This window comes from Tubulanus polymorphus, chromosome 3, assembly GCF_964204645.1.
Source record: "Tubulanus polymorphus chromosome 3, tnTubPoly1.2, whole genome shotgun sequence".
NCBI classification, from domain to species: domain Eukaryota; kingdom Metazoa; phylum Nemertea; class Palaeonemertea; order Tubulaniformes; family Tubulanidae; genus Tubulanus; species Tubulanus polymorphus.
In genome coordinates this window covers 20434901-20646009 of record NC_134027.1, presented here as the reverse complement: position 1 = coordinate 20646009, position 211109 = coordinate 20434901, and the positions used below count along the sequence as shown (strand labels likewise).

The window sequence follows — 211109 nt, the reverse complement described above, 5'->3', positions numbered from 1 at the left end:
GGCTTCTCGAACGGGTTTCGAAAGCTTCAATAACTTTTTTTACTCACTATCATTTACAGTTATTCAGATCGAAGCGTCACGTCGTCGTGTCCAGGCTACTTCGGTTTGCTCCTTAGCACCTACGCCAAATCTTCCACGTTAAGTAACACATTCACCTTCGGTCGCTCGTACAAATGAACACACGGATCAGTTAAGGGGTCTGTATACGTTCGAGTCTGTTCAGATAACAGATGGGCAGCGCAGTCTATTCTTCAACAGTCATATCTTATTGATGGTTGTTTGGTTCGTTAACTTGTCAGTTTGTAACGTGTTAATTCATTAATTATTTAATTAGCGTGTATCTTCTGTCTTTACAACAGTTTTGGCGCCGATTAGATGTTTGTTGCGCACTGCTGAAGCAATACCTACGCGCCCATACAGCGACGCGATTCACTGCGGCCGCCAGCGATCAAGATCGCCGCGTTCCAACGACCGACTTGCAACTGCCAGCGACGCCACACTGTAAAAAGTAAAACGGTAAATTCCCGTTTTCCCGTAAAGGTGCGGTTAAAAAACGTCTGATAACGGAGAAAGTCGTCAATTAACGGCGTTTTCCGCTATTATACGGCAATGAACAGGTCGTACCTTTCATACGACTTAATTTCAGTCAATATACGGTTTTGGAACCGTCCAATCCGTGAATAGACGTATGAAACCGTTTATAATCGGTGATGCCTTTGAACAACGTTTTTCGTCCCGACCTAAAATTAGAGACGCGTATGGAACCGTCTATGGGCGGTTGTTGCCGGTTTAGCACGGTGTAATAATCGTCATTTGATGGTTTTTTCGCGTTTCACACCGCAATTTCAAAATGGCGGGTACCATTCGGCACTGAGGATGACGGCAAACTTTTAGCAGGTAAATTGCTTTTTAAACCATGATTTATTGTTTGATGCAGTGGAATCATTGAAGTACAATGTGAGTGTGTTTGTTTGATACCAAAACGGCCCATGAACTTATCGAAGAACTAAAAATAATACAAATTTGGCTTTGCCTGTCGGTTGGACAGTGTCATTTTGATGTCATGATCCTTGGACATTGTTCCCTTGCTATTGTTCACTGTCAAAATCGTTATGGGAACAAGAAGAATAGGTAGGCCTATACACCTATGCCCAGGATCTTGCAGTTAACCCAGAACTGCCCTTGGGTTAGTGACAATGCTTTCACCATTAGACCATCACTGGGTGGCAATTAAATTTAAGATCATGTACTTTTTGCATTTTCTCTGTTACAGTAAACAACATCGATAGTAAGCAGTACATCATCACGGTTCACGTCGCGAGTCGTTGGTATATAAATGGCCGACCAGAATCCGGTCATACCGATAACAAATGACATGAGGCTTCTGTTGGAATTCCCGTTAAATGGACCAATCAGCGAACTTTGGGCGAACAAGGAACTATTTCGCAAGTTGATACATGACGTCATGTGCAAAAGCGCCAGTAATGAAATCACGCGTCGTGAGTCCAGGGGGTGGAAGCGAGTTCGCGGGTGATACAGGACCCCTGGCAGGCGAGGATGCGTGTACCGGTACTTCGGTTTGAACTACTATCCAGAAGTAAAAAGAAACTGTGCAAATAGCCAGTATTTCATTACGCGTTTCATTGTTTGATACGACCCAGAAGGATGTATAAATCCAAGGCTGCCTAGCTTGGGCATCAGCAGATGTAATACCAATCAAGTTTATAGAATGGTGGTTCTAAACTATCATACAATCATATATTTCATTCATGGTATTTTGCCATTATGTAAAAGGTTATTTACCCAATCTAGCATCTATATTGAGTTGTACTCAAAATACTTTGAATATTTTCTATGTTATCTGCTTGATTTTTCAAGGCATACATGAGACCATAAAACTTGATACAGTGTACATGTATTAAGGAAAGTAATCTGCTTCATTTTGATCAAATATAGTGTTTCTGAATAATTACATTTTGAAAAATGAATTTTATGTTGTTGAATCAAACAGTACAGATGGACAGTCGGTGCTGATTATGCTTTAAGCTGGATTTTTTTAGTGCTAAGTTTCAAACCAAAGTAGCCAAAGCTTTACTTTATTTTATCGCATGAATAATAGTTTTAAAGATTAATTTGTTTAGAGCCAATTTTTCTCTATCAAATAATCATGTACCTATAATTAAAGTCATGAATAGTAATCAAATGATATTTTCCTCAGTCAAATATTGATGGATTTTTTGACGACATCTTTTGAGACAAGTAATGAGGGCAAATATTAAGATATTGTGAAATTGAGAAATGTGATCTTATGTATATAATTCAATGGGTAGAAACACCTGGAAAATATATTTCCATTATATTACATCTTTTATGTTTTCGTATCTCATTTGATTGAGACAGGATTGCCTGTGCTGCATACATGTTCAGTGGTAATTGGCAAGCACCGTCACGCGAGCCAGGTTTCAGCAACTGGAGTAGTATATAGGTTCGAACCCTGGAAGGACGAACTCTCGGGTCAAGTATTTGAGGATTTCACACCGTTTGGGAGCGGTTTTACAAACGTCTATTTACGAATCTCTACCGTTATAAAACGGATCTGTTTCTGGTCTGGCCCGTAAAGTGTACCGTATAATGACGGAAATACGGTTCTCAATCCGTTGACCAGCCATGCCGTTCTTAAACGGTGGATCAGTATATAAATTGTTGTTACGCTGTGGAAGAACATGAGAATTATTTCTCATTTTTCGATCAAATACCCCTTTCTACTATTTGTTAGTTTGATAACTTTATGCTACGTATATCATGTTCGTGTATTATGAACTGAAAATCCCGTCATTTGGGAAGGAAACTTAGTGATACTGTTTGAAAGATCCTAATTCGTAAGTTTTATTGCAGCAATATTTTTCGTCGATTCCCCGTTAGAATAAATAACATTATTGAAGTCATTATCAGTATGTGTGCACTCAATAACATAACCAAAGCGAAACTTTCTAAATGTATATTCTAACATCTTAATAAATTCTTCAAGGATGTTTCTATTTATGTTCTTAGATATGACTCGGTAGTGAATGCTTCTGGTAAATGCCTTCTTTGAATGAGATGATCACAACCTGACAATATCAATACTATGACAACTATTCTTCCCCTGGTTCATTTTTAACAATGAACCAATACCAACCAATACATTTTCTACCATTTCCCATATTCTGTGCCTATCATTTATCGGCCGGAAACTTAAGATCACTGATAAAAACGCGAATATAATTCAATTAGATTTCTCATTTTTCCGATGATCTTGGATTGAGTGAAAAACAAAGAAAATATTTGTGTATTCAGGAGACTTGTGATAAGAATGTTGATCCATACATGAAATCCTGAATGCCCGCACTCTGTTTCGTAAGAACACTGCGCTGTCTAATAATATATCATTACGAACGATACGGCGTTTTAGACTATATACGTAAAATATTTCAGAATCCAAGGCGCGTTCTTCTGCTGTGATTTGTCTAGTGCGCAGTATCAAAACGTACATCTTATTGCATCACATTCTATTAGCGATGGTGGTTAACGCCACAATCGTGAACAAATGCTTGTCTCATATTGACGTAGTTTGGAATCTTGTAGCAGTAACGGTGATAGGACCGGTCGCATGGTTCGGTCTCATAACAAACTCACTTACTCTAGTTGTGTTATATCGACTACATAAAATGAATAGTTCCGCCACGTCACATTTCATCTTATTGTTGCTTGCTGTTTCTGATATTGTCTGTTGCATCGCGATCATTGTTTATAACTATTTTACTTGGGTTTTGAAACTTATTCGCTATGGAAAGATTGCGCTCTATTTAAGCATCAATTTGGGAGCTCCTGAGCTTTATATATCGGGTAATTTCCTTTCAAGATGGGGATCCTACATTCGCAACAGTTTGACCTTACTAGTGACGTTTGATCGAGCATTTCACATTTGCTTCCCACTAATAGCGAAGAGATATTGGAATTTGAATCATTGTTATGTATTTTCAGCCGTTGGGATCCTCATTTGGAGTGGAGCATCTGCATATCACCATCTGGACCGACGTGTTGGATATTCAAAACGAAGCTGCACGTACGGCCTCACTGTCCTCAATGCCCAAGTAGTTTACAAAACTCATAAATATTCGTCTTTGTTTATTTCTATTTTCTCGTCATATTTTCCTTTCGCTCTCATACCACTACTGAATATGGTTATGATAATAAAATTACAAATCCACGCAGAAAATAGGAAACAATTGACCGATGCAGGTAAACTAAATAAAGATGTAACGGCTCATAGAATGGTATTTGTCGCATCAGCTATATTCATGGTGTCACTTACCCCTGAAATTTTATACAGTGTTTTGAAATATATTTTTCCATGGTCTATAACCTGGCGGGTGTTACTTTTGAATGAGACTTTTCAAGCCCTGAATTCGGCTGTAAACGGCATATTTTATTACGTGTACAGTAGAAACTTTAAAGAACAAATGAAGTTGTTGTTACGCTGTGGAAAAGTATAACGATAATTTTTTCGATCACGTACGTTAGTGCTGAAATCCAAAAAGAATCACATCAGGACTCTCAAAAATAATTTAGGTGAAATCAAAACTGGTCAAAAAGACATTGAAATCGATTTCCTCTGGCTCGGAGGTTAAGGGTTTTAGCAGTTCCTGTTTACGTACAAAAGTCTCAAGTTTGAGATTGAACTTCATTCTGATAGTGAAATTGAAGTCACAATTTATTCTAAAGCCCGAGCCGGTTTGTTATTCCTCAAGATAAAACAATACATATCCTTCAATGAAATAGTGGGTGGGGTTAAGTGACTTCTGACTTCTGAAGTCATCATACAAAGGTGGCATGGTTTTTCCTTAGGGTGATAGAAAAAAAGTAATCCAAAGACACAATTGGGATCACCCATTCCATTTGAAATATGGCGGTTTTTCAAAAATTGCCACTGCCGCCATTACTGAAAATCCTATTTTCAACCATAATTCTGCAACCAGTGACCTGTAATCTTTTCCTATCACCAAAGGGGACGTATGTATCATGATCCGAAGTCAACACCGTCACTCAACCCACCTTTAAAGGAATGAAGTTACAGTCCACGAGTTCATAGATTCAACGTATCATTATCAACAGTCATACAAATCTTAAAATAGACCATCAATATTGTTTTCAAATCCTGGCAGGAAAAACAAATTTGAAGTGAAGATTGAGTTTATTACACAGTTATAGTTCTAACCAGACAGAATCAGATTATCAGTAAATAGATAAGACATGGCCGTATACACTTCTAATGTAACAATATCTAATTCACGTGAAGACTACTAGAATTGGTATACGTACATTATATGATGAAACGAAATGATGGTTGTATAAAAATGACGAGTCGTTGAATTTTAGTTACAATCTTATTTACACACAGTTTCCCGGATAAGGATATGTTTTATATACAATGAGATCAAGTTTCGTTTTTAACAACATTGAAACAATCCGCGTCAGGTATATTGACTACGAACACGAACCTCAAATATATTCCAATTACCAACACGAACAGGCAAAAGGCGAGTGTAAGACCACGCCGAAATAGAAGTTCTCGGATCGAGATTTTCCCTGTAGATTGTGGAGCGATTTCAATATTTTGCTGACTTCCTGCTCAAGGAGATGTGTATTGTTTCCCTTTCCGCAACGTTTTCGTTTTGTTTTGATCTCGTGAGGAACCAGTTCTATAGGTATAGATACGCGTGTATGCAATTTCGGAGCCGAGATAGATTAATGAAATGAAAAATAAGTTACCAGTTTTTTCTGTATCTGTTTGATAGTCTGTGCTTGTGTATCCGGTACTTGATGCGTATCCAGTGCTGGCGTATCCGGCGCTTGTGTATCCGCCGATTTCGGGATCAGATCGTACCAACTGCTCAGCGCAGGGATTAGGAGGTTTAGCCACTTTTTCATCTGATGGCTTCAGGTTGTCTGAGCTTTCCGAAAGCCCAACATGTTTTTGAGCCTGAAATATTATTGAATCGGAGAATATATATATATATATATATATAATATATATATATATATATATATATATATATATATATATATATATATATATATATATATATATATATATATATATATATATATATATATATATATATATATATATATATATATATATATTGCAAGTAAGCTTTATCTACCTTCTGAAGAACAATATCAGGAAAGATAGGGATTCTACGAACAGGCCGATTGTTGAACCCCACCAAAATCCTGAAGATGATGACCATGATTTTAGAAATATTCACTGAATAGCTACAACAAAAAAAGTATTCTCTGCAATGTTAAAGTCAGTCATTCTTACCTTGTGCCTCGAGTCCAGTGAGGAACATGACCGGTATACCTATTGGTAGCGCAATTATAAAGTAGGCAACGAATACGAAAATTGCTCCTATAAACTGACGTCCACAACCGCGCAGAATACCAGCACACACACCCTATAGTCAGCCAGCCAATCATGGAAAATTCGACGATCACGGCATTTTTTGTTACAGCTTGGCATCTGGGCTCATTTGATAGCAGAGTATGTGGGCTATCATGTGTGGTGGATGCCTTTTACAATTTTTTCGTTTTTTGGCCTACAGGGGGCGTTAAAGTCAGACATTTTGAAATTAAAACATCTTCATTTTCATTCGTCAAGGAAATACACTTTAAACTACTTTTGCTAAATAATTCGAATATCTCATCTTGGGTTTGGAGTAATTTTACAATCTAAACCTTTTCTGAGTTGGGGGATTGCAGCGCATATAGCGCAACGTTAATTTTATGCATACATTCATTTGTTACCTAGTTACAGCAGCAACAATCGTGTAATATTCACTTTAAAATAGCAATTTCATATGAAATATTCATTTTAAAGGTTATTAGCTCAAATAGTGATGTTGTTAATGTTTTTTATTGATTATTTTGATATTTCTTTAAACTTACTTATAACTCGTATGTACTTGGTCAATATCGGGATTAACTGTTTATTGGTTTCTATGGTAACAGCAATTCAAATCTGCGTTCTTCATCCGTCAGGTACCGGTATTTTGGGCGTTGGGTCTTTTGTGACATTCCAAATGTTCTCAAACTTGCCTAAAGTCTTCGGCCATGTATTGGGCCGCTTATTACTACGTCTTGCTAACAATTGAATTGCAACAATGGTAACCATTGTTGCAATTGCAGAAAAATCGGGTAATTTGTCCACATTCTTGACGTAACCAATGGATTAATTGAGGATGTGTTTATCTAAAACCATATTTAATCTTTTTTCTTTAAAATTTTAAAATCATTCCATATTCGTTCACGAGTAAATTATAACTAAACGTTGTCACCATGGTAACCATAAATTATATGCATTTATTTGAAAAAATTCTTTTTTTCCCATAAGATTTTCTCCCATATCTTTTGAACCCTTTCACCGAATTTGTCGAATGAAAGCTCATTTTTGAGGCAATTCCTTGAATTTTCCTTACTTCTAGGGGATGATACTAGTTAACCTTTAGTTAAACTAATATTCCCTTAACTGCAATTTACTTTTTAGCCCACTTGGGACTTTAGTCCCAGCGGGCTATTGCGTTCACTTTTCGTGACTACTTTTCAGCCCAAAAACTGGCCCTGTCAGAATCAAGATGGCCGACTGTCAGCCATTGTTGTTCGCTAAAATCAACACTTTTTACACATTTTTGAACTTTTTGAGGGAAATTTTGAAGACGCTTTGATCAATTACCTTGATCTTTCGGATATATGTGAATCCCCCCAGGGCCCATCAGCATAACAAAAATTGGGTCGATCGGACTCAAGATGACCGTCCTATGACCTTTTTAGTGCCCAAAAATGTAAATTTTGGCCCGAATTCTGAGTGCTGTAGCTCCCTACTGGTTTGCCATTTCTCATTGCAATTTGTGATGGGTATTCTTTGAAAAGGGATGTTTTATACCGGAGACAGGTATTTTTTGATCAGCCAATTATGACGCAATTGGCGGCCATTTTGGTGTCATCAGTACTCATTCGTAGGTGGGAAAAGTTTTTCCACATTATATTGATACCTAAGCGTATTTTGTTACCACAATCAATTAGTAACTTGTAGCTCATAACCTGTTCTATGATTGTGGTGAGTTTCAAGGTCATTGGTTTTTGTATATAGCCACCAGGGAGCGTTGAATAATACAATATCTTAGTATTTCTATATTATATTTGTATCAATGCATATTTTGTAACCACAATCAATTGCAAAGTTGTAGCTCATGACATCATCTATGATTGTCGCAAGTTTTAAGGCCATTAGTTATTCTGTATGGTCACCAGGGGGCGTTAAATAGTAGAATAACTTAGTATCTCCTTATTATATTGGTACCTAGGCATATTTTGTTACCATGATCAATTACAAAGTTATAGTTCGTGACATGTTCTATGATTGTGGTGAGTTTCAAGGTCATTGGGTTTCGAATACGGTCACCAGGGGGCGTTGAATAGTAGAATAACTTAGTATTTCCATATTAAATTGGGAACGAGGCATATTTTGTTATCACAATCAATTACAAAATCGTAGCTGCTGACATGTTTTATGATTGTATTGAGTTTCAAGGTCATTGGTTTTTGCATATGGTCACCAGGGGGAATATTGAAATTGCAGATTGTTGAGCATTTGGAACCACTTCCCTTGGGGGCATGGTGTCCCTGGACCCCTAGTTTATCATTATGTAGGCAGTTTTCGTGGCAACAGCCAGATTCTTTCTGCATTTACAGTTGGCGCGGCTGCAATCAGTCTTGCATTTACAAGAAACCAATTCAGGACATGCTGAACATGCATTTTTGCTTGATAGTTTGCACGGGCTATATGACGTTGTAATGCATCTTTCTACTTTTTTATTGATAGGGACTCAAAGTGCCCTTTCTTGCTTTTATGGAACTAGGAACGACTGAATGTACCATTTTGTTGAAAATTATCTACCTCGTCTTGTAAAAATACTTTAGCCCGAAATTTTCCATACTGCCAAATTGCATTATAATATTCTTATAAAGCATTCCAAGAGGCAGTACTACAATACCAGGATTAGTGATGCAGGGTTCGGATGGAAAAGCTATGCAGAAAGTGTTTGATGAACTTCTTCTGAAAGATGTTAGTAGAAAGCTGCCAGATAGTGATGATTGGGAAGAAGGTGCAAATAGATTTGCAACTTTCTTTGCTGACAAAGTTGAGAGGATTAGACTATCTTTCCCAGACTCGTGTTTGGGTCCTGAAACGATGCATTTTGGAGATTGTGAGCTAGCGGAATTTGAGCCAGTCTTGGAGAAAGAGCTTATATCAATAATAGGGAAATCGCCAAGTTAGTCATGTGAGCTTGATGCTTTGCCTACTTGGATGCTGAAAGCCATCCTACCTGCCATCATTCCTCTCTATTTGGACATTATTAACAGATCGTTGTTGGAAGGATACGTTCCCGTGTCTATGAAGACTGCGTTGATAAAAAACAGAGCTCAAAAACTACCGTCCAGTCAGTAACCTCCCGTTTATCTCCAAGGTACTGGAGCGTGTTGACGCTGCTCGAATAACCGCTTATATGGATGCTAACAATTTACACGATATTCGAAAGACAATCATTTTCACTGAACAGCATATATCCTGACAAAAATCATTCAAGACACTCCAACGTTAGGATGATTAATGTCATGCCCTAGAAGTAAGGAAAATTCAAGGAATTGCCTCAAAAATGAGCTTTCATTCGACAAATTCGGTGAAAGGGTTCAAAAGATATGGGAGAAAATCTTATGGGAAAAAAAGAATTTTTTCAAATAAATGCATATAATTTATGGTTACCATGGTGACAACGTTTAGTTATAATTTACTCGTGAACGAACATGGAATGATTTTAAAATTTTAAAGAAAAAAGATTAGATATGGTTTTAGATAAACACATCCTCAATTAATCCATTGGTTACGTCAAGAATGTGGACAAATTACCCGATTTTTCTGCAATTGCAACAATGGTTACCATTGTTGCAATTCAATTGTTAGCAAGACGTAGTAATAAGCGGCCCAATACATGGCCGAAGACTTTAGGCAAGTTTGAGAACATTTGGAATGTCACAAAAGACCCAACGCCCAAAATACCGGTACCTGACGGATGAAGAACGCAGATTTGAATTGCTGTTACCATAGAAACCAATAAACAGTTAATCCCGATATTGACCAAGTACATACGAGTTATAAGTAAGTTTAAAGAAATATCAAAATAATCAATAAAAAACATTAACAACATCACTATTTGAGCTAATAACCTTTAAAATGAATATTTCATATGAAATTGCTATTTTCAAGTGAATATTACACGATTGTTGCTGCTGTAACTAGGTAACAAATGAATGTATGCATAAAATTAACGTTGCGCTATATGCGATGCAATCCCCCAACTCAGAAAAGGTTTAGATTGTAAAATTACTCCAAACCCAAGATGAGATATTCGAATTATTTAGCAAAAGTAGTTTAAAGTGTATTTCCTTGACGAATGAAAATGAAGATGTTTTAATTTCAAAATGTCTGACTTTAACGCCCCCTGTAGGCCAAAAAACGAAAAAATTGTAAAAGGCATCCACCACACATGATAGCCCACAAACTCTGCTATCAAATGAGCCCAGATGCCAAGCTGTAACAAAAAATGCCGTGATCGTCGAATTTTAGGATAGTTTTTTAAGGTTGGCTGGCTGACTACTATACAAATTCATATTTCATGATTTACTTTAGATGCAATAACGTTTTATTTTCTAGTAGAGAGCGTTAGATGGTGAACAAAATTGTTACTTTTCAGAATTAAAGTTGGACCTGTTGCTTGTGGACTCAGAATATACAAATCATACCTGAATACAGTTGAATAACATATACGTAGCCAGGATTGGAAGCAAATCTGCCGCGTAGCTGATCACAGCACTGCAAAAATTCAACAAAATCAGAATATCGTCTTTTTAACGAATAAGTTTGTCCGTCATTACGATGAACGGTTACGATGGAGTCTTTAAAATTGCAAACCTATCATCAGTGAATATCATCGGTAAGTATTCGCGTAACGTTGCTAATAGAACACTCATAATGGCAGCCCCGCAAACTAAAACAGTAAATAGACATATAGATATCCGGGATGGAAAAGATATTTTAGCCAAAACAATATTCATTTGTGCACATACCTCCGATTGCGATGCAAGTCAAACCTGAGCGCTTCGCTCCGATCGCATCGCCGCTTCCCAGGAATTGGCCTATCCGCATATTAGCAGCAATCGACAATCCTAACGGTATCTGTGATAATGATCAGATATTGAAATTGGAATGATTACGTTAAAGTGATATGTATTTAAGAGATTTCCGAAATCAAACGTATACTGTGTCTCACCATATACGAAATTCCTTCAATTTGAAAGACAATCGTTTGCGCGTCTAACGGTATCACGCCCAATAAACCTGAAAATAAACCGTTAGATTTAAAAATTCTAAATCTAGTTATGAAACAACGTACTTAATGTCATCTATAACAATTACCTGTTAAAAACGTGCCGATTTCAAAACTACCCAATTCGAGTACTAACATGAACAGTCCTGGAACAGCTATCGAGCAGAACGGACCCCAGTCATGTAATGCCTCTACCGACCAGCCTAAAGACACATCCATAATGATTCAGTCGCAAAGAGTCGCGTGTTCTATTTCTGCCACGAGACGCGACCGTCGCTACCGACTTTTACGCGCTCTCGATGGGAGCGACACGATGTTTCTAGTTATACTGGCATTAACTCAGTCAATAAGATGTGTTTTGAAATAATTTTTTTGAAGGATTCGTAAAATTTCTTATCGAGAATTTACAATCCCCTCCATTTGTATTCATGCTGCTTCGCCCATTTTAAGACCAGTATTTTAGCTTTAAGTCAACACTATTGCTAAAGCGCTGGCTTTCTGGCGAACCGTCAAATATTTTATTCGCACTTTAATTTAAACTGAGAAAAATCAATTTTAGATTTTGAATTTTTTTGTCGCTCTCGTTTCCGATATAAGATTCATTCATCTCAGATATTAAGTCACAATTAGCTGATTTAGGTACCGTATTAGCATTGCTAATACCGAAATGACTGATGGTAACCAACATTTTTGAACTGAAATATTCGACCATATTCGACGGGGTTCAGAACTTGGTCCGGGCTTTGACTGAACAGAGTCGTTTGAGAACTCGGTCTTGCGAAATTAAAACTGATCCGTTAAGGTAGCTATTTTGGCTAAAGTAATGCTGTTTGTAAAGTATTTTTATATAACTGTTTTTGTAACATTTAGTGTAGATCGACTTTCAAGACCCTTCAAACTGGCATCTTTAGGCTTCATTGTTCCAATTCAAAGTTAGTATCCATCAGGGTTATCATAATATATATGATACAGTTTGAGACTCCAGGGAAGGCTGAGGATCCCCAATCAGAGGGGGTAGGAACTTCCGTGCTTCAGGACTCCATCGGATGGGAGCTCGGGTTGGATGACCATAGGTCAGGGGGTTGAACTTAAATCTAGGGGCACAGTATTGAGAGTATCAGCACTCAGACGGATGACAAATGAATTTGAAAAAGTGTCTTCCATTGGTAAAACCAGGGAGGTGGGAGTTCACTCCCACCTCCCTGGTAAAACTAACAAGGATGAATATGCCCTGGTTTCCAGAAATGCTGACAATTCACCAAAACAGATATTAACATAAAAATACTTTTAATTCCATTAAACTTAAGTCTGCTGGTACAGATTGACTTAATACACAAACTGAAAAATTCGTATTCATAGATAAAAAAACAGTTCTTTATTAAGTAAAGAAATGAAGAAATACAATATAATAAAAACTGCCCTCGCACTCCTCCTTGGGTGAGGGATTGGCAGGGTATGTAGACGGGCAAACTTAACTAACAATCGAAATAAAGTTGACACCCGGCTCGGTACCGGTCATCTCGGTAAACCGCCCCAATTCCAGTGAGTTTTACTCAAACATTCTCAACTCGTCATCCGGTCAACTATTTACAGTCCGCGCGCATGAGTAAGTTTACTGGGTACATCAATATTCAGATTGGTGTCATTGTACAACGTGCCGTAGTATCCAGGGAATTCATACACTCAATCAGGATTCATAAATCGTTTTCAATTTTGAATATACATGTATCTAATATTTCGCATCGTGTGTTCTAGACTTTTTCGGATACGTTTTAGCTTCGAAAATGAACCATCGTATAATACAGACACAGGACAATTTTATTGGGGCGGATCCGAGGGAGGGGGGGGGGGGTGGTTCACTTAAGCGGGCCCCTATTTTTGCCAAGATAACATTTTCAAAACCTGGCTTAAGAAAGTTACAGATACCGCGCAAACTTTTCAAACCCCAGTAAGAGGCTTGAGGTCGTGTACCAAGTATATACGTGTATACAATTAGGCATCGGATGTTTTGGGCCCCTATTCAAAATTCTTGGATCCACCCCTATGGAAAGGTATTAACACATGTAGAGAGAATCCCACAATTATAACGAAAAAGTCCGAAAATGAAACTTCAAGATAGTAGTTTATTTCAACGTTTCGACTATATTCTTATAGTCATCTTCAGCATCTTCATTATTCCTGAAGATGACTATTAGGATATAGTCGAAACGTTGAAATAAACTACTATCTCGAAGTTTCATTTTCGGACTTTTTCGTTATAATTGTGGGTTTCTCTCTACATCGCGTCAACACGGATATAGTGTTCTATCAATCGTATTAACACATGCTTTTATTAAGACTGCCTAGAGGTGCTTTAACAAAATTTTCATCAGTCCATGGATGTATAATCTAATTTACCCTGTCATACGTCCATGATCAGTCTTAATAGACTGGGGAAGATTTCATACATTCGAAATGTACTCTCTCATGCTGGGCCTCGATCTAGCATCCTCGGAGACTTCTGCCATATAAACTGTAGCAGAGACGTACGATGCTAAATCTCTGCTCGAGTTGGATGAGGACTTTCATCACACCCAAGTAGGAATTTGCCTCACGAAGCAAAACACTCAAAACACAAAAGATGAATCTTTCTACTTGAAATGTTCCAACAAGTTTCGACGCGCATATACAGTCTTGAGCTATCTACTGCTTCTTGCATCTAGAGTTTACATCCATAGTCAGAATATCTAGAAATATTCCAGTTATATTCCAGTAACCCGTAATTAAATATAGACATGGAACATTGTATAACAAACCAAAAACCTTGTCTTAAATGTGTAAGACTTATTTGACTCATCATTCGATATCCCGGATCTGTACTTAAAGAAGGAAAAAATTGTTAAAATCAGTTTAATGATAAATTCTATATTGGTAATCGGATGATAGTCCCTAGAAACCAGGTGCTGTTGGTCATAGATCTGGTGTCCTCAAAGTTGGTTTTGACCTAGTCTTGTGTATAATCACCAATTATCAATCAGACAATCACAACAAATATGGCAGGTTCAAAGTTTATGATGATCTTACACACACATTCAATTAGAATCAATCAAAAAGCATTTGATACAGAAGATTCCAGACATGGATCATTTAATCTTGGCACTACAGTCAGCCCCCGATATACTGCCCACGTCGCTGCGGAACGATTTTGGAGGTATAGAGAGTATGGCGGTATATCGGGGGTGTTTTAGTATCACTTTGTATTGAAATGTACATTGAGAAAACCTGGGGGTGGCGGTATATGGTAGGGCGGTATATCGGGGGTTGACTGAATATCGAAATCTGGAATTAAAAAAACGGTGAATGTCTGAAGGGGTGGCTCCAGGCTGAAAATTGATACCAGCATAAAAGTAAAATACATAAAGAAGTCTCTTTACCAAATATTCATTTTCGATACAAGTCTAACTGTATAAATAAAAGACAAAGATATCTAATTCGATTTCATAGAGAATTTCAATGTATAACAACTAAAGTACATGGTAAGAATAATTAAAACACAACTTGAAATTGACAAAATCTTTCTAAGTGAATCAGAGGCAATCAAAAATATGTACAAATGGCTGCCGCTTTAGAAATAAATGGTCGCATAAAATAATTTCAATATTTCAATGAACAAAAATTTACAAAATCACGAACAATTCGAAAAATTCGACTAAGATAAAAGAAACAGTAGAATAGATATAGGCTTTTTCGATTTCAATAAAAAAAGGACCCAGTTCTACACTTCTCGGTTAAGTTTGACTCTGGTATTATGATTACAAGGGGTCAAGGGACACCATGCCCATTTGGTGAAATGCTATACAATCCGACAATTACCGAATTCAACAACCCCTGGCACAGAATTAAGCATACAGAAACTGCAATGTCCCTGAGATGAACACGTAATGAGCTATAATTTCAAAAATATGCCAACGTCAAAATAAATGGTAATGATATTTGATTCCGCTATTCAACGCCCCCTGGTGAAAATATACAGAAACCAATGACCTTGAAACTCACCACAATTTAAGAACATGTCACGAGCTAGATTTTGTTTGAAGATGTAAGTAGGGTGCATACAGGTCCAAACTGAAAGTCAAACTTCACCAATGACTTACATTGGCGGATCCTACTTTTGACATGTAGGACTTGTGGCATATCAGCCGCGATCACACAAGTGTTTTTGGCCCAGGAAAACTGTTCACACGAGTGCCAAAATCAAATTTGGCCCGACAAAAAACATCAGATCAGGCCCGAGCCAAATTCTAGCACGAGACAAATGATTGCGTTTGAATTGCAACTGGTACCGGAAATGACCCACTTCACTTTGTTTGAGCATTTAGTATCGAGTGAGTGATTTGCACGTAAACGCACTCTCTAATTAGGGGCGGGCCGAATTTGGCTCGGGTCTGATCCATACAAATTTGGCCAGGGCCAAATCGTCTCAGAGTGATGGCGGCTATAGAGGGCATTTTTGATCATTGAAAAAGCATATTCAGAGGCACATTAGCAATTAAGGCATCGTATTTGAATATTCGTGGAGCGCTGCATTTTACTACATTTCCAATTACTAGAAAACTTTATTCTACCAATTTATGTAAGAGATACGATTCCATATAATCAGGCAATAAATTGGACAACTAAAAGATTTGTGGGTTTTGTGCATGACCCCCTGGATCTGTGCCTGACTTAACTGACAACTGTAGAACCAGGTCTAAAAGCCTTCACATCAGATAAAATAGCATTAAAAATAGGGCAAGTAAACAAATTTATGTGACTAGTGTAAAATACATACATAGTTGCGAACAATAAGAAACAAACCAATGGTAATATGAACTAATCTACTAAACTTCTATAGAATTTAATTGGATGCATTACGATCAACGCAACTAACAAAACATCGCCTACTAAAGACTAGATAATCAACCACGTACTATAGAAGTGACCTGAATTGGATACATTCGCACTACAGTTATAAACCTGCAGTGATAGTACACAGAAAAAAGCTCTTAAAGCGGTCGTTGTCCATCTGAGAATATGAACAATAAGTTATAACAAAACAAAATAGTTCTAGGCAAGTTGGTACAGATATCATTTCACTGCCTGGACCTGAACCCCAGATATTTGACACTGTGTATCACCATTCTTCCAATGTTCTATCATTGAGACTTCACGCGTGTTTTCAGGACTTCACAGAGACATTCTAAATTCAAAGTGAACTAACAAATGGACTCGAAGTCTTATACATATTACTCATCTATCAACACTATTATCCAGAACTACAGGGATGTCAACATTTTAACCTAATTATTCTAACTAGAAATCAGTTTAATGTTGACTGGTTGATAAAGGTGATTTTCAAAAAAAAAATTTCTGGAAAAAGTTGCCATGGCAGAACTATGCTACGTGAAGTATGAAATGAGTTTTCCAAATATTTTCGAGATTGGACACAAATTAATTCAAATATTTCAAAACAGAAGAATAATATTTTGAAGTCCCAAGTTTCCTTTTCTTTCCCTATACTGTAGGAACCACACACCAAATTATTGCAAAGTGTTATTAAAAGTCTAAGCGTTAGTCTATTTTCATTCATGAATGTCTCAGACGAGGTCCTAAAGTCTAGACAGCCACCCTCTGAAAGATATCAAAGATTAAAGGAATGGAGATAAAGTTCCGAATAACTGGGAATACCTGCATTAGAATTGGTCCTATATACAAATAATTGCCAGTTTTTTCATTAGCTATATGAAAATGTTGGCAAGATAAGATAGAGTCGCCTGAAGTATGTAGATAACAATAAGCTGTTTTATCAAAGAAATGAATATGAACAGTACAATCTAATTGTACAGTAGACCCCACTTGCCACAGAGCCAATTGCCTTGGATCTATTGTATGTATTGCCGATACAATTTCCCATTCTGACCGTCCTGAAATTAGGGTAACTGGTGTCCTGGAATTCGCTTGCATTGCACAAAATTTATTGGTCCCCAAGATCCAAGGCAAGCAGAGTTTACAGCGTATATACATCTACAAATATATACCATAGGAAATGGGTCATAACCAAATTCATAAAAGTGCTTTATGAATTTTTTGTAGGCTTATACGTTTTACTCAGACAAGCCCAAAAATAGGCGCATTCAATAAACCTTAACATCAGTCTTGAGTCACTGTGTCACAGTAAATTGGTAAATTTTTAGATGATATGAGTCGTTGAAATATTTTTTGTAATATTTCTTATGAAATACATAGAAATCCAACTCAGATATTGCTCAAGTCGGACATTTTTACGATCCTAAAAGATCCAACTTTGGAGCGGCGTCTACTGTACTGCCTAGACCCGTTATCGTCAGACATTTGATCTTGCAATATCTATGATTGGCAAGACCTAGCCCCCAGACATTTTTAATCGAAAATGAATCAAGAAATGGACATCAAACACCAAACATAAGTCATTTCATCACCACACTCGAAAAGTGATTTTCATCAAACTTCACACTACAATATTGAATCTCTCAAGTGGGTGGTTTCAGGCTGCGCAATAGCGGTACTTATTGCATTGGTCGATTCCCACAAGAAAGAATATTACGATAAAGACAGCGCCATCTATATCAATGATCCTAGTACAGATAGGTTATGAAAGTCCGGTAATCAAGATTAAGTATATAATTTTAAAATTATTTTAGCCTTTGACCCGGCTAGAAAAAAACCGAATTGGTTAGCGGCGAGTAAAATATTGAAATTGAAAATTCTTTGAAGACTCCAACTGAAGGCTTGCCGTCACATAAAATATACCGGTTTCAGAAAAATCTTAAAACACGAATAATCAACGAATCTCGCAACAATCGTGACGGTCGAAGAATGAACTAGCTTTGGATCTGGAACATTATCAAACGTAAATTGATCGTTTTCGCCGCTAGCAACTTATTACATTCAAGTGAATCGCCGATCGGCAACGGCTCGTAATCCGACTCGAAGTTCTCGTTCGAAAACCGGCTTTTATAGATCGCCGGCATGACGTTCATTTCGCCGTACGGTCCCTGAACGATGAGGTAGTGCACGTCGAACGGATTCGCGACGCGGCTCTTCAAAATCAGCTGATACGTCAGCGAGCGTTTCGTCGACAACGCCGGATTTTTCATGTCGTCGTTCACGCGCGCTTTGATCACCCACTGCCAGTTGAACGCCGAAAATCGACTCGTCTCGTAAAACAGCTTCGTTATGAAATCGTCGGTGCGGTAAGGTCGCAGTTGTAAATCTGAAATAGCGCGATAGGACAAGGAGGGTCAATGAGAAGGTAACGACTGTGGCAAGCAAGGATTCCATGGGGATGTGCCAGATTTGCTGGTTACCAGGGTCCCACTCCCCACAGATCTGTCATTCCTGGAAAAAGGAGCTTTCAAAGGACATACCGTAATTTCAAATTTCAACGAATTGTCTGCTTCACTTTCAATATCCCTGTGACAGTTTTTTAGGAGTTTTTAAGGAATCGAGAGTCATAGGGACCCTGGTTACCATTGCTTCAATTATTTTTACGCTTTAAAGTTTGAATCAAAAACCATACACTAAGAGTAAGTTTGAATTTGGAAGCCTAAAAACCTAGTTCAATTTTATTTAAAATTGATCTAAACTTCATTACCGGTACTTATAGGCTCATATCGAATGTATTATTGCAGCATCAAGGCTACCACTACTATCGCTTGAGCAGGTTTCAAGAAATGCCCTTCTACTTTTCAAGTTTGTCAACAATCCTGTTTTACCCGCAAGAATTACGGGTACCTCTGGCAGGCGAGTAATTATCGACAAGTTGATAGACTTTGATCAGGGCAAGTATTCTGGTAATTTCTGGATGGATAGTTCCACAGTTGAACAGTTATGATCAGAAACCCAGGTTCGAACCCCTCCTGGCAATTTGGTGTGCCACCGGTTCCTGGTTTTCAACCTATTTACAAGAGTAAGGTGGGTCTACATTTTCTCCTAACAGATACCAATCTTTAGCTTGGAGCCACATCTAGAAACATGTGAAGACATGTGAAGTCTGGATATTGAACGAATGATAAAATGTGTCGAATTACTGATCTGAGTTTGGCACTCGCTCTATAGACGTCAATGATCTTACCGACAAATGTGATCTTTTCATACGATAACATGCTGTGTATTTTATTATATACTTTCATTTCTTCTGCTCGTTTTAAATCTCGAACGTTCAATGATTCCATAATTTCGGCACCAGTTTTTTTCGGGTGAGTGCATTGTTCAGCGTGTTGCTTCAATTCGTGGTACGGCCCACGCCACGGACATCCAATTTTGTCGTATTCGCAATTGGTCAACCTGGTGAATGTAAAATATTGGCTTGTACAAGAAAACACATTAAGTTAAACTTGTATTCAGTGCGGGCTTCAACATCCGTCCCCCGTGGGGAATTGAATCTGACGTCATCGACATTGCCACGGTACGAAACCGTGCCACACTACACCGAGTGCAGCTTAGGTGATGTCATTATTAACCAATCAATATCCTGTATTATTCAACCCGGGTTTTCCCTTAGTTCTTCTCTTGAAATTTTCCTCAGCGATTATACAATGAGCAGTCTAATTGGTGCCGCAAGTTTTCGTGTGGTAAACCTGTGCAACCAGTCTAGTGTGGCAGGGGTATGTGCCCTGGCTGAGTCTAGTGATGCCGTGATCAGGTTCCAATTCCTGCAGAAGGAGGATGGGGCATAAAAGGAACAAAGATTTCAAAAGATTCACTCATTAGAAAAATAGTTTTTGTCATTTCTGCAGCTTAATTCGAGGAAAAATTGTACGAAAAAAAGGTAAAATTTTCACGCAAAATAAGCTAGAAACTGTAAAATTGCTCCCAGGACCAAACTATGTCCACTTGCATGAAAATAAGCCTCTACCCTGATATGGAGGGCTACAGGCCTAGGCACAACTGAACATAATGGCATCGTGAGACAATCACATTCTTGCTGGATAGTGATTTGAACTTGATGTGAGACTGCCACATTCCTCCCTCACATTTGTTCCCTCATGATTTGAGCCTGGTGGCATCGCAAGGCTCTGAAATATTTGTCCCCTGCAGGGATTTGAACTTGTTGGCCACCAAAAAGACTACTATGTTCCTATTAAGGCCTGATAGGTTAAAAAAATCCCGGTCCCAACTGTACTCTTCTAGGTGTAGTCTAACCACTACAAACTATGAACGTCATATATCGATTTGCGAAATACTTCCTTGTTCGGTAAAATGTACACCGATTGGTCCAACGGGAATTCCAACTAATGTCATTTGTTACAAGCGCCGTGATTGGTATGACAGGATTCTGGTCGGCTAGTAATGACTCCAACGACTCGCAAGCTCAAGGGGTTCGGGGAACGACTTTAGCCTAGTGGGGTTCGAATCCCTTGACGGGTGAAGATGCCCTCACACGGATTAAAGTAATTACGTACCTTTCGAGACATTTCTCTCCTTCGTGATTTTCTAACATGTGCCTCGGCAACTGGTCTGAACAGAATCGACACTCAGCTGGTAATTCCGATACGGCTTTCTCCGCAGCTAGATTCCTCGAGCATAAATTCTTGCTGATTTCGCACCGGCAATTCGGACACGTAGACGTTTCGTCATTGAGTCTGGCATCGGCGAGCAGATGAGCGAAACATCCCGCGCACATAAGATGACCATTCGTACACTATCGCAAACAAAATAAATTTAAAACTAGGGGTCCAGGGACACCATGCCCACTTGGGAAGTGGTTTCAAATGCTCAACAATCTAACAATTTCAATATTCAACGCCCCCTGGTGACCATTTACAAAAACCAACGACCTTGAAACTCACCACAATCATAGAACATGTCAGCAGCTACGGTTTTGTAATTGATTGTGATAACAAAATATGCCTCGTTACCAATCTAATATGGAAATACTAAGTCATTCTACTATTCAACGCCCCCTGGTGACCATATTCAAAACCCAATGACCTCGAAACTCACCACAATCATAGAACATGTCATGAACTACAACTTTGCAATTGATCATGGTAACAAAATATGCCTAGGTACCAATATAATAAGCAAATACTAAGTTATTCTACTATTCAACGCCCCCTGGTGACCATATAGAAAAACTAATGTCCTTAAAACTCGCAACAATCATAGGTGATGTCATGAGCTACAACTTTCCAATTGATTGTGGTTACAAAATATGCATAGGTACGAATATAATAAAGAAATGCTAAGATATTGTATTATTCAACGCCCCCTGGTGGCCATATACGAAATCCAATTACCTTGAAACTCACCACAATCATAGAACACGTTATTAGCTACAACTTTCTTATTGATTGTGGTAGCAAAATACGCTTAGGTATCAATATAATGTGGAAAAACTTTTTCCCACTTACGAATGAGTAGGCCTACTGGTGACACAAAGATGGCCGCCAATTGCGTCATAATTGGCTGATGAAAAATACCTGTCCCAGGTATAAAACATCCCTTTCCATAGAATACCCATCACAAATTGCAATGAGAAATGGCAAACCAGTAGGAAGCTACAGGACTCAGAATTCGGGCCAAAATTAACATTTTTGGGCACTAAAAAGGTCATAGGACGGCCATCTTGAGTCCGACCGACCCAATTTTTGTTATGTTGATGGGCCCTGGGGGGATTCACATATATCCGAAAGACCAAGGTAATTGATCAAAGCGTCTTCAAAATTTCCCTCAAAAACTTCAAAAATGTGTAAAAAGTGCTGATTTTGGCGAACAACAATGGCTGCCAGCCGGCCATCTTGAATCTGACAGGGCCAGTTTTTGGGCTGAAGATGTGTCTAGGGTAGATACATGTAAAAACCAAATATCAAGACATTACCTTGAAGCGTCTTCAAAACTTCCCAAAATAACTGGATTCCGTCTACGGACGGACGAACGCTACGACGGACGACGGACGAAAAGTGAACGCAATAGCCCGCTGGGACTAAAGTCCCAAGTGGGCTAAAAATCTTTAAAATACATTTAGGCGCCTATGAATAACCTTATTAAATTCAACTATATTTGATACTAATTCAATTTAACTGTTGACTTTTGTTTTGAGTGAAAGAACTCATCTAGGGTTGGAGGCCTATCGTGACTGCAGAGCCTTCTTTCCACGATAAGCTGCCAGAAAACTATCTGGTCACAAAATGAACATTTGATTTCGGCATTTTGTAAGAATAACTTTGACATTCAGGGTCCAATTCCACAGTTCTGAGTTAAGATTTGACTATGAGTTAACTCATTGAGTATGAACTAGGCTAACTTAAACTCAAGAGTTAACTCTAACTCACAGGTCCAGCTCAACTAGGAACTTCAAGTAACTGTTTCTAAACTCCTGGATAGATATGTCTAATTGATTCTTTGCAAACAAATAAGCCCTCCAAAATGATTGAATAAGTAAGTCAGGACACTTGGAAATGATAACTAAAGGCATATTGCCCACTTATGACCATTGTTTAAACTAATCTGGCCAACATGACAATGCAGTATAAAATGCCAATCCAGAGTGTACACAGCAATTAAAGGGGTTTTAGAGGGATTTGAGGGGCTGTAGGAACCATGTGTGAACTGTATTCGTGGATACTGCACTATCAACCTACGAAATTGGGGGAAGGTTCAGAAAGGCCAACGCGCGATTTCATTACCGGCGCTTTTGCCCATGACGTCATAGGCCTATATCAACTTGCGAAATACTTCCTTGTTCCGAAAAAAGTTTGCTGTCTCATTTAAACGGGAAAACCAACAGAAGCTTATGCCGTTTGTTGCAAGCGCTGTGATTGGTACGACATGATTCTGGTCGGCTAGTAACGACTCCAATGCCTCATGAGGTCAAGGGAATCGTGGAATGGCTTTAGCATAGTGGGTTTGAATCCCTTGACGGTTGAAGATGTTTAAACACAGACAAAATGCAGACCGAACTACGCTCGGCTAAAGTCACATGAATTTGAGTCTGGTTCGTTGGTTACAAGGATCGTAGAGTGACAGAGATCTTATGTGGAGACAACCACACTGCCACCAGACTGGGCTGTGTGTGAAAATTATTTAGCCAGAATTATTTTCGCCCAGGCCCGGCCATCCTGGCTTCACGAGTTTTCGGGCCGTCCGATTTAACCAAGTATGAGGGACTTCAATGAATGAGAAGTTGGAGGGTCGGGTTGCTTGCCAAAGCAAATGGTTTATCGTGCACCGTATTGCAGCCGCAGGGCTATATTTTTAGAGAGGTTAAACTTACTTGGTACATAGAAACACGGGGCAAATCTAAACAGACGGTGCATCTGAGTATACCGTTCAATCGATCTTCAAGTTTCGAATCTGATTCGCTGCAGGCCGGTTCAAACTTCATTTTCTTCGTTTTCGGCTCGTTGTCTTCATCGGGAGGCCCCGATTCCGGGGTATTCACGGAGAGATTTTCCGCCCCAACCTCGATCGCTTGCTCGGCCATTTTGTTTGTTATGGTTTAGTCGATCATGTGACTTGTTTGAGCTGCTTCCCGTTCTGGGTACCGGCCAATCAGACGCTTACGTTCAGGCAATACGTCATTGTTGACCAATCGTCGATCAGTAGTGAGACGGCACGTGGCAATGTTTGTGTTTATACTAAAAACAGCTGTGAAGTGACACACACCCAGAGCTGGTCCAGGCACGCTGTTGGCGTTACTGGTTCAGGCACAGGGGTTTGGCGATGGGCTTGGATTTTATTTCCGGGTTGTTGATAATCTCGCGAGAATGGCGCTAAATATGAACTACGAATAAATTCAAAATATCACGGAAATACCTTGTGTTTATATTGTTTATTTATCCGCTATAAAGTTTCGATAAACAATTGGTCGTTAAGAATCATTATCAGACGGTCGTCACGCTACTATATAAAATCACAAGGGATGAAACGCCTTCAGAGTTGTGCCAGCCAGAAAGTTGGGACAGTCACGTGACATTCTGATGATGTCATCACATTTAAAACTTTAACACGAAAAGTTAACATATTCACAGACTGATATCAATTGTCAGACGATGATTCATATGAAATTAATAACTTATAAAGAATAAATTATGATCAAATATATAATTCATAAAAAAAAAATTGCATTTGAATGTAAGTTATTCTCAAATATTTTTCGTATCATAGTTTCCATCTTAGATGCTTCGGGTTTGCATTCATTCAAATAAGAAGCGCGACTGTCACGTGTCCCAACTTTCTGGCTGGCACGAATTGAACTGCGTTTCATCCCTTGTTATTTTATATAGTAAAGCGTGACGACTGTCTGATGATGATCCTTAACGACCAATTGTTTATCGGAACTTAATAGCGGATAAATAAACAATATAAACACAAGTTATTTCTATGATATTTTGAATTTATTTGCAGTTCATATTTAGCGCCATTCTCGCGAGATTATCAACAACCCGGAAATAAAATCCAAGCCCATCGCCAAACCCCTGTGGGTTCAGGCATATACTTTAGTACTAATTAGGCTAGGCTACGTCGGTACACGCCTGGCCTGAGCGACCCCGGAACTACGGCCGTATGATCTTGTGGTAATCACGTAAAAACGATTACTCCAATAAATAGTATAGGCTAAATTAGGTACGATTGTCTCTGCAAACCCTCCAAAGGCAAGGCCCATGGCCACTTGGCTCAGAAAAGCTATAATGCGCCGGCGCAGATCATTCCAGAGTCAATTTCAATTCAACTCAATATTTATTTCACGAAGAAGCAGAACAATAAAATCAATCGGAGAAAAATCAACAACGTTACAGATTGACGATATTAAACAAGCTCAAACAAACAAACAAAAATGAAAAATTTGGTACCTGTCTAAAATTTTTCATTTTTGTTTAAGCCCCTGTGATTCATTACATGAATCACAGGGGCTCGTATCAGAGTTGTAGGTAATTTTTAAAAACGATAATCTGTTAATCCAATGTCTAGACATTTGATTCAATCGCCCTACTACTCTGATGACTGTGTAAATTTACACAGTCATCAGAGTTGTACTTCGTAGGCCGTAGGGCGAATAAACAATCAGTCTCGGGCCACCGGGTTTAAACGATAAATCTACGTGTGGGCTTGACCATACTTTGTATCTTTCCTTTTTGCAGGTTACTGATTTTAATGTTTTGCATTTCTGTTAAACAATTGATAAACAAACAACGACGTCACGCGCTTGACACACAAGAAGGCCATCTTACTTAGTAATAGATATGGGGATTCCACATAACCGGGTATAATGTTATCATAGAATACAGACCAAACCGCTGAAACGTCAAACACGCAATTATACACGCAATTATGATTGCGTTATCTTATAGGTCTTATGTTTTATGATCTTCGTACGCCCATGTATCTTTTAATTTATAAGCCATGAATTTAGGTCTTATGTGACGATTTCACGTATTCTGATAAAAATACTTTGATCCGCTTTTCGGCTCGGGATTTGTCAGTCTACAAACTAAGGAACACTACCAAAGTGAAACATCGAATGACATCAATCGGTACGTATTAAATCTATTCATCCACATTAGCCATTCGGAGCTTGATATTGGGGCTAGGCAACCTGACAGACTTTAAAAAGCTTGGTATTTTTTAAGTGGACTCTTCGTTTTAGAGTCCATGTACTGAAGGCCTTTAGTCTCAACGATTGATGTGGAAGTGTAAGAAATTGTGAAAAGATTGATCGATGATTGAAAAATCTTTAAGATGTTAAAAATTCAAGCCAAGAGTGTCGGCTCGAATTCCAATCTAGACACTTAAATAGTATGTCTTCCTTTTTAGGTTACTCCAAACAACGACACCAACTCGATACCGGGTCGAAGACTATATATTTATCCAGACACAATCTGGTGCACGTACACCAGACTGTCAGTTGTTGGTCTTCGTCTTCGAGATACTTGACACGAAAAACAGCGTGCTGTTCATTATTTGTTCACTGTCATTTTGGGTTGTGAAATGGTGATTCTGGTTTGTATCTTAAACAGCGCAAAAACTAGTTTTTTTTAGGATATATTTCCGTCCCAAAATCATTGTTTTAAAGATCGAAATGGGTTACTTTGAGTTTTGGTAAGGAAACCTGCACAATAAGCCAGGTTAATTCAATATCTAGTTTTCTGATGCAAAATATCTAATGCAAAATAAAAAGAAACCAGAAAACAAATGGGTCCATGGAATCTTTCTGTTATGAAATGTTAGGCCCTTAATAATGTGCAGGAGCGAGCACTATCAAAGTAATGTAAATTCTGTGACAGTGAGAGAAGATAAAACGGAATTGACTTTCCTGATTCAACAAAGGCTGCAGATTATACTAGGCTTGAAAACCTATTGAATCTGAAGTGATGTGCCAAGGTAGCAGGCGAAGATTTCCCCTGAAAAATGATACAAGTCCACTGCATAACAAGCGTCACTGAATTGACAAATAAAAAATAAGAGTTACAAATTACATTTTTCTAGCGTTGAGCCTTTTTAAATCAGGTCAATCAGTGGTGGCTAGTTTGATCGTGGCTCGAAAGAACTACGATAAATCAATATTTGTAATTACACTGTTTTCAGTTCAACGTCAATTTTTTGGGACATCAATAATTTCAATGAAGTCATGTCCAGGACAAATTGTGTGGTGCAATTTGTGAGGTTTGCGTATGCAATGATCCATAATAATACATAAATCAATGCATTAATTGAAATTGAACATTTTTAGCCCACTTGGGACTTTACTCCCAGCAGGCTATTGCGTTCACTTTTCCGTCGTCCACCCATCCGTTCGTCCGTCAGTAGACGGAATCTAGTTTGAGTTAATTTGGGAAGTTTTGAAGAGGCTTCAATGTACGGTAATGTCTTGATATTTGGTTTATACATGAATCTGCCCTAGACACATCTTCAACCCAAAAACTGGCCCGGTCAGATTCAAGATGACCGACTGGTAGCCATTGTTGTTCGCCAAATCAGCACTTTTTATACGTTTTTGAGGGAAATTCTGAAGACGCTTTGATCAATTACCTTGATCTTTTGTATATATTTTAATCTCTTAAAGGGCCCATCAGCATACGAAAAATTTACCAAAAATGTCAATACCAGTACCTTTCTACTGGTTTGCCATTTGTCATTGCAATTTGTGATGGGTATTCTATAGAAAGGGATGTTTAATACCCGAGACAGGTATTTTTGATCAGCCATGTATCACGCGATCGGCGGCCATCTTGGTGTCGTCAGTACTCATTCGTAGGTGGAAAAAGGTTTTTCCACATTATATTGATAACTAAGCATATTTTGTTACCACAGTCAATTAGAAAGTTGTATCACATACAATGTTCTATGATTGCGGTGAGTTTCAGGGTCATTGGTTTTTGTATATGGCCACCAGGGGGCATTGAATAATATAATAAGTTAGTATTTCTATATTATATTCGTACATACGTATGCATATTTTGTTACCACAATCAAATGCAAAGTTGTAGCTCATAACATGGTCCATGATTGTGGTGAGTTTCAAGGTCATTATTCTATATGGTAGAATAACTTTGTATTCCCTTAAAACAATAGGCGTTTTTATCTAAGCAAATCGCTTTGGATTTGCAAATCCACCTGTCTTGCTGATTTGATAAATCGATTTGCAGTTAGATAAACGCGCGGATTAGTAACCAGTGCTGGGAGACTTGCTGATTCTTTTCCGCCATCTTTACTCTCCATGTAAATCTAATCAAATCAGTTTGACAAATCAAGCAAATCGCTCCCATAGCAATTTGCTTGATATATCAAATCGATTTGAGTAATCATTTAAATAATGCATTGATTAGCCGAATCGATTTGATAAATCAAGTAGATAAATGCGCAGAATTTACTTTGTAAAATTGATTTGACAAATCAACATCTAGATAATGACGCCTATTGGTACCTAGGCATATTTTGTTACCATGATCAATTGCAAAGTTGTAGCTCATGACACGTTCTACGATTGTGGTGAGTTTCAAGGTCATTTGTTTTTGTATATGGTCACCAGGGGGCGTTGAATATTGATATTGTTAGATTGTTGAGCATTTGAAAGCACTTCCCAAGTGGGCATGGTGTCCCTGGACCCCTAGGTTTATCCTTCATATAATCTTATCGGATATACTGATCTTGCACAGGTAAAAATTCTACTGAATATGAGGCTGGTGCCAAAACTATTTTGTAGGATACCAAAAAACAGGAAATATCCGTCTTAAAATTGAAATTTTCTTTTGACATTTGATTTCATTGTCTCAAATCATGTCAAATGTCACGCAGCTGATCACTTATCAATGATCGTCCACCCATGCAATAATCCTTATTTCTCTATTGGTTCAGAAAAATCTAGCAGATAATCGAAGGATTTGACATTAGGCCCAAAAATGATACCTTGTTTCTCATCCCTTTCAAATCCCGTACACGTCCGAAAATCAACCGGCAAAATATATAGGTATAAATAAACTGCGACCTCCCACCTTAGGCTCTGAAGTGTAAGTATCTTTTTATCAAAACAAAAAAAATGTGCCTGCCCGCAATCAAATAACAAACACATCGTCTGATTGTAAATTTTCTTCAACAACAATTTTCTTATACAACCGCAGTGTAGAGTCTTATTTTTTCAACCAGCTTCTCAAAGTCGTTGGTTGCGTGAGTGTATGGATTATTTGGCTTAAAATCTGCCCAGCACGCTGGCTGTTCATTTAGACGCGACCGAATTGATAGCAATCAGGAAAATGCTCGTGCTGAAGACCATTTTATCTATGAAAATCTATAAATTTCTTTTCCTTTAGTTTGTATCATCTCTGATTTCTTGAATTAGTCTCTTTGTCTCTGGATTGTATATATATATCTCATAATTTTCGTAGTATCTCATCATTCCTGAAGATGACTATTAGGATACAGTCGAAACGTTGAAATAAACTACTATCTCGAAGTTACATTTTCGGACTTTTTCGTTAATATTGTGGGATTCTCTCTACATCTATAAATACCTCCCGCCCTAGTCATGGCCAGGAAGTTTGTATGGGAGGAAAGGTATCATTTTATGGCCTCAGGCAAAAACCTAGGATTAACCACGTTCGTGTTTCTTTATCAATACATGTATGTGATTTATGAAAAATGAATGATTGTACCAGTTGGAAGATGAAGTCTTCCCAGTCATCTGGAGATCCACTGGGGGAATAGGGAAATCTCTGGGAATTTGTAAAATGTGATTATTACATGAACCTGGAATGTTTACGTTAGGAATACCACATTGACGTAAATTATTGACAAAAAATGAACAGTGTGAAATAACTTATTTTTGAACTTTTCTTTTATCTTTCAGAAATGATTTGACGCGATAAGAATTTGTACAATACAGAACAATGAAGAGGAACGAGTTTTATGATTCTGAGGTGAGGATGAAACAAGAAGAGGTTCTGAGAATGAAACGGGAAGAGGTCCCGCTGAGAATGAAAAGAGAGGAGGTCCCAGTATATATGTCATGTTCCATACATCAAGGTTTGTCATCTGCAAGACATCTCGATCGTTACCTGCTGATGTTATTGGGCCACGACGTCGATTTTAAAATCGCCAAGGAACCCGAAATCGAAAAACACCGAGTGACCGCCATACTGCAATTCTGCGATCGAGAACAATGCCTGCGAGCCGTGAATAATCTGAACGAACGCCGAAGTGAAATAGCCAACGAAATCAACTTTTCGATACACGATGACTTGAAGAGCGCCGAAGCCCGTACGAGCGTTGAAAAACTGATTAAAAGCATAAGCGAGAGAAGCAAACCGGTTTTAAAGCAGCACGAAATACGCATCCATGAGATGCAAAAGAAATTGAATAGAATTTCGAATCGCATGAAAAACGTGCCGTTAGCCGAGTTTCAGTCGTTAATTGATGAATTCGACGTCGTCAAATCCAAACACAAAGAATTGGAACGCCAGAGGGCTGAATTCCAGACATATCTCGAGGAACTTACGTCCGAAATAATCGCCACAAGCGATCTGGCTAGAAGAGGTGCGTTTTTGACAGAGCTCGCTCGGGAATGCATCAATCTAACCAATCGGCTTCCGATTTACGCGCATCGCACCGATATTGTAAAAATGGTCGTAGATGAACAAGTATCGGTGATTCTCGGCGAAACCGGGTCTGGTAAAAGTTCGCAGCTGGCCAAGTATTTGTATCAGAGAGGTTTTTGCGATAAAGGACTGCGGGTAGTTTGCACGCAACCGAGGAAAGTAGCAGCGGTTAGTTTAGCCGAACACGTCGCCACAGAATTGGGCACGTCCGTCGGCGATACGGTCGGTTATCGGGTGGGCATGCAAAAGCGAACGAGCCCCGCGACCAAGATCGTGTATCTGACCGATTACATTTTGTTGAAGGAGTGCATCGAAGATCCGATGTTGACGGAGTATTCGTGTATCATTATCGACGAGGCTCACGAACGCAGTATTCATACCGATCTACTGATCGGCATGATCAAGGGAATTTTGCCGAAGCGACCGGAGTTAAGAGTCGTCATAACTTCGGCGACGATGAACACCGACCTGTTCCGCGCTTACTTCGGTGGTTGTCCGCTGTTGACGGTGTCGGGCCGTACATTTCCTGTCGATATCGCGTGGAAAGATGTAAACGAAGACGAAGTTACTGACGATGCGAGAAGAGGATTGAACGACTACGTCGAGAAGGCGGTTCGAAAAGCCGAGCAAATTCATAAATCCGAAGGAAAAGGCGATATTTTAGTGTTCTTGACATCGCCGGCAGAAACCGAACGCGCGATGACGATGTTCCAGCGGACGAATACGGCAGACGATACGCTGTGTTTGCAACTTCACGGTAGATTACAAGCAGACGAACAAAAGCGCGTGTTCGACTTGGCTCCCGTCGGGAAGCGCAAGATCGTCTTTGCGACGAACTGCGCTGAAACGTCGATCACGATCGAAGGGATCAAGTTCGTACTCGATACGGGAATGGTTAAAGAGAAAAAATTCGACGCCATAAGAAATATCAGCTCGTTGGTGGTGACGAGGGTGAGCAAGAGTTCGGCGAACCAGAGAAAGGGGCGAGCAGGCAGAATGGAAGCGGGCAAATGTTTTCGGTTGTACAGCGAACAAGAGTATAACGAGATGGACGATTCGAGTAAGCCGGAAATTCTGCGCATGCATCTCGGGCAGGCGTTGTTGCAGTTGCTTTTGTTGACGGTGAACGTGAAGAATCTACGTAAATTCGACTTCGTCGAAGCCCCGCCTGCCGAGGCGATTGACAGCGCCCTCAGGGATCTCGTGGAAATCAAAGCGGTCGATGCGGAGGGAAAATTGACCCAATTGGGAGCGAAAATTGCCAAACTACCGCTGGATCCACGACTCGGTAAATTACTGCTCGATAGCGTAGACGCAGGTGTCGGTTTAGAAGGACTCGTGTTGGCGGCTTCGTCGACGATTGTCGGTAGCGTCTTCTTCCGGCTGGGTTCCGACGAACAAAAGAAACAGGCCGATCTGTGTAAGATACCGTTCTGCGAGTCGGCCGGAGACCAGCTAACCATGCTGAAAGTCTATCGCCAATGGGCGTTAGTCGCAGAGCGCGAGAAAAATCGCTGGTGCGTGGAAAACAGCATAAACGCGAAAGCTATGAGAATGACAAGGGATACGGAAAAAGAACTGAGCAAGCAACTCGATAAGGAGCTCGGTATAAAGTTGCCGAGTCATTTTCGAAGCGAAGAAGATTCAGAAAGGCTAATTTTGCCCATACTTTTCGACACGTTCAGTTCGAATCTGTGCATATACGCCGGACACGCGAGGATCGGCTATACTTCAGTGAAAAGCGGACAACAAGTCAAACTGCACCCTTCGTCCGCGCTGAACTACCTGGGAGAGACGCCGAAATGGCTCGTATTCGAAAGCGTGCTGAAAACGAGCGACAGTTTCATACTGAACGTGACGCCGGTAAACGATTCTCTCGTACGGATGGCGTGCGCGGACGGTTCCATCCCGGCGGATACGATGACGAAAGCGGAGCGTTACGTTTATGAACCCGTCACTTTGGCGGATTTTGGCGCTACTTTAATGAAGAAATTGACCGGCGTGAAGTTCGTACACGCTAAAGAGCTGGAAACCGAAATCTCCAGAAAGTGCGAAGACACGCTGGTATATTTCGACGTGAAATTCGATCGTGGTGAAATCGACGTGTACGCCAAAGCGCAATATTCGAATAACGTTAGGGATACGATTGCGCGATATCTCGAGCCGTTTCGTGAGGATTTACGCTCGGAGCAACGGATTCTACCGATTTCGGAAAGAACGAAAAGCGTGCGGGTGGTTCTAGGGACGGGCGCCGGCATAGCGGAAGTACTGATGCCCGGGGAGTACAAAACGGTCCGTATCGAAAATATTCCACCTGACTTCTCCGATGACGAGGTATTGGATATCTTCCGCGTGTTCGGTGTGGTCAAGCGTCACGCGCGTTTCCAAGCTAAACCACGGCGCGTCAGTTCGGTGTGGGGAACTATAACCTACGAGACGAAAGAACAGGCAATGCTGGCGGTCCAAGCCAGGGCTGAGGCGAGCGAAATCAAGGCTTTACCGGATATTCCGCGGCAGACCGCAAACAACAGCGGCCAGAATTTTGAAGTGTGTATCGAGTATACGCGACGACCGGCAAAAAATTTTGGATTTATCAAGTTTCGCGATGATGCCGACTTCACCATGGCGGCGTATGCGTTAAAGCACGTGTTAGTCGATAATACGACAATTATAAACATCAAACCTAGCAAAAATAAACGAGAACCGCATAAACCGATATCAGAATTGTACATGACTGGGCTACCCGCTTACGTAGACGAGGCGAATCTGAAGAAAGCGTTGACTGACAAGTTGAACGACCAAAGCCACATGCCGATAAACATAGACCGACTAACAATACCGAGACAGCCGGCTTATGCCAACCCAGACGAGGTAAGGCTATTAAAAGACTTTATCGTCGATCGGTTAATGTTTGACGGTACCCTGCCCGAAAACGAATACAGAATCGAAATCAGAGATCCGACTGAGAAAAACTTCGTGCAGAAGGCGAGCGTTTATTTTCGAAATCCGGCCGTTGGCGAAAGCTTCATCCGTAGTGTACGCGGTGACCTCAGATTTCCGAGCACATACGGCTCCGCTCCGTTGAAAGTCGAAGCCCGGCTATTCGCCAGTCTATTCCTGCACGCCGGCGTTCACGGCGCCCTTGCGTACGACATCGACCGCAAGATTGAAGAAATTTGTCAACCGTCGCCGGACCTTAAAATCGTAAAAAATCCTACGGGAAAGGGCGGTAGCTACCGAATTGACATTACTATGACAGCGAATGATAGCAAGCGTTTCGCTAAGTGTCTTTGCGACATGCAAAGGCTTATAGAAGGTGACCCTATACGGTGTACGGACTACGACTGTTTCAAGCACCTCATCAGTCAAGAGGGCAGACAAAAGCTGAAAACTATCGAAAAAGATACGATTTCGTTCATCGAGGTCGACAAGCGTACAAATACGCTGAATATCTTTGGCACAGAAAAATCGAGAACTTCGGCCAAGGTTGCAATCAACAAATACCTCGATGGGATTGTTGGAAAAAACGAGCTCGTTGTGCCCGTAGCTGGGCCAACGAGACCGGCGGGGTTCCTGAGAGCATTGATTAAAACATACGGCAAAACGTTCGACGCATTGAGAACCGCGTGCGAAGTGAATGCCATACACGTCGATTTACGTCGTAAAGTGCTGAAAATCCACGGTTCGTCGGAAGGACAGCGGAAAGTCGAAGCCGCGCTCCATGACTTAGCGAGATCGATGAGTGATGAAGTGATGGAAGAGGTGGTTGAAATCGAATGTTGCGTTTGTTTTGTGCCGATCGACCCGAAAGATTCGATGTATCGTCTGCAGTTGTGCGGCCATCTGTATTGTAAAGAGTGCGCGCGCGGACAAATCGATCACGCCACCAACTCGAAAGATTTCCCAATCGCCTGCGCTGCTGAAAATTGTCCGGAACAAAACTGGTGTTTGAAGGACATCCACACCTTCATACAACCGGATAGCGGGCCCTTCAGGAAACTGCTCGAAGCCGCCATTTCGTCTTTCGTTTCGAAAAACGCTGCCAAATTCCACTATTGCCTCACGCCGAATTGTAGAATGATCTACCGTTTAAGCGACGACGGCGAAAAGTTCACGTGTCCACTATGCAATCGGGATATCTGTACTACCTGTAACGAGCAGTACCACGCGGGTCTGACGTGCGGCCAGTACAAGTCGGCTAGAGCCGATGGCGTGGAGCAGTGGATGCTCGGCGATTCTAAAAATAGAAAAATCTGCCCGAAATGCGGCATCGTTATCGAAAAGAATGACGGTTGTAATCATATGACTTGTAGAAATTGTAAAGCGCATTTCTGCTGGCTTTGTCTCGCAGTTTCTGCCGGTGCAGATGAGTTTTACCTACATCAGAGAACGTGCGGGCGAAGGCCGATGCCACCGATCTGAGATATTTGACATTATTTTTAACACGACACGTGGTTGCTGGGATTTGCACTTTCACTATGTTATAACGAAATTACCATTGCGATGGTGCAGGCTGCTTAGAACCGCCGTTGTTGGTACCGGAAGCTCCAGACGCGGAAGACTGGATAAAAAAAATTCCGCAAAAGTTTTATAATGTCACTGTTACCCGCGGAACAATCAGAAACATGGCGTTGCAACGAATTTTTTATTTGATGCATAAACAATGATATTTCCACTGAATTTGAATGAAATTTGGCAAATCCTTGGTAAACTATGCTGTTGTTAACGAACAGTGCCATTAATAAGGATGGCTTTAGTTTATAACGGCTTTGAATTGGTTTGCAATGTTAAATTATCTTGGACAATTTGTCGCTGTCGGTAGGGGTTTACCGTAGGCACCAGTGAGTGAGATCAGGTGTGAAAGTTGAAATAACATGTTTTTAAAAACAGCAAAAAACTCAGAAATCTACAAAAATGTTACGAAACTGTATTTGCAGGACATTTCGAATCGCTTTCCTGCGAAATGTTTTTTCGGTTTTACCTCTGAAGGCACGTACATGTTGTATTCATGTACATGTGTACCCTGTGTGCTATTCGCCATTCAGGCATATCGTTTGAAACTTCAGTCAATTCTAGGCCTTGACCGTGATGCCTTTGCTTCTATCATCTCGGGAACTATGCATTGTTTTGTCTTTGTTAGATCGTAATCAACGGTTCCCAGCTGTTTCCCGCAATACTCTTGTGTTATGTTCAAAATAAAGATATTTTGATAATTTAAGTGTGAAGAAATCCAGGTTTTTTATAGGAGAAAAATGTTGCAAAAATGTGATTAAATGTGGAAATTCTATATAACATGTATACACCAATCTCACCTGTGTGACAGTCATGTCACTTGGAATTTTGTCTTCATGATGGAGTGTGATCGTATCACGATGAAAAGATAATATTAACTACATGCTCAACAATCCTACGCAATATTTCCCTGCACTTGTAAAATGAAAGGCAAAAAAAACGAAATGCGATATTTACTGTTCGATAAATGAAATTCATTTATGGATTGGTGTAAGCTGCAATAAGAACCCTTATGAACCTAAGGTTTGCTTTGAATTATATATGTACATGCAATCTCTATTATCTGCATTTCAATCGCTTCTGCAAATTGAACATGGTTATGTATTGATTTGCCGAGCTGTTTTCGAGCTGTTACTTCTGGCTCGACGTAGTACACGTAGTTAATGTTTTGAGAATTGTAATGTGAAAAATGAATCAAAATCCAGGTTTCGATAGGGTAAAAAAGGTGAAAAATAATGACGATGTGAATTAATGTGAAAATTCAACTACAATATATATACCATCTTACTCTCATTGCGTGTACATGTACAATGTATATAGACTTAGCAATTGAATTTTTGGTCAAAGTAACCGAATACCGTGAGTCAAAATGACAAAAATAATCTTATTAACTACAACATCGTATGCACTTAATGTTTTTCTTGTATTTATGAAATTATAAAAAAATCTACTTTTGAATAAATGAAAATAGATTCATAGATTGGTGCTGTCATAAGGACCCTAGTGCATCTTTAAAACATATGCTTTCAACGTATTACTGTTATCTGCGCTTTAATCGCTACTGAAAATAAAATAATATATCTATATATACATGGGGCCTATTGGTTGAATAAAAGTTTAATGAAAACGAATAAAGTCTTATGATGTTTAGATTGTGGAATCAAAAAGTCCACCATCAACGTTTCGAGATTGAACTAATTTAAACTGTGATGACAAATGATATACAGTGAACCGCCGATATACCGCCCTCCCATTTACCCCCACCCCGCCTACCGCCAGGTTTTCCAAATGTACATCTCAATACAAATACATGTACATAGTAAAACACCCCCGCTATACCGCCATACTTTCGATACCGCCAAAATCATTCTGCACCGATGTGGGCGGTTTATCGGCAGTTGACTGTACAATAGCCATTTTCGCTATACTCTTCCAAAGACTGGATTTTCTTCTCGGTTACTGATTGACAGTAATTAACAAACGCGGCATTCGAAAAGGAAAGCAGATATATGTACAGTGTCAATCGTCGATTCTTTAGGAAAATCGAAAAAGGCAAGTTAGTGACAACTGCTCGTTTCATTGCTCTTGTTACTCCAGAACATTGTTCGGAGTCGAGTTTTATGCCGAAAAAGCCTAAAATGCCCCACACCCCATCGGAATAGTATATACTACATATATCTTGAAGCCCCATCCCATGACTAGTACAAAATATCTCCAACACCCTGCCCAAATCGTATAATTCGTACATTTCGAACGCTCAAGTACGTCTTCGATCCTACTCGGGGATATATGGGCCTAGTTTTCGTGAGCACGAGAACAACCCGGTTCCGTTGGAGTATGAACCAAGAATTGCGAAGAGATTAGTTCAGTCCAATGTGCTAACCCAACAGTCAGATAAGGACCGAGGGCTTTGGAATTGGGTGTTTACCGCATAGATAGAAAGCTAACGTGAATCTGGCCCATAAATCAAATGAAGGTTCAGGTATTCCTTGCTTCATTTGAATCTGAGCCAGCTCCCGCTCTATTGTAGAGGATCCTCTGGTCTCTCAACTGATGCTATAGTTATCTGGTGTGCGCAAACGAATTGACAGTGAAATTTTTCCACAGAATGAAACGGGAATATTTTCTTTTTTGTAAAAAATATTAACAAATCTAATTGATTAAAAAAAGATTACACATCGTTAACACGAAAATTAAGTGCGAGGATTGTAAGCACACTTTTCACAAGTCAATGTACGTAGCTAGCACAGTCGTGGTTGCGAGGCTTTCTACAATGTACATGCGATTACTGCAAGTTTTGAACGACCAAGCCCTACATTTTTCGATCTTCCCAGAGGTGATTGGAAAGTGGAGCTTATCAAATCGATCCGCTTAACGCGGAAAATACTTTGAAAATGAAAATTAAGTTTTCGTTGCCTGCAGAAACCAAAACGTTTGCGTTGAATGATCGTTAAACGTTGGACTCTTAACCTCTTCGGTGTGGCTACGCTACGGTGCCGTGTTTTAATCGGCGATGGCCTTTGTTAGTACACCGCATTGCGGTGTATCGAACTCGTGAATAGTTTTTAACTCTAACTATTGAAAGATGGCTGCAACTGTCAAATATATTTTGATATAAGTAACTATCAACGATACACCGCGCCGTGGTGTAGACGCACTAAAGCGGAATGCCAGTAAACTCTGCAAACCGGTGTGGAATCTTTAAAAATGTTCTAATTATTTCCAGCACTGAAAGCGTTAAACGCAAAACCACGAAACCATGATTGAAACTTAAGAACGAACGAAAATTATTGCTGGTTGATAGTTGCTCCGGTAATGTTTCTCATATCGGACATCAGCTCAATGGCTGCCTCTTGAACTGCCTTGTTCGCGTTGTTACCGGCAAACTGTTGAAGCATTTGTGTGGATATCTGGAAAACAGAATTTTAAGAAGCATATGCCCCCAAAAGAAATATCAAAATGAAAAGTAATTGTTTTGCATCCGAAATAACATATAACATATTGTAGAGGAAAGAAATCCACAATTGATAAACAAAATTATGAGAGTAATAGAGAAATTGAGAGCCCTATACCAGCGGATACTAATTGCAAGTGCGGACGTCTTGATTATCCTAGTCATAACGCCACGTTGCAACGCCGAATCAACCTTGGCTCGCGCCTTCGGCGGCCCCCTTTAGCGAACTTCGGTTTTCGTAGCTAGTCGACTAGAGGTCGGATCACCGAAGTTCGCCGCCCTTCCTGCAGAGCAAGTCGTTCGAAATAAGACAACAAAGTCTAATCTGAGAGGGGCGGGAAACAAATCCTCAAACTTGTTTACTCGTCAAAGTTTGCTTTATCCGCTGATAGACTTGTAAATAATTCGTTTAATGACACGTGTATTACCTTTTACCGCTACACGTTTATATAAAAGCACGTATATACATATGCGTAATACATGTACTTACAACTTCTTTTGCTTGTAGAATAACTTTGCTATTAGTTTGTTCTATCAGTAATGACTGTATCAGACGTATTGAGTTCAGTTGAATTTCCGAATCATTTTCTCCTATTATGAAAAAGTCAAAATATAATCATTGTTTTTAGAAAAACAGAAACGAGATGACTTTTAAGGGTTTTAAAGTTAGAAAATGCTTCCATCCTTTATTCTAAGAGGATATCCAGACGACTCAAAATGAGGAACTCACGTCAAACCGCGGGAAATTCGAGTTCCCTCGGATGATGGTTATCCAGCGGTGCCTATTGGTAAATATTGGGGGTTTCCGAGGGAACTGATGAATAAGAGTACCCTATTTGGTCCTATTGATGATACGTAGATATTTTTAAAATTCAGAAGCTATAGATGTTTATGTATGTTTTTTGTGAAGGTTGACAGAAAAAAACTCGTTAATCGTTAATATCTATACAGGGGATCCAAGGAGGAAGGTGGCCCGTCATCCATCTTACAGCGGGATAGTGTGTATCTTCTCGACAAAACAAGGTGACCCAGGTCCAAATTAGAGTTCTTGGGGAAAGCGGTGAGTTAACCATTTCATCTCTCACCTTGTAAAATCCAAACCAGTAAACCTATTATTCCAGATTTCGACGTTACTATTTTCAATCCTTTTTGATTGATGCTGACGTTGTAAAGCGTCATTAATATCAAACTGGAAAGATACAAAATATTCAACTAAACGTCCCTGAAAGGCTAATTCATTCGTTTTAACTTCGCGTATCGCGCGTCGATTGTCACTTTTTCATTTTAGCGCAACGTCCATGTTTAAGGTCTGACAGAGTGTCCATCATCGAGTCCAATAATTTCACGCCGATTTCGTTTGTAACCAGGAAATTGCGACCGTAGGCCGATGCGGCGATATCTGAAAACAGATGCGTGTATACGAATTAGAATCATTTCTATGACTTAACTCTAGATATTTGGAAATATCTACATCGAGTTGTACGATGGACACTGCCGTCTTGATCACGGTAGATCATGGCCATCATCTGACCTTACAGGTGGCCATCTTTACCCGTCAAGGGATTCGAACCCACTACGCTAAAGCTGTTCCCGAACGCTTGTCCTCACAACTCATTGGAGTCGTTACTAGCCGACGGCATCCGGTCGGGCCAATCAGAACGCTTGTAAAAAACGGAATTAGACTTCCATGGAAATTCCCATTAAATGGACCAACTAGCGAACATTTTAGCGAACAAGGAATTATCTCGCAAATTGATATATGACGTCATGCAAAAAAGCGCCATCAGTAATGAAATTGCGCGTCGTGAGAGGCCACGGGGCTGGTGTGCCCGGTCGAAAACGTCCACTTACTGGTCACGATGCCGCATAGAGCCAATATAAACTGCGTTTCGTCCGAGTTCTCCGCCGGCTTTTCCTCCTTGTACGTCACCGAATAACTCTGTATAGTGCTATTGACCACTGTCAGGAAATCACCAATTTTACTCTACAAAAATGTTTACGGTTGTATAACGTAGCGAACTCGTTCCTCGTAAAACCAATTTCCTTATCTCCAATGTATGGTGGCTAATTTGGGCCACATTTGAAAAGAATGACACTTGATCTTCACCATTTTCTTTTTTTAACATTCTAAATTTTCGCTCATAAATGCAAAGTTAAAAACAATTTAAAACAATTTTAAAACATTTTTGACGTGGTTTTTGCGTTTGAAAGTGTTGATTTTCGTTTTACTCGTTAGAATGATGAACTAGTTTCAATGTGGCGTTAAAATGGAAAACTGGTTTTAGCCTAGCGTTATAGGCCTAACGAAAAGTGACAAATGTAAAAACATGGTAGCGCTCAAACGTCATATTATTTTAATGTGCCGCGAATGTGAATCAGCAACCATATCAATGTGAAAAAGACAGAAGCTCATAACATCGAATAGGCCAATAGCAGTGCTCTGGGCCCGTTTATGAACTAGTCTTATCTTCGACGCGTGGTTAACTCAGTTGACAATATATATATCGAGTTAAATGATTTATAAAACTAACCCCAATGGACTAGAGAGATGAGAAACTGACTGTTCTTTATATCCTCTGCAGTATAAATGGAACCTCGTACAACGAACGTCGGGAGACCAGAAAATTACATCACTTTATTTTAGAGTTTAATCTACAATATACACTTAAACAAAACAATAATAATTGATTTGAAATCCTAGAGCGCAAACGTAAACCAATTTAGGTTCAATTATTTTACCCGAGCCCGTTCAACAAGGTTCCACTGTATTCCAATATTATTATTTATCTATTACATTCTATCGTAGACGTTTGAACTAGAGGTCCTTGCTCTATGTAATAGATGATCTGTCTAATAGAAGCGATGTGTGTGTGGCTATAATTACCCCGGTAAGAATGGATTCGATGCTGTCCTCGCATCTGGACACCCTCCACAATAACGTACAGCTAGCCGCGCCCATAGTGGATAGATACTGAAACTGTTCGCTCATCTGGTCATTCACGTTCTGTATTTCGCATTGCAGTTGAAATTTCTCCTATAGCATCAAAAAGACATAACTTAACCCTCTAGTAACCGTAGTAGCACAGGTGCAACGCAGAAAATATGACACCCAATGGATAAATGATAGAATACAACCTTTTGGACCAATGTTGCTTACATGCAATACTTTTAGATTAGTTAGGATTGATGGATGGGGATAGAGGCTTTTCTATGAGTCATGACGTAACCAACCAAGATATCGATGGTTTGAGTAAGGCGTGAAATTCAGTTTTGGAGCAGAGATAAGAAAAGACACAAATTTGGGAAACTTATCAAAGTCTTACGTACATCAATTATCTACAGTTGTTGAAAAAGTTGTATTACACTGGAAGAATGCAAATATTTTGCATTTGTGCGGGACGAGACGTAACGGGTCATTAGCACGAGTCAACATTGGTTGATAATGGAACGTTGATCGAATCAATTCAATCAAGTTCACTTAATTTGAATCTTTGTTTATTTCAGATGGCTCAAATCAGAGTAACCATCATTGAGGACATCTAGAGGCTATAAATGCTGTTTACGAAAAGGTTTGGCGAAAAAGCCAAATATGTCGTAAGAAGGTGACGATATGTCGACATATTCAAATCGGCTTGACGCGATATCCCTATATGTCGATATAATCATGGCGACTTGTTGAGATGGAGCACAGCAACTCGATGCCCCTTATCGCTTCCGTACACGTGGGAGACAATAATAAAAATCAATAGGCAAATTAATTGTAAGTGAACTAGATTTTTGATCGAGTTGACCCATTGTTGTTCATTCCGTCTGGCGGTTAAGTGGCATACGGGGCCCCTCATTTGACGCAGTAGTTCATACCTCTCTTTCTTTCTCGCACTCGGAGAGCGTCGACTCGTAACGTGATTTCCAATGCTCCCGTTCACACTTCAAACTGTCGTTTTCCTTACGTAAACTATCCATTTCTGCGAGAGAAAGAAAAACAAATGTCGGTTTTGTTTTATTCCTAAAATTCCTCAGATTTTCTGAACGTAAGCTCGTCGAACAAAGGCGTAACAATCGGCGATAACAGGGCATGAACGTACATGAACATACACTGCGTCCTCATAAGAGAAGACCGAAGGTCATCACGTAACATAAACATTTGAATGAACGAAAAAAGAACATATTCTGGATATAATGTCGATAATCAAGCGTCTACTAAGGGATCGTCTTCTCAATGATGCTTCATACCCAAGGCCATTCAAGGCCAACCAAAACTAAAGCCGCGATCACACGAGCATTTTTGGCCCGGGACACATTTGACCCGTGCCAAATTTGGTCCGGAACAACTGTTCACGATCAAATGGGCCCGAGCCTGTTTGGCCCGACCAAATACGTGGGACCAGGCCCGAGCCAAATTTTAGCACCAGACAAAACCCGCGATCACACGAGCATTTTTGGCCCGTGCCAAATTTGGCCCGGAAAAACTGTTCACACGGGTGCCAAATGGTCCCGAGCCTGTTTGGCCCGATCACAAACGTCGGACCAGGCCCGAGCCAAATTTTAGCACCAGACAAATGATTGCGTTTGAATTGCAACTGGCACCGGAAATGATCCACTTCTCTTTGTTTGAGCATTGTTTAGTATCGAGTGAATGGTTTGCGTGTGAACGCGCTCTCTGATTAGGCACGGGCCAAATTTGGCCCGAGCCTGATCCGTGTAAATTTGGCCCGGGCCAAATCGTCTCCGTGTGATCACGGCTAAATGATTGCGTTTGAATTGCAACTGGCACCGGAAATGATCCACTTCGCTTTGTTAGAGCATTGTTTAGTATCGAGTGAATGGTTTGCGCGTGAACGCGCTCTCAAATTAGGCACGGGCCAAATTTGGCCCGAGCCTGATCCGTGCCAATTTAGCCCGGGGCAAATCGTGTCCGTGTGATTGCGGCTTAAGATTCAAGACCAATCCAAAGACTGCTGCCAAAATCAGGGGCGGCCCCTTATGACAACCATAAACCAGCGAAAAGTCGTGACATTAAAAAAAATTCAATAGAACTAGTCCACTGCCGATAATGAATTAATACTGATAGGGGCAGGCAGTCGTGCAGTATCTATCAAAATTCGCCAGAAATTCCACCGAAAAGAAATTGAAGACTCCAAAATGAAAATAAAATCCTTTTCACTTAAATTCAATGCTTTTTAAGGCTATGAAATTTTTTTTCCGATTCCATCCAGGATCCAGGATTGAACCCTGTCCACGCAGCGCGATAGAATCTAAATACCTGATATTCAAACAAACGCGAAGTTCGCTCGACGTTCACTCCGGACGATTTATCCTCTCCGTACAAACGACCTTTGTAGAACTATTATTTTACTGAATTTCTCAGATGATTTCAGTTCATATATTTTTCAGCTTTAATTCTGGTGATATGTCATCACAGATGATCGGTGAGTTTGGACTTCTGAGCCATAACTTAACTCTTATCTTGGAACTAAAATCGAACAATTACTGATCTACCTGTAAAGTTATAGGCTCAGCCTACGGCGGGCCTAATAGGTTTTATCCACGTTGATCGCCATCAATTTCCCATACTTTTTAGATTTAGCAGGAGCTCAAACTGATATACACTTATCAGCGGCTATATTGAAACCGTAGAAGGAGATGGCGCATTTGTAGATCTGAGGTTATCTTAAGGATAATCAGATGATTTTATCGGAAATAGTGGTTACGTTAAATATACTATGTAATTTCAGTAAAAGTGCCAAAATGAGTCAAAATGTGTCATAATTAATATAGCTGCGAGACAGCCATAAGCGGCTTTCCTGCGGTTATTCATTATTCTGTTAGCCTACTTGGGGAAGATAAATTAGATGAATTATTTATCTGATTATGACATATAATTAATTAGCTACTATTCATTTCTACTCCTCACATTTTAAAACTGATTTAGAAGTTGAAGTCCGAAGATAGAAAGAAAAACATTGAAAAAATTGATAGAATTCAATGTCTTATAAATTTTTTAAAATGAAAAAAACCTACTTTCACATTTCACTTATAATTGCACAGGGGAGTAGCAACGAAATGATTATTGGTCAGACATATAATATAGAGATATCACTGCCTAAGGGTTCGGAGCGTGGAACCGGGGGAAGAGGGAAGAGTGCGAGATGGGTCTTTCGCGCAGCAGAAACTTTTGAAAATTCACTATGTAATTTGGTGCATTCTGAGGAGTTTTCTGACCTGCAAAGAAGAACCACCTTGGTAATTATCGGTCCGAATATGTCGGACCAACCGCACCGGTAGCTACGCCGCTGTTGTATAATTATAAAAGTGATTAAAGTTAAAAATAGAAAAAAAAAATTAAATACGAATGGATGATAATACATATATAAGTTCTGTCATATTTGTAGAAGATTGAAAAAATGTATGATTCCTATAAAAAGGACGAGATAGAAATATTAAATGTAGATTATGTACATATTGTGTATTTGATATGAAAAGATGCATAGGGTGTAGGCCTAATGAATTCATTAATGGTAGAGTTCATAGATGTAAGAAATGTGTAGCAAATTACATACAGATTATAGAGAAAAATTTTCAAGGAATATTTTGAAAAAAATGATTCTGATATAGTTTTATAACTTAACGATAAAATGAAAAAAAAAACGAAATAATAAGAAAGCTGATGTTTTAACAAATTCAGAGCCGGAATGAGTTTGATAAATTTTAAGTTAAAGATATCAATATAGTTAAAGTTCTAGTTTATTCATTCTAATCAAGGGCGGATTAAGGCAAAATCACCATAGGCAGGTTCTACCGTCGCGCAATTTTTGCCCTTTTTTCGACCCCAAAGCAAACAACGCACATTTAGTCGTCCCAAACACTAGGCATTGGGACGTGATGTATTCTTTGAAAATTGCACGAAAAAGCGGTGAACATTCAACATTTTCTGGGGAACAACCCCCTCGTTTGTCGTAGATTATGCACTTTTTTATAAGTTGTGCTACAATATATATATATATCAATAATATCAATATCAATAGCAACAATCCAATAATCCAATAATATAACCGATATACGTATATTTGATAACTGTTGGTTTTATTGCAACTATACATACATACACATTGTACATGTGTAACATATCGATCTATCCAAGAATTTTCATCATTCTCATGTATACTCAAAACGACAATATACATGTATACCTTCAGTATCCCAACCGAATGGAAAATGTCATTACTTCGTTATCATCGGTGAATTCAGTTTGCCAGTTCAGGTGGATAAACTCTTTACCGAATTCAACGAGCCTTGAACGCGTTACTTGATATTTCGGCAAAGCGTAGTACTGAAACACCGGAGATAAATCGGCTATTTTGATTCCTGCGGCTTCTCTGATCATACCGGTCAAGTAGACATCATCGACCCAGAAGTACTTCGCACTACGAATCGCCACGCTTCTAAGCTTCACGAGCGTTCGCATGTCCAATATGAAGCCCAGCCCGGAACAGTAATCGGGATAGAAATCGCCGGTGTATTCTTCTCGAGTAACAATCCATTTTGCTCGAGCGCGGAAAACTGGACTTCTATGCATGACACGGCATAGGATAGGCGGCGGGTTACCGGGATGCCTTCTGAAGTGTAGCCGCAACGTTCGACTCAGTCTCGGCACGTTTACGAATACGTCGTCGATTTTCACCGCGTATTTAATGTGAGCGCAGTTTTTTTCGATCCAACTCGTCGCCGTCAATGCTTTTATCGTCAGATTCCTGTAATGATCGACGAACGACGCCTGCACGATATCCCCGTGTTCGGCCATTTCTCGTCGCAGACGACGCTCTTCAATTCCGCTCATCTCGACCTGTCCGATGAAAAACACGATTCTGAATTCGTACGCGCGTTGATCGGCCATCCGTGCCCAGGTGTTGCGAACGTATTTCCGTCTATCCCAGTGTTCAACGGCCGTGTGAATGTAGGTTATGAAATTCAGGCTCGACGGACAAATCTGGTTCACCTGGGCGTTCGTGACAATAAGCCTTTTCCAGGCGCCATTTTTTTGGGTACCCGCCGGGTCCGTATTGTTGAATTTTTTGTCCCTATTTTTTCCCCGTTTAATATTTTTATTTCGTTCATATCTCTGGATTGGATAAAGATAGAAACAAAGTGAAAATATTGATTGACTCAGCTGATAATTAGTTTTTTTACTATGTTACTCAATCATAAAGTTAATGCAACAATGCGCGCTGGTGAGGTTATAAGCATTGATATCGTTTTCCCGATAATTCAACTTGAATTATTGCTCAGCTCATTCAAAAGTTCGTAATTCTTACAAATTTTAATCTACATTTTTGAAATTTTCAGGATCAATAGCCATCTATATGTGGTCTTATATACTTTTTACCGTTTTCAATTATCTTTATTAATTTTTAAGTAATTGCGAGTCAAACTTCCAAAACACGTTTTCCCGGGTCCCCTGGGTGCATCTTTATATCAGGAAATTTCACAATTTCACCGTTTCCTACTTTGTTGAAAATCAATTTATTAAGTAACCATGGAAATAAGGGCACCTAGGTTTTTGAAGAATGGTTATTAAAGATATATATTCTCTAGGATTTGTCAAAATAAACAAAATAACCCAGGTGTTGCTTTAACCAGCTACCTAGGTTCACAACAGATCATTTTGTCCAACGTGTTTCATTCGATTCCAAAACTGCACGTACGGGTATACGATTGCAAATGTGAAAGTCAGACATTATGTGGCACATGTATGAGAACCACAGTCTCAATGCTGCGTCGCATTGACGTCGCAAATTTGCATGGCTACTTACGTGAAGTGGGCTAATACAGACCTTGTATGATCAAAACTGACTTAGAATTCGTGCCACATCTCAAAATAACTATCAAACACACGAGATCAATTTTGACAGAAAGTAAACGAATGTTATGTTCCTCAATATATACTAATATATTCCAAAGTTCCAATCTTTCCAACACAATCGACTAAGCCTAATATATTCAAATTCAATTTGAAACACCTTCCAGCTCGTGTCACGATCAGTAATAAAGATCGAACATCGAACGTTCTCAAAAAAGCAAACCCGATCCAACGGTTTGCAAACGTCAAGTTTGACACAACCGTGGCTGCTTCCATTTGCGTGGAGCTGCTGCTGAAAATTCAAAAATGTAAATCGGGTACCGGTATTTAACTGAAGACCGAGCGCTCGCCATTACACCATGGTATTTCTGATGGTTAACTTTTGAGCAACTGGCTCCAGAATCACCTGCCAACGGCCATATTTCATTGATGCAATATACTGTGAAACGATATAATATAGACGGGAGATCAATGAAACTTAAATGCCTGACACTAAGACTTATTTCGACTTTTTTGACTATCTTAGATGATTGGGAGAGGGGTCCAAAAATAAGGACATTTTCCGTAGATTAAGGCTGACGCATAACATATCGCCAGCGTAGGGCATTTTCATAAAACAGCTATCGTTGATTTTCCTCTGCGCACTAGTTATATTCTCGTTCTTCGATATTTGTATAAATCGGGATTTGATGTCGTATCCGTCACTGATCCTACTCGAAATGAGTGGATCATCTTCTTCTTTCGTCGGCGATTCAGCTCGCAAAGCATCGCGTTTGAAATCCAGATTTTTGACTACGGAACCATCTGAATTGTTATCGATAACGCCGCCGATACCTTCCTTAAACGGTTCAAGTCCGTCGATGATGGCATTCGTAATCGCAGATTTACGGGTTTTTGAGACAACCGCAAGTTGGCGGATTAAGTTCAACAATGTGGATTCATCGGAATCTATGGCACGAATCGGTCGTCCGCTAACGTCGCCGCAAGATCTAAGCTGTAAATCGTAAGTGTCAGGAAGATAAATGCCGATACGTAACAAATGAAATATTTCCATCGGTCTAACTTTAAAGACATCATTCTATAAATCCAATTCGGCGGGATATTGAGAGCTTTTACTCTCTGCGAAAATTGCATCGATCGATACCCGTTGTTTACATGCGTTTGAGCAAAACCTGCGACGCGTAAACCATGACACTATGTCCACTCAATGACCGTTGACGTTTAGGCACGTAAGAAATTAAGTAATTAATGACCATAGCGTTAGAGCATGTAAGTAGGGCAATGGCACCCGGTGACCGTGACGGTAGGGCAAGTTAGTGTGCAATGCGATCAGTCTAAGGACATTCCTTAACAAAAGTTAGATGGACTTGAGTAGAGTTAGGTTCGTTGCGTACTCAAATTGATTTTAATTTTAGTAGCCCTTTGCACGTTGTAAATGCTATGGTTTGAACTTGTAATTCTTAGGCAGGTTTCCCGAAAAACTAAAACTTTAGAATAGTCTTCTTTAGCTTTTAAAACAAATTATGTTCAAAACATCTCTAGATTTTTTCTAGAGTTTTGTAAAAGCTTAGGACAACTCGATTATCAGATAATGTTTTGTGTTATTTCGGATTTTTTTCGGACTGTAAATTGTCGTCACCATCTTTATGTCATTGTATGTTATTTGTCAAAAGTCTATCACTAACTGACAAAAAAAGAGTAGTTTGAGTAGCCATTATGATAAATACTGGAAAACTATCGTCATTAGATCGCACTAACGATCATCGCGATTGTATGCTAATTAGTATCGAAACAAATGATCGTTGACACCGGGTCGGCGAACGATCGGCAGTTCGAGTCCTGTACCGGCCGCTATAATTTTTCCAAATATTTTTTCTTATAGTATTCCGAACGGGATACGCCCATAATACCTCCACCCAAAATCCCACACCCAGAATCCCTCCACCCAGAATTTAGAAAAATACTATAATTCTATTATTTACAAATCGACCCGATTTGAACAAACAACGAGATAGGGATTATAGAATATCAATTAGTTTATCTGATGTCTTTTAATCTAATACTAGATTTCTCTGCAGACAATATAGGAAATAATTCAATACTTGGATTATAGAATATTAATTAGTTCAATAATCTAAGAAAACAATGTACTAAATTTCGGTACACACACTGTATTCAGTCCATTTAGCTGCAACAATGTTCTTCTAATACACTGAAATTAACATTTGTTTTGCTCAATTAACTACTTTCAATCCATAGAGCTTAGATTTCAACAATGAGTATGACTTGCAAATTTAAACTTAGGGGGGGGGGGGCAAAATATTCATTCTAAAAATTGTATTACTAATACGTTCCTAATTTTTGTCCTTCAGGCATAAACCCACTAGACGTATCGGCCCGATTACGATTACGATTACGATTTATTTACACTCCAACCATTTCCATGGTATATGGAGGAAAACTATTACACATGTATATACAAATATTTACAAAACAACACTAAAGTGATTAAAATTTAGAGAATGAAAACGTAACGAAATATATATATACATCAACTATTTACAATACTATATATACTATTATATACATCAACTATTTACAATACTATATATACTATTGGAAGGATCTATATACATCTAAGCCGGTCTTAATGAATTTAGCTAAGTTGACCGTTGGGTTTTTCAGAATATCAAGGGTATTAAAGGTATTCAAATTCAAAAAGTTTTTGCGTTGTTCGTTAAGTAAGGTACAGTCAAACAGAAAATGGGATTCGTCACCTAAAGTATTACAAGTGGGGCATATTCTATCGGCTCTGTCTAAATGAAGGTTTGAAAATTTGTTCACAGGTAAAATATAGGACCCGACCCTAAATTCAAATAAACTAGTTCCTAAGTCATCACCAAGTTCTATTATATACTTCTCTAACCTAATATCATTTTTATATTGCCTAAAGTTAGTGTATATCGGATTAGTATTTATGGCAGATACAGTTTCTTGAAGGTGCTGGTCACGGAGTATCTGTTTTATTCGTTTTGAAAAAGATTTGCTGTTAGTCATGAATTGCTGCGTCCAAATGCAGGACAAACCACAGTCATCAAACGTTTTCTTTATATATGATAACCAAGGGCTCTTAAATTTATCCCTTAAAAATAAATTGAAAGATATTTTATAGAGTATTGAATTAAGTTTGGTTTGCTTTCCAGATACTGTTTTCACCCAAAAGTTAATCATCCTGCGTCTAACATCTATATTCAAAGGGTAACGTCCTAGCTCTGATAAAACTTGTAAGTTGCGAGAATATTTCGTCACTTTCATTAAGACTTTACAGAAGAAGCGATGAATATTTTCTAATAAATCAAGATTTTCATATCCCCAGATCTCACACCCATACATGGCTATTGGAGCAACACACGTATCAAATAATTTAAACATAACATCTATGGGCAATTTCAAACGTCTGCCTTTTTGAACGATCGAAAACATAGCTCTGATAGCTTTATCGTAAAGATACTTTTTTGCCTTAGCAAAGTTACCATTCCAATTGAATTTTACTCCGAGATAAACATAATCTTCAACTACCTCTAACTCTTGATCACCAAACATAAATTCTCATCCTCAGCAAGAATAACTGTATCATCTGCGTATAGTATTATGAATAAATTCAGTAAAGTATCAATATCCTGATCACGATTCAAATTTAGTTTTTCTATAAATGACAAAGTTGGTTTTCCACGATCAATGAAAAATTCTTCAATGTCGTTTAAGAATAACGAAAAGAGGATAGGTGAGAGATTTTCGCCTTGTCTTAAGCCTCTATCAGCTGCAAAGTATTGTGACGTGCAACCATTTAATTCAACACATGATTTTATGGAGTTATACATATTTTTGACCACATTGAAAAAGTTTCCATTAACATTGTTAGCAATTAATTTTCGCCATAACTTTACCCTACAAATCGAGTCGAAAGCTTTCTTAAAATCAACAAAGGCGCAAAAAAGTCTTCTTCCCTGACAAAGATACAGCTCTACGATTGTTTTAAGCGTGTAAATATGATCAATGGTGGAATATTTCGATCTAAAGCCAGCCTGGGCTTCACTTATCATGTGATTCGTATCTAGAAATGTTGACAATCTTTGATTTAGGATACTTGTAAATAATTTACCAAGACAGCTAACTAAGGTAATACCTCTATAATTATCAGGATTAGAGGGATCGCCATTCTTTTTGAAAATGGGTTTGATGACGCCTATAGACCACATCTCTGGAACATATCCTGTTTTAAGAACTAAATTGAATAATTTTTGTAATATATCAACTAAAAACGGATACTGACTATCTCCCAGCAGCTCATTCGTGATTCCATCAATGCCTGGGGCCTTATTGTTTTTGAGTAAAGAGATAGCCTTAATTACCTCATCACTGGTTATATCACTGTTCAAAATATAATTGTCATAGACAGGATGGTCACCCACGTCTGGGGGCTCATCACCGTCATCGGTTTCATTGTTAACATTATTCAAATCATTTAATCTCATAAAATGTTCAAGAAAAATATCAATATCTATATTAGCCTCATTATTTTTTGTTCCGCTCGCAGAGTTTAGCATCGACCAATACTTTTTTGGGTTATTAATTTCGCATTCTCTCAATTCCTTAATAAATTCATCCTTTTGTTTCTTCTTATTTTCTCGGATGACCTTTTTATAGTTTTTAGACGAGTTCTTAAGGGATTCAAAATTGGAAAGGGTAGGGCAACCCCTATATCTTTTTTTCATATAATTATATTTCTTCTGTGCATCTCTACAGTCCCTGCCAAACCATCTGTTGCGGACCGGTTTGTTGCAGTTATTACTTTTCCTACTTTTTCTATGGTACATCAAATTACACTCATCAGCACTTGATAATAAAGAAGATACAAATCTATCGGTAAGTCCATTAATGTCATCTGGCGATTGATTTCCTAGATCTTGCAACCCGTCCAACAGTAACTTATCTAAATCATTATCTCGTAATCTTGATTCTACATTCAGGAAAAATTGATTTGATCTAGTACTGACCCACCTAATTGAAGTTTTAATGTTCGCGTGTTCATTACCCCTTTCATTATCGCTAGCAATGGTGTCCCTAGAATTCGTATACACGCACAGATTAATAGGATTATGTCCATCAGATAATAATGGGTCAAAAGGCATTATTTCAAAGTTCTCAACATAACCAAACAGTTCTAAATCACACACAAAATAATCGATGACACTAGTGTTCCTAAAAGTATAATTACCTGTCTGATCATTGCCACATCTGCCATTGAGGATAATTAGTGAATGGTTCTTACACAAATCTATTAGTTGATAGCCTGTATTATTCTTTCTTTTGTCCTGATTATTTCTAGTAGTGGGAACGCCTAAATTAATCAATGAGTCAACAATAGGGTCTAAGTTATCATCTTGAATTATCTGATTATCAGGTTCCAAAAAGTCTGGCATACAAGCGGTGTGAGCATTAAAGTCACCAGAAATTAACACATTGAAATCATACTCAACTTTCAATTGCAATAACTCTATTTCAATTTCTCTGATAGCTATTTCTGAATAATAACGACTATTTTCTGGAGGAATATAAATTACACCTAAAAGTACATGTTTGTCGCGATTAAATAAATCTTTATCTAATAAATACCAAGATACAAACTGAGAGTCAGTCAAAATTGGTTTTATTTTATTTTTACATGAACTTCCTATATATGATACCGACGCCACCTGATCCTTTTTTTGAAAACTTTTTCCTATTTTTAAAGTGCGCCATATGGGAGGCGGGCAACTACAACCTAAATTACCGTCTAAATCATCTAAGTGAGTTTCAGTTAGACATGTGATGTCATTATTGCTAATAAATTCACAGAATTCTGGGATATCGAGTTTAGCTATAAGGCCACATACATTCAGCGTAGAAAACTTTAATGATGATTTGATACAAGGAATTTCACTTATGTTTGCTGCGTTTGCTGGCCCCACTCCGCGCGGTTGCGCCACCGCGCGGGATTTACGCGAAGCAGCAGAAGACAAACACGGCCACTCTCTCAGTTTTCAATGATAGAAATCGTGTGTGCATTTCAATTATTTCGGCTGTTAGGGTTTTAAGGCACAATATAAGTTGATGATGTGATATGGCGATGTTAATCAATGATAATTCCGCAGTGAAGCTAATCACGAACGGTGCCGATTGAGTGTACAGCTGCCAAAAACACTGAAATGTGCGTAGTTGCGTAACTATTTGCAGTGAATTGCAGACGAAACATGAAGCCTTAACGGCCGTTTAAAAAAAGTTATACCAATCGCAATTGTAAAATAAAAATGATATAGAACGTAAGTTAAAATTCTGGCAATTTCTGAATTTTTTTAAGACGTCTATTTTACTAATTTGTTGTCGGTGCAAACATTTGGTTTAATAAGCATAATGAGGGGTGGTAGGTTGTCCTGGTTCAATTCAATATTTACTTGACCGAAAAGCAGAACGATAAAATCATTAAACTTTAATGTCTACGCAAGTTATTTAAGGCTATCTGTATACATCTATTACAAACTACGCATTATTCAACGAAGCACTCACACGACACATGACAACACAATGGATGTGCGTCCATCAGGTGCTGCAGTTCATTTCTGTCATAAGAGCTATGATTTGCTATGAGTGTCTGTGGTCTACTGGTTAGGCGCAACGCTAGCAAATTTCTGGCCCGGGTTCGGATACCACCGTATTTGTACAATTTTACCTTGAAGTCACGCGCCTCCTCAGCACGTATGCGCGGTGTAAATTCGCCAATCAGAACGGGCCCCACTCCGCGCGGTTGAACCGCGCGGGATTTACGCGAAGCAGCAAACACAAACATGGCCACTCTCTCAATTTTCAATGATAGAAATCGTGTGTGCATTTCAATTATTTCGGCTGTTAGGGTTTTAAGGCACATTATAAGTTGATGATGTGATATGGCGATGTTAATTAATGATAATTCCGCAGTGAAGCTAGCCACGAACGGTGCCGATTGAGTGTACAGCCGCCAAAAACACTGAAATGTGCGTAGTTGCGTAACTATTTGCAGTGAATTGCTGACGAAACATGAAGCCTTAACGGCCGTTTAAAAAAAAAATTATAACAATCGCAATTGTAAAATAAAAATGAGATAGAACCTAAGTTAAAATTCTGGCCATTTCTAGAATGTTATTACTTATTTTTAGTCAGTGCCGAACGTTTAGTTTTCCAACAATAATGAGGGGTGGTAGGTAGTCATGCAATTCAAGTCATCATTTATTACACGTTACTTCCGTGTTGTTGAAAATCTCGCGAGTCCTGGACCAAACCCCATTGAACAATGTGATCTGTGTGCTGGCCACAAATGCACACAGATCACACCACACTACCCATTACACACTCCAGTACACACAGCTTTCATATATCCATCCAAATATTTAGAGTGTCTTTCTTCCTGGGTGTGGGACATTTGGGTCGGTGAACCGAAAAAATGGCCAAGGAAAAATGGCCAGGAAAAATGGCAAAGGAAAAAATGGCCACAGAAAAGAAGGCAAAGGAAAATTCATGAGAACTACTGACAATGTTAAAAAACATTAAGCTTTCAATTTAATGACATCATTTATCTTTCATGGGACTAAAAACAATTAAAAATCCGGATAATGAGTTCAGATCGGTATAATGAGTTCAGAAATTTGATGAACTTACATTTGATTTTATTACATATATTGAATATATAAAGAACTATCATGAAAGTGCTATCATGCAAGTGGGCAATGGATAAACTTAATAGTGATTAACTTAAATTTAATAAATTAACTAGATTAATATTTCAAAACATCTTAGTAAGCTATTAGGACACAGACTGTCTTATCAAAGGTAAATGCATTGAAATTGTGGTAATTTATATAGCAAACTGGTGTAGTGATAACATCGAAGTGAGATATGCTCATCATAAATTTACATAGTAAACTAATCCAGGAATAGGTCTAATAATCTCAAAAAGTGACATGTCAAAACAGCAATGCGTTTGATTTCTTGTATGTCAATGAAATGATGGTTAGTTTTCTATGTAATCTTCCTTGGCCTTTTTTTCCGTGGCCACTTTTTTCCTTGGCCATTTTCTCCTGGCCATTTTTTCCTTGGCCATTCTTTCCGCTCACCTACCCTACAAGTAGGTGCCAGGATCGTGTGCGCATGGATCGTGCATAGATTTCCAAATATCCCCGATATAGAGGACGTGTCGTGATCTTCTCCTATATATAGGCCTAGAGGTGCCAGGATCTTCCCCTATTCAGAGGTGATGTGATTTTTTCTATCGAGGCTCCGTGATGCCGAGATCGTGGGAGTTGTATATGTCTGTACGTCGTAATGTCCAATGTAGAACCGTCGAACTGTTAAATCGTCGACTGTTGAATTTCAAGTGTCCGAATAATCACTCATAGAACGGTCTAGCCGCGATCACCTGCCCGTGCCAAATTTGGCGCGACCAAAAACGTCGGACCAGACCCGAGCCAAAGTTTAGCACCAGACAAATGCTTGTGTTTGAATTGCAACTGGCACCGAAAATGATCAACTTCGCTTTGTTTGAGCATTGTTTAGTATCGAGTGAATGGTTTGCGTGTGAACGCGCTCTCTTATTAGGCACGGGCCAAATTTGGCCCGAGCCTGATCCGTGCCAATTTGGCCCGGGCCAAATCGTCTCCGTGTGATCGCGGCTTAAATCTGAGGATAGGAACTACAATCACCGATACCTCAGTTGTCCCACTAGACGAATTAGGAACTACACTCCCCTATACCTGAGTTGATCCGAGAAAGAAACATAAAAAATCAAAGTTGGAAGTACTATTTCATCACGAGGAAGGGCTTAGAGTAAAAAGAAGGACTTGGAAGAACCACTGGAAGCCCTGCACCAAATATACTTTAAATTCATTTTTCTGCTCAGATATGGGTATAGTTTTCATGAATAATTATATTCAAGATGAAAGTTCATTCGGTTTTCAGAAATGTAGAGAAGATTGAACTCCGAAGACTATACTCGGAATAACTATAGTTTAGCGAATCAGGTGGATCCTTGCTAGCCACATGGTGCTCCATTGATATTGCATTGCCATGCTATGTCAATTAATAAACTCGACATTATGGAGATTATCGTCAATTTTACTTCCATGTCAAGACTGATCTCTGGATTTTCATTCAATTGAACCCAAGATGTATTGTTTCCACGCCAGTTGTGCATTTACCGATAGCAGTGTTGCCAACCTAATTCGCCAAATATCAAAAACTTTGTGTTTGAAAAAGAAATGGAAGATCATGATCAAACAAGAACTATTGAGTAACCCTATGACGTAATTCATTGAGAAAATGCATGTTTATTAGTACCTACGTATTTACATGAAATTCATCAATTCGACGCCTGTTATCCGCGAACAACAAGAAGAATAGAAGATTTATCCGAGACATTAAGAAATCCATCCGAAATCTGTCTGTAAAAGATTTCTTGCCTTGAAATGCGCGAAATACGGATAAGAACCTGGCAGACCTCTACTGCGATAGATGGTGGAACACACTTTTTATGGCCAATCCTAGGAATTTTGAATCATTCAAAGGCAACACCAAAAGAAAACCCTGTTTCTTATTCTAGGGCCAACCGACCCGATATTTCTTCATTTCAAACATTTATTTTCGAAACAAAATATAATTTTGCCATTTTGCCCTATTTCTTTGGATGAAATAACTTTTTCAAAAAATAATGGCCACCGACTGCAAAGCTCTCCATTCTCTTGAAATATTTTTTTTCTTTTCAATCAAATCGTGATGTCGGCACTGAGATCGATATCATAAAAATATCTTATTACATCGGATGCAACCATTTGACTGTGGAAATGGTACAGCTATGCTCAGTGAGAAAACCTTGCTAATCAGACATTGTAGAATTCAAGATTGTAGAATTCAAGAAATTCCAGGCCTATTCAGGGTTTGATGCTTTTCTTTTCACAAAGAGTTTCCAAGTGAGAATTATAGTTTTTCTTTATACCGTAGTTTATTGTAAAAATGCATCAACTTCCTTTTATCATTGCGGTCTTCTAGGTGCTAATCATAAATGATTTTTACGGGACCAAATTTCCAGAATTATTTCTAACTGGAAATATGGTCCCGTAAAAAATCATTTATTGCGACTGTGAGAAGAATACCCAAATCTTTTTTGTAAAAAGAAAAACAAATCCCTACTACCGTACTTTCTCCTATTTTGGTGATTGTCCCACCCGAGAAACAGGAATTCCTTGGTGTGGCCAAAGCAAGGAGTGCGACGGTAATGCACCTGCCCGATCAAAGTAAGCAATATTTAGCTGAATAAACCAGAAAACAACCGGCCTCCTTTTCTAAATCTTCATTTGCGAAGTCTAGACGATTAAGTCAGGCAGACAAAATGGATGTGTTATTTATGATAGTTTTCCTCTTTCATTGTTAATTCGAATGGTGAAATTCCGAAATGGAAGAGTTAGGGGCCTACAGAAATTTCAAATTTTCGACAAAACGTTTTGAAAATCTCGCGGTTAAAACGAGTCCATTTTAGTATTAGTACTTAGTAATTCTCGCCTTACTGTAAGGCGTATTCATTAAAAAGTAGAATAAAGCTTAGAAGGGACCTACCGTTTTTAATGGAGGAAAGTCTACTGACTGCATTCGAGAAATCTGAATTCACACAAAGAATGCTAGGCAGATTTCGTTTCAGCGAACTAACCTCACTTTTCAGTGCTTCAACGTCTTTGCGTTTTACGGCAAATATTCCGCTGGCTTCCTTGAAATGATAAAAAAGAAAACGAAATGAAATCGAAAGTTACGATATTATTGTAGTATATACGTTAAATTGTTTATTTGCTATTATATAGCCTACTTGAAAGAGCGTATCTTTCATCTCTCGCCACTCCAATTTTAAACTGTCGAAATTTTCATCGAGGCTTCTCAAATTATTCATTTCTGAAATGAAGAAATGGAATTCAGATTCGCCGAGTATTCTTCATGCGCGTACGGTCGGCGGTACTACTGCCAAAGAATTTCCAAACGCAAAATCCCCCTTGATTACGTATTTTAACCGAATAGAACGATTCCAGAATACTACAGAATCTATCAAAACTTTTAGTCCGGGTCCGGCTTTTAAACATTTAATCCGTACCCGGGTTTCGTTCATCGCCTTGCCCCCCTCCCATGCCAGCCATGGCCATGGCATATCCGGATGGGCCCAGTTTTGGTTTTCGCCAGCCCAAAGAAATACAGCATTCAAGCAGCATTAACATATTCAAACCTAATCTCCGAGATAGATTTAACTTGAAAATAAATTTGACTACGATGTAATTCTGCTTTAACGATAACATAATGAGATTATTTAGAAAACGTGAACCTTTTTGTTTTTAAACCACCCGCTCCAGAAACGTTAAAACCAGATAGCGAATTGACCAATAATGAAAAACTAAAATGGCCTAATTAAGAATATTCATTTCGAATGAAATTCCAAATTCTTTTTTTAAATTCTTTTCAAACGATTATCGAGGCCAATCAAGTGATCTTGACAAAAAGTCTAATGTTTTTTTTTATTATAAAAGCTATTGCTCGACGTTTCGTCGACCGCTTTTAGATTTGTTATAACCAATATGTCAGCGCCCATTAGATAAAAGCCGGTTGATGTTGATTTTTCGATTTTATTTCGCATAAAATTTAGGAAATGTCAAGGAATGATGAGCGCGGGTATCATTACTATCCGGAGAGGCACGAACAATCCGGTAAATCTACCCTATCCCAAGCAATGGAAGGCAGAGGCGCGGCAAATCACGTTAGATGTGCTAATAATGTCGGTTGGTGTTTGAAAAATAGTAAGTCTCGTTCTCTAGACGATTCGGATTCGTCTCCTCAAAACTTAAGTTACCACTCAGTCACTGATGTCGTTACAGAATAAGAAATCATATGTAAACCGCTGATGATTTCATTTACAAACTGTTTAGTCTACGTTTACGGGAGTCTGCACTAATGTCTATTTATTAATGGATGAGACCTGTTTTTCTTGGATATTTTGCTTACTTTTTGGGGTACATACCTCATTTATGTCTTAACAGAATGCCAAAAATTAGGCCTATATCTATATAAAATACGTCCATGCGTGACGAAATAGGGTTAGGGTAAGGTGAGGCTTTATATAGATTAACTTTCCTCAAGTCTTCCAGTCATGTGCTGTGGCTTCGAATCCCAATATTGCAAGTCAGAATTCTAGTGTATTGCGCATGCGCTAACTAACTCCCATAACCGCAGCTATCGCACTCCGTTTACGGACCGAAGCTGCAGCGTTTCATTTAACATAACTGAGAAAACGTTGGATTATTGATTGAGGGAAAGCCCTTCTCCATTCGATTCATTCTATTCAAGAGTGTCAAATAATACGAAAAATTAACAAATTCGCTGTGGCTACCAGTACGTGACCGTACGGTGATCTCCACAGGATATCCGTACGTGAGTAGGTTAGCACATATTCGCAATACGGTAGAATTCTGACTTGCAATATTGGGATTCGAAACCAAATGAAAAATATCTTACGGTTGACCAGTGCTTTACCCACTGAGCCACAGAAAACAACTGCAGGGTTGATGAAAGTTCATTTATATATAGCCTCACCCGGGAGCCTTACCCTAACCCTATTCTTTCACGCATGCGCATACGTAGTCACGTACAGAGGCAAAAACCGTAAAGTTTCCCAAGTCTCTGTTTATGATGCATGCGCATTAGTAAGTATTGGTGAAATCCTCTAAGTCTAGAAATTGGTCGCGTGTGCATGCGTCGCTACATGTGTATTTTAACCTAAACTGGGTCATGTCAGTACGCTGAAATGAACATGCGTTAACTTTTGCAGCAGGAAGGCGCAGTTCGTTTGGTCACTTAAAAGGATCATTTGTATTTTTGGCGATGACAGGTGTTGAAGTGGTCTTGCTGTAAGCTGAAAATCTAAGATATATCGGTATATTAGCAAGAATGAATGTATTTTTCTATTATACATTCCGGATTCAAACTTACTGTGTATACTAGCACATACAAGTAAACCCTGGGGCTATCAAAGTTCATTGTTTCATATTCGGGATGCTAACTTTTCACCCGGCAAACAATAAACCAGCGACACTTAGATCAACAAAGTTCATGTCGTAACGCTTGAAATACGATCAGTAGTTTTTGGGATTCGAACCTAATAGCGCCGCTTATAAGATGAACCAGCGAAAATAAGATAAACATTCTTAAGGGATTCAAATCTAATAGAAACTACAGCGACTTGTAGTCATTAAAGTTCACATGTAGTGCCGCTTGCGCACTTTGCCGATTTCTTGAGCATTTCCCAGCACTCCTGACTTATGCACTTGCGTTAGCTAGAAACGGAGACTTGGGAAACTAGACGGTTTTTGCGGGTTAAGTAGCCACTTCGTAATAAATTTGTTGTATTTTTGAACGCATGCTCGTAAACTAGCTTGGATTTTATATCCGGGTCATTGATAATCTCTTGAGAATGACTTTAAATTTAGCGCCTAAACAGCTAATTTTGGAAGAACAAAGTTCTAAATATATTATGTTTACTGGTTTATTGCTTATTTATCCGCTACAAAGTTCTGATAAACAAATGTGCTCAAAATATGTTGATTCAGTTCAAAGTTTATTATAGCAATTTAAGGCTAAGTGCTCGTTATATTGTGGGATAGCTAGTATTGCAGCATCCCGCCTCCCTCGGCTGGCATTCGAAACTGGCGGCACCGTTATGTGCAGCCACGGCACAAACCCCTGTTATTACGTCCTTGATAAGAGTTGAATGAAAGTCTCAGTTGGTTCCGTCCGAGTTAGGCAACGTTTACTGTACTTAACAAAAAAAATCAACCTGAAGTATTCGTTCCTGCCACATCCATTGTCAACAAGTTGAAAATGCGAAAATAATTATCGGTTCCTCTCTGAAACTATTATGCCATATCAGCCAATCCTAAGAACACTCTTTTGGTTACATGTTCTTCGATTAATATTATTTATTCAGTACCGAAGCTTCAAGGAATCATGGGTCTCTTTTTTTTCTTAGATCCGATGATAAAAATTCTGGTTGGTGCAATGAAGAAACATGGATGGTAAGATTGAATTATGAATAAGTTGAAATCGGAGAAACTGTTTGTTTTTGTCTTGAAGAACCTCGTTTGCATTTCGTTTTCTAGTGAAATTGATTTAGCTCGTCACGTGTCATGTGAAAATTGCGAAGGTCGTGTGACCGGGGGCTATGACCCCGAAACTAATCAGGTAACATTTACAGTCTTGAAGTCTGCAAAGCCCGAAAAAAAGTGAACCCCCATATACCGCCACCTGATACACCACCACTACCAACTTTTTTCTGCAAACGGAAGTTCTGTATTCTATATTTCTCGATATTCTGCCATACTGTTATACTGTCAAGATCCTTAATCACCGATGTAGACAGTATATCAGGGGTTGACTCTTTTCTATTATAATGGAAATCCAGTGCCACCGGCTTGCACGCTTGATGGCGTGCATAAAAATGGGACAACCTGATCAAAATTAAGTTCATTTTCAATATTACCATCTAGATTTTCAGCCTCCTACATAAAAATTATGAATCTGATCCCTTGACCAACTCATTTGTGTGATTTTTATTTATCATTCATAGTTGAGAAATTGTGGATAAATTTCATTGAATCTAAGAAGAAAACCAGCATTGTTGCTGTCTAACTGCCCGTCATGTTGCCCCTTGGTTTTTCTGCACTTGCCACAGGTGGAATTTGCATTGAGTATGTACGTTGGTAGAAATCTACAGTCAAACTCACTCAAGTTTTCATTGGATCAGTCGCAGTACTTAGAGGCGGGCTTAAGTCAACTTGTGATGGCACACGATCAGTTGCAACTGATCGCAAATGGGCCCTAAGGTCGAATGCAGAAGATCTTGGGCGTTGTTGTGCAACTAGTGTCTATTAGTTGGAAGAGCAGCATTTTTCGGTTGCTTGTGGATGGGACAGTATCGCAAAAATTAGGCTACAACATATAAAATATTTTGCGCCTGGTGTCGTTGGTAGTGGCAACTGAGTGTCATTTGCAGCCACAAGCCTTTGTATGTCAATGGGTCATGTGATTGTTGCTGGTGGTCGTAGAGAATCGTTTTGCACTGAGTTGCAAGGCTTACCTTCACCTGCAGCTATTATAGCCTTAAGTCATACGTACACTATCGAAACGCTCCCTTAACACATTCTTTCCTTTCAAACTTTGAATCAAATAATCCATGATTCTCTGACCATTATGAGTGTAAATAATGTTGATAACTTTTCTTGTGTGTTTCAGGTCGTGATTTGTCAGAACAATGCCACTAAACCGAGCACGTGTTGCTCAGTTTTGGGTCATGAATTCGTGCACGCCTTTGATGCATGTCGGGCGAAAGTGAATTTTGATAATCTCGAACATCTGGCCTGTACCGAGGTAAGAATAAAGCCCCATGAGGAACTGGCTATGCGCGGACAAATCATTCTTGGTGGGTTGATTTTGGGGAATAAGTACAAGCGTGTTAAAAGAGGCTATGCTATGAGTAATGGCTTGAAATGTTGACCGGTTGGGGAGTAGTTCTGGTAGATTATGGCTGCTCATTCAAATTGATTCTATACTCGGGTCCAAAATCTTACAGCGTCTATACGCAGCCATGAAACCATCGAATATGTATTGTATGAATCTAGAATCAAACAACGTGCTATCTGTAGAGGAGTGCTTTTCTCCACACAAAAGCATGCTAACTATGTATACAGATCTAATGATACGCATTTAATGTAGTGAATATACCCTTATTGAAGAGAAGAGTTTGTCGAGCACAGGTGTGGAATTTGAACTGTGTCAAGTGCCCATGTTTTTCGGCTATATAGACCTCAAACCTTGGCACAAATGTAACAGATATATGAACCCTTACATGTAATGGGGCTCTTTCGTATTCAATTCATTTAGTGGTAACTGGACTGTGCGTATTTTTCAGATTCGAGCTGCTAATCTGATGCATTGTTCATTTATGACCGCGTGGTTGCAAGGTGATTCTTCAGTCTTTGGAAACATCAAGCAGAGTCATCAGGTATGAAGTCATATTGAAAGTAAACATCAGGTTAAAATTCCTGAGAGGCATGTGGCCAAGTCTCATGATGCAAACGGGTTCCAATCACAGGGGCTCGTATCAGAGTTGTAGGTACTGTAAAAAAATAAATGTGATAATCCAATGTCTATAGTATATATAGAATAAGCGATCAAGGCCGAAAGGCAGCGGAGTGCGCTAGACGGTCAAATTGGGTTTCTGTGTGTCAGCGCGTGTCTCGCTCGAGTTTGGCCTAAGTGGTCCGATTTTCGATTTCGACTTCAAAATATATGCTATAGACATTTGATTAATAGATTATCCTTTTTAGCCCTCTTGGGACTTTAGTCCCAGCGGGCTATTGCGTTCACTTTTCGTCCGTCCAGTAAGATGGAATCCAGTTATTTTGGGAAGTTTTGAAGACGCTTCAATATAATGTCCTGATATTTGGGTTACACATGTATCTACCCTAGACACATCTTCAGCCTAAAAACTGGCCCTGTCAGAATCAAGATGGCCGACTGGCAGCCATTGTTGTTTTCCAAAATCAGCACTTATTACACCTTTTTGAGGGAAATTTTGAAGACGCTTTGATCCATTACCTTGATCTTTTATATATATTTGATTCCCTTCAGGGCTCATAAGCATAACAAAAATTGGGTCAATCGGCCTCAAAATGGCCGTCCTATGACCTTTCTAGTGCCAAAAAATGTCAATTTTGGCCCGAATTCTGAGTCCTGTAGCTTCCTACTGGTTTGCCATTTCTCATTGCAATTGCTGATGGGTATTCTTTGGAAAGGGATGTTTTATACATGAGACAGGTATTTTTGATCTGCCAATTATGACGCAATTGGTGGCCATCTTGGTGTTATCAGAACTCATTCGTAGGTTGGAAAAAGTTTTTCGACATTATATTGATACCTAAGCAGATTTTGTTACCACAATGAATTAGAAAGTTGTAGCTTATAAAGTGTTCTATGATTTTGGTGAGTTTCAAGGTCATTAGTTTTTAGCCCACTTGGGACTTTAGTCCCAGCGGGCTATTGCGTTCACTTTTCGTCCGTCGTCCGTCCGTAGACGAAATCCAGTTATTTTGGGAAGTTTTGAAGACGCTTCAAGGTAATGTCTTGATATTTGGGTTACACATGTATCTACCCTAGACACATCTTCAGCCCAAAAACTGGCCCTGTCAGATTCAAGATGGCCGACTGGCAGCCATTGTTGTTCGCCAAAATCAGCACTTTTTACACATTTTTGAACTTTTTGAGGGAAATTTTGAAGACGCTTTGATCAATTACCTTGATCTTTCGGATATATATGAATTCCCCCAGGGCCCATCAGCATAACAAAAATTGGGTCGATCGGACTCAAGATGGCCGTCCTATGACCTTTTTAGTGCCCAAAAATGTTAATTTTGGCCCAAATTCTGAGTCCTGTAGCTTCCTACTGGTTTATCATTTCTCATTGCAATTTTCTTTGGAAAGGGATGTTTTATACCTGAGACAGGTATTTTTCATCAGCCAATTATGACGCAATTGGCGGCCATCTTGGTGTCAGCAGTACTCATTCGTAAAAGTAAAAGTTTTTCCACATTATATTGATACCTAAGCGTATTTTGTTCCCACAATCGTTTAGAAAGTTGTAGCTCATAACGTGTTCTATGATTGTGGTGAGTTTCAAGGTCATTGGTTTTTGTATATGGCCACCAGGGGGCGTTGAATAATGCAATATCTTAGTATTTCTATATTATATTCGTATCAATGCATATTTTGTAACCACAATCAATTGCAAAGTTGTAGCTCATGACATCATCTATGATTGTTGCGAGTTTTAAGGCCATTAGTTATTCTATATGGTCACCAGGGGGCGTTGAATAGTAGAATAACTTAGTATTTGCTTATTATTTTGTTACCATGATCAATTACAAAGTTATAGTTAGTGACATTTTCTATGATTGTGGTGAGTTTCAAGGTCATTGGGTTTTGAATATGGTCACCAGGGGGCGTTGAATAGTAGAATAACTTAGTATTTCCATATTAAAGTGGTAACGAGGCATATTTTGTTATCACAATCAATTACAAAATCGTAGCTGCCGACATGTTCTATGATTGTGGTGAGTTTCAAGGTCATTGGATTCTGTATATGGTCACCAGGGGGCGTTGAATATTGAAATTGTTAGATTGTTGAGCATTTGGAACCACTGCCCAAGTGGACATGGTGTCCCTGGACCCCTAGTTGTATATGGCCACCAGGGGGCGTTGAATAATACAATATCTTAGTATTTCTATATTATATTTGTACCAATGCATATTTTGTTACCACAATCAATTGCAAAGTTGTAGCTCATGAAATCGTCTATGATTGTGATGAGTTTTAAGGACATTAGTTGTTCTATATGGTCACCAGGGGGCGTTGAATAGTAGAAAAACTTAGTATTTCCTTATGATATTGGTACCTACGCATATTTTGTTACCATGATCAATGTCTTAGGGTTCAAATCCCTGTGGATGAGGAAAATGGCAGTATCGACGTCATCGGGTTCATATTCAGGCGATTATGCCTGTATTTCTGTTTACAGTATCGATGATGTTATCATTTTTTCACGATCATCAATCGTCTTTTCAGGAATGTATTAAACGTAAAGCTGTCACGTCGGTTATAATGGTACGTAATTGCTCAGAAGAAAAAGCCCGAAACGTGGTCGATAAAGTGTTCGATAAATGTTATAACGATATGGAGCCGATCGGTCGTCGGTGTCGACGCAACTCGAAAGATCCTGAAAATGCGTTAACCGAAAGTTATCTGTACGGATATTCGGACTGAGAAATTGTTATTACATAGATATTTTATAGTTGATATAGAAATAAATTAAGAAACTCAGGCAATCGGTCATTTTTTACATGAAAATGTAGTTATTAGTCTTTCATATATATGAACATAATATTTACAATTTGTTGATTTCACTATACGGATACATTCCTAAATCTTTGATGGTCAGGGGAAAATTAATCCTCTACTGCTATAGTAACATTCTCATTTTAGTTGAGGATTCTAGTACAGGTGCCTCCACCACGAGTAGAACATTGATTTGACCCTTAGAGACACCATAGAAATAGTCAAATTTGTCATTACGCCACAGGACTCAAAATTTTGGCGGTATTCCGGATGACGGTATAATGAGTTTTGACTGCATCATAAAAATGATAATGCATTTTTGATACGTACATGAATTCAAAAGCTGTTACACTCGTTCATTAGGCAACATTAATATTTCCCAAATACATCATATGTTGTATATCTTATTTTAAGTGAATTAGGCAATTATCATTGATCAGTCATTGTTTGCTCCTTATGTGATATTCATACGGACTATTTCTGATATGACCAGAGGTGCGCCAGAAATCCTTTAGTTTATAGATAACAAGAAGAGATTCTTACTTGGTTAGGCGTACAAGAAAAAGTAACAACACAGCAAAAATAAATTAAAGCTTCAATCGAATTGTATTTATTGATAAATACCAAACACAGTGTGTACGACAACAACAAATCTTCTACATGAATTCTTTTCGACAAAAACACCTCCAAAATTAACAACCCAGGGTCCAGTGTCATGAAATGTTCATTGTTAATCCTTAGAATGATGTTTAATTGTTAAAGTATGAAGTAACCAATAGTAACTGAACAAAAGATGCGAGTTTAACTCTTTTGCATAGCCCTATAGCTAAATCTAACAGCTTAAGATTGGCTGAAGCTGATTTTGGTTCTACAGCCAATCTAACAACTGAAAGCCACAAGTGTCCAACAGGGCCTGAAAATTCTGCAAAATCTTCATTGACAAGATTCTGGGTGACAGTAGCCTGGATCGTTTGAAAGTCACTGGTCAGACAAGCAGCTTGGTCGACTGTTTTCTATCACCATAGGTGTGTTTGATTGGGCTGATTTCTCGGTTCCCTGCTCGATTGGTGAACTTTGGCATAGACTGAAATAACCAGCTCTGAAGGCTGGTTCTGTAGGACTGAACCGATCAACTGGGTCATCCAACAGAACACAACTTATGACTGCAGGAGAAAATCAATGTTTAAGCCTTGGCGACTTCAGTTGCATTTATATGTTATACCCACACTATCATAGCTTTCTCTTAGCTGTTGGTAAATTATTATTTCAGACTATTCAAAATGACGCTTTCTTATTTCAGATCCCCCAAATAATGGACCAAGACTTCAGATATTCGACATTTGGTATATATCTGAGTCAAATGTATCTATTGTTAACTGCAAATAGAAGGTTGGATATCGTAAAAATTACTTCAATTAAGCCATTATCCAACAAGTCATCACTTTGGCCATCAGTATTTTTGAGTCTCAATTTCCAATTTAATTTACCAAGTGTAGGTCATCATTTGGATCAACATAAAGATTGCCCCAACAAGGACAAGTGCAATTCTGCTGGGTGATATTTAGGCGTATCCCCAGCCAAAATAATTGGGTGGTTCGTTTAAAACAAAAACAGGATCTTGTAGCTATAGTTTTCATACGTTTAAGAAATGGAATCTATCAAATGAAGTCTATGAATCAATTGATAAAGTTGCACGATGTAAATCCGTATGAAAAATACTGCTATAATGTGCACTTAAAAGCAGTCCTTTTTTTCTAACTTCAGTGGTTCAAACGAATGCCTCCATGTACAACCTGATTGATATAATCCAATTAATGCGGAGGGGTTGGGGCTTCTTGAAAGGGTTTCTGCCCAAGAGAAGAGAAAAATGTAATTTCCACAATACATTACAATACAATACCTTTTTACACCATTACAAAAAACATCTTTACACCTGCATTATAGATTCTGGTAATAGATCATGGTTTATCCTTTTGAGTATGTGTACCTTATATATAAAATTTACCCATTTTGACACAAGAAAATTGTGCAATACATAAACAATATACATTTGTACAGTCATAATTTCACATTAACAGAGGCGAATCCAGGAACGTATGCAAGGATAACATATTTTTCCTTCCATCTTTCAAACCTGTAGACCCTGTTCGAGTCATCATTAACCGGGTCTCTTTTAACGTCTATTGATGCTAGGTAAGCACCTTCAACCTAGAAACTTGGCAGCTTCAAACCCATGAATCATACTGCTGGTAAATGAGACCAGCATGACCAATGGCTTTAAACCACTCGGCCACTACATATATCTTGTGATTCTAATATAGATTGTGATGCAGTCTAGGTGAGATTTTAAGAATATTCTTAAGGTCCATTTCCTGGGAGTGAATAAATCTATGAAAAACAAGATTCAATCGAGAATTTGAGGAAAACTTCTCATGGACTTAAAATGCCAAACCTTACAATTCTTTGCTGGAAGCGCCTCTGATTAGTAGTGATTAATTTCATTTTCCTAACTAATTTTCTCATCTACATGTATAAATAGCATACGTAAATAACACAAATAAATAAAACAACTGATATCATTTTTGACTTATTGCATACAGTAGATTCCACTCATATATTATTATATAGTATTTTGGGGACAAGGGTTTATAATAATACAATGTAATAGTATTAGTCATTTGTATAGCGCTGCTTTCAACGTAAAACAAAGTTCATATGTGCTCCTCCAGATTAAAGGTTAGAATGGGCACAGAACAGCTTGTTCTTTATGAAAGTTTTGAACCGAGTGACACAGGGTTTATTCAGTAACATGTATTGGGCTTTATTAACTGTCCTTATAATCTAGTTTGAATCAGTAGAAAATCAACGTGCCCAACAATCTGCCATTTGTGCCCACCCTCTTAGCTAATCTGCTGTCTGTACCCACCCTTTGGACAATCTCTGAATATCCTCATCCTGCAAAAACTGATAGTGAAGACTTTGCCGAGTCTACCATTTAGATCGCAGGTATTTCCATTTGAAAATCGATTCTCATATTTTACTAGATATTTTATCACTATGAATGACAATTCAGAATGTCCGGACATCACCGATCAAATGGTGATTGTCTGAGAGTGTATGGATAGTAGATTGATGTCAAACCTAATCCATAGACCTTGCCTGTAGCACTACCCCTTACCATTAAAACGCCAGCAATATTGGGGACATCCCCTATCAGCCACCTCTTAGCATCACAGAAAAACACGGAATGATGGTTATGGCAATCCAGGATTAAAACAACTCATTATCATTTATATCAAACATGATTAATAATTTAATTCAATCGTGATTCAAAATTGGGGGCAATTTACGAATCTGTGTCAAAGACTCTAAAGTATGTCTTCGTGGAAAATGTAGTGACTAGAACAGACACGAAAATAGGTTGGTACCGTAAAATGATAAATTTATAAATCCAACTTCTCAACAGTCAAATGATAGGAAACTATTTTTTTAAATGGCCAAGAAAAAGAGTACCTACCGACGAATCAAGGTACAGCTTTTACCAAGGATCTTGGGTTCGATCTATTTATACAATGAAAGGTGACAGTTCATTAGCAACTGTGTCCAGAACATGTCCCATAATTGCATCCCTAGATCTGGATTTAAATTAACCGATATTTATTGAAATTAATTACATGGACAGGTATCTCTATTGCATCATTAACTCTTCATACAATTGACTCATCTTTTTTAAGTACAAATTATAATTCTCCAAAGTTTTGAAAACGCTCTTTGATCAATGAATGCTATTTTTGTATTGCTAACGACTAAAGTCTCTGAAATGACTACTCTTTTTGATCCTGATTCTGAAATAACTAGAATACTCTGATCCTGATTATCCGTCATGAAAATGATTAAATAAGCTGCATGCCAAGCTTAATTCTGCATGGGATCATCAAACTAGACATCAACTTTTTCTTGCCATATATGGTAGCTCCTTCCATATAGAAAACTACCGTTTCTGGCATAACAGTACTCGACGGTAAAAATGTCGAGTTGTGACAGCAAATATGCTCATAAAGAGTTTAATGCCAATCCTATGTACCTGTAGGCCTATAGGACCAGCAGCACATAGGACAAGCCTAAGACTTTATTCGATTTCCGAAAATTCATTTTTCAAATGTGGACCTTTCCCAGATTTTGAGCAGATCATCGTAACCCCTTAACCCACCCATGATATAGGCCTGTAAACCCAGAATTTTGTAGACGCAGCTCCACATTCAAAAGTTTAAAAAAATTCTATGAGAAAAAATCTATGCGAACAAGAAGTTTGTTGATAAAGTATCCGCGATATTCGTACGTAGCACCAGTATCGATCAAGATGTCGGTTCTAATCTTCCTTTTCTTTCGGGTATTTCGAATAGGCGATCATTGTTTCCGGTGAGCGATACAAGAACAGCAATTTCGCGTAGAGCTCTTCCTCCAAGTAGAGGTCTTTCGATTCGCGAGCCAAATAGATGTTAAAGCATAACTCGAGGTTGCGATCGACGTAAGGCATCTGACGGTATTTGACATCCTCTTTTAGTCCGGTGAACCATCCGCGAATCAACGTACCGATAACGAGGATGAAGGATATATAAAGACCAATAATTGTCCTGAAATGAAAGCAAGAACAAAATTCGTTCAATGACAAAATTTTTGCAACAGAAAATAAGGCGAAACTAGGCTATGTGTACATGCAAAAAAGGCCAAGCGCCTCAGCTTTATGCATTTACCTATAAAAAATAATGAAAATACCAAAAATGTCAAAAATACCCCAGCTGTTTTGATGTACAGAAAGTTATTACATATACATGTACATCAATATTCGAGGTAACTGAATAATGTATCATAATTTTGAATTAAAACTAGACAAACTCAAAATGCCTCAGTGAACAATGTTACATATTGACCAAAGGGTAACCTCGGCGATAAGGCAGGGATCCAAACCTCTACAACAACCCCCTAGATTCACCCATGAGTCTGGATCCCCTCGCTGAAGACATTTGGTATATGATTACAATTTCTGAATGTTCGGGCTTCACCCTGTGTTCAGGACTTCACCTGATTTTTTAGGACCTCACGCATTTTCAATTGAAAATTGACTCATAAAACGAAATACAAACACCAGATAGTAGACATTTAATGATCAGACTTTCAAAACAAGATTTTTCTGGCTTCAACTGGTAGAACTACATGGTTCAGAACTACACATATTAACTACAAATACCAGACATTATACATTTTATCTGGATAAGACAAAAACCCAATATATACAAATTAAAAGAATTTTAAAATCGAGAATTAATTTACCGGTAATCAAAAAATCTAAAATATAAAATACACAACATTTCGATCTCACCCTAGAGATCATTGTCAGATTAGATTTTTTGATTAAATATATTCTCGATTTTAAAATCGTTTAAATTTATAAATAGTGGGTTAGTAATAGGGTAAGTCTTGTTTCAGATCAAACGTCGAGCTCATAAAAAATAAAATAAATTCTCACACGCTCGAAATTATTTTATTTTTCACTCACTCAACCTTTCAACCTTTGATCTGAAAAAACACTTACCCTATTACTCTTATAATATTCATATAAATGAACATTATTTACATGAATATCATATATATGAAAATCAATTATATATTAATCATAAAAGTGTGAGAAATAATTCATATTTTGACAGATTTCGAATGAAAAAATATGTAAAATAAATGGAAAATTAAAAACTAACGGCCGCGTTACAAGATCATACAGAGATGTGTGTGTTTCAGTCCGTAGAAAACTGCTGAAGCATATTGTAGGCCTTGGCCAGCCAGCAGATACCACTGCACCGAACGGGGAACAAGAGGTCATAACATTCACAGAAACTCTTTTCGGAAGTTAAAAACATGATGTATAACTTACCCTTTCCCCGGCAGGAAACTTAGCACTTGTGGAGCGGCGCGGTCACTGAATGCTACTATATTTAACATGCTACTGTTGCCCTTTTTCTGTCCGCAGACGGCTTTCGTATTCTCCTCGCGAATTCGCCACCATTCATCCTCACGATCGAGACTAGAATAATTACCCTTCAACAGTTGCACCCAGATACTCGAATATCCATCGGTGTCACCACCCCCTGTCAAACAAAACAAAAGACAATTTTCAACGTTTCATTCTGTAGAAAAATACATCAAGTATTTTTCAACAGTAGACAGCATTTAATTAGAGAAATTAAGACCAATGAGGTGATTTCGGTTTGTGAGTCAGTTTCATGCATTCATGTAAATTACACATTGTAGATAATTCTCTAGTTCGAAGAGCATAAAAATCGATGGTTTAGTTCAACTGTCCATCTGTGCTAGTCCTAATAAGTCCTATATCAGGTTTGTACTACCAAAACTGACTTGAGCTAGGCTACCCAACTTCTTCTCAAGCCAAGTTGAAGTGGACTGCCAAGCTGAAAGGGCCTATGGTATGTTTAGGATCAAACAACTTACCTGAGGATTGCGAAAGGGAATTTACTGGTAGAACTTGGCCATTAGTTCGAAGTCGCATAAACCGAGGGAAAAACTGTCGAATCGCACTGGAAAAAGTAATTAACGAACATTCAGTAAAATTGATTTTCAGACAATAATAAGGTCGGAAATTTCAGATTAAAAGCGAAAATTCAAAAAACCATATTGAAAATTAATAAATATTGTTGGCAAACCAGATATACGTCGAAATGTGTCGCACTATGCACACAATGCAAATATGGGTATCATTGTCTTGATAACCGGGGACCACTGAAACCCATACTGGTGCTTTTCAGATTCTAAGGGAAATTGATATTTAGGGTGGTACCAAGTACATGGTAAATTGAGAAGCAGATGATCCTTTGTACCACTACACAATGTTACAGACAGCAGGTGCAGATCCAAGATTTCTTGGGGATGATCAGCAGAGCACCCCACTGTGAAAAATGCTGGATCCATCCCTGGACAATACTACTATGTATATGGGTAAGTTCAATTTAGCGCTTAGTAGGTGATGCACTTGTCCCGCTATGCAAAAGTAGAGACCATGTTACGATAGCTTTCGAAATGAATCGCTTTGCAATCATGAAATTGCATAGACACTTTCTGCCCATTTACAGATGCACTGAGTTTTCCCTGATATTTCCATGAGATAACACAATATTCCCTGAGTGAATCAGAGAAATTCATAAGTCCAAAATGTTACAATTCATTCATTTTGCATTGAATCAAGTATCGATAAAGAAACATGTAGTCAGTAGCATTATCGGAATTCCCTGAGCTTTCCAGGTTTTCGGTATAATTTTCTCTTGATTTCTCTCTGGATTTTTCTGATTCCCTGAGTTTTCCAGGTCAGTGGCCATCCCGTCACATTACAATGTATTACATACATGCCATGGATACGTAGTGCCCCTGGTGTAGTCGGGTATGGTTATGTAGAATTTTCGACTAATATCCGAATTGAGTTTTCGATGTCTTACACTAAATCAGGTAATATGTAATTCGTTATATTTGCCAGTCGACCGCGTAATTCCATGTCACTGCCTGTGCTTTTAAGCGTCTTTTTCAGGGTATAGGTGGCGACTACTGCAGCGTCAGCGGACTGAGCACTATCCCTGTAAATAGAAGATATGATTATAATTTGACACGTAAATAATGCAACTGCACTTCAAAATGAATGGACAAGATGCTCATTACGTTCTGGGAAATGGGTTGATTTCCCGGCACTTAATGGGTAGTTTTACTTTACTCTGTCGACAAACTTTTGGTCTTACAAAAGACAATATGAGTGTTGCTAGTAGAATTAAGTGCAGCACCCTGTCTTGTTTCATAGCTTAATCTCACTTGCCCCTGGTCGGTTGTGAAAGCCAATTATGAAGGGCTGGATCCTTTAAAAAATTACACACATAAATTTTCCCCATAAGTTGATTGTCGAGAGTAGTTTAAATGATAGTAAGTAGGCCTACTAATACTTATGTCATTTTATATGTATACACGTACTGTAGTTTTGAAGTGGCTGAAGTAAATATCTATAGATTTCCACATCATGGTAATTGACAAGAAACTATATTGTCTCCAGAATGAATTCTTCGCCACTGACGAATTACAGATAATCATTGTATCTAATGGTATTTCGTATTGATTAAACAACACCCATGAAACCAATATTCAAACAAAATCCCCACAGGCAGATAATGATTAGGATCGTTTAGCTTTTGCGAGGAAAAAACAATTTCACATAGATCTTCTCAAATTTATTTGCCGATTGGACGTTTCGAGAAATGAATTCAACAACTGAAATAGTCACGCGGCTGTTTTACACATTCGTCACGCTAAAGGGACTGTCAAGATTGCCACCAACTTTGCAGTTACTCTCTAAAATAGTTTTGCAGATAATTTTCAGCGCTGGGCTATTCGGAAACATTGCTAGTTTTCTCGTCATGACGAGTAAAAAGTTCCAAAGATTTTTGTACGCCAATTACTTGATTGCACTCGCATGCACTGATCTAGTAACGGGAATCAGTCATCATGCAATGCCCGAGGTAGACTATTATCTGTGCGCGTACGGCTACAAAGGAGGAATTAGATTCCACATTCTGGTTGAATGTATAGTCTTCTCAAACGTTATGTTGACAATATCATCGATGAGTTGTTGGCTGGTGGTTATTTCGTTTGAACGATTGGTGTTAGTAATTTTTCCATTTACGGCGCCAACCGTCTGCACGACTGGAATTCACCCGCGTAATAATCATTGTTTTGTTTATTCCGTGTGCAATCACGGGACTCGGCCTGTGTGTTTGCAGCATTCGGCCAAATTTGGATGCCACTTTGTCGGAGCTATAATCAAATTACGGAAAACCATTTCGGTAGAGATTTATAAAATCGCATTACCAATTTCACGCCACTGCAAATCTGATCATCATTATGATATTGTACAAATGAAGAGACTTCGGACATGGTGATGTCAAATCAGCTAAGACAATGATGATGTTATTTACTGTATCCATGGTTTTTCTAATAACTTTGTTACCTGACGGTCTCAACTCAATTCAATCCAGAATCCCAGGTTCTCCCAAAGCTATGAAGACGATGCGGGTTGTTTTGTCTCTATTCTCGAGCATCAACTTTTCATCAAATTTCTACATTTATTTGATTGAAACAGAAGTTCAGGAGTTCTTTATTAGTAAAATAACTTGTCATCGAATTGGTACTTGGGCAAGGACTAGGCGGCTACTAAATTGAAGGACACCACATGATACATGTACTACTCAAATCAAGCGCCACTCTCGCTCCGATCGATGGAAGAAATCAGTTTGGGTTTGGTCATCCTAGCAGTCAAATGTGCTTCTACATTGTGGTTTTGTTGCGATTTGGCTTCGATTGCTGCGTTTGTCTACTGTGACTTAGGGCTTTGTGCCTCTTGGGAATATGTGTAGGAGCCTACTGGTGCCTGCTATATGTGGTCAGTGAGCCCTGGTATCTATACTATTTGTAGACAAGGCTGTGTGCCTCTCAGGCCTGTGTCCTGTTGCCAGTTGTGCACAGGATTGAAGGTTGTCTGTCCTGTAGTCCACTGTGTGTGGGCCGGAAGCTACATGCCTCTCAGGACTGTGTTCCCTATTGCCTGCTGCGTGCAGGATAAAAGGTTGTGTGCCTTGGAGTCTGTGCGTGGACCAGAGGCTGTGTCACTGTCAAGACTGTGTGTTCTTAAGCCTGCTGAAGGGCTGAGTGCACTAGGGTCTACCCATCCTGTTTTAGTTGAATTCAATCAGTGCTTCGATGATACCCCTTGACACAAGCGATTTTCGTCCGAATCATAGCCCCCGACCTATAATTTTTTGTGGAACCAAATCAAGCAGGTGTCTGTTCACAACAGCATGTCACAAGAACATGTCACGATTCATCAAAATGGTGGATGGTTCAGTGTAACCAGTGCTTTTATAACGTTGATTCATCAAAATTTGTAAATTAAAGAAATCGTAAATTCAGAGAATTTGTAGATCTAAGTGATGCTTAGGATAATCTGTTAATTTTATTAGTAACAGCGTTAATTGAAATACTATGTACTATCAGTATGAAGTGTCCAGAAAAGAGAAGTGTCAGAATAATAATAATATTCAAGGGAATAACGAGGGTTTTCTGCCAAATAGAAAATGCTCATAATAATTAGAATATTGTTTGGGTTTTCTGCAAAGTAGCAGAAAACCCTAATAGGAGGAATCACAAGGAATAATAATAGCATATTCTGTGAAAGCAGCGGAAAATCCTTGAGATGTACATAAACTAAAGTGCACCTAACCTTATCCAAATTTACATAAGCGTAATCACTTGAGAGACACTAAACACTTAACCGCTTTGAATGGAGAGAAAGTGTTAAAAGCATTTTGCAGACATCTGCAATGGCAACCTTGCCCAAGAGACTCTAGGGGTTCCTTGTGAGTCCAAAGGAAGCATTCAAGAATATTAACCAGTTAGGTAGGGTCTAAAATTTACCAGTTATGAACATAAGGAAATGAATATTGGAGGTTTTCTAAGTTCATACAACACTAAATACCGTTCATAAGTTCATAAAACACTAAATACTGTATCTGTTAATTCCTTTATTCTCGGTCAGGAATTTCTTAATAAATATAGTTTCCGTGTTGTATCTAATAACCCTTGTAAAGGTCTCATCTTCCGTTTGCCGTCTTAAAACTAAATACCGAATCTAACTCCATGCATTATAAGGATAATACACTATAAGCGTATATCATAATTTTACGATATAACCTAAAATGTTAGAAAATATGTTATACGTTTTCAGCAAGAAATAAGCCCTTCCTTCAAATGGTAACTTCTCGTTTGCAATCTGAGTCAGCCCTCACGTACGGGTATTGAAGAAAACAAATAAATTTCAATGATTGAAATATATGATTAAAATGTAACGTTTGTTTGTTTTGAGCGATAAATCCTGCCTATTACCCAATCACCTGGCATAATCTATGTCTCTATGCACTTGAATGGTCAACCGGAATAGTTTTTTCTCGAATTTCTTCTTGTCAACTGACAGCGCTATTCCATTCCATATATGGCAGCCAGTCATTAAGAAAGATAACCAGAAATATGTCAAAATTACGAGTTAATGGGCCCATCAAGGGCTACCATGTATGCCTGGCTCTAAGGAATTGAAATGTATCAGAGAGCCAAGAAAAATTCATAGCAAAAATTTTGCAATGCTTGCCAAAATGGAACAGGTCAAAACAGTTGTGCGAGTGTCAGCAACAGTACTGAAAGAAGCGCACATCTGAGGCGCTATGTTATAACCATCGCTAAGCAAATGTATTCTGTTCATCTGGACCAAATATCCGCTACGATATAACCATTAATACGATATAAGCCTAGAAGATACGATGTATACCAGGATGCGAAATTGATTTACTTAAAGAGACTTAGTTGGACCAAATAAATTATATACAATGTAAACCTTTCTACGATATATGCGATGATGATATTAGCGTAGTCAATTCTAGCTTTATATGCTGCGTTTGCGAGGGAATTTATCTTTAAAAAGGTCATTGGTACATTATAGAATTCATTTTAGAATCAAATGGACTAAAATAAATAAAATGCTTGATTTCTGCTTTAATAAAGAATAAAAAAGAAAGCATAAAAAGATTCGATCAGCGTTGCTTTTAGTGCACAACATGTGGTCTGCTGTAAACCGCAGTGGTTCATAACGTCATTTGTTTTGCTCAACAGTGCAGTTACAATGTTGTTAACATAGTTCGCTACTTTAATCAACTTTATCATTCCTATGTAATACTTATCGCTTCTAAAATGGTGCCATCATTGGATAGCTATATACACTGGGAAGAACCATCAGTAAATATTGAGGTTGTTTCGTATTGCTGTTTTCATACACATATGAGCCCAATTAAAAAACACAAGCACAGGAGTGAACTACTAACTGAATAAACGTGCTTCGATGTGTGCATGTGTGTAGCAGACATTCTCTGCAGCAGACGCTTACAATGTGAATCAAATGAGTAAACTGTAAACCACTTTACTGAATTATATACAGTGAAACACAGCGTGTGCGTTACCAAAATGATTTGGTAAAATTATGATGAGAAATGTTTAGGTAGGTGGACAGGATTGTATCGAACTGTGAAACAGAAATTTGAAAATTAATGCGCCAATGACCTTTTGAATAAGCAACTTCACTGAGCCTGAGGTTAGTAACCCTTGCAAAGGTAATGAGGTTAGCAACCTTGCGCTTTTAAATACGCATATCCGCACCTCTCGTGATTGACGCTAATGAATTACAAATCACTGATTCAGATTCAGAATGTCTCTATAAATCGAGAGCAGAGATTTATCTTATGATAATATCACTAAAAAGTAGACTTTTAGCCCTCAAGATGATTTTTGACCCCATGATTTTTCAACCGGACGCCTTATTGGATTTGATTGTTCTGAGCGTTATAATCTATTTACCGTCTTAGGCTTATAACTTTTTCGTACATGAAACTGGGGGCCCAAAACTGCGAAACTGGCTCTGCTTTCTAAACAAGCATTTTTAGTTGAATTAGTGTGTGGTTTGAGGTGAGCTAAGAAAATGGTTATGCATTTTCTTGATTAATTGCATGCAATGTGCATTCTGAAAAGAAGAAAACTGAAAATCGATTGGCAATATCTAAGAGCTGCAAATTGCACGAGGGTTAAATTAAAATGTCCGTCTGCCCAGTAAAGTACGTATGTACTTCATGTTAAAGTCTAAATTAATGATACAATAGATGTAAAGTTTCATATAAGAAAAATTTTACAAAGAATCTATACATTTTGCTTAGGTATTCTTTGAAGGATCAGATTGAAAACAAAACAAAAATAAAAAACTGAACAAATATTTTCGAGACCCTGAGATGAAGTGAATGAACGCTGTGTTTGCAAGAAAATAACTTACGATTTTCCAAAATTCGTTGACCTGAAATTATTGTCTAATAGATGAAAATGGAGTTTCCGGTTACACACTAACCACGAGCCACAGAAAGCCACGAACCACTTCTTTAAATGAAGCATTGCGTGCTAATGTGCTACGGTACTACATGGGTAAACATTGATCATTATCCATGATCACACGAGTGTTTTTTACCCAGGCAAAATTTAGATGTCAGATTAGGCTCCGGCCAACTGTTCACACAATGGTGCCTGCTTGACGAATTTTAGCATGGGTAAAATAATCCTGTGTGAATGTTAACTGGTCCTGGATGTGATTTAACACATTTGCTGGAATATGGTTGAAATTTTAGGATGGAAGAGCGTCTTACATGTAAACGCGCTCTCTCATACGGGCCAATTTTAACTCAGGCCTGGTCTGAGCCAGGCCAAATCACCTCCATATGATCACAGCTATAGTCATGTGTTTAATTTCACTCTGGATGCAATCAAAATCTATTCATTGTCTCACTTTCAATTTCCTGAGTCAACTTAGCGGCTGAAGTAGGAGCCCCTTACTGAGCCCCTTATTTACTTATCTTGCTTAGATTATTCAATTCCCGAAATTTTTGCCAATGGTTAAATATCAGTCAAAACGTTCTACAAGCTGCCAAGTCATTTTAGCAGTGATTTGAACATGATAGCATTATGAGAATGCCACATTTCTTGCTCACCGATTTTGAACCTGATGAGACTCATGGACTCATCAACAACCGACACTAGCAAACCAGGTTTTTGCATTGTATTTTTGCTCTACAGTAGGCGTAAGATATAAACGTTGAAAAAATGATACAGGAGACTCCACTCAAGACTACGAAAATTTATCAAACTTGAGTGGTATCCGAGTTAGATGTTATATATTCCAATATAGTGTCACAATAATATTTCAGAGAAATTTTCAGATACCATTTCGTTTGAATCCCCCTTGCATGGCTAGATGGGTCGTTCAAGGTATTCAGACAAGACTACATATAAACCATGCGTAGTTTCAAATTGTTTACCTGGAAAATTTAGCCGTGAAAAATAAATCAATGTTGTTTTTCTTGTTTCGCAAATCGAGCACCATCGCGCGTTGACTCGGAGGACTGATGCCCCATGTGGCGGTCGAATTACCAGGAATATGAATCCAACGCATGTCCACTGTCTCGTAGTTCGACAAAAATCCAACTCCCGCCTGCAAAATATACAATTGAATTCGGACAATTCTTAAAAAGCGATTAGACTGACGCAATGAAACAAATTACAAAAGCCCTTAGATAATGAATTGGCATGATAGTAAATAAGTTTCTTTCATGTGTCAAATATACAATATACCGGCCTCTCTCACAGGAATTTGAAACTTGTTTTCAGGTGATATCCCATTCCTCCTTCAGAGGAATTTGAACAAACTCGTGCCACATTCATCCCTCTCAGGGATTTGAATCTGATAGCATTGTGAGACCCAGCCACATTCCTCCCTCACAGTAATCTTAACCTGATGACATAGTGAGGCTCTGCCACATTCATCCCCCACAGGGATTCAAACCCGATGGCATTGTGAGACTGCCACATTCCTTACTCACTGAGATTTGAAACTGATGGCATTGTCTTGCTTACAAAAATTAGAATCAACAATGACTTGAATAATCATATTTTCATAGTTTTGCAAATATCTAAGTTTTATTGAAGGAGTTATTCTTTTATCCTTAAGAAGAGTTATGGGCAAGTTTTATGGAATGAAAATATCTGAATCATACCTTGTTAGCACCTTTATTTGTGTATTTCTTGAATATTTCTTCTTTACAATTCTTATCTACAACACTGATCAATTGTTGCTGAGCACTCATCTTAAATATTGGCTGAAATCATGATGCAAAAATAATCAATTATTTATTACATTCGAGCGAATAGACTGCAATGTAAGTATTCAAAAGGTTTTTTCACATGATACGCATGTGCAATTTTAACATGCATATCTTTGGGGACAAATCGGACTTCTGTCTGTAGCGTACCCCTCAGACAATGAACTACCTATTAACACACTATGCTCGGAATACGGAATATCACCATGCTTACTGATTGCCAAGACTTAGAAAGGTTTTCTGTCTGATTTGCAGGCATTTTCATTTCAAAATTAATAACATTTTTTACCTGACCTCAAATGCATATACATTTTATCACTGTGCATGGAAAATCGGATCTCTCAGATTGAACCCTTTAAATTAGACCGGGAGCTAGCTCCATTTATTCAATTGAAGAGAGGAACACCTGTTTATGCCTTCATTTGATTGGCATTATGGTGGATATAAGGATTCGAACTTCTGCTATGGTGCAGCCTGCTAGATTGGCCCCTGGTGGCAATATTTAATACCCAAATTTAAGCCTTCATTTAAGTTTTGGCAGGAAAGGGTATTCCTCTCTTTAAATTGAATAAATAGAGCCAGCGCCTGGATTAACTGGTGAATTTCTGAGAAGGTGGGTACAAACAGCAGATTGATACCCGCTTAACAAGTATACCACACGCATGCACGTACATATACATACCTGATAACCTCCTATAGATATTTGTACAGTACAATCAGTTGGTGGAAAAGGTGATGAAATCGTGTTCGAAAACGAGAACAACAGCAACGGAAACCAGATTATAAACAGGATTAAGATCAATTGTAATCCACCGACCAGCCATTTAATCAATGATGTACGTCGGTAGCCCGACGGAGTTGGAAATTTCTACAAAATGAAAAATTTATATTACATTCATGAGATATTCGATTACCAAAGAATCCGGGGATGACTTGCCCTCCCAAGTTTCATAAATAGTGGTACCCCTTGCCTACTATGGTGGGAGTTGCTGAGGCATTTGTCGCTTGGTGTTGCCATAAAGTTCAAATCCTGTGAGGGAGGAATGTTGCTGAGTCTCACAATGCCATCAGGTTCAAATCCCTGTGGAGGAATGCAGCCATTTCATGATGCTCACAACTTTAAGCCTTAAAAAGATAGCGTATAATTGGAAATTTAACTCACATCTTCCAGAACACGTTCGCATTTGACAACAAACAAACTGTTGAAAATGTCTTCCATTTGCATCCAAGACAACAGATCAAGACACGTGTCGGTCCACATCCAATCCATTAACATTCTAATCTCCAATATAAATGGAATTGCCAAAAATCTGAAAGAAATCGACAATTTCAATGATACATCTTACTGTGGAACAGGGAGATAAACTTTACCCTCTAGTTTGTAATACTGAGATAGAATCAACAGTTGTTTTCAACTAAGATTTGAATTCAACACGAAAACTAACTTGAAAATTAATTGACGCCTTGATGAATTCATAAGTAGATTCATTGATAAGATTCATGAAATATATTTGATCACAAAATGAGTGCCAAAATTCATGATTGTAATATCAATTTTGAAATGCTGTAGTGCACATTGACACACAAAGTACCCCGTAAATAACGCAAGGTAGTTATTGTAACGGAGGAAAAACTGTGGAACTGGCCCACTTTCATTTCTGGCCAATAACTGTAGAACTGGGACCTGAGCCAAATCAATCCCCACAACTGCGAAAATGGTTTCAGAGCGAAATGAAACACATAACTGTGGAACGGAGCCCAGAGTAAAATCAAGTCAACAACCTACAACTATGGAACTGCATCCATCAACACCACAGATGGTGGAACAGGTTTCATAGTCAAAATTAAATCCACCCACCTGTGGAACTGGATCAACAGTCCCTATCAAAATTGAATCAGTGCAATGAGTTCAGGATAACTAAAAACACCGACAACTGTACGTAACACTAGGATGACATGATGACATGATATAGTAAGACAAACACTTACCCCTTAAATAATAATTTGTTGAGCAAAGAGTAACTTTGAGTTAGTATATTCCCGAGAATTCTAGTCGGATATCCGCAACGGATCTGATAGGCTGACAGTGCAAAATATATGCACTTTGTAAAATACCATAGTTTGGCACCAATATTCGCACCAAATTCTCTGCAATTAAATCGATTCATAGAATACAGAATAAGGCAGTCTGTAAAAGTACCTGGTCAACCTTTTAGTGTTGAAACCATCAATTGTGGGACGGAGGGCTTGGAGACCTTTCAGTGTTCAACTCTGTTGGGTTCGCCTCACACCGAGTTTGTGAGAATGTTTATAGTTTGCAGTTTACAGATCAAAAGAAAATAAGAGATAAACATGTATTAGCGGCCCAAATGTACAAGGTGAAAGATATTGAGCAAGAAATATAGTTCAGTTCATCTTCACGTAAATCACTCACTAAAATGGTATCAAAATGATGCAGTGGCGAGGCAAGGCACTTCCAGAACCAGTAAGCATTCACATGGAATAATTCGATCCATGCTCAAATTTGGCACGTGTCTGATCTGACACATTTGAACGGCCCAAGTTAGGCCCATATTAACCAGGCACCGACAAATTTTGCACCGGTATAAATGGTTCACCCTGGCCAAATCTAACACGACCAAATTTGGCTACGGTTTTGATTTAAAGCATCAATTTTCTGAGAACTTTACATACCTGGCTGTTATGACCGGAAGCACGAAGAATATCCAACAATGTACAACAATAACAAGTAAAACTTGGAATACGAATTTGCCGAGAACGAATTTGCGTAGATATAAAGCTCGATCGATAATAATCAGTATAAATTGAATTAACAACATCGCCAAAAACGGAGCTGGGATCTAAAATGGAAAAAAAAGATTTCTACCTATTCAGCCGGAACAGTGCACTTATGGAGTATGGGATCCTTGTTTCTCCATATTCTGTAGCGGATTATGTATAATTACAAGAAGTAATACTAAATCCTAACAAAAAACCAATTCTTTAGGCAGGAATTTGAAAAATATGTTCGAAATATGGCACAGATTAAGTAAAGCGGTTATAGTGGGAGTTGAGCCCAATAGCTTATGATCAACTAGACACCCAAGTCCTTGAAATACTATACAGAAATCAGCATCTTGCTATTTCAAATTATTGAGTATTTGGTGTATGAACATGACAGATCTGAGCGCTCACTTCAAATCCAAGTAAGTTTGTGTGAATTTTGGGGACCAAAAGGACATGATTATGGAGGCACACCTCATCAAATCTTATATCATATGAAAGTCTTGACAATTTACAACAAACTAACACTTACCTGTAATGCATGGAAATATACAGCAAATGAGCAATTCGGTTTAGTGATAAACTTGGATTTTCCCTTGAAATTTCTGGGAGTGTTTGACAATACATAGTGAAATTCTTGAGTGCTAATGGGTTAATTCACGACTGTGGAACTCGACCCAGGTCCCAGTGTTATAGGCCCTATAGCCTTGTAAAAGCTTTAACTTAACCATCAGCCCCATTATTTAACACAACTTACTGCCTAAAGAATTCTTTTATGATCAGTATTCTACTCACACGCACCCCTAGCCATTACTAGAACCACCCCTACACAGCGAAGGTACAATAAACCAATCCCCTTTGAACCAGATCCGATCATTTCGACCAAAACTGAACTTCTAAAGTTATGCTTCTCTTATTATCTATTTTCTTACCCTATTTTCTGAAAGGTAGCTTGAAACATCTCCTTGTTCACCTTGAGACTAAAAATAAATTGAAACGAAAAATGACAAATCAAAAAAAAAATTAACAGAATTCGCAAATTCTAGATCGAAATATGCCTCATAATTATCGAAAAAACTTACTGCCGGTCCGAACCAGCCATAACCCAGGGTAACGATCAGGAAAGTTATGATGTCACACAGGAACATAGCCGTGTACACATCGACTCGGCGGCAAAATTTACCGGCTGTTAGGCGCTTATAGAATTTACCTAATGAACGTACTGGTTCCCAGCAACACCTATAATACAAATTTTCTGATGCATTATAGTTGAACTTGATTCCAGTCATAGAGGACTCTAATTTTGATCGTCGCAATTGTTTTCCACATGTGACAAGCAAGGTTCCTCCATTTTTGCTACAGGGCATTCGGACAATGATTGTTTTCTTCTCAGATTCCGTTCAAAATTTATCCATAATTTCTCAAATTTCATGAGCGATGAATGAAAATGATGCCATACTTAAGACCAATCGGAGTTTATCATGAGGTGCGATGTCTATAAATTTTTATGTGGGGCTATAAAACTAGATGGTCAATGTTTGAAGAAGTGGTTCCAGGTTACAGATCGATAACTGCTTTAAATGCAATGGAATAGTTCATAAAGTTCTAACCTCTTTAACGTTCCCTCCTGTTGTTCATCTGTCTCATCAGAATCAACAGCTTTATCTCCATCTTCTTCACTAGTTATGGCCAGCTCGGATTCGGATTGCACCGTTGCAAGGGATGTTTCCGTAGTTACCGGTTCAATCTGTTGTTTGGATGAATCCAGCTCGTCCAAACTGGCCTTCTAAACAATTTAAATATAAGCTTATTCAAGAAATCATTCTAAAATTAGGAGGCAAGTTTTTATTGACTAGGATTTAACTTAAGAACAGTTGCGAGGTACGTAAACTTGATTCTAGGGTAATCTTAGATTCCGGGAAAATTTTTATAGTCTAGTATCAATAAAACTGGAATAAATTGCATAGTAGTACGCTAAGGGTTCAAGTGTTTAAAATAAGCCGGTTTTAAGCTGGCAGCTCAGGGCGTGGGGTATGTATTGTGGAGGTGGTCTTGCCTCAAAAGGTTAACCATCATAAAAGAATCTTATCACAGAATTTTTGGAATACACCAGAATAGTGCACAATCCTTGACAGAGGAAGTACAAACCGCATTTTTGTGAGCATCTTGCACGGCTTCCATTTCAGCTTGAGCATCGGATACATCTTTCCATAAACCATACCTCTGTGTGAGAATAAATCAATACAATTAAAGATCTCGCATTAAACATCGTCACACTGTTGCCAAGATTTCTATTATCACAAAAACAATCATCAATCTATAGATTTGCAAAATTTTTTAAATTGAAGACCCTAAATCGATTTTGAAGACCATTGCTGAATTAAAGGCCTTGAATTTCCCTTTTAATAATTCAATGATTGCAAGGTCTGTTACGAACGGAATCCTGTAGCAACAGCCAACATGTGTGGCACTTCCAGCTTCGCTGACAGCTGATTGGAACATTGTCAATTTCTTACAAACTTTAACTAGGCCACGCACGTCGAGGCGTGTTTTTCTCATTGCTAGCAATAGTGAGTAGAGTCAAACCATGCGGCAGTAGTTGTGAGTGACGCGTGTGCATATATTCACAAATAATTCTGACCAGAAAATACACAGTCATGCTAATAGCCGACAGAATCCATTCGGGTACAATGTCGGGTTGAAAAAATCAGCCAAGTCTAAAAGGACTGACAGACGGGTCCGGGACCTGACACCCCGATATTAATGAATACACTGACCATCACAGGTGCCACCTTTCTTTTAAATCTGAGAATTCTCTGGGGAAAAAAAGTTGCAGCTCGGTGGATCCTCGCTTACTTCCAGTGGAATCGCAGATCTCAGAGCTCTTAAGCTTGTGATCGCTTATTCAATTACCCCAAACCCTTCCATCCCAATAAAAAACGATATTTACCTTCAATATTGATCTGTGGATGAATATAAACAGTAAAGTCACCAAATCGTAAGTGGCAAAATCATCTCTTTGTTCGATTCCAATCAGAGCGATATAAGTCGGTTTGTCTCCTGCTTTCGTTTCCGTCTCCCACTTGATGAAGTTGAATTGGAAGAGATACTTTATAACGATCAAAGCCTGTATTGAAAAATTCAAGAATCCTCAAATGTGATTGAACAACAAAAAGTCCCATTAATGGATATCTATGTGAAATAATTTTCTAAAATTATTGAACTGAGAACATAATGTTTCGGCTATTCACTTACAGCCATCTAAAGGGAGAATGTGTGCGACTTTTGTTCTACAGTTAATATGGATTAGAGTGTTTCATTTAACTATCAGTGTCAATATTCAGTCATCAATAAAGTCAAACTGACTCCTGAAGTCAAGACTACTAAAAAGTAGGTATCAATATGCAGCATGGAACTCCCCCAGACGAATGAATTAATGAACTACAATAAGTAGATATTTTTTCACCACGCTTTTAAATAGGGGACCAGGTAAATCCTAGTACCCTAGTGAACAAATCAACAACCTCGAAACTCACCAAAATTATAGATGGTGTCATGATGAGCTAGAAATTTTCAATTGATTCTGGTTACAAGATATGCATAGGTACCAATACAAATGCATTGTACCAAGTTATACCATTATTCAAAATGTTTGCTACACAACACCACACAACATCTTTAATGTGTGAAAGGGTGGTTCTAGGAGGCAGATTGATACCTGCACAAGTGAAACAGACTACATCCACAGACTGTTTACATTTTTCAGGATTTCTAGGATAAAACAGATACCAATAGGGTAAAGCTTAATCTAGTGGGTAGCAAATAATCCATTTTTACCATGTGAAACCTACCATCAAATACGTGATGATCGTTGTCCAGAAGCGTTTAGACGGTCTCGGTACAGACAGCATCGCCCATAAAAACACCGACAGCGGCAGTGGTATCGATAGCAAACTCGCCGCCGACATCTGATTCAATACGATGATGAAATAACAAACTAATTCTGAACGTGAAATTGCCGCGTTGTAAAACGCTTTCACCAGGCGGAATATCAAATTCGAATTAGCCGCGTCTTCTTCGTCGCTTTCGACGTGTATATCATCCATGTCCAAACTGCAAAAACGATCAGAAATAAGGGAACAGTAGCCAATGCCAAGTTCTTCCAGTGCCAGCCACTAAAGAAAGGCATAGCTCCACAGTTTGGATGAAATGTATATCGGAAGACGCTCGAAGAACATTTTTAGGGCCTTGTGTATCAAGTCTAAATGTGATTTTGATAATAAGATAGGCATTAAGTTGTTAAATTGGCTACAGAACAAACATAAGCCAAGACTCAAATCTAAGCCTGGACTAAGCAGCTGGCCACTGATCTATCATCTACAAATTTGGTATGAAGACTCTTTGCATTGATACAAATTGTGACCAAGTCACAACTTTCTAACACATTTAGTATGACTTGAAACATGGCTGAACGGATCCCAAATCTTTGTCAACCTTACCCGATGTCATGAGCTGGGGACCTGCTTACTGTTCCATCAGTCCTGTTAAAAGAATATAGTAAAGGACATATCGGTTAACAAGTAATTATTGCTAGAAACACTGAAATGAAGAGATCTTATTAACACACAAATTAGTAATACCGTAAAAACCGGCGTATCGAGTTTTTAACCCTTGATTTTACCACTAAATTATTGACCTCGACTTATACGCCGAGTACAGTTTTCTATTAAGTATTTTCAGGTCACAAGAAAAATTGATTCTACTAGACAAAAAGGACAGCGTTCATCTTCTCACTGCTTTAACAGTTTGAATAATTATTCATGATAAATAAAGTTATTTAATGAAAAAAACTTCTTTCATTTTGACACAGCTTCATTTAAAACGATGTATTCATTTATGCGCGCTCATAGCAGCACTTAATACATTAGGCTATATATAGCGCGTGACTCACACTACTGTATCACTGCATGGTAGTGTATTATACCCAAGAGTGTGTGTGTAACAGTCTATTGATTAACACACTGCAGCAATCAGGCTGACGCGCGGCAGCATGCATGAAGGCGCACATCGTTATCAAAACAAACTATTCAATACAATGATACTAGTATTTTATTCTTAAGAGAAGGGACTCGACTTATAAGCCGGATATATGTTAAAATCATGAAATGTAGGTCTCAAAATGGACCTCGACTTGTACGCTGCGTAGACTTATACGCCGGTTTTTATGGTACCAGTTAATGATTACTTAATTAATAAATTTGTAGTAAACTTACTGATCCTGGTCACTGCTGTCAGTTAGATCGGGAGGTACATATTCATCCGGTTCTGCTTCACCATTCCTCAATCTTTCCTGCAAAATAACGCATAGGGTAGTCATAATCACATAATCATATATTTCTTATATCAGTATGAAATGCACTATTTCAGGGGTCTGGAAAAACATGTAATTTGAAATAAGGTTTTGCGAGGAGTGGGCAATATGTTTTGAAATGCAGTTTTGAAGTGAATTGCATTATAGAGTATTTGAAGGATCTGAGGAAATATCATATTCTAAAATGCATAAGCGGTACGCCTTGAATACTATATAAACCTCGTACATTGAAATGTGTATGTACATATCTTGAAATATGATCAGGGTAAATACATTTCTAAATGAAACCCTGAAGAGGTATATTCAACTCTAAACTAAAGTTTTGCATTCGCCTTGCTAATACATGTATATCCCACAGACACGCCCAAAAATAACCTCCCAAATCCAGGTCTGGCGTCAACATTGCTTTTTGAAAATTGCTATGCAGCTATTTGGTATCACATCAGTTACTCCCCAAAAATTAATTGATTCATATGAAATAAATTTACATTTATAGGCAAACATATCTGTTTGTTGAATCAAAGATGGCTGCCAGTCAGTTATATTGGATGGCATTACAACCTTGATTGATCTTCAGATACATAATATCGTCTAACATTCTTGTGTGAAATATCAATGATCTACACAAAACACATTCACATAGTCAAAATGTACATCATTTATGTCAAAGATGGTTGCCGGTCAGCCAGCTTGAAAGCGATTGCTTTCAAATTACCTAGGGTTCATCTCTATGTCACCATAGACATATTGAGTTATCGCAGTAGGGCAAATTCCACGCGGACACCGTAGTCAAACCCTATCCCCAGCGACTTTGTTCAGGTGATAAGAATATGGGTTCTGAACAAATACATACAATTTTAATAGACAGCATTCAAGGGAATTAGGCACATAAAGTAGGGTATTGACCAATCACTTACTCGCATGTTTTCTTTTTCCTGCTGGTACTCAATCTCTAGTTGCACTGCCACCTGGCGATAGTGAAAGGAAACCTCATTCAACATCGCAATCAATGATTCAAGGAGACTAACAAACAATTTCCAGACGAACAAGATTCCCGACTTTGTTTTACTCCAACAACCTAAAATAAAGATCCAAGTGAAAGAATGAAGATTATGAATCCATAGTCAATAGCGTCAGATGAGCGGTGAGAGCTATGCCATTGTTGAGCCACTTTCGCATTTTAGCAAGACCTGACCACACCAGACTGTTTTGAATTTTCTCCGCTGTAAAAACATTCTACAGTGGGATGGGTTGAATGAACACTCTAAGACAATTTGTGGAGCGACTCAATGTAAAATTCAGTAAATGTGCCAACATTTGGTGTTATCATTCAAATATTTTCAACCAAAACCTGCTTGTCCACTGAACAGGTACTCGTTTGCTAATGATATGCCTGACATAATCAAACTGGTATTACTGGAACTTTGACATTACCTCAAACTAGGGGTCAAACTAGTACATCACACCCACTTGGGAAGCGGTTTGAAATGCTCTACAAACAGACCTTAAAACTCACTACACTCACAGAACATGTCTCCAGCTTTTTTGCAATTTCTATTATAATCATTATTGTTATCTTTATTCCTGAATAGATGACAGTTAATTATGAAATAGTTTTATAGCTTTATAAGTTACATAAAGTACATAATGGTTACATTAATAATAACTGTAATTGTGCAATTGATTGTGGTTACAATATATGCCTAGGTACCAAATAGTATGAAGATGCTCATTCAGCTATTCAATGCCCTCTGGTGACCATAAACAAAATCCAATGACCTTGAAGCTCACCACAATGATAGAACATGGTACAATTTTGCAATTTATTGTGGTTACAAACTATGCTTGGGTACATATCAATGAAAATACTAAGTTATTTGGCTATTTAACACCCCTGGTGACCATTTACAAAAACTGATGACCTGGAAATCGTTCAAAATCGAAGAACATGTCACGAGCTACAATTTTGCAATTTTTTGTGGCAGCAAAATATGCATAGGTACCAACAGAATATGAAAATACTAAGTTAGTTGGCTATTCAATGCCCCTGGTCACCATATACAAAAACGAACATTGCAATTGATTGTGGTTACAAAATATCCATAGGTACCCATTTAGATAGCCAACTTGTATATAATTCAATATTCAACTCCCCCTGGTGGCGAGAACAAAGAACTGGGTAAACCAATTCCACATGTAGGGATGAATCCTATGACAGTGGTAACATTTATCAAATATCAAGACTACAAGTCAAAACCTGTCGATATTTTCCTCAAAAAACCTTTTTCTACCTACAAATGAGAAGTGATGACACTAAGATGGCTGCCAATTGCGTCATGTTTGACTGATCAAAGAATTTGTCTGATATGTTTAAGAGTCTTTCTCGAAGCATAACCATTACAAATTTCAATGCAAAATGACAACCCATTCAGCAGCTACCATTCATGAAATTCAGGGCATAAATGACCTTTTTGGGCACAAAAACCTTTTTGTCATGCTGATGCACCATGGTGGATACAAACATATGTGAAAGATCAAGATATTGATCAAAGCATTTTCGAAATTTCCCGTGAAAACTTTACAATGGGTAAAAAGTGCTGATTTTGGCAAACAACAATAACCATCTTGATTATGTTCCGCCATGTTTTTGGGAGGGGGAGAAGATGTATCTACAGTAGATAGATGTATAAACCAAAGATCAAGACAATCCATTGAAACATCTTCAAAATACCCAAATAACTGGATTCTACGGATGGACAAATGACGGACACATAGTGAATGCAATAGCCCGCTGGTAAGTGGGCTAAATGTATTTCTTAGACCACAAAAGTGTAACTCTAATATAGTCATTATTTGAGTTTTCATGTCACTCAATGCCTGTGTACATACAGACGTGAACTTCAACGCATTTCATCAATTGATACATACCTTCATCATCTTCATCTTCGACATCCTCCTCGGTATCTTCATCAGCACCATCCTTGATGATTTTATCCTCATCGGTTTTGCTATCCGCTCGATCGGTCTTTTTTCCTTCAGTGTCATCCGAACTTTTTGTCTCATCCTCATCTGGAATTGTAGGTTCTACGGGAGGCACGCTCGGACTTTCAGGTGTTACTCCACTGTCACTGGCGCTACTTATTGTACGACGTCTCTCGCCGGGCTAAAAAAGAAAAAATTTAATGAAATCAAGTAATCTGATGAATATATTTTCTGATGGGAACCAATGCTATCCAGTATCACCCTGGATCTGTCCTCGCACTGCAATGGCTTATGAGGGACATTATAAAACAACACGCTATCAACCAATAAATCTCATATTTTACGTCTTTGTATTTCTGTGTCTCGAGTCCACTTCAAGAAAAAAGTCTCAAATTATTAGTAATTCTTTGTAACCAACCTTCAAATCTCGAGAGTTATGAGCCCCAAACTACACGGAAGGCCCTGGCCAACAAAATGAGTTAGGACTGATCTTGGAAATCAAAGTTATAGACTTAAGAAACCTGCCCCTACAGTTCAAAATACCTGCTCAATACTTTTTAACTTTTTTATCGATGAACATTTTATCATGAGAATAACAGTCGTATGCAGCTTTTTTATGTTAGAGCCGATAAAAAACTTACCCAGTCTACTGTAGATTTTTTCTTCAGACCTAAAGCAGCGCTGGTTCCACCTTCTAAGGCAGCATTCAACACCTAAATATCAAAACAATAATCACTATAAGAAACGTGCAAAAAAGTTGCAAAGTTTCCCCAAGGCCACCACGTTCAAATCCGTGAGGAAGGAATGTGGCAAGGTCTCATAATACCACCAGGTTAAAATCCCTGCGAGGGAGGAATATGGCAGTCTCATGATGCCATCAGGTTCAAATCAGTGTGAGGGAATGACGCTATCAGGTTCAGATTCATGCAAGGGAGGAAAGTAGCAGTGTCTCATAATGTTCAATACCCTGCGAGGGAAAATAATTTCTTCATAGTTGATTGATGACCGTTAAAAACTGATTTCCCTGGATTGGGATAAAACCCATAAAGCCTCACCTGCAATGGACCAGCAGCAGGGGAGTCACCCTCTCCTTGTTCATCCCAAAATTCATCTTCATCAACTTCATCAACATCTTCAAACATGTAATAATCTCCCAGACGAATGGCTGAAATTTATGAAATTAATAACCTGTCAGCAACATCAACGCCTGATAAACTAGTAATAAATAGTAATCAAGGTTTGGTTGGGTTTTCATCGATAATTGATTAACTTCAGAGAAATTTTAAAAAGAATTTTAATTGAATGGTAGAAGGGCGAATGATCTACAAATAGCAAGTGAACCTGACAGTATAAACCTTGATTCAAACAGTAGTTAATGTCCTACTGCACACTAGCACACTTAGATCATCACTTGCAATTCTCCATTTTCTAAAGCCCTTCACCACATTAGCACAGCTATTGATCCCTTCATGCTACGAGTGTAATCCTCTGTTGCTACATGTAGTTAATGCCCTACTCAGGGCTGCCAACCTCTGACAGTAACAAAATGTATTTTTTTCAGTAACGTTTCATTGAAATATGAAAGAAAATGTTCAAATTAATCAGTAATCAACAGTACCGGTAAGACCATCGGTAACATCTTTCATATTTTCCATATGCATCAAACAAATCTTATCAGCATTTCTCATTATAAACTAGAAAACATCAAACATGTTTTCGGTTCTCCAGCCCCAGTAGGTTTGAATGCCAAAGATCGTTTTTCATTAGACTGGCTGTGTTTATAAGTAACAGTACTAACAGAGACACTGGGGCTGGCACGAATGAATACCTCAGATCAATCTTTACCGATCGTCTAATGAATACATTTAAACGTAGAATATAATAAAATGGAATTTGATGAATTTGAATTTTTTGCTCTATGAAGTAAAATTGATTTGGAATTGACATTTTTGCGAAATAAAATTTTATTGAATTTGCAATTCGTGCACATGGCTAATTTGCATATCAAGGTCATCTATCCGATTTGAGAAAAAGCTATTTTTCCCGAACCTTTTTCAAGGATTCAGAAGTGCAAACTTCCTCTGAAAAACCAAATTGACTAATGGTGTATCACAGGAATCGGTCTTGAAATACAATTTTGAATCTTAAAATCAATCATGAGTACTGATGACACCAAGATGGCCGCCAATTGCATCATAATTGGCTGATCAAAATACCTGTCTCAGGTATAAAAAATGCCTTTCCAAAGAATACCCATCAGCAATTGCAATGAGAAATTACAAACCGGTAAGAAGCTACAGGACTCAGAATTCGGCCCAAATTGACATTTTTGGGCTCTAAAAAGGTCATAGGACAGCCATCTTGGGTCCGATCGACCCAATTTTTGTTATGCTGATTGGCCCTGGGGGGGGGATTCAAATATATATACGAAAGATCAAGGTAATTGATCAAGGCGTCTTCAAAATTTCCCTCAAATAGTTCAATAACGTGTAAAAAGTGCTGATTTTGGCAAACAACAATGGCTGCCAGTCAGCCATCTTGATTCTGGGCCAGTTTTTTGGCTGGAGATGTGTCTAGGGTAGATACATGTGTAACCCAAATATCAAGACATTACATTGAAGCGTCTTCAAAACTTCCCAAAATAACTGGATTCTGTCTACGGACAAACGAACGGTTTGCTCCATTTGCATAGAAATAGGCTCAGTGTATGGCTGGCCTAAAAATCAAAACATCACTTCCCGAAGATGTTATTTATACATTATATTGTTTATTTCATCAACTAACAGTGGCAAGATAACGCAATAGCACCTCGTGTCTGCTATGTATGTACGCAGTCAGCATTCAGTGATGATAGTATGAACAGCACTCTCATACATCAGTGGCACGCGCGCGTGTTAGCCTCGCACATCAGACAAACTAATCAGCAAAGTTGCATGAAATCCATGTCAGAATTAAAGAAAACTGCCTTCTCGAAAGCGATTACCGTATATAAGCGACTAAACTTGTCGAACTGATCACTTCAGCACTGTGACTAGTAACAACAAATCATAGCGTGGTTTCCCATAATTACGTCAAAAGTGCTGGCAATTCCCAAAACATCCAATCAGAGTGTGGGTTTTCCATAGCAGTGCCATGCCGTCAATATGTGCCATAGTCTAGCCATAATCGTTCAAGGAATTCTGTCAATTCTCTACATCAAATGACGGAAATATTGGACAGCACAATAAACTTGATCTAACATTCAATCGTACAGATAAGTTGTATACTGTGAAAAGTGTAGACATTATGTTGTTACAGAGAAAACTGAATGGTAAGAAGTAAGAATTAGACTGACCTAGGAGACAACATGACGTCATTTGAACACTACGTGAACCGACCACAAAGAGTAAGAAATACTGAAAATCAGTAACAGTTGGCAGCTCTGTCTACCATACACTAGCACACCTGGCAGATCTTTACTTGCCATGAAATAAATTCTTAATGATTGAAAACCATTCATTAGGTATCAGGACGATTGCCCCGGACAGTTGCCCTCTGGAAAAACAAGTGTTCAAACGTTACTTACTTTTGTAATGATCGTCGTAAGATTTCAGATTCAGTTTCTCCTGTTTTTTCTTGATCAGTTCCATTTTACGTCGGATTTTCAGCAGATGAATTTTCTCCTTGTGTTTGTATTCCATGACATCTTTCACTAGATTTCCGTTGATCAGTTGAGCCCCGCTACGGAAAAAAAATCAATACACCACTATCAACCTATGCCGACATCCTCAGGACCCAGTTCTACATTTGCGAGTTCTATTTAAAGCCCTTATAGTGGTAAAAAATTAACAAACTTATACATCAGTCGACCTACATGAGATTGATGCTCGTTAATCGTTGTGTATCAATAGAAATAAACCCTCAGCTACCCACTACTAAATTGAACTTTACCATAAAGATAGACATGGTCTATATGGTTGTGAAACAGTACAAATACGTTGTCTGCTACCAAATTGACTTAACTTCACCATATAGATGATGACACTTTCTGTATCATTTTGTAGAACAAAAAAGTCTTATGTAACCCATTAGATTGAATTTTTACCCCATGAAGTGCTACCAGTGCCAATATCAATGTCCCCTTTTCCTAAAAACACGTAAAACAGCTCTCGTACTGACGGGTCGCAGAGGCCTGAAACTGGAACTAGGCTCCCGAATTTTCATGAATTGAATCGTATCGCATATTACCGATTAGCCAGTTTATTTTGTACACGCAAACCGATGACCACGTGTCGGAAATAGTTCGAACTGTATGCTCGTCTTTGTAACAGTATAAACACCAGACAGACGACATCCCATCCTATACTACCACTTGGTGGATCGGAGCATTTAAAATCATCAGGATTACCAGCAACTAAAACAAACGTGTATCATAAATGTAAATTTTACATTGAAAATTCACCCTAGCAGTGCCCTAACCAATGTGACTTGGTTGGGCTTATGAAAATATTTAGATACACTTATGCAACTAGAAGTAACGTGATTATTAAAATCAAATGTGACATGGGTCTCAGACTTGGAATACAGCAAACCAGTGAAGCAATAAACATGTAAATCTTAACATGTCTGCTGCAACAGTCATTCTTCCAGTTAATACTACAAGTAAGTAGGCCTATATGTTAGTACATGTAAAAGACAATGGGCTATTTCATACCCAGCTATAGTTCATAATTGAGGACAGTGTTATTCATTCCAATCACCAGACACCAGAGTGAAGTTATCAAAGTGAAGTTTGGAGATATAAACATAGTATCCTATAGTTAGCTGAGAACGTGTTAAGCATTGTAGATAAATAGGTTGTCCAATTCAAAATTGGTATATCTAGGGAATTTCTTACCATTCGCTGCCACAGAGTTACAAACTATTGTAAACAACTCCTGCAGTACGCAATAATCTATATGCAAGTTACGATAGTACAAACAACCAATCACCTGCAAGAAGAATCGAAAATGACACTGCAGATGAGACTGGTCCCAAAAGAAACAAGGGGTCAAGGGACACCATGCCCACTTGGAAAGTGGTTTCAAATGCTCAATCTTACAATTTGAATATTCAACGCCCCTTGGTGACCATACACAAAAAACCAATGACCTTGAAACTCACCACATGCAGAGAACATGTCAGCAGCTACAATTTCGCAATTAGTTGTGATAACAATATATGCCTCGGTACCAATACAATATGGAAATACTTAGTTATTCTACTATTCAACGGCCCTGGTGACCATATGCAAAACTCAATGACCTTTAAACTCACCACATTCATAGAACATGTCAGCAGCTACAATTTTGCAATTGGTTGTGATAACAATATATGCCTAGGTACCAAAATAATAAGGTTATACGAAGTTATTCTACTATTCAATGCCCCCGGGTGACCATATAGAAAAATTAATGACCTTGAAACTCACCACAATCATAAACCTTGTCATGAGCTACAACTTTGTAATTGATTGTGGTGACAAAATATGCATAGGTACGAAAATAATATGGAAATACTAAGTTATTGTATTATTCAACGCCCCCTGGTGGCCAAATGCAAAAACCAATGACCTTGAAACTCACCACAATCATAGACCATGTCATGAGCTACAACTTTGCAATTGATTGTGATAGCAAAATATGTTTAGGTTTCAATATTATGTGGAAAAACTTTTTTCCGCCTACGAATGAGTATTGATGACACCAAGATGGCCGCAAATTGCGTGATCATAGGCTGATCAAAAATGCCTGTCTCAAGTATTGAAGATCCCTTTCCATAGAATAGCCAACAAAAATTTCAATGAAAAATGGCAAACCAGTAGGAAACTACAGGACTCAAAATTAAGGACAAAATTGATATTTTTGGGCACAAAAAAGGTCACAGGACGGCCATCTTGAGTCCGAACGACCCAAATTTTCTTATGCTGATGGGCCCTTGGGGCATACAAATACCTACGTAAGATCAAGGTAATTGATCAAATCGTCTTCAAAATTTCCCTCGAAAACATGAAATATGTGTAAAAAGTGCTGATTTTGGCAAACAACAATGGCTGCCAGTTGGCAATCTTGAATCTGACAGGGCCAGTTTTTAGGCTGAAGATGTGTCTACGGTAGATAAAGGCAAATATCAAGACATTACATTGAAGCGTCTTCAAAACTTCACTAAATAACTGGATTCCGTCTACAGACGAACGGACGGACGGACGAAAAGTGAACGCAATAGCCCGCTGGGACTTAAAAACAGTACGTGTACTACCGGTATTCTAGTTGTGATCTGATTGAGGGTACAAAGACATATAAATATAATCTAGATTGTGTCAATGATTATGGCAATGATTTCTCATCACTATTTGAGGGAAGGATTTTTATGATTGTAGACAAAATGACCAAAGAAGGTCATTAAACGATTTTTCCCCCAACTGATCCCTGTACTGATATTCAACACTGGTCAACTTTAAACATTCTTGGAGAAAATTCTCACCAGCTAATGAATAAATTGACAGTTTGAATAGTCAATATCATATACGTACCAGCAGAAAAGCTCGCGCCAAAATGACAAAGTAATTGTACCCTAAGATTACATTCCAACTGAAAAACAAAATTCATGGAAAAAATGACTTATCAACCCACTCATAGCAATTCAAGCAGTTTCAAGGATTATTTTTCCCTCTAACAGGGAATAGACCAGAGAAGAACCTGGATTGACAAGACCAGTGACACATCTCTCAATGCATTCAGCTACTGCCCTTGCTCTAACACAGTTTCAAGTGATACACTTACACATGAAGCAATTTTGATCTTGGTTTCAAGAGTAAGTTTTGTCCGAACCACAGAATAATGAAACATCCGACCATGTATCCCAAACAGAAGATATTGATCCTCTGCAGCGCAGTTATAAATATGGCCGCCAACGTCACCCAGAACATGTGGAAGAACAATACAACCTTACAATAATCCAATATTGACCTGTAAAAAAATATGTAAAAATACTAATGAAGTCAAAAGAATATACAACACTGCTGGGTAAACGCAAAATAGCAGAATGTCTATTAAGCCTAACTCAGGTCGCATAAGATCCGACCTGATCATCGGGTAGTAAGGATCCCCTTACAAAAAATTCACACATGTTATGTGTGTGAATAACACACATTACATGTGTGAAAGACACAGAAAACACATGTGATTCCAGCTATCACACGTGTGATCTGTGTTGTGGAGCATATCACATGTGTGAATAACACATGATCACATGTGTGATTCTGAAATACATGTGTGATTGAGAAATACATGTGTGATTCACACATGTGATTGGCTCAACAACACAGATCACATGTGTTACCGCTAGGATCACACATGTCATTAGAATAACACGTGATTAACATCAGTTATTCCAATCTGCAACACAGTGTGAATATTTCGGATATGAACCATTCCCATGTTGGTTCCAAATTCTGAACATCTGCAGTTTTGACATAGAATCCATGTTGGAATAAGAATATTTCCATAACTGTACTCATTATTTCAACATTTTCAACACATGGTTAGATTTTATCTAACACTGGTGCCCCTACTGTGCAAAAACCAAGTACGAAAGTCTTTTTTCATCAGATGATTGATATTAGGGATATTGATTTATTGATTTAGTGTGTGTGGTATTTAAATGTTTTATAATTTTGTCTCATTCCAGATCATGTTCTGAATTGTAGATCGGGGGTTACCGCGGCCCAAATTAGAAAGAAGATTGGACAAATGCTGAAACAGTATAAATCGATGAATCAAATCAGTAACTATTTGAAAATAAAATTCCCATTAACATGTACACAAGTTAGTTATTACATTTGGTTGGTAATTTTGAAACTACATTTTGTTTTGCCACTATGTGGATCTCCTTTCAGGCAATGAGTTTTTAGGAAATTGTGAAGTATGGATGAAACATCACGTCCAATGAAAGAAGTGGTCAAATTTTGACCATTAAGAATGTGTATTTATACTTCTTCTGGAATACAGTCATGTGGAGCTGGAACAATGAGGATGACTGCAGATCACATGCGTTATAAATCACACATGAATGTGTTATATGACATGTGTGATTCACATTCAGGGCTGTATCACATGTGTGATTCACATGTGTAAAAATGGGACAAAATCACACGTGTGATTCACATACAAGATCACACGTGTGATAATGTCCCATTTTTACACATGTGAATCAGACGTGTTTTAAAAAAAATCACATGTGTGATTTTTTTGTAAGGGCGAATTGACAACTAGTCACCGTTTATTCAGTCGGGGAACATCTGGACATCAGTGTGTTCTCAAGATCATTAAAAACTGATCTTAGACCCGCTGGTCGTAAACCATTCAGCCATGTTCTATTTCTTATGAGGATCGGATCAGATTGGATTTCATGTGACTTGTTCTATTTCTAATACGACCGATTGTAAGGTTCTAACCAAAGAACAGCGATGTAAATATCACATGACTTCAGTGTTCAGTTCAAAATGATTGTGGATCTCAGTGACCTGAATGTAGCTAAAAAAGTGACAAAAAAGTGTTGGCCGAACCAGCGACTCGACTTCACGATGTGACAGTAGTGTTCTTATGATGGAATCACAGACGATCGGATCTTAGTGTGACAGGAGTTCAGCTTTATACACTGTTCTGTGGTGAAATCTCCACTAAGATTTTTAGAAATTTACTCCAGCAGCATAGGCGGGAAACTGTGAGCAGTGAAATTGTTAACGAGATAAAATTTAAAACAAATTAGGAGTTGAACATATCCATGAAACTGTAGTATAGAAAAGTATTTTCTCAAAGAACATACATTTTTGAAGTGAGGAAATCTTTGACCGGGTTTGGTTGGGTTTCGTCTATGTCACCGGTTAAAGGCGTGTTGTCGCCGCCACCATATTGGATCCACGAGGAACTATTCTCGATTCGGAATACCCTCCATTGTAGGCACGCGAACAGCAGTTGAAAGAAATCGGCTAAAATCGATAAATCAGAAAATCATTATGACTCATTAATTTATCTACATAATTCTATTATCTATAGGAAATAGGGCGTGTTTACGGTGCTGTGGCAAGTGACTTTCTGCTCCTGGTATTTCTGATTAGATAGAACAAAACCAAATTCTGGAATGAGGACTCTTTGATCGACTGATGAAGTCAAGGATTCCAATCATGACAAGCGACAGACAGTCCACTAGGTTTGCTTGCATGGATTCAGACAACAATACCAGATTTCTTCTCAGATTCAATTAAAATCTATCCAAAATTTCTCAATGTTTATGAATGATGGATGAAAATCGCTCTATATTTGAACCCAGAAGATCAATCCAAGTTCATCAAGAGACGTGATTTCCCTAATATTTCATGAGGGAGCCAAAAATCTAGATGAAAGTTTATTGAAAATGAACAAGATTCTGATTGAATTAGCCTAATAATACGTCCACCATCTCGCGGGATTGCTAGTGGTTGGGGTACTCATTTTGGTCGTGGTGAATGAATGAAATCGCTATTTCAAAAAGACGGATATTTCCGAGGTGCTTACCGATGATAAGAAATGCCGATGGTTGCTTCGTTTCGTCATAATCCGCTAAGTACAGCCACTGTTCCATTATTATACCTTTTGCCCTTTCGCCGAGTATCACCCAACTCGCCCATGGATATTCTGTAGACAGAAATAATCGTAACATTAAACATAATGAAAATTTAGTATCTAACACCGACACCGTCAGAGCTCAGAGATGACCCACAGTCTGAAACTCTGTAATTCACTGACATGATTCAAAATATCATTTAAACAGTGAACAACTAGGAAATATACAATACAGCAAGAAACTCTGTCAAGATAAGTACAATGAACCATTGGTTGTAATGCTCTCAGAAGGACTTCAGAAAGAAACTGAGTCGTGGTGAACTATCAATTGTGAGGTACAGAGCTCATAACTGATTGAACTGTTGAGCTGGGCAGCAGAAAAAACTCTTTTTTAGGAATCATTATGGGCTACAGACATCTAAAGTAACCGTCAATATTGTTGGATAGAAAACTCAAAGAAGCACCACAGAAAGAAACCTTGTCACAGTTGTGATTCAAAGAATAGAACAGTGAAGAGCTCAAGGAACCTTCAATTATTGGAGAAATTTTGTCACTGTCAGGATTGAACGCATCAAAGAGCTCAGAGACCCATTAATTGTTCAGCGGGGAGCTCAGCAAAAGAACCACAGACAAGTCTGTCACTGTTAGGATTAAAAGCACAAACGCTTTCACAAAGAACACAGGAATGAGAGTAGTCTTTCATTGGTGGATTGAAAATGATCGAATCACGAGCATAAATTTTCATAAAGATCTTCAAGTGGCAATTGCACTAAGTTATTTAGAACATTCTGAATTTAGTCTGTTCCAATTAGAACATAACAAATGCTCACACTAGTGGGAAGTGTTCTGTTCTAAATTGGTCCATTCCATTTTAGAACAGATTAGCTAAAATTTTCAAACAGCTAATACTCACGTAAACAGAGTCGCGGCAACAATCCTAGACAGTTTGAATATTGTACGATGATAACAAGAATAAGGAATACAATATAAACTGCCCACAGTCGAGCGCACGTACGACGTTTAACGACCAAAAATATTCCTAAAATGATCGCGTAGATAACCGCATAAACGTCACTGCGTATGACGATATTAACAGAGATCATTATTAAGCACGTCTGCAACAGAAAAACATTTGAAAACATTTTGATAATTAATCTTTGCAGAATCTTCCGATGTACGTATATTCGACACAAAATCATCAATTTGATGAACTGGGGTCCAGGGACACCTACCCACTTGGTGAAATAATGAAACAACAAGACAATTGATGAAGTGACTTCAAAATTTCCCTTGAAAACTTCAGTAAAGGACCATGGGTTCAGTAGGATCGACTGAATACAATTTACTTTTGAGCACAAAACTCGATTTGTTCTGGGAAGGTGTAGATTATCTTTGCAATATTACATATAATGCTATCATGGCAAAGTCACAACACCAGCATAAGTAAGGAGGTTCAACTATGATGATATATACGTGATGATAAGTTTTCCCCATGACTCACTAGCACAAGGCACTAAGTCCCGAGTGGGCTAAAAAGGAAATACAGGGCCGGATATGCTATTTTGTGTCCCCCAAATAATTTATAGTTGGTTAATTTGGCTCACTACATACCTCAAGTCCAAACTTATAGAAGAAATAATTTGCTAAGAATTTGAGGCACGAAGTGAAATCCTTGTCAGCATCTTCTCTGCGAGTATCCGGGAAGATGATACCTTCACGTGGCTGAGGAATATCAGGATCAGTTGATTGTTGTTTTTGATGAAGTTTGATAATTCTCTCGAACCCAAGAACGAGCACCAGAATAACCAGCGACTGTATGTATGAGAAACAAAATTCACTCATGAACATATCAGGACAATTTTTATCATCCCTTCAACCTGATTATAATATTCTCATGGCTCTCCCACATTCCTCCTTCACATGGATTTGAACCTAATGGCATCATTAAGCTCTACTGCACTCACAAGGATTTGAACCTGACAACATCATCAGACTCTGGCATATTCTTCCATCACAGGGATTATATATAACCTGCTAAAATCACAAGTCAGCCACTTCTATGGTGGTAGGGATACGAAACTGGCGACTAAATACTCGTAAAATATTCCTTGGCACGTTGGTCAGCATATAAAATCAGTGCCAATGAAAGCAACAGTAAAGCCCAACGCACATAATGCACGGAAACACAGAAACAAACATGTTTGATCTTGAAAACCATGTTCCTCATAAATAAATACGACACAGGGAAACAAGTTTCTTTCTCCTGTTTCTACGTTTCCCAGTGTCATGGGTGTTGGGCTTTAGTATGCTTAGTTAAAAAGATATTGTACTTACGCAGAGGTATGGAGCGATAGGTCTCAATTTGTCCGTTTTTTTCAGTCCGACCCAAATAGCATTGTCAACGGTTTGATTAAATGGATAGTCAGTACGATTCTATAAAACAAGGAATTGAAGTATCTGTGATGAAGCAAAAACCACTTAGGGCTTACTCTTGATTATAGGATTTTTCATTATTTTTATACTTACAGTACAGTTTGATTTCCAGAAGTTATTTGGCACCAAATCAATTTGATAAATCATCTTCGCTAGAATGAGCACTGATGCCCAAAGCATACAAAAAACTGACATTAGCGGTCGCAGAGATTTGAATGGTATCAGTACCAGTAACATCAGCAATAATATCATATTTACAGCCGTGACCTGCCGATGAAAAAAAACATAGACATAATGTCTATAATGTCATAGACTTATGAAGGAAGTTAAAAGAGTCAACTAAAGAAACATGCAAATGAGAAGGACGGATAACTAACCTCTGTTACCGCCACCATCAGAATCGTAAATGCTACGATTTTGAATATATGTAATTCACAGATTCTCCATATAATCCATGACACAAGGGACCAAATACGTGAACTGTGCCCGACAACGAATTTGACGAATTTCTCCGCGTCTTGAGTGAAAGCTGAAACAATGGCGGAGAAAAAATACAAGATTCAATACATCAGCTTGTTCTGAAGACTCCTATCACACCAAAGAGATCAATTTCTACGGTCAAAACTAAAATAATTTGTTAGAACTGAGAAATACAGAATTCAGCTATGGCTGCAAGGTGGCTATTCATCTTTTCTATTGTTGATGGAAATTACCGCACAAGCCTGATAGTATTGAGGGCAAAAAGGTTAAACCCACCAACATACAATTGAAAACATGACGTTTTGGACTCTCACTTGATGATGGTCTCTAGAGAGATTCCGAAATGCTGAATCTTTGTGATTTCAATTCTTGTCAGATAAATGTATATATTATTTGTTTGGCTTTACATCACTTGGATCTTGGTTTCCCAAGACTAACCCAATTGGATTATTCATTTAACTTCACGCCTCTGAAGTGTTGCCCGCACACTCTAAGCTGCCAGCAGGAGTGGGTTTTAACCATTTTATCTATCGTCTGAGTTTGGCTTTTCTATTATCATTGGTATTGATTGCGGTGGGAAATAGAATTTACACCAAAATACCGACTTGAAATCTAGGTACATAATCCGTAGGCCCATCAGACGACGGAATGAACAACACTCATAACAACTATTTCATCAAAAACTGCATTATTGTAAACTAGTTCGATGGGGAATAAATTTCCGTTGGGCCGGTTTAAATATAGTCAATGTCACCCCTTGAGTCAACTTCAGGGTCAACGACACCGCCATATATGAAAATACATATATAGGACCACAAACAAAATATTACAAAAGAGATATTTGTAGAAAATCAATACATCTATATAAGATTTCCCATTCAGAATATGATGCAAAAACATAAAATAAAGATTTCAGACATTTTCATGCGACTAGAAACATCTTTATCAAAAACCACGTAAATTCATAGGATTCTGAAAGAAAAAAAATCGAAGGAAGAAGATTATACTCAGGTGCCATTCATATATCATAGAACCATGCGTCTGCAAATGAATTACATTTATGATAATATTCATAGTCATAATATGCATGTTTTACATAAGGTAATTTGAAAGAATTGAGTTTTCGCCTTTATCACGAAGAATAATTCGATATTTTATGCTCTAGTGAGGAATTAGGGACGACGCATAAAGTATGTACGCTTGGGTATGTTTATCCCCCTTCCTGAATGTACGTTCTCAGTACATTTTTAATAACCCAACTTTTGTACATACTTTTATGGATGACCCCCTGTAAAACAGAAATTTTCAGGATACACGGTTTAGAGAAGGAAAAATTCACCAGCATTCATCAGGGGTCCGACGACGATAACGGTATCGATGAAGTGAAAGATTGAGAGTGGGGAATTTCCAGGATAACAAATAGGTATAGGAGATATTTGTAAAAATCGCATAGTGTTAATCACGTAAAATTGTTTTTGATGCACTAAGTACGTACTATACGCATTAATCCCCCCCCCCTTAGAAAAGTGTGTACACTTAGAGCTCACCCTTCCCCTCTCCCAGTACATTTTCGTATGGCTTTTCAAGACCCCCTATCCCTTACAGGCATACATACTTTAGGCAGGGCCCCTTGTGTAATAACTACTAGGTATTAAATGTGAGGTCATCCGTCTTTGGAATGAAGATCATGCAATTGGAACGGACTGCATCCTTGGAACATTCAGTTTTGTATATTTTTTTTCTTCAGCCCTTATTCCTCCGTATTTTTAGAATAATGGCCTATCCTCCTATGCAGGCTTTTGAACTTGATGGCATCATGGGACGTTAGCCACCATGATCACACAAACATTTTTGGCCGGTGTATGCAGGTGCCGATTGGGCCTGTGCCAATTTGGCCGTGACTAAATTTGGCCCGATCAAAAAAGCGCCGGTCCAGGCCCCAGCCAAATTTTAGCACGGGTCAAATCAATGCATGTGAATTAAAACTCTACATCGTGCTGGAAGTGACTCACTTCTCTTTGTTTAGTATCGAGTGAGTTATTGACGAGTGAATGCACTCGCTCATTAGGCACGGGCCAAATTTGACGCGGGAATGAACTGGGTCAAATCGCCGCCATGTGATCGTGGCTTTTATCTCATTCCTCCCTTGAACAGATTAAAATAGGAATATTCAAACCTAACTCTGCCACACATTCCTACCTTGCCTAGGTTTTAACCTGGTGGTATCATGAGACACTGCCTTGTTCGTCTCTAACAACAATTTCCGACCAAAGAGGAAGGTGACAGAATCTGGTGGCATCATCAAGTTGAAATCTTTGCAATGCCGGAGCAAGAGATATCCTAAACCAAGGATGTCCAAGGATGCCGAGAGGTGCGCGGCTATACGCATTTTGCAGCAAATGAAAACACTGGATGCAAAATTTGGCTTGCATCATGAAGAGATAAGAATTATCAAAACATTTACATTAAGCAAATTTAACATTCATTTTTATTTGAATGGTATTGAAGACTTTGAAATGATAAACTTGCATCAATTTCAAAAACACAAATGTAACACTGATGTCAAACGTTATTGGGTAATTTGCAAATTCTCTATTTCCGGGCAATCTCTCGGGAGGCACATCAAAACTGGGTCCAGAGTAAAATTCTACACACAACTGTGAAAAAAGCAATGACCGGATCATTCAACAGCCATTGGATATTAGATTTGACACTTTAAGACCGAAAGGTGTAGCGCATTCTCAATCACAACTGCGTTGAAAGAGGCCCACGGATAAAATAGATGATTTGATGAGTCACATTTGGTTTCTGCCTAATTAAGAGAATGCGTTCACAAGGAGAGGCCTATGGTAGATCACTCACTCATAACTAAAAGCTATCAAAATAATGTTGTGGTAAGCATGGCCAGTCACTTCCAGAACAAGTTAGATTCACACTTAATGCTTTGAGGAATAATCTAATTAATGCTAAATTGAGGCACGGGCCTGGTCTGACGTTTTCGGTAGGGCCAAATTTGGCTTAATCTGTTCAGGCCTACACATGTGATCCTGATGTCAGATATATTACCAGTCTAACCCCATCATAATTCTATAATCAATCTAACAACTCAAAACCAGTCTTAAGATTTTAAGACCACTTTTGACTCTTTAAGTCATGACAACTAGGCTTCAATCATATCAAAGTTGCAAGGACCTAAATCTAAGACCAATATAGTTCTGCAGCAAATAATCAAACAACTTAAGGCCATGTCAGTAGGATCAAAGGCCATTTTTACTCCGATCTAAGTCATGATTGTGCATCCAAACCTGAGCATGCAAGTTTAATTTTTAGCCAAAAATTCAGACCCAGGATTTCAAAAATGGTTTGAAACATCAGTCTACATTTATGCATACCACAAGAAGTGGAAATGCCCTTCAGCAGTAAAAAGGATAAATCTCACACCCTACACTTCACTGCACCATAAACAAGTTTACACTTGAACATTTTACATAAATTGTAAAAATTTTCATTGATAAAACAGTTCCTTATCCGCATTGAAAATAATGATTGATTTTTCTATCAGAATGATTAGTTGATGTTTTTACAGTCAAGCTTGATTAACATAAGTTGCATAAGTATATTTGACGTAAAAAAATTTTCTAATAGCCGAAAAAGGTAGGAAAATTGCTGATGAACCCTAACTTGACTGCATTATCCAGGATAAAGCAATAAGTTAATGATTGTTTTAACCTAAGACCACAATTCTTCAGAAATTTAAACCAATTTTCATAAAAACTGATAAAAAAGTTTATCGAGAAACTTGGCTCATTTCAAACATTATGAGTCATCAGTTAAATTCCATTCTTCAGCTTAAGTAATCGAAAATGAACAAACTTTGAAACTTTTAAGTTGAATCAACCTCACAACTGCGCGTTGAACTTAGTTCTCAGGATCCAGTTCCACGGGCACAAATAAAATTCAAATGAAGATACGAAATAATTCAAAATGAAGTTGAGAGCTGAACTTTAACTGACATATGCGGAACCGAGTCACAGTAACGGGAACGCGAGATAAATTCCACTAGAAATTAGAGTCGACTGACCAAAATGAAACAACGCACTTCTAGCTAAAATGAAATCAAATTACTTGTTTTCACAACTATTGAATTGCCTCCTCTGTAGTGCAAGCCGAAGTGTCAGGGTGTGAGGTTAGATATTTTACCAGCTCATCAGATTACGATTGTAGGTATCTTACCGGTTGATATAACACTATTGGTTCTTAATCGATGATCTGCAAATTTCAATCAGTTTACAACACGTAAAAATTCTAAAATGTCCCAAAATTATTCATTCATATGAGCTCTGCGCATAGGTACATAGGCAATGCTACCTAACTCCAGGGTCAACCTGCATTACTCTTGAGCAATTACCTGCTTTAACCCATCAGTACCCTATTCTGGGAGGTGTAGGATGAAGACTCGACAGTGCCACCATCTATGCGGAAATGTTTAATAACTAGTACGTTGCAGATGATCCAGTTGAACAACTATGCAACAATATAGACAGCATCGCCATCTATATGGTAAAGTCTAATCTAGGTTGTTGCACACATTACATTTTGTACTATTACTTAATACACTTGCCATCTATATGGTACGGGTAAATTTCATACTAGAGAGTAGCAGATGGTGTGCCCTAAACTTGTCATTGTTTTATTTGTCAGCAGTTCCCAAGGGGTGAAAGTGTTGACAACAGAATGTAATATATCATACTCAGACGTCACAAATCTGGGTTTGATTGGGGGTAAAAATACTCGGGGTAAGATTGCCTATTCGTCAACCGAGCTCTATACAACATTTATCATACAAAAGTATAAATGCAATTCTATAATCATAGGTTTTTCATTAAAGAAAGATTAACATATTTTGTGCGCTACTAATCAAAATGATTTAACCGAAAAACATCTGGATCCAGTTCTTGGTTGTTGATTGAGATTTAGCTGGAACCAATTTTGACTACCAAATGACCGAATTATTTTGCACCAAGGTTAGTAAACGAATTCAATCGGATTTGACATTCACAATACGTGGAGCTCAATCATTCAGCAAAGGCTAAATTCCAGGCCAAAAATTTCTTAAGAGGGTATTGAACCAGCAGAATTTCAGCCGGATGGTATAAAGAGGACTGTCACATTCCTCCCTCACAAGGTATTGAACCTGATGGCATCATGAGACTGCCACACTTCCCTTTGCAAGAATTAGACCCAGATGGCCAAGAACCAACCAGATTTCAAACTAAGGTTAAGCCATACAAGTGCAATCAGGTCTAAATCCCCGCAAGGGAGAATGGACTAACCAAATGATACTGAATCGTATCTTATCTGGTGCAATAACAGAAACTGGGTCCAGATACATTAAGGCTTTAAGATCTCATTTGAGCAGAATTACAGTAGCTTCTTTAATATATATGGGGGCTATACGTATATGAAGTCTATTATGATTTTACCCCTCATGCGAACGAGACTGCTTAATGAAGATTTCCAACTTATCGCTGAAATTAAAACCATTCAAACACAAATTGCAGTGATCAATTCAAAAGTGTTCAAATAATGCACACTAAAGCCTGCTTAAATCCGGATCATTTGATGTTGGTATAAATATGCAGCCTGAATCACCACCTCCTTTCAGCCATCAGACATACACCATACATGTAAAATCTGAAGTCTTAATGATCTTTTTTTTTTAAAGTGGTGTTTGTGTGTGTGTGTTAATAAAATGTTAAATGTCAGTTGTTTGAAGTTCATTTTCAATAAAGAATATCCCAGGTGAGGTACCAAACACAAGCAGAAGAGGATGAATAACTGACAGAATAGTGGTGATGTATAGGATGTCAGAAGGGGTTGTCCAGGCTGCATAAGACCAATGAAATTAATCCATTCAAGAGAAATCTGCATAAAACATCACATTATACATACATATATGTATAGGTAGACGATAAATAATGTTCATTCGATCAAACTGATCCAGATTAACGGTAAGTAGGATTTACTGTATATAGGTATTTCGATCAGCTAAACTATAAGCTCAAAACTATACAACATTCGGATTCTTAGTTTAAGAATTATTGTACTTGGATTGAATTAGTGCAAATGAGTTGACACAAAACTTGATTGAGTCAGAGTTAACTGTCAACTGTGGAGCTGGCTCAAGGTTCCACTTCCACAGTTGTGAGTTAAAATCTGACCCAGAGCTCCTATTGTTTGGTACAAATAAGTTGGTGTTTACCGTTACTGAAATAAAAGTTAACAATTTTCTAAAAACATTAATGAAATCAATTAACCTTCATAATTTCTAAAACTCCTTAGAGACATGTTCCTTGTCTGACCAAAGTCAACTGGCACTTACGTTCAGTCCGACATCCAGTCAAACTCAATATGGCTACTCCTTAAACAGTTTTATCAGCCATGATTGACATCATATAGATATCAGCCACAGTTGAAAGGATTAACTGAATAAATGGATAGGCCCAGAGGCCTGGTTTCAGTACAAAAAGGACTAATTCCTTAATCGATTTACGTAAACTGAATTGATGGAAATCAAATCATTTTAATAGTCACACGTTTTTGTGAAATATTGGTCCAGAATGATATCTAGAACCCCATATTCCAGGGAAATGGATGATCAACTTACTTGTATCAGCTCTTGTAGATTCCGTAAGGGCACTAGACGTGCGGTCCCTTCCTTCCAATCCTTCCCCATTTCCATCAGAATTCTCACTAGCAATCATAAAACAAAATACTTTGAGTACAATTACCAGGCTTATTGTCCATTGCCAGCTGCAGGCTTTATCATTTATTGGACAATGAAGTACCACCACACCACCAGATAGCATGACTAACACTCGATTTTCCACAACAAAATGTATTTGTAAATAACAAAGTCCTAAGTTTTCAATCAATTTTGAACGCAATTTTAGGCTTGTTTGTTCGAGAAACCATGCACTCTTACGAGAAATTTTTGGAGACCTACTAGGCCTATCAGACCTACGTATTTGCTTATTGAGTCCATTAGAGTTTAATTGGTTTTTCACATGTAATTTTTCTATTCTATCTTCAATTAAAAGTTGTGATCAAAATACACTTGTGAGAATGTCTTATCTTTATCTGCGGTCTCTTCTTAGAATATCAACAGTTCCAACTTTGGCATGTGTCTAATTGCAGGGTGGGGCGGGGGGGGGGGTTAAGGACGAATTAGAGTTTTTCTAATGGACACAACTATTGAAATTTGCTCCCTTAATCTAAACATTTAAATTTGGACCTTGTCCTGCAAAATTGACTTACCCTCCCGGTCGGTATTTCAGCGAGCTGATTTTCATGAACGACTGATGGAAATAGTTGACTTGTAAAATAACAATGATTATAAAAGCGGTTGGAGCGAGTAGTTTCTGGAATAAGGCACCGGTGTCGTACTTTTCTAATCCGATATCACGAATTCTACAAAACAAATACTGATTTCTGTTATCCGCCATTAACCCTTTCAGTGCACCTACACCACAGTGCGGTGTATAAATCAGTGATTGATTTTCCCTAGTACACTGCACTACGGTGTATTGATGTAATTAGTTTTTATCTCTATTGAAAGATGGCAGCACCTGTCAAAAATAGTGAAATATTAGTAACTAACGATACACCGCCCTGCGGTGTAGATGCACTATAGTGGTAATCCCGTTATCCAACACACTAGGGTGGAATTTTTCAAAATTTTCAAATCATCTCCAGCACTTTAGGGTATTAATTAGTCAGTACTGAAAGGGTTAAGCAGCCCACACAAAAGAGAATAGGCCTATCATGTACACATTTTGCGATGCGCAAAGTGATGCAAAAATTATCAAACATGATAGATATTCGGCGAACAGGAAAATACGCTGAAAAAAACACCCACATACAAGCCGAATTAGATGCAGCACGCTTCGCTTATGATGCAATTTTTGGCTTGTGTGCAATAGCCTTAAATCAAGAGATTGAACTAGTTCATTTTCAACCGTAAATCATATTCCATTTAGTCACATTTGTCACCTCAGCCCAACCAATGAAGTGCAGGGCGAGATCGGAGAATAGATGAATTAAGTTGGCTCAATTAAGTTGGCTAATATGAAAAGTACATAACAATTGAATTTGCTGAGTTCTCTCAAATCATCTAAAAGACCAAGAAATTCAAAATATGACTTACGATTCATTAGACATGCCTGTATTGTGCCAGTAATTCTGGAAGTCGGTAAACTGGTATGTGTATATCATACACAGAACGATCATCGAGAATATGATCACTAACCACCAGAAAACTAATAACTGAAAGCGCCACCAACGATAGTACACCTAAAATTCAGAATAAGAGTTACAAATCTAAGGTAACAGATTAAATTTTGATGAACTTTCTAGCCTTGCCCCTTTCCTTATTTCATAGATCTCATCGCATATCGTTTTTTAGCTTTTTGGGGAATTATCGAGTGGATCGAAAAAAGAACCTGAAGCCAAGTTTCTACAATGGACTCATTTCTAGAAGACATGAAAACCAAGTACAAGTGTAAGTATACCAAATCACCCTTAGATGTCGTTGAATTTCATGATTTGGTATTCTCAGAGTTAGCCAAATTGAAATGGTATTGCAAAAATGTTGAAAATCCTACTATAAATCCAATGGAAAAGACAAAATATTCTGTAAGATGTGAATATATTTCTCAGCAACAGCTTCAGTAAGCCTGATAATGGCTATTGGATAATTGTCGAAATGCTGCTGAAAAATATATTCAAATCTAACAGAAAATTTCATCTTTTTGATTGGATTTATCATAGGATTTTCTATGTATGTGTTTGTCTTACATCTTGACCTAGCCCAATAAGATATGTGTGAAAACCAAAGCAGGACCTTACCCTATTATTGATTTTGAAGACAAGTAAAGGGGTGATGCATTGTATGTAACTATGATTTAAACCATCTATGAACTCGATTTGAACAAAAAACATATTGATACTAACTGTGAACAAGTTTAGGAAACTATTCAATTTGACTAAAAACATGACTAGATCACAACAAATACCCCTGGGGCCAGTTTCATTGATGGGTTTTAATTTGATCCAAGGGGTTAATTTTATGGTCTAGATTAATGGCGAGTAGTTGAAAAAACCCATGGGGTTAAGGTTAGAATTGGTCTATATTAACCAGCCACTGAGATTGAACATGGTAGAGGAATTTCATCTCCATAGAGCGCCCATCAAAAATCTACATCATACAAACCTGGAAAGTGATGCAGAAATACAGGAAGAATCCCATATAAATGATTCGGTAAGCGACAACATCTTGAAGTGACATCATCAAAAACATTGCGACGCAAACAAATATCCAATATTTAGTTAACATTTCCCAACCAATCGCTCCTGTTGTAAAAATGAGAAAAATAATAGCATTATAAGCGTGTTCTCATTTTCAATAAGCAATGATCAATATTTCTTAACGTTGATTTAAAGTTAGATTTGAAATTCCTGTTGATTGAAAATTAACTGATTTTGACTACATAAAACTGACTGTTAGTCATCGGGTGCATGCCATTGCCTATCAATTGGGTTAAAGTTAAAACTAGTCTAAAACCGAGCAAGATTGAATCCATCATCCTCCCTCAGCTGAGATTTGAACGGGATGGCATCAAGACTGAGTCTGCTTGATTAGCCCTATTGTGCTTATAATACCTAAGCCGCATGAAATAGTGTGGTGCCAATCAGATTGCTCTTTGTATAATTGCCGAGGTAAATTCATGGATAACTATTAATAGAACAGCCCAGGCTAACAAAAACATTATTTCTGATTGGCTTATAGTGACATCATTGCCAAAATGCGCACTCAGGGTCATCAGGTAGGGCTTCATGCCATGAAAGAATCTTGAAGCCCTTAAGTTCAAATACCTGCCAAGAGAGAATGGACTTTTACATGGACATTTAAATTCAGGAATGGAGTAGGGTTTTAGTGCGTACAAGAGAGAATGGTGACCGTGACAGCAATCAACACACCACAACGAATTCATGCAATTTACCAAAGACAAATCAACTGACATCAAACCTGTTACAAAAATAATGTTATACTGACATCTTATAGATGATGAACAAATACATTTATGCAATTCATGCCCGAAGATTTTCTCATGCAAATTTTGATAGAAACAAAAATATAATGTGACCATCAATGCATTAGAATCTGTTCGAAAAAATGTGGTTTTTATGTTTTTTTTTCAACGATTTACATTATTGAGTTATATGTCAGGTTTACTTGGTAGACAAACCTTGTTAGTGTGAGCAAGATGGCATTACAAGTCTGCTAGGCCCAGTGACCTCAGCCACACACATGATTTAACTCAGGTCAAATGGCCCAGATCAGTCCCTGAGTCAAATTTGGCCCATGCTTGATTAGAGAATCTGCGCTCAGGGCACAGGCCAAATTTTACCCGTCAAAAATGCTCATGTGATTGCGACTTTAAGTCCAAAAGTGGTACATGTGGAAATACTTGCATATTTCAGCCCCACTGAGAAATTTACCCCATAGTACTGACAGTTATGGCATAAGCTTTTGCTTAGCGAAAGTCACTGCAGTTTTCTACAGTATGATTTCAGGTAAAAAAATGTATTAACTAAAAGTTACAATTGACAATTAGTGCAGGGCACTACAAGGGATGAGAGATTGATGAGGGACCATAGACATACTGTTAGGAACTTACAATTAGGCCCAGTTAGCCAGAACTTAGTCAATTTCGAAACATTTGCAGTCAAATTTAAACTCTAGACTCAAACTGTGTCAGATTTGTGCCAAAAGAAATAACTGGTTTGATACATAGTCTATAAACCAGCCCCAGTCATTGTATGTCTATGAAATTTTGGGTAAAATTTACAAAAATTTATACCCTAAGGAAGGGATGGACCATGAAAATGACAATAATCCATGCATCAGTGACTTAAACAAAATCAAATCAAGAAAAATTGATTGTTTCTAAACCATTCAATAAACAAATCAAGTGATCGTCAATTGAAACCCTTCCCCAGGGCAATACGTTATAAATCGACCCCAGAAATGCATTCACCCCAAAAATTATTTCAAGTACTGATAGTGATTTTCCTAAATATCAAACACCAACCACATGTGATTAACCAAACATTATGATGATTTTAACCAGCCCCACATAAAACATGGAACCAAAGAAGGGTGAAATATTCATTGTTCATATGTTAGAAAGAATGGTGTATCTTACAGCAATATTAAAGTGAATTTACTATAAATGTATATTAAATCTCATGAATTAAAGACGCAATTCTTAGAAAATCAATTTAAGGCCAAAAAAAGATGCCTTGTTTCTCATGATTTTGAAATCCCGCCCGCATCGGAAAAATCATCGGCAAATTAGCGATAAAAATAAAGTCCGCCCTCCTGCATCATAGCTCGAAAATAAATGTGTTTTTTATTTAAAAAAACTAAAATCCGCCCGCCCGCATTGATATAATGAGCATATTGTCATTTTTTTATCATTTTATTTCTCTATGAACATATCGAGAAAAGTTGATCGTTTAAATATCATCGGCACCACTGGTGACCCATATCAAGGTCGGAGTCGGTTACCGTAGGTTTGATTTCTGGCGTGATTCTCATTTCGAAGCGATTTCTCTTTCATTTTTCATGCAAATCGGGTGCTAAAAATTAAAAAACTACCTCCTGGATCTGAAGAGAATATGTCAGAGGGATATTTTTATTGTTGTAATAAAAATAAAAGACACCTCCCGCATCTCCAAAACGAATTCAAACAGTTCTTTTTATTTCTACCTTTTTTTAGAGAAGTACATAAAAATAAAAACCATCCGCCCTCGTCATGGTGAAAAACGAAAGTATGATGAGAAACAAGGCATCTTTTTTGGCCTAAATCAGATAAAATATATAAAAAATTGCTTTTCCTCTATTGCTTAATTGGTTCCGCGTAAAACGCCAAAATCAATCTCTTGAGGAATCATGAATTGACTTGTGTTGAGGTTTCAGGGATGCATTTAACTGTAAGTTATCGTACATTAGTAAATTCACTTTAAGCATTGCGCACACAACAAGAAAAATATCGAAACAAAATACAGATTTTGAGTCAATGCCTTTCGTAATTTAGTCCGTAGTTCATCTGCTATAGCTGATACTTTTCACATGTGACCATAAACTGTATTCCGCCGAAAGGTCTCTTGTATGGAGCAACGTACACCGATTTTGTTTCTGTATCATGTTTCATGTTTATTTCATGCAGTGTGCGCTAGGCCTTCGCTGTGGGTTTTAAGTTTGTTATAATCATTATCATATTAGATATTTCATATATGACAGTAAGATGCAGTAAAGAAGGAAAAAGCCCGCTGTATTGATTTTGTGGTGGTCAGAGATCGATAAATGTACCGTACAGTTTTTTACCTATTTTTACAAGTTTAGGATTATCAACTGATCTTGTTTCTTCACCTGGTAAATATGACATATGACATGCGAGGTAAATATATTGACATGATTAGTATACAATGCTCAACAATAGCTTAAAAATTCCTCTGTACTTTCTTCGACACTGGAATTTACACATAAAAAGGACTGGGATCTGACTCCAGAGTCATGACTTAAGTCTGAGGAACAAAGACCCAGGTCCACAGTTTTGAGAAATCCTTGGCTATAGTACATTCATCATTAAAATCAGCCCTTTGCAATGATTTTCTTCAAATTGAACTCAGAACTATGAAAATGGATTCATGTCTGCAGCCTTACACCCTGGTACATCAAAGGTGAGAAAGATAACATAATATTCTGAACGGCGAGCTTAACCAGGGGGAGGGGATCTCAAGGAGTCTAAATATCTCACTATTACATACACCGGGTTGGTTCGACAACATTTTCTCAATGGAAACAATTTTGACAAAAATTCAATAACTCTTAATTTTCATTCTTGGCACAAAATGACTGTTAAAAGAAGGCAATCAAGGTGCAGTATTCTCCCTAAGAATTTCTAACGAGCTGGCCCACAGGTATCATTTCACATTTCCACCCGTCCCCAGTAAGTTCTATGTCATTTTTTGCTGCCCTTCAACATGAATCAATATGTTCTATGCACCAAAAATAAAATAATCCTTTGTCTTAAATTTTGCCTCAAATTAAAAATTAATGGGTTGATGGGAACAGGAGTTGGCTGATCGTTCCATAAGTTATAAGCAAATTTTTTGGGGGTCCAGCCATACCCCGTAATAAGCCCATAGCACACTTTTTATTCATTAACAAAAAGATTTTTTACCAACGGCAGCTTTTTAATCAACTACAATCACCATCTGTTGCCCACACACTAGAAGGTTTTTTGAGAGTTGCGCCTCTAGAGTATTCTAATCGTTTATTTGAGATCGTTTTTCTGAACTGCCGTGATTTTTATCACAGCGCTAATTGACTATTCATTATGGGATTAGAAGCAACCTAGGCATACTTGGCGACTGATGGCAATTTGCATCCCCAAGTATGCTAGATATTGGGTGAACTGTCAACGGCGACTATCTGTCCACCGACAAAAACTGCCAGTTGTCGCACATCTCACCAAAAGATGTGGTAGCAGATATTTTTGCTTCCGAAGCAAATCGTCCAGATATAGTCCCTAGTGTGTTGCAAGTTTACCAAAAAATTACCACTGGTGCCCTTGGGATATATACCACCCCTACCAAATACCACTTCTCTCAAATGCCAGCAGAGAATGGAGAATACCGCATCAAGGCATTAGTTTTTCATTATAAACACATAAAGCCAAACGCGACTCATTTCACACACGATTCTCGCTTTAAGTTATTCTACTTGAATATTTCTATCAAACGATTGCAGATTAACTTAGTTCCAATATTCAACCTTTCAGCATTTCCAAAAAGACCTGCCCATGAACAGGGGCACCGGAAAGTGGCAAACATTGGTCCTACCACAGAAAGGTTTCCAAGCTGGGGCCCTTCCACAGAAATTTCTTTTGCAATGCATTCTAACCGCTTCTAAACTTACTAAGGTCCTCTGATTCATCACTACAGTCATGCTAATTTATGTAACAAGACGTACATTTGCCAGTTTAAGGCACAGGAAATCAGAAAATAACACACATACATGAAAGGCCTCAGGGAATTTTATTTTCCATTTTAAAAATTTGGACTTCTGACCGTTAAATTCAAAAAAACATTTCAAGTACGCATGTCCGCCTGGTTTAATTTGGATCTAAGTTAATCCAATTTAAAAGAAGGATTAAGAATTATCGTTATTGTCAATACAGGATGAAGTATCGAGACTTACTTAAACTACGTCTGAAGCGTTTTGTCCCACCGGCAGGAGGTGGATCATCGGAGACGACTGTTAATAACGGTACACCCGCCTGTTGTACGGCTAATTCGTGTTTATTATGTTTATCTTGCATGTTCTGTCGTAGATTCAACCAAATGAACAACGTGAAACCAATCTGAAATTCCCAATGATGAAAAGTTAACTTCTCAATTTCTTAATTGATGCATGTAAGTAAAATAGTAAAACTAGCATACTCTGTTTTTCAGAAAGAGTGGGACCTAGATTATTTGCACAAGTAAGAAATACTGATACCATTAACAGACAAATTTTCTTATTTTATAAGAGAGAGGATGACGTATGGCAGGGTCCTTTATGTATAAGTGACAAACCTTCCCATTCTAATTCCGTTGAGGCCCAAGAACGTGGCAGTCACAAGGTGTAATCAGGTTCAATTGTCGTTATGGGAGGGACGTGGTATAAACAGCTTCAAATACCCGACAGGGAGGAATGTGGCAGAGTCTCACAACGCCTTAACCTTTTCGATGCATACAGTGCGCTCAGCTCGTTGATAAGCATTGTAGAGCACTAGTCATCACCAGTTAGTTCGGGTGATTAACCCCTGGTGATGCCAGGTCATTGCTCACTGCATGTCTCCAACTTTAATCTCCAACTTTTATCTTGGATCACGAAAGCACAAAATGTTCGTACAAGATCCGTACTTTTATCATTTATTGTGAGACTGCGCATAATAATAGAAAAATATGTTTACAGGTTAATGTACATTACACACGCGATATTATAAACAGGGATGAAAATCTTCCGCGGATCCGCGGACAAGGGCCCATTTTTATCATTCTTGAGATCTGTGCAAATCCGTTGAGAAATGGGGTGGGGGGGGGGGTGGTGTGACATTCTCTCCGAATCAGACATCGCTAGCGATAACATAGGCCTACCAAACCGAACCATAAAAGCGTTCTATTTTTACATCGCTACGATGTACGATCAGATTGTGTGTGTAAAAAATCAATAATCTAACATGAAAACTATGAGAATCGTTATTCTATTAGCAATGGACCGCGCCGGCGTTGAAATAAGAATTCCCGAGTACCGAATGCTAGCGCCACTGTGTTCGCTTGCCTTAACATATTGTGCATCAGTACCGACTGCTAGCGCCACTGTGTTCACATGCCTTATCATAATGATGACTCAGTACCGACTGCTAGCGCCACTGCGTTCCATACGGCGATCGCTTTTCAATTAGGAATAATATATCGTCAGTGAATTATTAAATGTTTTCCAGTAGGTTATATAGTGTAAAGGTAAATTCATAATGTTTCAAAATTTCCGTGGATTTCAATACCTCCTGTTTTCATCCCTGTTATAAAATGATTCAGTCCGTTACACTGATCGGCACTATTTACACGCATAACGGTTCGTCGAAATCTTTAGTTTCCATATGATGGCTCATATATAAGGGGATGGTTTTTCCCAGAACCAACTACGTTCATTTTTGAAACAGGCACCGTCAGGTGAAAGAACAATACATGCAGGCAGCCTGTTCCATTCGTCAATATATCTAATTGTGAAAGAGCTGATTCTGATGTTGAGTCTGTTGCAGCGAGGCTTTGTTAATTTGGAAGGATGTCCACGGGTGTTATAGCGGTTAACGTTGAGTTTGTACATTGGTTTCCTTGTTCGACTTTTGCCATGGATAAGCTTATACATTTGAATCATTACGTAACGTAATCTCCTAAATTCCAATGTGGGTAGGGATTGGACTTTGAGGCGCTCATTGTACGAAAAGTCATTGAGTTCCGGGACCATTTTGGTAGCTTTCTTTGTACAGATTGAAGTTATTTGATATTTTTAATGGTTGCCGGGTTCCATACAACTGAAGCATATTCAACGTGCAGTCGAATTAGTGATTTATACAAGAACATGAAGATGGTGGTGTTGAAGAACGTAAAGGTTCTTTTGACGAGTCCAGTCACAGACCTGGCTTTGTTTACGCAGTTTTGGATATGACTGTCAAAATTAAGTTTCTCGTCTATAACAATACCAAGTTCCTTCTCGGATGCTGCCTGTGATAAGGGAAGGTTTCCAGAATTAGTAGTTAAGTAATATTGGTGTTTGGCATTTTTGTTTCCAAGCTGTAGGGTTTTGCACTTTGAGTTGTTAAAAGGCATTAGCCATGTCTCTGACCATTTACCGTATTTTCCGGCCAATAAGCCGACTCGGCCAATAAGCCGAGGGCAGTTTTTTAGCCTAAAATACATGGATTTCATAAAGCTTCGCCCAATAAGCCGAGGCCCTTCATCAGAGATTTTAATTCACTGATTTGTCAATTAGTTCGTCTTAATTGACGATTTAAGAGGCTGACAGTAGCGCCCGCCGATGTGTGAGAGTGCTGTGTATACTATCATCGCCGAGTGACTGTGCTATATATAGACTCACTCAGCTGATTACTATACACACAGCCATACACGCAGTACGCGGCTCACTGCTATTTGCATATATACTAATGTATGAACTGACACGTGGTAGTACGATGAACTCGCGCGTTATATAAATGTATACCATTGCCGCTGTGCGGTGATGGAACAATCAAAGTAAAAATAAAATAGTTCAAAATAGATTATAATTGGTAGTAAATAATGACCTCAAATAAATATCTACCACTTTTCTTGATTTTGACGATCATTGAGAGCATTAGAGTGGCATAGATCAGGAAGTGATTTTTTATGTCAGATCGTATCCGCCCAATAAGCCGATCACGATATTTTGGGTAAAAATCTGAGGCTAGAAAATCGGCTTATTGGCCGGAAAATACGGTAATCGTTTTGCTAATGTCATCCTGTAATATATCATAGTCCTTGTATTCTTAATTCCCCTGTACACTCTCAAGTCGTCTGCAAACATTAGCATGTCGGAACATAAGCTGTCAGGTAAGTCGTTGATATACATTAGAAATAGGGTAGGGCCGGGAACACTTCCTTGGGGTACACCACTGGTGACAATTTTTCCAGTCTGACGATGAACCATTGATAATCACACTCTGTTTGCGGTTGCTTAGAAAGTATCTTATCCAGCCAAGGATGTTGCCACTTATTTGGTATGATGCAATCTTGTATAGAAGTCTTTCATGGGGAACCCGGTCAAATGCGTTGGAAAAATCGAAATATGCCACGTTGACGTAAATTCCGCCATCAATGAGCTCCATCCAATCGTCTATTGCCTTCAATTGCTGTGTTTGGCACCATCGCTTTTCTCTAAAACGGGCTTAAGACTCAGATAGGAGCTTGTTCATGTTAAGGTGGGTCGTAATTGATTCTCTTATAATTCTTTCAAGCAGCTTACTGACGATTGAAGTAAGCGATATTGGACGGTAATTAGGTCGTGGCATTGACCTTTTTTGAAAATGGGACAAACATTCGCCTGTTTCCACTGGGTGGGGAATTCCATTTCACTGATAGACTTTTGGAAAATAAGACATAGGGGGCGAGTTCATTCTTTAGCTTTGACAAGAAGAGCGGGTGTAGTCCGTCTGGACCGGCAGCTTTGGATACATCCAGGTGGGAGAGGAGATTCTTTACTCTGTCATAGGAGATAATCACGTCAGAGAGCACATTGGTGATTGGGTCTCTATCGAGTATTGGCATATCTATTAGATTTTCCACACTTAAGACCAAGGCAAAGGTATTATTCAAGACCATTGCCTTTTCATGTTCCGTAGACACTAAGGGTTTTCCATCACCCTGTTCCAGCTTCACAATACTGTCATGTTTTGATGTCCTAGCCCTCACGTAATTCAAAAAGGATTTGGGATCTGATTTTATTTCCTTTGCTAACAACATCTCAAAGTTTCTTTTAGCCTTCCTCCAGTTAATTGTTGCCTTGTTCCTTGCCCTAGTATAATCTGCCAAGTCGTTTGGTTTGCGAGAGTGTAAAGATCGCTTCTATATTTTTGGTTTTTTATTTATTGAGATTCCACATTCTTTGGTTAACCACTTACTCCCTTTTTTCCCTGTATTGACTTTATGTTGAATGAGGGGGATGTTGGTGTCAATTTGGGCCTGTAGGATATTCTCGAAGGCGTTCCATGATTCCTGTATATCTTTGTTGTTTGGTATGTCATCCCTCGGTATGGATTGAAGGTTTTGCTTGATTTGGTCATAGTTCCCTTTCCTGAAAGCAGGTTTCTGTGACAGTTCCAAGGGTTCGTTGGTCGAGTCATAGCAACAAAGTTCATTTACAATTACACAGTGGTCACTTTTGCCAAGGGGTGGTTTTTTATCTGTTGAGATTATTTAGGGTTCGATTTTTGTGAGACCGAGGTCTAGGAGGCTAGGGATGTTTGAACCTCTGAAGCATGTCAGTTCCTGAACGTGCTGTTTTATATTGTTCGTAATGGCCTAGTCAAGAAAGTCGCACGCTAATACATCCGAGTCAGGGGCTGATTACGTTCTCCAATTAATATTGCCCAAATTGAAGTCTCCCACGACTAGAAAGTTATCATGCTTAAGCGACGACATGATAGACAATTCTTCAATTAATGATTGTTCTGAGGGGAACTCCCAGGCTGCGTTATAAGCATCCACATAGCAGTTTTTTGTTAGAGCCGGGAATGTCGAGTTCACACCACACTGATTCATGGAAGGGCCTTGTAACGGCCGGAACAATTTGCAAGGGGTTCAAGTAGTTCTTGGTAAAGAGAGCGACGATGAGGGGGCCATTAGCAGGAGGTTCTATGGCTAGCTAATCCGATGGTACTAATGCGTCTACATTGAAGGTCTGCCCATTTTTGGAAAAACTCCACACAGCCCTATTATATCTGGGTTCAGTATTGTTGTTCTGGCCATTAATTCTTCTTTCTTATTTAGGGCACTTTCAATATTCGCGAAAAATTTAGTTAAAGGTTTTGCCACAGTTTTATCACTAGAGAGTGTGGCAGTGTAGCCTGAAACGGGAGGGTTATGGCCTCCCGCTTGCGAGAAAGGGCTGATGGTCGTCAGTTTGTTTTCTGGGCAAGTTTGATGACTCGATGATTTTTCCCCTGTAAATACATAGATTTTCTCGCTGCCGCCATTCTGCGTTTCAACTCATTCCGAAGTTCTCTTAGCTCGTTTTGTTCCATAGGCATAAGATCTCGGTTAATGTAGAGCTTACTCGATGTTAATGACTCACTATCTACGAGGTCGGGAATTATGTGCCTAAATTTGATCGAGTGGATGAGGATCTCACGCCTGAATTTTTACCACTAAAAACTACTTTTAGGGGACGCGGTTAGTCGATCTGCATCTTACCTAACCTGAAAGTGTCTTTGATGGATCCTTCGGGTATGGGTGTGCTCAGAAACTTCACAATGACAGATTTAGGTTGTTCAGGTCATCCATGAGATTATTTATACGGTTTTTGTGAGAAGATTTGGGCAGGTTGTGGATAATTAGATTTAATTCCCGGTTGCGCCTTTCTTCCTGGTCCCAAACTAAAGATGTGATCTCTTTTTTGTGGTCTTCAAATTTTTGATCAACAAGAGATGCAACCGCTTCTTTTTCAGGAAATATGTACTGGTTTGGATTTAATTTGAGAGTGGATTTAATTTGTTATTGGACATCATCTATGATGCCCATTTTTGGAAAAACTCCACACAGCCCTATTATATCTGGGTTCAGTATTGTTGTTCTGGCCATTAATTCTTCTTTCTTATTTAGGGCACTTTCAATATTCGCGAAAAATTTAGTTAAAGGTTTTGCCACAGTTTTATCACTAGAGAGTGTGGCAGTGTAGCCTGAAACGGGAGGGTTATGGCCTCCCGCTTGCGAGAAAGGGCTGACGGTCATCAGTTTGTTTTCTGGGCAAGTTTGATGACTCGATGATTTTTCCCCTGTAAATACATAGATTTTCTCGCTGCCGCCATTCTGCGTTTCAACTCATTCCGAAGTTCTCTTAGCTCGTTTTGTTCCATAGGCATAAGATCTCGGTTAATGTAGAGCTTACTCGATGTTAATGACTCACTATCTACGAGGTCGGGAATTATGTGCCTAAATTTGATCGAGTGGATGAGGATCTCACGCCTGAATTTTTACCACTAAAAACTACTTTTAGGGGACGCGGTTAGTCGATCTGCATCTTACCTAACCTGAAAGTGTCTTTGATGGATCCTTCGGGTATGGGTGTGCTCAGAAACTTCACAATGACAGATTTAGGTTGTTCAGGTTACCATGAGATTATTTATACGGTTTTTTGAGAAGATTTGGGCAGGTTGTGGATAATTAGATTTAATTCCCGGTTGCGCCTTTCTTCCTGGTCCCAAACTAAAGATGTGATCTCTTTTTTGTGGTCTTCAAATTTTTGATCAACAAGAGATGCAACCGCTTCTTTTTCAGGAAATATGTACTGGTTTGGATTTAATTTGAGAGTGGATTTAATTTGTTATTGGACATCATCTATGATGCCCATTTTTGGAAAAACTCCACACAGCCCTATTATATCTGGGTTCAGTATTGTTGTTCTGGCCATTAATTCTTCTTTCTTATTTAGGGCACTTTCAATATTCGCGAAAAATTTAGTTAAAGGTTTTGCCACAGTTTTATCACTAGAGAGTGTGGCAGTGTAGCCTGAAACGGGAGGGTTATGGCCTCCTGCTTGCGAGAAAGGGCTGATGGTCATCAGTTTGTTTTCTGGGCAAGTTTGATGACTCGATGATTTTTCCCCTGTAAATACATAGATTTTTCTGGCTACCGCCATTCTGCGTTTCAACTCATTCCGAAGTTCTCTTAGCTCGTTTTGTTCCATAGGCATAAGATCTCGGTTAATGTAGAGCTTACTCGATGTTAATGACTCACTATCTACGAGGTCGGGAATTATGTGCCTAAATTTGATCGAGTGGATGAGGATCTCACGCCTGAATTTTTACCACTAAAAACTACTTTTAGGGGACGCGGTTAGTCGATCTGCATCTTACCTAACCTGAAAGTGTCTTTGATGGATCCTTCGGGTATGGGTGTGCTCAGAAACTTCACAATGATAGATTTAGGTTGTTCAGGTCATCCATGAGATTATTTATACGGTTTTTGTGAGAAGATTTGGGCAGGTTGTGGATAATTAGATTTAATTCCCGGTTGCGCCTTTCTTCCTGGTCCCAAACTAAAGATGTGATCTCTTTTTTGTGGTCTTCAAATTTTTGATCAACTAGAGATGCAACCGCTTCTTTTTCAGGAAATAAGTACTGGTTTGGATTTAATTTGAGAGTGGATTTAATTTGTTATTGGACATCATCTATGATGGTTCTTTTAGCTAGGCACCCTCTAAGTTTTCGAATCTTTGGTTATGAGCCTTTAAATTGCATTCAATTGGCCTCCAATCGTTTTTTCATAGACAATAAATACATTTCGCATTGCTTTTCGACTTTAAAGTCAGATTTAGCGACACTTAAAGCAGGCTTACGACATTTTGGACAGAACCAGAGGAAACCTTTGTCTATAGCATATTTGCGGTCATTAATCGTTGTTTCAGAGCAGTTTAAACAAATAAGGTTATCACACCGGTTACACAACATTGCTTCATTGGGGTCTATCGTGTCTGTACAAATATAACACTGATATGTATTAGAATTACACAGGTTAGGAGAGATAGGAGAGTTTGGTGATGAAGCAGGTGGGTGATCTCTATAGGTGCAATAGTATGAGGTGGACAGATCGACATTGTTTTGATCAACAGCTATGGTATTGGTGGTAGGAGGATTGCGTAATCCTGAACCTAAGTCAGACGAATTAGTCGCAGCCATCCCTATCGATGAAGCACTGAGTTGTCTATTTCTAGGCTTATGGGAATGGCTAATGTGTCGTCTGCTACCAGGTGCTGCTTCACAATGCGGTAAATGGCGTTGATGCTGGATGTTGAGGTAAATATGGATCCAAAAAGTCTCTGAGGCCTGCGTTCAGATTGATTGAAATGTAATCGTTACTTTGCGGACAGTGACAGGTTGTAAATACGATGATAAGCTAATGTTACTATCGTACATGGTTAATTCATTGCCAATGGTAGGCGTTCCACCGGCGGAAGTGATGGTTTCCATGCCAACGGCTTGTAAACAAACCTGAATAAATTCATTATGGGAGGTTATATAGTCATTAAATCTTGACGGTTGCGACTTTTTCCTATGGGATCGTATGGGTATTGAACCTTTTTCTTCAATACAACGCTGATCCTGGAAGTTTGAGGCCATCGTAATACGGAAATTTAGGTTTTTGCCGGAGCTCAGCACGATCGAAACGGTAACTAGCGCATGCGCAGTCTCTTCCATAGCTATGTGCTATAGCATTCTCATGGTGGTAGGAATTTAGAAAGAAGAGCCCCAAGGGGCACTATGGCCAGCCCGTCAGCTTTTCATAAAATGGCAAATTATGCATTCTGTGGGTTATATTTGTCAAAATACACTCCGAACTTAGAGACAATACCTATAATTTACACAGTGCTATCGTGTTTTCATAAGTACAGACAGGGAGCTGGCAGGAACAAATACCTCAGATCAATCTTTTTCACAGGGGCCTGACACAAAAGGTTTTTGACCCCAGTATCCTAGGTACTATATATATTTATCAGAAATCGATCTTGAAATACAATTTTAAATCTTAAAATAAACTCGGAAGTTAAACAGTAGACGATACCACAGGTACTCGTGAACGCCTGCTGATTTCTGCAGCTAAGCCAATCATAGAGGAGTCTTTGCCTTCTGATTGGCTTTTTAAAACCAATATTTTTGAATTCAGATTTTGGCGAAAAAGCTCATAAATTTTAACAAGGCCCCTTTTTAAAATTCAGCTCCATAGGATTTGGAGAATGGATAATGCTTTAATGAATGATTTGTATGAATATACGCACAGTTGCACAGTCAAAGGACCTTAGCTCTGGAAACCATGTCAATTAAATTCGCTCCATTTGTATAGTAATAACATTTCTCATTGCAACATCATAATAAGGCCCAATCAAAAATAATGTTTTTCAAAATTTAAATTGCTTTCATTTTTTAACCTGGGGACTCCTGCACACCACGATGCAACCAAACCCTTTGCCGCGAAAGGGTTAAGGTTCAAACGCTTGTATGGAAGGAGTGCGGAATGAGGCAGAATCATCACAAAATTGTGGAATCTTGCCATGTGATCAGGCGAACAAATCCCTGCATGTAACAATACCCCTCTCCCATATACCTGAACTGCTAACACTATACACGGCTGCTTTCTCTCTTTACGGAAACCGATCTCCTGTAGGTTGAAACCGGCGTTGAATTTATTCGGCAGTTCGTCGTCGTTCAGCTGTAAGCCGTATATATATTGTATGATGAGTAAAGCCAACGCGTACGCGACCAGTAACGGGGACAGAGCTCGGCATGTTCTCCTCGGATCGGGAATCATCCAGATTATACAGGCAGCCAATAACAACACGAATGTCAACCAACAATGATACGTTATACTCCAAGCCTGAAAAAAAATAAAATAAAATACGTTTTGTGAATGCCAATTGAGAGATACACATTTTGACGCCTTAAAAGACGTCACCACGTAAATTCTAAGCAATGAGTACTATTGTGCATCATATAAGGTTATTCAATGCCTGGAACTTCCGATTTAGTTTCAAGGGTAATCAATTGAAAATAAATTCATTTGAAGGCATTCAAATTTCTATAATTCATTTTGCACTTGCCAGTGGTTATTTTGATGAAAAAGCGGGTATTGATGTGTGGAGGATGGACGAAACTTCATACTAGTCAATCTATTGCCATGTCACTTTACCCTTAAACATTCTCCATTTTTTCAAGGTTTCAAACATTTTATTCATAATCAATTTTCTTGTTTTTTTTTATTAGCCGCTCCTTATAGAACTTTAGATAAATCGAAACTCATCACCTCATATCAGTACTTATCGTTAAGTTTACAGCAAATAATATTCAAATTTGACCAATATCCCTGTTGAAAATCATGATTTCCTGTATCTTAACATGGTTTGTGGCAACTCCACTTAGTGCTTCTCTTTTTTGAAATAAATTGCCCATGGGCAAAGCGTGGTTTACCTTGAAAAAGCTAGAGGTTGTTTGGAGCAAGGGTATTACTTGAAAAATCTTTTTAATTTGTGATTTCAAAGTTCTATAAGTTTATATTGTATTTTGTCTTTCTCAAAGAATTATCTTATAGTCTTATAAAACCAAAGATATACATTGTTTACGGTCCATGTTCAACATTTCGTAGGGTACATATTGGCGCGGCAGGGAAACTATTTTATATTTTGAAAAAATATTTTTCACAATACGAAACATGAACCCCAAGGGGCACTATGGCCAGCCTGTCAGCTTTTCATAAAATGGCAAATGATGATGCATTCTGTGGGTTAAATTTGACAAAATACACTCCCAGCTCAGAGTCACTACCTAATGATTTACACAATACAATCATAAAATACAAAAGTAGCACAGACAGCGACTGGATCTGGCAGGAACAAATACCTCAGATAAATTTTTTCCCTTGGTCTTGTTGATTTTAATACGGAATAGAATTGAATTTTCTGAAATTTGCTCAATAAAACAAAATTGAATTGGATTTGATATTTTCATTTGTTCAATAAAGATTGAATTGGATATGATATTTTTTTGCGGAATAAAATTTGATTGAGCACATGGCTAATTAGCATATCAAGGTCATCTATCCGATTTGAGAAAAAGCAATTTTTCCCGGACTTTGCACAATGGTCAATGATATTTTCTGTAGTGCTAATAAAATTATTCCTCCCAAAAACCAAATCAACTAAAGCTTTCAGAAATCGATCTTGAAATACAATTTTAGATCTTAAAATAAAACCCGGAAGTAAAACAGTAGACATCTGCTGATCTCTGCGGCTTAGCCAATCATAGAGGAGTCTTTGCTTTCTGATTGGCTTTTCAAAACCAATATTTTTGCGATCAGATATTCGAGAAAAAGCTCATATAAATTTTAACGAGGCCCTCTTTCAAAATTCAGCTACTTAAGAGTTTGGAGAATGGATAATGCTTTAATGAATGATTTGTATGAATATATGCTCAGTTGCATGGTAAAAGAGCCTTTGCTCTGGAAACCATGTCATTTAAATTCGCTCAATTTGCATAATAATAGGCTCAGCCTACGGCTGGCCTAAAAATATTAGAATAAAATTCATATGTCACCAATCAGAGGGTGGCTGAATATCGAATCTTAGAAATCTCTTCCAATGTATGGCTGCGGAAGCTAAAATACCGGTACCATAGGAGGTTCGTCATGTCTTCAATCGCATCGATTATACGTCGTTTAACCCGAGAACCAATGAAAAAAATGCTCATATAAAAAAACGTACCGCGATTTTACATGCCTTGGCTCAATGCCAACCTCATACCGCTGACAAAGGTAAACCAAAAACTTTGTTGACATTATTCACTTACCATCATTACAATAAGGGTCGCGATGTAACTTTGACGTAAGATAAACTCTCCTATCGTCACGAATGGGTTTCGCTTTCGTAAATGACGTTCGTTTTCATCACCAGATGGCGTGGCTTGTTCATCGGGAGACTGTTGTTCAGCTAGAGGGCGCTCCTCAATCGACTGGTAATTTGGCGTCTCTTCACCTGATGTTATCAGTACCTACATAATGAAACATTCATATACACAAATAAAGCCGACACCAAACGGGTCGAAATGATCGAAATTAATCCGGCTGATGGGAAATCCGAAATAAAATGTGAACCGAAAGTTATATCAGAGGTTAGATCGAAAGCTGCATTATATAGGTTCAAGAATCATGTGCATTCATGATGCGATACACTTTATTTTCTCAAAAGATCTTCTCATGGGTTTCATTCATAAGAAGCAAAACAAATTAGTGGATTCAAATCTTCATAATGCACGATAATCAAAAAGATGAAATATTGGCTCACAAGAATCTTATCTGACTTAAATTTTAATCTGATTAGGCTTAAAAGCTTATATCTGTAAGCTGACCCAATTGGCACATATAGATTTTAAACATAATACTTAAGCTTTGATTGAATCTAAACCTGATTTAACCATATTTCACTGCTTGAGTAATTTTTAGGTTTCCATGTAGGTTAATACATAGAATTGGAACTCAAATGTAATTGTTTCAACCTTGTTTTTTCAAGGTTTCATTTGAATGAATATACACTTCGCAATAACGAAATGAAGCTCTTCGTCAGCGTCGGGAAATTAACCTCAATGAGCGATGTTTGCCATTAAAATCCTCTCAGATTTCATTATTAGAAATGATTTTTATTAGGTTTGTTCAAGTTCTTGGCAAACAGAAAATGTACGCAGCAGTTCATTCTGATTAATTAAAACTGAGTATGCGCACACACTGCTAGATCCACAGGAGAACTTTATAAACCAGAAAATATGTCTAGCCTGTAAGTTTAGAGTGAACCCAGGATTTTATAACAAAGCATAAGAGCGACTAAGAAGTAGCTTTTATTTCCCTGCCCATTTGTGCCACCTATCATGATTAGAAATTCAAGGTGTCCTCCACTATGGCACTATACAAATATTTTATGAAGATGTATGTACATTAAATGAAATGCATGCAAGCTATAGAATGATACCATATCATATTACGTAGCTAATAATGTATTTATAATTTTGATAAAATAATGAGCATACAAACCAGTTTTATAGAATCCACCCGGCTTTCAGTTCAAATCCGAGTTAAATTTTTGAAAATGAACTGGTTTTAACTGTTGATGCTAATCTAATTCTGAACTACAACTAAATCTAGGCCTAGAAATAATATCATTCACCCCAGAACCTGTTCATAGGTTAAGCTAAAATTGATGCATGAATTCAGCCGAAGTCCAACAGTCTGGACTCAAAACGAGATCAATAGTCCGAAATGGACTAGTATTAACTCAGGAGTAAACTCTTATTCACATTCATGGACTCAAGGGCAAATCTAGGGGGGATCGACAGATTCAACCCCTTCAAAATCCAAATGTGCCCACCAGAAAATGTACGGCCAGAAAATATTTTTTGCCAAGAAAATCTTTAGCAGACGAAATATAGATCCACATTGGCATTCATAAGGGCCAGAAAAGCCACTTTTTGATCCAAATTTTCTCTGGTAGGGCTATCAAGCCCCACCAATCTTCGTGTTTGCACCCTTCGCATTGCCAAGTCTGCCCTTTAGAAATAAAGAGCCTATTCAGAAAATCATAGATCAGCCCCTGGGACCTAGACAGATACAGTTTACGAGACAAGGATTAAATTCTAGATTGCTGAAAACTGAATGAGTTGTAATTTCAACAGAAACAGAGTTCAATATAGTCTGTTACTGGGTACACGGTATTCAAAAAACGCCTGATGATAAACACCGAATGGGAAAACGCATAACGCCTAATTCCTAGTAACATCTAAGAAATTGACCAAAAAAATCCCTAAGTGAACTATGTAACGCAACGTGCGTAGAGCCCAGCTTGTTCAGTCTTCGTGTTTCTACTGTCGTTTCGACGCTCGCAACAATACAATGCTTCTATGTTATTATTTCATATTAAGACAGGGAGTATTATGATGATAAAAGACATTTATTTTTGATATGGAACATAGTTTATTGTTTTTGATCACTTTGTTCAAGGGAGGTTCAGGGGGCCTGAGATTATTTATCTCTCATTGGTTTTTTTGGCCTAATTTATAAGGTTCACATAAGTGTGGTTGTGAACCGTTTTGGAGGATAATTTGAGAAAGGCTACTAGTTTTATCAGTCTTTGTGTGCGTTGTAGGAGGTTATGTATGTAGTTTGTGTTATGTAATTAATTGTCTGCACGGATAGATTGCAGATTGCAGATTTTATTCTATCATCATCCTACAAATGCAGTTTATGGAGTAGTAGTGTTCATACGACGTTCTCGTTTCCTGAAGCGTAAAACACTTACATGTATTTTCAAACTGCAATTCATTCCGTTGATGATAGTATCAGTAAATAGTACAGTAACGAAATTAGGTTATTTTCTAGTAATTAGGCGTTATGCGTTTTCCGATTCGGTGTTTTTCATTAGGCGTTTTTCTAATACCTCTGAGCACATCTATAAAACTGGTGTGTACCGGGTATACAATGAATACTGCATGTATCTTAACTCACGATCACACTAGTGTTTTGAACTGGGTCAGATTTGGCGCATATGTCAGATACGGCTCACACCAATCGTACATAATCATCGTGCCAAATGGGTCCGTGCATGGTTGATGCACGCTGAACTAAGCCCAATCAATGCCAAGCCAACTTTTAGCACAGGTCAAATTATTGCATGTGAATGCTAACTGGTCAACACGAAGGGACTTAACTGCTTACAACAGCTTCATTTTGATAGCATTTTAATTACGAGTGTGTGATTTTTGTACGAATATGCTCTCTAATTGAGGATGGGACAAACTACTCGATCCTGGGCCAAATTGTCTTTGTGTGATTGTGGCTATGATTTGATTAGTATGGTAGTAATTATGAACTAATTGAAAATGAAATTAAGATTTTGATATAGATAAAGTCAAGCATAGAAATTAACCAATAAACAGCACATATACAATGCATATACAAAGCTTGAAGTGACTTCAGATTAGATTACCAACAACACATATAAAACGAAATGAAATATGTTCAGCTTGAAAAAATTACTGGTTCCATGCATATATCTTGAATGTAGCCCTCATACTTTCATTGGAAGAAAATGAAATATTAGAATAGCCACACTCAGACGCGGGGAATAATATTTGACTAAAACCCTCAATATTATACAAATTTAAAGATTAAAAACAAAATACATTTATCATAATCAAAACAAAAAAACAAAAGATACGATCGTCAGGTGTGATGTTCTTATGATTAAATCATGCTAGAATAAATTCTGATGAATTATTGCTTTTAACCACTCTACAAAATGGAAAACATGCAACAACTGTACTGGCAAGGGAATGAATTATTATTTTCAATTTTGTTATAAGCACATGTAAAACAGAGAGAGCAAAATGCGTCTGCCACAGTTTCAATGTCGTCATAGAAACAACAGCTGGTTAAATGTTTGCTTCGAAAAATATTGAATTTTATATGTTACACGCATATTACACGGGATACTATAACAAAACGTTGAAAATATCTTAAAACCTAATATCAAACTGCTTAACTGTTAAGATTTCTAAAGGGAGGGTGATTTTCAGATGTACGAAGTCCAAACTCCATTATTGCTACATGGTGGATGCCAGTTAAAACATGAAAAACATTGTACTGGTATTGAATAACATCGTACCCCAATACCTGTAAAATCGTATCTATAAATATGGCCCTCTATAAATCTCATTTTTAGGGATTCTTCCTGGCACAGGAACAGTTTCTGAAAATATAAGGACTGTTAACTGGTCTGTGTATCAGAGGAACAAATCGGGCAATGGTCGAGAAACTGAGCTCGAGGCAAACATGTCAGGACACATTCTATCATTATCAGAGACTGTTTCTGACAATCAGAGACGGTTGAGAGCTCTGTTCATGTCAGGAATCATTTTCAGAGATCATTCGGGAAATTCAGGGCTTCAGCTCGTTTGTGGCAGTTGCAGCACATTGAGAGACCATCTACCAGTTCAAAAATAAATTCATATACCGGTACATATAACTGAATGCATGCTCAGGTGCAACCCTTCATCTACAGTCTATAAATGGTGCACCATGATTCAAAATGCAATATGTTCAGTTGATAGTTAAAGCAACAAAAAATCTAAATTCAGAGGTAAACTAAAACTTGATTGTCGGCGGTGTTTGAATCAACTTTTTTTCAAAACATTTACGACAGAGAATGAAGGTGGATTTAATCAGGCATCTAGATCCGAATTGTTAGTAAATTTTAGTTACGATTTGAGTAGTAGAATATAGAAACCTTTATCTAATTCACAACATTCATGCTCCTCCCACACGGAGATTCGAAACTGAAGGAATTCAAGGACTCTGCCTTAGCAGACAGAGTTTGCAGCTATTCGCATGTCAAAGTTGGGATATATACAGCGATTTGATTGGTTGAACAATGGATATATCAATTAACAATTTATTCATCCATGCTTGGACACATTATGAATTTTGCTTCATGGTAGAATATTGACTTTTGAATATTTCTGATTGGCCAATGATAGTGGGGCCATATTTTTGATTAGCTAGTGAAAATGACACCATAATAATGAATCAGGATACCCGATTGGTTTGTGACATGATAACGAAATGCAACATCTGATTGGCTGACAACAATGACACCTCACTGCACCTCGTCAACTATGGCAGGGTCAGTAACACGTTCGAATACCCACATGCAAGAGGATGCGTTCAGGGAATAGATATGTAAATCCGTGATGATTAATCCCGGGTCTAAGCGAAGGATCGGACAAGATCAAGGACAAGATGTTTACTTACAGGAGGCATCAACTCCAATTCCTATATCGACAACAAACAAAAATATGTTATATACTCAGCTTGAAAATAAGATCGGCGAGCAACAGCAAAATTAATCAAGAAATTATGAAGGAGTAATAAAATTTTCGCAGAATTTCTTCCAAAAACATTCATAAAAATATTGATTTGAATCATCATTAGGGTGATAAATTTATTACATGCCTCTAATGGGGTCTAAGTACATTATCTTAAATTTAACACATGCTATCCTCCTCGGGTGAACAGAGAATCTGGTGGCCTAATCTTTCTCTATCTCTTATCACGCAACTATTTGGAGCTTCCAAAACCATAGGTGCATTTGTTAAGAGCAAAGTGATTAGGCTAACTGAAAAATCGCTCTTGTCTAGACCAGCTTTTAAACCGGCAAATTAGTCATAAAGCTTACCAGTTTGAGCAAATTGACCAAACCATTCGAGAAGCAGTCGGCAGGTTTGAACCAACTCAACCAAGATGGCAGCAGCATATTCAAACATACAGGTACTCGTTGCTTTTTAAAAGTTTTATTTACGTCACATAAACGGGTTTCAAAACTGAGTCTCTAAACCCGGGTGCAGACGAGCGACGATTAATCGCCGGTCGCAGCAATCTGCCATCGGGTGCAGTCAAAGCTGGGACAAACCAGTGACTATGTGTGCACTTACATGGGACGAAATAATCACATGAAACCATCTTGGAAGTACTGCACGATAACGGAGGTCGCTGATTGGCTGAGAAATTATTTTCCTGTCGCGTCCTGTTGCTAGTAAGTTGCCGCACAAGGACCAATTGATGAGTGATTTTACTGCAACGTGCAATTTTCCGTCACACAATATCAAACATGTTGGATACTGAGCAACTCGTCGCTTGCATCGAAGACTGAAATCAGTCGCATGAACCGGCAGACGAGTGACAACTCGCTGCGAATTTCAAGTGATTTCTCAGTCGCACTAAAATCGCGAGAAAAAATCGTTCCGCTGTCCCGTGCTTAAACTGAGTAAACCATATAAGCTTATCAGTTTGTTCTCAACAAATATACCTCTTCATTTGGTGGTGTTGGTTTTGTTTCGGCTATATGTGGTGCCAAACTGAAGATTTCAGATGGAAATTTCGGAGACCAATAAAGAATACGACACTGCAGCAGGGATTCATGGAAACTAACACAAACAAAATCCTGCTCAGTGGACCCATCATCACCCGCTGCAGGGATTTGAACCTCGAGAGGATGACAAAGTGCTCTTAAAATATGTCGGAAAAAGATATAAGGCAATTTTCTACGTGATAAATGAACGAACCATCGGAACAATAATTAAAGCATAATTACAATTCCCATGCAAATAATACTCGAACGAAACTCATCGGCAACTAATATCGAGAAAAAATTGAATCCCCGACGAAGGTTGAATTATGAAGCATTAAAATCCCAATTCCTTTCAGTGATTAAAATGAACTTAAAATGAACAAATCGATAGAAAAGGATTAGATGAAAATATTCCTCTGAGGGAAAGAGTTGCTAAAGTGATTCTATAGTACCGAGATATTTTCAAAATATTCCTCTACCCTGAAAGCTACATACTATATTACACTAAACATGAGTAAAAAGGTAGCTATCTTGGCCAAAAAATGTGACTCCAAAAAGTACTTAAGTTTTGCAGGGAAACTATTAGAAATTACTGCACTTCAGAAAAGTTGTATCTAACGATTATAATTACATAGGGCCTACATAATAAAACTGAACAAAGTTTGTAAGATTTGAGATGAATTCGTAAAAATAATTGAACATAAACTAACATTATGTCTTGATGACTTTACAGGGGGGATATTCTATGGAACAACTTAAAATTTCATTAAAAAGTCATGATAACGTAAAACTAATGAAACTGTAATGAAAAGCGAAGTCGATCTGATAAACGGTCTGGGATCTGGCCTCCTACAGCCAGTTTAGCAGAAACAAGTTCGATTTGGCTCAAGAATCCCGAGTCAAAAGTAATTAACTTTTTACCACTCCTGCATCTGCCCTGCCTATTACTCCTCAAGCCACACTAATCCACCCGCGTTTTTCTGCTACACAAAAACAGTTACGGTGGGATTCGAAACCATGAGATTAGGATAAACTAGACACCCAAGACGTCAAAATTCTGTACAAAAATCAACATCTTCCTATCTGAAATTCTTGAGAAACATGACTGATTAGACCGCTCACTTATATCCAAGTAAGTCTGAATGAATTTGGCGAGGGGGGGGGGGGTAAAAGGTCACAATTTTGGTGGCCCACCGCATCAAATCTTATATCATATGAAAGCATAGTCTGTTAAGAACAAAATAACACTGACTTGTATGACATGAAAATCAACTGGAAATTGGCTATTTTTCTATCATGGTAAACGTGAATTTTCCCATGAAATATTTGAGGAATAATAGACACTACATTGTGAAATGCCTGAGTGCTAATGGGTTAAAGCATAATTGTCGAATTGGGTACGGTTGTATTTTCATACAGTCAAAACCCTAAAACACTGACTACAAGCAGTTAATTTTTGAACACATGCATGAAACCAGTATCAATGTTTTCCAAACCAAATTTTTACATCGAATGCGTACAACAGTATAGCATCAAGCATGGATCTAGTAGCGTATGAAACAGAAAATTTGCAACCAAAAAGTGAAATAAGTAATTCTAACATACACATTTACACATACAAATATAAATTGAGATGCCAGTTTTACAGCAGAGTTCACTCGAGTCTGGCATTTTTTTCACAATAATGTATAGTCACAGATTGATTATTCACTGACTAAGATTTAAGTTACTTGACTATTAGTGGATTAGTGAATTGACTTCACCAGACCTGACTACCGTGGTGTCTCCCTTTGCAAAGTTTTCACCAAATTCTGATTTTGAGAGTATTTTGATAATTTTGGTGGTAAATGAGCTCGTATAAGAGTAGTAACTACTCTCAAATAGTATTGCAGTCAGGTCTGTTCCACCCAACGGGGGAGGTTATATGGACCAGTTTTAACTTGATCATGTTTTAAGGACTAGTTTTAGCGATGTTAGGGAATCGAGTAAACCCCAGTCCTATGGACCAGTGTCAACTGCTCAGTTGCTCAAAAGTTGGTTTAAGATAAACAGGGCATAAATACCATAGTGACAATGAACTTTCAATTATCACTGTGTCAACTATCCACTGGTTATCCTTAACCAAATTTTGAGCAACTAGCCTGATACTGTCCTTTGACACGGATAGTGAATTGTGTTAACCCATTGGCTGATTAAATAGAACAGTTTAACATAAGTGTCAGGGTCTGTTTTGTAGAAAGTGAGTTAACCCAAGGTCAACAGATTAAAGTTAAAACCAGTCTATCTGAATTGGCCTATAAAACCCCTGGAGTGAGTTGGCCCCTAGGAGTGATTTCATATGTAGGCCATTGCACAACTGTAAAACCAGCAGATCAAACGCTATCAAAAATAAAACAATATATTTGGATAAATATAGAATTATTCATTCAAAAATATTTATGAGTTTATTATTTTATGTATATATATATATCAATATTTTTCTGATTCGGGCACCATCTATAAAGTATATCAGTATTCAAGTCAATGGATCAGGTCTAGACTGCGCAGTGAGCTTGTAAATGCTGGCAGGAGTGTGGAGGACGGGTCAGACTTATTGGCACGGAACACACATGGGATTAAAACTATATAATGACCCAAATATGTGGAAAACCATTGATGTCCATATTCAAAATACATAAGGTTGGTATTTCATTCCATAAGAAAAAAAACAGGGAAAGAATCTTTCACGAGAAAGAATCACAAGCATGTATCTTCAAAGATTTAGTTGCAAAACGTACAAAATGTAAAAGCTCATGAGCAAGGAGCCCATGATTTTCAGTAATATGCAACGAACTCGAAAGGGTTAGGGTATGGCTTTCGGATTTTAATCATGTATCGAGCACATATGCAGAGAGTATGCTTAGTTTTGAATCATTTGGACTAATCACATTTTACATGTACTAGATGTCCAAAATATTTGGCTCAAAGGAGTCAAAGATATGTTATTCTGCAGCCAGCAAATTTGGGAGAGTGCTGGAGATTTTCCCAAAAAATTAACAAACATACTTGATGGATGGAGGCGTTGTAGGGGATAGAGTGCTTACCTTGTCTGGTACAGATCGGTTAACCGAGCCATGAGAGGTGGAAGTGGACATCAATAAACTTAATTCCGTCTTTTGATGCAATGACAACGAAATGAATAGGTATTAACTTAAAAACTTGAATTAAATAATTCAATTTAATAATCTAAGCCAGTTTTTATCAGCAAAGGAACATAGGCCCAATTCAGTAAAAACACCGCATAGCAAGGGCATGAAAGCAGTACTGGCTAGTGATTAAGGTGTTTTCAATGAAAAAAACCCACACCAAGGTTAGAGGAGTGTTCAGAGTTAAATTCCAGCATTTAACTATTCATGGAGTAATCAACCTCTGTATTCCAGAAAGTATTGTATTGCAAAGGTAAGCATTGGTGCTTTTAAAATTGCATAACAGTACAAATTGATTGCCTGCTTCCTACTGGATTAAACTTTACCATAAAGATTGCAACAATGTCTATATATCATTTCAAAGCAGTAACCCATTAGAATGAATGTTACCACAGAGATTGCGACACCTGTCTATATCATGTTATTCTTAAAAACTGCTTAATGGGCTAAAGGGATATCCAATAAAGGTACTGTGTTTCAATAACTCCGAATAATTAAACATTAGTAAATTAGGTGACATATGTTGATTAGTAAACTCAAAAAAGACATAATATTCCAAGCTTATTTGAAAGATTTCATCTTCCATCTCATGATAGTTGCTTCTCATAAATAATCATTGTTAGAATCATATTCATGATTTGGTTCGGAATATTACTGGCCCTGCTCATGCACATTCAAATTAAATTTGGACTTAAAATGCCGGCTCAAGTATAAAATATGGAAAAGTCGTCCAATGGCCTTTTTACCTGACGTAATAATATGCACAATGCTGACTAAAGATCTGCCAATCTTAAAATTCCCAACATTCCCGACATACCGACAATCCGACACTCCCGACATACCGGCAATCTCGACACTCCCGATATACGGCCACTCGCGACATACCAACACTCCCGACATCCGACATACCGGCACTCCCGACAATCCGACAAACTGGCACTCCGGCAATCCTGCAAACCTATGTGTTAGGTTCCTAAAGGCGGGCGTAGGTCGGCCTTGCGACAGCTTGCGACTCACTGCGACGCGATTCACTGCGACCGCCAGCTACGATCGCGTCGCAACGACTCACCGACTAACGCTACCTTGGGACTGAGTCGCACATGTTCTACTTTCTGCGACGCGACACGACCGTCCCGACCTGCGTGCTGTTGCGACTGGCAGCAACTAGTCGCACACGGTCGCTGACATCCGCATCGCAACCGACTTGCGCGGCCACTTGTGACGCAACACGACGATCGCGTCGCGTCGCAAGGCCGGCCTACGCCCGGCTTAATATTCGCCTGTACAGAGGGGCAGGTATCGTGGGTCGTTTGGTTCTTGATATTCCCCTGTACAGAGGTGCTGGGATCATGGGGTGTTTGGTTCCTAATGTTCCCCTGTACAAAGATGCTGGGATTGTAGGGTGTTTGGTTCCTAATAATCGCCTGTAGAGGTGCTGGGATGGTGGTATGTCGAATTGCCGGTATGTCGGAATGTGGGGATTGTCGGATTGCCGGTATGTCGGAATGTGGGGATTGTCGGATTGCCGGTATGTCAGGATTGCCGATGTTATCATTCAAATACAGAATTATGAACCGAATCACTCATTAATTTTATCTAAAGCTCCCTCAATGAGGGAATTTATTACCATATTTTATACTTGATCCAAACTGCCCAGTGCTTCATGATGTCATGAGTCGAACCAACAATCCAGATTGTTGAAACCAACAGTAGTGCTTGGCAACTAGTTATAATTCATTATTGAACTGGGCCTTATGGAAGCAATACTTTCTACATGCAATCGGGACTGAATTCAAATCCCACTCAAATATAAATCAGACTTATACTGGTAAGACTTATGCATACTCGTAATGTCATTCGCAGTAACATTAGTCATGCTAATCAGTGAAATGATTTCACTCAAACCACAATTATCTGTGGTAAATAATCGAAATAAACCACTAATAGCTTTTGAGTGTAGAGAGTATCCTTTTAAATGATCTTTTCATTTTTTTATCCTCTACACAGACACTAACGTAAACTATCATGAGATGGGCACAGGGACGAAATCAGGGTACCTCACCTGCCACAGGAGGAAATCTCTTACACATACAGAGACCTATATAGAACTAATCCAGATATTCTACAAGGTCTATCAATAAAAACACGTCAATTTTTAAGCCTGGTCAATCTCATCGGTCATGATCCAGATTGAATGCGATCTAGTGTATTTCATAAGAACAGCAAATTCCTTCTGGGCTGAAATGAGGTAGCCTTGTGGTCCCTTCGCTAGATAGCTTCCTACTTAGGTAATAAACAAATTTAACATCTAGATCCATGCGATAAAAATCATATTTTGTTCGGAGCGTTGTTGAAAATCTAACCTCAGCGGAGTGTACATCACCCTCCCGTTTGAGTACCTGTCGATCTGAATCGCGCGACGCCGTGAATCGTCGGAAACCGGACCTCGCCTCAGCCGTATTCTACAAATAAAAAATATAACAACGATGAAAATCGATTTCAATTCTTCGATTCAATTTTCCAGGTACATAGGATAAAGCTCTTTTCAAATTACGGATCCGCTGCCCAGAATTCTGCCACAAACATCAATTAAAAAGTTCATCAATTAAAGATTTTCCCATCATTTGAACTCAGTTCAACACTATTTTCACTATTTCCATGATGTAGAATTTATATGAAAAAGAAATCGTTCGAAAGATTTTTTAATTCTTCCCTTTACCCTTATTTATTTCAAATCCATATCCAAGTAATCAAAAAGTCTACATTTGGAATCATAATCATCAGTGGCCGATCCAGGGTATTCGTGGGGGGTCTTGGGCACCCCCCTCAAATGTCGAGGACCATTAAAATTCAATCCTCATATATTCCGGACTGAATATTTTCTGAAGCAGATTGAAATTAAGATTGAACAACTGAAAAAGTACTAAAATTTTGTCACAGCAATCAGCAGTTCTACCAATTCCAGAAGATATAAAAAATCATTGCGTATGTGAACAATGAAATTACTCAGAAACAGGTCTAAAATTTCTCAAGTGGAGGCCCCATTTCCTTGGACCCTGGATCTGCCTCTGTATATGAATCATTCATATCATGACAGACTACATGAATCGGAATTTAAAATCTATGAATTGGAAAAAATTGTCTACAAATCACGTGAAATTAGGAAAATTTATGAATGATATCAAGAGCCAGTACAATTCATACATCCATGGAAGTAGAATACAGGACAGTTACTACTCATGGTCTCTAATATCAGTCGATGGTTTATCATATGAATTGCCTGGTTCATCAATACAGTTCACAAACCGGAATGGACAGAGTTTACTTCAGGGATACGTTTTATGGATGTACATAGAAATAAGCTATTTCTATCAAGGCCACCAGATAATGGACATTTGGCAGCTGTAGACTCTACAAGGCAATCCCTTGAATTAAAGATCAAAGATCTGCAGTGTAAGCTTTTTACTGAACACATACATAGCATATTAACAACACAGGTACTGTCATTAGGTCTTATCAGAAATAAAGATGATAAGCATCTAGAACAAGCAATACATATAATATGCATGAACGTTTGATGAAACCGTCTGAAACCGGCCTTTCATAAGTTCAACATTTGAAGTCTAGAAAAGTGTGGTGATAAATGTCAAATGCCACAGACAGGCAGTCCTTTTTCGATAAACGATTTCTGAACTGCAAGTTCTGAACACATGGAAGTCAAGATGATAAAAAATTGGATGAAATACATTTAATGGCAGTCCAGGCTGCAGACTGATGCCTGCATAAGTCCAGATACATAAAATCGCATATCATGTTTAGATGAATGATATACACATAGAATATTGGTAGCAGATACATCGGTATTTGCAGCAGAGATTTAAACATCTGAAAGCCTGCCATATCATAAGGTTATCAAATCCATCTTCTGTGAGACTTTACATATTACTAGGACAGTAACAAAGGAATAGCAGAAACATGAAATACAAATTAATGTTTGACTGTGGCAGGATTTCCTACCGTGGAATTGTTAGATTAGTTTATTGTTCCAGAAAATCTTTGAAAATCATTGAAATTAAGCCTAGTAAAGAATGAGAATCAAATCTTTTCAAAAAACTTGCAAGTCGATTCAATTAATGTGATCAATGATTTAAAATCAGTCGATTCTTTTGTGACTAAAGAATTGAATTTCTAAAATCATGCGCGTTAAAATGATGCATCAAACAGCAATATGAGAATTTTGAAAAATTCTAAACAAGACACTAGGACAACATTGTTTCTGATTTAAGACCAGTTGCTTAAAAGGATGTTTCATATCAGTTAATTTTTCAATAAACATAACATAATTGTTGAAAGTAGTAAAACATGAATCAAAGGATGTTGAAATACGATCAATGTTTTTAATTATGAGCTGTCTTTTTAAATTCAATTGCTAACATATGCTAGTTAAACATTGCTCAAAGGTTGTTGAACATCATTCATGTTTCAATAAAATGTCAATCCTACTTCAATTGTTAACATGCTAGTTAAACGTTGCTCAAAGGTTGTAGAATGTCAATCAACGTTTCAACAGCATGCTGTCAGTCTTACCTCAATTGTTTACAAACTAGTTGAATTAGCAATAATCAAATTTCCAATGCATGTTCTCACTGGCTCATGGAGTTAGGTTTGAAAGTAGGGGCACACCAGCAAAATTTTCCGCCGATCATGGCAAATTAAGTAATTCACTTCGAAAAAATCAGCCTCACGCCTTTCGGGGTGACACCGATAAATTTGGTCGGCCAACTCACTTAGCGAAAGGCCCTTATCAAACATATCGCTTGCAAATTCGCTAGTCTGCACGTACTTCGCATATTCTGTTGAGCGATAAATATTTCATCAATATTGTTGATATCATGTGATTTGTTGAAATGGCTGCCATAAGCGGCATGGTGTCAGGATATCGATATTGATCGCTACGTGTGCCTGTTCATAATCAGGCTTATAAATTCACTGATGAATTTAATCGCCATGATCGTGTGTATACCCTTGTGTGCCCCCAGCTTGGATCTTGATATGGTTGTAGAGCTATTCTATGGGAACCCTTAGATTAAAATTTGAAGATTATTGAATTCAACTCTTGGCTCCAACTGATTCTAACTCTTAGACGTAACTTCTTTTTTAATTGACATCCTTTCAGCAACTGGTGATAATAAAAAATAACTACTACATTTTCAAATGTCAAAACATGCAAAATATCAGCTTAAAAGACAGAATATTTCGCATGCCGGATGCACACTTACTGGTATCGTGTCAGGATTTATCATCTGAAAAATTTCAAATATATTAGACAATTCAACCCACTGAACTGTCAAGCGCAAACTGTCAACTGCAAATCAGTTGATAAATCATAGTTGTTATTTCACAAGCGGTGCCTCGAATATCTCCGGGACTGTCTCAAATTATCAACACTCCACTCCGCCAATAGCCTGTGGAGATGTTTGAAATATTTCGGTCACATCCTGCTTTACTTCTCAGCCCGAGGCTGAGGGAAAACATTCCTAAGCATTGGTCTCGATGAATGTATCAACCCACTGGGCCCAACTGCCCAACAGATTCTAGGTTTCTTATGTTCTAATTAAGGGAGAGGAGAGAGAATTCAGAGAGCCTTGGCTACATAACTCATCTAGCATATATGATGAACCCTGGATGAGACCAATGGGCGAAACACAGATTGACTGATACGATCAGGATTCAAACACATGAACTTTTCAGTAACTTTTCATTGAAATAGGAAGGAAGAAGTTCAAATTTTGTAGTAATCGACAGTGAGACCTTCAGTACCATTCTTCATATTTCTGTATGCATCAAACAAATCAAATCAGTAGGCCCTATTTCTCGTTATAAAAAAAGAAATACTGAAATTCAGGAACAGTTGCTCTTTGCCTCTCAGTTCCATATAAAAGATTTGAAAATCAAAACGTTTTCCATGACGTGGAATTCATTAGCGGGAAAGAGTAACATGGTTCCCACAGTTATATGAATTCAAAATTCCCAGGTTTTTCCCAGGTATTTCATCGGTGATTTTTCAATTTTCCCAAATGGAAATGAACACATATCGTCATGCTACAGTCAACATTTTAGCGGTGACTGGTTGATAAAGGTGATTTTCAAGGGAAACTGCTGAAGAAAGTTGCCCTTGGCAAATGCAATATGTGAAATGTAATGAATTTCCCAAATATTTCCCTGATATAAGGAAAATTTTTCAAAATCCCAAATATTTCCAAACCCGGAATTATTATTTCAAAATTCCGAGTTTTTCCCAATTTTCCTGTTCTGTGGGAACCATGGAGTAACGAAATAACTGGCGGGTAACATTTACATGGTGTTGATATTTCGAGATGGCCCCTTAGTCAAGATACGGAAACGTCAGCTCGGTGGAAATAAAGAATGTCGATCAGGTACGTGCACTGTAGGTGTTTACACCTGGTTAATAGCGAGTGTTATTTCGTGTGGATACAATATGTGCTTTAACCAGAGATGAGATGAATCTCGCATATTTATTATCAACGAAAGAGAGACGCACGCTTCTCGACTTTAGAACCTAATCACATCCGAGTTGATAGGATCCGCTAGGTCTACGTCCTTAATTGCCGTTTGATCTAATTATCTACTGGCAATAAGCGTTGCTATGTTTCATAAATAATAGGAGCCAGCTTTATTATAGATCGGACTGGATTACACAATGATCAACATTTTTGACCGACCAAAATGAATCTCACTTAGCCTAGGGCCAGACTGATGAAGGCTGGAATTTTTGGATTTTATTTCTCATGTCCTTTTAATAAACTTTTTTACATTTTCGTCATAAAAAATAATAGAGGCTGGTTTTATTGACTGAAATCATCTTTAACACATCTAAACATCTGACACAATTCATTTGCAATGGGATACCGGCAATGCTACAGTGGCAAGCAAGGATTCAGCGATAATCTGCCAGGATCGTTCGTGGCACTGGGTTCCTACGCTTCAATTTCCTTCTATATTTCAATTAAACTTGATTCATCTTTTCTCATAAGTGAAATAAATTTTTAGAGTATATGACAGTATGACTTCACCGCCGGAATTTTTTCGGTCTCAATAATTTTTTCAAATCTAATGAATGACAAATGAAATTCCAAATGAATCCGAAAGGTCAATTTCAGCTTGTCTAGATGTGTGATTTGTCTGATTTTTTATCCCAAGACTAAAAATCTGTACCAAAATTTTAAAAAAATGATATTTCAAAGATTTATTTTTGATCAGGGGATAGGAACCACTTATATTATGATATTATGTTCTCGGTCAATGTACAAATAGCTATTTCGATCATCACGTATCGACCATCTATAAAACTGGCTCCGTGAAGATAAAAACCAGGCTTATCGCAAAAAAGCAACAAAAACATCAGCAAAATTTTCCCTCGGAAGATTCGACAAATAATGATAGTTCGCGATATGACAAAACATATTCTAAATAGAACCATTCACCAAATTGTCGCGGAAGGAATATAAGCAATAACCAGAACTATAGGTAATAAGTTTAAACTTGCTTAATTTATCAATCTATAGAAATCAAGTTGAAAGCCAACAAATCAGCGAGACCATTCAATCCAATCAAATTTTTCGTTCAACCCACTCTCAACCAATAACAGTGAACCATGTTTCACTTGGTTACAGCTCTGATAAGGATCTTCTTGGACCATGAAATTTGGTCTGACTTGAGAGTGATAGATTATCATTTATATACAAGTCGCCTTCACACTATTACTGGTTAGTCAGCGGTTCTAGTACCGTCGCTCCTGGAATCAGTCAATTTAGAAGGGACCAAATCAATGCTGCGTATTCACACACATCATTCAGTCAGCTGTTATCACCCGGTCCAACTAGACGTGACCCTTTGACAGACGAAAAATATTATTCACACACGCTGAAATGGTCCATTCTAAAACTGACAACGGACCAGGAAGATTTTTTTTGGTCACTCTAAATTGGTACTTTCAAAAAAAGGACAGACCAATTCAGAATGTAATCTTCACCAATGTTATTCACTAAGATTAAGAATGCTTGGTGCATTCTTGATAGAAACTGACTAAATTTAGAAAGCTGTAAATAATGTAGTGTAAAAGTGGCTATAGGATTAGCAAAATGTTTCCACAAATATCCAAGTTAAATTGTTATCTTTGAGCTGATCAGTCACGTGAATTCTGACCACTATAAATGCTTTTCATGGATTTCAAAAATGAAATTTAAGCAAGTTTTCACTTAGTTTCCACTACATATTTATTGTTAGTACCAAATTTGGAGGCGCATAGGGTTCAAGTTTAGCTCCGGAGTCCACCTAAAAATATGCACAATCAAATCATATAACCTCTGAAATACAATACCATCATAGGCCTTTGGTTAACATTTTTCTTCTGTTTAAGGGAACCTACCCAGCATAAAGAAATATACTCGATTTATTAGTTTTGAAAAAAAGTTCAGATCGAGTTTTTTCTCTTTAAATTAGACCAATTTGATTAAATAATTTTGCATGAAACTTTTTGTTTTGTAAGATGATAATGACTATTTGATCAATCTATTCTGAGGATATTTGGATTGACTTAAATCTATTTTCATTCTTCAGAATTTAATCCTGAAAACTTGCCAATGTTTCTGACATACAGAATTCAAAGATTTCCCGATTTTGTATGATCATGTTTATCAGGTGTTGAAATATTTTTTTTACATGGCTACATACATCGCAAACTAGGCTACTCAAACAGAAGAAATTCTTGACCAACCAGTACTAGCTGATAGCAGGATCCTGAGTATTCAGAGGATAAACAATTTAACAAAACTCCCCATGCAGAGTCTAAAAGTCTATCCCAGTGGTTATGATCACGGCATTTCCACTCTCAAAGAGCCAGTATCACCAAAATTTAATTGATACTGACAGCTGTAAGTGGTCAAACTCACCATGAGCATCCCTGACTCGCTGGACCCCAGCTGCTTGTTACTATAGTTACAGGCAAGAGTGAATAAAGAGCAAAACTTTTCGAAGCTTACACTAAGAAAATGGAGAAATTAGCAAGGAAAAATTAGTTTGAAGTCTTGTTGCATTCAAGAGTGAATATTTTCCGAGGATACCAAAGTCAATGTTTACATTAGAAAGTGTCGGAACTAATTTTCAAGTTGAAACATTATATTTGGACGGTGTGTAAGCAAAATAGCAACACAGAACTACGACTCATGAGATGATAATCAAATCCACAAATAGTCATTTGTTAACATATTTGCGCATGTCTAGCTTTGTTAAGTGCACAAAATAAGAAATTAATCCTCGAAATTCCATGCTTAAATACATTTTAAGTAATCGGTGTTCTTTGAGAATTTACAAGAAAAAACCAAATCTAGAGGAATAAAGAGAAGTGAATGACCAGGATGTGAAAACTTTAGTATTATTCACTCTTGAATGTAGTAGTTGCCTGACCTCAGTTACTTGCAGGGTTGAGCACATAGAAACTACAGGGTTCCAGATCCGCGATGATATGAACTGTTTGATGCACCCTGATCATAACCACTGGGATAGACTTTAGTAGTGTCAGCAACAACATCATGCAAGCTGTTATGGGAACAAGGAGGTGAGGACAGGTTGTACTTGGCCTCATAAGATTTGCTGAAATTTTACATGAGGAAATTTTCATATATTTTCTGCATTTTTCCTTTAACCTGCACAAACATCAATAGAATCATTTCCATTGAGGCGAAGTTCCACAATGTTTGATTAGTAATCTAATAGTTTAACTTAGTTTAACCGAAAACCTCAGTGGAATCAAACCCTGAGCAACCATAATTCTGAGTCAAATTAAACTGACAACTATGGAGGAACTTGACGCAGATAACCATCAAACATGCGACGTCTGTGGAACCGGATGCGGAGTCGATTTAAAAACCTGCAACTGTTTTCATGGATCCACCATCATATTAAACCCACACCAGTGAAACTGGATGCAGAATAAAACCCATACCTAATTGGATCGGAAGAAACGGGCACCGTTCATCATAGATCAGGGACTGAGACTCGGGGAAGCAGTTAAAGAGAACAGATAAGATGAACAAAAACACAAATTCTTACCTGGGCACACCATCGTCTCGTTTCAGTCGCTAATACCCAATAGAGTAAGAATATAATAGCTGGACTGACGTATCGCGGCCACGAACCTTCGATTCCGATTGCCATGTGTAACTCAGCTGGATTTGGTATATCACAATGCGTTATCACTAATGCAGTCAAACCTAAAATTCTGCAACAATAAAAATAGAGCACGGTAAGCAGGGCAACCACAATCCGTCCACTTCCAAATTCCCTGGGTTTATCCTGTGTTTTTCCAGGGAAAAGCTGAAATTTCCCTGCGTTCTGATGAACGTCAGTAGGAAGACCAGAGTTGTTACCTTGACAGATATTTGGACTTTCAGCTGATATACTTTTATGGGCACTTTAAGCTTAACCACATGAAATGAAGATTTTGAAGTTGTAATATTCTGATGACAGAGATGGAGAACATAATTCTGGAGCAAAGCACAATTCTTAAATACCATCTAACTGTGTTTTCCAGACATTTACCAAGTTTGATCAAATTGCCTGTGTTTTCTTTTTTCCAAAATCGTGGTCACTCTGATCAGAAGTTTTTCATTCCTTCCTTCGACTGGATGAGCACCAAACTGGAGACGGAGGGACAATATCAGTGGGTTTGGGGTTCCATTTAACCCAATATTGAGAGAACTCAGCATATGTAGAATAATGTTCACAAATTTAATTTCCAAGTGAATTTATTCCATTTGAGGAATTTCTACTTGGGATTCCCTAAGAAACTGCCTCATTGGGATACCTCACTATGATGTCATAGCAAGTGACAACAGAGAATGTGGAAACAAATTTGCAGGGTGGCCACTTATATCTGCCTTGCTTTTTGCCTGACGTTTCCCTGACATGCAAGTTGTTTTCCCTGACCTGGCCACCCTCTAACAATGTAGCCATCAGAGTCTACGCCTTTTTCGCACCAAAAACAATTCGTCTTACCTGGCCGTTAAACTCTTTGGTGACAGAACCTCTTGAAAGAATGAGAACTGATACAAATACAATACGAGAATGTGTATACCGGATATCGTCATGATGACCGCGCGATAGACGGCAAATTTCGCTCCGAGCGATTTGTAACACGCGACCCACGTGGCGATGTATAAAAACGACAGGAAGTAGATCCCGCTGACGGCGGACGGGTGCATCAGTCCGGTCGTGCCGAGAATCAAAACCGTAACCGTTTGCCCGAGTACGTTCAGGTAATAGCGGCGTTTGTACGAAACGCGTTTCAAAACAACCGACGCGCTCGCCGTGAGATCCTCGCCCGCAACGGGCGGCACCGCCGGCTGGTATTTCGAACATAACGCGACAGCGACGATCGTAAAAATGAACGTCGATATGTCGGGTACAAGCAGACGGATTATATCCCAGAACGGTAGAAAATTATATCTGAAAAAAAAGAACAATTTTTGAAAAACATCAGAATTTCTTTAAAAAGCTTGCCGTCACACCTTTCCATGCAATTTTTTGATCCATTAATAAACAGTTGACCCTGGTTTTATTATGCATCAATTTATTCAGAGCCGACTTTGCATACAGAAATAAACTATGTATTCTTTGCCATATTTGTTTACCTAGAATACTGCCACGTGATATGTGGCTCCTATTGTAATGTGGCTCCACCTACTGTATTCAGTAATGAAAAGAAATATAGGTCTGAAGACGTCCATAGATTGCATTGTTCTGCATAACACAAGCATTTGCCGACTAAAAAATGGCTATAAATGACCACAAAAGAGGGCTGGATTGAAGCAAGTAGTCATTGGCCAGGTTCACATCTGACGCATGAAAACTTCACGCTTATTTTTTCAAAGGGTTCAGAAGCATTCCCCGGACAAGTTATCCTCAATGGCGGCATTTCAAAGACTATTCGAGACCATAGTCTTCTGGAGCCGGTTGCATAGTCATGGCTTAGACTTTAGACCAGTCTAAGACCAACTTAGTTCTATAGCCAATCTAAGAACTTAAGACCAGTCTTAAGATTTAAGACCACTTTTGGACTTAAGTCACGACTGTGCAACTGGCCCAAGGTATCATCCTTGAGTTGATTGAGTCACATTTTTATGAATGTTGCGTAACAAAGTGTTTTAGACGCAGGTGTTTCGTAGTCGATCACACACGTATAGGCCTACATACATTTTCTGGGATGGGAGCAGGCCTAGTCGGGCCAGCAAAAACAAGCTCACGAAAAATAATTCTTTGTTTCGGAGTGAATAAGTTTTTCCGAATGAATCAATGCATAATACAGGTGGATCAACAGATCGCTGACGAAATTATGGATCAAACAATTGCACGGAAGGGAGGTGTGACAGAGAGTAGCTTACATACGCAGAGATACACTGTTCAGCAAAGAACCAGGAGGCACAATGAAAATATGCAGGCAAAAAAGTTCTTATTTTCAACACCCATGGATTGGATTTTGGGCTTCTGAATTGTTGTTTAATGATACATGCCGCTATTAAGGTCTAAGATTCTCATTGTTGCAACTGAGTGTTTGCTTTGGATTTTATTCCAGGTCACGCTGGCCAGAACAAAACCACCGAGTCAAAATTGGCCTATGCTTAATTTTTCTAAATTCTCTTCAAAGCCTGCCATGGCTATTAAGATTTTTACAAATCTAAAATCGTACCTTTGAAATCCGATATTTCGAAAAACTTCCTCTTTAACAGAACCTGAAAGGATATGAAAAATATCAAATCATTGATTTTTGTGTTGATCAGTGCGAAGTAAGTTAATTAAATTTCGTTCATCGTATTTGAATATGGCCTTATTGACGCTTTTGATAATAATAGCACTGATGTGACACATGTTTGAAAAATGTATTATCAGCTTGTTAGTGGAATGAATGCATTGTACATGAACTGAATTGAACACGGATATTTCATTTTAGTAGCTGCAAAATCTGTTGCATGGTGATGATGGTTTTTAGATTATCATTCAGCGTTACACAGCCATGACTCGATCCTCGTCAATATTTCCATTTAATAAATATTAGAATAGATATTTCTGGCCTGTCTGAAATATTTGACACGCTCATCATAGTTAACATGATTTTTTTTTCATGAATTTCATTCTTTTTTCTCTCGAGCTTCGTGCACGCACGCAGCAGGGAATAAAGTAAACAGAAATATTCCCCATTCGCCTGTTTTGTGCCCGAGTGTGTGCAATGGCCCAAAACACAACACACAAGTTTACCGAAACAATGTTTTGTGAGGCCTGTTTCATATTTTGGAGCAACGATGTACAAAGTAATGAAACCGGCTAGAAGAGATTTTCTGTTCTGTTATGTTTCAGTATAGCCATGTACATTTGACTTCAGTTTTCACATTAAAACTTTTTGTAAAAGTGTGTATGTATTTCGTAGTTTCGCGCAATTTAAATTCGACTTTCATCGGAGTTCTTTTCAATCCAACTAACACGTTTGAATACTGGTACCACTGAGGCAATATTTGCAGGTTTAGGACTGCTTCCTCCCGAATGAAGGGATGTATGACAACAGCTACTGTCAACCAAGCTCTAACAGGAGCCCTAAGGGGCACTATGGCCAGCCGTCACATTCGCTTTTGATGAATGAAGCAATGGGTACGTGGGTTATATTTCTCAGAATACGCTCCCCGCTTATATAATTTTCACATTACAATCAGATTTTTATAAATAATACAGACAGCATGAAGGAATACCTCAGATCAATCGCTTCCCTTTGTTTTATTGATTTGAATGCAGAATAAAATCGTATTGGATTTGATATAATTTCATTCAATAAAATCAAATTCGATTGGATTTGATTTTTTTTCTTTTGCTCAATAAAATAGAATTCAATTGGATGTGTTGCAGAATAAAATCTGATTGAATTTGCAATTCGAGCACATGGCTGATTAGAATATCAAGGTCATCCATGCAATATGAGTAAAAGCTATTTTACTTGAACCTTGCAAAAATTCGCAAACTGGCAACTACTTCTACAGAACAGAAATTGTAAAGGATGTTTTTTCTAGTGCAAATAAAAATCATTCCCAAAAACCAAATCAACTAAAGATTTTATAGAAATCGATCTTGTAATGCGACTTTATGTCTTAAAATCAAAACCCGGAAGGAAAAGATAAGACGATACTGTGGGTTTACGGGAACACCTGCTGAGTTATGTGGCTAAGCCAATCATAGAGGAGATTGCTTCCTGATTGGTCTCTTAAAACTGATATCTTTGCGTCCAGATTTTCGCGAAAAACCCATAGGCGTCCCCAGGAATTTTCATAGGGGGTTCGAATTAGCATCAATCCAGCATCCAAGCACAATGTCTGGTGTTTGGTGGGCCTTCCCCCAAAAACTTTTATAAAATTGGAGGCTTTAGAAACGTTTTCAAGGTTCTAAATGAATCATTTAGAGGTAAAAGACTAGTCAAATTGGCAAGAAAAATCTTGAACACTGATTACATAGTAACTTGAGAAGTTAGCTATCTCGAAAAGGGGGTGTGTCCGCTACCCCCGCATCCCCCTTGTGGACGCCTATAAAACCTCCTATAAATTTTAAAGGGGTCCTTTCTCAAAACTCAGCTTCCTATTAATGAGAGGATGGATAACACTTGAATGTATGGTTTGTATGAATATATTTTAGTTTTACAGTGAAAAAAGCCTTTCATCTGGAAACCATGCCATTTAAGGCTGGCCTAGGAATTGAAATGCTTTCCGAAGTATTGATTTTTTCATCATGATATGAAAAGAAATTGCTCAATTGAGCCACAATCACATGGAGACAATTTGGCCCATGCCTAATTAGAGAGCATGCTAACGCAAAAACCACTCACTTGATACTAAACAATGCAAAGCAAAGTGAGTCATTTCCGTCATTTGTCTCGCGCTAAAATTTGGCTACGAGATCTGCCCAGCTATTTCTCTGCTTATGTCAGTTACTGTGCCGACTCAACAGGTCACACTATGACAAGCATTTCGAAAGCTTTTATTTCAAAGTATATATGATACCTGATATTTCCAGTTGAAAAGCTATTTCTTTAAGATCTTTATCTTTCTGATTCTTTTAAGCATAGAATGCGCTAGCGACATCATATAGAGGGCCGCTCACACCATAATTCTACCGAAATCATTTGTAAATCATTTGTCCAGTCATCTGCCATGCTGAAGGTTTGGTTTGTGTATGAAAATTCTTGAATTTGAAAGTTTGTGACAATGACGCTAATAGCAGTTACAATTTGCACTATGTGTATATGGTCTCTGATTGGCTGGAATTCTTGCGCTCAGTTCCGTCGCATCACAGCTGTGCTAGGTTGGTTGCACCCGAAAGCAAGTGACGGCCTATGGTAAGCCAGAGTAGAAAATGGGCAACTAGCCTGATACGGCTTGCGAAGGGTCGGCAGGCCTCGGGTTGCCGCCGCAAGCTTGTTTATGTTGAATGGATATGACAGCAACTGGTGGTCTAATGTAGGCCTTTGATGGCCGCTAGTTGCCACTATCGCCTATAAACCCATATGTGTCAGTAGGCGTCCAGTCACTTGTCCACATAAGCCAGCCTTAACAATCTTCCAATTGACTGAAGAACGTAATAAGATTTCCAGGTACAGAAGAGACTCTTGAATAGTTCCCAATGGATGGACAGTCTACTTAGAGGTGAACAGAAGAGTCAATTGAGAATGGGATCATTGATTTTTAGGATCAGGCTCGGGCCAAATTTGGCCCGTGCCTAATTAAAGAGCGCGTTTACACGCAAACCATTCACTCGATACTAAACAATGCTCAAACAAAGCGAAGTGGATCATTTCCGGTACCAGTTGCAATTCAAACGCGATCATTTGTCTGGTGCTAAAATTTGGCCAAATTTGACCCGGGCAAAAAGTGCTCGTGTGATCGTGGCTTTAATTACATATCTTTTAATCTCCAATGGTTTTTCTAGGTCTAAGCAATAACATTATGTCAGGTCACTCACCTCAACAGAGCACAGCTGCGTTAGAGCGGGTTTCAGGCCAATCAGTAAAAGTTTATTGATTTATTGATAAAAATCAAATCGAGAAATTTGAATGAGTTCTACTTCGAATCGAATAGTCAATACCTCCCAATGAGACTACATAATGCAAGAGTGACAAAATGCCAAATACATGCCAAATACCATTATTATGAAAAATAGGCTGCAAAATCCTACAGTTTGATTTGAGTAAAATATAACAGAATCGAGCCACTACATTTTGCCTATAAGTCTTTAACTAAGGTAAATAATACTAACAAAATAACTAGGGGTTCAAGGACACCATGCCCCCTTGAAAAGTGGTTTGAAATGCAGTCACAGAAAACCCATAGGTGCTAATAGAAATAGACAAATTGTATATCATTCAATATTCATTTCTTCCTGGCAAGAAAAAACAAAATTCCCATGGGCAAAGTCTGGTTTACCTTGAAATCTGGGCTCAACTCCGTTTTCTGGTTAAGTAGTTCAGGCGACAAATAACAGTACAGATTAATACGCCAAGGGCAATGTCGAAGAAATATCCTTCGACAATACGACAATCAGAATCATTGTCGAAGAAATTTCTTTCGACAATCTGACAATCAGAAGCATTGTCGAGGAAATATCTTTCGACAATCCGATTATCAGAATCATTGTTGAAGAAATTTCTTTCTATAATCCAACAATCAGAACCATTGTCGAAGAAATTTTTTTGACAATCCGACAATCAGAATCATCGTCGAAGAAATTTTTTTGACAATCCGACAATCAGAAGCATTCTCAATTAAATTCCAGCTAACATTTCCTTATATGAACCTGAAGTTGCTGGGATTGAGTCGCTGCTGGTTAGCGTGGATTACCTTTACATAAAGCTGGGATCGAGGGGCTGTGTGTTTGCGTAGTTAACCCCTATATAAAAGTAGCTGGGATCAAACGACTGGGTGTTTGGGAAGATTACCCTTGTAACTAGGGGTCCAGGGACACCATGCCCACTTGGGAAGTGGTTTCAAATGCTCAACAATCTAACAATTTCAATATTCAAAGCCCCCTGGTGACCATTTACAAAAACCAATGACCTTAAAACTCACCACAATCATAGAACATGTCAGCAGCTACGATTTTGTAATTGATTGTGATAACAAAATATGCCTCGTTACCAATTTAATATGGAAATACTAAGTCATTCTACTATTCAACCCCCCCTTCCCCGGTGACCATATTCAAAACCCAATGACCTCGAAACTTACCACAATCATAGAACATGTCATGAACTACAACTTTGCAATTGATCATGGTAACAAGATATGCCTAGGTACCAATATAATAAGGAAATACTAATTTATTCTACTATTCAACGCCCCCTGGTGACCATATAGAAAAACTTATGTCCTTAAAACTCGCAACAATCATAGATGATGTCATGAGCTACAACTTTCCAATTGATTGCGGTTACAAATAATTCATTAGTACGAATATAATAAAGAAATGCTAAGATATTGTATTATTCAACGCCCCCTGGTGGCCATATACGAATTCCAATTACCTTGAAACTCACCACAATCATAGAACACGTTATGAGCCACAACTTTGTAATTGATTGTGGTATCAAAATACGCTTAGGTATCAATATAATGTGGAAAAACTTTTTCCCACTTACGAATGAGTACTGGTGACACCAAGATGGCCGCCAATTGCGTCATAATTGGCTGATGAAAAATACCTGTCTCAGGTATAAAATATCCCTTTCCAAAGAACACCCATCACAAATTGTAATGAGAAATGGCAAACCAGTAGGAAGCTACAGGACTCAGAATTCGGGCCAAAATTAACATTTTTGGCCACTAAAAAGGTCATAGGACGGCCATCTTGAGTCCGACCGACCCAATTTTTGTTATGCTGATGGGCCCTGGGGGGATTCACATATATCCGAAAGATCAAGGTAATTGATCAAAGCGTCTTCAAAATTTCCCTCAAAAAGTGCTGATTTTAGCGAACAACAATGGCTGCCAGTCGGCCATCTTGATTCTGACAGGGCCAGTTTTTGGGCTGAAGATGTGTCTAGGGTAGATACATGTGTAACCCAAATATCAAGACGTTACCTTGAAGCATCTTCAAAACTTCCCAAATAACTGGATTCCGTCTACGGACGGACGGACGGACGGACAGACGGACGACGGACGAAAAGTGAACGCAATAGCCCGCTGGGACTAAAGTCCCAAGTGGGTTAAAAAGTGGCTGGGATCGAAAGACTGTATGTTGTGATGTCGGATACCGGGCGAGCGGGTTTTAATTTTTATTTAACTTCTTAATTTTCATTAGGGACCTTTTATTACGAGGACGGCATTTGAGATTTTTTTGAGAAACAAGGATAAATAAACTCAAATAGACACATTAAGAAATTAATATTTATTATGTGATTGTCGGATTGTCGATGGAAATTTCCTCGACATTGCTTCATTTTTGATTGTTGGATTGTAGAAGAAAGTTTATCGACAGTGCTTCTGTTTGTCGGATTGTCGAAGATATTTTCGACAATGCTTCTGATTTTCGAAGGAAAGTCTCCGGACATGGGACAAAAACCGCATTATGCAGTTTGTCCCTACGACTATTCAACCAGAAAATGGAGTTGAACCGAGCTTGTGGAGCTTGTTTGACAAGGGCATTGCTTATGAAAAATCTTTTCAAGTCATGACTTCAAAGTTCTATCTTTAAATTGTATTCTATCTTTCTTAAAGAATTATTTTGAGGTTAAATAAGGCCAAAAATATGCATTTGTTTTCGCTCCACATCCAAATTTTTGTAGGGTACTGAATATTTTTTTATCTTGCCTAATAATCAATGACTTATTTCGCTAAGTATTTTCTGTTATTCACGAATGAAGGTACATACGAAATCCATTCCAACCATAAAACTTCGGGCAAAATCTAAGTATGACTTGAAATAAGGCTGAATCATGCGGAATCATAAAATATGCCACTGACAATAACACAGATAGGGACAAGATGTCCCTCAAAAAGTTCTTGATCGGCACGCCGGGTTATCAAAATATCCGGAGCCTAGTAGCTTCAAAAAAAAATTTTAGTGATCTGAAGTATATGATCTGATTAGATGTTTACAATTTACTTACAATTAGGGAGCTGCCAACCATAGGTATGATTCAATGCCAAATCTCGGGTACCAAGTAGGTATCCTTGAAACGCTATATGTCCCAGTAGATATATACCGCTTAATGCGACTAGTATTATCAAAAAAGCTTTCGTCCCGCCTGAAAAAGAAAAAAAAACTTTTCATCAAACTTTTCATGAATTTTGCTGGTATTAGGCCAGCCCTACATCACAAAAGCACAAAAAATTCCCAACTCTTTAAGTGCAATCTCACATTGGGGCCATTATTCCGAGGTTCATGATCTGACCATGAATTTCTCTACCCCACAACTTATTTTCATATTGGTCAGACCAAACGTCATATTGCTCATTCCAATTTTGAGCATTTCTAAAGCTAAGTACAGAGTCTACAGCGTTGAAAGTGTACGGGGCAGTGATCGCTCAGTTTCACAGCTCCTTAGAGCTTCATTTCTGAATCTGTAACTTGTCATAAACTGGTCATTGACTGGCACTGACTTCCAGGGGAAATGAATGGTATTCTCAACGAATGGCAGTTTGGTTTCCTTATATACAAGACCAGCACAGGAGAGCCCAGGCTTAGTTCAAAATTTTAGTTCTATAACCAATCTATACAAACAACTTGTGGCCATTTATGCAACTGGGCCCTGATCCCAGGCGAGATAAGTAAGGGTATTTAATTCATCAATATTCTTAGGCTACGGTAGAACTCACTCACTTTTGATGACAGGGGACTGTCCAGATTTTTGGCGATTAAATAAAATCTGAATTATGTATGAATAATAGTTCACCTAGTTCAAGGCTAAACGGACAAAATAATTCCCCCGAATTCCGAAGAAAATCCGGAATGAAGAATTCAGTGAGTTCGACTATTGTAGATCGTTCCACAACGTTTGCAGTGTTTCTCGAGTAATACGTACCGGGTACTGGTTTTTTCTTTGATACTTGTAAAAACGGCGACGTGAGAAGAAACAATGAGTACGAAGCGGATAACAGGTTGAATCGGAACAAACACGCTGAAAATAAAATCATACAACTATAGATACATAATATATTGTCAGAGGGTATTTTTGTTTAGGAAATTTTTCAAAAAGAAATGTATTTAATCAATCTTTAGTCATCGCATCCTTAGGTTCTCTGCATCAGGAATTAGCTTTTTTACATCCAACCCTTAGTAAAACGCGAAAAAATATGTGCTACCTCCTATACCACAGTGGATGTCAATTCTGATAATTGCTTTGAAACATATTGAGCTAATGTAAAACAAGAAATTCTAAAAATGGGCTTGCTGACATGGTTGTACTGAAAGCTTGCTTGGTGGTTTTGTATTTCTGTAGCAGAATTAATCGAACTTTGAACTGATTACTTGTTAAAGAGCTAAGAGATCGGTTTTGTCTTACATCGTTACATAAAATGTAACACACGGGGACTGGGAATCGGAATGGTTTTATTGTAGACGCGGACCAAGTTAGTGCAAGCTTTTGGATAGTTGTTATTTGAATATTCCAGTGTCTTAACAGAATCTATCATTGTGTTGATAATTGCTAGATTACTTATCGGATTGTGGAAATGATTTTGCATAGAAAAATTTACAGCTGAAAGAAAAAACGTGACTAACTCGAGTGACTTCAGGTGAAGAGAAGCGAACACGAAAATAGATAAGAGCCACCATTTTTTTTTTAAATAATAAAGACATTAAGCAAGGTTAAGTTACATTTCCTTCAAATGAAAATCCACTACGATCATCCGATAAAGTTTATTGCTACCATAGGCTACCGCCCCCTGGCTCTTTGAAGAGACAGGGAACCAGTCTTCAATTCAATTCAGAATTTATTTTACAGAAGAGCGGTTTTTAAGTTTTAGATATTTTAACTGAAAAATATAAATGTTCATACAGAGATTTTACAAATGGCTGCTAACGCAAGCACCCAATGAAAGTAAAAAGAAAATTCAAAGAATTTTTTTTAAACTTGAAAGTAAATGTTTCATTGTCAAATTTTGTGTCAATAAAGAATTAATTGAATTGCCGGCAGCACTATGCCGCGCATAAATACCAATTTCAAGACTGACCACGCACGCTCAACCGAGGTTGGTATGCGCTGCTGAAATAACGAAAACGATCAAATAAAATCATAAAACAATGAAAACGACAACCGTTATAGCCAATATACGAAAGGAACCTAGATTTGGTTACTGCATTAAATGTGTGTAAATATCAGAGCCCAAGAAAGGTTCTAACGAAAGTAATCGACTCCCAAGCAAGTTATCAATCCGTGTAATAGCAATATGGGCTTGCAAGCATGCAAGCCCATGAAAACAAATTTTCTAGGTGATAGTAGATCGGGAGGTTGGGTAGCTACCCACAGAATGAAATTGGTGTGCTACAAACCGGTAGGGAGAAACAGAGCGTGACTGAGCACTAACAAATATCAGCTTCCACAAAGCTGACCACATGATAATAGAACCAACAGGAAACAGGCCGTATCAATTCATCACAGAGTAACCAAGTGTCACAGTTGTTTTTTAACAGATGACCTGATACATCTAGTAATTCATGCTACTTGAAATACTCAGATGTGATTCAATTAACGTTTTTCCTGATAAAAGGATACAGGAAATGCACTGCTAATGATATCTTGTTGAATAATATCTGAGTGACCAGCTGAAATCTAAGCAGTAATGTTGCCAGAATATTTTGAGTTCATATGAATAAGTTCATAATGCAAAATTTGATCAATCAATTAATGTATCCTGTTGATTCTGTTTTCAAATCGCTTGTGGTCAGCTTTGCACCAGTAGAGATTGGACCGAGTTTAGTCACACTCGGTTTCTCCCTATCTGTTCATCACACATCAATTATTTTTTGTCTGTAGCTTTCCAAAATCCTCCTAAAATTTGGCTTTATATCTGTCTTCAACTGAAGTTATGGGCCATTTTCTGTGGGTCTTGTTTTTTATGAAACTCTCTGTATAGCCTGGCTTGGTTAGATAGGATGTAGCCACAACCATCAAAATATCCTGACATTCCCTGGCCTTGAAACTGATACATTCATATAAGAATATCATTTTCGAGGCAAATCAAGGTATTGCCTATTTAACTTGATTTAGGAAAGATTCCTTAGTTATCACCTCCCAGTACGAATGATGTGTCCCATAAATATGAATAACTCAATTTACCTCATTTCATCACTACTGAGAGGTTGAAGATAACTGCGTAACTATTTCGAGATCGCATGAATAAAAATGTGGACGTGTAAAACAAATAGCTGGGAATGCGTCTGCTTAGGTGCAAATAGTACTAGTAGGCCTATATGTTCGAAGAGGTGTTTCTACATCACAACTGAAGTCACTATAAGCTACGAGCAATCCTGATTGTTCGTAGCTATAGGAAACTATGTGACAGCAACTTAACAGTACAACCCCACCGTCTCTCAGCAATTAGAAATTTTCCGAGACCCTGCCACATTCCTTCTTTTCATTCATCAACAGTTGACGCGGATTTAAGTGTTTCATCCGACTGACTAATGGGCTTCAGTCATCTCTGAGAAATCAGAAGGCAATGGTTCACCAACAGCGTGACCGACTGTCGGAAAATTAGGAATTTGAATTAAAATGTGGGTTTAGGCCCTATCTATTAAAGATTCCGATCAAACGGAAACTGTCGTATGATTTCATGTTTCAGAGTGGACAAGAAGCTCAGTCTAAAGACAACTCGATGACAACAGAAAATGGCAGAATACCATGCCTAAATATGCGGCCATCAATGTGTTCAATATTGAGGCTTCCTCCTTCAATTATGGCATTGTGGATTCCTTTTGTGATGGATTTCATCCCACATTTAATTTAGGCCTAGCTCAGGTCGCATGAAATCCGCCCCCATCATCAAATTTTTATCATAAAGATTTAAAATCGTAAAGAGTGATCGCAGACGAGTTGCAAGCACGGATCGTAAGCCAATCGGACATGTTCTATATTTCTTATGTGACCTGAATTTACTTAGGCCTAAGATCTAATCTAAAGGTCGTAGCTTATAAACAGTGATATGCACATCGTATGATTAGCTTTGCCTTTCGGTTCAAAATGATCATGGATTTGACCTCATAATGTGACATAAGTGTTCTTAAGACCAAAATCCCAGACAAATGAATCGGATCTTAGTGTGATCTGAATCTAATAATTTCTCAAATTATATGAACATTGAATGAAAATTGTGTTTTCCGTGAACCCTAAAGATCAATCTGAGTTAAACAAAGTAAACTGGACTGCCAACGTTTGAAAAGTGCTTTCAGTAACAAATCAAAATTTTTTTCAGTAACCTTTCATCGATGTTCAAATTTATCAGAATTAACAGGAGCACCCTCAGTAACATCTTTCATATTTCTTCATATAAGTATATATGGTTTCATACCATATGCTGCGTTCACACTAGGATTTCAGTACGGTACTAAGCGTTCACACTAGGAAATTATTCAAGGCCTATTCGCGGCTTATTCAGTTCCGTACTGAAATACACGGCTTTTTAAGCGCGGAATGCGATTCAAATGCCGAAAACCCGATCTCAGTACGGAACTGAGCTGACCGCGTTTTTTATGTAGTGTGAATGCAGATTCGGCGCTTAGCTAGCCGCAAATTTACATCCCGGTAATAGAAACACTAAACACTAATTACACTCCCCTCTATAGGCACACTGGGTGCCTACTATACTGGGCTTACTAAGTGCCGAATTGCCGACATGTAGTGTGAACGTAACTGGCTGTTTGGTGAATACAGCACCAGCGAAGTATGGTAATTCGTAAGCGCCGAATCTAGCGTGAACGCAGCTAATGCTAGACTCAATGCAATCGTGTTTGAATCACTCCCCGGGAGAATGACGCATACACAATACGTACCTCCTAACAGAAACAGGGGTAGAAGCACCCGAACTACTACAAATACAGCGATGAAATTCGTCATTTTTGTTGCCGTTGTTGTCCTCGATATCCGGGGTACAATAAATCCATCTCCCACTACGAGTGCACGTCGGGGAAATTACGCAATCGTGAAGTGACGATAAGTTCTCACGGACGCTGGATTCAAATGCAGCAACACACAATTTTACGCCATCATTAACACTCGTCCATCCTTTAAACTGAAATGTATAAAATGATTCCCATCGATAATCTTTGACATTTTACTAGTGCAAGAGTCGTTATACGATACAATTCCAACGTGCTCATTGTTCGTTTTATGGCACCCCCAACTTAACATCTTAACAGAATCAGTCTTTTTTCCCTCCAGAGATGTAACACCAGAGCTGATACTACTGTCGGTCACACATGCTCTCCGTGCAACGTTTTGGTCTGTGATTTCGTTAATAATCAATTGATCTGTGAATATTATGTATCAATTTGTTCAGCAAAATATTTGCATTCAGAAATAAATTGGCATAAATTTGTGTTTTCAACTATTGGCGATTGTTTACCTAAAAACAACGGCTTTTGCGGCCCCTCACGTGGCGCCACCTACTGTATTTTGTTATGCCAATGAATTGCTAATGAGCAGTTTATCAACATCATGTGTGTGTATGCTGAGTAAACTATCACTCATTCAAGAAAAAAAAAACTTCAGCAAAAATTCATCAAAATGGCGTACGATTCAGTGAAGCCAAATTTACAATGTTTACGGCCTGACAGTGTTTTAATAACGTTGATTCATCAAATAAAGAGGGCATTTTTAGATCTAAATGATCATAAGGATATTTGATTGATTTCACCAGACATTGCCGTAACATAAGAATGATATTCAAATTTTAGAAAAGAGCGTGGAATCAAAAAAATAACTAAATGAAGACTTTTTACAGTAGACCTTGCGTAACTCAGATCTTTTGGAACCACTTTTTGGAATATAAATTTACAATGATTGATCCCAACTATGACTACAAGCTTGAGTGGGGGCAACACTGCGAAAGCATTATGCAAGGAAAAAGGGTGTGGGCATAGCGGAATGCGTCAAAACAGTCAAGCTGACACTGTATATTTGTAAAACAATTTAGTGGAGGTGGGAAAAAAATACTGCGAATAAAAGCATCATTAGAGGCAATTCATGAAGTGCATACGCAATTTACAAATACAGCAGGGAATCGGCCATTTGTTTTTTAAACACAACACATTATGTGCATTAAACATGTGTTAAGAGCAGAGGGGAAGGAAATCAATAAGTTATTCCAAAGTGGACAAGTTTCTCCACCCTGATTTAACGATGAAATTGAAAAATGATTATTAAATTTTGAATTCAAGGATTGAGAATCATTAATATCATAATGAATAGATTGTTCTTTAAAAATCTTAATCTTGAGATCACAAGACCTACCACATTTCTCCTACACTAAGATCTGAAAATATCGTGAGCCTGCTAGATTTCCTCACTCACAGGGACTTGAACCTAATGACAATGAGACTCTGCCGCATTCCTACCTCACAGGGAATTTAACCTGATTGGTACCATGAGATCCTGCCACATACTTTTACAGGGATTTCAACAGGGTGAATTCCTTCCTCACCGAGTTCATGCACCATGAGACTCTGCCATATTCCTCCCTCAAGAGGATCTGAACCTGATGATATTGTATGAGATTGCTACCTCCCTCACAGGGATTCGAACCAGACTAGAAGATTTTGCCACATTCCTCACTGACTGGGGCAGTCTTGTGATGTCCCCACGGAGGATGACGATGATTTTAGTTGCCAAGCACCGGGTGAAATGGCATATCTAGAGCGGCTGAATCTGATGTGATAGGCAACTAAAGTTAGTGAAACAGTGAGTCCAACGCGCATATGAATATGCATATATTCCCATTGATAGCGAAACACAAAGCAGCTACTCTGTATTATATCAACTCATCATGAACTTCGGGATGAACTTGCCAAATCGAATTACATGCTTTTATCTGTAGCCCCCTAGCGATTACACCACGAGAATGACTGTATGTTCTAATCTATTTAACAAATCAATTACCGGATAGTAGTTTATAATTCATCGGCAATTAAATGAATCTGTTGACACAAAAAGCAACCCAAAGACATTTATTTCGATCAAATATATAATGCCAAGCGCACTAAGCGAGTCAACATATTTAGTGTTTACGCGTTTTCATGTTTAATCTTATCGTTATTGGGCGCACAAAGGGAGAAACAATGAAACAAACCTGTGTTCACAGCGAGCAGTGCGGGCGAGTGGTTAGGGCATTCGATCTCCGAAACCCAGGTTGCGCGTTTGAATCCCGTGCATTACCGCAGCGTCCCCAGGCAAGACACATATCATTAGACGGGTCTAAACTAGACCGGTCTCATTTGGAATGGTCTAAATTGGACCGGACCAAATTTAGACCGGTCTTAATTTCGTCGTGTGAACGCGCCTAATGATCATGGTTATATTATCGGTGTTACCACATTACATCATTCAGCTGTCATCATACAGATCACAAAAAAATTTCAGTGTTTCGTGAAGAATTTTCCGGGAAACAGGAGCACAGCACACAGTCACAAAAAGCCAAAAAGGTATCGGTTAGCAGTGTTGATAATAAAGCGATCAAAATAATCCTTATTCGCTGCTTCAGTTTTGGACGATCACCGCAATATCCAGAATCTTAATATATATATATATATATATATATATATATATATATATATATTATATATATATATGCTTGTAATTTCAACATTTCAATGAAAGGGTTATAGATTTAGTGAAAAGTTTGCCTGGGACAGACGCAATATTAGCTCGCATTTGGGCGGCTTGAGACCAGAATGAGACCATCTCAGAAAAGCTTACCTAACGGCGTGGGACCAGTCTTTAGCGTGACGCCTATTTTCGGACTTAAGTAGCGACTGAGCCCAAGTCAAAACCAGGAACCCATTATCTACAGTCACTAAAAGATTATTCATTGGCTGACAAAAATCTCTTTAATGGGATTTCTCCCGATGTCACAGAATTACGCCTGTGCCATAATTTCACATTTCACAAACATTTTGCAGTGCAGGTGAGAGAGGGAACATGAAAAATGCATAACTTTTGTCAGTACTATGTTTCAGAAGAGTAGTATTATGAAATGAGGATTTTACACTATAGTTTCAATGTCAGATGTATATCTTATGATTATCAGTAAAATAACAATTGTAGTAGATATTCTATTGATTTAGTAATTACCAACTTTGGAGAAAGATAATTAATATCATCATAGTTCTGAATAGTATATTGTAAGTTTGGCACTCTCTCACATGTCAGTTTTACGCTTATGTCAACTCTAGTCATCACTTATAAATATCTAATTAACATTTTTGAGTTCACAAAGTCCAGTCTAGTTCAGAATAGATCAGAACCGGGCCGACCTGCGAGTCGTGAGCTTTGACATACATCAAATAAATAATATTCACGTCAGATCATCGAAAATATACTAGTTAAGCCTGGCACACACGAGGCAATTTTTAGTCGCCTGTTGCTGCGACCGATTTGCAAGCAACCGATCGCTTGGTGTCGCCCGTGTGCTACAACTGGAGATGGACAAGCGATTATCTTTCCTGGCAAACATCTGTATCATGTGACTTGTCAAGATGGCCACGCTACAGCCTCGACTGGTGCCGTATTTGGTTAAATCACATGATAATTATTCGCTCTCTCATTGGCTAGTTGATGAGTCGCTTGTCGCTTGGTGTCTCTAGCTACCGCACACGGGCAACTCCCGAGCGATCGCCGAGCAATTTCTCGGCGACAAGCAATTTTCCATCGCCCAATATCAAACATGTTTGATATTGGACGACACGGAGCAATTCCTTTCGACAACGAGCAATCGCTGTCGCCCCTTGCCGCAGACGAGCGATTTTTTCGTTAAGACGCCGAGCAATTCGGGCGGTTGCTCGAGAATTGCTCGAAACTGTCGCCCGTGTGCGCCGGGCTTTAGTATTCTCCTCGTCTGGATTCGGATTTTAAGAGACGTGTGACAAAGGATCGCTTCCGATAGCAGAGCACACCTCTTTAATAGTCTCTCTACAACATAAGCACGGTATCAACTGGTCGACCAGCGCGAAGGTACAACCTTTCGGCTGATCGTGGAATTGGACGAAAACACAGTTTACGTCGATTCGTTTCAGTAGTCACAATAATCTCCATTCACATGTGAAGTACATAGTAGAACGGCGACAACTGATTCTCAGTAAACTTCTAAAATTGTCGAGTTGATAAATTGCATCATTTTTCGTTTTGAATTAAGGTATTAATTCATAAAAATGTGGTTAGCCTACTTGGTACTGGTCAAACAACATGACATGCCAAACAGCGCAATTCATAGCCTCGATCACATAAGCATTTTTAGCCCGGGTCAAATTTGGCCCTGAAAAATTGTTCACACAGGTGCCTAATGGGCCCGCGCCTGTTTGGCCCAGGCCAGATTTGGCCGGACCAAAAACGTCGGACCAGGCCTGAGCCAAATTTTAGCATCAGGCAAATGATTGCGTTTGAATTGCAACTAGTACCGGAAATGATCCACTTCGCTTTGTTTGAGCATTGCTTAGTATCGAGTGAATGGTTTGCGTATGAACGCGCTCTCTAATTAGGCTTGAGCCTGATCCGTGTCTGGGCCATATCGTCTCCGTGTGACCGCAGCTTATATATCTAATGCAAAATTGTCAAATCATTTTGTGTCTGAGGCCTCATATAAAAGACATCAACAAATAAATTAACCCGGTATTCTGTACCACAATAGTTTTTTTAACCGTAATTTGTAGTGACGTATAAGCCCATGAGGGCAGGGTGTTAAAATAATTGTAAACAAACAAAAATGAATATATATCTTATACACATGCCACTCTAGGCCTAATAAAGATGTCATATACTATATCAAAGTCAAATTTGTCATTTCTAAAAATAATCATTCATAAGTCAATATCATATCCTTCTGAGTTTCATATTTCCTTTCAAAACCCGGAGCTGAATAATGTAGAATGTGAGTTCAGATTTCTATTAATCTGAATTAATTTCATCCAAGCAGGTTAGATTGCATGTGATTTCTTATGTCAGAATACAACATATTTTTGATATTTATACAAAAAGTAGGTAACTGATCATTATTTGCTGGAACCTAAATTGTTGTTTGTTTTTGGTGAAACAATGCTTTAGCCTACTAGACACAAATAAACATTCACCATTAGAATATGAAATCATGGCAGTCACGATGTTTAATTTCCTGTGATACAAGTACTGCAGAGTTGCATCAGTTGTCTCATAAGCCTTCATAAATGGTTGACAGGAATCCAGGTAATAATGCCTGAGGTAAAAATACCATCTAGGAAATAATGCCAATGGTAAAAATGCCAGAGGAAAAATCATTCCATAGGTAAAAATGCCAGAAGGAAATACAGTTTATTTTGCAAACCTGGGAATTCAATAACATTGGACATGATAATCTTATTTACACTAGATTTTGCATAGGCTTATTGTAATTTGAATGTACAGTTTAAATATAATATTGTAGATAATTGATTATAGTGAATCATCAATACTTTATATAAAAAAGTCAAGACTTGGGCAATCAAAACATGGGAATATATTAAAATATTCATGCTAGATGACATTCAGATGCAACAAACATGCATTTCTAGATTATTGGATATTGAAAAATGAATTCATTGTTTCATGTAAGATCCATGAATTTCCTGTTGTAATTTATAATATCAAATCAACAATTTGGCCTAAAATAATAGTTTGCTAGTTTCTTGCAAACTATCACATCAAATCAACAATGAAACGAATAGTTCAAGATCAAGATTTCATGCGGTAGTTTTCTTATGATGAATCGAATCCAAAGTTTCGTTAGCATTAAATCAAAATATACGGGTTATTTTCAAATACGAATATACCGTGCATTTTTTCACCTTTGGCATCATTGCCTATGGAATTTTACCTCTGGCATTATAACCGCATATCGGTCGACAGTCTATTTATTGTCAGGTAGAGGCACATTTTTTCCATTTTTAGAGGCACTTGAGGGCCTATTTTTTCGCATGATCGCTGCAAATTCATGAATCGCCAAAAAAATCAAAGTGCCATTCACAGCGTCAGCTGATTCAATCGCCCGGATAGTCGATTTTCATCCAACCAATAGGATGCGTTGTCGATATCACGTGATTTGACTAAGTTTAGAACAGACCATCTGTTTGTGCATGAATAGAAACTGCTTTAATTGCCCATCAATCACAGTGTTGCATCTAGCTGGACTAGTGATACGAAGGCTGGCTTATGTCCACTAGCAATGCGATGCCTACCGACGCAACTAAGAGCAACTGTGATCGCAGCCCAGCTTATGTTGACTGCGCTCCGATTCGCAGCAACTGAGGCCGACTATCGGGATACGAGATCCTCCCAGTTGCTTCCCCGCTTATGTCGGTTACGATTACTGGTAACTGCAACGGCTCAGATGGTCACGTGATGAGCATTTTCAGGATAAATTAGATTTATTTTATAAATTAGATTTTTTGAATTATTGGGAAATATGTTTCTATTAGAAAAGCTATTTCTTTAAGATCTTTATGTTTACATTTAGAAATACTTAAATTTGAAAGTTTATGACTAATTACGAATGACGCTAACTAGCGGTCATAATTTGTACTATGTATATGCGGTCTCTTATTGGCTGGAACCATTGCGCTCAGTTCCGTCGCGTCGCAGATGAGCTTATGTCGGTTGCGATCGAAAGCAACTACCGTAGGCCAGAGTAGAACATGGGCAACTAGCCTGATACAGCTTGTAACGAGCCGGTAGGCAAGCTGGCTTATGTCGAACTGATAGCTGCCTTATGTAGGCCGCTAGTTGCCCCTAATTGGTGATAAACCTAGTTGCGTCGGTAGGCGTTGCTTTGCTTGTCGACATAAGCCAGTCTTAACACTAAAATCCTAAAACTCTGTGAACGCACAGCATTGATTTGGTTCATTCTAGGCAAGGGGCCGTGCATAAAGTACGAACGCTTGACCCCAGGGTATCATTAATCCCCCCTCCCCATGTACATTATCGGTACGTTTTGTTATAATGCCCCTTGCGTAAACTTCTATAATTGACCCGACTCCCTTTAAAAGTTAACTTTTCCGGATCCATGGTTCAAAAAAGACAAAATTCAACACCATTTATCAGAGCTCCAACGCCAATGAACGTATTGACGAAGTGAAAGACAGAGAGTGGGGAATTCCCAGGAAATCACAACAAATATAAGGGATGTTTGTAAACATCACACATTGTGTTTCCTGCACAAAGTACATACGTGCACAAGTATGTACGCCTTGAGCTCACCCTCCCATCCCCCATATGCTTTTGTACGGATTTCTAATAAATTACCCATTCTCCCCTAAGAGGGTACATACTAAATGATCAGTCCCCAATGACCTTGAAACTCACCACAATCATGGAACATGTCATGAACTCCAACTTTGCAATTGATCATGGTAACAAAATATGCCTAGGTACCAATCTAATAAGGAAATGCTAAGTTATTCTATTATTCAACACCCCCTGGTGACCATATAGAATAACTAATGTCCTCAAAACTTACCACAATCATAGACGATGTCATGAGCTACAACTTTGCAATTGATTGTGGTTACAAAATATGCATAGGTACAAATATAATATAGAAATACTAAGTTTTTATATGATTCAACGCCCCCTGGTGACCATAGGCCCCCTATACAATAACCAATGACCTTGAAACTCACCAAAATCATAGAACACGTCATGGGCTACAACTTTCCAATTGATTGTAGTAACACAATATGCTTAGGTATCAATATAATGTGGAAAAACTTTTTCCCACCTACGAATGAGTACTGATGACACCGAGATGGCCGCCATTTGCGTCATAATTGGCTGATCAAGAATACCTGTGTCAGGTATAAAACATCCCTTTCCAAAGAATACCCATCACAAATTGCAATGAGAAATGTCAAACCAGTAGGAAGCTACAGGACCTAGAATTCCGGCCAAAATTGACATTTTTGGGCACTAAAAAAGGTCATAGGACAGCCATCTTGAGTCCGATCAACCCAATTTTTATTATGCTGATGGGCCTTGGGGGATTCACATAGGCTATATCCGAAAGATCAAGGTAATTGATCAAAGCGTCTTCAAAATTTCCCTCAAAAAGTTAAAAAATGTGTAAAAAGTGTTGATTTTGGCGAACAACAATGGCTGCCAGTCGGCCATCTTGATTCTGACAGGGCCAGTTTTTGGGCTGAAGATGTGTCTAGGGTAGATACATGTGTAACCCAAGTATCAAGACATTACATTGAAGCGTCTTCAAAACTTCCTAAAATAACTGGATTCCGTCTACGGACGGACGGAAGGACGAACGGACTATGGACGAAAAGTGAACGCAATAGGCCGCCGGGACTTAAGTCCCAAGTGCGCTAAAAACAAATCATGAATGAATATCGTCATTGATTTAGAATGTTGGTATCAGCCGTAGCCGTGTTATGTGGGGCCGCGTTTCATACCCACCCACTTTACCCAGATTCCTCCTAAATCGATCACGGAGCACCTCCAATGTATCCGAGATGCTAGAATTCCTGAAATGGCCCACCCTGGAGAAACGTAGACGTGACGCTCGGCTAACGCTCATGTACAAAACCATAGATGGCCAAGCAGCCATCAACCCTGGAATTCTAATCAACCGAACAAGGCATACTCGAGGACACGACCTTCAGACAACCCCATTGCCGAACTGATGTAAGATATCCTTCTGGCCACATACAATAGTAGACTGGAATGCGCTCCCCCCGAAAATAATCTCAGCATCGTCCGTGGAGGTCTTCAAACTTCAAACGTGGCCTCTGCGACCTATCATAGGGCACACATACTCTATATTGTACATAGTGTATACATTTACTACTATACTCTGAGGAACTTTACTATTAGTTGTCGAATAAACACTATAATCCATGTATACAGTAGATAAATGCAGAAAACCCACACTAAATCTAAATCTAAAATAAAAAAACTTTTTATTATACAGGGATACTGGGGTTGGTCATTGATACTGGTTACCGCTATATTCATTCACTATCAATTGTGACAAGTCCCTGTGAACAGTCATCCTTATTACCGAGATGACGTATTTTACCGAGATGAACCGAGATCAAACGAGATGACATGAAATATAACATATTTATTTATTCCTTATCGATTTTAACACTGGAAGTCATATTATATCAGTAATAAATGCCTGCTGGAGTAATATTTTACATATTTTGTCGGATATTTTTGTAGGAAAATAACTTTTAATTTTACCGAAATGAGATCGTCGATCAATCAAATTCAATGAAATTTTATTGCTAACCGAGATTACGTATTTGAAGTCAAAATTTTTTTTACGAAATATCCAGAAAAATATGTAAAATATGACTCCAGAAGGTATTTATTACTGATATAACATGATTTCAATTGTTAAAATCGACAAGGAACAAATAAATATGCTATATTTCATGTTATCTCGGTTGATCTCGGTAAATTTTCACCCAGTCCTGGCAGTGTGGCTGTCTCCACAGTGTATCTACGTTGCTCTACGATCCTGTGTTCTGTGGTACATCAGAGTAGACACTAAGATTCTTGGTGAAGGTAAATTACGTCATCTCAGTAATAAGGATGACCCCTGTGAATATTGCAAGTCAGAATTCTACTGTACAATCACATACAGGTTACAACAGCGTATTACATATAGCCAATTGGAAAAATAGCGTTTATTAAAATAATGCCGCATTGCCATTGGCAAAATATATCCACTTCCTTATTCTGTTACAAAACTTGGCCTTGGGTCGGTATTCAAAGCCTTACTCAGCGTTATGCAAAGTTGTCAGCGCCTCAATGTGCGGTATCGTCATTTCATACGCATTGATCTCAACTATGAAAGTCTAGAAATGACAACTTACCCCTTAATTTATTCTTAATTCAGCGATTTAGCAGGATCTCGAACCAGTGATAAGAATCATATCAAACTGCAGAGTGCGCACGGGGCCGTGCGCAGGAGGCCGCGCGCAGGGGGCCGCTTTAATAAAGTGAAAACCACACGATATTATTTACGAAACGGCAATACATATACATAGTAGTATGCGATATGAAACTACTCCTACTTCTACCAATTAATCAAATGCATAACCACCATCAACCAGTTTATGATTTTACCATCGAGATGCGCATAAAATGGTACACTAAGAACAGTATACAGAGTATATATTATTTATCAAAATACTCCGCCGAATCTACGAATTTTTATCTATCTGCTGCTGCTGCTGCTGGAGAGGCGCGCAGGGGGCCGCGTGAATTTTTATCTATCTGCTGCTGCTGCTGCTGGAGAGGCGCGCAGGGGGCCGCGTTTGTTTTGCCTTTGCCTATACATTTCTATATACATATTACACAACAATCATGTGACACGTTTAAGTTTTAAACTAAGTCCTTAGTGGATTAAATTAGGAGTTGCGAAGTTTCATTGCAGCTCATAATAAATCCGCAAACACTAATTGTGACACGTTTACATAGTAGAATTTTCATTTTACTGACATTAGATAAAAGATAAAAGTCTAGTCCAAAGATGGCTGTCTATATGTTGGTGTTAAAATTTCGGATTGCTAATTTCTACCTCACCACTATCTAATTTACTATGTTTATTCCCGACACACTAACTACAGACTCGCGATGTCACTGAGATCAGCGAAGTGTGTCTGGCCATTGATATACGTTGGACAATCTCCACCCACCGTCTGCACCCTGTTATTTAAACGTGAATTTCTTCTAACCCACCACACTTCCCACTCACGTGCGTGCACGCTCACGATTTTTTGTGGAATATTTGATTCGAGATGGAAAATGGATTTTGAAATGGAAAACTCAGAGAGAAATCAGGTAAGCTGTTTTATTTCAATCAACTGTATGCCTTTTGTGAATATTTACACACAATTGTTATCAAGCAATCCGTGAAATCCTCAATCGATCTGTTCAGGAAGTATAAGAAAAAAGAAAGATTTAGCATAAAATATTTAGTATACAGTTTCTCCAAAAACCTTGTTGGATATGTGCGCAGGGGGCCGCGTTTTAATTGTTTTAATAGTTTTACTTGTCTTCTGCTGGATATGTGCGCAAGGGGCCGCGGTTTAATAGTTTTACTAAGTTTTACTTGTCTACTGCTGGATATGTGCGCAAGGGGCCGCGGTTTAATAGTGTAAATAGTTTTACTTGTCTTCTGCTGGATAGGTGCGCAGGGGGCCGCGGCTTAATAGTTTTACCATAGTTTTACTTGTCTACTGCTGGATATGTGCGCAGGGGGCCGCTAGATTTCTATTTGATTCTGAACTAATAGTTTTACTAAGTTTTACTTGTTTTCTGCTAGATAGGTGCGCATGGGGGCCGCGGTTTAATAGTGTAAATAGTTTAACTTGTCTTCTGCTGGATATGTGCGCAAGGGGCCGCGTTTTAATAGTTTTACTAAAATTTACTTGTAAATTTCTGCATTATTGCTAAAAAATCATCGTTTCGTCTAGCATCATATACCAGTTCTCACTTTACAATACCCGGCCCCCTGCGCACCCATTGAGCGCAGGGGGCCGCAGCGGCCCCCTGCGCACTCTGCAGACAGACCCCACTCAGTGATAAGCGCTAATAATCCATTTCCTGATTCTAGTTTACAGTACTACGTCTCGGTGGCACCACCTCCCGGATCACCACCCATTTTCCAGCGGGTTCGATTGCTTCGGTTTTCGTCGATAAAGTTCATGATCAAGTTCAAATTTATTTCACGGAAAGCATGAGTTCGGTAAGAAGGGTACAATCAAAGAGAAAATGTGATTGATCCCACTTTGGAAGATAGGGCACATTCATTAGGTAGAATGCACAGGTAATAGGTGAGACCCTATTCTAAACTGAAAAATGCTATCCACAGAATTATCATCTAGTTGATTAATATTCTCAAATTTAATATTGTTTTTGTATTCCCTGAAATTAATATATAATAGATTTAATGATTTTGTAAATCGTCTCTGTGCATACTGGTCACGCAGTTGTCTTAGATATTTGGAGAACGCCCTAGAACTTTACATAAATTGTTGATTCTATATAGGACAGATCGCAGTCATCAAAGGTTTGTTTAATACTGGAAAACCAGGGCTAGTATATCTAGTCATTTAGATACAAATTTCGGGAAATTTGAAAGAGGATTGCATTAAGTTTAGATTGTTTGCCAGATACTGTTTTACACCAACAATTAATCATTCTACGCTTTACCTCTGCTAACACCGATGAATTATGAGAATACTTCGTTACCTTCATTAAAATTTTGCAAATCAAGTTCAAAAGATTCGAATGTGTCCGATAAGGTAGTTTAGGTAATTTTCTAACGGCTTTACGCCATGCTGTAAATATACAGCTGATATTATGGTAGAGTAATCCCACAAAGTACAACCATACAAGGACATACAATATGTTTTTAGCAATTGATATCTCATATCAAAGTTAAACATAGAAAAATCATAGGAAACTCGATCAACACGCGTTAGAAAATCATTAACACTATCAGCTATAGAGTTCGTCAGTGAATTGTTTCCCACATACGTCCCCAGATATTCAGCATTGTCTGAAAATTGAAGAACATTATTATGATACAGATGCCGATTATGTTCATGGAAAAATAAAAGTACTGTTTTATTTACATTAAATGCTAGTTTATAGTCTATAGAGAACTGCTCACAGATATGAAGCATGTGCTGAACAGCAAAGCGACTTGGGGCTAAAAGTATGACATCATCAGCGTAAGCAATGGCACCACAGAATACACTATCAATATGGCAGCCATATCCAGATTCTTTAACTTTAATGAGTAATAGATCTGAATATAAATTTAAGAAATTTAAATAGAAAAAAAAATGTCAATTTATATAAAATATAAACTCCTTTTTACTTACTCTAAGATACCCCCTGACCTTTTCGGATATAGCTGGATTCCCAAAGAATAACCGTAGATTCCATACCAGTTATAGGGAATATGGGGGTTCATACCAAAGGTCGAACAGTCGAGCACACTCTCCCCTTCAACCTTTGATATGAACCCCCATATTCCCTATTACTCCCAATAATTTCATATAAATGAACATTATTTACATGAATTTCATATATCTTAAAATCATTTATATGTTAATTACAAAAGTGTGAGTAATAATTCATATTTTAACAGATTTCGAATAAAAATATAAGTAAAATAAATGAATAACTAAAAGAATATAAAAGTGTGAGTAAAGTGTGAGTGAAATAGTTTATATTTTAAACATATTTCAATATTTATATTTGTATGAGTTAGATTTTCAAACATTAAAAGTGTGAGTAAAGTGTGATTGAAATAATTCATATTTCAACATTGAATATTTATATTTGAAACGAGTTTTAATGAATTGTTTGTTATAAAAATGAAGACAGAAGAAGAAGAACCTAAATTCAAAATCGAAATAAAAGAAACCAATAAATTATTTTCAGAGTTTAACATTAAAAATCATATCTCAGCAACAAATTTAGTGTCCGCAAGGTATTATAAAATTGATAACATTACTATGATTAATCAAATATCATCAAATGAAACATATTTAATTACTGAACTAATTGATACTTTTGATAATGGTGTTAAAAATCCTAAAATGTTCAATACAGTTTTAAATTTTAAAGGAACTTTAGATGAAAACATAATTAATATTCTTAAAACTCCTTTCAATGAAAGAAAAAGTGATATAATACTTTCTAAAGATTATAATGATTTGATTAACTTAAGAATTGAAAAAAGACAATTATATTATTTCAATTTCAATTTTTATTTTTGATAATAAACAAATCATCTATAATGAAAATTCATCAAATATTGGTATTCAATGTGAATTAGATAATGAACAATCATTCAAAGATGTTGCAGTTCAATGTAATTTAGATGATGAATTTAGAAAATTCAATCCTAATGAAAAAGTGTATTGTTATTGTGGTGGCAAATATTTAAAATCACATAAATCAAAACATTATCAGACAATCAAACATATCGAATATGAAATGAATAATAATTCTATATTGAAATAAGATTAAGCTGTATGTTTCAAATATATAGTAGTTAAAGCATTGAAAAATTAGTTAATGAATAACTGTTAGGAAGTAAGTTTAATTGTTATTTGATTTGAAACATATGAAAGTTAAATATTTCTAAAATATTAAATATTTATCAATTTATTAATTTTTTTCTTAAATAAATGGATGATTTCAGCATTCCAACTGGGAAAAGTGATTTGAAGCATTATTTAGTAGCAGGAGGATTAATTTTAGCTGCGCTTTTCTTTTACTATGAAAATATCAGTAAGGATTTGATTAATGGAAATATAAAATTGAGCAAGAAATTAAAGAAGGTAAATGGAAACAATCACAGAAATAAAAAGAATAAAAAAGTTAATGATTTAAATGATATTGTGGATTAAAACAGCATCTTTTGATTTAATTTATTCTATATATTTTAACTATAAAAATGAGTGAAAATAAGGTATTAGAAATATTACATCTAATATATAAAAATCAACAGAATATTAAATCAATTATTATGATTTCAGGTTTATATTCATTCTCAGTTTATATTATAAAACAGTTGTTAGAATTCTATGATAGCTGTAAAATTAGATATACAGAATTAAAAGAAAATATAAATTATATTTCAGATAGATTGAATAATATTAAATGCTGTAAAATATGCAATAAAAAGCATAAAAATGAAAAATCATTAAGGAATCACACGTATATTCATGAGCTAAATAATAAACTGTATAATTCAAATTAAGCAATAGACTGTTAAATTGGCTGAAATATATAAAAATGAATAAATTATATGTTTTCACTTAAATTTCTATACTTTGATTGATAATTCATATTCATAATTATTATGAAACTAATTTATGTATGTATGTACTAAACGTACGAGTAAGAAACCAAGATTCTTGCCAAGAAAGTAAGATTTCTTGGATTCTTGGATTCTTACTCGTACGTCTAGTACAAATATCATAAATAGTTTTATCATATATATTTCCGTTTCAATATTTATTTACCTCACAGATTTATTATAAATATTTGGAAAAGTATAAATCATATTCAATTATATATTTATGTTCATCATTATTAAAAGAGGATTACAATGAATCCATTAGATTGTTAAACTGTTTAAGTATTGAATTGTGTACATTGTACATTCATAAACTAAATGATAAATCACGAAATATACGTTACATTAGCTGAAATGTATGAAATATTAGTTAATCAAAAAGGGGGTTTTAGGTATCAATGTATTTGATACGTATTCAATACGTATCAATGTATTCAATACGTATTAATACGTGAATTATTACTCACACTTTACTCACACTTGTGTAATTAACATATAAATGATTTTAAAATATATGAAATTCATGTAAATAATGTTCATTTATATGAATAAGTTGTTTCATATCAAAGGTTGAAGGGGAGAGTGTGCTCGACCGTTCGACCTTTGGTATGAACCCCCATATTCCCTATTACTCATACCCCAGTTCTCCCGATCGAATTGAAATGTGCCCTAAAATGGCCTATGTATGAGTCGACGGTTCCAGTCGCGAGTATAGTTGGGCACAAACAGCCCATCCCAAGGATATTTCTCACGCCACAAGTCAAATTATGAACCTTCGTCCTCCCTCTGCGATCCCTAAAGGCAAGAAATTGACGAAAAGTGGACGAAAACGTGGTCCTCCGGGGATTCAGGGAGTTCAGAAAGGTTTTGAAATCCCGACATAAAGCTGTTTTATTTTTCCTGTAAGCTAAACTTTTTTTCGAAAGTTTCCATATATGCCAGTCTTTTATCCGAGTCTTCCACCGACGCGGCCACGGTTGAATCGAAATCAGTGTTTTAGAAATCAAGTCGAAGCTGTTTTCGATCTGTTCCGCAGTTGCCACAGAAATTGTCATCAGCAAGGACGAAAACTCGACATTCTATGCAAAGAACTGGGACTTCCTGAAATCATAAAACGCAAGACGTGACGTATCAAGTACAGCAGTTTATTGGCATTCAAATGAAACAAAAGGTGTAATTAGCCACCGAAATGGAACCTGTATACATACAAATCATACCTCAACCCCGTATTATCTGGGGTAAAACCCTACTTAGACGGCATCAAAATCACACCCTTTTCTCCCCTACCCCCGAGTAAATCCCTCTCAAACGTCACTGCATCTAAAAGTGGCCACCAAATTGGCCGAGGAAAGATGTGCGGGAAGACCATAGTCACCGGCTTACGAAATAACATCAAAAACTGTAAAACGGCCGAAATCATACAGAACGGAGGGAAGATGTAAGAAGGATTGTCCTCTTTGCTAATATCCGGTGCAAAATGGTCGACCCCATCAGAAGCAACAGACAGAGAGGGGGTAAAACGGCGGAGTCTTTCACACCCAAATCCACACATTGCATTCGAATCTAAGGCCATGAAATCAACAGAATATCCAGAAATCCCCCGTTTCTGAACGAACTCCCTGGACTTAGGAGACAACATGGCGTCTGATCCTTCCGTAATTCGCGATGGGGCATCCGCCGGGTTGTGGCCCGACCGAACGTAAAACAATTTTAGGCAGATGTTTAGTCTACAAGTAGTCACGAATAACTGCTTAAGGGCATCAGAAAAATCGTGAGACCTGGAGCCCTGGCTATACCAGGCGGCAACAAGTGCCTAGTTATCTACATGGGCATCGACCCTACTATCTTTGACCACGTCACCTAACACGCAGAGCGTATTATCCAAAGCGAGAGTTTCCTTGACTACAATGTCCTTTGGTATAAACCTCTGATAGCCAGTAGTCCGAAACCTCTTCCACAACAACTCCGCGCATCAATTTACCACCCCACCTAAAGCCCGACCCGCCCGAGAATATGGACACCTGAGAGTGCCACTCAGGGAACCAATGATCGGCATAACCAAGTGAGGGGGTCAACTTCCCCTTCTTCCCCCCACCAACGAACAGAACCATTGCGAACCCTTTCGACGATCGTCCAATAAAACAAAATCACCAAAAGTTGCGCAAGACGCAGCGTTGGGAAAAATTGCCTCAGGTGTACAGTCGTTATCATAGGTTTTTCCTCCCCTTAAACCGCCTGAAGAAATCAGGAATATGGACGCCATCCTTTAACCACGAGAAGATCTTTTCACACATGGTCATCGCTCTTTCCCAAGATGAAACGCCATTGATCAAGATGTCTGCTTAGTTCACCCGCCTTAAATTCATTTGGATCCCTCATTCTTGCCTCATTAAGGGTGATTACCTGGAAAATCGAGGGTGTTGCGGAAACCTGCTCCGCGGACGCACTTCCATGCACAGCGATTTCTTCGAGCTGCGTGGATCCTTCCTAAAAAACCAAAATAAAGAGTAAACGAAACCGATCATAGTCTTTATTCAAAACAATAACGTCCACAATAATTTCACGTGCAAATTGACCAGTTATAAAGGACCCCTGTGAAGCTGGCTACCGGTTCCCGGTTCCCGATTCGGCTTCCGATTCAAAAACATTTTGAATCGGGAGCCGAACCGGTAGCCGGCTACTGGTTCCCGATTCAGCTCCCGGTTCTAAAGGCAATAGGGCAAAACCAGCATCGAGCCAAATGTCTCCGTCCGAGTCCATGAAATATCTAGGTTCCTAGAAGACAACAGAAGACAAAGGAGTGCAAGATTTCACTCTATTTTTACGCCCTCCTTACTCGTAGTCGGGAGGTCCGGGCAATCGCGCATGAAATGCCCTTCTTTCTTACAAACGCGGTGTCGGCATTATGAGTTCTCCTAACCGAGCCTCGATCTCTACGCCGAGTATAATTCCCTCTCCCTACCTGGTATCTAAAGGCTGGAAGGGGCAATTCTGTGCGAGACATTTTTGCCCATTTCTCCTCCACTGCCGTCACCTTCTCTTCTTCCGGCGACCCGATAAGCCTCCTGTTGAGCGCTGGAAGATAATGGTGCTCCAGGTTTCTTTTGATACACTTCAAGACCCATTCGAAGTATGCCTTTTTGTATGCTTTTATACAGTCACATTCGACCAGGCCTTCCAATCATCTTAACGAATAGAAAGGGTCAAAATATGCCCCTGGTCCTGAAATAGCAGCCCTCACCTGCATCGAAGCATTATCTACCGACTTCGCTGGGTTCTCGAGTTTCCTTTCCAATCGTTCGAGACGCTTTTCCAACTGCAAAGATAAAATCAAACTGAAAATAGGGAACTCTAAAAACCTGGGCATAGGGGCTAGGCATAAACCGGTTAAGCCAAATCTTAACCACCGGAAACTGCCACAGTTAAAATCGGAACTAAAATTCGACCTTTGAATGAAATTCGACTTTCGGGAAATTCGAAAATGGATACATGTATTACCAAGGCAGCCTAGCCCCCATGCCAGTGCGGCGAGAGCCGGGACAACAGATCTAAGTGGACATGTGGCAAGAGACTAAGTAAAACGTAAACCAGAAAAAGAACCTATCGCACCAGGTTCCTCAGTTCCTTCGCATCCTTCCGGGGTTTTGGTTTTTGTAGGATCTCCAAGACCCGTAGAGTCTTGATTCTGAGAATCAGCGTTCTTCCTGGGTATGGGGGGAGGGGGTTGGTGGGCTGGGGTTCGTGAGCCGCGTCGCTGTTTGGCTTTAAGATTGTAAGATGGCCGAGAAGCCGAAGGTCACCCCTACCATTCCAGCCCAGCAAATTTAAGACCCCATCAACGCTTTGACCTGCAAACAGAGAGATCCACCTGGCTCAACGAAATGAACAACAAATGCCAAACACTCCGAGCAGGGGGAGTGATAAAATTCCGAATAAACCAAATCAATATCAAAATCAGCCCCTTGAAGTTGTGAAGGCAAATGGCGGGGAGTTCTGCCAACCCACGTACCAAGGCAACCAGCCTTTCCACATCAACCTAAACATAACAGATGACAATGACTCGCCAAACAACGAGAATAAATTATCCTTGACATACTGTAACGGTGCTGTTTCCAAAGGTTTTAACGCCTCAAACCTAGCGAAAACCAAAGGAGGCATCTTGTCGATCGATTTCAGTTTAAGCAGCCACGCCAAGTCCACCTTAAATTAAAGTCTCTCTTCTTGAGAACTATTTTCTCCATACTGCATAAAGGTCTATCCTGGTCTACAGCAAAAATGCGCGAGCCAAAGCTAAAGATTTATCCCCACCAGAAACTCTCCAACAATTGAGGCATAGAAAACTGTGAAAGGTAAGCAACGCGCCGATTCAAACATACGAAACAGTTACCGGTCACACACGGTACACACGCACTCGTAATCCGTGAAAGGGATTTACTATTATGAACCCTGAAAGACGTAACCGAAACCGAAATAAATGTTCTTTATAATAATCATCGTTCTTTGACACAAGCATAACTCCTTCTGAACCAAACTCTCTCCTGACCACCGCCCTCGTAAATAGCCCTTAACCAGTCCTCTTTCTACAATGCTGGGCCCTAAACAGTCAAATCCCTACTGGCCTAAATCATCTTGGTCCCAAATCAACAATACCCTAGACCTTTTTCGAGTTTTCAACCCCTCCACAACAATACTGGATTACCATAATCCTTCTAAAATATCGGACACAAATCATTTTTATAGTCTTTCTTCCACAATACCAGACTCCAATCATCTTTATAGTCCTTCTCCTACAATACCGGACTCTTGTCATCGTTTTAGTCCTTCTTCTACAATACCGGCCTTCTATTATCTTTATAGTCCTTTAACAATACTGGACTGAAAATTAAAACGCCAATCTCAGAAAAAGTCTAGCGAAAATCCGGCCACTAGACACCAATCAAAACGTGAGGAATCCAAACCAATACTGATCGCTACGCTGATCACACGTGACCAGTGTGAATACTGACATATTGAACTGAAATTATCCTCCAAACTGACACAACAACCATAGCTGAGTAGGTGAGTGTAACTCACTACCTCAGTGCAAGGTCACGTTCCACTTATGTCAGCGACAATGACAAAATATGGTTTCTGAAAGTTTCCAAAAAGTTACTATCTACGGCTTTTAGCAATTATTCTCCAAATCGACACCTTAGAACTTAAATCATTGTCATTTCATCACTCTAACCATATAGTTTGTGTATAGATCCATGAGGAGAAAATAAGTAAATCCTTGTTATTTGGAGAGCTGATTCAATCCTTGACTAGGGACTGTGTCAGCCATTTTATTTTGTCATACGATTTGTTTATTCGTATTCAAAATGATAGTAACAAAAACAAGAATTGCCATCAACTGTGCGATAATTTTCTAATGTCCAATTATTTCGAGATATGTTGTTTCTTCATGTCTCCTAGCGTAAATAAAACTATCATTTCCAATGTTAATCTATACTCATTCTGTAACTGCTTACGTCTCACCTTTCTTATAAATCACTAATTCATTGTTTAATTTCATGTATCTAGAAATATGTTATATCAAAGCTGTGCATTCAGTATGCAGGTAGTAGGAAACTGGTTTAACTCAACACTTGATTTCCCCTTTGATCCACTGTTATTTGTCACTCATCAATTTTAGTCTCTCAACTTGTATTCACCATTTTTTTACTTTAGGTGCCCCCTAGTTTGCTGATTTTAAGTTTCAATTTATATTTATACTCACTATTGTTGTTTATAATTTTGGTTCCCTTTAATCTATTTTAGCGTGTAACTGTTTCTACGTTAATTTTCCAATAGTTTGTATCATCTCTGACTACTTGTATTAGTCTCTTTGTCTCTGGATTGTATATATATATATATATATATCTCATAACTTTTGTAGTATCTCATTATTCCTGAAGATGACTATTAGGATATAGTCGAAACGTTGAAATAAACTACTCTCGAAGTTACATTTTCGGACTTTTTCGTTATAACTGTGGGATTCTCTCTACATCGCATCAACGCGGATATAGTGTTCTATCAATCGTGATCAGGTAGTAGGAATAGTGTGTACAATGTAAATGAATTCACATGTTTGTCTAGTCATCTGTATATTTCCTTCTGACATTTTTACCTCTGGTATTTTTACCCACGGTATATGATTTTTCCTTCGCTCTCCTCGATTCCGTAGAATATGAGATTTTCCCTCATGCTCCGCCACTGTGATCTAGCAATAGCTCGTAACCCGATCGCACATTCGCTTCTTAATCCGCAACTAAATTTTCTAAGTCCCTTACTTTATTCTTAAGCATACTTTCTCCAGTTTTAACTGCCCGGCGTCCTCGTGCATTACTCGAGAGATTGTTTGACATCACACATATCCTTCTGCAACACATCAAGTTTAGCAAGTTGTGCGAGGATTGTATCAGGTTTAGATAATACTTCGTCGTCAGCTCGTCCATCGACACGTCGTGAGGGTGATGTCGATGTCGCGGTATTCTGTTCTCAGTCGCACGGCCGGTTGTCATGAAAATGCGAAACGAGATCGAGCACATGGCGGCGAACGTCGAGGTCATTTTCAGGACAAAATTGGTAACTGACACTGATTCTAAAGCCAGTCGGCGGGGGCTAAATCAAGGAAATGTAAGAAACACGATAAATTCGAAACTGATTCGCTGATTCGTCTGGTTACGGATCGGAGGACAATGTGTCCAGAGAGGATTATTCATCTTCTCCCGAGTCTCTTTCGGTCTTTGGTAGTATAGAATCGGACCGCAGCTCTACAAATAGGCGGAATAAGGTCCAGTGGAAGGGTTCTGCAATGAAGCAGAAATCGGGTTGACTTGCCGTCGTCAGATCCCCCAGTAGGTTCAGCTTACAAGCCTCGGAGTAAGAGGAAACGACGGCTGTTTCCGGAGAATTGGCCTGTTTTGTGGTTCATTTTTAAGACTTCATGGGCGAAAAAATGCTTAAGGAGAACCTACAGGAAAACCCTAGTGTCCTACGGAAATATATTTCGGCATATTTGTTTAATCTATGCGTTCGTTGTTACTGCAATTTGGTTGGAGATGATCTTCAGGTCGACTGATTGTTCGGTAGATGTGGATGTGCTAAATTCAAGTTTAGCATTCGTGGAATAAAGGGAGGTTCAACCTTGTTTCTGTTCATTAAATGTCTCTTTTTTATTGTGAAAAATCTTTTCACTGTAGAAATAGAGTAAAATATCATAAAGCGAAAACAGTCCCGGTGTTCTGCAGTTCGTACATAGTAGACCACAGTTCTCCGGTGTACAAGTTTCAGAGCTTACCGAAAAATCGCTAAAAACCGCAGGACGTGGTAATGTTTTATGCACGTTACGTGAAGCCCTTTGAAGTTGATATGATTGGAAACATAGAAACAATGACACGCTAAAACAGATTAAATAGGAGCACACCAGAGGGTAATTATATAGTGCAATAGTTGATATGAATATAAATTGTAAACTAGAATACATAGGTACTACATAGGGTTTAATACATAGGGTTTAGGGCTTTTATGCGGAGGTGAAACATTCCAACTGTATTTGGCTGCCTCGGTGGTCTAACAGTGTCATAGTGCTTGCAGGCATGAGTTCGAATACTGTTCTTTTCTCTCTGCTGTATTTTCCCTACAGGTTTTTTGAGTCGTGGGATTAGTTTGGGGTCTAATCAGAGCAAATTATGGGCAAAATAGTGTTAACAGGAATAATGTCCAGTCGGTGATCCTGTAGGACCTAAAACTGACCTGATCATAATCAGAATAGCGACTGGCGGCCATGATTCTTGCCGAAAAAAGCACTTTTTACACATTTTTTAAAATTTTCAAGGGAAATTTTGAAGATGCTTTAAACAATCAATCATTCTTATATCTGTATCTATCTACCCAAGGGCCCATCAGGTTACGAAATGGGTCTGTCGGACACAAGTCGGCCGTGTGTTACCTTTTTTTGTTCCCAAAGAGGTCGACTTATTTTGACTTCACCTTTCGCTCTACGATCGACACTTAAGGTTCGTGGTGTAATTCATGCCTGAATTCAGAGAACTTCATCCATTCCTAGCAAGGGTTTGATTCCCTACCGCCAACACACAAACCCTTCAATGGTATATTATTGCCAAAGACTTCTTTGGACAGGTTGCTGCTACTAAGCGACCACCAGTCTGTATTGTATATCATGTAGCAGCTGCCGCGAAACAAAGAGCTTTCAAAGCAGCGGCGGATCTAGGGACGGTGGTACCCGAGAGACCAGGGCCCCTCCCTCCAAGTTCCGAACGTTTATTTCTTATTTTCCCGAATACTGTCGTGTCACGGCTTGAGAGTTTTGTTGCAATAATCTACTCATTTCCTCTTGAATTAGTTCTAAAATGCAGGAAATTGCACATGGGATTTGCAATATTCTGGCAGATGACCCCCAGATCCCCCACCATGTGTTTCGCACTTAATACAAGATAGCCCTAGATCCGCCCCTTTTGGGTCAAGATTTTGCGAAATTTGGATACAAGTTTCATGTTTTTTTTTCTCGGAAAGTGAAAAGTAATCCATTCTCAAATGATCTATCCAGGTACCCAGGCACTTCATCTTTAGATGTGTGTCATTTTCAATAGGAAAGTGCCCCTTTTCACGATAAAAAGTGCCCTTTTTCTTGAAATAGAACTGCCCCTCTAAAAACCTCGACATGGGCCTGAAGATCATTTTCTTTCCTTTCTTAATTGTGTCCAAACCCATAACCTTGGGACTGCCGGACAACATTTTATTGATAGTCTTCAGAAAAAAAATATACACAACCGTATGCATCCAAACATAAAATATACAAGACTCAGTTCAAAGTAAAGTAGTCGCTTGCCCCTTTTCTCCATTACTGTGAACGTTTACGGATTTAATCTTTTTTCTTCTGTTCGATGAACCACACGTTAAACTCGGTAGGTGCCACTGTTTCATATCCTCCACAGTATGCGGTAATGACCGTCCTCTCGTTTCCGGTAACAGCAAAGCCAGAATTCCGACGAACAGGGACATAACACCGAAAATAACTCCGGGGGCCCACGGCACCACACGCGCCTGAAACATCATAGTAACTTAAGGTAGTTACAGTCATCTGCACCAATAAAGAAATGACTGATTTCTGATATTTATATACGTACCAAATAAGCTGCGAATGGCGCTAAAGTACCAGCGACCGGGGCAGTAAACGATGACGTTCCAGACCCAGTATTCCTTGAATTGAACAATATTAGATTATAATCTAAATCTTACTTGAAGATGATACACCTCTAAGAAGTATATGTCAACTTTATTGCATTTAGTCAAGTAAATTCAATATACACGAATATTAAGATTGGCTTTTTATATTGCATGTGCAAGGACTCGATAGATCAACTTGGCCAAACAAGATATTTAGAATTTGGACGTTTTATGATTAATGATTGACGAAATATTATATTAAGGCTGCGTGTGATAGTTTCAAATATTACCTAATCAACGTAGGATACAATTCTAAACTATATTGGACGACTATATTAAATGAGGCTGCGATACTGAATTTGCCAACTAAAGTCAAAAATACAGCTAAGGGCATCAGATTTGTTCCACTCCCTGAAACAGGAGAAAACATAGAAATAAAGCTTCTTATCTTTCATCTTTTTTTCTTGTTTTTAACAGACACACACACGCACGCACACGCAAATTTCATTTTTATTGTTCCACAAAAACATCTTTTGTACAGAACATTTAAGCATTCATTTTACAACAGCAGATTGCAAGTACAGTGAAGCACTTGTTGGGTAGAAAGTGGAGGCTCACCATCAATACTGACAAAACAAAAGTTATTGTGTTCGAAAAACGGAAATCACGTAGAAATTATACTTTCCGTCTCGTAGGCGACATTCTCTGGTTACACCGAGTGACAGAAGTTTCGATTCGAATGCACATCGTTTTGATTCAATTTTTCGACTGATGTCTCCAGTTTTGCGAAAGCTTTATGTGCAAAGTCCTGGAAATCGTCGCTCATAGTTATAAATATATTTGCCAAAGCTTAATATTGAGATTGAACGGTACGCAGTGGTTACTGATGTGGAACGGCTTTAGGTCTTTAGGTCTAGCCCACAGGTGCTGGAGTCAAATTCAATCACAATATTTCATGGGCGTCCCTAGGGGGTTCGGTAGTTCATACGAACCCCATTTTTCAAACGCCCGTTCAAACGTCGACGAACGTCGGCACATGGTCTGCATTTGCTAAAATAAATTCGATACATGCAAAGTAAACGGGAACCAGCCTACCTATCGGCATCAGATTGCACCAGAACGCACCTGCTTGCACGAAATTTTCAAAAATGTTTAGAAAATTGCCGACCGTTAGAAATCTTTAAGCGATAACTTACTGGTAAAAGCAGTTAAGAACGGAGCGACGTGTCACTGCACCTGCTTGCCATCCGCCATTTTTAGTTTTTTGCACACGCACGCACATACACACGCACGCACACACACACACACACACACGCACGCACGCACATACACACAGATGATTTTTTACCAACCTGTGACAGGCGGTACGCATACAAGTAGTATTAGTGAAATACCAGCTAATATATGAAAACTAGATAACGATATACGTCTCCCAGCTCGACTGAAATATAAAACATGGACAAAATATGCACTTAGGTAGAATTAGCTATAGATTTGCATGTACCATGTTTGACTATATTAAGGTGCCTATATAATTTGATTTAATATTTGAATAATGGTGAAATTCATTTACCTTTCTAAAACAAACATACAACAAATAGTAGCGGGTATTTCTACTAGAGCCATAAGGAAGAAGTTCAAAAATCGGTCACCGGCTAATTCAGCTGCAGATAGTGATAAACCGTAGTAAACTAGATTGTTGACAAACCTGATCAATAGAGAAAGGGTGATTTTGATAACGTTAACTTAAAATTTAAAATTGGAAACCTGGTATTTGAGGGAAATGATTTCAAGATGCAAGTACAATCTAGTGTCTAGCATACTCGATGAAACATACCATAAAGCAAACAGTATGAACGTAATTCGTCTAAGAATTGGTTCACGGAATAGTGTCATTCGACCGAGTTCTTTTTCTTCTTCTACTTCAGCTTGTTCTTCGAATGGATGTTCTGGAAGTAACGTTCCATTAAAGGCGGCCGCCTTTTTAACGATTTCTTCAGCTTGTTCTACCTTTCCTTTCGACAACAGCCACGGCACAGATTCCGGTATCAACCTTTAACGATAGGGACAAAACACTGACCAAAGTATAGATGACACATGAATCCTCAAAATCAGAAAACACATTGGATTTAAATATAACTAACCAAATATCAATAATTGTTATGACTGGCATAATTGCGACTGCGAGCTGTAAGTGACGCCAATTCCTGATAAAGTAGGCCATCAAATCAAGAAGCATCAATCCAATACTCCACCATACAAACATTATCTGGCCGGCAAACGTTCGTAGATTTTTTGGAAACAGTTCAACAGCAGCGACGATAGCAATCATCAAACAAGCCTGTAATCAAACTAATGTTCATCATTATACCGCTTATTTGACGGTAAGCTGAGTTGGAAGGTGAAATTGGGTTAGAGGTGTCAACTTATTTCCCAGGTCTACCGGTGGTTAATTTTTATACATTATAACAGTGATACACAAAGGTGAAGCCTTCACTGTGATAATTCTTTCGTAACTACTTTTACATCCTGAAAACATCGCATCAGTTTCAAGATTACAATCAATATTGAGGTAGTGGCCAACGTGTAAGGATAATGAATACTATCTAAAACAAGGTGGTAAATAGCTTACTTCGCCAGCCATGCCATTTAGAACTCGGAATGCTGCAAACATGGCATAGTTCACAGCATAGGCTGCCCCAATGCCAGTAAAAACAAGTGAACCATTGATGACCAAAAATAAAAGTTTCCTTCCGTAGATATCAGCAAGCGGTGATACCAATAACGTAGCAGCTATTGCACCCATTATATAGAATGACTGTGATAGTTCACCGAGGTAGTTGTGGTCACAAACTAAATCCCACTATGATAAAGACAATATTCAACGATACTTGGATTAATTAATTATTAATATCTTTGATCTGACTACGGATGAAAGCGATCGAGAAAAAAGGTTTTACCTCAGACACGATTGTCACTCCATATTCTTTATCAGGATAGGTCCAATGTGAACATTTCTCTGTTGTATTAACGGAGGTTAGATTACTGTAAATGAGACAAGTTTCTGGCTCTCCGTTCTTTTTTCTCGGTAGCGATGTATTGTCAGAGACTGTACAGTGGTAATCCGGTACACCGGCTGCAAACATTTATAGCGCAACGATATGATTTGAAGAAAATGCTAGAAATTCGAAAGCGCAAATTGATTGATAATCAGGTTTCTATTAAAACAATTGATTTGTTTTGTTTTATCTCCTGAACATACCTGTAAAAACTACTGACATCGAAAAAAGGGCGAGCACGATGTTTGCAGGTATTACCCAACAAAGATAAGTTAGAATATGCCACTTTTTGCTACCCTTCAACAACTGGTCGTAAGTCCTTTCAATCGCGTCATCCATTGCTCGTACGTACCACTTCACAGCCAATCTGTCATTAATTGTGTATGATATTTAGTTACAGTCGTACTGTTTCAGTGTTTATGTAAATACGGGGCAAATGCCAAATCACTGGATTAGCGATGATTGAATACCATTAACACACTACCACTACCACATACATTATATTTGTCAACTCAGCTTTGTAATCCGTTCATATTATCCGCATTAATCTATCCATGAATTGCTTGTCATTACCTTGATGCAAAAGGACAAAAATATCTTATGATCGTTAATCTAGTTACCCTATTTTGTTTTGATACTGCACAATGGGTTGATTGGTCGAGGGCGATTACCTAGGTTCTAACTTTTCACTTCCCCCATTCCTTCTAATAATATTCATATATATGAACATTATATAAATGAATATCATATATATGAAAATCAATTTTAATGAAAGATATGTATAATAAATGGAGAGTAAACAAATACACAGTGAATTCTTAAAAAGAATTAAAGATACTAAAAATGTCAAATCTGTAGATAAACATATTAACCAGATAGATTTCATAGATTATCTAGTGAAGATATTGAAGAATTATATTCCGGTGATTTCTATTTCATATATAAAGGTAAGAATGAACAAGGATGTCATGATATAGATTTCGAATAAAAAAATATGTAAAATAGATGGTAGAATTAAAAGAATACAGAATATTTGTTGATTCTAGACAACTGCTTAATCAAAAATCACATAATTAACAAATACAATTAGTTAGAGAATTTAAAAATTGCGTTGATTTGAAATTAGTAAATATTAGTTTATGTAATTCTTTTTATAATATTTCAAATAAAACCACTGAAGATAATGCTTTTTTGATTTTTATTAGAAATAAAAACCAAATGGGTTACTTTATATCTAAGACCAGGATTATATAATTTAGAAACATTAGAGCTAGAAATTGATAGAAGAGCACGGTTGAAAATTAGAAGTGAAGATAAATTTTTAATTAGATTTATGAAAAGTGATAGAATAAAAATAAAGTTAGATGATGAAAATGAACATTCTTTTATTATAAAAAAAAACCAATAGCTAAATTGTTAGGAATTAAACCAGATATTGTTACATGAAACATGAGATTTTTATTCCAGAGAACAAAAGGCAGGGAAATCGCTGACCGATTTTGTAGATGAATTAACCCTTTTGTCAAAACGTTTCGAATTAGTCGATGCATCAAAAGGGACAGCTATTGATTCAATGTTGTGTGAACAATTTTCGTCCAATGTCTAAGATGTAAGCTTGCGATGGGAATTTAAAAAATTAATGCAGGGTTCACAGCAAACATTTTCAACTTTGCGTGACTATGCTTTTCAATATGTTCTTGAAACTGGTAGTCAGATACAGGTTAGAAAGAAAACAGTACTGAAATTGGAACAAGATCCATCTGAATGTATGCAGGCAATGTTAAAAGAATTGACTGTTTCAGTCAGAGGTATTGCTGACAGGCAAAAGCACATGGAAGCGAGCTTGTTTGAAACTCAGTCCCAAGTAGCCAATTTATTTGATCAACGCAATTCTGACATCAACATGATGGTGGAAGAAATCCCCGATTTCCGTACTCGCCCGCTGTAAATAATACATATAACTGAAATTTTCATCCCCAAGGTTATAATCGAGGTGATGGTTTCAGAGGTAACCGTGGTAAGATGCGTAATCAAAGAACTCGACCATTCGTTAGGTCGGATGATATGAATCGACAGGGTGATTCATACAATGTCGGCCCCACATATAATTATCAGAGTTCGGGAAACCAACCGGGTCCTGCTTTTCGGGGAGCTCATCGGAGACAGCAGGACAAGGCATACACAGCTCCCTCAATGATGAATGTGGTTTCGGATACTCCTCAGTAAATGGTAATTCGAAACAATGTGTAAATAATATTTTAGGTCCAGTGCCTAAAATTCCGGTAAAAATTGGTAATGTTACAGTTGAAGCGCTGCTTGACACTGGATCTGTTTGTAGCATAATTAATTCTGATTTCTTCTACTCCCATTTTCCGACAGGAACTAGGTTAATGGAAGGTGAATCATGGCTGAATCAAAGCTGCAGATGGGAAGTCTTGCCATATGATGGTTTTTATCTAACGGATGAAATTGAAATTCTAGGTACAAATGTTCCACTCACTGGTGTGATGGTTGGTCATTAACATGGTGACAACGCAATTCCCATGTTGCTAGGTACGAATATATTACAGCATTTACCCCGATTTCAATCATTATTGTCAAATACATGCTTATTAAGTCGTATTAAGCTAGACTAGCAGATCGTACTGAGCTATTAATTCCAGCTGGTGGTATTATGGATGTGCCAGTTACTGGTCGGTTGTCTGAAAAACACAGTTACATTTTCGAACCTCTGTCTACGCCTTTACCGGGTAATTTGTTGGTTGTTCCTGGAGTTGTTGATGATAACAAGAAACCTTCCCTACAAGTCATGAATTTATCAGCTTCTAATGTATGGCTGAAGCCAAAGACACCTTTAGCTAGGGTAGTACCAGTTATCGTACAGACCATGCATGTAACGTGTGATGGTAATAGTTTTGATGTGAAAACTAATGTTCAATTTCAGGAAAAAGACATGGGATCAGAAGATTGAAATGTTTGTGAAGCATTGGCGAGTTTTTGCTAGGGGAGATTTAGACCTGGGTTGTACCGATACGGTGGAACACACCATTAATTTAACAGATGATGTACCGATTGCTCAACCTTTTCGGGGGGTACCTCCTCAACTATTAGATGAACTGAGAAATCATCTACAGGAATTGGTTAATCGCAATATTTTACGTCCCAGTAATAGTCAATATGCAAGCCCGATAGTACTAGTTCATATAAAGAATAATCAATTACGCTTATGTGTAGATTATAGGTTACTAAACAAAAAGACAATCCGTGACATGTTCCCTCTGCCACGAATTGAGGAGTCACTAGACGCTTTAGCAGGGGGCCAAGTGGTTTTCATGTTTAGATCTTCAAAGCGCGTATTAAAGCGCGTACCAAGTGAAAGTAGCGGAAAGAGATATTCATAAGACTGCTCTTACTTGCCCTTTTGGTCTATTTGAACACTTACGTATACCTTTTGGTCTTTCAAACAGTCCAAGTACATATCAACGATTGATGCAAATTGTCTTTCTGGATGTATTATTCATTTGGCTATTAGTTCACCTAGATGATATAATTTGTCATAGTTCATCATTAGAAGAACACTTGGAGAGACTTGATGCTGTATTTTCTATTTAAGGGAAACATGGGTTAGCTCTTGAGCTTAAAAAATGTAATTTTTTTCAAGAAACAAGCTTTGTATTTGGGCTATGAAGTTAGTGAAAATGGTATTCAGGCTTTAGGTGATAAGGTCAAGGTTGTCCTGAACTGGAAGCAGCCTGAAACATTAAAAGAATTGAAATCGTTTCTTGGGCTCGCAAGTTGGTTCAGAAGATTTATCGCGAATTTTTCTCAGATGGCAAATTAAACCTTTGTATGATATTACGTCTCGCCGTGGACCTACAGGTAGGAAAAATCCATGAACATAAAAAATAACTGATTTGTGGACTGTTGAAAGTGAACACTCATTTCAGTCGATAAAGGAGTCGTTGACCAAAGCTCCAGTTCTCGGGTTTGCAAATTTCAAATTGCAATTTGTGGTAGAAGTAGTTGCATCCTCCCAGAGATTAGGTGCAATTTTGTCCCAAGTGCAAGATGGAGTTAAACGTGTTATTTGTTACGCTAGCAGAGGTTTACGAAAGAGTGAAAAGAATATGGAGAATTACTCCAGCAAAAAGCTGGAATTGCTTGCTTTCAAATGGGCAATAACCGAGAAGTTTAGAGATTACCTTATTGGTTCAACTTTTACTGTATATACTGATAATAACCCGTTATGTTATATTATGTCTAAAAAGAAGCTCCCTGTCATAGAGCAGCGGTGGGTTTGTGACTTGGCTTCTTTTCATTTTGATATTAAATATCGGCTGGGTAGAAAGAATACGGTCGCAGATGCACTATCTAGGAGGCCTATCAGACTCAACTGACGATGACAGTGACGATGAGGAATTTACAAATGATATTTTTTGATATATTTATGATATTCATTCTTCATTTCAGACTAGTAACGGATTCATGCTAGAGTGATGGGTATTCAATCCGGTATACCAGCTTCTAGTGATATATTCCCTAGTAATGTAGGAGAATTGATGGTTGAACAATGTCGTGATCCTGTTATCGGTCCTGTGAGAGACATTCTTCTAGGAATGCAGTTAAGTGTAACATTGAATCATGCTCACAAGAGATTACGTGATAAAAAGAAACTGAGATTTCACAATGGAATTTTGTATGGAATTTTTTAGATGTATAACTGTAAATGGCACTGAAATACAGCAAATTGTTTTGCCAATTACTAACGTTTCTGATGTGTTAATAGCTCTTCATGATAATGTAGCTCATCCAGGTGAGAACCGTACGGAGGAATTGATACGGGAAAGGTTCTTGTGGATTGACGAGAGAAATCCCACAATAACAAAGCCAAAATTGAAAAATTCTATATCAGAATGATTGTATTTGAGGAGCGACGTTTCAGCTAGATGGCTAACAGCTTTTAGCCGAAACATCGCTCCTCAAATACAATCATTCTGATATAGAATTTTTCAATTTTGGCTTTGTTATTGTGGGATTTCTCTCGTCATCATCATACACGGATAATGTGAATCTTCTCGTCTAGTTCTTCTGGATTGGATTGAGTAAAGATGTAGTAAATCATGTCAGTCGCTGTAGACGTTGTGGTAAGCAACGTCCCCATGTGAAAACTCCATTAGGTCGTATTGCTGCTTCTAAAGCACTAGAGTTACTAGCTGTTGATTTTTCTCAGCTGGAAAAATCAAGCGGTGGAATTGAAGACGTTCTAGTTATTACTGATGTTTCTACCAGGTACTGTGTTGTTGTGGCAACCAGAGATCAAAAAGCTACTTCTGATGCCAAAGCCTTGGTCAAAAATTTTCAAGTATACGGTGTATCATTGAGAATACATAGTGCAAAGGTAGAAACTTCGAGGGTAGGATCATTGCCTCTTTGTGTAAATTGTATGGCACTAAGAAAACTAGAATGACTCCGTACCATCCTTCTGGTAATCCTTATCCTGAGAGATTTAACCATACTTTGCACTATTTACTGCAAACTTCGGAGACTAAAGCAAAAAAACGTTGGGCAGAATTTATAGGTGAGTTAGTGTATTATTATAATGTTACTCCCCATAGAAGTACTGGGTTCTCACCATACTACTTGACGTATCGGCCCCACTCCGTGCGGCTGCGCCTCCGCGCGGTATTTACGCGAAGCAGCAGGACACAAACATGGCCACTCTCTCAATTTTCAATGATAGAAATCGTGTGTGCATTTCAATTATTTCGGCTGTTAGGGTTTTAAGGCACAATATAAGTTGATGATGTGATATGGCGATGTTAATTAATGATAATTCCGCAGTGAAGCTAGTCACGAACGGTGCCGATCGAGTGTACATCTGCCAAAAACACTGAAATGTGCGTAGTTGCGTAACTATTTGCAGTAAATTGCAGACGAAACATGAAGCCTTAACGGCCGTTTGAAAAAAATTATACCAATCGCAATTGTAAAATAAAAATGAGATAGAACCTAAGTTAAAATTCTGGCCATTTCTAAAATGTTATTACTAATTTTTAGTCAGTGCGGAACGTTTAGTTTTCCTACAATAATGAGGGGTGGGGTTAAGTGCCACCTATCTGATTTACTATCCTATTACTATTCTACTGGACACAGGTCAGTTTCTTAAAGTTTCTCAGTGACATCAGCGACACCAGTGTAATAATCTGACACTACACAGTTTGCCTGAAGTCTTCAGCCCGATCGGTCGACTTTTGACTGGTGAGCATTCCGTCTTATTTCTTTACCAACTAGTGAGGTTGGGGCTTCGGAAGTTTTATGATTTAGATTTTGCGCCAACTAGTGAGGTTGGGCAGTGAAGATTTTGCGCCAACTAGTGAGGTTGGGCAGTGAAGATTTTGTGCCAACTAGTGAGGTTGGGCAGTGAAGATTTTGCGCCAACTAGCGAGGTTGGGCAGTGAAGATTTTGTGCCAACTAGTGAGGTTGGGCAGTGAAGATTTTGCGCCAACTAGCGAGGTTGGGCAGTGAAGATTTTGCGCCAACTAGTGAGGTTGGGCAGTGAAGATTTTGCGCCAACTAGTGAGGTTGGGCAGTGAAGATTTTGCGCCAACAAGTGAGGTTGGGCAGTGAAGATTTTGCGCCAACTAGTGAGGTTGGGCAGTGAAGATTTTGCGCCAACAAGTGAGGTTGGGCAGTGAAGATTTTGCGCCAACTAGTGAGGTTGGGCAGTGAAGATTTTGCGCCAACTAGTGAGGTTGGGCAGTTAAGATTTTGCACCAACTAGTGAGGTTGGGCAGCGAAGATTTTGGCGCCAACTAGTGAGGTTGGGCAGTGAAGATTTTGCGCCAACTAGTGAGGTTGGGCAGTGAAGATTTTGCGCCAACTAGTGAGGTTCGGCAGAAAAGATTTTGCGCCAACTAGTGAGGTTGGGCAGAAAAGATTTTGCGCCAACTAGTGAGGTTGGACAGTTAAGATTTTGTGCCAACTAGTGAGGTTGGGCTGTTAAGATTTTGTGACATCTAGTGAGGTTGGGCAGTTAAGATTTTGTGACAACTAGTGAGGTTGGGCAGAAAAAAATGTGTGGCAAGCAATGGCTAAAGGGTTAATGGCTTGCGTTAGCTAAGTATATGGCTAGCGAGGCCGGTAACATTTTTGGCTAGAATGTGTTACACGTAGTTTGGTTTTAGTGTGTCATATTATTAACAGCGAATACTGCTCACAAATTCATACATTTTATTTTTGTTATTATTGAGATATCTCGGTCTGCTATACTTGCATTATAGTAAGCTTTTGTCATTGTTATCTGATCCACTGCATGTGATATGCACTAAATCTCTTGCCCTTGGATCTTTTGAGGTCTCTGTAGGTCTTTACCTCGGTTCTTTAACCCTTGTTTTGCTCAAGCGTTTGGGAATTTCCTCGTCGTTCTCAGGGTGACTCATACCCTAGCGGGCTTCCCACCCTGGTTATATTTTGTATTAATTGACGCAATTTTCTGCTTTCATCTTTATTGCTTGTTTAATTTTTTCCTTGGCTACCGGGGTGGGTTTTTGCCCCAGGTTGAACTTGCACTGTGGAATCCTACCATCAAGAAGCAGCTGCTCAAACTCACAATTTGGTCAACCGGCAAATTTCTTGCCCGTGGATCTTTAGAGGTCTCTGCAGGTCTTTACCTCGGTTCTTTAACCCTTGTTTGGCTTGGGCGTTTGGGAATTTACTCGTCGTTCTCAGGGTGACTTTTACCCTAGTGGACTTTGTTCACGCGAGTTCGGTCTGGGGCTTCCTAACCCTGGTTATATTTTGTAGCAATTGACGCAATTTTCTGCATTTATCTTTATTGCTTATTTAATTATTCTTGGCTACCGGGGTGGGTTTTTGCCCCAGGTTGAACATGCACTGTGGTAGTCTACCATCAAGAAGCAGCTGCCTGATTGTTTAGACCTGTGCTTGGATATCTATCACTTACAAACACAAGTCCCATTCTCTCACGACTTTGTAAGTTTAGGGAAGAGAGGTTTGCTGTTAGGCCTATAAGCTTGTTTGGAAATATCTAGACGTCCTCCCATCCCTCTCTCTTTTTGTTGATGAGTTTTGAGAGAAGGAGAGAGGCATGAGAAAGGGGAAAAGGATAGATAGTTGCCTGATCTGATCATCTGGGTCCCTGCATATTCAATCGGAATGCGAAAGTCATTTCCTCCCAATACTCTATAGTGGACGAGTATACATAAGGGGAGCGACACCAGTGTAATAATCTGATACTACACAGTTTGCCTGAAGACTCGGTGGACGATGAGTCCGTATTGTGGCTGGATGGACCCTCACGTTTCCCCTCTGGTGTTGACTTAGGATGTGTTTTTTGGCTCCCTCCCACCCTCCCTATCTCTATCTTTCTTGCCTCCATGTACATTCGTCCACAAAAAGTCATTTCCTCCCAATACTCTATAGTGGACGAGTATACATAGTGGGAGTTGATGTCACTGGGGAAACGGATATATTCTGGCTGTTTCATGTAATAGTTTTCATTGCTATATATTGGTTGTCTGCTAGTGACATCAATGCCATTTGTTCATTGGACAGAACTTGTATACACAAACATTTCTCTTTGGTCATTAGGTAATATTTGTCAGTATTCATACAATAATTCTGACTATAGTTAAATCCATGCATTTGCCATTTACTATTTGTCGAGGAGGGAAGCCAATTTGCTTAACTGTGCTTGGCTTCGGTCAGGTCAGTATAATAAACTTCGTATCTTCTGCAATGTTGTATTCCGAGTTATTCCCCACATTACGTCATATATCTTATCTACCAACCCTGTGGATAATAAGGAAGTGAAAATTATTGTTAAAAGATAATATAAGAATTAATATCTCAGCCATTATGAAAATATTAATATCGATCTCTCCTTTGCCCTATTAATACACAAATTCCTCAGTGGAGAACTGGGTTCCGGAATCAAATTCAACTCACTGTTTCTTGAATTTCTTCATAATGTACGTATTTTATTTTATCTAAGATAAGACTTATTGCAGTATTTCACAAATTGGATTCGAGAGGTTCAAACTCACGAGGTCAAACGAAATTGTGCTGCGTAGCGATTATCTAAAGATGTGATTAATTTTGTCTGAACTTAGAGGGGAATCGCGTGACCGCAGCGCCTGGATCCGCCACTGAATGGTTTCAAGTTCTTACAATTAAATCCATATTTTAAAGTTGTAAAACAATCAAAACCGAAAAGAAAAGAGCATTACTGAATTAAATGTTTCCAAGTCTTTGATGAAATTTCTAAATATCGCATATCCTCAGAAGATTATTATAACGAAAGAATCCGATTGAAGAAGACGATACACGTAATGAGAATCGTTCAGCAGCAGTCAGAATCTAATCGGGAAAAGTGACCAGACACCAGTGCAAACTCCGGTTATCGAAGGTAATCGACTTCCTGCGGACTCGTAGAATCCGAAATTATCAGTTTGGGGATGGAGCACGGTCGCTGCAGGTCGGACAGTTCGAGATGGCTGCAAACGGGAAATGTGCTACGATCAAACAAGCACCGGTTCCTTTCATCATTTTTTGATAGAGAGCGCTGTCTAGTACCAATAGTAAGATTTTTTAGACCCAATGAACCAACACGTAGAAGTTACTGTGTAACAGCTTCCTCAAAGAGCTGAATTAAAAATAGAAACCGTTTTAATACCATTCAGCTTTTATAAACTTTTACACGCGTGCATTGTCGAACAAAGGGTATCCCCGCGGAAAAAAACCCGGTTGTTACTATTTATAGTAAAAATGAAAAATTCCATGTTTTCTAACATTCTGCAATTCCGGTGTGTTATTAAAACTATGCACTACTAAAACGAAGACCGAAGACCAATGCACTCATTAGAAATCATAACTAGGGGTGCTATCTGTATATTCAACCACCTCTGTCGATGAGTAAATGCAAAGGGACCTACTAGATATAAACATACATAATGAAACGTAAAGTGTTCGGTTATTTTTCTCGGGTGCATAGGTCTTCGTTTTAGTAGTGCATAGTTTTAGTAACACCCAGCAATTCCGCGATATGACGAAACTGGTGTTTTCCAGGAGAGAAATGTGTTCCCTGTATCATATTGGCCTCAGAAGGGAGAGATTTACTTCAAAATTAACGCGTGCTTGTTGGCTATGCAGCGAATACTAGGCTACATACGCTGCAGAACCTGGATGACGTCAACGCAATGAGGAATTATTCGATAAGAACTATCAACGTCCACGAAATATGGAAACCCTTTCAATCCAGAATTCTGATATGCTACTCCAAATTATTATCTTGAATTCAATTCAATTCAAAAGTTTATTGCTCAACAAAAGACATTTTTGCACAGAGCAGATCAATACGAGAAAAGAAAACAATATACAGGAAAATGACAGGCTTAGGTGTACATAAATCGACAGTGAGAAAAACATCATGATTATTTTACTATATGTTATTTGATAAAAGGCCATGCCTTTTCTTACGTAGTTAACAAGAGACAAACGCGTCTTACCAGAGGAATTCAACAGTTTTTGAAATTTTACTACACTAGGTTTACTCCTATAGTATTCTTTGATGTAGGTCTGCCTAATATTTTCCAAAAAGGGCAAACCAAGATGAAGTGGTATTCATCACAAACAACAGCAAGCTGGCATTTCGTGCACAGTCTATCCTCCCTTGGGATACGTTGGTATCTACCAACTTCTATAGGTAGGGTATGGTTAGAGCAACGAAACCTGCAAAATGATATTCTTAAATCACAAGGGAGATCAGTTACGTATTTTTCAAAACCCCATACTGTTTTGAATATTCTATAAGAGTCGGCGACGGTACTTTCACTACATTGAGCTTGCCAATTCTGAATATATTGATCTTTAAGTCGAAAGGACTGTGCGCAATAAATTCTGGATCCATGGATTGATGATTATACCACAAGTAACCCAAACCGCTTGTTTCTAAAATGTTCTGAAGAAAAGAAATCCAATCTAAATGGATACCATTAATGGCTAGGTCATAGATTAGGTCATAGATACATCTATAAATTCTTGAGGATAAATTATCTTCATTAACCAACCTTGACCAGAATTTCATCATTCTGCGTTTAACAACGTTTTGAAGAGGTAGACGACCTAATTCTAAATACACAAAAATTAATGGTGTGGACTTTTTTAATTTAAGCAGATAATTAGAAAAAGGTCAACTGGATTTTTTCGATTGAATTTAGGTTTTCGTAGCCCCACACCTCGCAACCAAATAACAGGACACAGAGTACTATACTATCGTAAAGTTGTAGGGCCATATATGTACTTATTGAGTACTGTTGAACCTTCTTCAGGACATAGAACATAGCCCTTTGTGCTTAAACATACATAGTCTTCCTACATAAGAGTTATTTTACCATGATAAGTGAATATTATACCTAAGTACTTAAAATCATCTACCACCTCAATAACGTGACCGTTTATAAAAAACTGCGGTCTATTACGGGTTTTTTCGTTTCTCAAATACAATGACCTTTGATTTACCATGATTAATGTGTAATCGCCATTTAGAGGCATATGTTGCTGATAGATTATTAATAATTAATTAATAATTTATTTTCGTAAACCGGTTAAGAGGTATCCAGTGCAAGCCAACAGGCTGTACATAAAATTAAGGCGCTGGAACCTTGTGCAGAGTGCAGGGGAATGTGCAGTGATACTTATAAATAATGCTATTAATAATCTTAATGCTAACAATAATAATTATGCTAATCAATAATAATAATAATAATAATAATAATAATAATAATAATAATAATAATACTAATAATAATAATACAAATTCTAATAATGATGACAACAATAACTTATACAAATACAAATACAATGATAATCATAATTACGGCAATATACTATAACCATTAATATTTCAGTAATTTAGGTAAAGATACTCATAATGATAATAATAATAGTAATAATAATAATAATGATAATAGTAATAATAATGATAATAATAATAATAATAATAATAGTAATAATAATAATAATAATGATTGATTGATAATAATAATAATAATGATTGATTACAAATATGGAGAAAGCAAATGCCACAGATAAGAATGATTACAAAGATAGATAGTCTAGTATAGCAGTCTAGTCAAGTTTAGTTAAGACTAAACACATACCAAGTTTTTCCTCAACGGGAGATGAATAATTACGCGTATTTCAGTAATATTTGTTTTTTAAATTGGAATGATAGTGAATTTATGCTGGTGGATGAACGGATAACATTCGGAGTATTTTGCCAAATACTAGGCATCTGAGCTAAGAAGGATTTACTGTATAATTTGGATTTATGGAAAGCAGCTCTCGCGTAGTTAAACTGTCTGGTATTGTGGGAGTGGAAGTTAAAATTATGATGAAATAAATTTAGCAGTGGAGATGGGAGGGAGTTATGAGTGTTTTGAAATCCTAATTTGATAATTTCCAGTTGAATCAGATCATGGAATTTAAGTATTTTATATTTTTTGAAAATAGGACCTGTTGGGGCGTTATAAGCTGAGTTTTCGATGAGTCTTAGTGCTTTTTTCTGAATAGTAAAGAGACTTTTGGATTGACTAGATGATAACAATGGCCCCCACGCAATAAGTGCATACGTTAGGTGACTTTGGATATAGCTTATATATAACAGTTTTTTAGTCCAGCAGGGAATGAGATTTTTTAAACTTCTTAAAAGATATAAATTTTTGTTTAATTTGTTAATTAATTGTTTTACATGAGGTTCCCAATTTAGACGATCATCAATTAGCAAATCAAGAAATTTAGTAGAGTTTACTATTTCAAGAGAGTGTTTTCCAAATACTATTTTGTATAATGATTTGTCAATGGTTTTATCTTTTGAAAAAAGTAAGCACTTTGTCTTATCTATGTTAAGAGTGAGTTTATTTGAGTTAAACCAGTCAATGATAATATTGAGATCAATTTTAGCATTATGCAATAGTAAATTCATATGTTTGTTGGAAATAAGTAAGTTAGTATCATCTGCAAAGGAAACAGCTTTAGTGTAGCAGAGGTTGTGATTAAGATCATTGACATAAATAAGAAAAAGTAAGGGCCCAAGGACCGATCCCTGTGGGACACCAAATGAAACGGTATTATAGGAAGAGTAGGCATTATTGAATTTAACAAATATTTTACGATTGCATAAATATGATTTGAACCAATTATAGGCATGACCTCGAATACCATAGTGGGATGATTTAAATAATAATTTGTTGATATCGAGGGAGTCAAAAGCCTTAGATAAGTCCAGAAAGAGGCCAAGGGAGTGATCCCCCTTTTCAAGATTTTGTAGTATAGAGCCTGTAAATTCTGTGATTGCGTGAGTAGTAGAGTGTTTTGGTCTAAATCCATATTGGCGGTATTCAGTATGTTATGTTTGCATAGAAATTTATAAAGTCTATTAGTAATTAGAAGATGGCGTTTTCAGATCAGAGGTCGAGAGGTCGAGACACCACTCATCACAGCTAGGCTCTAGTGAGAACGGACGATTGCTCTGTGACACACATATACAGTGAGTGCGCGTAACAGCAGCTGCGCGTGGATAGATCGATACAGTGAGTCTCTACTGAGAACGGTTATTAACGCGTGTGCTATTACTGTAGTAGTACAGTGATTGCGTGTCAACTGTACCCGGATAAATAGATGCTGTGAGGCTTGGGTGAGAACGGTTAATAGCGCACTTGTTATATACAGGGGGAAGTAATCCCCACTCATCACCACAAGTAATTTTTTTTCCTTATAAATGGAAGAGAATAAGACAGAACAAATTGATGTTTATGAAAATCAATATCATTGTCCATATTGTAAAAAATACATTGATAAATCTCAAAAATCGCGTCATGAAAAGTCTTCAAATCATATAAAAAATGTAATAGATTTTGAAACTCCAGAAAATTCCAATGAAAGAAAAGAACGATTAGAAAATATGAATTTGGATGAAATAAAATGTGAAGTTTCTAATGAATTTATAGTAAAAAGGAATTATAATAGACATCTCGAATCACAAAAACACCATCAAAATTTGAGTAATAATGTTTTAGGAAAAGATTATTTCGATGATAAACCTCAAAAAGTAAAAAAACCAACTTCAAAAACTAAATCCATTTCAAATAAACCTTACATGGAAAATGTTAGAAATTATATTGATTCACTAGAAATAAAAGATACAATTGAAATTTTAGAAACATTACATAGTAAAATTGGTCCTGCGGCTATTATATTTAGATTCTTTAAAGGTACAACAATAGAAGATTATAGTAAATTTAATGAAATAATAGAAAAAAATACTAGATTTGATAACAGATGTTGAATATCCAAAAATTAGTATCTCTGGGAAAGTAAGTTTTATAAAGTCAGAAGAAAAAATGAATTATAATATTCAAACACACTCTGAAGAAATAATTTCAAAAACACAAATAAAAGAGAAGTTAGAAAAAATATTTAATGGATTTAAACGTCATATTGAAGAAAGATATTTTGAGGGTTCTGGCTTAACATTGAATGAAATTATATATTTAGATTTAAATGTTTACAATACAAAAAGAAATATAACATCAAAAAGTAAAACAATGTTTAAAAATGATTCAAACTTTACAACAGAAAAGGATATTAAAGCATCATCTTATATTAAATTACCATTTACGACAAAAGCAGTAATAAATATTCAAAATGAAGATAATAAATGTTTTCTATGGTCAATTATTAGTTGCTTACATCCAACACAGGAAAATGTTTGTAGAATAACAGATTATCGGAAATATGAAACATTATATAAAATTGATCAATATCCAGTAACTATAAAAATGATACCCAAAATAGAAAAAATTAATAAGTTAAAAATAAATGTATTCGAATTAATGGAATTACCAAAGACAAAAGGTGAAAATATTAAAGATTATACATTGGAAGCTTTATATTTAACAGAATATTATGATGATGAAAATGCTATAGATTTGTTATATTACAAAAAAGATGAAAATGAACATTATATGTGGTTAAAACAAATTGATTTATTCTTTAGAACAGAAAGTGATTTTAACAGCCATAAAATTTATCTATGTAGAAAATGTTTATATAAATTTAGAACTGAGAATGCGTTACTAAAACATAAAGAAATATGTGATAATAAAGATTTTTGTAAATTAATAATGCCAACAGAAAAAGATTATAAATTGAAATTTACTAATCATAAATTTAAAAATATTGTTCCATTTGTAATTTATGGGGATTTTGAATCGTTGAATAAAGAATTAACTGATCAAGATAGAAAAGAAATATATAACAAAAAGCAATTATTAAAATCAATGGATAAAGGAAATGAATTAAATGAAGACACAATACAAGACCCACCAATTATAAATACAATTAAAAAAGTTCATCAAAGAGCTGCTGCTTATGGAATTTACATCAAATCAAATTATCCCGAATTATATGAAAGTCAATATATTTCTTTTAGAGGTGAAAATGTAGTTAATGATTTTTGTGACAAAATGATTGAATTAGAAAGTGATTTTACAAAATTATTAAACAAAAATAAAAGAATAGTTATGACAAAAGAAGATGTTATTGATTTTAATTATGCAACTCATAGTTGTTATTGTGAAAAACGTTTTTATTCATTTGATAAAAAAGTTAGAGATCATGATCATTTGAATTCAAAATATCGTGGAGCTGCTCATGAAGATTGCAATTTACAAGCTAAAAAAGTAAATTTCGTACCAATAATATTTCATAATTTATCAGGATATGATACCCATCTATTTATAAAACAATTATCGGGAAAATTGGGCGCAATTAATCAAGAAATAGAAGAATATGATGCTATGAATGGTGTAAATGTAAGAAAATATGATTTTAAACTATTAGCTAAAACATCCGAAAATTATATTTCATTTCAATTTGGTTGCATTAGATTTTTAGATTCTTATAGATTTCTAGCAAGTTCATTAGATAATTTATCAAAAAGTTTAGTTGATAATGATTTTGTTATAACTCGATATTATTATCCAATGGAACAAGATTTTAAATTATTGAGATATTAAGGCGCAATTCCTTATTCATTTTATAAAACACATGATGATTTTAATGTAACAAAATTATTAAAAGATCAATTTTATGATCAATTAAAAGAGGAGTATGTGAAAGATGAAGTGTTTAATAGAACATTAAATATTTGGAACCATTTTAAGATGAAAAATCATGGTGAATTAGTTGATTTATATTTAAAATCAGATGTAATGATATTGGCTGACATATTTGAAAAATTTAGAGAAGTTAATTTGAATCATTTTAATGTTGATCCTTGTTATTGCTACTCTAGTCCTGGTTTAACCTGGCAATGTGGTTTAAAATATAAAAATGTAGAATTAGATTTATTAAAAGAACCAGATATGGTTTTATTATTTGAAAAATCAATTAGAGGTGGAATTAGTGGTGTTATGGGAGATTTTAAAAATTTTATATTAACAGAAGTTGAAAATGGTGATAAAACTGATTGGGAAAGCGCAATTGCGAGTTTAAAAGATGAAGCACCAATTGGTTATTTCTTTGTAGTTGATTTAGAATATCCTGAAAATATAAAGTTTAAAACAAGAAACATATAGATTTCAATACTCAACAGAGAACCATATCAAAAACAGATTTTGAAAAAGATTTCTTCAAATTAATGAATAATAGTTTTTATGGTAAAACATGTGAAAATATTAGAAATAGAAATGATATTGAATTAGTAAATAATTCTGAAAGATTAAGACATTTACAATCAAGTCCTAGACATTTAGGAAATAAAAGATTTGAAGATTATTTAACAGCAGTTAAATTAAAAAGAACATCAATGAAATTTAATAAACCTATGTTTATTGGTTCGACTGTTTTAGAAGTATCAAAATTATTAATGTATGATTTTTATTATAATGTTTTACAACCACTTTTTGGGGAAAAGCATATTGAAATATTATATTTTGATTCTGTAACAGCTGACACCCCAATATTATTAAAATGTAATAATAAAATATTGGTAAGAAGAATTTCAGAAATAATTCCAAAACAAAATGAATGTTATATTTCATATGGAGAAAAAGAATTAATACAAATAAATGGTTTAATGGATGTTTGGACAAGAAATGGATGGAAAAATTTAAAGAATATTATTAGGCATAAAACAAATAAGAAAATCTATAGAGTTAGAACTAAATTAGGATTTGTAGATGTTACAGAAGATCATAGTTTAATTAAACGAAATGGTGATGAAATAAAACCAACTGATATAAAAATTGGAGATGAATTATTACATAAAAGATTTTTCCAAAGAATGAATCATATGTCATTTGATGAAATTATTGATAATATTTATAATATAGAACCCGAAACATTAAAAGAAAAAGAATATTTTATCAAAGGATTTTTCATGGGTGATGGTTCAGCAGGTGTGTATAAATATGTTAATCGCACTCAATATTGTTGGTATTTATGCAATCAAGAAACAAATTATTAGAAAGAATTAAAAAATTCTGTGAAGAAGTCTATTCACATAAAAAATTTAGAATCGTGGATCATATGAAATCATCGGCAGTTTTTAGAATACGTGTGAATAACCCTAAAGATTTTGCAATTAAATATAATGATGAATTCTATATTCATGCAATAGTTAAAAGTAATACTTCAACAAAAGAAAAGATAGTTCCAGATTATGTATTAAATGCAAAAAATAATTTAAGAAAATGGTTCTTCATTGGATTCTACGCAGCAGATGGTTCAAAAAGTTTCAAAAACCACAAAACAATATCTTTAGCTCAAAAAGGAAAAGTTGCTATATCAGGATTGAATATATTATGCACTTCATTAGGATTTAATATGAATATTGGATTGATTAAATCTAAACCAAATTGCTTTAATTTAAGCCATGTAGAAAATGAGTTAACAGAAGAAGTTAAGGATTTATTTGAAATATATAACCCAACAGATTATGTTTATGATTTATCAACTGAAGATGGTACATTTAACTGTGGATTTCCATTAATAGCGGTCAATACTGACGCCTACATACTAAAAATCAAGACAAATGACATAACAAAAGACTTAAAAACATTAAAACATCATTTTGATTTTAGCAATTATCCCAAAGATCATGAACTATTTAGCAATGATAATAAAAAGATTCCTGGTAAATTTAAAGATGAATTAGGGGGTGATGAAATGATTGAATTTGTTGGGATAAGAAGTAAAATGTATAGTTACAGAACAAAAGATCATGAAGCTAAAAAGTTAAAAGGAATAACAAAACATGTGGTTGATAAACATATAGAATTTCAAGATTATATAAAGTGTTTATATAAATCAATTGTAATGAAACACAAAATGAATTGTTTAAGATCAGAAGATCATGAGATGTACATTAATGAAGTTGAAAAAACTAGTTTAAATCCATTTGATGATAAAAGGCATATTTTAGATGATGGTATAAAAACATTACCTTATGGCTATTAAAACATAAAATCAATATCATCATACTCGAAATCACTATTGGCTTCTTCATTTTCATTTAATTGTTCAGGTTCTTCTTCCATTCCATTTCTCTCATTTAAATAAAGTTCTATCTTGTTCCACATTTCATCTCGCTCTCTTTGTTTCTTTTTGTTTGTTAATTCATCAAATGGAATTATAATATCGATGTTTAAATAATTTACAATCTTATTTAAAAAGAATTCATAATTTATTGAATCTGTTATTCTATTTTCCAAATGATACATTAATATTTGTTTGAATATTTTTTTTATATTTTCCATATCTTCTTCTGTTAATTTAGGTTTTTCATAATAATCGTTAAATAATAAATATAAATACATTTTCTTTTGTTTTGTGCTTAATGTTGGTGGAATAATTGTTTTTATAATATCTTTTTTAGTTATTTCTCCATTTTTATTTTCTATTATTTTCATTTTTTTCAAGCCATTGCATATATTCTGGTGTATGATCTTCCATAGAAAATATTTTAAAAATTTCATCTAGATAATTTAATTTTGGATCTATGAGAAAATCTCTAGTTTTTTCGTCACCCAATAAATTCTTTTGCCATCCACATTCATTACAAAATAACACAGTACCTTCTTGCCTTAAGGTCGCATAACTACATTGTGGACATTTTCGTTTATAATTTACTGGTAATAGATCTTCATTAAGCTCTTGGTATTTTCTTACGTTTTCTTTATGTTTTATTGTTCTATTATGTAGATTTGAATTACTTGTTGTAATAATCAATTTACAATATTTACAATAATATGGTTTTCTTGTTAATTCATTATATTGTTTTTCTAACTTTTCAACTGTTTCTTCATTATCTGGTAACGTTTTCTCATATTTTATTTTTTCTAATAAATTATTTTTTCTTTCATTAAATTCAGTTTCAAATTTATTATAAATTTTATCTATATGTACTTTACGAAATTGATGATTCTCCCAATCTTCTATATTTTCAGGGCTATATTTTATTCGACAAGGCTCGCAGAAATGATCTTTTATATTATCCTTATCATAGAATAAGAAAGGTCTTTTCCAAATAACTTCAGGTTCAACTTCAGCAGAATTACTATTACTTTCATTACTATCAACATTAGCCGTTGCGCCATTAAT

The 211109-nt window shown here is 37.8% G+C and overlaps 8 protein-coding genes across 20 annotated transcripts; 2 read left to right on the top strand and 6 right to left on the bottom strand.

Annotated features, from left to right (window-relative positions):
• Positions 1 to 5125: 5125 nt before the first annotated feature.
• On the bottom strand, positions 5126 to 11437 carry LOC141902161 (multidrug and toxin extrusion protein 2-like). Its single transcript, XM_074789800.1, has 7 exons — positions 11227 to 11437; positions 11072 to 11147; positions 10903 to 10972; positions 6368 to 6500; positions 6207 to 6276; positions 5812 to 5929; positions 5126 to 5164 (listed from the first exon to the last, which is right to left on the bottom strand). The coding sequence occupies exons 1-7, from the start codon at positions 11303 to 11305 to the stop codon at positions 5126 to 5128; spliced, it is 585 nt and encodes a 194-aa protein (XP_074645901.1). The 5' UTR covers positions 11306 to 11437.
• Positions 11438 to 13744: 2307 nt separating this feature from the next.
• LOC141902338 (zinc finger TRAF-type-containing protein 1-B-like) lies at positions 13745 to 23963 on the bottom strand. Of its 2 annotated transcripts, none has more exons than XM_074790013.1 (4): positions 23761 to 23963; positions 20948 to 21186; positions 19618 to 19829; positions 13745 to 17135 (listed from the first exon to the last, which is right to left on the bottom strand). In XM_074790013.1, exons 1-4 carry the CDS (start codon positions 23869 to 23871, stop codon positions 16825 to 16827), a joined length of 873 nt encoding a protein of 290 aa, XP_074646114.1. In that variant the 5' UTR covers positions 23872 to 23963; the 3' UTR covers positions 13745 to 16824. The 2 variants fall into 2 exon arrangements, with proteins under 2 accessions (XP_074646114.1, XP_074646113.1); XM_074790012.1 differs by lacking the exon at positions 13745 to 17135 and adding an exon at positions 18265 to 18756.
• A 2026-nt stretch (positions 23964 to 25989) lies between these two features.
• On the top strand, positions 25990 to 36690 carry LOC141901597 (uncharacterized). Of its 2 annotated transcripts, none has more exons than XM_074788934.1 (3): positions 25990 to 26020; positions 26301 to 26486; positions 29830 to 36690. In XM_074788934.1, exon 3 carries the CDS (start codon positions 29870 to 29872, stop codon positions 34997 to 34999), a length of 5130 nt encoding a protein of 1709 aa, XP_074645035.1. In that variant the 5' UTR covers positions 25990 to 26020; positions 26301 to 26486; positions 29830 to 29869; the 3' UTR covers positions 35000 to 36690. The 2 variants fall into 2 exon arrangements, with proteins under 2 accessions (XP_074645035.1, XP_074645036.1); XM_074788935.1 differs by lacking the exon at positions 25990 to 26020 and adding an exon at positions 26165 to 26179.
• A 1686-nt stretch (positions 36691 to 38376) lies between these two features.
• LOC141902159 (heat shock factor 2-binding protein-like) lies at positions 38377 to 42506 on the bottom strand. The gene is made up of 7 exons (XM_074789799.1): positions 42405 to 42506; positions 41428 to 41577; positions 40395 to 40527; positions 39819 to 39942; positions 39629 to 39732; positions 39034 to 39134; positions 38377 to 38499 (listed from the first exon to the last, which is right to left on the bottom strand). The coding sequence occupies exons 1-7, from the start codon at positions 42504 to 42506 to the stop codon at positions 38377 to 38379; spliced, it is 837 nt and encodes a 278-aa protein (XP_074645900.1).
• Positions 42507 to 45630: 3124 nt separating this feature from the next.
• Positions 45631 to 46437, bottom strand: LOC141902158 (beta-1,3-galactosyltransferase 5-like). Its single transcript, XM_074789798.1, has one exon. The coding sequence runs from the start codon at positions 46435 to 46437 to the stop codon at positions 45736 to 45738; it is 702 nt and encodes a 233-aa protein (XP_074645899.1). The 3' UTR covers positions 45631 to 45735.
• Positions 46438 to 58642: 12205 nt separating this feature from the next.
• Positions 58643 to 66429, top strand: LOC141902384 (mitochondrial inner membrane protease ATP23 homolog). 2 transcript variants are annotated; one of them, XM_074790086.1, is made up of 7 exons: positions 58643 to 58775; positions 59144 to 59294; positions 61520 to 61565; positions 61650 to 61731; positions 62782 to 62916; positions 63458 to 63550; positions 66170 to 66429. In XM_074790086.1, exons 2-7 carry the CDS (start codon positions 59147 to 59149, stop codon positions 66365 to 66367), a joined length of 702 nt encoding a protein of 233 aa, XP_074646187.1. In that variant the 5' UTR covers positions 58643 to 58775; positions 59144 to 59146; the 3' UTR covers positions 66368 to 66429. The 2 variants fall into 2 exon arrangements, with proteins under 2 accessions (XP_074646187.1, XP_074646186.1); XM_074790085.1 differs by lacking the exon at positions 58643 to 58775 and having other exon boundaries at positions 59075 to 59294.
• A 73-nt stretch (positions 66430 to 66502) lies between these two features.
• On the bottom strand, positions 66503 to 174195 carry LOC141902736 (piezo-type mechanosensitive ion channel component 1-like). Of its 8 annotated transcripts, none has more exons than XM_074790591.1 (54): positions 174142 to 174195; positions 164089 to 164327; positions 160121 to 160216; positions 159206 to 159343; positions 152759 to 152801; positions 151069 to 151518; positions 150124 to 150292; positions 148303 to 148347; positions 142356 to 142454; positions 135712 to 135732; positions 130707 to 130907; positions 128473 to 128742; positions 119276 to 119438; positions 117398 to 117442; positions 114218 to 114357; positions 113153 to 113298; positions 112264 to 112416; positions 111614 to 111699; positions 110430 to 110474; positions 104844 to 104995; positions 104560 to 104733; positions 104368 to 104466; positions 103645 to 103845; positions 102947 to 103148; positions 101986 to 102105; positions 101258 to 101420; positions 99214 to 99399; positions 98964 to 99021; positions 97290 to 97383; positions 96641 to 96806; positions 95979 to 96133; positions 93469 to 93578; positions 93055 to 93126; positions 92360 to 92594; positions 90349 to 90509; positions 89334 to 89410; positions 88560 to 88601; positions 87912 to 88173; positions 87011 to 87187; positions 86209 to 86283; positions 85671 to 85846; positions 85143 to 85299; positions 84993 to 85040; positions 83971 to 84137; positions 83266 to 83424; positions 82439 to 82586; positions 81959 to 82144; positions 81172 to 81273; positions 80437 to 80609; positions 79404 to 79424; positions 73942 to 74076; positions 72944 to 73029; positions 72369 to 72582; positions 66503 to 71073 (listed from the first exon to the last, which is right to left on the bottom strand). In XM_074790591.1, the coding sequence occupies exons 2-54, from the start codon at positions 164150 to 164152 to the stop codon at positions 70809 to 70811; spliced, it is 7392 nt and encodes a 2463-aa protein (XP_074646692.1). In that variant the 5' UTR covers positions 164153 to 164327; positions 174142 to 174195; the 3' UTR covers positions 66503 to 70808. The 8 variants fall into 8 exon arrangements, with proteins under 8 accessions (XP_074646692.1, XP_074646693.1, XP_074646695.1 ...); XM_074790592.1 differs by lacking the exon at positions 110430 to 110474 and adding an exon at positions 109180 to 109215; XM_074790594.1 differs by lacking the exon at positions 148303 to 148347 and adding an exon at positions 145272 to 145295.
• A 13724-nt stretch (positions 174196 to 187919) lies between these two features.
• LOC141902485 (organic cation transporter protein-like) lies at positions 187920 to 191899 on the bottom strand. Of its 3 annotated transcripts, XM_074790233.1 has the most exons (10): positions 191629 to 191899; positions 191327 to 191502; positions 190999 to 191229; positions 190511 to 190707; positions 190204 to 190419; positions 189940 to 190074; positions 189719 to 189807; positions 188657 to 188777; positions 188327 to 188399; positions 187920 to 188243 (listed from the first exon to the last, which is right to left on the bottom strand). In XM_074790233.1, exons 1-10 carry the CDS (start codon positions 191762 to 191764, stop codon positions 188007 to 188009), a joined length of 1611 nt encoding a protein of 536 aa, XP_074646334.1. In that variant the 5' UTR covers positions 191765 to 191899; the 3' UTR covers positions 187920 to 188006. The 3 variants fall into 3 exon arrangements, with proteins under 3 accessions (XP_074646334.1, XP_074646336.1, XP_074646335.1); XM_074790235.1 differs by lacking the exon at positions 190999 to 191229; XM_074790234.1 differs by lacking the exons at positions 188657 to 188777; positions 189719 to 189807.
• Between the last annotated feature and the right edge of the window lie 19210 nt (positions 191900 to 211109).

Coding starts and splice junctions, on each gene's coding strand:
- LOC141902384 (XM_074790086.1), top strand. CDS start 59,147: ATGTCAAGGAATGATGAGCGCGGGTATCATTACTATCCGGAGAGGCAC. Junction 61,732..62,781: donor ATGACCCCGAAACTAATCAG/GTAACATTTACA, acceptor TGTGTGTTTCAG/GTCGTGATTTGTCAGAACAA. Junction 62,917..63,457: donor AACATCTGGCCTGTACCGAG/GTAAGAATAAAG, acceptor CGTATTTTTCAG/ATTCGAGCTGCTAATCTGAT.
- LOC141902158 (XM_074789798.1), bottom strand. CDS start 46,437: ATGGCCGATCAACGCGCGTACGAATTCAGAATCGTGTTTTTCATCGGA.
- LOC141902736 (XM_074790591.1), bottom strand. CDS start 164,152: ATGACGAATTTCATCGCTGTATTTGTAGTAGTTCGGGTGCTTCTACCC. Junction 96,134..96,640: donor CAAAATAAACTGGCTAATCG/GTAATATGCGAT, acceptor TTTTTTCCGTAG/CGGGGCTCAACTGATCAACG. Junction 82,145..82,438: donor GCGAACGTGTTCTGGAAGAT/GTGAGTTAAATT, acceptor TTCATTTTGTAG/AAATTTCCAACTCCGTCGGG.
- LOC141902159 (XM_074789799.1), bottom strand. CDS start 42,506: ATGGATAGTTTACGTAAGGAAAACGACAGTTTGAAGTGTGAACGGGAG. Junction 41,578..42,404: donor AGTGCGAGAAAGAAAGAGAG/GTATGAACTACT, acceptor TTGATGCTATAG/GAGAAATTTCAACTGCAATG. Junction 39,733..39,818: donor CGTTGCGCTAAAATGAAAAA/GTGACAATCGAC, acceptor GTATCTTTCCAG/TTTGATATTAATGACGCTTT.
- LOC141901597 (XM_074788934.1), top strand. CDS start 29,870: ATGAAGAGGAACGAGTTTTATGATTCTGAGGTGAGGATGAAACAAGAA.
- LOC141902338 (XM_074790012.1), bottom strand. CDS start 23,871: ATGAAGTTTGAACCGGCCTGCAGCGAATCAGATTCGAAACTTGAAGAT. Junction 21,187..23,760: donor CCCGTGTTTCTATGTACCAA/GTAAGTTTAACC, acceptor TGTTTGCGATAG/TGTACGAATGGTCATCTTAT. Junction 18,757..19,617: donor TGAAAAGATCACATTTGTCG/GTAAGATCATTG, acceptor GCGCTATTTCAG/ATTTACAACTGCGACCTTAC.
- LOC141902485 (XM_074790233.1), bottom strand. CDS start 191,764: ATGGATGACGCGATTGAAAGGACTTACGACCAGTTGTTGAAGGGTAGC. Junction 189,808..189,939: donor TGTATGTTTGTTTTAGAAAG/GTAAATGAATTT, acceptor TTTATATTTCAG/TCGAGCTGGGAGACGTATAT. Junction 188,244..188,326: donor CGCCATTCGCAGCTTATTTG/GTACGTATATAA, acceptor ATGATGTTTCAG/GCGCGTGTGGTGCCGTGGGC.
- LOC141902161 (XM_074789800.1), bottom strand. CDS start 11,305: ATGCGGATAGGCCAATTCCTGGGAAGCGGCGATGCGATCGGAGCGAAG. Junction 11,148..11,226: donor GACTTGCATCGCAATCGGAG/GTATGTGCACAA, acceptor TTACTGTTTTAG/TTTGCGGGGCTGCCATTATG. Junction 6,501..10,902: donor TGTTATTCAACTGTATTCAG/GTATGATTTGTA, acceptor GGCTGACTATAG/GGTGTGTGTGCTGGTATTCT.